Source organism: Xenopus tropicalis, chromosome 3, assembly GCF_000004195.4.
Source record: "Xenopus tropicalis strain Nigerian chromosome 3, UCB_Xtro_10.0, whole genome shotgun sequence".
NCBI classification, from domain to species: Eukaryota; Metazoa; Chordata; class Amphibia; order Anura; family Pipidae; genus Xenopus; species Xenopus tropicalis.
In genome coordinates, this window is record NC_030679.2 from 71872086 (window position 1) to 72160443 (window position 288358).

Sequence of the window (288358 nt, forward strand, 5' to 3'; positions counted from 1 at the left end):
AATAGTTCCATGAAAAAGCAAATGGGGCAGGTTTTTGCACCTGGCAAATGATTAAGAAATAGGTAATTACTCATGTCTGCTCAAAGAGCTAGAAGTATGAGCCACCAGCTGAAGGGGTGAGGAGGAATACATAAATCAGTGATTTTTAAACTGCTGCCCTCCGGCTTTGGTTCAAATATATAATTCCCCAAACAACAACTGGAGGTATGCGGGTTGGTCATTACTGTTGTATAAAATGAAATATATAACAATTGTTACACAATATATTCTCTTTGTACCTTTATTTATATTTCCCACCCGCAGGGCCCCTTTGATGCTGCGATACCAGAGCTTCTAGCCTTTCTACCCTACCCTAATTCTGGCCCTGCAGTTTCCATATACTCTTCTTTATATGCTCATCTCAAGCTCGGTGGGTTAACTTTATGTTTTACATTTAAACAGACTTTCCTGATTTACAACCTTTGTATTGATCAGCTGTCATAGAAGAAAGAGGCACGACTGATTAATTTTTCTGTTTTTCACTGAAGAAAATACAATTTTGGGGGAGGGTGTATTTAATGTGCTTCAGTCTATAAAACCTGTAATTAATTATTAGTACTTCCAAGAAGGTATTGCATTGATTATGTGTTTCGTAAACACTAAAATTATAAACGGCCTTTCTTGCTGAATAAAACACTTACAGAGCCCTGCCTTAATTTACTTGCTTAAGCAAAGCAAGCATTCTTCTACTACTTCTTACACTACTGGTATTTGTGTATAGTTGTCCATACATAGGTCAACAGTTGCTGACTTTGCAACATACCTGCATACTAATTAAAGAGTCAAACAAAAGCTTGCCATAGTCTTCCCAAGTAATATTCTGTAGCTCTCCATGAATTTGTATATTTTGTGCTATCTGAATTTAATACCTTTCAAAGCTGGATGTTGTTTCTAATACAGGAGAGCTTTTACAAAAAAATAAACATGTGGCAATCTGTTTGGTGGTCCTTATGGGCTACTTGACATACTACCCTCCACAGCTTCATGCATTTTTCCTTTAGATGGGAAAGAGAAGGTATTGTACTCAGTTTACCAGGACTGAACTGGAATATGGAAGCGAGAAACCAATGCATTAATCTCTTCTACTTTGTGAATTGGACACAAAATGGTACACTAAGCTTGATCTAGTTGGACAGCTTTCAGTTCCATTCAATTAGAAGACCTGGAAATCTCCTCTTGGGATTAAATCCTCTGAGTTCTAAACTTTAAGTGGTGGGCCAGCCCAGTCTTCTAGCATCCATTTTAAAAGTGATCTATATTAAGATGATTAGGTGTACTGGTATGAACAGTTTGTCGGCTTGTTAATCCAGGTTGTTAATAGTTTCCAGTGAAAGCAAGATGATCTGGTCTGGATAGAGCTGATTGTGACTCCACTAGGATAAAAAACTGAGTTCTGGGTTAATCTTTGCCCATTTGAGTCTATGGTAGAAGTCACTTTGCCTATAACTTGTCAACAAATTCTTGCTGTGGTAATGGGGTGCTTGAGCAACCACAAAACACTGGATGGAACATCCTTGTATCCTTCAATCTAGAAGACTCAGCTGAAAGGCTAATATGTTTTTAGCCACTCCCATATATTACAGGTTATCCCAATTGATGATTTATCCCAACTTTAGAAGATAGGAGGTGGTAATCTTCACATGTTAAGAAAGGCAATCCTTGAATAAAGCCTTAATCTTTATGTTATCTAAGTATACAAATATTTAGACTTCCTGAAGTCGTAAGCTTCTGATAAGGGTAGCGAGTATTTTTGTAAACACACTGGGAGCTGGAAGGGCTTTGTAGTGAAGTTTGCCAAGAATTTTTAATTTTAAGAACCTGATGTGATCTGGCCAAACCGGTAGGTGTATTTAAGCATTAGCAATGTACGGGTTGGCAAGAAACCTGCAGGTGGCATGGGTTTGTACTGGCAACCACACATCCATGGCAAGTCACAATGTCATTATGCCCCGCATTGCTTCTCTTAGCAACTCTATACAATCCTTCTATATACAATCATTTAGCTGTTTAAATGTCAAACCCATAATGCACCATTCCTGCATGGAGACCAATAACGGGAGTATGCTCACCAGCTACTACAAGAAAGCAGCACATGCTCAATAGTGACGATCAGAAGCAAGCTTTTATTTTTTTACAGGAACAGGAGGCTTGCACCAGTGGTGACAAGCTTACTATGGAGAGGCAAGCCAAAAGCAGGGAAAAATATGTCGATCAGGAGGCTCTTAGGCTCTTAGTTGTTTTTCTTTTTCAGTGGGCAGAGAAAATTTTGTGAATGTTGAGAAAAATCATTGTAGCCATTTTAGTGATGTTCGACATGCAAAGATCTTATATTAATTTAGGAGGTGGCACTGATGAGGAAAACAAGGGTATTTAGAAAAAAAAAAAAGATCAGGTAAACTAAAGGGTCCCTGATAACAGGAGCCTCAGTTCATGTTGGAATTGTAGTAAGGACCAAGGAGGAAACTTGAGTTCAGGCAAGCAAATAGTCCAAGTCACTATATCAGAGGGAGTAACAAGAGTCTCTTAGTCGATTTCCAGGCACAGGTTGGTACAGGCAGCAATCAGCAAAATCAGGATCAGGCAAAAGGGTTCAAACCAGAAAGACAGTCAAATAAAGTACTTTAGAGCTCACCCAGAAACTTGTACCCAGATCTTCAGTATCTATTTATTTTTGAGTCTGGCGCTGATGTCATCATGCCCCACAAGGTGTGAGTGCTGTAAGTGCTGTGAATGTGTGAAACCCCCCTAAACCCACCCCAAAATGTATGTGTGTAAGTGTAAGTATAAGTGTGTATTAGTGTAATAAGTGTATGATTGTATGTTTGTGTGTGTCTGGCACTTACCTGGGGTCAAGAAGCTAGAGATTGCAGGAGGAGAGACATCAGCCACAGCAGCTGCAGTCGGGCACGGTGAGTGGGCGGCGCAGGAAGGGGGGCGGAGGGAGAGCAGGGAAAGCCAGACACGTAGAATGCACGTGTCTGGCTTTTCCTATGGGGCCCCTGGGCGATCGCGCCCCATGTGCCACTCATTCCCCACCTCTGCTCGTTGTCTAGGAGCTGGGGAATGAGCGGGGAGCAAAGGTGCGGCTTGAAAAGATGCTTCTCCGCTCCCAAAGCCGGAAGTACAGCAGGACGTAGAATCTACATCCTGTGGCACTTAGTTACTTTTATACACAGGACGTAAATTCTACGTTCTGTGGCACTTAAAGGAGCACTTCCAGACGTAATTGCACATATCATTATAATAACATTAAATACTGCTGTTTACTGTTTTGGCCACACTATGCACTGTTATAATATCATTTAATAACTCTGTTTACTATTATGGCCTCATTAAAACTGCATCAATTTAATGACACAAAATATTAAGTAATTTTCACAGTAAAACATAAAAAATTAATTATTAAGTCTCAAGTAAAACATGTAATGTCAAACTCATAATTGAGGCCCTAATGTAAGGGCGTATGCAAGTGAAAAATCCAAAATACCTCCCTCCTGGCTAAAAGACTTAAGAAGTCCCCTCTCTCACTCCTAATCACACTTTCTCAATACCTTTTTGGTGATCTGTTTGTACAGCCCACATATTGCTGCTGGCACTTCAAGCAAGTAACTAGATAAATTACTGTAGAGCTGTTACAATTAATATAATCCCTAATCTTGAAACTTTTATTTGTGACAGTTGATCTAGATTCCTTAGAGACCTTAATATGTTGGCATGTTACACACCTATGGCTCCCACACTTATAAGAAAGTTTCAACCATTCCTATTCGTCAAATCGATAAACAAGCTTCATGATACCAAATCCCTTTAATCCCTTGATTTAATACACTAAAAAAGTCATTATCTACATACAATATAGGCAAATACCTTTTTAGGATATTCAGAATATTATAATATTGCTTACACTTAGTGACGAAAGGATCTTTGCCCACTTATTCTCTTTTTTCCTCTCTCCTACCTGGGCTAATAGCTCCTCTCTCTCCATATTTATGGCTCTCTGATAGGCCTTCTCTACCCCCTTTTGTTGATAGCCTTGTTCCACAAATCTCCTACCCATATCACAAGCCTGATCCCGAAAGGTCCTTACCATTGAGCAGTTCTTGCGTAACCTCAGGAACTGGCCAACGGGTATACCCTCTATCAGGCTCTTTGGGTGACACATGTAGGAGCATATTGCCATTACATGGCTTGCAAAAAGTCGTGGTGTGGATCTCATTGCCCACTGCCATTAATTCTACATCTAAGAACTCCATCTTCTCCCTACTGAATTGACTGGTAAACCTTAAATTTAGGTCATTGATGTTAATAGCCACGGAGATGTGGGTTTCCTCCCACCAACCCATATACAGGTTGGCATAAGGGGGGATTTTTCACTTGCATACGCACTTACCTTTGGGCCTCAATTATTAGTTTGACGTTACATGTTTTACTTGAAACTTAATTATTTTTTTATGTTTTACTGTGAAAATTTCTCAATATTTTGGGTCATTAAATTGATGCAATTTTAATGAGGCCATAATACTAAACAGTGGTATTAAATGATATTATAACTAACAGTGTATAGTGCGGCCATAACATTAAACAATGGCATTCAATGTTATTATATTGATATGTGCAATTACGTCTAGAAGTGTTCCTTTAAACTTCTTAAAATAAATGTTTTACCCTCCCTCTCTGGCCAGAAGCCAATGAAGCCAGAATAATTCTTCTCCCAAAAAAAGACAGAGACCCAACCAATCCACAATCATATCGCCCTATTTCTCTCCTAAACCAAGACCTTAAAATCCTTACAAAAATTATGGCAGATAGATTACAACAAATCCTACCCAGAATCCTATCTCCTTCTCAATTAGGCTTCACAAAAGGACGCCATTCGGTTAAAGCAACACGACAGATTTTAGCTCTAATATATCAATACAACATAGAAAAACGCAAGCACGGAATCCTGGTAAACCTAGACGCAGAAAAAGCATTTGACAGAGTATCCCATGCCCACTTGCTGAGAATACTCAAATTTCAACACTTTGGCCATCAATTACTGAAACTATTTCGAGCCTTATATTCCGCCCCAACTGCCTTTCTTATTGTCAATAATCTAAATTCAGACCGCTTCCCCATAAAAAAAGGCACCAGACAAGGCTGCCCCCTTTCTCCTCTATTTTTTTAATCTCGCACTGGACCCTTTACTCAGGCACCTAAACCAAAACCCATTATTTGAAGGATTTACGATAAAACATTCGCGCCACAAGATCGTAGCCTTTGCAGATGATATCATTTTGTTCATCGGCAACCCAGTCAAGATATCCCAATAGTCCTTGAGACCATTAACAGATACACAACCTTCACGGGCCTAAAAATCAATTACGACAAATCAGAAGCCATAAAGTTAAAACAGACCCACACTTCTGACTGGACACACAACTTTCCCTTCAAAAAAGCTCAACATCATATCACATACTTGGGCATCAAATTCACGAACCATCACACTGACACATACAAACTGAATATAACTCAAGCCATTCTAGATCTTAAGCGGGAATTAAATAAATGGAAGACAACAAACTTAACCTTTCTAGGCAGAGCCTATCTTATAAAAATGATGTATTTTCCTGCATTACTATATAAGATCCAGATGCTACCCTACTACCTTAGGCAAAAAGACCTCAAACTAGCAAACAAAATATTCAGAGAATTCATATGGACAGGCAAAAGGCCTAGAATTGCTATGCACAAACTCCAACAAAAGAAAATCAACGGAGGCATTAACTTCCCAAACCTACATAGCTACAACATAGCCGCCCTTTTACGTCACGTCGGAGACTGGATATACAACAGCAACACATATAGTAACCTAGAAATTGAAAATAGCCTTATGGAAACAACAAATCTCAACTCCCTCCTTCATCTACCTCCAAACAAACTAACAAGCAATCAAAAAAACAACCCACTATTTCTTCACACATACAAAGCCTGGTATACAATCAGACATAATCATAAAACCACCCAAAATCTCTCTCTATATCTACCCTGGACAGGAAACAAGAACTTCCCCAGTGGCCTAATGACTAATATTTTTGCAAAATGGAAACAAGAGGGACTTCACTGCATCAGAGATATACTTAACAGAAAACTCTCCCCCATGACATTCTCAGAAGCAATCGCTAAATTCCCTTTTCTCCGCACCCAACACTTCTATTTTACACAAGCTACTCACAATGCGAGAGAAATTTTGCGGCAACTAACAGAGCAAGACCTCTCCAGCCCCCTAAACCATATATGGAAAGGAGTCAACACCCATCACTCCACAGCATCCATCCATAGACTTATCAGACTAGACCTAGATCATACGCATAAAGACACATTTTTGAGAAAATGGACAGACATCATCCCAAATACTGACGGACAATATATCCTCAAACTTCACTCATATGCCATGAGACTCACTCCCTCCAGCCAATACCAAATCATGGCCTTACAATTACTACATCAATCCTACCTCACCCCCTCACGGAGATTCAAAATGGGGCTACTTGATGACCCTAAATGCCTGAGGTGCAAAAAAGACAAAGGCACCCTATCCCACTGCATTTGGCAATGTCCACTCATTCAACCCCTATGGACACAGGTGTATGACTATTGGCATCAACTGACAAAACAAAACTTTACACCCGACATCGAATGGGCAGTTTTTAGCAAAATAAAAGGGGGACAACAGATAACCAAAACCAACAGAACACTAGCAGGAAAACTAGCGGCAGCAACCAGAAAAGCCATACTTCAAGAATGGATATCAACCACGCCGCCATCCATGAACCTTATCAAAAGCAAAATACACTTTTTTTTCCACATGGATTGGCTTGAGGCCTCAATCAACAAAACTGCCCAAACACATAGATTCTTTGATACATGGTCAACTTACATCCTGAACCTTCCCCCAGACATCAGACAATTGACAGTTGACACATTTAAACATACAACTTGGTATGACCAAGAGAGTCTTAGAGGTACCAATCCCCTACTGCAAGCCACAAATGCTCCAGGAAGAAACTAACCACTGTTGCCTCCCAGGATCCACAATGCAATAGAAAACAGGTACTTTAAATAACTAAGTTCAGAGCTGGTGAACTGAAATGTAAATAGTTATTTTTCTCTTTCTTCTATTTTACTGGTTTTATTGGAAAATCTTATATTACTTATCTTCATTTGTTCTAATTTAATTATAAATCGGAATTTCACCATAACACATTCATGGTAGTCTGGCACACCTAAGTGTGAGACAGCCAACTACCTTGCCGTTTAAATTATGTGTCTGTTCAACCTTAATATGCCTACGAACGTAACTGTTCTGCATACCAAGACAACTAGGCATAAGATAACCTACGCATATTGCTACTACTTCAACTGATATTGTATGTACCAAGCATCGAATGATACTATCTTTCCTGCAAAGGACACTATCTTGTATGTGTGAAAACCGATTGTTATAAAAAAAAAAAAAAAAACGTTAAAAAAAAAAATGTTTTACATAAAACTTTTTACAAGATCGAATATTGTAAAAATAACTGTATGACTGTATTGTTGTATGGAGTAAGTTTTTACTAAATGGTAGTTGATTTTGATATATGAATGATACAAAACCCTGCCAATGTATTTGTTAACAGTCTTAAAGTGGACCTGTCACCCAGGCATAAAAAGCTGTATAATAAAAGCCCTTTTCAAATTAAATATGAAACCAAAAGCCATTTTTTTATTAACACATTCATGCCCATTATAAAAGTATTTAATAATGCCAGCTGTCAATCATATATTGCTTACCCCGCCTCTATGCCTTAGGCATATAGGTGGGGAAGACAGTTACTTTCACTTTCAATTCAGAACTTATTAGGTGTTGTTGTGCACCTCACATTCCCCCTCCTTCCTCACCATTTAATTTTGTAACCAGTGCATGGATATGGGTATTACTGGCACAGAAACAAGATTTTGGCAAGATTCAAAGCTTGCCTTAATAACAGTGTCCACAAAATGGTGCCTGTCTGCTTGCAATTGTGAATCCCAAGGCTGAAGAAAATAAGATTAAAATAATTTCTACAGTGTAGGTGAAGTTTATTTTGCTTGACAAACACAATGTTTAAAGTAAAACACTTTAAAAGAGGGGAGCGTTTTTTTTTAAAGATGGTTGGGGTAAGTACATGCTTAGAAGAAGTGTGTTTTGGAACCTACGGGACACAGAAGGGTATGAAACACGTAAGGCGGTATTCTGTGGGGTCTGTATGCTTTTAATATGGATATTTCAATTAAAAATTTGATTTTTTTTAAATTGAAATCTTGTATTGAGTTTGGGATACTTCTTTGATATGGATGATTGTGAAAAATCTAGCCACTGTTCACAAAACACTGGGACCCTCTGATGCAATGAAACACAAAAAAAAATCAAAAACTCAGGATAACTTTTGGTCATGATCTTCTCCCAAACTAGTCCTTCTGGTTCTAGTTTGTGCACAATTCAGCAGAAGTCTCTTATGCTGTGAAAAAAGAGGCTAAAAACCTTTTAACTTTTTGGTCAGTTTCAGCCATTAAAAAATTGTTTGCAAGAAAAAACTCTGGTGCCAAAGTAAAAAAAACAACAACAAAAAAACACAAATACTTCATGTCAATTTCAACCATTAGCTTAGGACCAAAGTAAATAAAGAGTTAAATATTACATTAGGTAATTTTCACCATTGTCTTTAAATTAGCCTTTTTGGCCCTAAATGTTGAAAAATGTGGCCCTAATATTCACATAAAACAACAGGATCCTCTAAAGCAAGAATACAAAAAAAAAACAAACTGGTTGTCACCCATGTTTTCCTAAATTATGCCTTGCTCTGTCCCTGCTGGCTCAGTTTGCACAAAAACTCATTTTTGTTCCTGACCAATGTCACTTCTGATAAGATACAAAAATAGAATTGTACTTTTAGTTATTTATGGGGAGAGGAGTCTCTGCTGGAGAAGGGTAGTAGTAAACATAGCATGTTTTTCTTTCTCTCCTCACACAAGCAGGAGCTGTCATGAGACAATTTACGATTTCTAATGAAATATTGAGAGTAGAATCTCCAACGGGAGCCATTGCTGGCAACCACCAGGAGTCGGCGTTCTAGCGAGTAAAGAAAACACTAAATGATTTGTTCAATTTTTGCTACCAGAGGCCCAGATGTTAGCTGATATGACTGACAATTACTACGACAAAAATAATATTTATTCTCTTATTATTCCCTGAGAAACGCATAGATCCCTCCACAGGCTGCTGCATAAACAGCAAATTATGATTGCTAGTAAATCCGCTAGCCCGCATCCCTGCGCATCTCTCCTGACGGGACTACGTGCCAGTGCCTCGTCACTCCACTTATAAACTGGCACTTGTGATGTCACATTCTCGCGAGATGAGATTTGCGACGCTGATGTCTTGTGTCTGGAGGAGCTGGCCGGCAGTAGCCGAGGAGCTACACATTTAAACAGCGATCGGGGATATTCCAACAGTGACCCGGGGCAGCCAGTTGTGTTATGAAAATCGGGAAAGTCGTGGTACTGTTGGGCGGTATGGAGCTGCGGTATTCCGGGAACTCAACGCCAACAGGTCTGCAGGTTCACTGATGGTCAACCTTTGGCACTTCATCTACTGTAAAACTACCGTACTGTAAAACTAAACGGGGTCCTGAAAGTTGTATTTTAGGAGCAAGTAGGGTGGAGGGCAAGGCTTACCTTTCCTTATTAGCAGCTCTGCTTAATTCAGAGGGAGGATTAAAGTTCGTAAGGCTCATAAGAGGCAGCCACTGTAGTGCAGTTCAGGTGCAAAAATGGACTTTATTTATCAACCATATTCATTTATTTAAGGTACTTGTGTCCAGTGCTGCTACTTACACTGCATAGTTGGGCTTGGCACTGATGTATCTGTTCCCACTCCTGTTGGCAATGGTGCACAAGTGTGCCTATTGACGCTGGGAAACCCTAGACCAGGGATCCCCAACCCTTTTATACCCGTGAGCCACATTCAAATGGGAAAAAGTGTTGGGGAGCAACACAAGCATGGAAAACGTTTCATTGGGGTGCAAATAAGAGCTATAATTGGCTACTTAATTGCCCTATGTGGACTGGCAGCCTGCATTAGGCTCTGTTTGGCATTATACTTGGTTTTTATGCAACCAAAACTTGCCACCAAGTCAGGAATTCAAAAATAACTACCTGGTTTGGGGGCCTGAGAGCAACATCCAAGGGGTTGGGGAGCAACATGTTGCCCCAAAGCCACTGGTTGGGGATCACTGCCCTAGACCCACGTCAGGGATCACCAACCTTTTATACGCGTGTGCCTCACTCAAATGTAAAGAGTTGGGGAGCAACACAAGCATGAAAAATGTTAATGAGGGTGCCAAATAAGGACTGTGATTGGCTATTTGGTAGCCCCTATGTGGACTGGCAGCCTACAGGAGGCTCTGTTTGGCAGTACAACTGGTTTTTATTCAACCAAAATTTGCCTCCAAGCCAAGATTTCATAAATAAGCACCTGCATTGAGGACACTGGGAGCAACATGTTGCTCACAAATCACTGGTTGGGGACCACTGACCTACGGCCACAGTATTGGTGGTGGTGGTTGTTGTTCCAAGTGTCGCACATGGCAATGGGCGCAATATATTTGTGCCTAAAGAATTATGCACATATTGACACCAAGCACTGGAAATGACCCACTTCTCACTGAACATTTTTAGTTCAGTTGCATCCAATTCTCATCAAAGCATAAGTGCAACTCTGTGCATTTTTACCTATTGGTAACCTATTGGTTGCAATTGTGTCAAGCAAAGAAAACTCTTGCTCATTTTAAACTTGTGTGCACATTTCTAAAAATGTTGTCCTCAATTCAGAATATAAAAACCATTTTGATTTCACACAATTTGTTTGTGCCTCAGTGTGTGAGTGAGCACACGGTTTAGAGGGAGCATTGATGTCCAGAACATTTCCCCCTTGGGCTGGACTATGGAAAAAAAACTTGTGTCCAAAATTGCAAATATGTCTTGTATTTTGTATATATATATATATATATATATATATTTTGAAAAATATTTTTCAGTTTCCATACAGTACTTATACTCATGCTCTGACAATCGCTAATGAACTTGGAAAATGCAGACTATATTGTGGATTACATAATATTACATATTATTGTTTATTTACAGTAACAAAATGCATGTCAGCAGTTTTGCATCAGCGGTCAAACTACGATTTCTGTAACCCTCCTGTTGCAGGTGTTGAAATTTGTATTTTACTGTTTGAAAGGCCAATGGTATTCATGTGTAAGAAAAAGGCAGTGCTATAAACTATGTTGTATGTGGCCAATACACAGTGAAAACTTTCATTATTGTTTTACATACTAGATGAGGTTGAAACAAGTCTCAAATTTATTGAGGTTCAACATTGTTGCCAAAAAGTGTATCCTGCCTTTATAAGAAGGTAAACCCTATACGCAGCGTTTCTAATTGCCTCAGCACAGGACTACATTCCTTTTGACTCTCAAGATGGCAATCAGATTATTCACTTGGTACTGAGTCCCTCATTTTTTTTGTGATGAAAGTGGTGCTTTGGTGGTTACATATGATTGTACATGCCTGGCTAGTTTTTCTACCTACACTACAGTTATTTGGTTATGTTGGCATAGTTTGTTTACCTGTGCATGAATTGAATGAAAGCCATTTCCTTTTCTCTCCTATTTGCTGTGCAGTGTATTGAAATTAAAAGCATTTCCTTCTCTAAAATCACAAAGGTTTACTTGTTTAAGCTAATTGTACTCTATTATGTCATCATTTGCTTAAAGAGAGAGTACATATTTAAGTTATCTTTTAAGGGGTTATGCAATAAAAGGCATTAATTTGCCCAGGGGCAGTAACACATAGCAACCAATATTTCCAAAAAACACAAAAAATGAAAACATATTGAAAATTGTCTCACAATGTCCCTGTCTACATCAGTCTCTAATAAACTACTCCTTTTAAATAAAGCAGATTTGGACACTGTGAAAAGGAAGCAGATTATGGTTACTACCTTATTTAAAACCCAGAGGGCATTGTAATTCTAAGTAGCTAAATAGCTACTTTTTCCAAATATGAATGTACACTAAAAGTTCCCTATAGGTCATATTGATTGTTTTTCTCTAAGAGAACTGCTTTTGTAAGTAATTGTTACTTGAAGTCCCTAAACCTGACTGTTTTGCCAACCTGACTGTCCCATCTCAGCCTGTCAGTTATAGCTTCTAATGCTAACGGACTCCTGCTGCACAAATATGGCAGCCCCCTCATAGAGGAACATGGGGGTGCAGATAATATAAAAACATTTGGGCAAATACTTTTAGGAGTAATCTTGCACTTCAGGGGATAGTAGTAAGAAGCACAGCCTAGTTAGCTCATTTGGTTCATACTTACTGTGGCCGTGCTAGTGCTGAATGCAGATGGAATGCATTTTGATGTGTTTCACCTGTATTCGCCACTTGCCTGCGCCAAAGTTTGTATGAACTAATAGAATAGACGTGGCTGTATTCTGCTGTAGTGGAACACAGACAGAAATGCTCATGTGTATAACATACATAAATAAGACATATGCTCATAGAATTACATCTGCAAAGTTTGCACCAGCTCTAGTAACCTTTAGAAACCAATCAATGTTTTCTTGTTCGGTAAATACTGATTAGTTATGGGTTTGTAGAACTGTGATGCAAAATGTGTGTCTTTGTATTCTTGCCCCCTATAATCTGCATAATCCAGAGGTCAAGCCATGTGTTCATAATGCAGATATTAAATGACATATCCCTTTTAAATCCTACTTTTAAAATTTCTTCTCTATGGCAACTGCCATAAAACTAATAATTGGATGGCAAAAACATTTGCTATACATGCAGACATTTCTAGCTAATCGGCTGCAGCAAGGCTTTGGAATGCAAAAAATGTAATTTCCAAGAAAACCTAAATTGCATCCCTTAGGCTACATACTCACAGGTGATTTAATCATGCCCGTGCTGCGCCACTTTCCTGTGCCCTTCAGCAGATGGCAGTGCAAGGAAAAAAGAAGGGTCCTTTATCCCAGCCACTTTTTAAAATGAGCATTGATGGTCTTCTGCTAGTGTACCAGTTTACAGCCATAAATGTCAACTAGTTGGTGCACAAACTCTGGATGTACATTTTTGGGTAGGTTTTATGTTTAGTATGTCTTTTGGAAGGCCAGATTTAAACAAAATAAGAGTTGTATGTAAAGCAATAAGCAATTTGTCCATACAAAAAGAATACATACTGATGGTACTGTTAAAGTTTACCAGTATGCCGTAAGACAGTAGTATCCATACATTCAGAGCCTAGAACAATATAAAGATATAGTTATGTTTAGCAAAAAGACACTGTAGAATTTATCAGAAAGCTATTTTTTTAAGGTCCAAAAACTAATTATCTAGCTTTGAAACCAAGCAGTGGTTTGAAAGACGGACTAGAAGGTGAATAGGAGAGGGCCTGCATAGAAAGATAAGTAATACAATATAGCAATAATAAAGAAACTGTAGCCTTTAAATAGTGCACAAGGCAAATAATGCAAAACTATAAAAAAGGACTTTCAAAGTCATCTTAAAAGTGAATAGTTCCTTTAATATGTTACATTACAGGGCAACAACATGCTTGAACGCAGTCACTGTTATGGATATTGAGTCCATTTTAGTGACGCACTAGTGACACAGAATAATCTGAGGGGTTTTGATGGAGAATGGATAAAAGTATAAGAAAAGCAAAAAAAAAAAAAAACACCCTGATCAAAACATTTGGAAAGCTAGCAAAGGAAGCATAAAAACATCTCTTATTGTGATGGCTTATAGTGCTCCAAAACCCTACTACAACAGCCCATCTGCATTCTTTCACAAGCTACGCTGGGGGGCCAGTGGCACACTGCACTGTAGGATGGGAACCAATCAGCAGCTAGACTGACCTGATAGGGAACTAAAGTGTCTGCTGGGGTGACTGCAGGGCAGTGATTGGCTGTCCCCCTCCTACTGAGCTTCTGGCTTAAAACACATCCACCACTCATTTGAAACACGGAGAGGGGCAGTATAAGATTATGGGGAGCCAATAAAGGGGCCATTTTTAAAGATAATTATTTTAACCCACAATAAAAGCTTATTATATATTATTCATTTTTGCTTACAAGATTAGGGTTTTTTTTTACCTATGCTGTATGCCTAATTTTAGAGGCCTAAAATATAGTGTCAGTGTGCTTAAAAAAAAACCAAAAAAAAAACTCCATAGACTTACATTCCATTTAACTGGAAAAGCACTTAATGCAGACAATTTTTGATTTAATGCAGACAATTGATTTTGCAGTCACTGAATAGACATCTATGGTAATTATTACGCTCTATAAAATTTTAGGGCTTCATGGAACATATTTAGGCTCATGCCACATGAAGCGTATGGCGCATATTTTAAGCAAGCTGAAAATATGCTCCTACCTGTGCCTGCACCTGAATGAATTGAATACACTCGGGTGCAGGCACATGTAGCCGATATCTGCATAAAAATGCAAGAAAATGCAGTTTCGCGTTTTTAGGCGGATATCTGCTACATGTGCCTGCACCTGAGCGTATTCCATTCATTTGGGTGCAGAAACAGGTAGGGGGAGTTTCAAGCGCATGGTGTTTTTTGGGTTGCTGAAAATATGCGCCATACGCTTTGTGTGGCATTAGCCTTAGGTAATCATATGCATATTGACCACAGGAATCAGAAGACCCCTGGTGTTCATAAATAGCAAGTTAATCTTTGTAACCAAATCAAAATTTAGCATAAGATGCTGTAAAATGCAAGTTTGGCGACAATTCCACATTTTCAGACATTAAAAATTGCTAACTTTAGCAAAGCATTACAGTTTGTAGGCTGCATCAGACATTTTTCAATTTTATTCCAGTTAAATATTCCCTCTAATGTTGTCCTAGCTGTCTGTGCCATATAATCTTTTAAACCTGTGTGTGATCAGAATAAATACAAAATTATGTGTTATCACACAACATTCTTTGTGCTTGACACAGTTTATTGCATGCGTTGGAATTGAAGTTTTTTATGTGAGCATGCAGCTAAAGGGAATAGCATTCCTGTGATAAATCTACAATTAGAGGAATTTTTGCCTTCCAGTTTCTGGAGCAATGGTTTGAAAATTTTGTAGTGTTCTGCTGGGAGTTTTTGATCTCCATAAAAACATATATATCTGGTAATAGTGTGTTTGGGGAAAAATGGGGCTTTCCACATAAGTGGTATTTTTGTGAATAATCTAAATTATGTTTCTGATAAATGTACCTATATTATGATCTTATTTTTTAAGGTATTTGGAGTCCTATATTTTCGTACAGGAGTGAAATTACACAAAAGGAAAAACAATATATAGTTTTTATAGGTTACCAAACCATTGCAACAATATTAAAGGAGCAGAACATATTTAAATATTGCTTGCTAGTCAGTTTACGATGTTTATAAAAAAACCTGGCAGTGAAAGGGTTAAAGCTCTGTAGTAGGACAATAAATTATGTCAGTGGAAGGCAATATGTGCTCTGCACAACTGAAGTGTGTTTTAGTGCATTCACTTGATGAAAGCATAATTGATTATTGAAGCAGAGAAATGTTCTGCAGTGACTTCTGTTTTTTGCAGACAATTGCCTAAATTGATCTTTGGTAACAGACTTGGGGGAAGGATTAAAAAAAAAACTGGAGTAATTTTACCATAGTTGTAACCCATAGCAACCAATTAGTGGTTAGCTTTCATCATTGAACTGTAGCAAGACTAATGAAAGCAAAATTATAAATTGCTTTAAGGTACTTTAGAATCAAATTTATTTCAGTTGTGTGAACCATGACACTGAGGGGCAATGCTTTGCTGAGTGTGCTATTCAGAAGGAAGTAGGATGAATCAAGCTTCAGTTTATAGGCGAGAAGGAGCGATTCTTGGGTTAATCAGGTTGGAGTTGACTTTGGGCAAATAGCTTCTGTTCTGATAGAGAGCAGGTTATGTAGTAAAGATTCTTGAGAGGACCCTAGTAACTGCAGTAATTAGGATTCTCGCTTGTCAGGATAAAGGACAAGTGATTTGTGCTTTGGTTGTGACTCGGTAAAGAGGCAGTTCACCTTCAAAGACGTGGTTTTCATGTACTGCACTGCAAATGTTTTAAATAGCATACATTTATTTATTTTTTTAATGAATTCACTTTATCAACATCTCATGCTTCCCAGTGTCATCTTAGTGAACCAAATCTCTATGCTTCCCCAGTGTCATCTTAGTTAACCAAATCTCTATGCTTTCCCAGTGTCATCTTAGTAAACCAAATCTCTATGCTTCCCCAGTGTCATCTTAGTTATTAACATTATTATTATTATTATTAACATTTATTTATAAAGCGCCAACATATTCCACAACGCTGTACAATAAGTGGGTTTCATACATTGGACATACAGAGTAATTTATAAGGGCTCTGGCACACGGAGAAATTTGTCACGGGCGACTAATCTCCCTGTGTGCCAGAGCCCTAAAGCAATCAATAACCGATACAAGAGGTGAAGAGAGCCCTGCCCAAAAGAGCTTACAATCTACAAGGAGAAAGGGTTGAGACACAAGGTGTGGGAATGGGCATGACCAGAGTTGTGAGAGGTGTGGCACAGGGTATTGCTTTTAGCAGCACACTGAGGTTATTTTAATCTAGATTAGGGTAAAATTCTCTAAATAAATGCGTTTTTAGAGATCTCTTGAAGGCAGAGAGATTGGGAGAAAGTCTGACAGTTTGTGGGAGCGAATTCCAGAGAAGGGGGGAAGCCCTTGCAAAGTCTTGAATACGAGCGTTTTAGGAGGAAATGAGAGAGGAGTTAAGGAGCAGGTCAGTAGAGGAGCGTAACAAGCGGGTTGGATGGTACCTAGAGATAAATTCAGAGATGTAGGGTGGGGCAGAGTTATGAACTGCTTTGAGAGTCATTAGTTTGAATTTTATTCTGTATGGTAGTGGAAGCCAGTGCAGGGATTGGCAGAGTGGCATGGCAGAGGAGGAGCGGTTGGAGAGGTGTATGAGCCTGGCAGCCGTATTCATTATGGACTGGAGTGGGGACAGTCTTTGGAGGGGAAGGCCAATTAATAGGGAGTTACAGTAGTCCAGGCAAGATATGATGAGAGAGTGAATCAGAATTTTGGCAGCATCTTGGGTGATAAATGATCGTATTTTGGAAATATTTCTTAGGTGAAAGTGACGATTTGATAAGTGACTGGATATGATGAGTGAAGGACAGGGCGGAATCAAGGATAACCCCAAGGCACCAGGCTTGGGAACATGGGGTGATGGTAGAATTGTTAACTGTTATAGATACCTCAGGAACAATGTGTTAACCAAATCTCTATGCTTCCCCAGTGTCATCTTAGCAAACCAAATCTTTGTGCTTCCCAGTGACATCTTAGTTAACCAAATCTCTATGCTTCCCAGTGACATCTTAGTTAACCAAATCTCTATGCTTCCCAGTGACATCTTAGTTAACCAAATCTCTATGCTTCCCAGTGACATCTTAGTAAACCAAATCTTTGACTTTCTACTATTTTGTGTTAGTTGATCTGTTGTGCAGAAAAAGCAGCAACTTCAGTCCCTATGGAGATTGCTTCTTGAGCCCTAACAACCCAGTCTCTTGCCCCCCACCAAGCGTGCTCGTATGTGTGAACGAGCCACATTGATGACGAGGGGAGGATAAGGGCATGCGGGCGGTGGGGAGACGAGCCTGGTGTAGGGGTAGGCAGAAAAAGCGATACCGCTGATCTTTAGGCACAAGGCTCTTCTGTCATGCCTCTGGTTCTTGCCCTGCTTAACCAACCATTTAAAAATCACAGCTGTAAATCATATATTGCTTGCTAATGCCACACGAGGCGTAGGGCGGATATTTTCGGCAAGTGTAAAAGCGTTTGCTGAAAATTCCGCCCTACATCTCCTCCATGTGCCTACACCCGAATGAATGAGATATGCTCGGGTGCAGGCACATGTAGCCGATATACACATGAAAACGCAAGACTTTGCATTATCTCGCGTTTTTATGCGTATATCGGCTACATGTGGAACAGCTTAGAATTACTTCTTATGATAACAGGTCCCCTTTAACCAACAGATACTTTAGTAGGACACTTAAAATGATATACACTATCTTACCAAACTAGAATATATAACTGTAAATATTGGCCTTTTACTATTGTCTGTGTGTTTCCTCAGAGATCACCTGACAGGAAATAAATGATATATATTCTAGTTTGGTAAGATAGTGTATATCATTTAATTTCCTGTCTGGTGATCTCTGAGGAAACACACAGACCATAGTAAAAGGCCAATATTTACAGATGTATATTCTAGTTTGGTAAGATAGTGTATATCGGTAAATATTGGCCTTTTGTCTGTGTGTTTCCTCAGAGATCACCTGACAGCAAAAACAGCATCTCTAACTGTAACAGGAAGTAGTTTTGGGAGTAAAAAACAGAACTCTGTCCATTCATTGACTGATGAGGCCTAGCATGTATGTGTGCCTTGGGTTGTTTGTATGCACTGTGAATCCTATGATCCCAGGGGGCGGCCCTTAATTCTTAAAATGGTAATTTTCTATTTAGGAGTACCCAATAGCACATACTACTAAAAAAAGTATATATATAAAAGTTTTATGAAATGGTTTATTAGATGAAGCAGGGTTTTACATACAAGCTTGTTTATGCAATATATTTTTATAGAGACCTACATTGTTTGAGGGTATAGTTTTCTTTTTAAAACGCATTCAGTTGTGATAGCACAGCAAATCAGATGCATTAAGTCCAACATAATTGCTGTTGTGAGGGCCATCATAATTGTATCCAGTGCCATTGCTGTTAATGCATTAAAATGTTTGCAACTGTGATTGCACTTCACCACTAATAAAATCCAACTGTGCTTAAAAGTTTGGTTTCTGTCATTTTCAGTGTGAGAATGACTTTGCGTCCGATTCTTTAGGTGAGAGTGCACTACCAGGGTTAACACAGCAGCCTGCTTCAAAGTTCCTTTCTGTTGATGGGCTGAGTTGCACCAGGCGCATTATATAGAAATTCCAGCAGTTTTTTTTTATTTAATGCAGAACATTTTTCTCTTTAGCGAACTGCGTTTTTATCTCCACCTGTGGGTGGGCTTCATACCACCTTTAAGCATCCATTTTATAAAAATGCCTAGATACTGAAGTATCTGTTGCAGAATCTTAAAGATAAGAATATTCCCACAATGTTCCTGTATCTGTATTTTAATTTCTGTAGAAGTTTGATGTATATCTTGCCACAAGCCCATTACTGCATATCCACAACATTAAAGTGTGTATAATGTGGTACAGCACCCCATGCAAATCAAACTAATACAGCTCAAAACTGGTACTATAAATTTAGGACATGTCTTCTGAACAGTGAATTAATCAACTTTCAAATAAATCACTAGTTTCCATAATGTATATAATAGGTTGCACTGGCCAATCTGGATTTATAAGATGCTGAATCAGACAGCCAGTTATGACATTTGCAGTGAAGATGCCATCCATTTTGGTAGACCAGTGCTGTCCAACTTTTGTAATTGCTGATTCATTGCTATGGCTTACTGGCCAGACCTGACCAAGTAACCACTGATAATAGCTACAAAATTCTAGCTAAAATGAATTTGTTTTTACATGCTAGGCTGTCTGCACCATAGTATTTCTGCTTCTTTGACCTAATTACATTAAAAAATGGAAACGGAATTAAACTAGACCTAAACTGGAATGTAATTGAGACAAATATACAATACAGATTTAGCCACAAAATCAACATGCATTTGCTGGGGTAACCGACTGTAACAGCCAGATGGCAATTTAAATTCCAGCATGGAGATAAGCAAAATATAACCAGAGACGAGGTTACCTTGGCATAATCCTGCAACACAATTCAATTTTATCGACTATGCTTCTACCTTTGTTTAACCATTTATGGTCTACTTTTGGGAGAAAAGTCTTTGGGAAATTGGAGGGAAGTTTTTTGTATTTTCCTCTTATTAATATAACTGTTGATATGATAAAAAAAACGATTTACATAGCTACTTAAAATATTTCCTTTTTTTTTCATAAGGTTTTCTTCCAATTGTCTGAAGGATGAACCATTCCTTAGAAAATTCCATTCCCTATGAAGATTATTTGAGAATGAAAGCTCAAACCATACCGCCACATCGTATGAAAGAGTTTTTGGACTCTCTTAGTGCTAAAGGAAGTGAGGAAATGCAGCAGTTTGTACATTCTCCGATTTCAGTATATCAACAACGGAATCATTATTTTTACATGGACAGCACAGATGTGGCAGGCTCTTTGTTGGAGCTGGCAAGGCCCATTGCATCCCCTTTGCAGCATACAGTTAGCTCTGGCGTTCCTCTCGATCAGCATCACATTCCAGTTCACCACGTTTCACTACGACAGGGTCACCATGTAGATATTCAGTCAAATCAATCTGCTAAGCCTATGCAGCAGCAAGTAGAAGGGCAGCCAGTTTCTGAAGAACAAAGTGCTAGCATTGTTGGTTCATCTAACTCTCAAGAAAAAAGACCATGCTTAACAGGACTATCTCAGCCAGTAAAAAAGAGAAAATTTGACTTGCCTGTTGAAAACTGCTATTCTGTAAATCATGCGGCCTTACAGAGTGCATCTGCTGCTGCTGCAGTACTGGCATTACCTGTGCAGAGCCAGCAACAGGCCTATATTCCGCTTCGTCAAGAGCTGTTAACTGTGGATAGTAGCCAGTTGTATGGACTAGTGCCAGCTAGTACATCAGCATCTAGTCAGTTGCCCAATGTTGAATCATGGGCAATATTTTCTGCACATGCAACATGTCCTGAATCTCAGACTATTATGCATACCTCTGTTCCTCAGGACACCTGTGGTATTGTCCAAATGGGAGAGATTCCAATGACCACAAGTAGCATTAAGGTAGAAGAAAGTAAAGAGAACTTTGAAGCAAAAAAATCTAATACAGAGAAAACTGTACATGCTCCAAGCACTTCAGGCTTCCCTATGCAGTTGATTAATATGAATGGGAATATCCCAATATCTTTGTCTGTACAGAGTACAGCAAGAGGGTATCAGCCATCAAAATACTGGGATCAACAAGTTCAGGTATGTCACTTTTCATGACTGCTGTTAATGACATGGCTTTTAAAAATCTATTTGTCTTTTTCGACACATAAAATACGCTCCGTGTGCTTTTTCAATTAAAAATTGTGAAGACACCAAGGGCCTATTTATTATGCTGTATAAAACAAAATAGCAAGAAATCTCGCCACACATCGGCAGGCTTTGCTGTGTAAAAACCAGCGTTAAATTGGCGTAAATTTTTTTTTTTTATGAATTTTTACTTCCACTGGAATTTACATAACAGTGTTCTTTTTACACAGCGTTCTTTTTTTATTCTGCAAATTTCTTTTTACACAGCATAAAAAATATGCCCCCAAGTGTAACAACTTGGTCTATAGAGTAGGTCTATAATTACTGGGTATCAGATTATTTAGAATAACTGTAACATTTAAATGTATAAATATATGCTGATACAGGTATGGGATCCCTTATCCGGAAACCTGTTATCCAGAAAGCTCCGAATTACGGAAAGCCCATCTCCCATAGACTCCGTTTTAATCGAACAATTTAGAGTTTTAAAACTGATTTCCTTTTTCTCTGTAATAATAAAATAGTACCTTGTAATTGATCCCAACTAAGATATAATTAATCCCTTATTGGGGGCAGAACGATCCTTTTTGGTTTAATTAATGTTTTATTGATTTTTTTTTAGTAGATTTAAGGTATGGAGATCCAAATTACGGAAAGACCACTTATCTGGAATTCCCTTGGTCCTGAGCATTCTGGATAATTGGTCCTACACCTGTATATGTACTGGTATAGAACCTGTTATCCAGAATACTCAGGACCTGGGATTTTTTGGAAAAGAGGCAATTTATGTAATTTGAATGTCCATACTTAGGGGCTGATTTACTTACCCACGAACGGGTCGAATGGAGTCCGATTGCGTTTTTTTCGTAATGATCGGTATTTTGCGATTTTTTCGTATGTTTTGCGATTTTTTCGGATTCTTTACGAATTTTTCGTTACCAATACGATTTTTGCGTAAAAACGCGAGTTTTTCGTATCCATTACGAAAGTTGCGTAAAAAGTTGCGCATTTTTCATAGCGTTAAAACTTACGCGGAAAGTTGCGCATTTTTCGTAGCGTTAAAACTTAACGCTACGAAAAATGCGCAACTTTTCGCGTAAGTTTTAACGCTACGAAAAATGCGCAACTTTTTACGCAACTTTCGTAATGGATACGAAAAACTCGCGTTTTTACGCAAAAATCGTATTGGTAACGAAAAATTCGTACAGAATCCGAAAAAATCGCAAAACATACGAAAAAGTCGCAAAATGTTCGTTTTCAAGTCGGAACTTTTCCAATTCGGGTCGGATTCGTGGGTTAGTAAATCAGCCCCTTAAAGTCTAGTAAATCATATAAACATTAAATAAACCCGATAGGATTGTTTTTCCTTCAATAAGGATCAATCATACAGGTATGGGATGCGTTAACTGGAAACCTGTTATTCAGAAAGCTCCCAAATATGAAAAGGCAATCTCCTATGGACTCCATTTAATGAAATACAGGTATAATGGGGCCTTTTATCCAGAATGCTTGCGACCTTGGGTTTTTCAGGTATTTTTCCATAATTTGGACCTCCATACCTTAAGTGTGCTAAAAATAATAATTTAAATATTAAGTAAACCCAATAGGATTGTTTTGTTTCCAATTGTCTCAAGTACAAGGTACTGTTTTATTATAACAGAGAAAAAGGAAATCATTTTTAAAAATTAGAATTATTTACTTATAATGGAGTCTATGGGAGGTGGCCTTTTCGTAATTCAGAACTTTCAAGATAATGGGTTTTTGGATAAAAGATCCCATACCTGTAATTCTAGTTTCTCTGTAAAAATAAAACAGTACCTTGTACTTAATCCTAACTAATATATAATTAATCCTTATGGGAGGCAAACAATCCTATTGGGTGTAAATTCATTTTTAGTAGACTTAAGTTATGGCACTCCAAATTACAGAAAGATCTCTTATCCAGACAACCGGGCCCCTTGCTTGTATGTTAGTAGGGATCAAGTACAAGGCACTGTTTTATTATTATATTAGAGAAAAAGGAAATACTTTTTAATAATGTACATTAAAAAAAAAAAAAAAAAAAATTAAAATAGAGTCTATAGGATATGACCTTTCTGTAATTTGGAAGTTTATAGATAATGGGTTTCCGAATAACAGATCCCATACCTGTATATCATCTGAAAAAGAAAGTTTTGTAGAATACCATTTGTATTTAATAATAACTGTTTCACATATTAACAAAATAATTAATATTCATTGTTGATGAAGCAGAATCAAGGAATTTTCAAGTGGTATAATGTCTTTTTCCCTATCTAGTCTGAAGGCCTACAGAGCTCTCCATCTGAATCGCACCTACGATTGCAAAATAATGCAGATTTTCCATGCACCCTCAAGCCTGAGGAAGGGGCTTTATTTTGGAAGAGTTGGGCACAGATAAAAAATGCAGAAACCATGAAGGAAATGGAAAACAAGTTGCCATGTTTTGAAAGTAGGAAGTTTAGCTATCATAGGATTTAAATATTATTTTAATATCTTTTTTGGCTTATGTGCAATGAACTATATTGTATGTTTTTGGTTTTTTTTAGGTGTCTTTATCTCAGTTTGGCTTTGTCTTTTTTGTTTAAAGAACTAAACCCTCAAAAAACATGTAGTTACATATACCGTGTCTTTAATACTACTCACCCTCTTGGATTAGAATTGTGATAGAACATTGATTCACAATGGATTTCTTTGAGTGTTTTTTTGACAGTGATCAACAGAAAGGGACTCAAAGTGAAACAAATCTCTGCAAAGATTTACAGTGAAAGATTACAATGAAACTAAAAACCCCCTTCAAGTCAGTATGTGGATAGGTCTCTATTCATGCTTTTATTAAAGGGGAACTCTCATGAATGGGAATCTGCTTAACTTGACACAGTACTTACAGGCTGCTTGTGTTTTGAGCAGAGAGGAGTGGGAGTGACCCAACTATTATTGACTGACATCTAAAGTTCAACCCCCACCTGCCCATCTTTCCTATCTGATAGAAAACCTGAAAAAAACTTCTAAAGTCTAAAAAATCAACTCAATTCACCCTTATGTTGTCTTACATTGTCCATCTCACTCACCTGAGTCACTAACAAACACATAGAAATTGGTTATTGGTTATTTATAAGAAAGCAGCAAGAAAGCCACATTTCCCTTTCTTTTTCTTTGCTGAGCAGCAGCAGCAGCAATTGAGTTATTTGGCTTGAAGGCCCAGCAATTTGAAAGCACATGTCAAGTGAGCTGGCAGGTGATGCTAGGAGTTGTAGTTAAACAATAACTTTGGAGCATCCACTTGCATATTCCCATAAAACTACAATATGCCTATTGTATAACTTAGAAATAAATGTTGTAGGAACAAAGCCTTACTATTTGTGCAATAACATTGTAGTCACTCTTTTTATATGTGTGCAAGCTAATCGATAACACAATATATGGACATTTCTTACAAATACATGTGGACATTTCTTACAAATACACGGACAGGCTATTGCAAAGTAAATGCTACAGACTAACCAGGTGGGCCTGATTGGACTCAACTGGCCAATCAAGAAGCTTGAAAGCCTGGCTAGTCGGTCTACAGGAGAGCACTGACTGAGTGACATAGAGAGGTGTGTTAGGGGTGTGGCCTCATGAAACGCCACAGCAAATCTGTTTTCACATTGCTCACACATTTCACATTCTGGGATCCAGAGGTCCTAGAGGGTGGGGGATGGAAGGCTCCTTTAGTAAATAGTCATAACTTTGTTATGGTGCAAAATTTTCAAAATCTAGAAATTATCAAAATGTTTGTCTAGACTTTATGTTTTCAATATCAAAAAACATTTTTCATGATTGTTCCCGTTTAACATTTTCATGTTCCTTCTAGGGTGGCACCGAATCCACCATTTTAGGACCAAATCTGAACCCTCATTTTGCATAGCAAAATTATGCCTCACCTCTAAAAAGAAAAAAAAATTGTTGTACGCACAAAAAAAAGTGTTATCCAGTGTTAGTCATGTGACATTAAGGGATCTTATTCGCCCAAATCAAAGTCTTTAAAAAAAAAAAGACACACATGTAACTTGTAGTTCTTAATAATGTCATCAGTGATGTCACTTGTGTCACAACTTAATTTGTGTATGATTACAAATAATATGCCTGCAACTTTTGGCTTTATCAGGCCATATGGATTCCTAATAGTTTACATCATGTATATATTTAGAATGTTTTCTTTAGTGATGCATGGGACTGCACTTTTCTGTATGTTAAAAGATATTTACATAAATACTTGCATGTTTGTGTTCAGCTAGAAAAGTCTAAATTTAACTGTGAAATAATAGTTAACAACAGAAATGATACCTTAATAATTTCTAGTTTCTTAAACTTTCTAGGAAGAAAACCAATCATTTTTAAGGAAGATATTCTTTCAGTGCCAATAGCAGATTTAAATTATGGACTGTGCCTAATGACCAAAGAGGCTAGAAAGCATGATGGTTCTACTTATGATGCTGATATGTTGTTCTATTTATTTCTGTGTATGCAAAAGGTAAGACTTTTGTTTCAGTACATGACAGTAAGGCTTTATGTGTGCTACATGTTTCACTTTATTATCTAAATACTGAGTGAATTGGATTAAGATCATCAGGTAATAACCATTTTGTTGAGGAAGTAGCTGTTTTGCCTGTTGCTCACTGCAACTCAGTGCATTTGCTCACAAACACACACAGTTGCAAAATCACTTTCCTATCTACCCTACCCTAGTCCTCCAAACACTAAGGCAGGACTAAAGGAATAGGTTGACCAGAATACCCAAGAACAGCGTGGCTTGGGAATCCTATCTGCAGTTAGTAGCGTGCTACCACTAGGCGGAGAACACAAGGAAATAAGTTGGACTGAAAATAAGTGAGAAAGTTAAAGTTAAAAAACAGAAGAGGAAGGTTTGGGAGAGAAGGGGAGCAGAAAGATAAGGGAAGAACATGATAAATAGAAAAGGCAGGGTTGAATAATATGAAAGAGAGAAAGAAGAATGTTATGTTCTGCTTGAATGGAAATAGGAACAGCACTCGCAAAGTTTTTTTTCTTGAACTTTGCATCATGGTGATGTCAAGCCAAGACATCAAGGGAACTAAGGCACCGCAAAAAAGTAATTTAAGTAGGATTGCAGGTATACATTCTATATATAACTGCTTGAATGTGTCACTTTGCTAGCATACAGCACTGATATACTAATCCAGTCTGATTTCTCTGTTGGATTCAAACTGACACATACATACACCATAGCATCGGTTTCATGAGAACCAATGAGCCTAAAGACTTTGGGAGGAAACCAGGGTAAATTCAGTTGCCTTGAATGCTGCTGTTCTCAATCTTAATCACGTTTGTAGATTTCCATTCGTTCGGGCTGACAGCCCCAAAGAATTTTGGTTGCAGTTTGTGCGTTAAGATTTGCATCTACTTGCAGTTTAGTAAAACCCTAAATCCTTTTGTGTGTCTCCATTGCTTCTCCCTGCCAAATAAATGTACAATAAATGGGTGTATACATTAAACATACAAGAAAACGTACAAAAACAACCAATATGATTTCCTTTGTGTATCTCTGCACATTCCCCCAAAAATCCAAACAGCTTCGTTTTCCAAGTTCTTTACTTAGTCTCTGTTTTTACACACTGTATTCATAACAATGCTTCCATAAGACAACACAGAAGTATGCCTTTATTTGCAGTTTTAATGCATCACAAAGAAGGCTCCAAAAATGATGTCACAAATGGCATTTTTAGTAATCATTACTATATAAAACACTGTAATATGCTTTTTGTAAACATTCACACACATTTTACATGCTGATATCCACCAAATAAAATACTAGAATGTGCTTTTTTACCTGTTGGAGCCGAAACACAGGACAGAACAAAATCTATAAAATTAATAAATGTAGTGTTTCAATTGATTCAATTACAACAGAATTTTGTTCTGCGTTTTTACATGGCATCATTGTGGAATTCTTTCTATACTACCATTTAATGCCTATTGTCCAAGTCCCCATATTCATTGTAGGCATTTTGCTGCGAGCCATTGCCAATATAAACATACAATACTGTTATACGTTGTAACAAATGGTTTGTCATTATTGTACATCACATTACTGCATGCAGAAAAGCTTATGACAAAGCTCAGATTGACATAATATTGTGGTGCATCAGTGTAGGTGGGTGAGAGAGTAATAGGAATTATGGATAATTTAGAAATACGTCTGTCTGAAAAATGTTCTCATTTTCCACTGCTGTGTATAATGCTGCATTACAATTTCTTAATAACACAGCGTTAAAGCACCATGTCTGGCATGGTCCCTGAGGCTCTTTGTCAAGCTCTTGCCTTAGGGGCTTAAAACATTGCTTCTGTGTGATGCCCTAAGGCATTTTAAAATACTTGTGTGTTGTCATATGAATGGTTTGCTACACATTCCCTACAACATAGCAGTGACTATTCTCTTAAAACAAAATCTGGCAAATGCCCCTTCTCATTGTCTGACCTGTGCTTATTATAAATTTGCCTTTTTCACATTATGTGAATTGGTTTCGCTCCTTTACTGTATGGTCTCCACATTTACATTTGTGCAGATGTATTTAGATGATGGAAATCTCCTGTACATGCTGTGAAATGTGACTTTTTGTATCTTGCACTCCAGGGACTTTTACCATCAGTTTAGAACAGTGGTTTTCAATGTGTGAGTCGGGACCCCTTTGGTGGTCGCCTAAGACCATTGGAAAACACATATTTCCGATGGTTTTAGGAATAATTTTATGGTTGGGGGTCACCACAACATGAGGAACTGTATTAAAGGGTCGCGGCATTAAGGTTGAGAACCACTGGTTTTAGAATGTGTGTCTGATGTTATGTTGTCTTATGTTGAAATATTGCCAAAAAGGTGTCAGTTATTATTGCTGTTGGGTAAACGTTCATATCCCTGTTCTCTGTTCTTTTATATACCTTAAGCTGTAAAAGAAAGGATTATAAACCAGTATTTCCTGCATTTCTTGTTTTCATTTACTTTGATTTGATTTTGCATTAACATTTATAAAAACAGCCCTAGTTCGTGCCAGGTGGTGCATTATTTAATTCTTTGCGGGAGGGAAAAGGAAACTACAAGCAAAACCTTGTTCTCTGAGGCTGTTAAGAAATACATTTAATTTTTCCATTGTATAATATGTTTCTATTGATTTAAAAGTTCCTTTATAAGCACAAACCTTTGCAAGGAATCTGGCCTCTTCTGAAAACAAAGCACCCCATTTTGACTGCAGAGACTGTGTGTTGTGAAAAGGTGATTTTTATTGTAGATCTGAATAGCAAATAGTAACCTCTCCTGTTTAAGTGAAATTGTTTATTTTTTATGGCAAATATGTGAGGTAAAAAAAATAAGTGTTTTTCTCTGCATTCCAACTGCAGTGCATCCAGCTGCCTTTCAATAAGCACCTGCTGGCAACTGAAAACAGGCCTGCTATTTGAGTCTCCATATTTTAAGTCTCCTAAAAATCATGTAAACAAAAACCAAATGGGTTGTTTTGCCTCAACTAAGGATTTATTTTATCTTGGTTGGGATCAAGTACAAGGTACTGTACTTGTAGGGAAATATTCTCCTAAATGCAATACAATTCACATATATGTAGGGCTTGTATTTCATACTGTTGTTTCTTGTTATTTTCATTTTATTGCCTTAACCTCTTCATCTTTTCCCAGAATCAAGAACATTAGTTTAAAGTGAGTTAATGAGTGCTTTAAAAATAAGCCTTGCCTTACTGATGCCTATGTCCCTGTCTTGTAGTTTAGTTGAAGTTTATAGTCGGCGTTCCACTCTTTTCAACTACTATAATATAATAAAAAGTCTGGAATTTTCTGCAGGGGTCCCCTGTAAGATCCCCAAACACACTGATATACAGTAATTGCAGGGCACTTGGGAATTCGGTAAAAAAACCTTTTATTCACATAAAAATAAACCCAACAGGTTTCGACCACGCAAAATCAAGGTTGTCTTTGTCAGGGGCATAAGCAAAAAGCAGGCATTGCGTTTATTTTAATGTTAAAAAATTAATTTTTTTTTTTTTTTTTTACCTACTACCTCCTCCCACAGGTAAAACAACAATGTATAAATAGCCAAGAATAAAATAATTAAGAGAAACTCCTCATCTCTAGCATGATATTTAGTGGCAAAAATGAATTATTCATATTTGTTTTTCTCAGTTGTAAGGACCATTTGATCCTAATCTGAATGGATTTTGTTTTCCTTTCTAGCACATGTTCAACAATAACAGAATCGATAACGTCTTTGCCGATCTTTACTACTCAAAGTTTTTGGAAAAACTTCATGAAGTACTTAAGGAATGGTGCCCAAGAGTAAACCCATTTGGTAGGAAAGTATTCAGTACTTTGAAATGTTTAGCATGGCGGTGTACTGTAATTTCTTATTTTAATATCTTCTTTAGGTTACATCATTTCCAGTTGTATTACTGAAGAAATGTTATGGGACTGTAAACAACTTGGTGCCCATTCACCAACTACTCTTCTTTTCACACTTATGTATTTTAACACTAAGTAAGTAACTTTACAGTCTTAAATCCGTTATCCTTCAGCATTATTAGTATTGTAGGTAGGCGAAATGTTAACATGTTTGGAACATTTCTATTAGTACCATATGTGACCCTGTTTGGTTCTGGAAGAATCGTGGAGCTGGTTTAATAGGCAAGCACATAGCGGCATTTCCTGGACTTTCAAAGTCATATTAAAGAATTTCTGTACTGCTTTGCTGTGTTCTTTTTCCATACTAATTTTGAGCCTCAGATAACTTGTTAAAGTTAAAAAATAAAAATTAAAAGTTTCTGTTTTTTACAGCTCTTGCATTTTGAACCACTGCAGCTTTGCAGCTTCTATAGACGTGACTACTGTAATCAAAATGAAATACCACTTACAGCCTACATTGTTTTAGTATAAATTTAGGACACCCTATGAGACCCTGTGTGTTTTTGTATCATTCTTGGACATATGGATATTTAACAATACTGGGAGATTCAAGTAATATAACTAAACAATTAAGACTGAAGAAAAGACTTTTCACGCTCTTCTTGTAATTCTACAAAAATGCAATTTCTGGTGAGGAATAAATCAGGAAACCCCCATATTTAGTCCTACTTAAAATGGGTCAAATCACACACAGGTGTATCACATCAGGTGCACATTGTTACTCAGCATTTTGAAGGAGGTTTGCCCTATTTAGAGAGTGAACACCATGGTGAGATCAAAAGAGCTGTCTGAGGCCTTCAGAAAGAAGATTGTAGCAGTTTATAAGTCTGGTAAGGGATTTGTAAAAATCTCAAAAGAATTTGAAATCGGCCATTTCACTGTCCGGAAAATAGTCTACAAGTGGAGGACTTTCAAAACAACTGCCAACGTGCCCAGGTCTGGCCATCCAAGCACGTTCACCCCGAGAGCAGACTGTAAGATGCTAAAAGAAGTCTCCAAAAACCCCTAAAATGTCATCACGGGAGCTACAGCAGGATCTTGCTGCTGTTGATGTGAAAGTGTATGCCGCTACAGTCAGAAAGAGACTGCGCAACTTTAACTTGCGTGGGAGGTGTGCATGGAGGAAACCGTTGCTCTCTAAGAGAAACATCAAGGTTAGACTGAAGTTTGCCAGAGAGAACGTAGACAAACGCCAGGACTTCTGGAATAATGTTCTTTGGACAGATGGGTCTAAAATGGAATTATTTGGACACCAAAACAGAGGATTTGTTTGGCATAAACCAAATACAGCATTCCAGGAAAAGAACCTCATACCAACTGTAAAGCATGGAGGTGGAAGTGTCATGGTTTGGGGACGCTTTGCTGCAGCAGGACCTGGCAATCTCACCTTCATAGAATTCACCATGAATTCTACTGTGTATCAGAGGGTGCTTGAGGAACATGTAAGACCATCTGTAAGAAAATTAAAGCTGAAGCGGAACTAGACCCTGCAACACAACAATGACCCAAAACATACCAGTAAATCCACCAAGGACTGGCTGAAAACTAAGAAATGGGGAGTCCTGGAGTGGCCGAGTCATAGCCCAGATCTAAATCCCATTGTGGGGTGACTTGAAACGGGCTGTACATGCAAGAACCCCCTCACACTTCTCACAGGTGAAAGAATTCTGCATTGAGGAGTGGGGCAAATGTTCCTCAGTCAGAGACTGGTAGATTGGCTGAAATAACTGCAGTGAGATGCTTCTTGTAGCAAAGGGGGTAACACTATTAGCTATTCCGCAACCTCATTGCCCTTGCTGTGAAGAACCATTTTTGCGGTTTCAAGTGATCACTTGTTCATTTCAATATGAAAAAGATCCCTCACTATATCTGTCTGTAATGCTCTCTAATGTACTTGCAAATAGTAATCATGTTCTCTCACATTCGCCTGGTTGATCATAGATTAATTGTTCCACCCCATTTACCAGTTTAGTTGCAAATCTCTGCACTCTTTCCAGCTCATATATAGCCTTAAAGATTGAACTGCACTGCATACTCACCAGGGATCTATGAAGAAGGAGAATTTCTTTTATTCCTTAAGTTAATGCCCTTTTTTGTACAGTATTCATGGGCAACCACAGCCCTTTGGCAGGGAAGATCTGCGCCTCCAAAGATGCCAGCAATAGCTCCCCATCTTCTTTTCTGCTATATATATATATATATATATATATCTCCTTACTAAGATGTATATATAGATGGCAAAACAATCCTATTGGGTTTATTTCATGTGTCAAATAAAGGCAAGCCCCAGGTCCCAAGCATTCTGGATAATAAATCCCATAGCTCTATCTGTATTTTATGAGGTGTCACAAGGTGGTACTGTGCCAATGACACATTTGTTGGCAACAAGATAATAGAATTTTGCTGAACGTGTACATTAGTACTATTAAAGAGTGCTTCATTTTTTACATGACCATGATGTCTCACTCTGAACACTTTTTCTTATTTGTGTTATCAGTTACTGTAATGTTGTCTTTGTTCTTTACTGTGGAGTATCATTACATATTATGTAACTGCTCTGTACAATAGATGGGTGTATATACTGAATGTACAAATAATAATAATGAGAAGGTAAAGAGATCTGTTCAACAGACTTGCAGTCTAAAAGAGACACAAAGTTGGACAAGATTAGTTAGCAGTTGTAGCATATACTGATGTAATGCAAGTGTAAAAAAAATATGTAGTTACTTTCTTTTTTCTGTCTTAGGTATTTTATTTTAAAAACTGTAGAACAGCATTCACAGCTGGCTTTCTCCAAAATAACAAAGCAGACCAGGAAGAATCCTGGAATTGGAAAAGATAAGAACTGCACTATACGTTTTCTGAGGCTGTATGGCCAAGTTCAGAGTGGTTTGAAAGGTATGTTCCAGCAGCCACCAGGAGAGAGATGGCTATAAGAATAAAGGGATCTGATTCCCTTTATTTAACATATAAGGGAACCCATTTATTGAACCTAATGCATCTAGCAGAGAGGATCAGGTAGCACTTAACACTGTTGCACCTAAACCTATTGTGTCTGTCTGCTCCCTTAAATTCGCTGCTTTTCCTCCTGTCTTTGTTGTAGTTACTGAAGAAACCTACGTGGAACAACTCGAAAACCCTGATAACCCACTGCAGTGCCCTATCAAGTTATATGATTTCTATCGCTTTAAATGGTAAGTTTGGCAGTGTTTCCGAACACCAGTGTACGATTAAGGACAATGACACGTTGCATTTGGTCTTCCACATTTGTCATGGCTGAAAACTCTGAGGCAACCTGAGTAGGTGCAATTTGTATTCATTTCCCCTCCATTAGTTCTAAACTCCTCAGACTTAAAATTTAAACTGAGTGCGCTAGGGCTTTGTTATTCTAGCGAACAGGCAACAGTCTGGGAGTTAGAACTAAAATTGAATATTAGAGGGCCCAAATACAGAGGTAGGCAGAAACTAAAGCAAGCAGAAGATGCTGCACTAAATGTTGATGTTCTATAGGAGTCTTTCTGTTGTATTGTATTTCATATTAGGATTAGGAATATAGACTGTGACTATTACTTATATAAAGGGATTTATGTTTAAACATCATTTTTGTATTTACATTTTTGCAGTCCACAAGGTATGAGGGGACCGACAGATGCCTTCTACTTAGTTCCTGAACCAGTAGTAGCCCCAAACAGCCCTATCTGGTATTCTGGACAGCCTGTAAATAAGGAAGTGATGGAGCAAATGCTAACTCGAATATTACTGGTTAAAGATGTTCAGGAAGCACATGTTTCTTCCCATATTTCTGCATATTAATTCACCTGCCTGTATAACAATGTTATAATAATAAAATGTGTATACACTTTATTTGTAAAGCATGAAGAACTGTAGATTATGTACTTTACTGTACTTTATTCCACAGGATAAGCTGATTGCTTTGCGTATACAAAGCATTTACTGACCACGATATATGTTAAACCTTTTGCAATGTAAGAAAAAAAGCACATAGATTTAGGATGTTTTGATCTAATTTATGCTTCCTCTATCCTGAACACTCTATAACTCTGTATGTACAGGGCTGAAATCACACATATATAAATATATATATATGGAGTAGTTACACTCCGGCTTAATCATTCGATTTTGTTGTTTTGTAAATATTTTTCTTTAGGTATCTTTACATAAAACAATGACATAATAAGGTCAACCCTTAAGGTCTTCTAATTCTAAAATATGTACTGTATCATGTGAAAGACTTTATGTATGGAATTGTTTGTTGGTAATAAGCGCTTAATTTGTATACCTTATTAATCTGTTTAGTGCAATGCAGCCATAAACATGTTCTTAATGAGACATGCTAAAAAGATGGTACTGTTTTTCCTTTATAAAGGATAATGCTTCCATGACCTACAATCCAGGATGCCAAACTGAAAAAAATGTCAGATATAGACATTTCAAATTTTTTTTTTTTTTTTTTAATTAAAATTAAGTTGAAATTGTAGTTATGGGAAGCGTCGATTTTTGGAATATTTCCAGCTTTTGTGTTTTTGATGTTGTGAGTGTAAAGGTCACTAGAAATCTGACACTTTTCGGTCCACACCTACTTTTCTGCATGCACAGAAGAATTGCACATCATGCTGAGAAACTATACAACCTTACCTCAAATCCACTTCTGCTGTGCCTTAAAACAATCCAGGCACTTGGATTTCTTTCAATAGTGACTGTAATGTAACATTTGATTGTGTTTTTAGTAAGTTCACTTTTACAGGGAGATATGTATATTTTCACAGAAAAATCAACATGGAAATCACTGAATAATAGGAAAAATGAGTGTTATAATCTGATGTATGCTAGATTTGACTTCTTTGTTATTTAATACAGACTGAGCACTAATTTTCATTTGAAATAAAACTGAAATGGAATGTGTTATGTTGGCTTTATAACTGGAATTTCTATTGGTCTGTTTGTAACCTGTTGGTTAGGAAATATAATAAAGGATTGGTTGCTCAGGGCACCTGTACTGGTACAGTTTAGCATGTTGGTAAACTAGCCTCATGTTGTACCGTTTTAATCATTTTATGGTGCCCCCAGTGCCATTCCCTAATGCTTGTTAACAAGATTTGTAAGATTTTGTTTTACTAGATAAGTAAATATTGCCCTTTTACATCTTTTCCCTTGAGCCACCATTTAGTGATGGGCTGTGTGCTCCCTCGGAGATCACATGACCAAAAATAATGCAGCTCTAACTGTAAAAGGAAGTAGTGTGGGAATAAAAGACAGAACTCTGCCCATTAATTGGCTGATGTGGCCTAGCATGTATGTGTGCGTTGTGAATCATATGATCCCAGGGGGAGGCCCTTAGTACTTAAAATGGCAATTTTCTATTTAGGAGTACCAAATGATACATTCTAGTAAAGTATAATTCTATGTAAATGGTTTATTTAGATGAAGCGGGATTTTACATATGAGCTGTTTTATGCAATATACTTTTATAAAGTAAAAAGTCCGATTTGGGCTTTATCCAAACGTGAATAATGTTGCTTGCAGCTTTCGCCCAACAAGTCCACCTTACAGGACTGGTTCAGAATTTCTAAAACAATCGTTCTTTTTAGTGCAAGTGACAAATTGCCTTATGTAAAACCAATGAGTGAGTGCAGTGCAATACCGACACTCTGGGGAGATTACCTCCTGCCAGATATGGAAGGTATATGAGCCAAAAACAGAGATACTGGATAGTGAACTATGTCTTTTTAATAGTGAATAAAATCCGCTTGGATTTTTTTGTACAACGTTATTTGTCATATTATGTTTGTGAGTATACCCATTTGGGATTTTAGCATGGTAGTGAGGGGCAGGACGAGTCTAGCAAGAGCCCTACATTCAGTTAATCCATCTGTTGTCATGATGATATGTCAAGACATGCTTAAAGGGATATTTGGGGTCATTTATCAACACTGGGCATAGTTCCCCATCGGCAGTAACGTATGGCAGCCGATCAAATGGTTGCATTTATTGTCTTACATGCAGCTGGCTAAAAAAAAAAAAAAATAGCTGATTGGTTGCTATGGCTTACTGCCCAGTGTTGATAAATGAGCCCCACTGACACCTGAAATTAAACCTTTTCTTACATCTAATGTAAAATTGCCTTTGCATGCACTTATATACCTATAAATGTGCCTTAAGTTTTGCTTGATGCTTTTACTTTGAGGGGGCTGCCATATTTGTGCAGCAGTAGTAACAATGACTTACAATAGCAGCACTATCAGTCAGCGTGACTTATAGGTGAATGTTGGGGGGTGATTAATCAACATTCAGGTTTAGTTTTTATTTTGCTGTGTTGCCATGGGGGCAGCTTATCTGTTATATGCTATGTAACCTGTACCTTTTCTCCTTTTTTTCCCCCAGCTTAAATGGCTGCCCCCCATGGCTACACAGCAGCTTGTTTATATGAACTATAGTAGCATTTCTGTAGCAAAAACACATAAAATTTTTTGGTGTTACTGTTCCTTTAAATTAAAAGGTGTACATATGCTATACTGACTTCTGGTACACTGCTTTGCTGCTGAATGAGAATTGTATATTGCAGGAAGGGTATTTTGTCACCATATTTGCTTATAAGCACTCGATCTGTCCTAAAGCAGTGGGGGTATTTCAGTGTTATGTTTATAGTACAAGACTATAGAAATCTCCTGACTATGTGGCTAAAACTGGCATTATAGAGCTGCCCACTTTAAGACTCCCATGGACATTACAAGACCAGGTATTAACTTTACCCTAGGTCATGATGTTGTACACCTGTTCTGTACCTAAGCATGGATATAGAGAACTTCCATTTTACATTTTTCAGAATACCTGAAAAAAAATCTGGGAAATTTGATACCACCCAGTGACTAAATGCCTACTTCTACCATGGGTTGGTGCTTCTTCTGTGAACAACACACCTACCAATAGTTGTTTTTAGCTGGGCTGGCTGCCACCATCTTTCTTTACCTACTCAGACATGACATGCACCAAGTCAGACGATGCTGAAAACTCCTCTGGGTGAGTGGGTTTTCATGGACTAGGCATGCTGTTACTGGAGAAGCCTAACAAATTGGGGTCCCTACCCTGCCCAATATGGCTAACTTTCCTTGTCCTTAAAATTCTGCCCTCAGTAAACCTTGAAGATGCTACATTTAATCCTTATTTCTCTAACATAATACCTTTACAATGTATCATTAACGTAACCTGACTGTTTAGGACCCCAGTGCTAACCCTTGAGTTTGACACCAACCTGGACACTATCTGCAAAGGGTTTGTATGTTCTCAACATATGTGTATCTTTCCTCTCTTTAAAAACCAAAGGATTATTTGCTTCTGCTAAAGTTAAAGACAGCGTGTACATGCATGTGATGACTTGACTAGATTGTAAGCTTCACTGGGGCAGGTACCAAATGATCAACAGTTTTCATATAGCACTACATAAAACTGGCACATTGTAAGTATAATACAGGCATGGGACCCGTTATCCAGAATGCTCGCGACCTGGGGTTTTCCAGATAAGGGGTCTTTCCATAATTCGGATATCCTACCTTAAGTCTGCTAATAAAATTATTTAAACAGTAATTGAACCCAAAAAGATTGTTTCGGCTCCAGTAAGGAATAATTATATCTTAATTGGGATCAAGTACAAGGTACTGTTTTTTTTATTAGAGAGAAAAATGAACTCATTTTTAAAAATGTGAATTATTTGATTACAATGGAGTCTATGGGAGATGGCCTTTCTGTAATTTGGAACTTTCTGGATAATGGATTTCAGGAAAAGGGGTCTGATACCTGTATTGTGTTTTTGTGGGATAGACCTGACATCTCCTGCTTAATCTATGTTTTCCTTTTTTTTTCTATAACCATACGAGATTGAGTTTATGTATAAGCCTGGGAATATCAGCACAACCCCCTCAGTGATCATCCCTCACCAGCCATGTCTTGACTGGCAAATGTGGTTTGCTGCCCTTGCACACAATTCCCATAGTCCATGGTTTGTCAGCTTTGTTTACAGGCTCTTGCAAGGCAATAACTATGTTTTCCTTGCCTCAGTTCTAGGGTGTAATCCTACACATATTTAGAAAGGTTAAGTGTTATGAGAAGAATAATGCATATAGTTCTCCTATTTAAATTAAAAGTTCTCCCCAGGAAATGCCCCCAAAGACAACATGTTCATTAACAGCAAGAGCAAATATAGTGCACTAAATGCACTTTTTTGAGGGAGAGTCCTGCATGGCACCCATGGGATACCCAGAAAATCCAAGTTTTAGGCAAATAACCTGCTCTATCTATCATAAGAAAGATATGCACAGAGGGCAAGTGAGTAATACCAATTCTCCCTGGGGGGGTGTAATCATTGCTCAAAAATAATTCAACAGGGAGATATCAGCTATAAAATTCATCTACACTTTTAAATATGTATAATTGTATATGTGCTACGCAGGAACTGTTTTATACAAACTGAAGGAGCTCTGTACACCAATGTGGATTAAAATACACACACCACCCATTTGGTAAGAATATTTCTACAGAAAGCTAGTATTTTGGATAAATGAAAACTACCCTGACATTTTGGCAGAAGAAAGGGAATTCTGGTGAATTTAAGGTTTCAAACAATATACATTTCAGTACTGAAAACACCAATGCTGGTATTGGTAGTATGCATGCATTTCTAGGGTGACCCTACCTACCTGCTTGGTTTCATCACTACCTTGTGAATAGCTGGCATCCTCACTAGAATTGTTAGGAAACTTACAGTGGAAGGATTGCCAGCCATTATATTCTTGTGGCACAATGACTTGGGAAAAAAAACAAAACCCTAGAGGGAAGGTATATATCTTTCCCCTTGAATGATCTATGAGGAAGAGCAAATGTAGAATAAAACAAGGGCTTAGTTCTCTACTGAAAACCCATTAAATATGTTAAGTCGAATTACTTACCAACTGTGAAAAGGCAGTGGCCTAACTATAGAGAAAGCAGACTACATGGCTGCAAGGGGGCCCAGTACGACTTTCTCCAATCAAAAAAATGCATTGCATGGGAGGGGCTGGGCATGACCCGGCTGTCTTGGTACATATCGGTACTAACGACAAAATGAACGGTAGGTGGGGGACCTTAAAGAGTGAGTTCAGGGATCTAGGCTCTAAGATTAGGCAAAGGTCCTCCAATGTCATTTTTTTGGAAATTTTGCCGGTGCCACGTGCAAGTTTAGGGAGACAGCGGGAGCTTAGGGAGCTAAATGCGTGGCTAAAGTCTTGGTGTAGGAAGGAAGGGTTTGGGTTCCTAGAGCACTGGGCTGACTTTTCCTTGGGGTACAATCTATACAGCCCTGACGGATTGCACCTCAATGGAAGGGGGTCTGCTGTGCTAGGGGAGAGAATGGTTAAGAGGTTGGAGGAGTGTTTAAACTAGACAAGGGGGGGGTGGGTGAGCTAGAATTCTATGGGAAAATTAGTGTAGACGGGGTAGGGGGACTAGCAAAGGGTTGTGGGGGAGGAGTGAGGGGGGCATATAGTTTATCAGATAAGGAGCTTCCGTTACAAGGAAAGCAGTCTCATAATTGCCTTAGCTCTAATTCTCCCTTAGCTAATGTAAACATCAGAGGGAGAAGTAATAATCTCCGCTGCATGCTGGCTAATGCGCGTAGCTTGTCGGGTAAATTAGGGGAGCTGCAGGCTATTGCATGTATTGAAAACTATGATTTAATAGGTATCACTGAGACCTGGTGGGATGATAAATGCGACTGGGCTGTGAATTTAAATGGTTATACACTTTTTAGGAGGGACAGAGAGATTAAAAAGGGTGGAGGGGTTTGTCTTTACGTAAAGTCAGATTCAAAGCCATGTAATAAAGACATTACCAATGAAAACGTCGAATCTCTTTGGGTAGAAATTTCAGTAGGGCTGAAGATCACAAAGAAAATGATCATTGGTGTATGCTATAAACCACCCCGTATAGATGAGGGGGATGAGGCCCAGCTATTGTTGCAAATGGAGGAGGCTTCAAAACTGGGTCAAGTTGTTATTATGGGGGAATTTAATTATCCGGACATTGACTGGAGTAATGGGGTGGCTAAGTCAGAAAAAGCTAGTAGGTTTGTAAATATGCTAAATGACAACCTTTTATTTCAGGCGGTTCAAGAACCCACTAGGAATGACTCTATTTTGGACCTGGTGATTTCTAATAATAATGAACTCATCTCTAACATTTGTGTGGTTGAGCATTTGGGGAACAGTGATCACAACATGGTCTCCTTTGAGATAATGCTGCAGAGACAGCTCTATAAGGGAGTAACTAAAACGCTCAATTTTAGACGTGCAGACTTTGCCAGTATAAGGGCATCTCTGCAATGTGTCAACTGGGAAAGGCTTTTCATGGGGTTAGACACAGAAGGAAAATGGAACATCTTTAAAACATTGCTTTGTAGGTATACACAACAGTATATTCCCCTTGTAAGCAAGGAGAGGCATCGCAAAGCAAAACCTTTATGGCTGAATAAAAGTGTTATTGTCGAGGTTGGTAAGAAAAAACGTGCTTTTAGGGCATTCAAGTTAGCTGGGACAGCAGAAACTTTCATCAGGTACAAGGAAGCAAATAAAGCATGCAAAAAAGCTATCAAGCAAGCTAAAATAGAAATGGAAAGGGATATTGCTGCTAGGAGTAAAAAGAATCCTAAATTATTTTTTAATTATGTGAATAGTAAAAAAATGAAGCAAGAAGGGGTGGGAACCTTATTATCACGGGGGGGGGTAAGTTGGTTGATGAGAACGGGGAAAAAGCTGAAATTTTGAACTCTTATTTTTCATCTGTCTATACATCTGAGGAGCCAGATAATGAAGGCTTCCCTTGTAATATGCCCAGTTCTAGTAATTTAGCTACTGATGCATGGGTCACTCGGGAGGAAATTCAAAAGAGACTTGAACATGTAAAGGTAAACAAAGGTCCAGGGCCGGATGGGATTCATCCCAGGGTATTAAATGAGCTGAGCGCTGTGATTGCCAAACCTCTTCACTTAATTTTTCAGGATTCATTGAGGTCTGGCATGGTGCCAAGAGACTGGCGGATTGCTAATGTGGTGCCGTTATTTAAAAAGGGATCCCGTTCTCAGCCTGAAAACTATAGGCCTGTTAGTCTGACATCAGTAGTAGGAAAACTTTTGGAAGGGGTAATAAGGGATAGGGTACTTGAATACATTGCAGTTCACAATACTATTAGATTGTGCCAGCATGGTTTTATGCGTAACAGATCTTGCCAGACTAATTTAGTCGCCTTTTATGAGGAGGTGAGCAGGAACCTCGATGCTGGAATGGCAGTTGATGTCATCTACTTGGACTTTGCTAAAGCGTTTGATACAGTACGTCACAGAAGGTTAATGATCAAATTAAGGAATATTGGCCTAGAACATAATATTTGTAATTGGATAGAGAACTGGCTGAAGGATAGAGTACAAAGATTGGTTGTAAATGGAACATTTTCTAATTGGACCAGTGTGGTTAGTGGAGTACCGCAGGGGTCAGTCCTTGGTCTTTTGCTTTTTAACTTGTTTATTAATGACCTGGAGGTGGGCATAGAGAGTACTGTTTCTATTTTTGCTGATGACACAAAATTGTGCAAAACTATAAGTTCCATGCAGGATGCTGCCGCTTTGCAGAGCGATTTGACAAAATTAGATAACTGGGCAGCAAACTGGAAAATGAGGTTCAATGTTGATAAGTGCAAAGTTATGCACTTTGGTAGAAATAATATAAACGCAAACTATCTACTGAATGGTAGTGTGTTGGGGGTTTCCTTAATGGAGAAGGATCTAGGGGTTTTTGTAGATAACAAGTTGTCTAATTCCAGGCAGTGTCATTCTGTGGCTACTAAAGCAAATAAAGTGCTGTCTTGTATAAAAAAGGGCATTGACTCAAGGGATGAGAACATCATTTTGCCCCTTTATAGGTCCCTGGTAAGGCCTCACCTTGAGTATGCAGTGCAGTTTTGGGCTCCAGTCCTTAAGAAGGATATTAATGAGCTGGAGAGAGTGCAGAGACGTGCAACTAAACTGGTAAAGGGGATGGAAGATTTAAACTATGAGGTGAGACTGTTGAGGTTGAGGTTGTTTTCTCTGGAAAAGAGGCGCTTGCGAGGGGACATGATTACTCTGTACAAGTACATTAGAGGGGATTATAGGCAGTTGGGGGATGTTCTTTTTCCCATAAAAACAATCAACGCACCAGAGGTCACCCCTTCAGATTAGAGGAACGGAGCTTCCATTTGAAGCAGCGTAGGTGGTTTTTCACAGTGAGGGCAGTGAGGTTGTGGAATGCCCTTCCTAGAGATGTGGTAATGGCAGATTCTGTTAATGCCTTTAAGAGGGGCCTGGATGAGTTCTTGAACAATCAGAATATCCAAGGCTATTGTGATACTAATATCTACAGTTAGTACTAGTGGTTGTATTTATAGTTTATGTATGTGAGTGTATAGATTGGTAGGTGTGGGTTAGGTGTGCTGGGTTTACTTGGATGGGTTGAACTTGATGGACACTGGTCTTTTTTCAACCCTATGTAACTATGTAACATGTGTATAAAAATAGAAAATCATGTTTTAATTATTTTAAAATTACTATTAATTTAATTATAAGCATAAATATAAGCACTTTAAGCATAAAAAACTAAGCAAAAAGTTTGTTTCACACAAGCCCTATTCATTACACTCATGTTCAACTACCCTGCAGGTCAGGTTCTGCATAGAACAAAATGCCCTGGGCAGTGCACGCATGTAACAGTGCTGATGTGAATGGCCTACCCTTTGAAATCTGTAATGTACATAAAACTGTCCTTGCCCTTTAATTAGTTGTAAAGAAAAATATTAAACTGTAAAAAATCTTATTAAAAGAACTGCATGTTCCTAAACAGGTCACACTTAGAAATGAGTGTAAAAGAGCTTGAGCTCAGCTACTGGAGTTGCAGGTATTTTATTTTTTAGTTTAAAACTAAAAAAAAAACGCAGACAGAGATCCACATCTGGATGTGGACTTTATGTGCAAGACACCCCACAATGACACTGTAAGGTTACCATGCTTTATTGACTAGTGCAAAACAAAAACCAATAGAAATATAAACATACACAGCTGCCAGAGCTGGCCTGATAAATTCTCTCGACCGTTTGCGGCCAGTTATTGGTACCAGAGCCGTTATCATTACAGGGTTAGAGAATATGCCTTTCCAAAAGGAAACTAATACAAAGTGCACTGTGGGTGTGAAAATACACAACTACCCATCCCTTATATTGTGGTTTTTTTTCTCAAAATTTTGGCAACAAGGAAACAAATACAAAATCAGAAAGCAAAAACAATATGCTTTGGTGTCAGATCCTTTTACCCCGTAGACTCATTCAGTCAGTACTGTGAAATCTTGACAGACCAGAACATGTCCTTTTCAAGAGAAGTGCTTTTTTAATGAAACATGAAGTTGTAACAGGTCATTCTCAGAAGACTAATCACACCTGTGTAACAAAGAAAATAGGCAAATAAATTGTGCATACAAACCCTTAAAGGAATTACATAATGGGCTGAATGTGTGTAAATAAATATAACATGAATTTATTATATGCATATTTACTAGATACGGGTGCCTCCATGACATCTACATGTTCCTGAACAGTTCTAAAGCTAGGCATGCTTTAAGACTCTGTTCTAATTGGCAGCATTCATTTACTAATCTTGTTTACTGGCACTAGCAACATGTCAGGCAGTTTTATGACATGGGTGCATCAGTAACACCAGCACTACCTAAACAGTGCTGTCCAACTTCTGTGGTACCGAGGGCCGGAATTTTTCTTGCCTACATGGTGGAGGGCCGATAATGGAAGCCAGTTTTGACCACTCCCCTTTTTTAAACCACACCCACTTCAAACTACACCCATGTTATCACAAGAGCTTTTAAGACCATCCCCACATTAATGGTGGCAACACAGCAAAAACCCAATGGTTGGTGCTCACTGAAGGGATATCCCCCTTCATTTATATATGAAAGAATTATATTATGTCATACACTTAAATCCATATGCCTCCTCCTCTTCTGTGGATAGCACAGCAACCCCCAGCATATAATTACACCCCTTGGGGACCATATTCCTGCCCTCCCCTGCCTATATGTGCCATACTATGCCTGCCCCCCCTGACCATGTGTGCCATACTATTCCTGCCCACCCCTGCCTATGTGTGCCATACTATGCCTGCCCTATTGCACACACAGGCAGCATACAGTTACATAGTTACATAGGGTTGAAAAAAGACCAGTGTCCATCAAGTTCAACCCATCCAAGTAAACCCAGCACACCTAACACACACCTACCAATCTATACACTCACATACATAAACTATAAATACAACCACTAGTACTAACTGTAGATATTAGTATCACAATAGCCTTTGATATTCTGATTGATCAAGAACTCATCCAGGCCCCTCTTAAAGGCATTAACAGAATCTGCCATTACCACATCACTAGGAAGGGCATTCCACAACCTCACTGCCCTCACCGTGAAAAACCACCTACGCTGCTTCAAATGGAAGCTCTGTTCCTCTAATCTAAAGGGGTGACCTCTGGTGCGTTGATTGTTTTTATGGGAAAAAAGAACATCCCCCAACTGCCTATAATCCCCTCTAATGTACTTGTACAGAGTAATCATGTCCCCTCTCAAGCGCCTCTTTTCCAGAGAAAACAACCCCAACCTCGACAGTCTCACCTCATAGTTTAAATCTTCCATCCCCTTTACCAGTTTAGTTGCACGTCTCTGCACTCTCTCCAGCTCATTAATATCCTTCTTAAGGACTGGAGCCCAAAACTGCACTGCATACTCAAGGTGAGGCCTTACCAGGGACCTATAAAGGGGCAAAATTATGTTCTCATCCCTTGAGTCAATGCCCTTTTTTATACAAGACAGCACTTTATTTGCTTTAGTAGCCACAGAATGACACTGCCTGGAATTAGACAACTTGTTATCTACAAAAACCCCCAGATCCTTCTCCATTAAGGAAACCCCCAACACACTACCATTCAGTAGATAGTTTGCGTTTATATTATTTCTACCAAAATGCATAACTTTGCACTTATCAACATTGAACCTCATTTTCCAGTTTGCTGCCCAGTTATCTAATTTTGTCAAATCGCTCTGCAAAGCGGCAGCATCCTGCATGGAACTTATAGTTTTGCACAATTTAGTGTCATCAGCAAAAATAGACACAGTACTGTCTATGCCCCCCTCCAGGTCATTAATAAACAAGTTAAACAGCAAAGGCCCAAGGACTGACCCCTGCGGTACTCCACTAACCACACTGGTCCAATTAGAAAATGTTCCATTTACAACCACTCTTTGTACTCTATCCTTCAGCCAGTTCTCTATCCAATTACAAATATTATGTTCTAGGCCAATATACAATATATACAGTGACACAATGCTGGATGTGTCAGAGGGAATGTCTGAGGTGTGAACAGGGGAACAATGTGGGTGATTACAGCCAGAGCCTGAGGTGTGAACACTGCAGGGGGAAAACAATGAAGGCATTAAAAGGTGTGAACAGTACAGGGGATTACATGATTAAACAATACAGGGGGATTACAGCCTGAATATGGAGGATGCAGGCTGTAAAAAATCAACTACTGTTACAATTTTTTGTGAGTCTCAAAGTAGTCAGCCAGATCAGCAGGAGAACAGGGGGCCAGGCTTAGGTAAGTGCTTCAAACCATATCATGAAAAGGCTGCATATTTGTTCATTGATGTATATTATAAAGCTGCTTGGAATTGTGTTTACCTTTAAAAAAAAAAAAAAAAAAAAAAAAAAAAAGCTTAATTTGTGTTTGGGTGGAGTTCCCATTTAAATATAATGAATTGATACTTTGGAGTAATACAGGCTGTATTTGCTTTAGAAGAATGATTACTCCTTATAAAAATAAGCTGCTATGTGGGACAGTCCTTTAAGTGAATTCACTGCAGCAGAGCACGTTTTTAATGCAGGTAGCACATAAGCTATGTAGCGAATTAACTCTTAAGGCAATGTCCTGCAGCACTTTAAATCGTGTGTTTTTGAGTGTCCAACATGCAGTGTTAAAGAAACTCCCAAAAAGACTGTTACTCCGTACATATTGCAACCTCAAATGCTGGCACAGATATTCTTTAAGTAGCCCAAAATTACAGCATTTAAACCACCCACAACAGTCTTGTGGGACATCAGATGCCATTTATAGCTATCTACAAAACTAGAGAACCAAAATGGCATTTGTTGCCAAGAGATCTGTATGTGTTGCTTGAAATAATACAAATTTTACATGCTATGTTAACATATTATATAAAACATTTTCCATTTCATTTTTACACCAAATCTGCTGAAGATAATTATTTTTTTTCTTGCATCATGCTCTTACTAAAAAGCATAAGACAGTATTATTAAAGTCTTTAAATATGCACATCAAATAGGGTTAAGGAAGAAGCAAAGACACAGGTGGGAGGGGGGGCAAATGTTAGCAACACAGAGCAATCTTCTTCATTCTCCTTGCAGGATACACATGCACAGTAAAGTGAAAAGCCAGGAATTGTGCTACAGTTATTTTGTGAGATTTTGTTTGTGCTGGAATACATCTGCTAGAAAATGGAGCCCCCCTTAAAATTTATATTGGATCCAACTGTCAATAAAATCTGACACCCGACTGCTGCATGAAGAGACAATTAGGAGAGAGAGATGCTGAGAGGCAGAGTGAAGAGTAACTTGGTTATTTGCAGAATTTTTAACTGATATTTAAAACGGTTTTTCATTTCAGTGTGATGAAGCTTATATTACATTTTCATTTTCACAATCATTCCACTTAAAAGACATTTAAACAAACTCATGCTTTTGCTACTTTCAGTCTGAAATCACAGTTAAATCACAGAAAATCAATTTGACTCTCAAATCGTGGTGGCTTGTGGAGGACAATTGACATATTAAATAAAATTTGTATTAATTGATATAATATTGAGGGGTCCCTCTATAATACAGAGTAATAGAACTGTTCAAGTTAGAAGACTGGTTTTAATTTTATAAGCAGGGAACAATGCAATACAGGATTGGGAAAGCTGTAAAGCTGCAAGAACTGCACTGTTGCACTTATATCTATATATATATATAAGTTGGAAATAGGCTCAGTCTACCTCTGAGTTTACATCTGACTCAGCATGAGGGTGGCTTTATAGAACCATCTGAAGGCACCTGAGAACCCTAATGTCTCAGACAGTCTGGCTAGGCCTCAATAGATCAAATCAGATTATAAGTAGAGAGATTTCACAGCTAAAGGCTGGTAATGGAGTTGCTTGGAAAAGAACAGCGGCTCAGGCTGGCTGCCTAATTGTTCTAGGGCAACAATGCATGCAAGACAGAAAGGAAACTTTAAGGAAGGGAATTTTGACTGCTAATGCACAAAGTAGCTTGGGGTTCACTTCAATTCCTTCAGCCACAATCCTACAACTGAGAAAAAGAGAGACACCATTCTTTGGTCAGTAAATCAGAAAATCCTTGTGAGTTTTTTTAAAGAAATCAAGTCTCAGCAGCTTTCCAAATGACATGATTTATGCTAATGCTATCCGGACATGCTACATAGTGTCAAGATTTGACACCTAAAATCTCCATTTATGTTCACTAAACTAGAGTAACCGCTGACACTGCTTGTTCCTCTGGACCATATTTGTAAAGTGGAAACTTGGGCAAATTTCAAACTTTATATATATATAGAAGTTTTGCAGGAAGCAGCATTTGTAAAAATATTTTCAGGTGTAAAGGAAGTTTTCCCCCACTTTTTGGAGATAAAAGGAAGTATGAAATTTCACTGTTTAAGTCAGAAGCATTTTGTGTGTGCGTGTTTTTTTTGTTTTTTTTTTTTATAAATACCAAGGATCCAGAAGGAAGGGAAATATGTCACAAGGAAACCAAAGACATTCATTCAACTAGAACAAAAGAAATACTCACTGTTGAAGGGTTTCAAGACCAGGAGGCAGGTTGCAGCCTGTGTAAGCTCCATTTATTACACTGTACTCAAGTAAGGCACAGATGCATGGATCCTAGAGAGGTGGACACATCTGGTTAGAATAACATCAACTTCTCAATATTCTACCACTGGGGATTGGCAAGGACACTTTGGGTGAACTAATTATGGGACAGATGCAGTAAAGGGGATGTAAAGTCAAAATCTAAACTCAGTGTTCATAGGAAAGCACTATAAGAGAAAAAAAAAAAAAAAGAAGACTGCAAAGCGCTTAAACACAGCTAACATTTGGTTTAAATAACACACACAAGGATTATGATTTTTGACTTTACATCCCCGTTAAGTTTATATATAGGATATATGGCGCATATGATATTAAAAATGTCATAAAAACTGCTAACTCTAGCAAAGTTTTGTAATTTGGACTGAAAAGACAGATTTGCCCATTTTGGATTTGTCAGAATGTGTACTTTCCAAAAATATACTGTTCCTGTATAGTAATCCTATGACAGCATAGGATTACGTGATTTCAGTGGAATTGTTGGCCCTGTAATTTAAAGAAATTATGCTGATCTCTGAAGCACTGCTTTAACAATTTGGTATTGTACTGCTGGGAGATTTTTAATCAAACATTGGAGATTCTGCATTCTTTAAAAAGAATTACAGTCTGCTACTCCTTGTACTCTGCTGCACACAGCTGCCTGAGGCAAGGTGCTGCTCTGATCGTACAAGGCAGAAATCTCCACAAAAGGTATACATATTTGGGATTGGCACACTCGGAAGGCTAGAGGCTTTTGCTGGCACGTGAACTTCTACTGGCACATAAACTATCTAAACAATCCACATTTACAGCACAGAGAAAGACATCTTGCACAGGGATACGTTTTATTTTAGAAGAAAAAAATGCAAACAAAATACTGCAGTTTATAACAAGCAATTATTTACAACCACTAATTAGCAGTGTCTGAGGTTCTGTTCCAAATACCTCAAAGGCTTCATATAATGAAAAACAGAAGGTTACTTAATAATGGGTATTATGTTCCTTATATGTTTATGTGCAAATCAAAAATAAAAGCAACTTGATCAGTGGATATAGGCAATTATAGTAGTCCACATACCTTGACAAGGACATGCGGATTTCCAAGAACAATCAGCAAAGCCTTTGGCCTAGTTATGGCAACGTTAAATCGTTTTGGGCTGCACAGAAATCCCAGGAGATGTCTGGAATCTTCATGAAGAGAGTCTTCACAAGACCGCACCTAAAACATATGTTCTGTTGCTCTTAATCTAAATATCCACTAGTAGTATTTGGTTTAAAATTACAGACTCCCAAGCAAGTTTTAAGATCACATAAGGCTGTATGCAAAAGAGCCACAGGGCTAAATCACAGTAATCAGCTATTGAAATCTTATTCAGCCCAATAAATAATCCTCAATAAAAAGGAAATATAGAATTCCATCAAGTGGAAACTCCGATAACATTGAACAGTTAAAAGTAGAAACATGTTATATGTAAAACACACAAACTTCACCTGCATATAATGTGTATGCACTAAGTAAATAAAAACACTATAAATGCATTTCCCAACTAAATTCAATAACCAATGAATGGGTTTCTAAATACACAGAATTAGTGTGGTATCAATTATTCACACAGTGGAGTTTCATGTGTTCCTAATGGAGATTTACGGGATTTCACAATAAAAACAAACTTGTTTTATGGAAGAGGATGAAGGCAATGGCAACAATTTGGAAAAATCATGCAAAGATGATAAAAATATATGGTTCCGAATTCACTGGTAAACTATCTAAGAAAAAGATATAAGCTGCAAGAAACAGTAGATAACACTCCAGTGAATACAACTATATAACAGATCTCAGTGCTTTTATTCGGAGGCTAACTCCCAGAGACTCCGCTGTAATAAAATAATTTACATTTTTAAAAATGTCCTTTTTCTCTGTAATAAAGAAACAGTACCTTATGGGACAGTTCTTTATTTGAGGCAAAACAATCCTATTAAATTAATGTTTCAATGATTTTTTAGTAAACAAGGTATGGGGATCTAAATTACAGAAAGATCCCTTATCCAGAAAAGCCTAGCATTCTAGATACCAGGTCCCCTAACTGTATATATGAGTTATTGTTATACACATATATTTTACACATTTCTTTGTAATTTAAGGGTATATTGCATCTCTTGATTATAAAATGTAACTTTTGCTTTATATCGGTGTATAAAGATGATCCAACAGTACTTTAGCAAAAAATAAAAGACTGGAAGGACCAGCATTCCATCCCTAACCATTTAGCTGCCCCTGTCAAAAAGTCTATAAACATGTGACATTTGTTGGAGGATGCAGATTGAAGGCAGACTGAGGACAGTTGACTACTAGCCACATTTTTTGAGTCTTAAAGTAGATCAGCAGGAGAACAGGGGGCCAGGCTTGGATACAGTAAATGTTCCAAACCATATTATTATATTAAAAATCAAGAAAGGCTGCATATTTTTAAACTGATGTATATTGCAAAGTTGCCAGAAATTGTGTTTACTTTTTTGAACAGCTTAATTTTTGTTTAATGTGAAATATTCAACAGCCTACTCTGTATTAATTAATTAATTAATTTAAATCAATACTAGTAATCTCTGCTTTGTTGGCAATGGTATCATGTGAAGACTGTTATAAGTAGGCACTTACCATTGATATAATGATTACCAAGAATTCCTGCCCCTGAAACTCTTCTACAGAACCAACTTTTATGTCTGACAGATCAGCAGTTCTTAGCAGTGTTCTAATTTTTTCCACCTTTCGGAAAAAATAACAAAATAAGACTTTAATCTTAAAAAAGTATTTCATAATACTTAGTATGCATCAGAAAATAAAGCAAATATACAACTGGCTTCTATTTTCTTTACTTCTCTTTTATGCAACTGCTTTATATACCAAGAACTGTATTCTGGGCACTAAGCAACAAACCAGAACATTATATATACCAACTGAAATGCATGGTTTAAGGTAAAAACCCATGTTTTTAATTGAATATATTTAGAAAATGTCTTATTTCTGTACTATGAAGCTTATATTATATTTTCATTCTGATAGTTCTCCTGAAAACATTGTTTTGGTTACATCATTGCCACAATAATAAGAAAGCAAAATGATCACATACTTACCTCCCTGCCATAGGTTATGAAATTAAAATTTACCAAAATGATATATGATAAAAATATGCATCTAAGAAGAAAGCAACACAATACCTGTTTTCGATATGGAGTGATGACACCAATGTCCTTAGCAGACACTGATGTAGTAACATGTTTAGCAAGAACGCAGCAGTATCGCATCGCCTGGACGGCTTCTGAGGGGTTAAACCAAGATGGATTGCTTCCTTCTCGCATCTCTGTACCCTAACAAAAACAAGGCGCTATCTTAACATGATTAGTATCAAATATATAAAATATGAAAATGAATAAAGTCAAGTAGACTTTATCATAGTAAGTAAAAGAATCCAGTGTTTCATACATGACAGCAAGTTCTGAATGAAAACAGCATATCAGAATAGCCTTCACTTGTGTTACATGAAAACTGACACGGCAAATAAGTATACAGCAGCCTGCAAAAAAATTACTCTTTGTATAACAAATCGGTTCTTGCAAATGACACTACAAGTGATTTTTATGTAGCACCTTACTACAATTGTAAAGTGAATACAGACAACTCTGGATACTCAGTGTGGCTCAGTTGATCAGTACGTGATTCAGGCATGGATATATTCATGATCATATATTTCCAGCAATGTCTGCATTACTATTGCTGGAAATATTCTGACTAACAGGACTGCTGAAAAATTAGTGATGCATTGAATCCAGGATTCAGTTCGGGATTCGACCAAGGTTCGGTCTTTTTCAGCAGGATTTGGCTGAATTGAATTTTTAAAATCACGTGACTCTTCTACACACAAACATGGAGTTTAAGACTTTTCGCTGTGTTCAGTTCTTTCATCCCTTCATGGCTTTATTTGTATACGCAAATAGGATTTGGTTCAGTATTCGGCTGAATCTTTCACAACAGATTCAGGGTTCGCCCAAATCCAAAAAGAGTGGATTCGGTGCATCCCTATAAAAATACCAGTATTCAAAATATGTAAAAATTAATATGCTTGTGTTAATTATAATACACCTTATCCTGCTGTCCCAAGATCTACTCATACATATTAACTTTGTTGTTAAAGAAATATTACCTACCCTGACACCATGGAATATTAAAGGGAATCCTTTGTGAGGAAGTTTGTCCCACCTCAATAGCTTATTTACTACAGCTGGATCTGCACAGACTTCCAGTTCTTTGTGGTAGAATAGTTTGGAAGGTAAATGAAGTAACGCAGCATGTGACCTGTAGTTTTTCATAAGTTTAGTGATCTGGAAAGAAGCCCAAATCTCTATTTAGTGCATGGACTTGACACTGCTAAGTCTAGCAACTGTTTAGGACAAATCTGTAATTCCTTAGAGTGCCACACCATGGAGCTAGTGCATAAAAAAACATAAAATGTAATGTGCATTTGCACCCTGGATCCATTATAAATCCATCTCAACCTAGTATTTCCCACAAACAAAGTAACATATTTTGGTATAAGATTACCCCTTTCTCGGTTAAGTCATGCTAGAGATATTTTTGTAATGAAAGGGAAAAGAGCTCTAAATTCCTTCCGTATTTTACATAAGCTTGCTGTTATGCATATATCCAATATTTGTGCAAGACCCACTAAAAGGGATTCTGTCATGATTTCCATGGTGTAGTTCTTATTACTAAATTACACTGAGTATATTAAAAATAATTCATTCTACCATTTAAAAAGTTATTTTTGAACCTTTCAGAAGGAGCCAGCGCTACACATTAGAAATGCTTTCAGATAACCTATTGTTTCTCCTACTCTAGTAACTGGAGGAGTCATGAATTGGGTGAGACAGTGTTTTACTATTGAGTGCTATTCTCATATCTACCACTTTCAGCAACATAGGTGTCAGGGATCTGCTATCTTGCTTCCTTCCCACTGGTATGCTGATCGTTTGCTGGGGGGGGGGGGGATATATCACTCCAACTTGCAGCTCAGCAGTAAAGTTTATCAGAGCAAAAGTCACATGGCTGAGGGCACCTATAAAACTAAGAATATGGCTAGCCCCACTCCACATTTCAATATTAAATATACAAAAATCTGTTTGCTCTTTTGAAAAATGGATTTTAATGAAAGATTCTAATGAAGGAGTGCTATTAACTGATGCGTTTTGTTAAAAACATATTTTCTTGTGACAGAATCCCTTTAACAGCTCCTGCAGCCTAGGCTAGGAATTTCTACAAAGCAAATAATGGACCTTCAAACTTGCATATTTCATGGAAACTCCATCAATCGATTAGAGAAGTTTTCACTCAAAACTATTTGAGCAAGCGCCCTTACTGATGTCGCACATACCAGTAATGGGTTGTAATTCCCACATGCTCCGTAGCTTTCTTCGTCTCTTAAGTATAGTGGTCTAGCCATTAACCTCTCCAGAAAAGATACATTCAGCCCATAAGCCAAGGATACTCTAGACTTTATAATGGGTCCAAGCTGCATTGGGTCCCCTGCAAGTATTATCTGTGAAAGGAGAACAAATGACCACTTAAGACATTGTTCTGACAGATAACAAGAGTGAAAATTCTTACATGTACCTGTCCGGTTACTTCTGATATCAGCCCTAGTGGTATCAAACATTCAGGTTCACTGGCCTGGCCTGCTTCATCTACAAACACATGGGTGAAGTGTCCAACCCTGCAGCAATCACATTAACAGGAGAAACTAAGCTATTTTTACAGCATTCTCTGTGTCTGAATTTTAAACATAATAAAAAAATGCATGCTAAAAGATGCTAACAAAACCCAGCCAGCAAATGATTTCATTTAAACAGAGGATTTGGTTAACAACCGACCTGCTAACAAAAATACTTTTCTTACCATGACACAAAAGGGTAGTTATCAATGCCTGCATATTTTTTCAGTTTCGGTATTGTATTGTGAAAATACAATTTATCCAAAATCTACAGACATACCCTCTTTGTAGTCAGGTCTTGGACACTATGGGGAAGATTTATTAAGACATGAACGCTCGGAGCGTTCATTCGAACTCTCCAAGCGTATTCCCGTAGTCTTTTTTGCGCTTGCGAGAAAAATTTGGAAAGGTTCTGCCACTGTTTACAATTGTTCGGTACGAAAATGTCATGACTTTCTGATCGCCAATATGATATTATCGTGACTAATACGATTTTTTCGTAAGCATTTTCGTGATATTTACAATCTTCAGAAATTATTGTATCCAATCCGAATTTTTCCCATTCGGGATTCGAACTCGTGTTTTAATGAATCAGCCCCTATAAATCAGAACAAGACATTCTGATTCTATAGTTGCCAGGATCACATTAATGGTACTTATCTATCAATGTTAAAACATGCATGATGTGGTTTATATGCTGGTGAAGCAAAACTGACACATTTAGGTAACAGTTAGAAAGTTCTGTATTTTTGAAGAAACTTAAAAAGGGATATTGTCATGATTTTTATGGTATACTTTTTTCTAAATTGTTTCTAAATTACACTACTACTTAAAATGTTATTCTTGAACCAACAGATGTATTTTTTTCAGTTGTAATATTGGTGTGTAGGCGCCATCTCAGTGCATTGTGCCCGAGTCTGAGCTTTTAGAAGGAGCCAGCACTACACAATAGAACTGCTTTCAGATAATCTGTTTTTTCCTACTCCCAAGCCAGACTTGTATTTCTTACTATTGAGTGCTATTCGGATATCTACTGGGAGCTGCTATCTTGCTGCTTTCCCATTGTTCTGCTGATCGGCTGCTGGGAGAGGGGTGAAATCACTCCAACTTGCAGCTCAGTGGTAAAGTGTGACTGAAGTTTATCAGAGCACAGGTCACACGGCTGTGGCACCCTGGAAAATGAAAAATATGGCTAGCCCCATGTGAAATTTCAAAATTACATTGAAAAAAAATCTGCGTTTTTGAAAAATGGATTGCAATGCAAGATTCTGCTGGAGAAGCTCTATTGTCCAATGCGCTTTGAAAATAAAAAAAAAAAAATCAATCATGTTTTCCCCTGACAGTATTCCTTTAACTAGTTATAAATTCTTCATGTAATAGTCTGTAATGTCCTCATACCTTAATCCAATCTGATAAAACATGCCTGCACTGCTACAAGTGGAAATAATTATGCGAAACCGGGATGCTTTTCGAATGTCTTCTCCAGGCCCACAGTAAGGTCTAACCGCATCACAGATTGTCTGAAAATATAAATATTAAACACAACAATTAGAAAGTAATTCTATTGAGCACAATAATGGGTCACATGTGTGACAACTAAGCAAGATGGCAACATAACTATGTCAAGCTCTATCAGATAAAGCTAGCCAATCTTCCATTAGTCACATTCACCAGACCAGCTATACTACTAGTTGCAAATAAAAGGAGTTGAGAGATACAAAGCCCCCACGAGAAAGTCAATGGTCCATATATTAAACCCTTGAAGCACACATGATGATCAAACACAAGGATCACAGAAAGCCAATAGTGAACAGAAAGTGGTCCTTATATAAAACATGTTTCAGGAAGAACTTAAAAGTGCTATAGCCCATATTAAATCCTCCATTGGTGAAACTGGAATGTGACTAAATTATTCTTCCTTTTTTGGAACGGTGTAAAACACGCAGTATTTTCCACATAAGGTTCCATGCCATTGGATACTGACTGCGGTAAAGAGCATAAAGGAATAGTGTTTTTATTAATTAATATGTAATGTGGCGTTGCCATTTACTGGTAAAAATGGTTTGTTACCATGGTTTTGCTACTATAATCTATATTGAACAGGTTACATATTGTAGCAGAAACATTCTGTAAAAACAATGAGTTTATATAAGAACTAAAACCACAGTATGTGTCATAAGGTAATCCCAAATACAAAAACTGCCATTTTAAGCACTAAAGGCTGCCACCCTGGCTTGTACAGTTTACTGTTCACAAACAAACCAAGGGCACAACTACACGCTAGGTCACATCCGCCAATTAAATGGACAAAGCTCTGTCGTTTGCCTACACACTTCTTCCTTTTATAGATAGCTTGTGTAGCCATTTAAACTAATGAGCAGCATATAAGGTTATAGTCTATTTCATCAGGTGCTAAACAATTTTTGGAATGTAGAGGGAAACCAGAGTACTGGGAGGAGAAACCAACAGTGCAATACAGCAATGCTAATCACCAATGTGCAGTATTCAGTCCCAAAGACCAAGAGACCCCAAAACCTCTTTGCTAGGCATTGGTCTAAAAATGCATTTCACAGTATTGTGATATCTTCTTAGAGTGTGAGACTCTTCCCACAAATACCATAAACATGGGGAAAATGTTGTAAAGAACCAATAACATTAAGAGACATTTTTGTTACATACCATTAACTCCAAAAGAATTTGCCAGAAATCAAGAGGATTACAAAGACTCTTACACACATGAATGCAGATACCAAGCTAGCAGCTTTTTTATTACCCAACGATGATAGACCCCTTCACTGGTATAAAAAGTCAGTAATAATCTTTCTACTTAATGCAGCAAAGATGCATTAATTGCAAAGACCTTGATATCGGTGATCCACAAAGACACAGTGGCCCTAAAAAGTGAATGCCTTAAAACAGATTAATATAAGGATGCAACTAGACAATAGTATGCTTTTACTGTTCACAATTTAGAGACGTAGAGCAACATATACTTCGAATGTTGCAGATAGAGACCCGGCCTCCCAAATCCCCTCAATATTTATTACACTTTGTTGCCCCATGATATACTATTTGAATAGCTAACTCACTGTTACATATCTTCATGTGATGCAAATTGTCAAGTTGATTTCATAGTATAAGTTTAGGACCTGTTATCCAGAACGCTCAGGACCAAGGATATTTTGGATAAGGGATCTTTTCATAATTTGGATCTTCATACCCTAAGGGGCCCATTTACTTACTCACGAACGGGCCGAATGCGTCCGATTGCGTTTTTTTCGTAATGATCGGTATTTTGCGATTTTTTCAGGAAATTATCGCGACTTTTTCGTTACCAATACGATTTTTGCGGAAAAACGCGAGTTTTTCGTAGCCATTCCGAAAGTTGCGATTTTTTCGTAGCGTTAAAACTTGCGCAAAAAGTTGCGATTTTTTCGTAGTGTTAAAACTTGCGCAAAACGTTGCGCCTTTTAAGTTTTAACGCTACGAAAAAGGCGCAACTTTTCGCGCAAGTTTTAACGCTACGAAAAAATCGCAACTTTCGGAATGGCTACGAAAAACTCGCGTTTTTTCGCGCAAATCGTATTGGTAACGAAAAAGTTGCGATAATTTCCGAAAAGTCGTAAAGGCGCCAAAAAAATCGCAAAAAATACGAAAAAGTCGCAAAATGTTCGTTTTCCAATCTGAATTTTTCCAATTCGGATTCGAATTCGTGGGTTAGTAAATCAGCCCCTAAGTCTACTAAAAAAGATCAATAAAAAAGTTAAGCCAAAGGGATTGTTTTGCATCCAATATAGATTAATTATTTCTTAGTTGGGATCAAGTACAAGGTGCTGTTTTATTTTTACAGAGAAAAAGACAATCAATTTTAAAAATCTGAACTATTTGATTAAAATAGAGTCTATGGGAGACAGGCTTTCCAAAATTCGGAGCTTTCTGGATAACTGGTTTCATACCTGGGATAAATTAAAGAAAAAAATGGCAATTACCTCTTCTAGCCGACAAGTAGCATTCACTCTAACCATGCTGCCAGGTTCGAGCTGATTGCTCTGATGTAGCCTCAAGCAAACCAAGTCAGCTGCACTGTTAGATGGCGCACAGACCAAAATACGGCTATCTGGTAAAGCATAATAGATCTGCATAAAAAAAAATAAATAATAAATTCAAAACAAAATTCATCAAGATTTTGGTGGTGAAATGACTATGACATGGGCTTTAGCCAAGAAAATAAACTTTTAGTAAGAATAAAATAATTTTTCTCATTTTCAGGGCCAACCCACAAAAGTACAAAACAATAGCATGTGTGGGGGGAATGTGTCATACAAACAATTTTGAATTGAATGGCCAATTCTAAGCAACTTTTCAATTTGTCTTCATTATTTATAGTTTTTTAATTATTTGTCGTCTTCTAATAACTCTTTACAGCTTTCAAACAGGGGTCACTGACCCCAGCAGCCAAAAAAACTATTGCTTTACAGTCAGTTTAATTGGTATTGCTAATTTTTAGTACTTCTACTAAGGTCATCTCCTATTCATATATCAGTCTTTTATTGAAACCACACCCTGGTTGCTAAGGTAATATGTAAGGTAAAAGGTAAAAGCCGCCGGTGCAGAGACAGATGTACCCCCAACCCCCTCGGCTTTAAGAAAGCTTTGCGGCTTGGTACTTTGGAGTAGAATGACATGGGTACCCATTTTAGATTCGGGGGGGATGTGTACTTTCCAAAAATATATGACTTTCTGGGGTAAATGTACGTTTTACTAGCGTTATCCCACATATAATGATGTAAATGTGTTGATTTTGCAGAAGCTGAAATGACAGAAATTATAGATCATATGGGGCTATGTTGACTTTGGGGCCCCTACATGCCACATACTTAGGTAAACCTATGCATATTGGGCATCAAACTGTTCAGTGGACCCCTGGCGTTCATATTTAGGGTGTTTTATCTGGTTACTTTATGACCTGTAGGAGATAAGATACTATAGACTGGAAGCTTTGAAGCGATTTTTTTTTTAACTTCAGGAAAGCATTGCGACTTGGTAGTTTGGAGTAGACAGATAGTTCTACCTATTCTGGATTCCCCAGAATCTGTCTGTATCTGTATAATTTTCTGGGATAAACCTTCTGTTAGTGGAATTTTTGGCCTTGAAATCTAAAGTATGCAGCTTTCTGGATAAGTGCTTAGGAAATTTGGTAGTGTACTGCTGGGAGTTTTTGACTATATGTGAGAAATCTTCATAAAACTATATATATTTGGTATTGGCACATTCAGGATACATGGGACTTTCCAAATCTTTTCATGCATAAAATAATTTTTGTTTCTGGTGTATGTGTTTATATTATGGGAAATATTTTTTTTTTTTCCATTTTTTAGACATTTAGAAGCCTATACCTTGTTCCAGAATTGGAATTACACAAAAATTCCACCTTATTTTAAAAGCTTAGGTTGTCCTGAAAAAAACAATATATTGTTTTCCTGGGTAAACTAAAAGTCCCCCTGAGGAAAGGCCCCTAAATTGAAATAGTGCAAAATGTTCAAAAACTGTCTGGCAGTAGATATTCCTCTTTGTCCAAAACGGCTGGCAGTGAAAGGGTTAAAAGGCTTTGAAATATTGACACTTATCAAACATTATAACAGGAGATTCAGCCTCTTTGGCAGCTTACATTAACTGTTATCAACTAAAGAATAGGGGGACTAGGGCCTTATACGACACACTGGAAATATTGCGATCGCACCATCTTTGAAACTGGTCTGTAATCTAATCAGTATACTGCCCTGGATATGCGTTAAGTCCCAGTGGATGAAATACAGCCTTAAGTAAAACCCATATAAATGTACATATTAGAAGCAATTCATGTTTTTTTTCCTCAGAATTCCTCTGCTTTGCATATCAATAAAGAATGTATCTCCTCAACCAAAATGCTTATACTGTGGACCAGCTTTGTCCTGAATGATCTTCCATAGCACCTTTAAGGGAATTCGTGGAAAAATGTAACCCAAAATCCTTTCCAACTTTGGGTTAAAGCATCCAATCTGAGTGCTGGACAATAATGTTTTACATTTTTCTTATATGCTATAAACTCTATCCCAGAGATTCATTTCAGTCAAAATGAAAACAGATTCTGGACCAGGCTGTGAATAAATATAAATAAATATATAAATATATATATATATATATATATATTATATATATATAATCGTCGTTTAGTACCTGGCATATTAAGATGTGTGTCAACTAGTGTAGACTAAGTAGTTGAACTATAAGACTAAGTAGTTTAACTATGTAAAATTGGGGGCCCCCAATTGCCAGGATAGTTAGGTTAGTTGATCAGCTTGCGCAGCGTAATAAAGGATGTATTTAACTTTGGATTTTAATGTAACAACAGGTTTTGCACGTGCACTTTCTGTATATATGTCGATGTATGGTTGAAAAAGTACTTTATGTTGCACATTAACCTCTCGCTGTAAATGTTTACTGCATGGAATTTTATATGAATTTTTATATGATATTATGCATACCTGTAATTTTTGGACTAACAATCTTCACTAAGTCACTTTATTATGTTAATGCTGCTTAACACTTTATTAGGCTGATGTTGCCTAGCACTGAACACTTTACAGCACTTTTACTTGCTTTATGGCTTCAGCCACTTTATGGCAGCACACTGTGATGTCACTTCCTATTGATTTACTGGTTTTTGGCGATTTAAAGATGTGTGTTACAAGGCATGGATGCCCTGAGAAAGGTCCCGATGGGGACCGAAACGTTACGTCGGCTGTTTATGCTCCCGGAGTTGCTGGTCTTTTTTATACTATTGGAACCCTTTACTGAGCACCCGAGGTATATATATATACAGGTCCTTTTCAAAAAATTAGCATATTGTGATAAAGTTCATTATTTTCTGTAATGTACTGATAAACATTAGACTTTCATATATTTTAGATTCATTACACACAACTGAAGTAGTCCAAGCCTTTTCTTGTTTTAATATTGATGATTGTGGCATACAGCTCATGAAAACCCAAAATTCCTATCTCAAAAAATTAGCATATCATGAAAAGGTTCTCTAAATGAGCTATTAACCTAATCATCTGAATCAACTAATTAACTCTAAAAACCTTAAAAAGATTCCTGAGGCTTTTAGAAACTCCCAGCCTGGTTCATTACTCAAAACCGCAATCATGGGTAAGACTGCCAACCTGACTACTGTCCAGAAGGCCATCATTGACACCCTCAAGCAAGAGGGTAAGACACAGAAAGAAATTTCTGAACGAATAGGCTGTTCCCAGAGTGCTGTATCAAGGCACCTTAGTGGGAAGTCTGTGGGAAGGAAAAAGTGTGGCAGAAAATGCTGCACAACAAGAAGAGGTGACGGGGCCCTGAGGAAGATTGTGGAGAAGGACCGATTCCTGACCTTGGGGGACCTGCGGAAGCAGTGGACTGAGTCTGGAGTAGAAACATCCAGAGCCACCGTGTACAGGCGCGTGCAGGAAATGGGCTACAGGTGCTGCATTCCCCAGGTCAAGCCACTTTTGAACCAGAAACAGCGGCAGAAGCGCCTGACCTGGGCTACAGAGAAGCAGCACTGGACTGTTGCTCAGTGGTCCAAAGTATGTCATTCGGAAATCAAGGTGCCAGAGTCTGGAGGAAGACTGGGGAGAGGGAAATACCAAAATGCCTGAAGTCCAGTGTCAAGTACCCACAGTCAGTGATGGTCTGGGGTGCCATGTCAGCTGCTGGTGTTGGTCCACTGTGTTTTATCAAGGGCAGGGTCAATGCAGCTAGCTATCAGGAGATTCTGGAGCACTTCATGCTTCCATCTGCTGAAAAGCTTTATGGAGATGAAGATTTCATTTTTCAGCACAACCTGGCACCTGCTCACAGTGCCAAAACCACTGGTAAATGGTTTACTGACCATGGTATTACTGTGCTCAATTGGCCTGCCAACTCTCCTGACCTGAACCCCATAGAGAATCTGTGGGATATTGTGAAGAGAAAGTTGAGAGACACAAGACCCAACACTCTGGATGAGCTTAAGGCCGCTATTGAAGCATCCTGGGCCTCCATAACACCTGAGCAGTGCCACAGGCTGATTGCCTCCATGCCACGCCACATTGAAGCAGTCATTTCTGCAAAAGGATTCCCGACCAAGTATTGAGTGCATAACTGAACATAATTATTTGAAGGTTGACTTTTTTTGTATTAAAAACACTTTTCTTTTATTGGTCGGATGAAATATGCTAATTTTTTGAGATAGGAATTTTGGGTTTTCATGAGCTGTATGCCACAATCATCAATATTAAAACAAGAAAAGGCTTGAACTACTTCAGTTGTGTGTAATGAATCTAAAATATATGAAAGTCTAATGTTTATCAGTACATTACAGAAAATAATGAACTTTATCACAATATGCTAATTTTTTGAAAAGGACCTGTATATATGATGGTGCCTATTTCCTTGACTTTAGGACTCACCACAAAGCCGAATCTGTGCTGTTGTCTTCTTTATTTAACACAGTGTTTAATAAAGAAGACAGCAGCACAGTTTCTGTAGGAGTGTCCGTTTCCTCATGTTTATTTACTAAGATTACAATAATTACATGAATTACAGATGTTAGATTAACAGCAGCCTGAAGAGATTATTTGATTCTATTATTTTCTGGTATATCTACATAAATTTCCTTGGAGCGCCAGGATTTATGTAAAATGGATAGGGCTGGAACCAAGCAGTGACAGAAATTTCATAATACAGGTATACGACCGGTTATCCAGAATGCTCAGGACCTGGGGCTTTCCTGATAAGGGATCTTTCCATAATATAGATCTCCATACCTTAAATCTACTAAAAAATAATTTAAACATCATTTAAACCCAATAGGATTGTTTTTCCTCCAATAAGGATTATTTATATCTTAGTTGGGATAAAGTACAAGTTACTGAATTATTATTACAGAGAAAAAGGAAATCATTTTTAAAGAATTATTTGCTTATAATGGAGTCTATGGGAGATGGCCTTTACCCGTACAGGTATGGGATCCCTAATCCAGAATTTCAAGAAAGCCATCTTCCATAGAATCTGGTTAAAAAACAAAAACTAATTTTTAAAAATGATTTCCTTTTTCTCTGTAAGGTTGATGTCAGACGAGGCGTAGAGCGGATATTTTCGGTAAGAGGAAAAGCGCTTGCTGAAAACACTGCCCTACGCCTCCTACATGTGCCTGCACCTGGATGAAAGGAATACGCTCGGGTGCACCTGAGTGTATTCCATTCATTCGGGTGCAGGCACATGTAGGAGGCGCAGGGCGGTATTTTCAGCAAGCGCATGTAGGAGGCGTAGGGCGGTATTTTCAGCAAGCGCTTTTCCGCTTGCTGAAAATATCTGCCCTACGCCTCGTCTGCCTAATAATAAGACATTACCTTGAACCTAATTCTAACTAAGCTGCATGAATCTGTATTGGTGGCAAGACAATCCTCATGGGTTTATTTAATGTATAAATCATTTCATTAGGTATGATGATCCAAATTACATAAAAATTCCTTATATGGGAAACACCAAACCCCAAAATTCTATAGCTGTACAAGTTATTAAACTGCCAACCAAAAAAATTAAACACTCCACTAGAACATAAAGTTCCAATTGCAATTCACGCCAATTGATTGTGCAATTACTGAAACATGAAAAACATCAAGAGAGTTAAAATAATATACAAAAACACAAGAGTTAAAAATAAGGCAGCTGGAGGATTTCTTATTCTGGTTTGCGTGGTTCAGTTACAGTTATTGTAATGTATGTTATGGATATAGATAACAAAGAAGCTGCAGCATTGTTATCCACCCAGCTCTGGCCTCCTTGTGATTTATTTCAGGTAAAGAGCATCCAGCTTACTAGTTCCATGAATAATTCTAAAAATAACCTCTTGGCTGTTACCCAAAGCACAAAGAATTTCTGTATAGAATTATTTATAAACATGGACAGTCCCAAAACAGTAAATTAACCCTTTAAGTGCCACAGGACGTAGAATCTAAGTCCTGTGTATAAAAGTACCTAAGTGCCACAGCACGTAGATTCTACGTCCTGCTGCACTTGCAGATTTGGGAGCGGAGGAGCGGCTTTTAAAGCCGCTCCCCGCTCGTTCCCCAGCCCCTAGACAACGAGCAGAGGGGGGGGGGGAACGAGTGGCCTGTGCATGCCTGTAATTTCCTGCTCTCCCCTCCCTCCCTCTACATACTCACGTATCGGAAGAAAGAAGCTGCAGCACGGCTCCTGGGTCCTTCCTCACACCTCCAGAGGATCTGTGTGACTGCTTGTCCCAGGTAAGTGTTAAAAAACACACATACACACACATAATACACTAATACACACTTATACTCACAAGGCTATTGTGATACTAATATCTACAGTTAGTACTAGTGGTTGTATTTATAGTTTATGTATGTGAGTGTATAGATTGGTAGGTGTGGGTTAGGTGTGCTGGGTTTACTTGGATGGGTTGAACTTGATGGACACTGGTCTTTTTTAAACCCTATGTAACTATGTAACTTACACACAAACACATACATTTTTTGGGGGGGTGGGGGTTTCACACATTCACAGCACTCACACAAAACACATTTTGCCTAGTGTACAAACACACACTTATGTAATTTTTTTTTATCGCATCGTTTTTATTCTTGCCTGAAAAAATGGTTTTATTGCCATTGTGGATAGCGTATTCGCTAACCGCACTGTGCAATACCTTTTGTGTATTATTTTGGTGTTTTTATTACATTTTCTGTGATTTTCGTGCATTTTTAGTCATTTCATTGCATTTTTAGCCATTTTATTGCATATTCAGTTATGCATAGTTGTTGTTTGCTTGACTTTGTCTGTAAAACTAATCTGCCCAAACCAAAATACTCAAACTGTGATTCTGACTGCAGATATCACTAGGAAAAAAAAAATGATTTTAGTGATTTTTTTTGGATTGTACCAATTTTAGTGCATTTCACATTGTTCTTTGCACATGGACATTTTGTCTGCTGTATTTCAATTTGGCTTCCTCTGTACCCCACATAGTTTAGTAAATCTATGCATATATAGGGCATCAAACTGTTCAGTAGACTCCTGGCGTTCATATTTAGAGTATTTTTTGTTGGTACATTATGAAATGTGGGGGTAAATAATGGGGCAAAATGCAAGCTTTGTGACGATTTTCAGAAATGTCATAAAAACCGTCCTGTTTAGTATAGCTTTGTAGTTTAGTAGTTTGCGGTATAAAAATGTATTTACCCATTTTTGTTTTGTCAGAATGTGTACTTTCGGAAAATATATGGTTTTCTAGGGTCTCCGTACGGTTAGGGGGTCTTATGGCACATAATACACATGCCGGTAGCTTATATTGCAGTGTATTCACTTTGTATGCACTAACTTCCTTTTGGGGTCTCTAAATGCCAGATACATTGGTGATCCTATGCACAGCGGGTATAAAACTGTTCAGTGGACCCTTGGCTTTCATATTTAGGATGTGTTTTCTTGGTACCTAATGTTATGTGGGTGGTAAGTTGCTTGAAAGTGGAAGGTTTGATGTGATTTTCAGGTATTTCATCAAAACCGGCAATTTTGGGAAAGCATTGCGACTCTGTAGTTTGGAGTAGAAAGACATGGGTACCAATTTTGAATTCGCCTGAATGTGCACTTTTTGAAAATATATGGGTTTGAATTTACCCGAATGTGTACTTTCCGAAAATATATGGTTTTGGGGGGTCAATGTGTTTTTTTTGTGTTTTCACCCCACAAAAATCCAGTTATTTTGTTGAATTTTCAGTAGCTAAAGAGATCTTCGGGGCAATTTGTATGTACTAATTTACTTTTGGGGTCTCTACATGCCAGATAAATCAGTGATTCTATGCACAATGGGCATCAAACTCTTCAGTGGACCCTTGGCTTTCATATTTAGGATGTGTTTTCTTGGTACCTAATGTTATGTGGGAGAAAAGGTGGTTGAAAGTGGAAGGTTTGATGCGATTTTAAGGTATTTCATTAAAACCGGCAATTTTGGGAAAGCATTGCGACTCTGTAGTTTGGAGTAGAAAGACATGGATACCCATTTTGAATTCGCCTGAATGTGTACTTTTCGAAAATATATGGGTTTGGGGGGTCAATGTACTGCAGAAAATGCAGTAATCATGTTGAATTTTAAGTAGATAAAGAGATCTCCAGGGCAATTTGTATGTACAAACTTCCTTTTGGGGTCTCTAAATTCCAGATACGTTAGTAATCCTATGCACAATGGGCATCAAATTGTTCAGTGGACCCTAGGCTTTCATATTTAGGATGTGTTTTCTTGGTACCTAATGCTTTGTGGGAGATAAGGTGCTTGAAAGTGGAAGCTTTGAGGTGATTTTTTTGAATTTTCATAATTTTTTATAGAAACTGCTAAATTCAGTAAAGCATTGCCATTTGGTACTTAGGAGTTGGAAGACATGGTTACCCATTTCGGATTCGGCAGAATGTGTACTTTTCAAAAATATATGGTTTCCTGGGGTAAACATAATGTTTCAGGATTTTTGGCTTTGGAATCTAAAGTATGCTGTATTCTGCTGCAATGCTTTGAAAATTTGGTAATATACTGCTAATAAAAGAACAACAAAACACAAATACAAGAGTATTGTAGAAATGATACCTATATTGGCTAACAATAAAAATACCTTGCAAGCTTTCGGAGCTCTAAGGCCCCTTCATCAGGCAAAATACCTTTTGCCTGATGAAGGGGCCTTAGAGCTCCGAAAGCTTGCAAGGTATTTTTATTGTTAGCCAATATAGGTATCATTTCTACAATATTCTTGTATTTGTGTTTTGTTGTTTTTTTATTATTATTTTTGACACTGGCTAACACGGTACTACAGTTTTTGTTTTGTGAGTAATATACTGCTGGGAGTTTTTGATCTATAGAAGTCAGAAATCTCCATAAAACCATACATATCAGGTATTGGCATGTTCGGGAGACATGAGGCTTTCCAAATCAGTTGAATTTTTGTCTATAAAATGAAATATGTTTTCTGGTATAAATCCCTATATCATGAAAAATATTAATTTTTCTTTTTTTTTTTTATTTTGAGCTCTAAATCTTGTTCCAGAAGTGGAAATACACAAAAACAATATTTAGGGGCACATGTAAAAAAGCACGAACGCTCGAGCGTTCATGAGAACGCTCCGAGCGTATTTTCGCACGACTTTTTCGTACGCCGCACAACGTTTTCGGACGTTTGCACGAAAAAATCGGAAAGGTTTTACCACTGTTTACAATTGTTCGGTACGAAAATTTTGTGACTTTCGGATCGCCAATACGATATTATCGTGACTAATACGATTTTTTCGTAAGCATTTTCGTGATATTTGCGATCTTCAGAAATTTTCGTTTCCAATCCAATTTTTTCCCATTCGGGATTCGGATTCGTGGATTAGTAAATGTGCCCCATAGTTTGCCTGCCTAAACTTATCCCTTCTCCCAGTAAAAGCCCCTAAATTGAGAGAGCACAGAATGTTTATAAAAACGTCTGGCACTGAGGGGAACTGAAATGTCAAATTCTGCTGGCACTTAAAGGTTTAATGAGCCATAAATGATGATTCAAACACCAAACGCTACCAAATATTTTTAAACAGGCGTAATAATTTTCAGCATGGCTATTGTTAATGTGCCTGTGTGTAAGACTCACCTGTAATATTGCTTCGATTATTGTAACGGTTTTTCCAGTCCCTGGTGGCCCAAAGAGTATGTATGGTGTAGGGCGGCATTCTCCACCGAGAATCCTTTTCACTGCTAGTTTTTGGTGATTATTCAGCAGATTATTAAAAAACTGTCCTTTCTTCTTTACAGGTGAACCACTACCTGAGTGTAACAATGATTATAGGCATGAAAATGTATGAAATAATTGGAAAAAAACAGGCAAGACTAGAGCTCGCCCCTAGAGTAGGCACAACTACTTTGCTTGATTAAGATTTTTATGAAAAAAATCTTTATTACAGTTAACTTTCCATGCACTGGAAAGTGTTTATCGCTTCAGTCATCTCTTTAGGTATAACCAACAGTGCATATTTAGGCCCTATCCTAAGCAAATCCTATGCACATGAGAGGATATCAAGAAACATGCACAACTGGAAGTAAGACTCTGTTGGAAGTTGACTCTGGTTGTTGTTTCACCACATGTAGAAATTTCTAAATTTTGCATAAAAACATTATGGTTATGTGGAAAATATCTTATATTAGTGCACATAAACGGGAGTACAGTCAGCAATGCCCACAATACAAACCACATTGAATGGTTTGACAGTTGTTTAAAGCAATATATGTAAAAGTAGGCAAGAAAAAAAAAAAGAGAACTACTTTTCTTTGACATTTCCAAAATAATTATGAAATACAGGAACTGCCTCAAGAAATGAGGGAGGAGTTGACAAAAATTTAAGCCTCTGAGTAGAAACTCAGAACTCTCAAACCTTTTGTGCTGGTCTGTGTAGCCACTGTCACCATATCACTCATATATACAGCATTCTTTCCTCTTGATGTCGGATTACTCTAAAACCACACAAAAAAAAAAATATATAAAACTGGCAAAAGACAAAAGTCCTTTTGCACATATTTTATCTTGTTGCATCTGTAAACCTTGGAAATGCAACACTTATTCTTTGCTGAATGGGTTGGTAAAAGTAGATTAGCAAAACACAGAACATGTCAAAATAGCATTCCTCTTTATTCTTAAACTTACCATGGAGTCAAAATTTGTACTTATTATTACCATTGTATATGTGTAAACATTAAACAGTGCAGGAGACTTAACATCAAATAGAGTAAGGTATAATACCTACCTACCAAGCAGCAGTTAGCTTTAAAGGAGACATATTGCATCATACTCATTTTTTGGTAATATACAGTGGCTTGCAAAAGTATTCGGCCCCCTTGAACTTTTCTACATTTTGTCACATTACAGCCACAAACATGAATCAATTTTATTGGAATTCCACGTGAAAGACCAATACAAAGTGGTTTACACGTGAGAAGTGGAACGAAAATCATACATGATTCCAAACATTTTTTACAAATAAATAACTGCAAAGTGGGGTGTGCATAATTATTCAGCCCCCTTTGGTCTGAGTGCAGTCAGTTGCCCATAGACATTGCCTGATGAGTGCTAATGACTAAATAGAGTGCACCTGTGTGTAATCTAATGTACAAATACAGCTGCTCTGTGATGGCCTCAGAGGTTGGGAGAATATTGGGAGCAACAACACCATGAAGTCCAAAGAACACACCAAACAGGTCAGGGATAAAGTTATTGAGAAATTTAAAGCAGGCTTAGGCTACAAAAAGATTTCCAAAGCCTTGAACATCCCACGGAGCACTGTTCAAGCGATCATTCAGAAATGGAAGGAGTATGGCACAACTGTAAACATACCAAGACAAGGCCGTCCACCTAAACTCACAGGCCGAACAAGGAGAGCACTGATCAGAAATGCAGCCAAGAGGCCCATGGTGACTCTGGACGAGCTGCAGAGATCTACAGCTCAGGTGGGGGAATCTGTCCATAGGACAACTATTAGTCGTGCACTGCACAAAGTTGGCCTTTATGGAAGAGTGGCAAGAAGAAAGCTATTGTTAACAGAAAACCATAAGAAGTCCCACTTGCAGTTTGCCACAAGCCATGTGGGGGACACAGCAAACATGTGGAAGAAGGTGCTCTGGTCAGATGAGACCAAAATGGAACTTTTTGGCCAAAATGCAAAACGCTATGTGTGGCAGAAAACTAACACTGCACATCACTCTGAACACAACATCCCCACTGTCAAATATGGTTGTGGCAGCATCATGCTCTGGGGGGGGCTTCTCTTCAGCAGGGACAGGGAAGCCGGTCAGAGTTGATGGGAAGATGGATGGAGCCAAATACAGGGCAATCTTGGAAGAAAACCTCTTGGAGTCTGCAAAAGACTTGAGACTGGGGCAGAGGTTCACCTTCCAGCAGGACAACGACCCTAAACATAAAGCCAGGGCAACAATGGAATGGAATCTGTGGCAAGATCTGAAAACTGCTGTTCACAAACGCTGTCCATCTAATCTGACTGAGCTGGAGCTGTTTTGCAAAGAAGAATGGGCAAGGATTTCAGTCTCTAGATGTGCAAAGCTGGTAGAGACATACCCTAAAAGACTGGCAGCTGTAATTGCTGCAAAAGGTGCTTCTACAAAGTATTGACTCAGGGGGCTGAATAATTACGCACAACCCACTTTGCAGTTATTTATTTGTAAAAAATGTTTGGAATCATGTATGATTTTCGTTCCACTTCTCACGTGTACACCACTTTATATTGGTCTTTCACGTGGAATTCCAATAAAATTGATTCATGTTTGTGGCTGAAATGTGACAAAATGTGGCAAAGTTCAAGGGGGCCGAATACTTTTGCAAGCCACTGTATTCCCCTTTCTCTAAAATGTATAGTGCTTCTATAAAAGAAGGTTTTAAAAACACTTTACCTGTTAAAAATGTAATTATACTAAAGCTGCAGAGAGATCCTTTCTCCTCTGCGTCTAAGCTGAAATGAGGACTAGCCGTGTCCTCTCATGCTGCCTCAGGAAGTGATCATACTTTTGAGTGACAGAAAGTCCTGCCCCTGTATTAGTTTTGACAGTTAGGACAGGCCTTTTTTCAATGAGAATAACACGAAAGCATGAAAGTTGGATGTCACTCCAGCTGGTAAATAATAACTTTCTTTATAGGAAAGAGGTTTATTCATGGGGGCCTGCTGGAGGACTCTTTATATCACAGCTGATGGCAATAAATTGTGCATAAAACTCCCTGCAAACTATTAACCTTTTTTTTTACATAAATAAAAGAAGTTTGTCCCCCTGCCTGCATCCCCCTCAGCTGATTGTGTCCTCCTTTCCCTGACAGCCGTTTTGTCCTTCTGTTTTGCTTCCCCCGAGAGCCTCCTTCTCCCCCTGAGAGCCGCCCTGTCCTGCTTCCCCTGAGAGCTGTTTGTAACTTCTGACAGCTGCCCCTGTGCTTCTTATAAGGAACGTTCGGCTCTGTGCTTCTTTATCTGAAAGGCGCACAGAGCCAAACTTTCCTTATAAGAAGCGCAGGGGCAGCTGTCAGAAGTTAGGAACGGCTCTCAGGGGAAGCAGACAGGGTGGCTCTCATGGGGGAGAAGGGTGGAACGGCTCTCAGGGTGGAGGGCGGGGGGCGAGGATGGAATGTCTCTCAGAAGGGAGCAGGGTACGGCACAGCGGTGGGCAGGTAGCTGGCAGGTGGCTGATTGATGGTGCGGATCTATGTGCAAGTACATGCTGATAGCAAACGGCCAAACTGACGTCACTAGAAGCACCTCCCTCCCTTCACAGCCCAAGCCCTCAGTAATGAAGCTGTGAGAGCCGGCGGCTCTTTAGCAAACTGTAGTCTTAAACCGGAAGTCCAGGATAGGAGCATAACAAGAGCAGTTTTTGCCCAGTTTCATGAAAGTTTCACTTGAAATGTACCCAAAATAAGCCAATTCCTTCTATTGTACATTAAAAAACATCCATTAAAGCACTCTGAAAAATGATGGTATATGTCCCCTTTAACACTAGGCAAGTGTTTTAAAGTGATACTAACAAGAAAATTCTTCAAAATCAGAATGTACATTAAAAGTTGCCTATAGGTCTTGTCGATCACTTTTCACTGATAGGGCTGCTTTTGTAAGTAATGGTTACTTGAAGTTCCTAAACCTGACTGTTTTGCCAAACTGACTGTCCCTTCTCAGCCTGACAGTTATAGCTTCTAATGCTAACGGACTCCTGCTGCACAAATATGGCAGCCCCCTCATAGAGGGACATGGGGTATCAGATAGGTAAAGTAAAAGCATCGGGCAAATACTTGCAAGGCAAAAGTATAAATACCATGCACAGACAGTGTTATAATAGATGTAAAAAATTATTTAATTTCTGGTGTCAGTATCGTTTTAATCATCCATTTGCTACTATAATTTACTGTGTATCAGGCAGAGCATTTCACAGATCATAAATCTGCAGCAGCTTTGCATCAGAGAGCACCAACTTGGCTTTTTAATCTGGTTCAATGCTCTAGCACTGCATTTGTAGAAGGCACAATAACTTTGAGCTGCTCCCTCTCCTAGTAGATTGGTGCAAAGGCCAAAGTCTATGTTCATACACCAATTAGATCAAATAGGGGTAGTCACCCTCAGCTTTACCGCCAGATACTTGATGAGAAATCTAGCAGCTGACAGGAAGGGGTTACCACCCTGTGATCTGAGCATGCACACAGACTTTTGCTAAAGGGATGCATCCCCCCCCAAATGTGTTCTCTCTCCTCATGCAACAAGCAGAGAAATAAGTGACCATGGATAACAATAAACAGACAGTGAACATGTATCTGCTGTTGCCTATTTAGTTTTAGCCAACTTTAGACAACTTCTGTCTGCCCAACACAAACAAACCTCTTACACTAGCATACATATACTTTCATAATGCATAAACTTTAAGGGGGCTTTTCAACACTAACAGCACATAATTTATAGCATATACAACACAGATCTTGCAAGTGCAAACACACCTTACACTTTAGCTGTAGTGTAAAGTTCTGTGGGTTTTTTGCCCTAAAAATGTTAACTGCCTAGTGTGAGTACTTGTGTAATTACTTTTTTTTTTTTTTTTTAATTAACAGCATATCAAGAAAATGTAAATTTTTATGAATTTTGGTTACAAGCAGAGTAACTATGTGTGCATTACTAACATTAAAGTTGGACACTTTAAAAACATATATTGGTCTTTTGGGGTTAACTTGTGATACAAGGGTTCTAATACACATAAAACACAGGCAGTAGTAGCATTTTCTGAAGCATCAACTATGAAAATTTGCTTGCCCTGTTTTCATTTTGCTGTATCTACATGCTGCTCAGTTAGTTGGTTAAACCTAAGCATATTGAGCACCAAGCTGTTCATTAGACCCCTAGTATTCATATTTAGGATGTTTTTTTTACTTTGTAGAGACGTGTAAGTAATGTGTAGTAGAGTGTATTCACATATCTATGGGGAAATTTTCAGAAAATATTATAAAAACTGTTACTTTAAGATGTATTTCCAGTTTGGTCATTTGGAGAAGAGCAACATATTTACAAATATTTAGTTTGACAGAATGTATACATTCTAAAACCATGTGGTTTTCTGTGGTCAGCCTACTGCTAGTGGCCTTGCAATTAAGAGCATGCTTACTAAAGGTGGCTGTAAATGGGCATATTTCAGCTGCTGATTCAGGGCCTTCACACCGATCCAGCAGCTTATATGCCTGTGCATGGGCATTCCCAACGGGCCTACCTGACCAATATCTGTCCTAAAATTGGCCAGATGTTGATCAGGCAGGTTTGATTTTCCCCTCAGATCAGGGACTGCATTGGTTCATTGAAGCAGTCCTAGCTCCAATGGTTTATTCCCGTTGTAATTCGACTATTTGGCCCGAGGGCCAAACGATCAGATGATTCCAATATCACCCACTTTAGGTGAGCATATTGGTGAAAACAATTTATGGTGTATAGACCTTTACGCTGAATATAAAAAGTCCACACACCACTGCAAAAATTGTTCAATAAATGCTGTCAGAACTTATTCCACTGCAAAATTGGCATCTATACAAAAGTTGAAAACAAATAAAAAATCAAGAACATTTTAGTGGAAAAAGGAAAAGCAAAAATCATACACAAACCTGGTTGCATTACTTTGCATGCCCTTTTAGAAGAGCAAATAGGTTTCCAATTATGCTAAAGGAGAACTTATTAGGTCAGCTAGTTCAGGAACCTACTAAGAAAAATACTCTTTTGGATCCGGTTATAGATAATTAATCCAAAGTCATCTCTAGCATTTTGTGGGTGAGCATTTAGGGAACAGCGATCATAATGTAGTTTCCTTTAAGATTATGTTGCAGAGACAACTCTAAAAGGGATTAACTGAAACAATAAATTTTAGACACAAACTTTGGCATCTCTGCCCTTTGCATATAAATAATTCATGCCAATTTAGTAAGCAACTACAGAAACTAAGAGTATATCTAAATTTAAAACAAAACAAAACTTGGCATAAAGAGACAGGCTGGTTGGATCACCTGTAAGGGCTCTGGCACACGGGGAGATTAGTCGCCCGCGAAAAGAGTTGCCACGCGAGGCAATTTCGGCGATTTGCCAAAATTGCCTGCGCAGCGTGTGCCATCTGACCGGTGACTTACATTTTCGCCGGTGGGATGGTAGTTCGGGGAGATTAGTCGCCCGTGACAAGGGAGATTTGTCGCGGGCGACTAATCTCCCCGTGTGCCAGAGCCCTAAGGGTGGAGCTACTAGTAGCAGCTACTTGTTGTGGCTACTAAAATAGACAATGTTAATCATTTACTGATAATTGTCTCTATGTGTGTTTTAGCAGAGGCAATTCTCAGTATTGTCTATGGCAGGGTATTTTCTGGCATTTAGTAGCTGTGAAAAAGTAGCTGCTACTAGTAGCTCTATGAGTCTTCACCCAAATAAAGGCTTGTGTTGAACTTGGTCTATTGATAGCAAAATGCATGCTCTAAATAGGGTTTTTATGCAATCAGTTGTTTCTCATCATGCAGTAGTTTGCATTCACAAAATAGTTTTTGTGTTTTACCAAGAATAATGTTTTTAAATGAACAGAACTCAACAGAGTTTGATCTAGCAAACCAATTTTTATAGAGCAATATTACCTATAAGGTGTTAAGAGTACAATCTTAAGTCCACTGAATTCTGGCTACAAATTATCTCTGCAATAAGGCTGCCATACATAATTACCCAACTGATCAATAAAAGTTGTATTTAGCTAAAATTTACCTGATTGGTTTCTTGATATCCAGTTTTCTCCTTTTTTTCTGGACAGTCTATCTCGCTGGTATCTCTACTGGCAACTTGTGGGGATTGTAATTCTACAGTATCGGGAAACAACACTGCCAAAAAAATTATAATTTTACCAGATGAATTTAAAGGCATTAAAGACCCTGCTGTGTTCTCTAGATGTGTTGGATCTCCAAACATCTGCCCAAAACAATGGGATGTGAAGGCCCTATTAAGTAATTTTATATGGTGAATTAAAGGACAACAAAGTAAAAGTAAAAAAAAAAAAAATGAGGCTGCTTATTAGTTAGGTACCCCAGTGATTAAAATTACTGCCCTTTTACCCCTGGCCAGCACACCAGCCCAGGAGACTTTTCTGTGCCACTATAGCAAACACAGAACTTTACTGCTTAGGATAATAGTTATATATGCCCAGGCTATTTTTTTATCCTATAAAAGGAATAAGTTTCCTTATTTTTTACTGAATGGACAATAGCTTAATCCTTCCTACTCATGTGATTTGCATAGGGGAATAAAGCAAGCAACACAGAAATAGGCCTGGATTGTTGATGTTAATCTGAATCTGAGTTGGAGGCATTGATGGCCTGTGCATGGCCAGCTTAGGGATTCCGATGGGAGACAGTACAAGACACTGTTGCTGAGCACTACCTCCTCCACCTGTTAAAAGCACATTCTGACACATGACTCAATGATCTTGTTTGATAAATGTCAATTCATTAAAAACTTTCCTGTCTCTCAGGAAAATGTTCTTGACAGTCAGGACAGTTTTGATAAATGAGAAGCAAAATATCCTGCTACTAGTAGCAGCTACTTGTCGTTGCTACTAAAATAGACAATTTACTGATAATTGTCTCTACCTGTGTTTTAGCAGAGGCAATTTTCAGTATTGTCTATGGCAGGGTATTTTCTGGTGTTTAGTAGCAATAAAAAAAGTAGCTGCTACTAGTACCTCTGTGTGTCTTCTCCCTTAAGATTTCCCAGTTTGACATTAGATAAATCTGCCTCACAGATCCCCATTAAACAAACTACAGCTTTTTTTTTTTTTTGAGAATTGTATGCATTTATTGAAGCTCTACAAACAAGATTAAACACACACAAATCTACATCAAAAGTGATAGATGAGTACCAAAGTTATGCACCAATGAACCAGATGATAAAATGTTAAATAATAAAATAAATACAGATTATATGTTGTTTAACAAAGAAATGAAAACTCGAGAAAAAACAATGAATACCTTATGCGATAATTACCTTTTTGGCCTAAATGCTCTGCTTGTTCCACAGCAAACTGGCATCGCCTGCTAGTGACCCTATAAAAAAAAAAAAAAAAAAAAAAAAAGAATTTGAGAATTACACCTTTTCACAAAGTAACATTTTAATATGAAATGATCATAGAAAAGGAAAAAAATCATATATTCCAAAACAAAGCGCAGATACCTGTAGCTAGTCCCACAAATAGAATGCTGCCTGCTTTGAGCAGTGCTGTAGTATGGAAGTGCAGGAGGCATAAAGGCAGTGACTCTCCTTACCCCGAAATTAAGGAGTGGCTAAGAAGGTGGTCACTTTAGGGCTTGACCTTACCACCTGCCCAATGGCAGGAGGTAAAGACAGTGCTGGCCTGCACCCAAACACTGCATACTGCACCTTGTGAAGAACGCAGCTAGAACTCTGAATAAGCATGTTAATGCACCTCTTAGTGATTTGCATTTCCTCCCCCAGACTATCATAAATTAACTCTTCAGAATTTAGAAACAAAGGGGCTAAAATCTCAATATACATAGTGCAGGAATCTTGGTCTCTATACTTGTACATGAACACTAGTTGGGTAATCTATACTTCTAGGGAGGTATACAGTGGAGGAAATAATTATTTGACCCCTCACTGATTTTGTAAGTTTGTCCAATGACAAAGAAATGAAAAGTCTCAGAACAGTATCATTTCAATGGTAGGTTTATTTTAACAGTGGCAGATAGCACATCAAAAGGAAAATCGAAAAAATAACTTTAAATAAAAGATAGCAACTGATTTGCATTTCATTGAGTGAAATAAGTTTTTGAACCCTCTAACAAAAAAAGACTTAATACTTAGTGGAAAAACCCTTGTTTGCAAGCACAGAGGTCAAACCTTTCTTGTAATTGATGACCAAGTTTGCGCACATTTTAGAAGGAATGTTGGTCCACTCCTCTTTGCAGATCATCTCTAAATCCCTAACGTTTCGAGGCTGTCTTTGTGCAACTCTGAGCTTGAGCTCCCTCCATAGGTTTTCTATTGGATTAAGGTCCGGAGACTGACTAGGCCACTCCATGACCTTAATGTGCTTCATCTTGAGCCACTCCTTTGTTGCCTTTGCTGTATGTTTTGGGTCATTGTCGTGCTGGAACACCCATCCACGACCCATTTTCAGTTTCCTGGCAGAGGGAAGGAGGTTGTCTTTCAGGATTTCACGATACATGGCTCCGTCCATTTTCCCGTTAATGCGAATAAGTTGTCCTGTGCCCTTAGCAGAAAAACACCCCCAAAGCAAAATGTTTCCACCCCCATGCTTGACGGTGGGGACGGTGTTTTGGGAGTCATAGGCAGCATTTTTCTTCCTCCAAACACAGCGAGTTGAGTTAATGGCAAAGAGCTCTATTTTGGTCTCATCAGACCACAGCACCTTCTCCCAGTCACTCACAGAATCATTCAGGTGTTCATTGGCAAACTTCAGACGGGCCTGCACATGTGCCTTCTTGAGCAGGGGGACCTTGCGAGCCCTGCAGGATTTTAATCCATTGCGGTGTAATGTGTTTCCAATGGTTTTCTTGGTGACTGTGGTCCCTGCTAATTTGAGGTCATTAACTAACTCCTCCCGTGTAGTTCTAGGATGCTTTTTCACCTTTCTCAGAATCATTGACACCCCACGAGGTGAGATCTTGCGTGGAGCCCCAGAGCGAGGTCGATTGATGGTCATTTTGTGCTCCTTCCATTTTCGAACAATCGCACCAACAGTTGTCACCTTCTCTCCCAGCTTCTTGCTAATGGTTTTGTAGCCCATTCCAGCCTTGTGCAGGTCTACAATTTTGTCTCTGACATCCTTGGACAGCTCTTTGGTCTTTCCCATGTTGGAGAGTTTGGAGTCTGCTTGATTGATTGATTCTGTGGACAGGTGTCTTTTATACAGGTGACTAGTTAAGACAGGTGTCCTTAATGAGGTTGACTAATTGAGTAGAAGTGTCTAACCACACTCTAAGAACTCTTAATGGTTGGTAGGGGTTCAAAAACTTATTTCACTCAATGAAATGCAAATCAGTTGCTATCTTTTATTTAAAGTTATTTTTTCGATTTTCCTTTTGATGTGCTATCTGCCACTGTTAAAATAAACCTACCATTGAAATGATACTGTTCTGAGACTTTTCATTTCTTTGTCATTGGACAAACTTACAAAATCAGTGAGGGGTCAAATAATTATTTCCTCCACTGTATAAAGAGGCACAATGTTTACAGCTACTTATTTTATTACCTATATTTATCTCTAACTCTATGAGGCTAATTCTCATTGGTTTTTATAATTAGGTATTTTCTCTGGAGAACAAAAAAAATTTCTGATTGATTTAAAGAACATCACTGTGGCATACTGCTGGGTCATTCCATTTGGACAGCCAAAGGGAAGAGTTTTATGGGTGAAAATACAACACATTTCTTTCATTCAGCCCAGAAGACAAACAAGTTTAAAGGATATTTGTCTTACTTTTTATTGGTTGTAAAAATAAATACATTGTATGGCTTTTATTTTCAAATAAACATTATTCTCGTCTGAAATGTTTTTCTTCACATATTATTGCCTAGTAAACTCTAGCAACATTCCATCATTTCAATGATAACTTGTGTTTGTTTTAATACAACAAACAAAATACAGTAAAAATGTTGGCAGAATAACTTGTATAACCAGAACTTGTCCGTAAAATGTTACCTGTTTACCACAAATTCCACATCCATTGGTTCAAACTTGTAAGATTGCTCAAGTTCTTCATTGACCCTGAGCGTAATTTCCTCCTCATGAATCTGATCAAACAAAAGTTTCACAAATTCTAAGCACATATGCTGCAATAATAAATGCATTAATTTCTAATTAAAATAGACACATGTCTATCAAGAAAAACCATCTTCCCCAGTAAGTCCTACCTAACTTCCAGCTTATCCAGGGCAAGGGCAAATTTCTATAATTTCTTCAGAAAGTTTAAAAAAACCTTTGAGGGACCAGACCCTGGATCAATAATGTACTTTATCCAGGCTCTGGTCTGATGTTAACATGTAAATGTATTAATATTTGTAGCTTTGTGTTTTATTCACTTGCAGAAAAGAGTCATCTAAAGCTTTCCTGAAACTATGTACTGTATCTGCCAGTAAAACCATTTCAGGAACATTTCAAGAATTTTGACTTGGAAAAAAATGAATAATGATGTGTCATGAAGGGGATTTCACAGGCTGAAACATCAGTATAAAACAGTGTTTTCAGCCTAACTGGTTCTTTGCCCCACCTCCAAACTCAAACATCACTGCTGCAGCAACCCCACTGAAACAGGTATCGCTGCCCAGCATAAGTAAATAAATGAGGGTAAAACTAAGGAAAGGTGTTTATTTGAACATGTTAAACTAATGCTTGAAGATTTTTAAAATTGACAATTTCCTGTAAATTTTAGTTATGAAAAGCTTTGAGACAGATCTTAATACTGTTATGCCCATTCACAGGGTATGAAAAATCAGTGCATTATGATCCCTTATGTTTTCTTATAGTTCTTATGGTTGAGGGTCACCACAACATGAGGAACTGTATTAAAGGGTTGTGGCATTAGGAAGGTTGAGAACCACTGTTATAGAGGTATCATAAACCCTGTACTAAGAAGGTGGTCAATTTTTTTTTCTAATTTAATGTGCTGGTTTTCAATGATTCCTATCCCTGCATGCTGCATAGCTTCTGAAACGTGATCAATGACCAATATAATGGCCACTACACCCCAATGAAAAGTGCCTAGGTTTTATCATATTTATTCTCAGTAAAAATAAATATAATAAAAGCAGCATCACTGTGCTAGTGTATGTAAAATGATTTATTACAAAAGCATACCTCCACAATTAACCCAACAAACTGAATTGCCGTTGTTGTTAACTCCTGGTATTTTAAAAACACTTTGTCCCCTAAAAAAGAAAAAAAAAAAAAAGAATTATTGTTCCACCAAATTCAATCTAATAACTATTTAAAGGGGTGGTTCACCTTTATGTTAACTTTTAGTATGTTACAGAATGCCCTATTCCTAGCAACTTTGCAGTTAGTTTCATTATTTATTTTTTATTTTTTTAAATTATTTGTCTCTCTCTTCTGCCTCTTTCCAGCTTTCAAATGGGGGTCACTGACCCCGGCAGCCAAAAACTATTGCTCTGTAAGGCTACAATTTTTTCATTACTGTTACTTTTTATTACTTATCTTTCTATGCAGGTCCTCCACTATTCATATTCTCATCTCTCATTTAAACCATTAGCTGGTTGCTAGGGTAAATAAGACCCTAGCAACCAGATAGCTGCTAAAATACCAAATAGAGAGCTGCTAAACAAAACGCTAAATAACTGAAAAACCATAAAAAATGAAGACCAATTGAAATTGTCTCGGAATATCAATGTCTACATCATTTTAAAAGTTAATATAAAAGGTGAACTATAACCTTTAAAGGGGACCGGTCATCCACGCATTACAAACCGTATAAGAAAAGCCTTTGCAAATTAACCACTCAAATTCTTCTTTTTTATTAAAACATCCATCCAAAATCTGAGATGTCAGTCATAAATTGCCTGCCCTTCCTCTCAACCATAGAGACGGGGCAGGCAATTACTTTCACTTTCCATATATGTATCCTGTAAATGGGCATGGTCATTAAGGTGCCAGATCATTGAGCATAAAACAAGATTTTGCGATGATGCAAAGCTTGTGTTAATAACAGTGTTTACATACAGGCAGTTGCCTGCTTGTTGTGATTGTGTACTTGCAAGACTGAGGGAAACAAGTTTTTATACAGTGTAAATAAAGTTTAATTTTCTTAACTAGCATGATAAAAAAAAATGGAATTATTTAAGGTGACATGCCCCCTTTAATCATGAAAATGCACAGGAAACAGAAAGGCATGACATAATCTAGCATACTTAGGAGATGTGCCTGTATTATTAGTACTATGCAGTATATTATTTAGTAATTAACACTGTATGTTACATGGTCCAGTTTTCTTACAATAGTAAAATGATAACTTGGCAAGCAGATACATTTTGCTTCTTGTCCTACACAGTAAAATGTTCCTGCATAGCACATGTAACAGTGTGTGATTACAAGGACATCCTGTTAAATTAAGGCAGATATTATTTCAGAAAGTTATATTGCAGATATTACTAGATGTAATCTCTCTAGCTGAGACATCCGTTTAAGGGACAATAGGCTACTATTTTTACAACACAAACATTATAACCTTACTAACTTGAACACAATGCTTTACATATTTTATTTAAGAAAATTGTTTTTAATGGCATATGATAATCACTTTTAAGGCGCAGAAACCTCCTGACAATAACAAAGCCAAGTTACCTTGGTTTAGAAAAGGTCTACCCTCAGCAATTCCAGGTACTTCTAATAGCAAGAATCCTCCACGTTTTTGGAGACAAACACCGCTTAGGCTAAATTCTTGGATTTCCATCTCGGCATGAATATCCTCAAGCCAAAGTAGGGTGGACATCCTCTTGCGGTAATTAGACAAGGTTAAAACCTGCATAAAAGAAAAATGCTCTAGCCTCTCTCGTGACTTCATACTAAAAAGTGTCAGAGATCAGTCATTCTTGGAATTACTTTTGTTTTTTGAATCTTCATATCCTTCATATCAAATGCAAAAGAAAAGAAGGTAGTCACATTACCATTTAAATTAAACCTGTATAATTAAATTCTGCTTTTCTGTAAGCCCGAGACACAGGCAACAACTGAAGGAAGGGTGGGACTCCTTTATGCTCATTATTCTTATACAGGCTCTTGATTACAGCAGGACAAATGGAGAGGTATTAATGGTAAAACAAAACAATCTTAGTGTGTTATAATAAGAGTTATTAGATAAAAGGAAATATGTAAGAAATCAGGCAGAACATATTTTTCAATAATGTCTTGTTTTGCTTAAGCAGATCACAGGTATATATTACCCATTTAACGTCTGTTACTTGGCTTTCTAAGTTTGAAAATTGGTAACATGAATGCTTTAACTCACTATAACACATTAAACAGGTTCTCTAAAATAGCACTACCACACTGAATCCAAACCCTTAATATGCCAATTCATTCGAGTAAAATGTCTTGAGGAAAACATGTGAACATGTTTTACTGGATACCAAGTGCTGTCTTGTACCACATTAGCAACAGGATCTTATAAATAAGGGATAATGTAATAATTCACAAAGTTTTTTCTTTAACACCTGCATTTACTGTGCATAAATGTTTGATTGGTTGCTATGCATTAACCAGACCTGTTTCAAATCCACATTACATCTCTAGACGTTTATAATTATAGTGGTATGTTTTCAAAAGTAAAACCACTAACCGCACAACACAGAAACCGGACAATGTATGCTCAGAAACAATGGACTGTAGAAAAAACAAGCATATATTATAAAGCAGGTTGGTGGTACAGTTTCTTTACATGACATCAACCATTAAAAAATAAAAAATTGGTCACAGGGTGTTTTGTTCTTAAATAAAGGATCAGCACCCCCTGGACACAGAGCATTTCTGCTCTAATCAACTACTGCATTTTATTACATATTATTAGGGTCAGCGAAACCCTAACTCAAAAAGCCAGACCATCTTTAAAAGATGGTGCATAAATGACACTATGCCAAAGCCATTACAATAATGTATAGATTTATTAACTCTACAAACCGTTAGATCTCAGCTATATATAAAATCTTGGAAAAGGGAACTTGGAAGAACTCACACCTTATGGATTAGTACAAATATAAGTAGACCTTGATAATAGCTTTTATTAGAGGATGCTCAATGCTGTGAATTATGGCCCACATCTGGTGGTCCTGTACGTGAACAACTAAATTATACACTTGGGGGCTGATTTACTAATCCACAAATCCGAATGGAAAAAAAAATCGGATTGGAAACGAACATTTTGCGATTTTTCATAAATTGTTGCGACTTTTTCGCAGCCATTACGACTTGCTCGTAAATTGTCGCAACTTTTTCGTAGCCATTACGGCTTGCTCGTAAATTGTCACAACTTTTTCGTATTGAGCGCTCGTAAATGGCGGGCAAACCTTTGCATGATTTTGGAAGCCTCCCATAGGACTCTCAATGGCACTCCGCAGCTCCAACCTGGCCCAAGGAAAGTCACGATACTGAAGCTTGAATGAATCCGAAACTTTCGTACTCGGCACGACGGCTACAAAAAAGTCGCTACAATTTACGAGCAAGTCGTAATGGCTGCGAAAAAGTCGCGTCAATTTACGAAAAAATCGCAAAATACCGATTAAAAAACGCATTCGGACATTCGTAGATTAGTAAATGTGCCCTTAAGAGCGTATAATTTTAATATATGCTGTTTTTATGTTAATCTACAGGGGGGCCCATATGTCTTGTGGGGGCTCCACTAGAAGGTAAGACTAATACAAAGAGGCCGTTAATAAACAATTTTATTAGCTGCCAGGCTGGTCTTGGCAAGGTTCTGGAAGTAAAGTACTATAAAATAAGGAATTTGTAGATTGTAAGCTCTTTTGGGCAGGGCTCTCTTCACCTCTTGAATCTGTTATTGATTGCTTTATATGTTACTCTGTATGTCCAATGTATGAAACCCACTTATTGTACAGCGCTGTGGAATACGTTGGCGCTTTATAAATAAATGTTAATAATAATTAATAATGTGTGATCTGAGCAATACAGCAGGAAGCTTCTTCATAGTCTTACAAACTGTGCATGTACAGGGGTCTTGATCTTGGTGCAGAAGCGTGGCATTATGGGAATTTTGTTTCTGATCATCTGAACAGGCGAAATATGGGGAGACTTAAGGGCACTATTGGGAGAACTAAAGGTATGCCTGCAGCTTGAGGGGGGGGGAGACACGAACGCTCGGAGCGTGTCGATTTTTTCGCACTTGCGCGAAAAATTCGGAAAGGTTCTGCCGCTGTTTACTCGTTCGATGCGAAAATTTCGTGACTCTCGGAACGCCAATACGATATTATTGTGACTAATATGATTTTTTCGTAAGCATTTTTGTGATATTTGCGATCTTCAGAAATTATCGTATCCAATCCGAATTTTTCCCATTTGAGATTCAGACTCGTGTTTTAATGAATCGGTCCCTAACACTTTATCAACTGGATTTTTGTAAATGAAAAGCTTACTAGTATTGCATTTGATAGATACCCTCTTATCCTCAAGGTTTGACAACCCTGGATAGAATATACTGCAGGTATGGGACCTGTTATCCAGAATGCTTGGGACCTGATGTTTTCCTGATAAGGGATCTTTCCGTAATTTGGATCTCCACAACATAAGTCTGCTAGAAATCATTTAAATATTGAATAAACCCAATAGGCTTGTTTTGCATACAATAAGGATTAATGATATGTTAGTTGGGATCAAGTACACGGTACTGTTTTAAAATTACAGAGAAAAAGGAAATCATTTTTAAAATATAGAATTATTTGCTTATAATGGAGTCTATGGGGCACATTTACTAATCCATGAACGTCCGAAAGCGTCCGAATGCGCTTTTTTCGCAATGATTGGTATTTTTGCGATTTTTTTTGTCGCAGTGAAAAATTAGGATTGGTTTTTCCGCCGTTTACTATAGCGCAATACGAAAAAATTGCGATGGCGACGAAAAAGTCGCGACAAATACGAACCACTCGCGACGGCGACAAAAAAAACGCAAAATTTTCGTTTCCAATCTGTTTTTTTTCCTATTCGGGATTCGGATTCGAGGATTAGTAAATGTGCCCCTATGGGAGATGGCCTTTCCGTTAATCTGGACTTTCTGGATAACAGGTTTCCGGATAAGGGATCCCATACCTGTACTACATTTAACTTTTTGCAAAAGTCAAGAATTTTCTTTACTGTATTTATTTACTTTTACCTTGTTAATTGTGTATATGTTTCTGCTTCCTTTTTTCTAGTTGTTCCTTAAATCTCAGAGCTGAAATAACTGGTATCAATATAAGGGTAGTCAACTTCCCAAGATAATAGCACAAAGACAGATTATAACAGTAACGTTAAATACGTCATTTATGTACTACTGTTCACTATTGTCATAGGATGTATGATTTTGTTACATTTTACTTTATAAAAAAAAAAAAAATATAGAAAAAAAAAATAAATTATAATAAAAAGGATGGGCACACTGACCTCTCCCAAACAAGGCTCTAATGCCAAGATGTCCATCTTCTGTTCTGTGCACTTTCTGAGTCTGTCTGGTATGGGATAAAGTGGAAGAAAACTTGGAAGCTGCCTTCTAGAAATCCTAAATATTTCAATAAAATAAATTAGTTGTACTTTATACGCTTATTAAGAAATCCAGTTTAAAAAAAGCTAGTTTAAAAGCTACATTAGAAAAACAGTAGGTTTTTAAAGAACAATATTAAACTCTCTTTATTAAGAACAAAACAATATTTCTGTCAATGTGTAAATTCCTAATCATTGAAGAGGAAAACTAAAAATTTGGCTTGGAATTTCAGCGACTGTTAGCATAAAGAAGTCAATTTGGATTTATGTGGCATTTGTGAAACTGACCTTACATATCAAGTTTGCTTAAAAAAGTGATATTTTGCATTATAGCCAGACAAAAAAACCTTTTCACTAAACTACTTAAAGGGGTAGTTTACCTTTAAGTTAAATTATGTTATAGAATGCCCTATTCCTAGAAACTTTGCAACTGGTCTTCATTATTTATTTGTTTTATAATTTTTGCATTATTTGCCTTCTTCTACATCTTTCCAGCTTTTAAATAGGGGTCATTGACCCCGGCAGCCAAAAACGATTGCTTTCTGAGGCTACAATTTTATAGTTACTTTTTATTAACTTATCTTTCTGTTCGGTTCCTCTCATTTTCATATTCCAGTCTCTTGCTCAAACCACTAGCTGGTTGCTAAGGTAAATAAGAACCTAGCAACCCGAACTGGAAATTTCAAACTAGAAAGGTGCTGAACAAAAACTGAAAAAACACAAAGTAACAAAAACCAATTGCAAATTGTCTCAGAATATGAATGTAGGTCATACTAAAAGTTGGGTTTAAGGTGAACTATCCCTTTAATACCTGTATAAATAAAATGGCATACAATAAAAAGTCACAGAACCAAGACAAATATTCACTCAAGTTCAAACACTGAATACACCAAAAACTGAATACATCCAACAAAAATACATTTTAAAATATAAAAAGTAAAATTCTTACTTATTATCCTTTGTTTATACATTCAAATCAGTCCCTGCCTCAGTGCAACCTATACTACCATATACTACATTCACTGTATGTATTTAAAGTGTGTGATGAATCCAAACTATACAAAATATCCCATACAGACGCTTGGAGAACATACAAATTCATTGCAGTATTTTAGTATGTAGAAGCTACAAATATATTATCTTCACACCCTTTTTGATTTAAGATTGCCATACACTTAAAGATCTGTTTGTTGCCGACCATGGATCATTCCCCCATATGCACAACTTGAGGTGAAACAATCTTCATCCCAACAAATAATATCTGTTGGTCAGATATGTCAGTGGGCCCCATTTCATGGTCCAACAATTGCCATTTTGGTCTGGAAGGACCAAATCAACAGCTTTTATGGGCCACCTTAAATTCCTTTTTATCTTTCATTCAAACCACTGACAAATAGAGAGCATTTAAAACTTAATATACAAAGACAAGTACAAGATGGGTATCCTTTACAAGTCAAATAACTTAAAAGTGGAAATTTTATTTATATTTTTGAACTAGCATTTCTAAAACTTATGTTAATTATCTTGTTTAATAGGGGATTCATGTACCTCCTTTTATGTATTTAGAGACTTTCCTTTCTACACCATATAACAGTGAACTTTCCAAGTATAAGGGCTGAACAAGCATTATATAATCTTGGAGTTAGCTGCTTGCCTTTTATGTGGAGCTGACAGAACTGTTCTGCTGTTGGACATATATTCTTGGGGCACTTTCTTTTGCTTGGAAGCAAATTCCACAGGTGGGAGCAAGAAGGACTCCTCTTCACTTTCAACAGTTCCTTCAAGGCAACGTCCAATCATAAAATCACTGAAGCAGAGCAAAAGTAGTTCTTTGCAGCGGCCTGGATTTCTTCAAAAGGATAAGAAAATTTAAAAAAATGTAAAGTGATATTTTACTTAAGAATAGTGGATACAAGCAAATTTGACAAGACCACGTTATATATATATATATAGGCATTCATGTCTTCTCTCCACCTTAAGATCAACATGGACAAAACTAAGCTAGTCATCTTCCCACCTTCCAACTCTGCTTCCCTGCCTGACATCACTGCTTGCATGGAAATTATTACTATAACCCCAGTTCCATAAGCTCGCTGTCTAGGAGTCACATTTGACTCTGCTCTCTTTTTCACTCCCCACATTCAAACACTCTCTGAATCCTGTTGGTTTCACCTCAAAAACATTGCACGCATTCAACCTTTCCTCACTCATGAGACTGCCAAAATTCTCATCCACGCCCTTGTCATATCTCACTTAGACTACAGCAACTCACTGCTCTGTGGGCTTCCCCTGTCTAAACCGACCCCACTCCAATCCATCATGAACAGTGCTGCCAGTCTCATACACCTCTCCTCCCGCTCCACAAGTGCCGCCCCTCTCGGCCAATCCTTGCAATGGCTACCTGTCATGTACAGGATTCAGTTCAAGATTCTTGTACTCACCTACAAAGCACTCACTGATGCCGCACCACTCTATTTAACCACCCTAATCCCTAAGTACACCCCCCAGATGTAACCTTCGCTCTACAAATGACCTCCTTCTCTCCTCCTCACTCATCACCTCCTCTCACTCTTGCATCCAAGACTTCTCACGTGCTGCACCCATCCTCTGGAACACCCTTCCCTGTCCGATTAGGCACTGTCAGCCTCTCCAAGCCTTTAAACGGTCTCTTAAAACTCACCTTTTCCCTCAAGCCTATAACCTAAATCCCCCAAACTTTCACCTCTCACTCTGCACTTACTGTCACTTTACACACCTACATGAACTCTAACACCCTCCCTTTTAGAATGTAAGCTCTTGCGAGCAGGGCCCTCCCCCTAGTGTCTCCGATCCTCATCCAATGTAACTGCAAACCATTTTTGTGAATTGTTTATATGTACATCTTAACTGATCTGTCTTTTGTCTCTGTTCTGTAAAGTGCTGCGCTATATAAAAAATAATTGTATTTTTAACCTTTAGAAGACATAATTAAAATTATTGTTTTAGAAAACATTTTATACCCACACAGTCATAGCAAATGGACTTTCATAAAAAGTCATCAAAAACAGTAGCTATTCTGATCACTGAGAGAACAAGGGTATGTTCGTCATTCTATTCCAGTAAGCCTCTCAAGGCAACTTCAACGCCGGTGGGATGGCAATTCGGGGAGATTAGTCGCCCACGAAAAGGGAGATTTGTTGCGGGCGACTAATCTCCCCGTATGCCAGAGCCCTTATGGCAGGAAAAAAAAGCAGATTTTCAAGAAAATGTGCATATATTCTAGGATTAAGACAAAACAAGGCCTAGCTACAAAGAATCTTGAAATGAAATACATACCTGGCTTCACACGTGACAATAATAAAAGTCTTCTCCCCAGGCAGAATAACCACTTCACTTGTAGGGGCATTAGAAGAGTGTTGTAGTACAGAGTCAGTGACTCCACTGTTTACATTACTATCCATATTGCATGACTGTTCCTCATGTATTGTTGCTCCAAGAACAGGTTGCTCCATAGGATCATCTGAAGGTTCTGGACAATGTCTCAGTGGTCCATATAATCCAGATGATAAAGGGTCAGTGGAACCTCTTACAAATTTAGTACAATTATTAAACAAGGATGGTGTTGCTGAAGACACTTTATAGCCCAACTGACAAAACTTTGCAGTCAGTTCATTGTTGGTTAGTACACTGAAAGGGGCTGTTTGATGAAGGTCAGCCTTGTCTTTTTCACAATAACTGGTTACACTGACAGACATTTGTCTTTCTCTTGGCGGAAAAGAAAAAGCCTGTGCTGTTTGGGTTGTGTCAGACATAGATTCAGATTTTGGTTTAGACATTTCAAGTTTAAATTTGTTCTCCTTTTCCCACCCAGCAAGCTTGCAAGAAATCAGTGTATGAGGTTCGTTTCCCTTATTCCTAAAACAGAATATTTGAGGTTTATATACAGGCACCAGTACCAGCCTTAGAAAAATCTATTATTAACTCTGCAGAGCAATGTAAAATGGAAGGAACAATGTTCCTATATAATTATATATAGCAGCATTATGAATAAGTTACCTTATTCAACAGTCATTACTGTATATTTATTTATTATTTTAGGTAGCTTGATGTATATTTGTTTGTGCTTTCTTTGTTTGATGGCTTCATTACAGTGAAAAACCACAAGACTATAAGATGAAATAACTTACTCAATGTATATTTGCATTTGTTTAGTCTGTCCTTGTTTGATCACTCCAAAATTAGTCATTCTGGAAACTTCCAGGCCCCCTTTGTTCATCATCAAAACAGCTGAACACTGATAGAGTGAGTCAGTGGCATTATATGCTGACAAACTGGAACAAAAAGCCAACAAGAGAAACAAAGGCTTGTTTAACCTACATTAAAGGCTTTATTTTTCTATTGAGGTGCATAAACCATTTTGTCCTTCAAGCAAAAATTAAGGCTAACTCAATATTTATAGAGTATGATACTAAGAAGAATTAGCTATGCCTCTTTCTTCCTTACATATCGGAGTCAATAGCGCACAAAAGAAAATGCAAATAAGGATAAAAAAATAAATAAATAAATGATTTGGTTAAAAAATGTTGACATGCAACATACAGTGCAGTTTTAAATGTTCCACTGAACAGCAAGTGTTATTTGAATAAATAACATTAACTTAATTGCAATTGTAATCTAGAACATTTTTTCTGTGTTCAGAGTTGGTGTCATATGGTACTAGTCAAGAAGCCAAAATGAAATCAATTGACAACTTAGTGGAAAGCATAAAGCTAGGCCACATACCATAATATTACAATACAGCTACAATTCAATTTGAATGCCATTGTGTATAAAAAAAAAAATAGCAGTAATAAAAAGTTAATAAACGTGGTACACATTTAAGGACAAGAAAAGGTATTCACGGGGGGAGGGGGGCTTTTAAAAATGTTCACTTGCAGATGCCAAAGTTGAAATATCATGCTACAATGTTACATTTCTGAATAACTAAAAAAAAAATGTCTAATTTGGCCATGAATTACCCTATACGAAAAAATTAAGAACCACGCACTGGCAATGGATCCATACACAAAGGCATTCTTGAATGTATCAGTGACACACTCACAGTCCTACCGGCATATATGAAAAGCTTTCTATCAAAAGGGTGGAACTGTCGCAAAGTGTGTCACGGATACGTTTATGGTGTATAGTTTCCTGATCCAGCTACTTGGGTAATGAAATTTGCTGAACACTGAGAAGTGATGCATACAGAGTGAGAAAAGACACACAAATATACAGATGGGCCAAATTTTATCTCAACATCTGGCTTAGGTTACAACATCCCACTATTTATATTGATTATTATGTGCGGTGTGTTCCATGTGAGCTTTAAACAGAATTGCTGACATGTATACATACATGCAAAGCTGTTCTAAATAAGTAAAAAAGAGACATTCTTTATTTCTATTTACCTTTGTGTGTTAACTGGTGCTATGCACAGTGCCCGCCAGACATAACATGATTGGCTGCTTTCCACCACTACTGCATTAACAAGGTCATCACGTCGCGGATGATAGTCCTTTGGAAGCCTTATGGAATCCATTGTAAAGAAAATACTTTCAGCAATTACACCACTTGTCCCATAAAACGCTGTAATTTTCATCTGTCAAAAACAAAAGGTATAGTCAGTTCATGAACATAATTATATTACAAATGAAAATATACATTATACAGCTTTCAGTTTCTGAGTTTATACCCTTAATGACCCTTAAATATGTACATAAATTTACAGCATATTTGAAGCTACAAGCTTCAAACAAGATAGATTCTGGAAAACAGCTAATAACAATATTATAATATAATATGATTACCCCCACCACCAACATTCTGATGGATACACTACTGCTTTAGCCTAAAGTAATGGGAAAAATTAACTTCTCCATATACAATTAACCACAGTTTTATTAATATTAAGATGTATTGCTGCATTTAAAATTTGGCTGGTCAGCCTACCAATTTATACAATTACGTATAACCACAATTCATATAGTAAGCTACTTTTTATAAAGTTGAAAATAAGAGCATTTATTGAGAGAGTTTTTAAAAGTCTTTTTTGTTTTTTTAATTATACAGATTTATGAAATCTTGCTCTATTGGGCCAATTACAGCATATATAAGCTGAAGTGAGACACTATATGAAATTATATTATTATATGAAATTATATGACTTGTGGTTATACGTAATTGTATAATTTGGTAGGCTGACCAGCCAAATTTTAAAATTGTGATTTTTTTTTAAATGCAGCATTACATCTTAATATTAATAAAACTGTGGTTAATTGTATTTAGAGAAGTGAATGTTTCTCAAACTTAAAAAAAAAAAAAAAATTTATTGCAATTTTACAGATTTATAAAATCCTTCTCTTTTGGGCCAATTACAGTATATATGAATTGAAGTCACTATATAAAATTATATAAATTCTGGTTATACGAATTTGTATTAATTGGTAAGCTAGCCAGACAATTTTTAAAATTGTGATTTTCAAATGCAGCATTAAATCTTAAAACTAATAAAACTGTGGCTGGTGTTATATTGCCAATTCAATATTGAAGGTGGCAAAGGGGAACAAACAGGAAAACTGAAGCTATTCCATGTTTGGTCCTTGCGAGGTAAACAATTAGATCACCATTATACAACCCCATCCCTTCCTGTTATTTTGTTAGCAGGAGTATTATTTGTGCAATCTAAATATCTCAAAAGGACCAAAAAGTATGCTCAGCATAAGCGCTATTCATTACACATGTTGAACAATACGTATACTGGCACTGGCATATTTTTATCCAAAGGTATGATTGCCTTTCTCCACACCTTGAGCTTTAAGGTCTTTATTTACCTATCAACCAAAAACAAAATATCAAAACAGTTAATAAACCAACCTGGTCTACTCTTTTACATCTCAGTGGCTTCACAGAATATGCCTCGCTGTTCCATGTGGATTGATTAATGAAGTACTCTGCTTTTACCCAGTCTCCTTTGTATGGAACATATCCTATTATATGAGAAAATATATATATCACAATTATTCATGATTCTAGATACTGACACCGGAAATTAAACAATAATCATAATACTGTCCTTGTATAAGTAAGCAACTTGTAACTTAAGGGAGAAGACACACGGGGCAATTAGTCGCTGCAACTTTTAATTAACCCAGTTGTAGCGACTAATCGCGGCGACTTTTCCCCCATAGAGTATAATTGCATTGCTGCGACAAATTGCACGCTCATTTTCGTTGCGCAGATCACCCTGTGCGTCTTCACCCTAACATTGATGTCAATTTACATACATAGTTCAATCAAAAGGGTTTGGAAAAGAGACAGATCCAGTTTGGGATCAATTTTGGTTTCAAATATAGAATGCATAGCTGTCCTTAGAGGGACTTTTTTTTTTTTTTTTAAAAAAAAAAAAAAAAAAGGGGGGGGGGGGGGAGTCTGAATCTACCTATGAAAGTACACAGGGCCGAAAATCATTCATCCTTTATGATCACTTAAAAGGGTTAGTATAATCTTATGACAAGTATTTTGTTGAATCACCACCAGTTTAGCATCAGCCTATGATAAGGTCATACCGTTCATATATGTTACAGAAATGCATTTATTAGAGCAGTATTAAGTAACACTGTATGTGTATTTATACACACACATATATATATATATATAGCTTTGTATTTAAGTTTGTTAACCTACATTACCTTCGCATACATCACACATGGAAAAACAAGTTGTCTGATTGATATCACCGCCATCTTTATTGCAGGATGTAACACAACCAATTAAAACTCTTATGTTGAGGTCTTGAGAATTTTCATTTGAAGGAATATAGTTCTCCCATTTGTTGGAGATCACGTGCACCTTAAGAAAAATAATTATAGGTTGAGAGGTTTTGCATCTTAGGCCTAGGCTAGATCTAAGTGTCACATGAACTCGGAAAATGCCCTTGAGCATTCCACAATGACTGCAGCTAGATAAACAAGTGTCAGGTGGAGGAAGCAATTATTAAAGGGCAAGGAAACCCAAATTCAGTATGGGGGTGCCAATATTTTAGGCCTCCCAAGTGAATTGAATCACCAAGTTGATTCTTAGTAGAACTGTAGAGGTTGTTAACCTTTAAATTAACTTTTTATATGTCATAGGGGCTGATTTACTAAGACACGATTTCGAATCCGAATTGGAAAAATTCCGATTGGAAACGAACATTTTGCAACTTTTTCGTATTTTTTGCAATTTTTTCGGCGTCTTTACGATTTTTGCGTAAAAACGCGAGTTTTTCGTAGCCATTACGAAAGTTGCGCAAAATTACCGATCATTATGAAAAAAACGCAATCGGACGCATTCGGCCCGTTCATGGGTTAGTAAATGTGCCCCATAGAATGGGAAACTCATAGCAATATTTCAATTGAACTTAAAATGGCTTAAGCTGAATATACTTCTAGCCTGTTTTAGTCATGAAAATGTATGGCTTTTGTTATTTATTAAGCTAAATAGGGAGACTGAAGTTACTCCATCTTTATTCCTTTCAAGGTAGATAGATTACTGTATCCATCGACAAGCTCTTTGCTTTACACTCAGTCATGACTTTTGATAGCAGGAGTCCAGGGGGCTTATTTGTGAGCTGGGGATCTTATTATCTACCTTCCTTTTTTAGAAATAAAAATCAAAGACTGATTACAATAGGCAAAAAATATGTTCAGCATAAGCTCTCTTCATTGAAGTCATGTTGAAAATACTGCCCCTTTAAATGTTAACTCAAAAACACAAAGAATTGCAACTTTTCTTAAAATAGTGTATAAATTATACTACTAAAGGTTGCCGATAAACACTGCTGACTTTCCATAGGACCACAAAAATCAGGTAGGTTGAAAAATCCTGACTGGGTGAGGACCGCACCATTGAAGCGGTATTCTTCTTGATGGCTTTTATTCTCATAATATTTTTAAGTTTGTTTTTTTTTTACATCAAACTCCTAAGGAAAATCTTCTAACAGACCAAAACAGGCAGGCAATTTTTTATTGTGATTAGATCATTTCTAAAATCACCCAGCTAAATGTGGGCATATCAGGAAATGATCTGATTGTTCAGCAACTTTACAAATGGATTGTTTAGTGTTAATTTAGGGGCAGAGGATAATGTGGGCTAAGCAAATAACTGCAGGAAGTGTATATGTTTATGTGAAAGGGGTCTCAGAACTATTTTTCAAACATAATTAATCCTAAACATGAAAAAACAGAACTGAACATTCTTTAACTCTGAGTACTTTGCATTCTTTCATCACTGAGGGGGTAAACCAAAATTGCCTGTCTGTTTTGGTCTGTTATAAGATTTTCCGTAGGAGTCTGATGTAAAAAAAAGAAAACCTCAAAAGAGAAAAAAAAAAGCTGTATAAATATTATGTTGCTAGTAAAGGAGGCAACCTATTCACCTCTAAATAGCTAAACAGATCTAAGAATTTGCAAAGGACAGCTAAGGCTAATGCCACACCATGGGTATGGCGCCATACACTCCTACCTGTGCCTGCACCTGAATGAACTGAATATGCTCGGGCGCAGGCACATTTAGCCGAAATCCCCATTCTCTTGCATTTTTAGGATATCGGCTACATGTGCCTGCACCCGGGCGTATTCCATTCATTCAGGTACAGGCACAGGTAGGAGAGTATGGCGCGTATTTTTGACAAACGTTTTTCGGCTTGCCGAAAATATACACCATAGACAGGGGTTATGTTCTCAAACTTTATCAACACTAAGGGCAATTATACACAGGGCTTGCCTGTCACCCAAACACACAGCATTAAAACTGCCAAAAATCACCTCTCTGTTGCCCTCTATGTAAATCACCTGAGAATGTGTACTGCTGCACTTTGAGGCAAAACTGGTAAACTGTTGCTTATAATCCAGAAAAGTACAACCCAGCAGTATCCCTATAATTAAAAGATTATCAGTATGCTTTGTCAATGATGCATTTTACTCTTCTTTAGAGAAACAACAGACATTTGTTCAAAGTTATGCACCATAAATGTGCTTTACAGAAGTGAATAATGGTTTCTGTGTGCTGCTGCAGAACCTCTGTTCCATGCTGTGATCTTGCTCATGAAAACTAATTCATAAGGCTTAAAGAAAAAATAAAACCATTGGGACATTGCTGGAACAGGAGTATTGTGAAAAATGGCATGCAAGAAAAAAACTAATAAAATCAGACAATGAACAGTTCAAGAAGAAAAATTATTTTTTAAAGAAAAAAAAATCAAAAGTTTTGTCTTCTTTATGCCTATGGATTTGTTCACACTAGCAAATAGAATTCAAGCAGTCACAGCAAGTGGCCACTTTTTCTTCAGTAGTGTAAGTAAGCCAAAAGTTAGATATATATCCATTAGCAATACGCTGGGAGAAATCCACTGACCTAGAGAATATGCATAAGGGCTTGAACTGATGAGTGTTTCTTCCTGCAACCCCCTGTGGTGGCGCTCTCCTTCACCACAAGGGAGCACAGGAAGAAACTCACCCTATTCTTCCATATGAGGCTGTACTAACACAGGCACATGTAAGCATCAAAAGCAGGTGGAATGCCAACGTAGGAAAAAATGCTTGTCAGTAGGAGCCCTTGGAGTGCATTGGCAACATTAGCCAAGTATTTGCTGCCTGAGTTGGGTACTTTATTAAACCCAATATAGGCAAATGCATATATATTGGAAAGTTGCTCACAATTACATTTTCTTTCATTGTACAAAAAATGTTTGTGTGGAAGATCCCTTTAAATTGGATTAAAAGATGTGTAGCTTGCTGTATTTACCAAGCAACAACTCTTTGAAAAGCCTTGTCTTAGTTAACATGGGTTAAAATGAATGGGTCTGATAAAATATTTGCCATTCAATACAACATGCCTGTTAGAAGGGAATGCTGCATCTGACAAGATAACAGCTGAAAGCTGACTTTTTTCTCACTATAATATATTGCTCGTCAGATGTAAATGCAGGAACAAAACACTCAATTTGACTTAATCTGATCTAACTTGCATTACAGCTGTGGGGATCACATTTTGTAGTTTCCTACAAAATCTTGTGGAAACGACAAGATTTTGAAGATGAGAAACTCTTTCACGCAAAATCTGATTTAAATCATCTGTTAGTCCTTAGCAAACATAACATGAATGGATGTTAAACCCTCAGCTGCCAGGCTAATTTAAGTAGTGGTTTACGGCACTCTAAATAGCAGAAGCTCTTGTTGGATACTGGGAACTATAGTTTACAATTCGGGTTGCCGTCTTACCATTTTAATACCGACCACATATTAAATCCACACCCTCATGGCTAATTAGAAGCTAATTTAAATGCATGATGGAGACTGAACTAATTTATGTGCAGCCATGTAGTATGCATCTAAATTAATTGCTACCTAGCAAAAAGGAATGTAAATTTTATATGTGGTCGGTATTAACAGGGTGGGATGGCAAACTTATTTACAATACAGTAGCATATGCTCCATATCACCTAACCACACTCTTCACTGCAAATGTTTTTAGACTATCTATTTCAAGCATATTCAACTGAAAACATTCTAACAATCTTCCTTGTAAGATATGATGATTTTTATTCAGGATTTATCCTCCTCAGTATACAGCCAGTAAAATGGAACCAAACATATAAAAGAATCAAATAGAAATGAATTATATTTGTGAACTGAGACAGAAATGAAGGTACATGTGCTGCAGAACACTTACCAAATATGGATACCAATAAGACATGACTGCATGAAAATAAAACCAGCCCTCAGTGCAAAGGCAAATCAATAAAAGAGTCCCACAAGCACAACTACTCCAGCTCTGATCATTCCTTCACTCCTGTTAATTCTAATTGTGTCAGTGAACCTACTTAGTGAGGATAAAGCCATCTATTAACTGCCCCACCCAAATCAAGAGCTTTCCATTCCAGCCCTGAGAGAAGCACAGTTATGTACAGGTGTCTCTTCTGGTTTAACAAGTTCATTTTATAGAAAAAAAAATCTCAAGATTCGGGAGTCTTAAAATAATTTTAGCATAATGTCACAGGTCCATTTAAAAAAAAAAAAAAAAAAAAAGCACGTGATGCGCTGAAAGCTCTGCAGATCCCCTGTAAATTGGAATGCGGGGGCTGCACCAAATTCAGCATACTACAGGCAATGTGTCATTGCAACTTGCAATATTACAAGGTATTTAACATAACAATGCTCTATATATTTTAGGAAATATTTAGCATAAAAAGCAAGTTTTTAAGGCACTTTTTTACCCCTGGACATGTAATACCACCCCCCCTCCCCCTCTTTTAACTATATGCTAGACATAAATTTGAAGGCATTGGCTGTCAGGGTTATAGACAAGTGTTCTAAGGCTGATGCCACACGCTGTGTATTTTCTCAGCCTCAAAACGTCGCACAAGCCACACAGCCCTTGACTATGGCGTTTTTCAGCCTAGTACTGGTGACGTAGCAAATCCTATTTCCCATGGTTCTAATAGTGCGAAATAGTATTTCTGCTATGTCTGGCAGCTGCCTTTGTGTATACACAGAAATAGGTTGCTGTGCAAATAATGGCGTATTTCGCAAACGCTTGAAAAATCCGTGGTAAGGCATTTTCTAGCGTATTTAAGCATTGTGTGGTTTCCTTCGAGTCTTTTCAAGTTATTTCTATGGATGATGATATTGTGCATTTTTCAGCCGCCGAGAGAATTAGAAAATACGCAGCGTAAAAACGCCACTTGTGACATCAGCCTTACATGTTCCTCTGCAGTGGGTCTTTCATGTGTTCCAAAGGAAGAAATACAGCCCAGGCTATTTAGTTACTTTGTACTTACTGAGGTGCAGGAAAGCCCCAAACACAGGTAGAATGTAACGATTTATTCTTGTAGATTGTAAGCTCTTTTGGGCAGGGCCCTCTTCACCTCTTGTATCGGTTACTGATTGCTTTATATGTTACTCTGTATGTAACCCACTTATTGTACAGCGCTGCGGAATATGTTGGCGCTTTATAAATAAATGTTAAGGTAATGTAATGTAATTCTACCTGCATCTGGTGCTTGTCTGCGCTACAAATGCTTACAATCACTTAGGAAATGCAGGCCTGCATTTCTTCCTGCACTGGAATGTATGAAAGACTGAGTGCAGGTAAGGACAGGTAGAAATACTCCTATTTAAGTGCTCTTGATGCAACTTATGTGTTTTCATGCATTTCAGTAGAGATGCAATCAAATCCTAGTGTGTCCAAACTAAGTGCTAACCTTAGCTTAACAAAATGAAGAGGTATCTTTTTTTGGATTAGTAATCCAGACCACAGCAATCAGTCTGCAATTAATGTTATGATTGGGAATGCAATAACAGACATTTTGGCCAATTTTTAATAAAACTGGGAAATATCTAATCTTGTGAATGGGTTCAAACAATTTGCATAGCCTCATGCTGATTCTAATGTGACATGTTTAGAGTACATACATACAAATCTGCAGTACAAAAATTTCAGTTGGTATAGGTTTTACTGAAATTAAAGGGACAGTTCTCCTTTACGTTACATTGTAGTACAGGTATGGGACCTGTTATCCAGAATGCTCAGGACCTGGGGATTTCTGGATAAGGGATTTTCTGTAATCTGGATGTCCATTCCTTTAGTCTAGTAATATTACAAAGAAAAGTGAAATCATTTTTAAAAAATAGATTTGCTTATAATGGAGTCTATAGGAGATGGCCTTTCTGTAATTTGGAACTTTCTGGATAATGGGTTTCTGGATATCGGATCCCATAGGTGTATGTTATAAAATGGCCTATTCGTAGCAAGTTTTCAGTTGTTCTTTATTTTTTTTTATAGGTTTGAATTATTTGTCTATTTTTCTGCTCCTTTGCAGCTTTCAGAAAGGGGTCACTGACCCCAGTAACCAAAAAATTATTGCTCTGTGAGCCTACAGTTGTATGGTTTTTGTTACTTTTTATAGCTTATATTTCTATTCAGGCCCTATCCTATTCATCTCCCAGTTTCTCATTCCTGCCACTGCCTGGTTGCTAGGTTAAATGGACCCTAGCAACTAGATAGCTGCTAAAATCCCAAACTAGAGAGGTGATAAACAAAAAGCTAGTTAATTCAAAAACTGCAAAAAAGTAAAGACAAACTGCAAAGTTAATTTAAAGGTTACATATCCCTTTTATAACTACTAATTTAGAAATCCGTTGATCTGGCAAAATTGCATTACTCCAGTTTTTGACATAAAACAACATTCTGGAATAGAGTGGAGTTAGAAAACAAATTGTTGTTCAGACAATATGGAATTTGTGGCAGAAAACATGTTACTTCTATAGCATTAAAAGACAAATCAGAAATAGATATGTTATTTAGTACACAAGGTACTAAATAACATTTTACTCCCCTTCTGTGAATTCCCACTTGATTTGAGAATATTGTTTGTGCAGGCTGTCATTTTGATCTCATACATGAGCCAATAAGCTCTGACACTTGAGATAAAGTCCATTTAAGGGCTCTTGCAGATGAGCTAATCTTTCATGCATTCCCCTGTTATAGATCTTATATGCAATCCAAAACAAGGGAACGCATGAGTTAAAGTAGCCCATTTTTTTCCCAGTAGTGGCTGTACTCACTGAGCTGCATGGAACCACCATGCAAGCTGAATGCAACTTGCTCGAGGAACACATGAAGAAACACTTTTCTGTAAGAGCCCTTACTTATTTTCTGGGTTAAACAACTACTGCTCTTCAGGGGTAAAGCACAAAGCAGTGCTATTCCTGATGTATAGTAATGGTGTGCAGGTCAACAAAAGGTCCACCTGCCCAACCTGACTCAGCAATCCACCATATTTATAGATCTGCACCTGAGCCATCTCTAATGTCACGAAGGGAGCTGGGTGGAGCAGGCGCAAGCCTACAAAAAGAAGCTGCTGGAGGAGGAAGTGGTGCAGAGAAAGGTCATGAGCAGGAAGGGTGGAAGGAAGATCTTGGAAGGAAGATTCCATAACTGTACTAAAAAAAAGATTTCATTTATATTTCTTTATTTACAGGTAAAAAAACTGCACAGACATGAGAGCTGCAGTAGAGCAATTTATAACCACATCTCAAACTGCAAAAACACATATAAAATGGCAACTTGTATATCAAGCCTTATAAACATACAAAAACATTTGTTTGCAAATGTCACAGTTTAACACATTTTATGGAAATATTACTTTTTCTTAGAAAAAAAGACCAAAAAACAACAAAATTGCAAATAACATAAACAGCTTGCAAATAGAAGAATACCTTACTTACCATGATTGCTCTCAAGCCTCCAGAAGTTTTATCCTCTTCATAAGCAACATTGACTTTCTGTCCTACGCTTAGTGGCTCTCTGCCTATCACAGCATCACTTGTGAAATAAACTTGGTCATTTATCATTCCATAATCATTACAGAAACGTGTAACTACACCATCCATATTCCTAATCACAGATGAATCTGAAAGAGTAAACATGTAGACTAGAGACAACAACAGAAAGCAAAACTATTTGTATTTTGCATGGCAGCACAGAAATCCGTGCATCCAGCATCAGAACTAGTTAGTAATTAATCCTGTAGAATCAAGTTCTATGACAGTTGTAACCTCAAATAATGGCTTAAAAAGATCAGATGATAGGGAACAGTTGTGGACAAATTTGAAGGTGTAGATTACAGCTGGAAGGCGGCTCAGCCTCTGGGTTGGTACAGTAAGTTCAACCTATAAAATACAGAATTTGTAACCAGATTCTATTTTACGGTTTGGTTCTTCTTTGTTCTCAACGAATACTTTCAAAACAATTTGAATTCTGTATTCTAACGGACACATGAAAGAACATAGGTAACATGCAATTTCTTAACAATATGAAGGTAAACCACAATAAAAATAAAGTTAAAAAAAAATCATTCTGAATAATTTTTATTTCATTAAAGTGTAAGTCTATCTATAAGGAGAAGGAAAGGCTAACTCACTAGGGGGTGCCAAATATTAGGCACCCCCTAGTGGTTGTAATTACCCGATACCCCTGGCTGCACAGGGTAAATGCAGGCGACCAATCCTCTTCCTTCCTTCTCCTTTACATTGATCCCAGAGCCAGCGCATGGGCAGTTGAGTTTTTTCCTTGTTAAAGTTCATCTTTTTACCCTACTGCACATGTGCGATGACCAAAGGAAGAAGAGGAATGCTTGCTCACGTACACCCCAGCCGGCGTGCTCAGTTTAAATACAACAAGAATCCATGTTAAAATGAGAAGTTTGCCTTTAAAATAGCTTTATTGGATAAAGCCTATTGGACAGATCTAAGCAACACCCATGAATCTTAATTGTGAGGCTAGATTTTATTACTACAGGTATGGGACTTGTTAGTTAGAACGCCTGTGACCTGGGGTTTTCTGGAAAAGAGGTCTTTGTGTAAGTTGGATCACCATGTTTTAAGTCTGCTAATAAACTATTTAAACATTAAATAAACACAATAGGATTGTTTTGCCTCCAATGGATTAATTATAGGATTGATTAATTATTTAAAGGATTATATTTTAGGTGGGATCAAGTATAAAGTACTGTTTTATTACAGAGAAAAGGGAAATTGTTTTTTAAAATCTGAATTATTTGATTAAAATGGAGTCTATAGGAGATGGGCTTCTCATAATTTGGAGCTTCCTGGATAACAAGTTTCCAGATAAGGGATCCCATACCTGTATTTCTAATTGCTCATCTTTGTATTCAGGAAATTCAGGAAATTGCCTAATTGCTAGGGTCAGGGAGCAAAGTAACCAAATAGAAGTTTAAAGAAAGTTGGAACAATTGGAAAGTTAAAAAGCTGATAACCAGAGAAATGAATGTTTACAAATTATGTGTGTTTCATGCACAGTAGCATTCTGAAAAGCAGAAGGCTTTGGGTTAGTGAAGTGAGTAGACAAAAATAACTCTCAGTTGTTCATTGTCTTGCTTTGAGACTTTATAAAATGTATGCTTTAGAATCAATAGTTTTCTGGAGAATATGTCATCTGCATTATTTTACATAATATTAGATCTTGCTCCCAACATACCAAAGGGGTGCCAATTGCACATTACCTTAGTGTACCCTGAAATACCCTAACCTTGTGGCCGATTAGCAGATGAATACAAGGCACAAAGGGGCCCTGTATGTAAAAACACATAAACTGGTCCCTCAATGACAACTAGCATCCTTCAGCAATTCTGGCAATGTCTGATAGGCATAAAGGACTGACACCCAGTGCACTGTACTGTTTTATTCAATAATACAGCACTTAGGTTGCTCATGCAATATACAGCTACCTATATAATTGTATTCATAGAGGTTGTGTACACTCATAGTATGCAATGCAAAGTTTGTGCTGCAACCTTAAATATAATAATAACACAGACCACAATAAATAACAGTGTCTTGAACTCAACAGTACATTGCCCTTCAATCATTTCTTCAGCCAAAAGCATTCCCAGCTATTGTACATTAGATAAGACTAAGGCCGGATACCTGAACTAGATTTTGATTTCTCTTCTTCACCAGCTCTTCTCCAGAAGAAGGAACCCACCCTGGAAAGTACGCTGATCATGGCTCTTCTTCTCTGTATAGGTCCCTATAGATGTATTCATAAGTTAAAGATTTTTTAAAAAACAGACAATTACCATAGAATACCAAAAACAGCCCAATTGTAGAGTGAAAAAAATCTAAAATACATGTGGAAATATACCTTCTCCTACCCTTTTCAAACCTGGAATCACTGCCCATGGCAAGTGCCTGCTCTCCAGTGACACCCAACTCTGGAATATTCTATGTCCATTGCATACTAGGATGACTGTCATGCCTACTGTATACAGGTTATTGCAACATTACTTAACATGTGCTGCTAGCCCCTGTTTACAGTACCTAACATGAAGGGGGTACTTGTATTACCAAATATTGGGCCAGAAAACACAGGTGGATGTATAGCATTAACCCAGACATGCCAGTTTAATTGTGACGTAGAACATGGCCAAGAAGTGCCAATAATATCACAGCAGAAATGGATTCATAATATTAAATTAACCTGGACTTGCCAGTAACATCACGGCAAAAACTGGATTCAAGACAACGCATTCAGAGCAAAAATGAGGCCCTAAGCAGAGTTGGGATTTTGCCCCCCCTCTTTTTTTTTTTCATTCCTTATATCTCCATTGCCCATTTATTCTGACCCCCTTATGTGCACTACCCATTAATTCATTCCCTTTTAGGTTTTGTTCTATCAGGTTCAGGACCATTCAAACTGCCTATTTGTTTCAGAACAAAGCTTTTCTCTCTCTCAGCATTAAACATGAGGCGCAATTGGACAAATACAGGCTCAAAGTTAAAGGGATGGTTCACCTTTAAGTAAACTTTTAGTATGTTATAGAATGGCCAGTTCTTTTAAACCGGTCATCACTTTAAATTTTTTTTATAGTTTTTGAAATATTAGCCTTCTTCTTCTAACTCTTTGCAGCTTTTAAATGGGGTCACTGACCCCAGAAACCAAAATACTATTGCTCTGTGAGTCCGTTTTATTGTTTTTACTTTTTCTATTCAGGCTCTCTCCTATACATATACCAGCCTCTCATTCAAAACACTCCGTGATTACTAAGGTAATTTAGACCCTAGCAACCAGATACCTGCTGAAATGATAAACTTAAGAGCTGCTGAACAAAAAATTAAATAACAAAAAATGAAGACCAATTGCAGGTTGTCTCAAATTATTGCTCTTTATATCATACTAAAACAGGGGTCTCAAACTCACGGCCCGCGGGCCATTTGTGGCCCTCGGTACAGTATTTTGTGGCCCGCACCAACGCCTTCTTAAAAGCAAGGAATGGATCGCGATTTTTATTGCGATTCAAGGGATAATGCAAGGCATGGCGGGCGGGAGCTGCTGATTGCGGAAATGACGTTATGCCATCATAACCGTTATTATGGGAAGACATTCTGTGTGCACAATTAGCTCCTTAGCAGCTAATTGTGCACACAGAACGTCTTCCCATAATAACGGTTATGATGGCATAACGTCATTTCTGCAATCAGCAGCTCCCGCCCGCCGTGCCTTGCATTATCCCTTGAAAGCCAATTTTTTGTGAAATCCCTTATGCGGCCCAGCCTCATCCTGACTTTGCCTCCTGCGGCCCCCAGGTAAATTGAGTTTGAGCCCCCTGTACTAAAAGTTAACTCAAAGGTGAACGACCCCTTTAAATCTCCTGCTTTTAAAAAAAAAAATAAAAATAAAAAATAATCTGTTCTAAATGCTGCTCCTGAAAACCTGTCATGGCCCCACAGTGGGTATGCTGAATGTGACTGTATTAACCCTAGGTATGATGTACACATAGATGAGTTGTATGTGTAAGTAGAGTTGTAGTAAAAGTTCCTCGTGGATGTGTTAAACTACATTTAAAAAAAAACGCACACTAAAAAGCAGCTCTCCTGCATTAACCCCAGGGATGATGCACACATGGGTATTTTAAACTACAACTCTATGAAACCACCACAGATTTGAAAGTTATAGTTTAACTATCAACCTCGGAAAACATGCCAGCCCTACCCCCTCCAACATACAATTACATTACAGAGTAGTACAAGTGACTATCACAGACCAAATGCAGACGAAAAGAGTTTGCGGTGCTGACAGGATGGGGTGAGTGGGCGTGCCGCTACTCCTGCCTGGACCTTCTTTTCCATTCTCTACCAAGTCCCATTGCATCCTGGGTATTGTAGTTTTGGACTAACCTTGGAAGCAGGCAAGAGTTTAATAAAAACTACATTATCCAGCATCCGTTGGTCAGACCGACTGAAAAGGACAGCACCTGGCAGGGTTGTCAGGGTGGGCTGATTCCAAACTAACTTAGTTTTTAAAATCCAAACCCATTAGGGTACATATTTAGACTAGTTTTGAGACCTTTGTTGGGTTTGTATTCTGACAATTTTGATATTACAACTGCAATACTCTCCAAAATGTTATTCCAGTACCTGTTCCTCCTATATATTCCTCCTGTTTTTCTGAGCCTTTCTAAGTCAGGCAGTGTCCAGTGCATGCTGGGTAAATTAGCTTTTTTTTTTTAAATCTGTTGCCTGCTTCCATAATTAATCTAAACCACAATACTCAGGATGGAGTGTGGGTGCAGAATGAAGCTTCCTATTGTGCAGTAGCTCCAGAACATCAATTCAATCCCTGTCAGTGCTGGAATCTGCTTCCAGCTGCATATAGTGGTCTTTAATTGCCACTCAATTGTACTACTCCATAATGTGACATAGTGGAGGGTAGTGGGCTAGCAGGTGTTTCTGAGGTTAATAGTTAATCTATAACTTCAAGGATCTGTGGGAGTTCTTCAAGTTCTAGTTTAACACACCTGTTATATATTAACAGTTTATGTAAAACTGAGCATAGCATTAAATGTGCATCAAGACTGGAAAGTGCAGGAGATGCAACTTTAAACCTGCATTGGGGAACAGAAATATGGAATAATAGGGAAGAATGCTGAAACGGAACAAAAGTTAATTGGTGAAGGGGGAGAAATGAAGGCTGGCAGAAGGAGTGAGAATTTTTTTACAGTTTCTGCCCAAACTGTACCTAAGGGATATTGAACTATAGGTCTCCCTGCAAGGGAGAACTGCTGAACTGTGGACAAAAGATAGTGATACACATGAAGGTCAGTACCCGACTGACATAAAAGGGGGTAATGGTCCTCATCAAACCCTCCATGGAGGTTCAAGAACGGAAAGAGCACTGGCTGGTCACCTGCTCCATAGTGAGAATACAGGAAGGTTGGGTATCAGTGAGTATCATAAACCTAGGTACAAAGCCAGTGACTATTCCCTCCAATGTTGTCATTGCTGAAATGCAGGGGGCCTACTGTCTGGAAGCTCCCAAGGCACCCAATTGCCCACCTAAGTTCCAAGAGAAGTGGGACATCCTTAATCAGCTGGAGTTCTGAAGTTTGGACTAACAAATGCCCACTGCACCTTCCAGGGGCTAATGGAATGCTGTCTGGGGGACACGAACTGTTGTACAGTTCTTATATACCTGGATCATGTGATTTTTCCAGCTCATTTGAGGAACATTTGCTACACCTGGATGATGCAAAGCGCCCCTAGACAAACCTCAGGAGAGGAAGAGAGCTGAGAAGGGATGGGAGCACTACTTGTTTTCTTCCACAGCAAACTATTGTAACTGAGTGGGACCAGCCACTAAGAAGGACATTCAGTTAAGTGTAATAAGCAAAAGGTGTTCAGCTGCCATTGTGCCGTGGCAAACCTTTATATAAACTGTTATGATGTTTAGATATTAGGATATAAAATGTGATGTGAAAGTGGTGGTGATTGGCAGACGTGTCTGATTTTCAAAGGGGAGGAGTGTAATGAGGTGAAATATGTTTTGTTTAAATGTTCAAGCTTTTAATAGAACAGGAAGTAGATAGGAGGTGCCCTTTTTGACAGTGAGGAAACAGGGACAGCAGCTTTTGGTAGGGACAGGTAGGCCTCAGGAAGAATACAGTGATCCAGAGAAAGGCATTAGTGGCCACCAGGGTGTCCTGTGTGTCTGACATTCAACTACTGAATAAATGAAAAAGTTGTTTTCACGATTGAGTCTTCCATGAGTCTCCTTTAATTTTACATAGCTGATCAACTTTGATTGGCCACAAAAAAAACAAAACAAATGTTGAATAAATCCTTGTGACTTTCTGCATCAGTGTATCATCTGCAAGTGTGATCAGAATGGTCAAGTTAGGCTAATGCCATACCATGCGTATGGCATATATTTTCGGCAAGCCAAAAAACGCTTGCCGAACACATGCGCCATACCGTCCTACCTATGCCTACACCCGAATGAATGGAATATGCTCGGATGCAGGCACATATAGCTGATATCCACATAAAAACGCAAGAATTTGCATTCTCTCATGTTTTTATGAAAATTTCGGCTACATGTGCCTGCACCCGAGCGTATTCCATTAATTCAGGTGCAGGCACAGGTTGGATCATATGGTGCTTATTTTTGGCAATCGTTTTTTGGCTTGCCAAAAATACGCCATGTGCATGGTGTGGCATTAGCCTTAAACTTTCACCCATAATTTGCTGTGGCAGTTGCTTACCACTCATTTGCTATCTATGCTGCATCAAATTGGATTAAATTGGTATGCAACATGTAGTATTGTCTGTCCAAATTTCCTTAGATTGCATTGCAAATTTAAAAGTTCTTAAATATGTTGTAAATATTATCTTACCTACATAGAATTATAGGTGCAGAGAAAATACTAGACTGTGTAAAGCCTTCTCTGTTTTGTTTTAATTTTAAAAGTCATATCAGTCATGCGATATAGCATAGTCAGAAGTGCTGTATACATGGTAGCTTCTATATCTAGACAAAATGCTTCCTATTTCTACTTTTGAAAGATATAGATACCTATAGATAGAAAATTATGGGTAATGTTGACAAGTCAGAAATCATAATTGCTCAAATGCAATTCGTTAACAGTAACACTTTGATTGTTTGTGTCCTGGTATGGGATCTCATTAAAATTCAAGAGGCATCCCTGTTGTCTGGCTTACGTACAAATTCCCACTGCCTTTGTCCTGAATGTGAATAGATCCTTTTCTCTAACAGAGTAGAGTAGAAGGACAAAACTTTTCAAAGATAGCATGAATCGCTAATCACAGAAAATAGCAAGCCTGTGGGTAGCTTTTAGTCTGTGCACCATAACCATTTGTAAACTTTTGGAACACAGGTATGTATAGCTTCATCCAAAAAAAAAAAAAAAATCCAGGAAACTGTACCCTTTTGAAGTAACTTTTATCTGAACATTTATGTAGCAGAACTACAAGAAGTCTAGTTTGTGGGAACTGTGATGTTATGGCTAGTTTTATCCATGTTTATCTGTTTCTAAACTTGCAGCTTTTTTCTACTATACAGTATTGCTATCTGCCAACAGAACAAGGTTGATTTACATTTTTTAAGACTGCTGAAACCTGTTAATTACAAAATTCTGATTGCTCAGTTTGTCTATGTCTTTGGCTATTTAGATGACACTATAACTTTACATTTTTTTATCCTTACTATAAAGGCAAGTGTACACACAATGTATTCTATGGAAAGCATATAGATTGTTGATTTTAGTAGGTATAGGGCACTCTTGATGTTTGGAATTAATATAAATGGCTGATTAATTATTATCTCAAAAATAATTGGTGAATAATTAATTACAAGGCTAAATATGTGGGCAAAGTCTTTATTTTTTTCAGCACAATATGACCAGAGAAGAAGGGTTAATTGAAGAATATGGTTATGATCGAATGGCTACTTTAGAACTGGGGAAGCAAGATAAGAAAAATCGCCATACAGATCTAAAGTCCAGTGATATTCAGCTTCATGAGAGGCTTAAGCCATGTACTGGGTACAAAATGTGGATGTTTTCCTTGCTGATGGGGGTATGTATTGGTAACACACATATTTTGTCATTAGATAAAAAGTTATGTATTGCTTTTAGAATTTCCATTTCATAATTCCTTTAGGACAGTTGTATAGCAGACATGCATATTTAGACACTTAAGAAACTAAGAAAACTATTTTCCCTTATGTCTGCACAAAGCAATAGAAAGGTGAATAAGACTACAATGCAACAAACAGAGACTGGAAGTATAAGAGTGAGCTTTAATCTTTCCCTGTTAACACATTAGCCATTATTAAACAACAGTGCTCATAACCTTCAGTAACAGCTTTAAGCTGTATGGATATCCAGCAAATTTGCTGGTAGGGTGTCAATCCAATGTTATTTAGCATATACATTTTACTATAGACACAATTCATCACTGGGACAATAAAAAGGGTCTTCAAAAGAATACATGGCACCAAAGGCATTTTGAAATGCTGGATTTGTGTCTTGTCTAATATTTTCTAGTCCCATTCTTTTAGTTGTACTCTTCTATTGAAAAACAACCATGAGTACCTCTACATATACAATTTGTTTCACACTTCTGCGATACATTTTTGGAGGGTATGAATTGCAAAACTACATTATTTATATAGATCTGAATGGTAGATGTGGAAGAAATGGTAAATTGATGGTAGGTGAGCATCAAGCAGAGCTGGAAGTAGGGGTAAACAGCAGAGGCATGTGCCTTGGGTTCAACAGTGGGGGGCACTAGGACCCTAGGCACTTACCTCTGCTGCCTGCTTTAAACACTGTCCCTGGATTGCCAGTTCACCAAGCAGAGTGGTGAAAAATGGCAGGGGGCTTACTTTTGGCACGCTTTGCTTTGGGCCCACCTCCGGCAGCAAGTTACACAGACCAGAGGCTAAGTATTGTTTTGTACATTTTTTTGCTATTTAATGCCATAGTTATCTCAGAATACAGCTTCTTATAGTGTTAATATGGCAAAGTAGCAAATACCATTCATGCAAAAATAGCAGTGGCTTTTATACCAGCAGTTTACATTTTCTGCCAAAATATAGGCACTTTTTTTTTTTTTTTACAATGGAAAAAGTCTATATTTCATCATAGAGAAATGTACTTAAAAATATTGAGCAAAAAAATGATCTCGGAATGTTATTGTCCATATTTTTAGGCTCCTCTACAATTTCTGTAATTGTAGGGTAAAGCTGATTTGCTTCTCCCAGGCAACTAGTATTTCCACTGGATATTTGTAGTAGATTAAAATTGTAAATATTACTACAAAGCCCATTACATAATTGCCATAATTGTACACATACCTAGTTTGGGGTCTAAATTAATATTTTGTATTCCACCAGTGAACTGCTGCTTCTTTCTGCGTTCCCTCATACACACATCAAGAATTTGTCACTTTTCCTTAATTTATTTATTCTGTAGCAGTAATCAAAATACCCTTAAACTACATTGTTCATTTTGACACCTGCTTGAAATCTTGCTCCCCATGGGTGGCAAAACACCCAAAAATATCTTTACATTGAAAAGCCTTGAAATCGCCTGTTTAGAGCCAGTTGAATTGCTTAATCATGCAAGGAAGCATTTTTTTAAAGGGTTAAACTAATAGAATGTGGGAATAATACAATGATAGAATATAAATAAGTACAAAAATATAACCACATTTATGACTAAGAGACATGAAGGAGGAGGTCCCTGTACAATACAGCTTAGAACTTACTGTTATGGGGAGAAGCAAATGGTTTGTAAAGGGGAACGAAACAAAAAAAAAATAATTGTTGTAAACTTACTCAAACTACAGTTTACAGTTTTCTGACATATTTGCATTTTTAGGCTGCTAAAAATTGTAAAGTAACAAGGGCTTAATAAAGCTAGTAAAGAATAGGATTTGGATTTTAAATTTAGTTTAATGACTGAAAAAACAATTTTGTAAATGTTCTTGCTGTTTAGATACTGGCCTTTTAACACATGAGCAGCATGAGCTTTTGAATAGATTTTCTTTAATCACATATTACAATTATGGATCTTGTATTACAGAGCTGCCTTATTGCTACATCTGGATTTTCCCTTTATCTTGGCAATGTCTTTCCCTCTGAAATGGACTACCTGCGTTGTGCTGCAGGCTCTGTAAGTATTCTAATGAGGGCCTTTATTCTGCCCTTTTCTGGCCTTATTTATGATTTTGTCCTTTCTTAATTAACTTCACATGGCACCCAATTGACATTGTTATGGCTAGTGCTCCTCAAAGTTGCTGCTGTCCTCTAAAGTGGGTACTATGCAGTTCTTCAATTCTAACATCCACCCTACTAGGGCTAGATTTTGATCACTAGGGTTATCCTAGTGATCAAAATCTAGCCTAGTAGTTATTTTAACCCTTGGGTGTAAGATATTACAAGGTATAACATAAGGTCAATTTCTAGTAACCCACTCCAGTCAATTAAATGTTTGCTTTCAAACAGCCAAATAGTAAATATAATTTACAGTGATGAAGGGGGACTGATTTTTATCTGCAGGTATTGGGCAGAGAAAAATGAATGGTTTACAATACAGGAAAATACTGGAACAGAAACAGTTTGTGTTGGGCAAAAAGTATGTGTTATTGTGTGTGCTGTTTGTTTAGTGAGAGACTTTGGACAACAGTCTTAATATTTTTGCAAAGCATATTAAAGTGAAAAAAAATTGTATATATTTTATAGAACTGTTTGGGGATTGTTTATTTTATTAAATGCATCTGCATTTGGTTAAGAGTGTTACTATGTTCCCCTGCCCTATTTATGCTTCTTAGGAAGTGGGAATGTGTCATAAAAAGATCTAGTTTGTCTCTGTCTCTTTCTCTTTTTGCTGGAATCATTTTTTAATAGAATTAAGCTGTATTATGAAACATCTGCAAGAGTTGATCTTCACTTTTGTATTGAATGTCCTGAAATATGGGTTCTGTCTTTTTTTTGGGGGGGGGAGGTTGTTGCCTATTAGCCTTAAAGTGATACTGACACCAAAAAATTTCTTATAAAAATATGAACCTACTTCCAAACCTACCTATAGGTCATATAGTCCTGTTTCTCTACATAAATCCTACTGAAGATCCTGAACCCGACTGTCTGGCAACCGACTGTAGCTTCTCAATCTGTCAAAAGGACTACGTCATAAACTGTGAGGATTCAGCTTGCTGTTTGCTTCAAGGAGCTCCCCCTCCCTTCCTCCCTCGCATAGCATCGTATGGCTTTGTGAACTAGATAGCAGGCAGGCTTGATCTTTCCATTGCCTGCCTACTTCAAAGGGCTGTGCCCTCTCTCTGCTCTTCCCACCGAGAAATAAATAGCAGGCCAGCTTAAGCTTTCCCGTGCCTGCCTGCCTGCTTCTAAGGGTTCTCCCTCCCCCCTCCCCACTACACATAGACAATGGAGCTGAGCTTATGTCACACACTGGCTGAAAGCAGAAGGTGCGTTGCAGCTTTGTGATTGGGCATGTTTATTCACTTGGGAGGCATTTCAATTAAAACCCGGAAGAGGGGAACAAACATGGCTGCTCCGTGGGTCTGTAATTTGTGCTACCATAATTATTAAGCGAAAAAACTTTGCAGATTTAGTTTATAAGGAATTTAAAGCTGATACAAATTAAAACACAACAGCAGGTGTAAAAAAATGTTTAATGGCTGTCAGTATCACTTTAAAGTTATTTTATGTACATTCGATATAAGGGGTAATTGCCTTGTGCCTTCCCACCATTATGTCCTAGGCAAGTGTCTCTTCTGCCTGCCCCTAGTTCCAGCCCGGCACTAAACACTATGCAGTGGAGTACATACAAAGCTGTTTGAGTATTTTTTTTATTTTTTTCCAATTTTATTTTTAAAAGGGGCCACAGAATCAAGAAAAGACATCTGCTATGCCTAAATTCGCAACTTATTTGCACCCAGGGAATCTTGTGCTAATACTTCTGGTGCCATGCACATCAGCATGCCAAAAAGCATACAGTATGCACCCACATAGACTAACTAAAAACAACTTATGCATGATTTGCTAATGTGGACACTAATTGGAATCTGCATCTGTAAATCAGCCTGTGGTGCACACTGTTTAGTGTGCATTCTCTAACTGATTGCGGGTGTTTTTGACCTTTGCCTTTTGATTTGTAAACCAGCCCTTATATTTGTTACTCTGTATTAGATAGCAGGTTTGGTTAAAACTGCAACAAAGCAGCTCTAAATTAGTACAGGTATCGGACCCCTTATCCAGAAACCCATTATCCAGAAAGCTCAGAATTACGGAAAGCCCGTCTCCCATAGACTCCATTATAATCAAATAATTCAGAATTGTAAAACTGATTTCCTTTTTCTATGTAGAAATAAAACAGTACCTTGGAATTGATCCCAACTAAGATATAAATCATACTTATTGGATGCAAAACAATCCTATTGGGTTTAATTAATGTTTTATTGATTTTTTAGTAGACTTAAGGTGTTGAGATCCAAATTACAGAAAGACCCCTTATCCGGAATACCCTTGGTCCCGAGCATTCTGGATAATGGGTCCTATACCTGTACCAATAAATAAATATCATTAAATCTCTGCCAAAGTATCATTTGGAAAAGAGAGTTACATAGATATTGCAGAAATAAAAAAATAATGTCAAATATGCTTGCAGTGTCTGCCTTCAGCGGTTGTCCATTTTGCTGTGCTGAAAAACAAAGTTAATGTGGTAAGTGCTTAATATTTAACAAATTCAGTGTTTGTTAAAGCAGTTTTTCTGTTCTTCAATAAAGTGAATAGCAAGGTGGCTCAAGAGCCTTTAATATGAATTCATTGAATAGTTCTTGTGCTGAACAAGGGGGTATACGGGTATACTGCCGCCCCTTTAACAAATAAAGCAATATATTACAGTTTTATGCTTGACAAGGCACAACAGAGAAAACATTTCATATTTTGACTTAGTATATATGTTCTGCTGATTCTTCATACTTATGCACTAATTGCTATTCTCACATGCACAGCTTATACCAGAATGTTCACGTGCCTTTTTGTGCAAGTGCTTTCCTGCTTTTAATGGGGTAGTTTAACTTAAATTACCTTTTACCATTGTGTACACAGTGGTATTCTAATACAATATGCAGTTTGCTGTCCAAGTGTTGGATTTAGAATATGGACTGCTAGCTGGTGCTTAATTACCTTGGAAATAAGAATGATAGATCAATAAGGGAAGGCCTGAATAGTAATACTGTATAAACATTAATACATTTGAAGCCTCGCAGCCTTGAAGTCTTAGAACAGAACATTCTATAATATACCTAAAGTAAATTTCAGTAAAGGGGTAGACTCATTTTAAGGTGGTAGCTGAGAGCAAGAAATCAACCAGAAAGAAAATTTTAATAAAAAGGACAAAAGTGCACCAGGTGCAGTACATGGCTGTATGCACTGATAAAAATAAAAGCACAGATGTTTTGGGGCTTTAATTTTCATTTAATAGACCTAGTAGCTTCATTGATGCTCTTCTGAGACAATGTTTGCATCCCCTAAAAAGAGCTGTATAGTGTTTGGTAATGTTTTCATTTAAGATCTTCTAGATTTCCCAGTATGAAATATACGTGTGTATGTTATTTATTTTTCAGATGTATCATTACCAAATATTATTTGTGTCAACATTTTCAATAACTACCACTTGTTTGATTTGGTTTGGATGCAAACTCGCTATAAACCCAACAGCAATCAATGTAAGTATCAAAATATTCCTTTGAATTTGTATATCAAGAGACATAGGGGCTGATTCATCAAAGTACAAGTTCCAATCCCGAAATGGGTAAAATTGGATACGATAATTTCTGATGATCGCAAATATCACGAAAATGCTTAGGAAAAAATCACATTAGTCACAATAATATTGTATTGGCGATCCGAAAGTCACTAAATTTTCGTATCTGAACGATAGTAAATGGCAGGAAAACCTTTCTGACTTTGTGCATGATTTTGGAAGCCTCCCATAGGACTCAATGGCACTCTGCAGCTCCAGCCTGGCCCAAGGAAAGTCACGATACCGAAGCTTGAATGAATCCGAAACTTTCATACGTTTTTTTCAATACGGTTTTGTTGCACAAATTTTGTCACAAAAACGAAAAAGTCGCAGAAAATACACTCGAACAGTACGAAAAAGTCAGACTCGAAACGATCGTACTTTAATAAATCTGCCCCATAGCATATAAGGCTGCCTGCTCCCCCTTTCATCCCTTCTTTTCCTTTTCTTTTTCTTTCTTCTAAACTCTGTATTATTAGATGTGGCCTACTGGAAGTCCTGTATTTGCCTGTTCTGCAGCAGGGGGTCATTACAGTGTGATTAGTGATTTATGTCCCAATATACTCTTGCCTTCCACCTTCATAAATAAAGTACAATGAGCATGTAGGGATGTTTTAAATTCATACTTTGTACAAATGGTTTTGCCTACACCATTCTATTTGATTTCTGTATGGCATGTAAAAGTCAAAAGAGCAAAAGCACAGGGAGCATTTTATGTGAACCTACCTTGTGATTTGGTATTTGATGGGCTAACAATCTAATTTTATTTTATGATGATTTTGATATTTGGTGATAATGGACTTTTTTTTTAATGTAAGCACTCTCATGATGTTTTGTCTCCACGTTAGAGCACAATATTAATGGTCTGCATGACTGTTAATGTATCTCATCAGTGTATTGTTTAGTATGTAAAACCCTTGAACTAATTAAATGCACATGTGTTTAAGGAAGATTATGCAATCACTTGGAGTTTCCTAAATGACTGTAAAATCGAGATAATTACACCAGAAAAGTGTGGGCTCCACTCTCTTTTTATTTACTCAGTATGTCCTTATTTTTTAATGTGGGTCCATAAACAAAATATTTACATAAACCATAGTATTGATAGCTTTTCCATGTTTATATATATATATATATATATATATATATATATATATATATATATATATATATATATATATATAAACATGGAAAAGCTATAGATAATCTTATAGATCATGCTTGAAAAATTTTACTTCCTTCTTTAAAGTTAGGAAAATACTCCAAGGAGAAAGAACACTGATCATTTTTAAGTAGAAAATGTAACTGTTTAAAGCTTATCACAGCATGTTGAGGAACTCTTTAATAGTACAGATTCTAATACTATTTACTACTGATAAACATAACAAAATGCCAAAATTGGTAATAGGAAAAAGATGTTTCTGACTCTTATTTTAGCTGTGTGTTTGCTTTTGTGCAGATAAACTTTAATCTGATTCTTCTTATTCTGATGGAAATTCTTATGGCAACAACAGTAATTATCTCTGCAAGATCAAATGTAGACTGCTGTAAAGTACAGAGAGTAAGTATTTATGTGTTAATAAAATGTGGATATATTTTGAGTAGAACACTTTGTAATAATACATTGGAAAAAAGAAAGAAGATAAGGACTGGGGTTTTAAAATTGAACAAAGAAATACTAATAAAATAGCCAAAAGTTCAATTTCAGAAATATGAGGTGCTAAGTTTTACTCAGAGTCTTTTCCCCCAGCAAATTTGCACTCATGGCAGTCATGGATTCGCAGCAAAATTCCGCATTTCAGCATCGGCGAATTTTTTCACAAAACTCTGCAAGAAAAAATTCATTGAGACAAAAAAGTCACCAAGACAAAAAAGTTGCCACGAAAAAAATGCTCATTGACTTAAATGCATTTTGAATGAGAAAAAATGCCCATTGACTTAAATGCATTTTGAATGAGAAAAAATGCCCATTGACATTAATGCATTTGGAGCAAGATAAAAATTTGTTGCGTATAAAAAAATTGTGTATTGACTTCAATGCGCTTCGCAAATTTTACACCGTTTTGCGGATCTTTTTGCAGTTTCGCAAATTTTTCTGCAAAGCAAATTGGGACAGATTTGCTCATCACTAGTGATGAAAGCTTTTGCCATGATTATTAGGGATGCGAACTGAACCCTTCTTTTTCTTATCTGAATCCTACTAAATATGTCTGGAATTTACTGCATCCTAATTATTATAATTAAAGAAGAACAAAATCCACAGATTAAAGGTAGAAGCCCTGGAGAGGCCTTCCTCCACAACTGCACTGGTTCGCCAAACCCCTCTCCCCCCCAGTTTTTTTTTCTGCTGAAAAAAAACAAAAAAAATTAAGCTGTTTTTTACATAAGCTAAAATCTGCCTGTGTATGGCCAGCTTAACAGCTGAGAACCCCCGGAGCGGTTTAGTCGCCCCGAGTTAGATCTCTTCTATCGCGGGCGACTACTAGTCCTAAATGGCTATCCCCTGGCAACAATAAAAGTCGCTGGCGGAAAGCCCTTTGCATCCCATTGTTTCCTGAAGTTGCCTCACTAGGAAACGTTGAGTGTCTTTGGAAAACCAAAGAGACGCATATGCCATCCCACTGGCAAGATTAAAAAAAAAAAACACAGGATACTGCATAATGAACTGAGATGGCTACATACCATTATTTATATGAAAAAAAAAAATTTGCGTGAGAATAAAAATGTATATGGTAGAATACGTTTTTGAAAGGCACTCTAGTCTAATCTAGTATTAAAAACTAAACCATGAAACCGTGACAGCATCCCTTTAACCTTTCCTCGCCTTTTAATGAAATGAGAATTGATTGTGGTATCTAATGTATTGTAAATTTAAAAAAATAACAGGTTACAGAGTTTACATTATTTTTTATCTTAGTGAGCCAGTTGGTGTCCTTGCCTGAAGCTAAACTAGCTAAATGTAACTGATCAGGGATTTTTTTTAAATTTCATTTCATGTGAATGCCAGCTCTTTACTCAGATTCAATAAAATAAGATTTAAATAACATATACAATTAAAAAATATAACACTGAGGTTTAATTTTTTTTTCAAGATTCAAGTTTTTTAGAGCTAACATTCGCACAATTGGAGTTATGGTTCAAAAACTTGAATGTTTGGTATTAAGTTGAAAAAACCTGAAAAATCAAATGCCTTCTAAAAGCTTCCGAGTTTCAATGGGAGTTGTCCTAAGCAAAGTCAAGCCATATTTTCAGTTCGAGATATTAAAGTTTTTGAGGTTTTTTTTTGAGTGTGTGAGCTTGAAAATTCGAGGTATTCAAGTTTTTTTATTCATACTAGTTTTACTTATAAATAAATAAGCAAGCATGCAATATGCAAGTTACTCTGATTTAGAAAAACAAACACAAATTCACAAACTCAGATATTAATAAATAAGCCCATAAACTACTTGCAAGTTAGCTAATTAGATTTAGCGCACAGATAATCTTCCTGAATAATTCACTCCTGCTACCAAAACAGTCACAATAAAAAAAGGAAGGAAAGGGTCTGTATACTGATAAGTATCTACCAAACATGTAGTAGGTTCAGTTTCCCTATTTGCCCTGTTTACTGTAGGTCAACAAAAACCATAGATTTTTTATATTAAAACAACAAGCAAGAAATACTGTTAGGGCAATTACACGTGTACTCATGTTAAACAAAGGGGTTATATTGCCCCTCTAAGACTACACCACACAACAACATTCTTGACAATTCTGTTGATCCTACTTTTTGGCAACAGTTGGGGGACCTGTTTTCAGGAGTGGAGGAACTTGACTAGCCTACACAGAGCCCTTATCTTAACCCAAATGAGTACCTGTAGGATGAATTGGAATTCAGGAAGCAAACCAGGCTTAATCCCACATCACTGCCCAACCTTACTAATGCTCTTGTGGCTAACTGGAACCATATCCAACCAACAATGTTCCTCAGTCTAATGAAAAGCCTTCCCAGAAGAGTAGAGGATGCAGCCATGTCAGCACCAGTTTCATTTTAGTAACTTTGCTTTTGGAATGAAAAATTGGACAGGCAACATCTGAAAATGTTTAGTATGAAACAACCCTCTGTCGTAGTATCTTTTTTTTCCTCTTAATCTTGTAATTATTTGTACATTTTATTCTTTGTTCATTATTTTACTAAATTTAGGGCATGGCATATGGGAGTTGTTTGAAGCAGATTAAATTTCCTTCTCGACTGATGAAATCTTATTCAGTAAGAAATATTATTCTTATTATTACTCTTATTTGTAATAAGACCTTTACATTCTCATACTAATCAAAGCCTAGGTAATGATATTTTCTGCATATATCAAGTTTTTAGAAAATAATTTGCTTCTGCTTTTTATTTTGAACATTCTTTACCATGTTTTTATTATTAGTGGCAACAACATAAGCTGCCCTTGAAAATATCTATATATCCCTTGCCTCACTGTACCATACACAAAATAGACTTTCTTTCCAGAAAAAATATTTTTCAGTAGTGGAGGCATTGTGTAAAGCACAATTTCTTTGGTTGCGGTTGTCCCTTTAATAATTGATCTTTCTTTGATTTGTTGTTTTAGAGGTTTTGGATTTTTTGGATGCTGGCAACTTTTTTTCGATTGTGCTTTTTTTCAGTTTGGATCTTTTGATAAATGACTGCCATTTATGGAAATGAGTTTATTCTCAATTTCTAAAAACTATAAAACCACGAAAATCCAAATGTTAGTAAATCCCCCACAGTGTTCCTTTTTTACCTTCTGTCTTAAATAATACAGTGCTTAACGTAATAAAAGTTGCAAAGTTTCTACTGGTTTAGTTTTAGGAGTAAGTACTGTGCATTTCTACAACAAGTGCCAAATTAGGCCTGTCATACTGCTGGAAGAATACTAAAACTAAATTACACAAAGTTTGTTGAAAATCAGACTGAAAAAAATGTGTATGTTTGTATCCAGAATAAAAAATATCTGGCACATACCAGCACTGCATATGTAGATTATCATTTTACAGTAAATTTCTCCTCAACAACCATCATTTTTCCTAAAGCTAGCCATGTAGAGCTCATTAGTTAGTTGTCAAATGACTGGAACGCCTGTATACCTCCCTAGGCAGTTTGGTTCTTCAGTGACCAAGGCAATTATGTATATAAGGTGATTAGATTTTCAAATATGGTGCATGTATTATCCAAAACCTATTTCTATTTTCTATTGGGTGAACACCTCTTTACTTTTTTTTTTTTTTTTTTTTAGATTGTGGAGGTGATTGTAGGAGTTTGTGCAGTATTTGGTGGTGTTATTGCACTTAACTTTGATGCTCTGTTACACAGTCTTTACCTCTATGTATCCATCTTCTGGGTATTAGCAGCGGTAAGTAAACTGTTTTGGTTTTTGGCTTGTGCATGGTGTTTCAAATTGTTATACCTAAGTTAATGTGAATGATTAAAAGAAACAATTAGGCAAATATTTGATGTTGTCTAAATGAGTAGTAGTGGGTAGCCTGCCATATTCAGTCTTCCCAAGGCACTGCAGGGTTTATGTTTCCTGAGCTAAGTTGCACAGTTTGTCTTCACTGAAGCAAACTTCATGAGATCATGAGATAATATCTGGGTTTGTGGCCTATTTTGGCTGGTTGTGACTGGCAACTATTAAATTGTTTCTTCTTTCTCTACCACTGAACAGCACAGCTAGTCATTTGGTTTTGATATTCATTTTATTTTTCAGTGTTTTCCAAATGCCGTTGTAAGCCATATAGCTGCTGAATATCCCACTAAATGCTTGGTAAGTTTTGAAAGCCATCTACTACAATAACGAATAAATTTTCTGTTAATTAGTGGAATCTGCACACCTTGATCATATTACTTTACTTTATGAATGACTTTTGATTACTTGAAACATATATTTTTTAAAATATGAGGAATCATCTATGAAGTGCCGGGCTCAATAATTGTCAGGAGCAATCCGCTTAGGAGCATTCTGCTTTGTGTGAAAATTAAAGATGGCAGCTCCCTTGTCCACATTGTCATTGCACTGGCATGCCGCGCAGTGATGCAAAAGCAAATGGCCATATTTTTGTACCCTTACCTGCAATTGCCTCATGAGCACAGGTCTTTGCACTGCATGACAAGGCGCAATGTAGGCAGTGTCAGCAGGAGCAGGTTGCCAGGAACCATTTTGGTTTAGTTGGGCTGTATTGTGCCTACTAGTTATGTGTTTTACACCTCTGATTTTTGAATCCAGTAAAAATGCAAAGTGCAGTCAGGCCCCAGACACAAGTGCTGGGTAAAAGAGCACTAATATGTAGTGTATTCAATTTTCTTCATCAGTTACCCTTTGTGTGGCATTCTTGTTGATACCCAAAAAAGTGTTACATAGTAATGCCTAGCTAAGTTTCTTTCTATAACCAACTATATGGGCAGTAACCAATAACAGCCAGTCAGGTATTTGCTTTTGGTTTACTAGATAGATCAAAGTTATTTGCTGGTTGGTTGCTCACTAGTGCAAAATTACCCAGTGCTGTCCCATCTAAGCAACAGAACATCCTACCTTATTCACCGCTCTGCAATGCAAGTCACATTTTTACACGGTGGTCTTGTAAAGAGTGGAAACATTTTTGTAATTAATTATAATGATTTTTAGTTCAGCCACCAGGTGGCTCTGTTGGTAAGGTGAGTGTCCCTGAAGAAGAAGCTATATAAGGGAAGGTAAAGCGAGCCACTTCTTCTTTGGCTGATGAAAAGGTGATAGTGTGTGATGCCAGGGAGCCTAAGGTAGGCCACCTTTAGAAAGGTAACCAGTAGGAGTTAATAGGTGAGATAGTGGTTGGATAGATTTGTTGGAGCTTACTGCAGGTGGTACCAGCCCAGTTAGGGACCCAGAAGGATAGGGAATAGGACACGTGGGGCTTAGAGTACTTGGAATGGAAGGCTGACCCTTCTGCTGAAAGTCTGCTATGGGGAGCAGACTGTAGGGACAGACAAAGAGGATCAGGGAAGTATGCAAGAGGCTGGGGCCTGGTGCTCTGGGGAACCATGATTGTCAAAAGTATGTGGTGAGAAGATTAACAAAGTATCAAAGCTAAACCATACTGGTGGCTGTTAATAAACCTGTTCTTCTGTTCATGAGAAGTGTGTTGTGGACATCCAGCTTATTCATTGTTACAGGGTGGTACAAGTTTCCTTAAGGAAGTATCCCAAGGGACTGAAAAAAAACAGTCTCATACTGCAGGTTACTAGAGCTATATTTGTTATTTATATCTTTAATATCACATATTAAAGATAAAAATAAAATTCTTTTTAACTCAAAATTCATGGATTAATTTCAGTGGTGGGCAGGAGGGAGAACATAAATTTTAGTTATTAGTTTTTAGTATTATTAAAAAAAAATTCTGTGGCCTGCATTTTGTTTTTTTCTATACAAAAACTGATATTTTTACTGGATTCTAATTATGCTAAGACTAAACCTTTTTTTTTAATGCATTTATACATGTTTATTAGGTGGAGGGGCTCATCGTGACAAGCAGTATAACATCTCCCTTGCTGTTTGCAACGTCAGCCTTCCTGTCTTTCAGTATTATAAGGACCATTGACATTTTTAGAATTTACCCGGCAATTGTTACAGTAAGTTCAGCTTTATGGTTCTTGTTCCACAGTAATTTCTTGCATCTCAGTTATGAAATATAAATAATTTGATTTATTCTGAATACATTATTTTGTCCATTGCTGCTAGGGTGGCTGGTTCTTATTATCTACAAACTCACTCGATTTTCAGTTCAACCCATTCCAAACTACAAAAACAAATGGGGGTCATTTTAAAACACTGGGCAAATTTGCACCTGGGTAGTAACCCATAGCAACTAACCAGTGGTTACATTATTACAGCAAGCTGTAGGTTAAACACTTAAAGCAATGATCTGATTGGTTGCCATGAGTTACTGCCCAGGTGCAAATTTGCCCAGTGTTTATAAATGACCCCCAGTCTGTCAGGTTAATTGAGTTAAGGTACAAGGAATCCTTTTTTGCTGTCTAAAATGTTCGGTACCCACCAGTGAATTGAGTTTTTTTCCTGTCACTTTTTGTAGGAGAAAGCATATTGCAGTGTTAAAAAATATTTTAAGAGTCAAGAAAACCCTTATTCAATGGAAGGTGTTAGTAAATTACAATTTCAAGGGCCTCATTTTTTTCAAGAGGAGCTTTACCATATTTTTCACCTTTCCCAGGTATCCGATGGCATACTTAGATTTACTCTACATTTTACTTTAATGCATGGATAATTTTTCGTCTTTGCGAACGATGCCTGGGAAAGGGTAAAGTGGCTTTGCTTATACTTATTTGTGCCTCCTAGTGAATAAGGGTTTCTGTGTCCTTGACAGCCTATAAGAAAGCTTTAAATGCTAATTTTAAGCAGCTTTCCAGTATGCATTCATTAAACTGTTAAAAAGTTATGCGTGAATGTAATTGCTATTGAAAGCTGTACTTGGCTGTATGATTACATTCTCTGCACTCCTGGCTCTGATTCCTGAAATGATGTTGCAAGTAAGTTGAATTAACCGACTGCCCGCCCTCATTAATGTGACCACTTTGCTGTATATCAGGGCATTCACTTAAGGGGAAGCTATGGCAAATTTAGCAATTTAAAGTACAGAAACCTTGTTGTATTCTCCTGCGCAATATTGCCAAAATATGGCCTTACCTCAGTTTAGACACAACTAAAACACTCATCCAGTCTCTTATACAGGTATACGACCTGTTATCCAGAATGCTTGGGACCTGGGTTTTTTCAGATAAACAGATAATTTGGATCTCCATACCGTAAGTCTACTAAAAAAAATAATGTAAACATTAAATAAACCCAATAGGATTGTTTTTACTCCAATAACGATTAATTATATCTTAGTTGGGATCAAGCATAAGGTACTGTTTTATTAATACAGAGAAAAAGGAAATCATTTATAGTGTGGAACTTTCTGGATAATGGGTTTCCGGTTAATGGATCACATACCTGTACCAAATACCATATTGGGGTTGTGGAGCTGTAAGAGTACAGAGAACTGTCTGATCTAAAAGAGTAACTAGCTGGTTGTTTTTTCCTTAAATCACATTAAATGCTATTCTGATTAAATTTCTCTTTTAATCTTTTTTTTCTCTTTTTTTCACAGCATTTTCATGATATTGTTTTATTTCTTCTGATGCTGATCCTGTTAGTGCAGGCCTTGCTCACAAATATCACCATCATCCAATGTGTTCACTACAAAACATTGATGAGAATAGATGATTTATCCTGGAACATGTCACAGGTAGACAAGATGGATTACAGAAATAATGATGTGAGTACTCAGTAACCTTTTATAACGTAAAGATTTTATGTAGTAAGAGGAAATGCCTAGTACATCTTCCTACTATTATGCAGTGAGTGACCCTGCGTCCAGTCCTGTGGGTATAAGTAATGCCAGCAATTGCTTCTGAAGTAGAAGCACCATCCTGCTTTTTAAAAGAGCAGTATGGGTGGAATCAGTTACCCACCAAACCTGGGTTGGGGAACCCCAGTTTTATTTCTATAGACAGATTTTGCATTTGCATTTTTTTGATGCCCTGTTCTCTTATAAAGATTAATGGACCAACATTTTGTCAGATTTTCTACAAAACATTTTTTTTTCAAAACAGTTGAGCGAAAAGTGTTCCCCATTTTATAAAACATTAGCATTTTCAGTTACAGATGGCTTGGGCTCTTTGAACCAATATTAAATGAGAACTATATCCCCAGAATGAATGCTTAACCAACAGACAGATTATATCATATCAAGTGGCCTATTAAAGAATCTTACTACACTGGAATATATATATCACTAAATATTGCCCTTTTCCATACTTGGGACACTACTGAAGCACAGTAATGCATAGGGCATTACTGAACACTAATCTTCACTCCCCCTTACTACTCAATTTGCAGCTTTCATTCAGTATATGCTTAGAATTTGTTTTCTCTCAGAACAACTGGTATAGTCTCTCTTTATGGGCCTCTTTTTTTATACTGGTAATAAAACAGCGATTTTAAAGTGTATCCCATTATTGTGTACTGGAGAATGCCAATGCATTTTTAATTTACATTTGTTATAGGCTGTATTAGCTATTTTGGTTTGCTATATTCAATTATTTCCTAAGCTTTCATTACATTTTATTTTGTTGTGCAACCCCTGACATGAGTCCAAACTCAGACAAATGTGATTGCTTGTTTACAGGTTTCCAACAACACTTTAAGAGAATTTGACAAAGATAAAGCATGGAAGGCAGTAGTGGTACAAATGACACAATAGCAGTGACCGCATCGAAATGCAAGTTACAGCACCAACAGAAGAATATATTTAAAAAGCCTTTATTGAATATAACATGGCTTCGATCTATGACAATGCATCGTTTCAGGCCAGTACTTGGCCCTTTATTATCAAGATGTCAAAAATGTAATGCAAAAATGACAATATCTGCCAGTTCCCTTTTAAGTGAGTGCCTAGCATTCCATGACGACCAACAAAGAAATTATGTTAAACACTGCGTTTCATCATGAAGGAGTGTAATTTTTATATAGTACCTAACCTTTATGTGTGGGAGTTTTCAGGTTTTTTTTTAGGCTTGCTGCTTGAACATTGTAAAACTGCATTGTGGTAGTTCTTAAAAGGGCGCTATTATCAAAATAAAAATGTTTACTTGTTTGACTGTAAGTTTATAATTTAGAAAATGAGATTAGTGTTAGAAATCTTTATTATAACATAGCACAGGATAATAATATAAAAAATCATATGCAGAAGTAAAGTAGATGGGGGTTCCCTAGCACCCATAACTTCTTTTGCCTTATTACTTGGTGGGTAGGATGGCCCTTAAAGGCCCTTACATTTTAGCTGGCAAAATACAAACAGGAAATTGAAACATTCATATCAAAAATTATTTTCATTTTAACAAAGAGGGTATCACTATAATTAACAGGAGCACTCAAATGAAGCACTGCTATGAAAAAATAGCATAAACACATGTTAAAACTGTGTGAAAGAAAGAAGTTACTTGCATGCATTGAACAGGTTTCTTTATTGTAACATATTGGTCCAGGGCAATGATCTCATTGATATAATTTTTTAAATTAGAATTATTTGTTTATAATGGACTTTATAGAAGATGGTGTATCTTTTTGTGATAGTTAGAGGTCAGTTGCTCAACCTGAAAACAGGAAACAATTTGAATGTTTTAGAAAAGGGCTGTCCAACTGGAAACCTACTGGTCGGATGTGGCCTTCCAAGAATTTTTATGGCCCCCAGTCCACTCACTGTGTAACATAATTATTTTAATTTAACCCAGCCCTAAAAAAAGGCTTATTAAATTAATTGGGCCACCACATGTAAAATGTTGGACAGGCCTGTTTTAAAATATGTAATCTTGTTTCTTTTTAGCATTCTATGGCATTATGTGGTATGATATGATATTAATTTCCATGCTAGTCATATTACAAAACCATGCCAATAAATGAACATAAGATGCATATGGATATACAGTTTCCCCTCAAGTTAATACCAGCTAGTTAGCCGGTAACGTCAGACTGGATCGACAAGGATCAGTCTTGGTTAGTAAAATACCAGGTTTCTACAGTATATTTTGCACTAACACAAAGCAGCTCTTAAAACAGGTTGTTTATTTGTAAAAGATAATAAAGGAAGGAATAGGAAATAACTTCCTCCTGTAAGTTAAAAGGATAGAGGTCATGAAACAATTTCAAGGCCATGTAAAAGTTATGAAACTCTTGGGTAACTTCTAATATCCTCATGTTTTACACAAGTTACATAATTCATTTTTATAATACACAAATTTCAATAAACAGTGACACAAGTGATATCACTAAGCAATTGTATTTAACAATTTACTGGTTCCTACAGTCAATAGAACCTGTTTGTATCTATTTAATATATATATAATATATTTTGACATGCTGACTGCCTGTGCATGTAATTTGTGGGGGAAATTAGCTATGGTAGACAGGTAAGCAGAGGATCTGGAGCATAGAGACAGGGACACCACACAGGTTTATTTAGGGCAAATTCTTCCCAACATAAAGCTCACAGTTCATCAACATACAGTTCAGCAATTTTGTTCAACACTTGTCCCCTTTCTGGGACTTTCACCTTCCAGGGTAACTTCCACACTCTGGAACCTTTACGGGGTTTCTCACCATCCCCAGTGACTTTCACACATCCATGGTGACTCTCACACTCGTGAACACTCGGGCTACACCTTAAGCCTTGCTGACTCTTCTCAGCTATCGTACACCCGGTCACGGCTCCCTCTGCTCCTCGCAGTGACAGGAGAGACCCCCAGTCCCTCTGGGAGTTCCTAACACAGACAGGCAACCTTCCTGCCCTGTGGCCCCGCTCTGAGAGTGACCTACTCTGAGTCAAGAACCAACCCCCAACTCACCCCCTTGCTGTGTATTCCCCCAACCCTTTTATTTTCTGCTCACCTGCAGCCTAATCAGGCAGCTCCATACAGCTGGCCCAACTCAAAATACAAAACTGGATAATGGAATGGAGGACCTAAGCTACTCACCCTCCATTTACTCCAGGACTCACCTATCCAGCTTCTCCTATGCTTCTTGCATGAAAACAGCATTACCTGCTGCAAAACCAGGCATTTTCCCTGGTGCTACTTGTATCCCACCTTTAACACTGATCTTATCCAATGCATCTCTCAAAAAACAAAAAAAACAAAAAATATATATATATAATCCACAAGCCATGAATATGATGAATGCCCTGTAAATGCTTAGTGATGTTAAATAATAATGGATCAACTAGCAGTTAGGCAGGTTATATATAGGCACTATGGTTGAACATGATGGACATACGTCTTTTTTCAACCTAACTTACTATGTCATAGAACTCCTCAGTGATTTGTAATAACCTTATATTTTACAACATGGAATGTGGAAGGCAAATGAAACATTGCTTGTTATATCTCTCATCAGTTAGGTGGTGCTATATGTTTTAGTGCACTGCAGCACATAAATACCTGTGTGTAAGAGGTTATATTAGTCCTTTGATTACTTGCACCTTAACAAGGCCTAAGGTGGCAACAGTGGGCATGAAGGCTGTACAGAAAGCTTATCAAGAATACTGGTAAAACAAACACAAAAAGATTCTTATAACTATACAGGGAAGTCTGACAATGATATTCAGTTAGACAATTTTTTTAAAATGTCCTAAGGCTAGACATTTTGTATTCATATTAAACTTCTCCACCAAGTTTATGCAGTTGTCTATCTTTATCCTAAATAGTTACATAGTTCATTTGGGATAGAGAAAATTCTATTAAGTTCAACACCAGCAAATGACCCTCTGTGCATATATAAGCTTTGCATCTCCAAAAATTTGATGTATTCAAATTTGGCACCAAAATGAGGTTACAGCTGCCCTTGATATTGAAATAAAGGATTTTTCATGTTTAAATAGGGTACTGCCTACAACTATCTCTTATTACTCCTTTCAAAAGCTTTCCTACCACTGATGTTAAACAAGAAGGCCTATAGCTATTTGTCAATCTATCAGCACAATGCCAGACCTCAAAGTAAATTGTTTGGCAGTCATACAAGTACCCTTGTATGAATACCATTCGGTCCTGGGCCTTTGTTTACTTTCATTTGCAGTTTCCTTTGAACTTTGTCCTGGGTCAATTATGCATCAATAATTACATTAGATTTGGGTTTATTAAAAATGAATCCTTTATTTGCTAGTTCCTCAGTTGTGTAAACATGAAAAATAGTTAGCCTTTTCTTTTTCCCCTACTCTCATGTAATTGACCTCCATCATTTTTTTTTACATATTTACATATTCATCCTATTTACATTTGCCATTTTTATTCACTATTTTAGCTTGTCTGATAGCTTTAGCTATGCTTGTCCAAGCATTCTAAAGTCCCTTCAAGATCAAAGCATTCTTGGTGTCTTAAGTCTGTTTCAGATTTTGCTGTGTTATTATATACAATGTATGAGATATAAAAATATAGGAATATAGGAAATTCACTATTGTACAACCTTTGAGTATGATATTTGCACAGCTTTTTAAATGAATAATTTATGTTTTAAAAACTGCCTTTTGGCAGTTTTCATTATGCTTTCAATTGCTTTTCAACAGGTTAGGAAAAACAGAAAGGCATATGTACATGTGACTTTACCTCTTTGGCACGGCCATATTTATTTTCCCCAGCAAGTAAGCAGTTGAGTGTGAGCAGAAGTGGACTTTTACTTTTTGATGTTATTATTTATTATTAACATTTATTTATAAAGCGCCAACATATTCCGCAGCGCTGTATAAATAAGTGGGTTTCATACATTGGCCATACAGAGTAACATATAAAGCAATCAATAACCAATACAAGAGGTAAAGAGAGCCCTGCCCAAGCGAGCTTACAATCTACAAGGAGAAAGGGTTGAGACACAAGGGGGTATATTTATCAAGCTGTGTAAAAAGTGGAGTGAAGCATTACCAGTGATGTTGCCCAGGGCAACCAATCAGCAATTAGATTTCAACAGTTATAAAACCAAAGCAAAGCATCTGATTGGCTGCTATGAGCAACATCACCGGTAATGTTTTACTCCACTTTTTACACAGCATAATAGATATACCCCAAGGTGTGCGAATGGGCATGACAGGGTTATGAAAGGTGTGGCACAGGGTATTGCTTTTAGCAGCACACTGAGGTTATTTTAAACAAGATTAGGGTAAGCTTCTCTAAATAAATGCGTTTTTAGAGATCTCTTGAAGGCAGAGAGATTGGGAGAAAGTCTGACAGTTTGTGGGAGCGAATTCCAGAGAAGGGGGGAAGCCCTTGCAAAGTCTTGAATGTGTGTGTGTGAGGAGGGAATGAGAGAGGAGTTGAGGAGCAGGTCAGTAGAGGAGCGTAACAAGCGGGTTGGATGGTACCTAGAGATAAGTTCAGAGATGTAGGGTGGGGCAGAGTTATGAACTGCTTTGAATGTGAGAGTCGTTAGTTTGAATTTTATCCTGGATGGTAGGGGAAGCCAGTGCAGGGATTGGCAGAGTGGCATGGCAGAGGAGGAGCGGTTGGAGAGGTGTATGAGCCTGGCAGCAGTATTCATTATGGACTGGAGAGGGGACAGTCTTTGGAGGGGAAGGCCAATTAATAGGGAGTTACAGTAGTCCAGGCGAGATATTATAAGAGAGTGAATAAGAATTTTGGCAGCATCTTGGGTAATAAATGATCGTATTTTGGAAATATTTCTTAGGTGAAAGTGACATGATTTGATAAGTGATTGGATATGAGGAGTGAAGGACAGGGCAGAATCAAGGATAAGCCCAAGGTAGAATTGGTAGATGGTAGAATTGTTAACCGTTATAGATACCTCGGGAACAATGTGGGTGTTGGATGGGGGAAAGAAAACCAATTCAGTCTTAGAGAGGTTTAATTTAAGGTAATGTTGGGACATCCAAGTGGAGATAGCGGACAGGCAGGAAGAGACACGAGTTAGAAGCTCTGGGTTGAGATCAGGAGAGGAAAGATAGATCTGAGTATCATCAGCATAGAGGTGGTACTGAAAGCCAAAACAATTGATTAATTTGCCAGGTGAGGAGGTATAGAGAGAAAATATTATTTTCTTTAGTAAATTCTGACTATTTGAGGTTTCATAAAATACTTGCACTTTTTCCATCTTGTCTGCATGCAAAAAGAATTGGATATGTTAATTTTCAAGAAACAAAATGTGTTTAAACAAATGTGATAAAAGATGAAGATAAAAAATGTGAGATCAATGGATCTAAATCTATAAAAAAAAAAATTAACACTTTTCTTATTTGAAACAAATTCATTTCACATACCACATATATGGGCAGGTGATTGGGAGGATGATATTAAGGACAGAGAAGCATAGTATGTTAAGTTCCTCTGTATAGCTGACACAGTATATCCAAGTATGGGGTGGTGGTGCTCTGTTTGGTAAGTCAGTTGCTGTTGAAGGTAAAGTCACATAGACCAAAATATAACAAAATGGCACTCGCACAACTTTTTTCTCTTCCCTATCCTAATTTGCATGAACCAAAATATAACCAAATGGCATTTGGCTCTACTATGCAACATGTCGACTTTTACTGAGATCCCAATGCCTTGGGAAAAATCCCACTATGGCTGATAACTTCCCACTTTTAATGGCCATTGAGGGCATCTTCAAGCCAAAAAGTGCTCATGCCCAAGTTGCCCAGTCAACTGAGGTAATAGTGGGTGATATTCTACCCGATAAAATATGCCATACTGAAAAGCACCCTGTGTGCAAATTAGTGTTACTGTAAAGAATGGTCTTATTAACCTATTATTCCCCATTCTGCATATAAATCTATACTACAGCTACTATACTAGATATGTAATATTGCCATTGTCCACCACTTGATGGTGCATAAGTGCTAATAAAAAGTACATAAACAGATAAAAAACAGGAATTATAATATGTATTATATATTATAAAATATATAATATAATATATATATTATAAAATATGTATGGTTTTAAAACCCAAATTATTATAAGGGCACATATATTTAAACTAGTTTTACCTTTTCATAGTGATGCTACTCTTTAACAGGTTTAAATGTTGACATTGTTAATCAAAAAGATATTTTACTCTTTTATGTCTTTTTTTGCATTAAAAATTACATTAGCCTGTGTCCTAAAAATGTCTTTTTGTTGTTCAAACTGAATGATATCACTATTTTTGTACCAAAACTCTTTTTTCAGTGACTCATGCTATATGTTCATGGTGTGACAAATACTGTGAAATGATGAAACATGATATCATCAAGAACTGTAATTATGCTTGGGAGGTCTTAAGTGAACCATCTCTATTAACAGACATTCTTTGTGACAAATGTTTTCCTAAAAGAAAAAAATAAGAGAAAAAACATGGGCTCTTTAATGATCCATTAAAGATCCATTTAATGATCCATATCACTGTACCAGTTAATAAACTGCTGGATTGTATCCAATGGCTATGGCATTAAAGTAGAGATATAAATACCTGATGTGCCATAAGATTTGGGTTAATATTGCAGTCACTTTTTTGAAAATGGCAATTTACAATGTAGGTTTACAATTTTCTTCTTCTGTAAAATATAGGTTCTCCAGCTATGTAAAAACTAAATATTAATGTTCAGTTCATTTTACACAAAAATAATATTGAAGTGGTTTATCCAGTGGTCTATCCAGTAACAACAGTTTCTTAGAGAGTACATGTTTCACAGGTGTGGTGGATGGCGAAGCCACTCAAAAGTTGGACCCCGCTCTGGCTGCACCACTAAGATATACGCATCAGTACAGTTGTCAGATTAGCTTTGCACTGAAACGTATTCCTTTAAAAACACTTGTGCAAGAAATATTGTATTTGCCTCTAAAACAGAAGAGAGTTCAGCTCATTCATGTCTGCAAGTTGCATTCTCACACTTTTTTACTATAATGAGTTGTGCATTAACCCCCCTTTCATTAAATGCACTTGTGTCTGCTTCTTGCACCTCTGTATAATTGCGCTCAACTGCACTCACTCCTTCCTGCCTTCAGTTCCATATCAAGCTGTGCCTATTGACGCAGGGGAACCCTGAAACTACCATCGGTGTTTTTGCGACTTTTTCGTTGTGACTTTTTTGTATGTCCCGCGATTTTTTTTGTCACCATTACGACTTTATCGTATATTTTCCGTGACTTTTTCATCACCGTCGCAAAAAAATTGGATTGGTTTTTCCACCGGTTACAATTGCTCAATACGAAAAAATCGCGGCAGCGACTAAAAAGTCGCGCAAAATACGATAAAGTCGTGACGGCGACGAAAAAATCGCCCAAAACAATCAATTGTGTATTAAAAACGCATGAACAGCCAGCGTTACGTTTCGGTCCCCATCGGGACCTTTCTCAAGGCCTTGAGAAAGGTCCCGATGGGGACCGAAACGTAACGCTGGCTGTTCATGCGTTTTAAATACACAATTGATTGTTTTTGCTGGTCTTTTTTGGATATTTATATCATTTACCTTGCACCCGAGCTAAGAGCTGAAGCAGAGTGCCACCCTGGGTTTGCTATATATATATATATATATATATATATATATATATAACTAGTATGCGTAACATAAACACATCAATATTTTTAGGAAAGGTGTTGATAGCTGATGATAAAAATGCGGCATTGTGGGTTCAACAAAACAAGGGGTTTGTGCACAAACTTGCACTTAAACAGCACTAGCAGTTGTAAAACACTTCTATAGTCACAATGCATACAACTTCCAGAAGCAGCAAAATAAGTTACTTAACATTTAGTAAAAGCTCTCAGGAATGTCAATAATGTATTTGAATTATTTAAACAACTCACCACATATAAAAGCTACCCAAGATACATATGGTAGTAATGTCCAAACAAACTACCTACAAATGAAAATACAACAAACGATATGATAAGCAAATTGTAGGGATAAGCAAATTTTTTTCTCTGGTAGAGCCCTGTGTCAAAATTTGTATGTTCACCAGTGATGAATCCATGCTAGAATTTCTCCATGCGTTTTGTTTTGCTAAAAAAAAAAAAATGCATTTTTTGTGCTGAAAGAAATGTCAATGGCATTATTAAAATCTCTCCATGCTTTTTGCTTTGCTGAAAAAAAGTTATTTTGTGCTGGGAAAAAATGCCTTTTGGCTCCACAGCATTTGGCAAAATTTCTGCGAATTTATCGGCGAAGTGAATTGGGCCAGTTTCATTTATCATTAGGTATAAAATTTATTATGCCCAAATATGAAAAAAGTTTGCCAAAGTAAAATTTTACTGCTGTCTACTCACTTGTAAAGTTACCAAATATAAGTGAGTTGAGGGCAATGAACTTTAGTTTAACTCTGATAAATATGCCACTTTGTCTGTTTAATTGCTTCCTTTGTGTAAATAATAATAGTAATATACAACAATAATGGCATTAGCATTGGTGCCAGTAATCATTTCATAGCAATTATGACATCTTGGTGGTCAGTGGTCTCAGCACCACATTTTAACTAATTTTAATAGTCTATTGTTAAACTATTAAATATATACCATTTGCATATATATAAGTAGACACTGACATTCCACATTACTCCTCTCACAGTCTATCTAGCTATCTTACACTACTCATAAAAGGCAATCTGAGGGAGATAAGCTTTACCAGGTTGGCAGCATTTTACACAAATAAGTCAATAGTAATATACATTTTTGGCTAGGAAAGCACATTCCTGGCCTGAAACTGCCTGTTTCAAGTGTTGGGGAGTATCTTAAAATGCTATTGTGACAGGAGCCTAACAGTAATCTTTCTTACTATAACTTGTCTTTCATATCTAATCTTGGAGCTAATATTTAAGGGACTCCTCCCACTAAGTTTATAAACTTATAGAACTTTTTAAATACATTCCACAAACTGCGTGCATCTTTATCCTTGGACTTATGTCTTCTGTATAGTAAACACATGATATAATATCTGAAGTGTATTGTATTTGCTTGGATTTGTTTCTCAGTGTCAATCAACAGGCTTAACTAGAGCTATTGCATGCTAAAAACCATCAGATTTGGTTTATGAGTACAGATCAGAAGTAGGTGCTAAACAACTTTTCATAGAGCCAGCAACTTTTATTTCTGCTACTGATTTGAAGACATTTCTTGCTTATATGCTTCATATATTTGAACATGTTTAATTTTCAAGCTCATGGTAAATATAAGCTCATTTTATTTTTATCATTTCTGTTTTTTACAATCATGGTAAAGGTTTACCTTTAAAATGTGTCATGTTTTCCACATTCCACATCTTCCTGTTCCCTTAAACTTTCCCTGGATCTATCTCCTCATACTGGTGTGTAAGTGTAATCAAGTGACCGGCTGGAGGCTATTGATTGCTGAGAACCATCAGAACTGGTAAATGGGCACAGGCAAGGGAGGCATAAAACATCTATCCAAAGTAACCTAGTGCTCACCCTTATTACTTTATTACACTGGGCTAGTAATATTAACTGTAAACTTGCTGTTATGGTTTACTATGGGGGACGAAGGGGTCTTATATGTTCCAAGTTACTTTTTTTTTTTTATTAATAAATACAGTGATTAATTTTTTTTCATTTATATATGGTCACTATCAGGTTTATATATTTCACTCAATACTTGTATGTAATTACTTATTAAAATAATTTCCTTTACACTGATATTGGCTTCATTATGACAGCAACACTACCAAATAATTATTTTTTTTAGTATAACTAGTTTTTGACACTTATATATATATATATATATATATAGTATTAGGGAAAATTACAAACTTACCGTGATTTTCCTTTCCTGGCCATTCTCCATGTCAGCTACGTATGGGTTAGCTCCTCCCACTATACTCTGTACAGAAGGACCCTCCCAAAACTTTAAATAGCTGTCTCTCCTGAAGGAATCCGTCTAGTAAAAAGCTGTCTACCTTCACCCCACAGAACTAGGGAGGGAACAACTTAGTGACATGGAGAATGGGCAGGAAAGGAAAATCACGGTAAGTATCATGTAATTTTCCCTATTACCCTGGCCATTTCCATGTCAGCTATGTATGGGATATACCAAAGATTAACCCATAGGGAGGGTAAAATAAACACTAAATCAGTCTCTGAACTTAAAATATGATATTAAGTTTTAGTAGATAAATTCTGCTCTCATTTCAACCCGGCTTTTGCCCTACTAAAGGAAACTTCTCGAAGACTGCAGTCCTGTGAAAAACAGAGGTTAAATCCTACATGTATCTACACACAAGAAATTTAACTGGAAGGTAACCATTAATAACTGCCAACCTGAAAATATAATCATAGTATACCAGAACTGTATGAACTAATTCCTTCAAAAAGGTATACAGCTCTCAAATCTATAGGCTCTATAGGAGGTTGAGCTATATAGGCTCATTATGAAGTTGGGCTTAGGAAAACACCGGATATCTTCATCAAATATCTACAGCAGTGCTGTCCAACTGGCGGCCCGCGGGCCGCCCTCTGTGTGGCCCCCCACCTGTCTGGCTGCTTTGATGGCTTACTCTTGTGTAAGCTTTAAATGGTATCAGTACTGTGATTAACTGCCCCCCCCCTGCATGGTTCTCACCTCAGATTCAGGCTGTAATCAGGCTGTATTGTTTAAATATGTAATCCCCTGTACTGTTCACACCTTTTAATCTCTGCATTGTTCCCCCCCTGCAGTGTTCACACCTCAGGCAGTAATCATCCCCATTGTTCCCCTGTTCACACCTCAGGAGCAGTAGAAACCCACAAATAATCCATGCATACTACAAAAAGAACATATACTGAGGTGGTACTACAATTAAAAAGTTTTTTAATATATAGTTATTGTGCAGACTGTAGGAGCAGTGCCAGCATTGTGTCACTGTAGGCTGCCTGTATGTGCCATACACACAGGCAGCATAGGGCAAACAGAGTATGGCGCACACACAGGCAGAGTAGGGAAGGCAGAGTATGGCACACACAGGCCAAGTTTGGCACAAACCAGCCAAGAATGGCACACACAGTGAAAGTATGGCACACGCAGGCAGGGTAGGGAAGGCAGAGTATGGCACACACAGGCAGAGTAGGGCAAGCAGAGTATGGCACACACAGGCCAAGTTTGGCACAAACCAGCCAAGAATGGCACACACAGTGAAAGTATGGCACACGCAGGCAGGGTAGGGAAGGCAGAGTATGGCACACACAGGCAGGGTAGGGCAGGCAGAGTATGGCACACACAGGCAGGGTAGGGCAGGCAGAGTATGGCACACACAGGCCAAGTATGGCACAAACCAGCCAAGAATGGCACACACAGTGAAAGTATGGCACGCAGGCAGGGTAGGGCAGGCAGAGTATGGCACACACAGGCAGGGTAGGGAAGGCAGAGTATGGCACACACAGGCAGGGTAGGGCAGGCAGAGTATGGCACACACAGGCAGGGTAGGGCAGGCAGAGTATGGTACACACAGGCCAAGTATGGCACAAACCAGCCAAGAATGGCACACACAGTGAAAGTATGGCACGCAGGCAGGGTAGGGCAGGCAATGTATTGCACACACAGGCAGGGTAGGGAAGGCAGAGTATGGCACACACAGGCAGGGTAGGGCAGGCAGAGTATTGCACACACAGGCAGGGTAGGGCAGGCAGAGTATGGCACACAGGCCAAGTATGGCACAAACCAGCCAAGAATGGCACACACAGTGAAAGTATGGCACACGCAGGCAGGGTAGGGAAGGCAGAGTATGGCACACACAGGCAGAGTAGGGCAAGCAGAGTATGGCACACACAGGCCAAGTTTGGCACAAACCAGCCAAGAATGGCACACACAGTGAAAGTATGGCACACGCAGGCAGGGTAGGGAAGGCAGAGTATGGCACACACAGGCAGGGTAGGGCAGGCAGAGTATGGCACACACAGGCAGGGTAGGGCAGGCAGAGTATGGCACACACAGGCCAAGTATGGCACAAACCAGCCAAGAATGGCACACACAGTGAAAGTATGGCACGCAGGCAGGGTAGGGCAGGCAGAGTATGGCACACACAGGCAGGGTAGGGAAGGCAGAGTATGGCACACACAGGCAGGGTAGGGCAGGCAGAGTATGGCACACACAGGCAGGGTAGGGCAGGCAGAGTATGGCACACACAGGCCAAGTATGGCACAAACCAGCCAAGAATGGCACACACAGTGAAAGTATGGCACGCAGGCAGGGTAGGGCAGGCAAAGTATTGCACACACAGGCAGGGTAGGGAAGGCAGAGTATGGCACACACAGGCAGGGTAGGGCAGGCAGAGTATTGCACACACAGGCAGGGTAGGGCAGGCAGAGTATGGCACACAGGCCAAGTATGGCACAAACCAGCCAAGAATGGCACACACAGTGAAAGTATGGCACACGCAGGCAGGGTAGGGAAGGCAGAGTATGGCACACACAGGCAGAGTAGGGCAAGCAGAGTATGGCACACACAGGCCAAGTTTGGCACAAACCAGCCAAGAATGGCACACACAGTGAAAGTATGGCACACGCAGGCAGGGTAGGGAAGGCAGAGTATGGCACACACAGGCAGGGTAGGGCAGGCAGAGTATGGCACACACAGGCAGGGTAGGGCACGCAGAGTATGGCACACACAGGCCAAGTATGGCACAAACCAGCCAAGAATGGCACACACAGTGAAAGTATGGCACGCAGGCAGGGTAGGGCAGGCAGAGTATGGCACACACAGGCAGGGTAGGGAAGGCAGAGTATGGCACACACAGGCAGGGTAGGGCAGGCAGAGTATGGCACACACAGGCAGGGTAGGGCAGGCAGAGTATGGCACACACAGGCCAAGTATGGCACAAACCAGCCAAGAATGGCACACACAGTGAAAGTATGGCACGCAGGCAGGGTAGGGCAGGCAAAGTATTGCACACACAGGCAGGGTAGGGAAGGCAGAGTATGGCACACACAGGCAGGGTAGGGCAGGCAGAGTATTGCACACACAGGCAGGGTAGGGCAGGCAGAGTATGGCACACAGGCCAAGTATGGCACAAACCAGCCAAGAATGGCACACACAGTGAAAGTATGGCACGCAGGCAGGGTAGGGCAGGCAGAGTATGGCACACACAAAGGCAGGGTAGGGCAGGCAGAGTAGGGCACACAGGCAGGGTACGGCAGGCAGAGTATGGCAGGTTTTTGCTGTACTACAACCATTAATATGGGTATGGTCATGTGATAACATGGGTGTGGTTTCAAGTGGGTGCGGTTTCAAAAAGGGGAGTGGTCAAAACTGGCTTCCATTATCGGCCCTCCACCAGGTAGGTCGGAAAAATTTCGGCCCTCGGTACAACAGAAGTTGGACAGCACTGATCTACAGGAATACTTTAATATAATCTGGATGATTGTGACACCAAATTAGAGCCAGAAGCCTGTAGCCTATGCTCTCTCATAGAAAGGTGTGTCCAGCACTGCAGGTAAGTTGCTAACTAAAGGTGGCGATACACTGGCCGATTGTAGCTGCTGATATTGGCCGATGTAGGGGCAGGAACGAGAGGCATGCCCGGTCTGAAATTGGCCAGATATCGATCGGGCAGGTTAAAAGATTTAGTCGGATTGGGGACCGCATAAACGATCAACCTGAACCAACTGCCCCATTGCCACCATTATAATTCGATCATTTGGCCCCAGGGCCAAACAATCGAATTAGCCTACATGTTCCCCGATATCGCCCACCCGTAAGTGGGGATATCAGGAGAAGATCCGCTCGCTTAGCGACCTCGCCAAGCGAGCAGATCTTCACATGTATGGGCACCATTACTCAGCTAAGGCTTAGTAGCCAGATCACAACTCCCGCCTTCTCAGCAAGGGCGAACATCTCATCATTACAGGGAAAACCTTCCAACACTCCTGATCCCTGGGCTGCCTTCTAAGCGAAGCCCTGCTACCTCAAGAGTAAAAGAAAAATCTTCTGTTACTGGAGCACAGAGAGAAGGAAAAAAGATGGATTCCTTCAGGTGAGATAGCTATTTAAAGTTTTGGGAGGGTCCTTCTGTACGGAGCATAGGGGGAGGAGCTAACCCATACATAGCTGACATGGAAATGGCCAGGGTAAATAGGATAATCTTAGGAAGCAAATTCTCAGTAGAAGTGATTCAGCTCATTATTATGTCCAATAAGGGAAAATGAAAGGAGCACTAGATATTCCATATAGCTTTTCAGAGTATGCCAGTAATTTCTCTGGAAACATTTTCTAAGATGTATTTCTATCTGTTGTTTGAATTATGATTAGTGATGATGACTCGGCCAAGATTCTGCCTTTTTCAGCAGGATTCAGCTGAATCCACACTCCTGGCCAAACCGAATTTGAATCCTTAAAATCACGTGACTTTTTGTCACGTAAACACGGAAGTTGAAATATTTTTCCTACGTGCTGCGACATTTAACCTTTCTGTACTCTAATTAGCATATGATAATTAGGATTTGGTTTGGTATTCAACCAAATCTTTTACGAAGGATTCAGGGTTTGCCCAAATCAGAAAAAAAGTGGATTAGGTAGATCCTTAATTATGATGTCTGTAGATAAAAGACTAACTTTGAGGATATGCATCCTAAATTAAGTTTGGTTTATCTCGAACCATCTTAATCACAGTAAAGGTCCCCATACACGGGCAGATCCGCTCGCAATTACAATGCATTGCACTGTAATGTGCCTTTTCTTATTGACATCACATTTGCAAGGAATTGGATGATGCAGGCTGAAGACAGGCTGAGGATAGTCGACTAACGAAAGTACCTGCAGCGCTTCCTCCTTCCGGCTTCGCTCACGCACGCATGCACAATAGAGTGAAAAAGCCGAACTTTAACAGAGAAGTCAGCTTTTCACTCTACTGCGCATGCGCCAGTCCCAGTGTCCCGGCAAAACGAAGCAGGAAGGAGGAAGCACTTGCTCGCAGGTACCCCGGGCTGGTGCTGTTTTCTCCTAACAGGGGCACCAGCCTGGGGTACAAGGTAAGCGATTAAAGTCACTTGGGGTAGCCTAACATTTTGGCACCCCCAAGTGACTTAGCCTTTCCTTTGCCATTAAGTAGTCAGCCAGATCCGCAGGAGAACAGGGGGCCAAGCTTAGGATCATTTTGAAAAGTCTGAATTATTTGATCAAAAATGGAGTCCATGGGAGACAGCCTTCCGATACTGAGCTTTCTGCATAAGTGGTTTATGGATAATGGATCCCATACCCGTACACAGAGTTATAAGGTAATATTGGCCTATTTTACAAAATGAAACTTAAAAATAATTAGCAAATTTTATTTTGCTTATGGAAGTGGCAACACATTTAGGTGATTATTTAACTCTTAGTTAACTTAATCCATCGAAATCTCAAAAAACCTAAAGATTGCTTGGTAAACTCGTAATAGGCACTTTCCACTGTTTATCATGATTAGAACTGCACACTGCATGTCCACAAATGTAATCTACATACTGAAATGTCTTTGTAGAACCAGCAGGATGATTAAACAAAGGCTGAGTGCAATGTTACAAATAAATAAAGATCTTTAAGTTGGCAGTGGGACGACTGCAATCACTCTGTCTCACAACTGTTTATATTGGAGGAATTATCTATTAGGTATGGTAATATAGAACAAAACTTTTTCAAAGGGAAACCTTCTGAATATGGAAGCTTAACACCAAGCAATTAACTATGAACTAATGCATGTTTTTATACATTACAGGAAAGGAGAAGGAAAATGCTGATGAAAAAAACTTTTCCTTCTCTGCTAGGCTAGACAGTAATAATACTCTAATTATATACAAATCATGGTTACTGACACCTATTATATTACTGAAATATTTATCTTTGATATTTGTTGGACTATACAGACGGACCCCTGGAATTACACATTGGAATTAAACCTAAAGTAAAAAGACTATCACATGGACTACACTATAGATTTTAAGTTTAACTAAGGTTATCGATAATTATTTCCAACTTGTTAAGGTATATTGCATCAACTTTATTCCACTAGGTGTCACTACACTGTTGGGTATATAAGAGTTTAGGATTTCAGTGGTTGGTTACCACTTGAAGAAGGGCATAAGTTTGTCCTGAAATGTTTGATCCTATCTTGTGTCCCAGAAAGCTAAGTTTATACCACTGCAATATCGGAAGTATTATTGCTTCACTTTTGTGGGTTTGTTAATAAAAATTTGTGCCACAACATGCAACACTATTTGACAGCAGACACTACTCATTTAGCTTTCACTAACACTGGAATTGTGGGGGAAAATGCTTATTTGCATCTAAAAAATTGCAGTTTGCTGCATTTATAAGTGATCCCTTGAAGGTATCATAGTTGATACAAAACAAATAGCATTTCAATGGTTAGGCCACTTTTTGGCTAATCATGAACACTCTACTGAGTCACCTATTTGAAACATCTGTTCATACGATGAGCACATAATATAACTAGTGAAGCACTCCTAAGATGATAAACTCTAACAAGTGTTAAGTTCTTATTGTTTGGCATGTATTTCTTTATCTAGTTCATGGCTGTTAATAAGTTTGTTATTTTTTATTTTCCTCCCATGACTCAGTGGCCAGTTAACTATTACCTTCTGCATCACTCACATTATGCTTTGCAACACAAATGCTATTACTATGGAAAATGTCTGTGTTTTCCTATTTATACACCCTACCTCTTTTCAACCCCCCAATGAAACACAAGGACCATCTGGACTAGAATGAAAACAGCCACAATGTTTCATGGTAGAGCTTTGTACTGTATATAAAATAATGTTGTACAGGGCAATCTAGGTATTTAAGCAATAGAAGTGGATTATATGCACCCACAACAAGGGAAGGACAGATTTCACCAATAATGCACATAACAGTGAATATATCCCATCTGATACGAGCAGTATACCCCCTTTTCAAAATCAATGCAATAAACAGGGCTTGTGCTGAACTTTTTGCCTATTGTTTTAATCACAAAATGTATGTTAAACAGTGTAGACAATTAGATAACTGATGCCAGAGCCACCATTAGGGGGGAGAGGGGGTACAGTTGTGCCGGGGCCAGTAAAATCCTTGTCTATAAGCGGTTCCAGCTGTGTTGCAAACATTAAACAAATTGCATTTTAAGTTATATCAAATCTTATGCAATTTATGTAAATTCCACAAAAACTTTTAACTTGCCTAGAAACTTAGGTAAAATGCAAAGATTTCTAGGCTTTGCAAACTTCTACTGCAGATTTAACCAGTTACAACAAGAAATTTTTGCTTGACTCCTCATGCTCAGTCTGCATTTGAGAAACGTAAGAACTGCTTTACTTCTGCTCCTGTCCTTCATCCAGATTTGTCTAAACCTTTTGTCCTGGAAACTGATGCATTGTAAGTAGCCACTGGGGCTGTTTTTTTCACAGAGGGTAGGTCTTGAGGGGTAACTCCATTCTACTGCTTTCTTTTCCAATAAACTTTCCTTATCCAAGAGAAATTATGATGTTGCGAATTGGGAACTGTTAGCCATTAAGTCAACTTTTGGGGAATGGCTTCATCTTTTAGAAGGCACCTCTCATCTCAGTATTTTCCCTTCCCTGCTTGCATATTTCAGATGAGAAATACCATAAAAGCCAGTGCTTGCTACATCCTAGTTTATTATCTACAAGTACTCAATGATCTTTTTCCATCATGGATTTGCCTAAGGTAATCCTATTAAGGAAATAAGTAGCTTGCATATTTCAAGGTGCATTTCTCAGGTGCATTACCTTACGTTTATCAACATTGAGTCTCATTTACCACTTAGATGCCCACATCCTGGATGGAATAAGTTTTGTGTGATTTGCAAACACAAATAAATTACTTACTATGCCCACCCCCAAGTCATTAAAGAACAAATTAAAAGTGTACCCAATACAGAACCCTGCTGAACCGTAATGACAACCCTACTCTAAGTAGAGATGGTACCATTGACAAGTACACTCTGTACATTATTCTTTATTCAGTTTCCTATACATGCAAACAATAACATCAACAGTACTTAGTTTAGAAAACAGTTTTTTATGGACCTGCTAAAACTGTGGAGCTGTCCACATGTTAATTCAGTTAACCTTTTTATCCCTAGTGGCAATGATCACAAAACAAAGAGGAACCCACCAAATCTATAGCCCTCGGCAGTCAGGTACCTGACTGGCAGGATCATAGCCTCAATGATCTGTGGCAGGAAAATAGTTAAAGTTAAATGTAAGTAAAAGAATAACTAAAAACTAAATACAATAGCAGAAGACAAATTGGCATCAGTACCCAATATTTATGGATGCGTGGGTGCTGTAAAGCCATTCTAGCACAGGTTCAGGTAACCAAAAAGCGTATCTAGAAAACCAAACCTATAATTGCCAAATAAAAGGTGAATAGAAGAAACATTCCACCCATAATTTTTGTTTCCAGTTACCTGTTGTCACAATCGGTAACCCAAAACCCAGAACAATTGCCAAGGTCCCGGTCAAAGTTCACACTTCTGCCTATAACAGCCACAACTGGCTTCGGGTGGAGCCCTCCGATAATCAGGTGCCGCCAGGTCTTAAAGTGAGAGGACCAGGGCAAAGCTTTTGGGCGAGCAAGGGAACCCGATCATTACAGGAGGATTGAGGGAGCTTACTAGAATCAGGCAGGCCGGGTCAAAACCAGAATGGTAGTGCAGTACAGAATCAGGATCCAGAAGCAGAGTCAAACAGGCAAAGGGGTCAATCCAGGCAGAATTCACTTAAAGTCAGGATACAGGCAGGGGTCAGAACCAGACAGACAGGACAAAATGCCCACCCAGGAACTATGGTAGATAGACCTATAATGGGCATGGGAGAAACTGGGTAGTAGGGATTTAAAGGTTAGATAATTAAAGATTTAAAACTGTAGCCGTCATTCCTGCCTGGATAACTAATGATATTATTGAAGTGAACCAGCAACCCAGCAGTCCTGCCCAAATAGGTCAGAGACAAGGAAACTACACAGCAAGCAGAGGGCTCCTGGTTCAAATGCAGGCAGGATGTTACACCTGTACATAGTCTTTAAACATTTGGTATATGCTATATGAAAAAATATAGCAAACAAAGTAAGTCCATACAGTCACGGTTCCTTGTAAACTTAGTCCGTTATCCACTGGTGCAAATCCTCCTGATGCACCTGGCCAGGTGCCTATAGTAATGAGCACAAGAAGAAAAGGGGAAAAAGGCACACAAAACTAATTGCTGGTGTAAAAAAAAAAGTAAGTAAAAGTACTTTTCCACTGATGAAGAGAGCATGTAGCTCTTGAAACGTTTGGTCTGTATGTGCACTCCGCAATAAACAGGTTGGAGGTATTTTTTTATACCAGCTATTCGTTTTGTGTGCCTTTTTCCCCCTTTCTTCTTGTGCTCATTTGAAAAAATATAACCCCACAAAATAATTCCATAGGGATTAACAGCATTAGTGAATAACAATGTAAACAACATGGTCTGAGTAATTTCACAAAAGTTGATGGAACACGGATTACATTTTTTACTGATCATTGCTCTCTGTTTGGCAATAACATTAAGCAACAGTGTACTGAGCTCAGCAGTATCCTTATAATGTACTCAACATCCTAAACTAAAGATATGGTACATATAAATACTAAACAGTGGGCTGTGAAGCTAGGAAGATTTTTAGTTTGCCTGGGTTTATTTAAGAACTAAAACAAAAACATGTTTGTGCACAACTGTCACATGGTTTCAAGCTGTAATAATGTAATCTTGCACCCTAAAAGTATTAACCTTATATAGTAACCTTATGTTAACCTGTGATTCTTTTTTCTGGCAAGAATGTCAAACCTGTGGCTCCAAACAACTTCATTTATTCTAGCTACCTATATATAGGTATTCAGTTTGTATTTCCAAGACACTACTATGATTGTACATGCAAAGAGGCAATGCACTGCATTATTGGCACAAGGAAGCCCTGAATTTCTTAATCTGTCCAGGGTTCCCTTGGCACTCACGCCTATGCTATTTCTTTTATAATAACTGATTAATACACAAAAGAAGGACAATTCAGTACATTGCTCATATTTACTTGTATGCTTTTTGTGTATGATTAACACAATGATTGTTTCAGAATTGATACATAGTTTCAGTAAGGTATTTCTTCCAGTCATTCTGTTGATCCAGATATGAATGAGTATTGGGTCATTGCTTATTTCCAGCATCTCAGTACCTTTAAATGGGATCTGACTATAAATATGCCATTCATCCATGATGAATATTGTAAATATGCTGCACAGACCCTTTCCATGTCTATGATTTGAATGTACACTTCCTTATGTTTATTTAGGATAACTATGTATTTAAACATACTGTATCACTGGTTGCACTACAGGTGACATTGAGGGTAGGGTCAGAATTTTGGCTCAGTTAACACTCCTGTGAGGTGTCAGTGTGCATTTGTAGGACAATTTACATTCACTCCCACCAGAAGAGGAGGAAAGAGGGAACCATTAGAAACATTCTGGTAAGTTAAGTAGGTTTTGTCAACTGTAAGGAATTCCCCTTCTTTTGAAGTTACACTTTGAGGCACACCACTGCTATAGTAGATAGATCTTTAATCACACTATTAAATAAAAAAAATCCTCATTATCTGTAAGGTAGCAAATAGATTTATAAATTTTCAAAAGTGTATTCGCCAGACAAACTAACTTTGGGTCAGTGGTGGGATTGGCTTAAAGGAACAGTAACACTAAAAAATAAAAATGTTTTAAAATAATTAAAATATAATGTACTGTTGCCCTGCACTGGTAAAAGTTGTGTGTTTGCTTCAGAAAGACTACTGTAGTTAATAGAAATAGCTGCTGTGTAGCCACGGGGGCAGCCATTTAAATTGAAAAAAGGAGAAAAGGCACAGGTTACATAAGAAGATAACAGATAACAGTGAAGAATACAATGGGAATCTATGCTACTTATCTGTTATCTGCTTAGTAACCTGTGCCTTTTCTCCTTTTTTCAATTTAAATGGCTGCCCCCATGGCTACACAGCAGGGTATTTATATAAACTGTAGTAGTGTTTATGAAGCAAACACACAACTTTTACCAGTGCAGGGCAATAGTACATAATATATTAATTATTTTTATACACTTTCATTTTTTGGTGTTACTGTTCCTTTAACTTATTCAGTGGTGCTTCTTTGGACTCAAACAACTACTCAACAACATTATTTCCTTAGCCCACTGACACAGAAAACTGAACTAAGAGTTCAGGGAGTACCTCACAGAGAGAAGACAGATATAGACTTAAACATAAAAAACAACATAAATGCTGAGTAAATATGGAATAAAGATATCACTTCTATATGCTACAGATGTAAACACTGGATGGAAAATATGCTGTGTATATTTTGGAGCTGCTCCAATTTACAAACATTCTAGACAGATATAATGTACGCACAGCCTAGGAGACATCCAAAGGAAGGCAGTGGGCTGTACTGTGCATTAAGGTATGCTGTCCTTAGGTCAACTTGTTATGCTTCATTAGCACCATATGTGAGGGGGTAGACATAACTGGCCATTAACTGGTGTGGAACATATAACTAATAAGGAATTGCTTCTTGAGGTGTTGTAAAAAAATAAAAATGCACAAATGTATTAATTATTTGACAAGATCCTTCCAGTAACATGACCGGGGTCCTGATAAACAGTTTCAGTATACAGTATGTTCATTGAAAACATCTTGTTCCCAAAGTTTGGGGGCCCAATGATGTTGCTTTGGGGAACCAATAAGCAGTCATTCCATTGCTTAAAAGTAAGACAGTATAGTTTGTCCTAACTCTAAACCCTTTATTCCTGCCTCTGTCATGTTGCTCTGCATTGGCACTGCTTTGTATGCAAGTTATCTAAGTTACATGAGTTTCTAGACAAAATTATGATTGTGATATTTTAACACTGTAAATGTGCATTCAAAACAGGTAGGCATAAGAGAAAAAAATACATTTGATAACAAAACATATAATAACATATTTAGAATTTAGTTCAGCAAACATGATTATGACCCAGGTTTGCGTCAGTGTACAACACTATTTGTGATCTTTATTTTGCATTATTTAAAGTAAATATTTTTTGTTTATGTTTAGTAATGTTAAATATTAGTGGAATTAGAGGAATGTAAAAAAATATATCCCCTATGATAACTACAATTTTGCATTATTCATTCTAAAGTATTTATGTATGTAATATTAAGGTGCATTGTACCAATATTTAGCCACCAGTGAAGATGTACATAAAACCAGAAAATGTTGGGTATGGCTTAGTAAGTTCTCCATGGCTAATTAAAAAGGAACATAATTTAACAAAGACTGTCATAAAATACGGACATTTACATTATGGGCAAAGATCATGATGCTCATTTATTTAAAAATATGCAAAGTGCAATGATATATGTCTGTAGCACCCCTAAGAGAAACCTTTTGGGTGCAGGAGCATATTCTGTGACCAGTGAGTGCCCATCAGCCCATGTGCAATGACATCACCATAAGTGACATCAGGATGTAATGAGCAAGTGTATGATGTAACTTCCACTCCCACTCATGTAGAAGCAGCAGGGGAAGGGTATTTTTTTCCCTTGAAAGTTTTATCTATCATATAGGCATCCGAGGGCCACCCTTCTCAATCTGCTGTCCTAGGCACAGACCCTTGAGTGCCTCTATGGTAAATTTGCCTTTGTTTGGGAGTGCTGCATAAAGGAGGGGAGGGTGGTGGGAGGCACGTGCGTAAGGATATATATAAAAAAAAGCATTTATATATATACAGTATATATATATATATATATAAACATATGTAGATATATAATTGTTCAGTTGTCAGAAATTCATTTTATTCTCAACTTCTTAAGTATACAAATACTGAGTGTGCTGCACAGTTAAAAAAAAAAAACCTGATAAAAATTAGACTATTGCACAAAACATGAAAATCATTGTGCTTAACTTAATAATAATGCTTAATCTAATAAGTAATTATTGAAATTAAGAAGTTAACAAGCTTACGTGTCAGTTGTATTTGTAATATGTAAAACCTACTTTCTCTAAAACCTCCCACCTGAATGCTGGTGAATTGTTGGACTCCTCTGTTATTATCAGCTAAAGAATCCAATATGGTTTCAATTTGCAACTATTATGATGACAAGACTTGAGAATTTACTTACATCACCATATAGTAAAATTTATGTCAAGAATGTACTCCAGACATTTGATTTGGTTTTTAATAAATTACTGTGTGAACCCTCTGGATTTTGAAGAAAAAGGAAACATTCTGCATTTATTCTCAAACTGTAAGCTACAATAAATGATCTGAATTGGGAAAAATGTTTCCATTACTTCTTACATACCTTCTTAATGACCTCTTTTATGCATCATGGATAATTTCTCTCCCTTTTTAACTATTTCTTTTTAGAATATACTATTTTTATTTTACGTTATAATACTTGTTTAATTTTGTAATGAAATATATGACTTTTATTTATAAAGACATATTAAAAACAGTTTCTAAATATATATTGACATGTTTGAAATTTGTGGTTCTACTCCTTCAGTTACACAGGACTGAAATCGGTTAATAATTAAGCAACCTATGATTAAGAGTCAGGGAAAATATTATGCAAATATGTTTCATAACAGTAATTTTTTTTTTACTTTAATGCCAGTTTTATCCCCTGAGGTGGAAGTGAGTAAGTAATTTGGATTTTTGTTGGTGTTCACTTAGGACAAGTTGCTGTTATTATCATTTACTGCAATTTGTGAAGATAAAAAATAAGCCAGTAACCAACTGTCTCTAGCACTATAAAGGGGAAAGTACCAAATCAACAAATTGCTATAGGAGAACATTTTATTTCAAGTAAATTTATTGTACGCCTTGCTAAAAATGTCACTCCTCTAATTGCTTCTTTTCACTATATAGCTGGGTTTCCATTTTCCTAAAATTTCTACTTTCCGGACAATTTGTGTTCAGGTGTTCATACACAGAAATTGACCCCTTTGACCCGTTGTTGATCAGGTTCATGAAAAAGGAAGGCAACATTTGACTAATTTGTGTGGTGCAAAACTTTTACAGACAAAAACAGGCTCCAGATATTCAATAGCACAATATACAAAGCTGTTATAGAAACATAAATCACCTGAAAAATATTACATTGGACCTCAATCTACAAGAGACATAAAATATTTTTATCTCGCTAGTAGATTGAGGTCCTATGTAACAGAACAGCCTGTCTGTTGACATCCAGTGGTTGTACAACTTATAGGGAAATTCTATTGTTGCCATTAAGCCTGTGGGGTTTATGATTTATTTTCATGAAGGATCTTCCAAACCAATCCCTATGTTAATACTTAAATTACACTCAAAATTTAAACATGAAAACTAAGCAATAAGAAAAATGACATCAACGAATTTACAAATAATGTTAAATTACAAGTTTATTTTTAAAATGTTTTACTACATTTTTTATAGTGTGTATAATTTCCACTGAACAGAAGACTTTGCCTTTCCTTACTGGCCCCTTACCACAGAACCATTTGAAACAATAGAAAATATCTAACTTGTTTACCCTGGTTCATTCTAGTCTATAGCAATCAAGTGAGGTTTAGAACACCTCTCAAAAAAATCAGGTAGCAGGTATATGTTTACATACACACACATTGCCATTGCACATTGTTATTGTTAATGGGATGTGCTGAGATTAATAGTGGACCATTGTATCTTATTGTTTTTTAAATTTTTTTCATTGTATAACCACTAGAGGGCAATACTATGTATGGATATATAAGAAGGTTGCAGGTGTCTCAATTAATACTTTGGCAGCTTGAAAAAGGACCGGCAGTGTATGAAACATTGCTGTAAATGAAAGTGCTGCAATTTAGATGAACTACAGCTTGAAGGTATGTGGCGGTGAACACATCTTACTGCATGCACCCCTTTTAAAAAAGTTACTCACACGAGTGCTGGAAATCTGTTGTGATTATATAGTTAGCAGACCCCAGGGGGGCTCCAGTGAGAGGGACCAAATAAAACCTGTATCCCCCAACCAGCATACATATTGCAATCCCTCTTTCCCACTTTCCCTGTATTTATCTCTACAACAACAAGACATTTTGTATTGTCTCAAATGGGGGTGGTGAGGGGGTAGTAAGGAACAACAGGGTACTTCAATCACTATACACAATATTTTATTCTTGTATGGACACACTGACTTGACTTGCTATAGCCTCTTAATCCTGAAATTTAGTCCCAGTACAATAAAACCTGAAATTAAACCTCTGCCAGAAGTGGCTCTCAAACTATAGAGTTGGCTCTCTTGGGTGGGCTTGGTCAGTTAGGGTAAGAATGTGGAGAATGGCATTTTAATTCTAATTTAAGTCTGATCTACTTAGCTGGGCTGCAGTCAATAATAATCAAGCTCTGGAAGCTGCTCTAAACCTTGTCCACTATTGAGCTTCAAAAAGTTACTACATACAGTAGTGAAATGAAATTCAATGCTATCCAATCAGCCACACCAAGAATCACTGGGAAGGAGGTCTAGGTTTTCTAATACATAAATTAGTTTGAAATCTGAGGGGTTATTTTTGACCTTGGGGGGTGCAAATGCAGGAGCGCTAAGGGGTGCAAGAGCAGATAAAACATCCAGTGTTCAGTGCCAGGATATTCAGCTAAGGCCTGTCTTGCCATAAGCACAGGGCCCAGATGCTGGCTGTGTATCCCTACCTTGCGCCTCTGTATGATTTGCAAGTTTGGGGTGGGTAGGGGCAAGTCAGGGGACGCCTTTGTGCCCCCCCCCCCCCCCACTAGCCTCTCCTGGATCCTTTCCTAATACAGTCAATACAGGAACCAGAGGCCATGCAGCAGATCTGTGCGCTCAGAAACAGTGCAGAACTGCAGCCATTTGCTAACAGCCAAACACAGTATGCAAAGTGCAGAACTCGGTGCAGTTTATCAAGGGGAGGAAAATTGCTCTCTGACCCTTCTGATATTTGCAGCAAAGCAGTGACACATGACAACCAGAAAGCAAATCATTTTGATCCATCTATTATACTTATGTGTAAAATGAAAAAAGAAAATGCCTGGTGAGTAATGTCTCTACTGTTGGATTTGCTGGTGTGGTAGAAGATCTAAAAAGTAAAACCCTTAGATGAAAAAGAAACAAACTGGCTTTAGAATAATTACACTATAACAAAATGTATGTATGAAACTGTTATGTGACATAACTATAGTTACACAGTGGCTTCTTCTCTTTTTAGCTTCATGACATAATTGTGCTGCCATGTGATTATAGTGTGTCAGAGACTTGCCCCTTTATTTGCTTCCTCTTTCAGCTGAACAAGAGAAGCCACGGGACATGTTACTATAATAATATCCTGAGGTCATAAAAGTACAGTAAAGTCAAACAGGAATAACTCTAAAAAGGAAGTGCAGATTAAACATTTATAATACAAATACCTTGCTGTACTTATGATAGAAACAGCATCAACTGTAGACCACTTTCCCAGAACCTACACACCCAAACATCATTTGGAGCTGAATAGATTGCACCCCAACCCAGGACATTGGCAGCACTAAGAGGGGATTGTCACACTTTTGTTATATTGCAGCCTGTTGTCATTAAAATACATTTCACAAGTACGGAATACTCTTGCTGTGGTGAGGATTACCTTTGTGCTGAGAAGGTGGCCTGCAACTGGATTAAAGGAACAATAATGTTTAAAGTGTATCAAAGTAATTACAATATTATGTATTGTTGCTCTGCACTGGTACAACTGGTGTGTTTCCCTTAGAAAGACTACTATAATGTAGTGTGTAGCCATGGGGGCAGCCATTCAAAGGAGAAAAGGCACAGGTTACTTAGCAGATAACAGATAAAACCCCATTATATTCTACAGAGCTTCTCTGTTATCTGCTATGTAACCTGTCAGGGGCAGGCCAAGCCGACCGGCCGCCCTAGGAAAACCCAGTCGGCCAACTCCGCCCACCTCCCCGCCCCCCCCCCCAACGGCGCATGCGTGCCAAAGCACAGGAGGAGGTGCAGGGGGGGCAGTGCGATTAGATCGGTCATTAGCGGCGGAGGCAATGACAAAGAAGCACTAGGGGTAGGCAGGAGAGGCTCCTGCCTGGCGCCCCTGAATTGTTGCGCCCTAGGCAGCTGCCTCTTCTGCCTACCCCTAGTTCCGGCCCTGTAACCTGTACCTTTTCTCCTTTTTTCCAGCTTGAATGGCTGCCCCCCCATGGCTACACACCAGCTTATTTATATAAACTATAGTAGTAAATCTGTAGCAAACACACAACTTTTACCAGTGCAGGGCAACAGTACATTATATTTTAATTACTTTAAAACACTTTAATTTTTTGGTGTTACTGTTCCTTTAAGGATGTTTTTATTATATTCACATTATTAGCCTTGTTTGATTTTACAGTTATTCTTGCTGATTGCTTCTGAAGGAGGATTACTAACAAATAATGGATCAGTGTTCTTTTTTAAAAAACAAAAAAAACCAAACATTTTTTAAGAGATAAAGTAAATGTTATTTCCAGACAAAAATATGTTCAATGTGAACAATGTTTGGACTATTAAAGGAGAACTAAAGCTTAACTAAAGAAGTAGAACAGAAATGTTGTATGATATGTTTTGGGCTTCTGTACCAGCCCAAGGCCACCCCGGCCCTTTAGCAGGGAAGATCTGTGCCCCCAAAGATGCCCCAGTAGCCCCCATCTTCTTTTCTGCTGATTCCCTGCACATGCTCTGTGCTGCTGTCACTTACTGAGCTTAGGGACCGACTCACAATATACTGTATATACAGACTATAAATGTAAAAATATAAATATTTGTAATTAATACAGATAAGTACTACATGGCATCTCACAACTGGAATTAGAATTTAATAATCAGCCCTGTAGAATCAACTTATATGACAGACATACCTTCATTGCCTGCCCCGCCTCTGCTTTTATTTTCCATTTAGCCTGTCCTAGATGTCACTGCACTCCTCACATTCCCCCTCCCTCGTGTCTATAATTGTGTAGCCTGTGCATGGACATAGACATTGGGTCCCGCATAATGGTTCATACACAAAATTTTGGAGTGATACAGAGCTTGCCTTAATAACAGTCTCGACAAACCTGCTGGCTGCTGTGATTGTGAATTCTAATATGGAACAAATTTAAAATAATTTATATAGTGTAAATAAAGTTTATTTTGCTTATTTAACATGATAGAGAAGGATTTGGAATTATTTCTTATAGTGACAGGTCCCCGTAAAGTTTGCAAATATATATTATCTATTCTGTTTGTTGGGGATTGTTGGTTACAGAGGGTACATTATGTACAATTATACTGTAAGCTGAAGTGAAAAGGTTTCTTGCATAGGTAGTGGACTGTGCTCATCTGATCTTACATATGAAGGCTACATACTGTTCACATACACATCCAGTATATAGTCCAATTAATTTATTTCTGTATGCAACTGTGTTTCAGTCAGTAAATGATACATGTAGTACGTGAACTTTGTACTTACATCATTCAGAACTTCTTAAATTTTGCAAGTAATTTCTCATTATTGATAAGTAATTCATTAGTTAATGTCATTGTTATTAATGGAGAAGGAAGAGAACATAGACAGGATGGATGGATCAACACACTGGATGTATACTTTCTTTATATAACTCTTTACAATGGCATTTTGTAATGATGCAATGAACATATTTCAAGAAAAAATATTTTTCTTAATATAAAGCATGTGTTACAACTTGACTTTTGCCTGGCAGACTCTGCCAATGAGTAATCCATAACGCCATTTTAAAGTGGATGTCTTCTTGATGTTTATTAAGATACAAAATTAAGCACTGGTACAGTAGTATCTCATGTCACTGCTGGAGTGGTTGCGAAATATTGCTATTCCCTGGTTGTTCCTGTGCATTCTTTGCATTTGCAAAATGGAGCACAAAAAGGTGCACAAGTTTATGCATGCAGTGCCAGTAGCCCAAACATGTAATCACTGTACTTATTGCCTGGCATACATGAATACTGAGTACAGCGCTCTTTTGTGCTGCACTTTGCATCTTGCACTGGTTGGCCACAATTATGCTGTAAATATTGGGAAAATGCTGCATTCTGGGTTAAAAACATGGCAAAATCCCTTCAAGAGAATATGATTTTCAACAAACAAAAATGTCAGGAAGAAACCACTGCAAAAAAGTATGCAGCCCAATGTAAACCTGCAAAAATGTACTAATGTTAGCTAAACTGCTGTTCCTTTACATCAATGATCCCCAACCAGTGGATCGGGGGCAACATCCACCAACCCTTTGGATGTTCCTCCCAGTGCCCCCAAACCAGTTAGTAATTTTTGAATTCCTGGCTTGAGGGCAAGTTTTGGTTGAATAAAAACAAGATTTACTACCAAATAAAGCCTCCTGTAAGCTGAAAGTGTGCAGAGAGGCTCCCTAATAGCCAATCCTAGCCCTTATTTGGCACCTCCATGAACTTTTATGATGCTTGCGTTGCTCCCCAAGTCTTTTAACATTTGACTGTGGCTCACGAGTAGGAAAGGTTGGGGATCCCTGCTTTACATGAAGCAATGGAAAGCTGACTTTGTTGATTTTTGTACACATTTGGCCCATGGCGTGTTTGTCATATGCCCAGTTTAAATCTTGTACATCTTTAGTGTGTATATATATATATATATATATATATATATATATATATATATATACACACACACAACACAATGTGCGTTTCTGGTACACCTACACAATGCTTACAGCAAGGATGATTCTCAGATGTGCCACAGAACAGAAATGTCCTGATCTCCCAGCATTAAACAATGGTGCTTGGGCAATATACAGTTAGTGAATACTACTAATTATTTATTATATAATAACTACTAGATTTTTGTGTTTTTGCCAGGGAAATCTGATCGCCTTTTAGATGCTTAAGAACTGTCACACCCAGCACTGAATGCCAGTGACACATAATTTAGTACTTGCTGTTTCTGGCTATGTCATGTACCTCTTACTTCAATAGATAAGTAGGTCCAAAATTTACACACAAGTCAAAAAATAAAGCTAGGACACTAATTGTGACGGAGCATTAATTGCAATAATTGTTGGGGACTTTCTGTGTTTCTGTGTGTCTCTAATCATTGCTTGGCAGCTGAACTGTAAAGGCAAAGGATAACATGCAACAACTTATGTGGGGTTGTAAGCAACTTGCAGGCAGAATTGGTGCATGGGCAGCAATTTATTTAATGTCATTGCAGAAATGGTCCATTCGACTAAATGCAAGTTCCGAGGTTTTATATGTTCCATAAACATTTGTAATTTGTTTCCAGAATTATTAAACAATGAAGCAACATGATGTCTGAATAAAGAATTTAACTTTGAGATATCAGTGCCGTGAGTGCTTTCTGGAGGACTATACAGTGGAGGAAATAATTATTTGACCCCTCACTGATTTTGTAAGTTTGTCCAATGACAAAGAAATGAAAAGTCTCAGAACAGTATCATTTCAATGATAGGTTTATTTTAACAGTGGCAGATAGCACATCAAAAGGAAAATCGAAAAAATAACTTTAAATAAAAGATAGCAACTGATTTGCATTTCATTGAGTGAAATAAGTTTTTGAACCCTCTAACAAAAAAAGACTTAATACTTAGTGGAAAAACCCTTGTTTGCAAGCACAGAGGTCAAACGTTTCTTGTAATTGATGAGCAAGTTTGCGCACATTTTAGGAGGAATGTTGGTCCACTCCTCTTTGCAGATCATCTCTAAATCCCTAAGGTTTCGAGGCTGTCTCTGTGCAACTCTGAGCTTGAGCTCCCTCCATAGGTTTTCTATTGGATTAAGGTCCGGAGACTGACTAGGCCACTCCATGACCTTAATGTGCTTCTTCTTGAGCCACTCCTTTGTTGCCTTTGCTGTATGTTTTGGGTCATTGTCGTGCTGGAACACCCATCCACGACCCATTTTCAGTTTCCTGGCGGAGGGAAGGAGGTTGTCGTTCAGGATTTCACGATACATGGCTCCGTCCATTTTCCCGTTAATGCGAATAAGTTGTCCTGTGCCCTTAGCAGAAAAACACCCCCAAAGCAAAATGTTTCCACCCCCATGCTTGACGGTGGGGACGGTGTTTTGGGGGTCATAGGCAGCATTTTTCTTCCTCCAAACACAGCGAGTTGAGTAAATGCCAAAGAGCTCTATTTTGGTCTCATCAGACCACAGCACCTTCTCCCAGTCACTCACAGAATCATTCAGGTGTTCATTGGCAAACTTCAGACGGGCCTGCACATGTGCCTTCTTGAGCAGGGGGACCTTGCGAGCCCTGCAGAATTTTAATCCATTGCGGTGTAATGTGTTTCCAATGGTTTTCTTGGTGACTGTGGTCCCTGCTAATTTGAGGTCATTAACTAACTCCTCCCGTGTAGTTCTAGGATGCTTTTTCACCTTTCTCAGAATCATTGACACCCCACGAGGTGAGATCTTGCGTGGAGCCCCAGAGCGAGGTCGATTGATGGTCATTTTGTGCTCCTTCCATTTTCGAACAATCGCACCAACAGTTGTCACCTTCTCTCCCAGCTTCTTGCTAATGGTTTTGTAGCCCATTCCAGCCTTGTGCAGGTCTACAATTTTGTCTCTGACATCCTTGGACAGCTCTTTGGTCTTTCCCATGTTGGAGAGTTTGGAGTCTGCTTGATTGATTGATTCTGTGGACAGGTGTCTTTTATACAGGTGACTAGTTAAGACAGGTGTCCTTAATGAGGTTGACTAATTGAGTAGAAGTGTCTAACCACTCTGTGGGAGCCAGAACTCTTAATGGTTGGTAGGGGTTCAAAAACTTATTTCACTCAATGAAATGCAAATCAGTTGCTATCTTTTATTTAAAGTTATTTTTTCGATTTTCCTTTTGATGTGCTATCTGCCACTGTTAAAATAAACCTACCATTGAAATTATACTGTTCTGAGACTTTTCATTTCTTTGTCATTGGACAAACTTACAAAATCAGTGAGGGGTCAAATAATTATTTCCTCCACTGTATATATATATATATATATATATATATATATATATATATATATATATATATATATATATAATACACAAGAGCTATGAATATCCTGTAAATTATATCCTTATCAATGGTGCTTGGTGATGTCATCAGTTATAATCAATGTTTAGTAATGTAATTTCTGTTACATGACTCAATGAAACTTGTATACAACAAAAAATACAGTCTTCTCAGAGTCACCTTTGGCCTTGTGCTTTTATAGGGTTATGGTTCTCCTCCTCCTTATATTTTAAAATAGAGGATACTTTGTTTATTATTACTTTCTTTACTATATATATAATTATAACTTTTATTGAACAGTACAAGCAACTGTAAATGATTTCATGTATATACCAACACTTATTTTCTTTGTCTACAGTATTTTACAATGAAACATGAGGGTATGGAACTTTATGAATAAATTGCAATAATTCCAGGGCAGAATAGAATATGTGACTTTACTACACCAGTAATTGGGAACTGAATTTTCTCTTTATTAAAGGACATGTCAACCAAAAAATATATATTTTTGCATAGTAAAAGAAAGCATATTTCTAAGCAACATTCCAATATGAATTTATTAAAATATTTTAGCACTTTAAACATTGTTTGTAAATGTAATTGCTATTGAAAGTAGCATTTGCTTAACTCTTAGTTATAACTATTTAAAGAACAAGTAAAGCTTTTTTTTTTTTAAATCCCATGTCCAGTGCCAAACAAGCAGAATAATTACAATTGACGGGAATAGAAAAATCAAACCTGCCTGATCAATATCTGGGCAATTTTTGATCCTAGCAGCAGAATTTAGCTGGGGGGAGAGGTGGGAGTCTGGGACACCAGTTAGTGAAAGATTACAGTAAACAGGACAGGATAAGGGCATGGATTAGTGTTAAGGTGAAGACATACAGAGCTACTTAATATCAGCTACTTGTCATTTCTACTAAAAAACAGAAAATACCCTGCCATAGAAAATACAGAGAATTGACTCAGCTAAAACACAAGTAGAGACAATTATCAGTAAATGATCAGCATTGTCTATTTTTGTAGCCATGACAAGTAGCTGCTACTAGTAGCTCTGTGTGTCTTCACCCTTAGAAAGGTAGGAATAGAACTAGGATGCAGCTTGATCCCAGATACCCAGAGAATAGAGAATTTACATAAGGACAGAGTGAGAGACAGTATCAAAATCAGAAGATAAGTCCAGGAGAATGAGAATAGAGAAGTGTTCTCTGGCCGTGGCAGTCTGGAGACCATTTGCAACTTTACATAAGACTGTCTCAGCCGAGTGTGCAGGTGCACACAAAAGGCCCGGGCCTAGGGCGGCAAAAATGCAGGGGCGGCATGCCCCACCACAATGAAATTGTGAAATTCTCTCCCATACGGAGCAATGGGGATTTCTCCCCACTGCTCCGTATCAGAGTTTACATGGGCGCGCATGCGCCCTGCGCGGCGGCGAGGAGGGGGTGGTACGGGGAGAGAGAGGTTTGTTTGCACATGCGCTCGCATGGAGAGGGCGGGGGGCGGCCTTGGGGCGCCCGGATTTGAAATCCGGCACTGGGTGCAGAGAAATGTAGTAACACAAGAAAAGACAAGATTTTCCCAGAGTTTAGAGGCTAGGGGTAAGAGAGAGATAGGGCGATAGTTAACTAAACATGCTGGGTCTAGTGTAGCCTTTTTATGAATGGGCTTGACACAGCCCTGTTTGAATAAAGAAAGTACCAGAAACTAGAGATAAATTAAATATATGAGTAAGTTCTGGAGTAAGGGCAGGGGCACACTGTTTTAGTAATAATGAGGACATAGGATCAAGTGAGCAGGCTGAAGGCAAAGAGGACAGGAGAAGCTGAGAAACTTCAGACTCTATCACAAGATCAAAACAGCTAAGTAGGGAAAGAGGTGATTAAGGAAGGTTAAGATCACGGGTATCCAAAGGGTGGGAATATTGTGTCTGGATAGAATCTACTTTGTTTTTGAAGAATTCAGCAAAGTCCTAGGGATACAGTCAGATGTGAGCAATTAATTTGTTGAAGGATGACGTGAGCGTGGACACCGTGTTGTGGGTTGGTGAGGGGGGGCTGGGGGGATGCAGACAAAAATGAGTGACTCCTGATGAAATAGGAGGAGATGACAGCTATAGGAGAGTGCTGTACCCTGTATGCCAAGAGAGAGAGTAGGATGTCATGAATGAGTTTATAATCCACTGTGTAAAAAGCAGCTTGTCTAGATGGACAAGGAAAGTGAGAGATAGGACAATAGCTGGAAGGGAACAAAGGACTCACTGAGGGTTTTTTATACATTAGGGCAGTGCTGTCCAACTGGCGGCCCGCGGGCCGCATGCGGCCCGCGACCCCCCTCTGTGTGGCCCCCCACCTGTCTGGCTGCTTTGATGGCTTACCTTTGAGTAAGCATTAAATGGTATCAGTACTGAGATTAACTGGCCCCCTGCATGGTTCTCACCTCAGATTCAGGCTGTAATCCCTCTGTATTGTTTAAAAATGTAACCCCCTGTGTTTTTCACACCTTTTAATACCTGCATTGTTCACCCCCTGCAGTGTTCACACCTCAGGCTCAGGCTGTAATCACTCCCATTGTTCACTTCTTCACACCTCAGATATAGGTACTGTAGGCAGAGTATGGCACATACAGCCAGCATAGGGCAGGTAGAGTATGGCACACACAGGCAGCATAGGTCAGGGAGGGTATGGCACACACAGGAAGGGTAGGGCAGGCAGAGTATGGCACACACAGGCAGGGCAGGCAGAGTATGGCACACAGAAGCAGCATAGGGAAGACAGAGTATGGCACACACAGGCAGGGTAGGACAGGCAGAGTATGGCACACACAGACAGCATAGGACAGGCAGAATGCTGCCTTTGTGTGCCATACTCTGCTTGCCCTATGCTGCTTGTGGGAGGTGAACCTGGCAGGGGTTTGTTGTGGGAGTTTGTTAGCAGTTGGAAATAGCCATTAAATGGTTCCTAAGGTGTGTAATTATGTACTAGGGGTTGCTCTGCTATCCACAGGGGAGGAGGAGGCATATGGAATTTAAGGGTATATCTTAATATGACATAATTCTTTCACATATGAATGATGGTTGATATCCCCACAGTAAGGACCAAGCATTTGGGATTTTGCTGCGCTACCACCATTGTGATAAAATAGGTGTGGTTTGAAGTGGGTGTGGTTTCAAAAAGGGGCGTGGTCAAAACTGGCTTCCATTAGCGGCCCTCCACCATGTATGCTAGAGAAATTCTGGCCCTCGGCACCGTAGAAGTTGGACAGCACTGCATTAGGGGGTATATTTATCATGCTGTGTAAAGAGTGGAGTGAAGCATTACCGGTGATGTTGCCCAGGGCAACCAATCAGCAATTAGATTTGATTTGATTTCAACAGTTAGGAAACCAAAGCAAATCATCCGATTGGCTGCTATGAGCAACATCAACGGTAATGTTTTGCTTCACTTTTTACACAGCATGATAAATATACCCCCTAGGTGTAACAACTGCAGGTCACAAGGAAATGTCCCAGTGGAGAGAAAGACTGAAAATGTCCCAAGCTCCTTGCAACACAATGTAAACAATAAACAAATTAGCATAAGTTTTTTTAGGGTTTTATTTTGTTTCACTTTTATATCATTTTTCATTTAAAAGTTCTTACGTACTTTTTCTTTTCCACACACATTATCATCGACGCACATTTCCTGCTATGACTCATGCAGTGTGTGCTTACCTACAGGGATATGTTCTTTTTATTACTTTCCTTTGTCTCCTGTCATCGGACGCGTCTTTTCATTTCTCTTCTCTCTTGTTTTTCCAGCTCTATTTCATATTTTTGTCATTTACATAAATATTTAGGTTGTGTGCCTTTCTGTCTGTTTTATTTTTGAAAAAAGATTCTAAAAACTTTCCCAGTAGAATACTGCGCCAGAAGGAAGAGAAATGGCATGCACTCGTATACAAAAGATACGTAGTCATAGGCACAGGCATAGGTAAAGAGAAAGAAAGTTTGCCAGCCCTTAGTTTGCCTTTAAAAATAATTTTTACAAAAAATGAGGTGTTAATACCACACTTTGGCCAAAATATGTAAGCTCACGTGCCACGTCAAGGCCCCTCATTGTACGTGAGTCCTACACTGTCTAATGACATTGAGTCTGTGATGCAATTAAAATAAAGTCCCCCAGCAAACAATGTGACTGAGTAGTAAGACCTATTGCACCTACCTTTAGCTCAAAAAGGCTCTAGTGGAAAAGCAGGGAGCTTTTAAGCCCCAGCTCATTAGCACACACATGAAAGTGATTCATTGGTTTAAAGGCTACATAGCAGCTAGAAGCAAAATTTGGCTACAATTTGTACACAAAACACAGAAAGAAATCACCAGCGTTCGGTCTAACCCACGCTGTAGCGTTGACCAGCTGCTAGAAACACACTATTGTGCCAGTGCTCGGTCTAACCCACAATCGGTGCCTATGACTATATGTTTTATATACAAAACTCGTCAGGACCTTCTTTTTTTTTAAAGATCTCTACAATAAAGACAAGTTTTAGTGGATCAAGGAGTGCGTGCCATTTCTCTTCCAATTGATGTTCACTTAATACCTCAGGCTACGGGTTCAGGGCGCTGCACCTGGACCACCACTTGTCTTTGGTGAGTGTATTTCTTGCCAGGACTGTTTTGAAGTCGTGTGTTGGTGGTGGAGGGTCCGTGGCTTATACACCTGGACCACATAATTTATGGGGTGAGCTTATCATCACTTCATTTGTATTTAGTTTTGGTGGAGAGCCTGGGGATTATACACCTGTGCTCATATTCATTACTGGGGAGCTGTTAAAGGGCTTCAGAAAGTTTTCATGAAGTCTTTTGCCCCCTCCTGTTACTGCATAACTGAGCCACTTACTATTATTTTTAGGATTGATACCGCACCAGAAGCTATCCTGACGTTATGTCTCATTTGGTGGTTTATTCTACTTTTTCTGTTTCTTTGGTGTGACAAGTTTTAGAATAAAATATTGCCACAGACAGAAACTGGTGGGAAATAACAGTGAAATTCAATGAAAGCAAAAGAAGTGGGCACTAGCTGAAAGAAGGGTTAATTTTAAAATGCAGCTAAAGGGGAGGGGTGGAGGTTCATTGGTAACACGATACTTTGTTATGATAAACTTTCCTACATGTGGTTTTCCCTGTGTCAGCTTTCAGAGCAAATGTACCTGAGATTTACACTCACAACCGTAACCTTCCCAGAACCTTAACACTGCAGGTGTAACCTTAGGGTAAGCGTGAATCATACACATACCGTGACAGGACGGAGGAGGGAACCTGGAGAACCGAGTGGAAAAAAAGTGCGCAGGGACGCATTCGGAACAAGCAGCGAGGATACCGGGCAGGAAATCTAATCACATAAGAGGTATTAGTGATTCACTGACACTGGCAGAGATGACATGGAAAAAGTTGAGCATCCTGGAGCGTTGACAGGGAGGTGGGGCAAAGATGCACAAAGAAACGAAATTGACAAAAGAGTATGCTTCTCAATCAGACGAGCAGCGGTAAATTGCTTTACGGCTCAAATCTGTTGGCCAGCCAGTCTCCTAGTACTGCTCGTTCCTGCTAGGGTGCTTTAAACAGGTTGTAGTCTACACATGACGTAGAACACGTCACGACCAATCAGCGCACTGTACACACCTCGACAATATGGGTAAGCGCTTCCAGGCAGGAGAGCATTCAGCTCAGCAGCGCCTTCTCCTTGTACTTAGGGAGCTCCAGTTAAAGGGACAGTAACGATGTACTATCACCATGGGAGACACAGCTTTTTGGAATGGCTAATGGTTGTTATACTGATGTTTGGGATGTCTTATTGCCACTCAGTCCAAAGAATTAAAGAATGCGGGCTCACATGCTCCCATACAGGGGTAAGCAATTTTACCATGTATTAGTATTTTCTTTACATTTCTAGAGATTGCATTCACATTTCTTTTCATGCCACTGCTTAAATCCCTTCATTTAATTAATTTTCTTTACACTTTCAAGAATTTATGTTGGTTTATCTTTGTAATAATTAGAGCCTTTCTGTTGAAGTGTGTTTCAGAATAGCTGAAGTTGCTCTTTTTCCACTTCTTCAGAAATATTGGTGCTACATATCTGATGAAATAATACTCTTCATTAGAAATGTATTTATAAATATAATATTGCTCAGTTGGGACTACAGCACCCAGCTCCTCCCTGCTGTGCATTTGAAAAAAGATGCTGAGAGTTGTAGTTCTATAATTCATGACACTGAGTCCTCATCTGCCCCTTTCTGTTTTGTAGGAATTTTGCAAAATATGATATGAAAGGCGAAACAAGGAACTTGTGCTAAATGTTATATGTTTTCTTATAAAAGCAAGATTATACAAACATTAAAGGGGATCTCTACCCCAAAACTGCTTTTTTATAATGAAAGAAAATCTAATTATAAACAAATTTCCAATATTACCAATTTTTAATGGTTTTGAAATGTTTGTAAATGTAATTTCTATTGAAATCAGTATCTGTCAGGCTGTTTATATTCTTTGCCCTGCTGGTTCTGACTCCCAAACAATAACACAAAAGGACTGGCTTTTGCTCAGAAACAGGAGTGAGTGCAGAGAAGAAAATGGCAATAAATATATACTGTTTTCAGTTGCAGTTATGTTTACAAATAAGTTTAGAATATAAACTTGAGACAATTTTAAACTCAACAACTATGTAGAATTGAATGAGTCTGTGCCTATCAAAACTACTTTGCCTAGTTGACTGAAATGTATAGGGCAACTGTGGTTTCTTTGTATGTTCCCTAGTCTGTGTGAAGAAATTGTCACCAGTTCAGAGCAGGATCTATGCACAAGTTTGTGAATATGCTGGTGGGGGGGATCTGTGATCAGCATTTTGTGTATATACAATGTGACTGTGGTGTTTATTTTGCATTCCCTTGTTTGCAAAATTAAAGTCAATGGATGTAGAGAGATGGTCCAGGCAGCATGTCATGAGTTGTTCTAACTGCAGTCTGACAGCAAATGATCTGAATGTGACAGTATCACAAGGGGGCGCTGTGTCTGTTTTGGAATGAGGTAAAACTGTATAGTGATCAGACACCAGTGTGTAGCACCTGTATAGGACAGGGTTGGAGTTGCAGAATAGGTTGTGTTTTTTTAAGCTTTTTTCATATGTGTTTTAATGAGATAGTATATTATCTCTTGCCATGTGTTTGTGTGTTCGTGTCAGCTGTTAATGAGCATCATTTACCTTTATAGTATGGATTAATTCATATGTGTGCTGTCAAAATACACAAATAACATTATATTTGTGTAGTTAACTTAAAGGAGAAGGAAAGGAAAAACTAAGCAAGCTTTATCAGAAAGAGTTCTCTGTTAAAAGATACAGGATTTGCAGCTCTCTCCTCTCTTCCCTCTCCTGCTCCCCCCTGCTTGAACTCCCCCCCCCCCCCCTTAGGAATGTGGATCTGAGCCAATCTGCAGGAAGCTTCCTCATAGTCTTACAAACTGAGCATGTGCACCGGTCTTGGTGCAGGAGCGAGACATTATGAGAACTTTCTTTTCTGTTTGGCTTCTGATCATCTGAACGGGAGAAATATGGGGAGACTTAAGGGCACTATTGAGACAACTGAAGGTATGCCTGCAGCTTGAGATTAACTCTTTATTAACCTTTCCTTCTCCTTTTTATGTGTGTTAGAGCAAAGCCACCATCATAAATCAATCATGCTTATTACTACTTAGTTGGCAGGCCCTTCCTTCCAAGCCTGGGTCCTTAAATCACCAACATTCCAGGCCCTCTGGGTGGGGGCACTGCCAATTAAATAAAGTAATGTCACAAGATAAGACAAAAATAAATTGCTTACTTAAATAATCCTTTCTTGACCACACCTTGATCTATATGGCCTATGCTCCTAGTAAACCTCAACCTACTGATACCCTGCTTATTCTTTGTTAAACCCCATTGCTTTAGCAAACCACAAGCCTGGACTGCTGCATCTTTCTTGGCCCCCACTGTGACCAGAGACAATTCCCACTTACCCCCACTGATGGCCATCCTGTTTGCAAGCAGTCATAGAACATAAGTGAGTAAGTGACTAGTTAAGTCAAAGATGTAGAAAAAGAATGTAATGGGGCTACCCCTGGTTGTCACCGGATGGATGTTTGGACAGGCATTTATTGTGAAAAGCAGACATGAGAAACACTGGTGTGTATAACCCAGGTACAGACTTTATTGTAGCAGCTGCCTCTTACCTCTGAGGAGAAATAGCACCGCTCAAATTTCCTAGCTAGTTTAGACCCAGACAGCCTGGTTTTCCTGATTTTGGTTTTCCAAATGACGAAATCCAGACAGGGCTCCCCTTGAATGATGTTGCAGTCATCTTCTGACATCCCCTGTCCCAGCCCCTGACATCAGGGGAAGACAGAAAGGTGCCAACTTTTTTCTCCTGCACTTCCTTACATAGGCTCCCTAAATTGGGGCTTTTGCCCTAAAGGCCAGCCTTAAAGACCACCTGCGGTCTAAACTAAATATTGCCTAACTACAGTATTTACAATGAAATATAGTTATAGTACACCTCCTCATTAAATAACAAGAACATAAAAGTATGTAACATCCATCGTAAATGGGCTACCGTCACTGGCTATCTGAACACATTCTTTCAGCTTGCACCCTGGAGCATATGCAATTGTCCACCTCTCCGTACTCCACGTGCCTCCATGCCCTGGCATATAGTGAAGTAGGTGATGTGGTGACACATGTCACATGGGAAGCCCATACATAATCCTCTGTTTCTTATTGTTGGTAGACAGTTAGCAAGCAAAGGGTGCAGCAGAAATATTGCATGCAAAATTTTTCTGAGGTATTAAGAGTTTATATTTACTATCTATACAATATACTAATATATTGTAAATATAAAGCAAAAGATCTAATGTGAGGCATATAATGATCACTGCATATACAGGAAGTTTGGATTTGGTCAGAAACATGCATAAGGTGGCACATGTGCTGACAGCAAGGAAACCTGCTTCTGGAAATGTAATATTTTCCCATGAAGGGTATCTTAGGTTAAACATAAATATGCCCATGCAGCTTCAAAATAACAAACCTAGCAAGTTAGAAAGGGCAGTGAGCGTATTATAATTGCTATCTCCTTTAAAGTTGCAGTGCTGAACCTGTTTTCCATAAGCAATTTACATAATTAACACAACAATAACAATCTGGGGCAAAATTACAAGCAGGGATACAGGTGTCAACAAATGTGACTTATGTAATAAATTGCCTTCACAGAAATAAGTTGTAACAAATATTGTATCATGCACTACTGTAGCAATCTTTATTTTTGTGGGAATTTGAAAAATAAATTTCACTATTATTGATTTATTAAATTATTATTCATTATTTCACTTTCTGGTGTTACTGGTAATTTAGGGCTAAACTCTACAAGCGCTTTTGTCGGATGGTGTCAGATCGACAAAAGGCATCCGACAAGTAACATGTAGTCACGGGTCAAAACATGCCTGTTAGATGCAAACACAGCATGCTGCATCTGTTTCCGACACAATGAAGCCCGATTCAGTCAAACCAACTATGAGTCCTACCCGAAGGTATGGGCTCCGATGCTCATGTGTCCAAGGCTTTCGCCAATGAACAGCATGTGCGGGCAGATCCACCTTCGCCGAAGCTAGGGTGAGAACCACCAAGTCTTGTCCTAGGGTCAAGCCCAGAGGACTATGACACCTATCCAGTGTGCACAAATCAAACACAAAAAGGGTGCAGAAATGTACGGGTGCAATGCCATTAATTGCCTTGGTAAGGCTCCAGCTGGCAGCTGGAAGGAATAAAAGAAAAATACCTCCCGCCTGCCTAATGGCTGTGGCAAGTGAAGCATGATTAGGCATAATGAGCATGTGCAAAGCCCCCGACAAAAAATAAGTCAGCAGCTCTTCCCTAATGGGAACACAGCCCCTCCGCTTTCATCAAGCTTCAGCTTCATCACAATTAGCAATAATCACGCCTCGGTTTGGCTATGATACTGCCGACACAATGAAGCCCGATTCAGTCAAACCAACTTTTTCACATTGAAATACATTACCTGTTGGATGTAGATGCATGAACAAAACCCACAATCTGACCTTACATTACAGCCTACGGAGATCAGATTTTGTAGGATCCTACAAAATCTTGTGCTGTTGCGTGATGTTGCATAGTGGATCAGATTAAATCTGACCCACAAAATCTGATTAAAAGTGCTTGTGGAGTTTAGCCCTTATTTAAAACATAACACAAGAGGAGAAAGCTGTTCCAAATTCACTACTTGTAATCTGCATTAATTAGCCACACGTTTCATACTAGTGAAGTCCTGCTGGAAAAAAATCATTGCGGCCAGGTGCAATCCTCATCTGAAAAATATTTGGAGTTCAAAGGAGCAACACTGGAGTAATTAAAAAAGTTCATTTATTGATATACAGTATATTAAAAACATCAGACAGTAGGCCTATATCACCCTCAATCATAGACATATCAAAACATAGACAATTTGCTATTTAAAGGGTAACAAACAGCACTCTCTAATAAAAGTTAAAAAATGCGATATGCGGATTAACGCATGCAAAATGACTTTGATGAATCGGTTCTTAATTATCACATGCTTTTTAACGAAAAAAACTATGGGATGAGCGATATCGACCTTTAGTGAATCGGCCCTGCAGAGTGCTATTGAGTCCTATGGAAAGCTTCCAAAATCATGCATTGAAGTTTCAAAGTCAGAAAGGGTTTTGTGCCGTTTACAGTCGTTGGGATACGAACATTTCGTAACTTTCGGATCGTAACCACAATATTTTCGTACAGCCACGATACAAATTTTTGTGCAAATTATGCACATCAGAAATTATGGTTATTAATATGAATTTTTGCCAATTGTACTTAGAAACATCCGAAATTCGGACTTTGATAAATCAGCCCCGTAATGTCATAGCATATGTTAGGACCCTCTGGAATAAAGTATGAATTAAATAAGCCTCCGATAAGTTAAGGGGATGTAGAATGTCATCTGTTCTTAAAGTGATACTGACACTAAAAAATGACTCCTCAAAATATGAATGTACATAAAAAGTTGCCTATAGGTCATGTTGATTGATTTTCGCTGAGAAATTTGCTTTTGTAAATTATTTTTACTTAAAGTGCCTAAACCTGACTGTTTTGCAAACCTGACTGTCCCTTCTCAGCCTGTCAGTTATAGTTTATAATGCTAATGGCCTCCTGCTTAAAAAATATGGCAGCCCCCTTATAGGGGAACATAGGGGATCAGACATGTAATATAAAAGCATTGGGCAAATACTTTTATGGCAAAAATGAAGGTCATGCAAAGACAATATTATGATAAATGTAAAAAAGGTTTAATTTCTGGTGTCAGTATCTCTTTAAAGGAGCAGTGAGTTAAACAGTGCTTTTAACCCCTAAATCTGTTAAGCCTTGTTAGAACATAGAACAAAATGTCTGCCAACAGAATATTTTTCTTCTTTTTGTTGGATAGCATTTATGTTCTCTTACCCGTCAACAAATATATTCTACATATTGTTTGCCACAATTGAAGCATTCTGACAAATAAATCACTTGTTAAGTGTTAGTTTCCTTTTTCTTAAATACTGGCACTTATATTTGATTTAAAGGAGAAAGAAAGGCAAAGTCACTTGGGGGTGCCAAAATGTTAGGCACCCCAAGTGACTTTAATTGCCTACCTTGTACCCCGGGCTGGTGCCCCTGCTTGGAGAGAACAGCACCAGCCGGGGTACCTGTAGTGAGCGCTTCCTTCTTCCTGGTTCCCTGCGCGCGCATGCGCAGTAGAGTGAAAAGCCGAACTTTAACAGAGAAGTCGGCTTTTCACTCTACTGCGCTTGCGCCGACCGCTGGCATTTTCGGAAAGGGAAGCAGGAAGGAGGAAGCACTGCGCTCCAGGAACCCCGGGCTGGTGCTGTTTTCTCAGAACAGGGGCACCAGCCCGGGGTACAAGGTAAGCGATTAAAGTCACTTGGGGGTGCCTAACATTTTGGCACCCCAAGTGACTTTGCCTTTTCTTCTCCTTTAAACTGTACAGGTCTTACAGTGACTACATCATAGGTGCCCAGCACAGTTAGCCAACTCTAAGTTACTGGCCCTTTAAAGACATACATATACAGGTATGGGACCCATTATCCAGAATGCTCGGGACCAAGGGTATTCCGGATAAGGGGTCTTTCAGTAATTTGGATCTCCATACCTTAAGTCTACTAAAAAATCAATAAAACATTAATTAAACCCAATAGTTTTTGTTTTAGTGATTGTTTTGCATCCAATAAGGATTATTTATATCTTAGTTGGGATCAATTACAAGGTACTGGTTTATTATTACAGAGAAAAAGGAAATCAGTTTTAACATTCTTGATTATTTGATTAAAATGGAGTATATGGGAGATGGGCTTTCCGTAATTGGAGCTTTCTGGATAATGGGTTTCCGGATAAGGGATCCCATACCTGTACATGTATGTAATAGAAAACAATAAGTTTGCCCAGGTGCTGTAACCAATAGCAACCAATTAAGATGTTTGCTTTTAAACAGGTGACCAGTAAATACTACCTGCTGATTGGTAGCTATGGGTTACTGCACCTGGGCAAACTTAGTGCCTTTTATAACATTGCCCCCAACATGTTTAATTGAGGCTTTATCTGACATTTAATAAAAATACTCCTTTAAAAACTGGTAAATGCTTTATACTACAAATAACTACACACAACTAATTGCTAGACCATAAAACATAAAATTTTATGAAATAAAATAATTTTATTAAATATGTGATATTTCATAAATTTTTTTTATTAAATATGTGATAATTAAATATCACATATTTAATAAAATTTCAGCCTTAAAAACTGGTAAATGCGTTATACACAAATAACTACATAAGACTAACTGCTGAAGCTTAAAGGGGAAGGAAAGTCATTTTGGCATTTTACTGCCAATATATTTGCCACATTAGTGTCACCTAGAACACTATATTTATTCTGCAGAAACCATTAACATACCTGAGTAAACAGCTTTAGAAGCTTTTTCCTTTTACTTAAGATAGCAGCTGCCATTTTAGGTAGCTTCCTTCCTGCAGTCTAGCCGTTATAGCTGAGATCACACAGTCCTAAGGGAGAGGAGGGAGTTCTTAGCATTCTGGTGGGAGGGGCGAGCAGGAGAGGGGAGAGAGGAGATAACTGCGCAGACTCTGGCCCCGGGAATTAAGACTGTTTTCTGAGAGAGGACGTCAGACACTGGAACATCATGTTTACAAAAAAAGAGACAAAATATTCTGTGTTTCTTTTGATAGAGGACTCAGTGCAGCATTACTTTAAGTGCTTGTGGCTGTATTTACATAGACCTTTCTGATAAAGATTACTTAGTTTTTACCTTTCCTTCTCCTTTAAAACAGGAGTGCAGAATTAAATATTGCATGTAGAGAACTTCATGTCACTCTTACTATTGTTTTAAAACTTGCGTAATACATAGTAGATAAGCTATCAAGAGTGTTTCCTTTGTTTCCTCATCTAAAGCTTCCCTATTCTCCACTCCTTTTAGCAAACTGGCTAGATACAGTACCATGATTAATACTTCCTGCTTTTAAAACGGTAATTTCTGCCTTTAAATAAATCAGTTTTTCAGAATTAGGAAGTAGTTGCTTTGACAGTCATTTATGGTGCAGTCTTGAAAAAAGAAATCTGTACCTTAAGGTTTTCCTAAACCAGTTTGCTTTTGTTTAACATTAATGTTCATTTAAATAAATTAAATAAAATTGTGTGCATCTAAATTTTATTTTATTATTAAGTATAAACTATGACATGTGTTAGCTAGATTTGTGGGAGGACGGGGTCATTTTTCCACTTTACTGAGTGCTGGTAAGGCCCTATATAGAATAAGCAGTGCAGTTTTGGTCTCCAATGCAGGGTCCAAAGAAGGACAACCAAGCTTTTAAAGGGCATGGATGGTCTCGGATATGAAGAAAGGCCAAATTGGCTCTGTTTATGCTGGAGAAGAGGCGATTAACGGGGGATATGATAACTATGTATAAATATATAAGGGGACCGTATAATAATCTCTCTAATGCTTTATTTACCAGTAGGTCCTTCCAGCAGACACAAGGGTATTAATTACAATTAGAAGAAAGTGAAGTTTTTACATAAATATTTAGAATAGTTTTTTTTACAGTGAAAGTTGTGGATTTCTCTCCCTGAATTTATATATTGCAATTACATTGTAAATGAAAGCAATGATAATTATTTTCTTCTTTCAATAGAATATACTCTTCAGCTAGAAGAACTTTGAATTTGTGTGGCTCACTTTGCCCCTGGAAACACAGCTAAAATAGATACAAATTCAACTTGGATTTGTTGAGCTGTTTCTATTTGCCATTGAGTCCCTGATACAAGAAAACATTTATTGGGGCCATAAGGTTCCCTCAAAATGTTGTCTTTTTGACAGGACAGAAAAAAAAGGTCTAGAACTAGAATCAGTACCCTAATCTGGATGCTACAGGGTGCTATGTTACATAGCTACATAGGGTTGAAAAAAGTGTCCATCAAGTTAAACCCTTCCAAGTAAACCCAGCACAGACAACCTATACTTACTAATCTATACAATCACATACATAAACTATATATACAAAAATTAGTACTAACCGTAGATATTAGTATCACAGTAGCCTTGGATATTCTGCTTGTTCAAGAACTCATCCAGGCCCCTCTTAAAGGCATTAACAGAATCTGCCATTACCACATCTCTAGGAAGGACATTCCACAACTTCACTGCCCTCACCGTGAAAAACCACTTATGCTTCTTCAAATGGAAGCTCTGTTCCTCTAATCTTAAGGGGTGGCCTCAGGTGTGTTGATTGTTTTTATGGGAAAAAGGAACATCCCCCATCTGCCTATAATCCCCTCTAATGTACTTGTACAGAGTAATCATGTCCCCTTGCAAGCGCCTCATTTCCAGAGAAAACAACCCCAACCTTAACAGTCTAACCTTATAGTTTAAATCTTCCATCCCCTTTACCAGTTTAGTTGCACGTCTCTGCACTCTCTCCAGCTCATTAATATCCTTAAGGACTGGAGCCCAAAACTGCACTGCATACTCAAGGTGAGGCCTTCCTGGGACCTATAAAGAGGCAAAATTATGTTTTTATCCCTTGAGTCAATGCCCTTTTTTTTCAAGACTGCACTTTATTTGCTTAAGTAGCCACCTAATGACATTGCCAGGAATTAGACAACTTGTTATCTATAAAAACCCCAAGATCCTTCTCCATTAAGGATACCCTCAACACACTACCATTTAGTAGATAGCTTGCATTTATAATATTTCCACCAAAGTGCATAACTTTGCACTTGTCCACAGTGAACCTCATTTTCCATTTTGTTGCCCAGTTTTCCAATGTGGTCAAATTGCTCTGCAAAGCGGCAGCATCCTGCATGGAACTTATAGTTTTGCACAATTTAGTGTCGTCAGCAAAAATTGAAACAATACTTCCTATGCCCACCTTCAGGTCATTAATAAACAAGTTAAAGGTTAAAGTTAAGCAAAGGACCAAGGACTGACCCCTGCGGTACTCCACTAACCACACTGGTCCAATTAGAAAATGTTCCATTTACCACCACTCTTTGCAATCTATCCTTCAGCCAGTTCTCTATCCAATTACAAATATTATGCTCTAGGCCAGTATTCCTCACTTTGATCATTAACCTTCTGTGAGGTACTGTATCAAATGCTTTAGCAAAGTGCAAGTAGATGACATCAACTGCCATTTCAGCATCAAGGTTCCTGCTCACCTCCTCATAAAAGGCAACTAAATTAGTCTGGCAAGATCTGTTAAGAATAAAACCATGCTGGCACAAACTTATAGTATTGTGATTTGCAGTGTATTCAAGTACCCTATCCCTTATTACCACTTTCAAAATCTTTCCTACTTCTGATGTCAGACTAACAGGCCTATAGTTTTCAGGCTGAGAACAGGATCCCTTTTTAAATAACGGCACCACATTAGCAATTTGTCAGTCTCTCGGCACCATGCCAGACCTCAACGAATCCTGAAAAATCCTGTGATTGTCTTGAACTGTAATGGATAAACTCCTGTACAGGAATTGGATTTGTAAATAGTAATAAGGATTTGGAATAGTAATAAGTAAATAAGAATTTGCAATTATCTTATTTTAAAGATTTTTTGTATCAATTTAGTTCACTTTTCCTTAAATAGCAACATTATTAGGGACCAACACTTTTAGGACAAAGCTAAAGTAATTTCGATCTTGCACACATAATTCAGATTAATTAGGCTGACAAAACCATGTGTTTCATCAGGGTACTTGTCAGTGTCACTGGAATATTGTGACTACTAGTGACGCTTTGAAATTCGTGAAATGGCGAAAAACATTTTGACGCATGCAACAAGAATGACTTGTGTCAGATATTATACAAGCTATGTGTTTTTCCTTGCAAATATGTTTCAGATATGCCTTAGTACAGGAATTGGATTTGTCTTTGTTTTATTTATTTGTTTCCACCAAATAGTATTCTGTATGCATTCCATAGTATTCCTTTTCATATTCCTGTCCCCCTAGGTTAAATTGGACCCAAGCAACCATAAAGCAAAAGCTAAATAATTAAAAGGGGACCTGTCACCCTAAGAAATTATTTCTAATCCTTTTCTATCATGTTAGTTGAGCAAAATAAACTTTACTTACACTATGGGGCTGATTTACTAATCCAATAATCTGAATGGGAAAAATTCGGATTGGAAACTAACATTTTGCGACTTTTTCGTATTTTTTTCGATTTTTTCGTCGCCGTTACGACTTTTTCGTAAATTGTCGCAACTTTTTCGTAACCGGCACGACTTGCGCGAATTGTCGCGACTTTTTCGTAGCCGTTACGATTTGCTCGTATATTGTCGCGACTTTTTCGTATTGAGTGCTCGTAAACGGCGGGCAAACCTTTCAGATTTTGCATGATTTTGGAAGCTTCCCATAGGACTCAATGGCACTCTGCAGCTCCAACGTGGCCCAAGGTAAGTCATGATACTGAAGCTTGAATGAATCCGAAACTTTCGTACTCGGCGCGATGGCTATGAAAAAGTCGCAACAATTTGCGCAAGTTGTAACGCTACGAAAAAGTCGCGACAATTTGCGGAAAAGTCGTAACGGCTATTAAAAAAGTCGCGACAATTTGTGAAAAAGTCGTAACGGCTACGAAAAAGTCGCGACAATTTCCGAAAAAAATTGCAAAATACCGATCATTACGAAAAAAACGCATTCGGACGCTTTTCGGACGTTCGTGGATTAGTAAATGTGCCCCTATAAGTATGATCGGTCCGAATCCAACTTTTTCATACCTTGCGTATTTCCGCCAATTTTTTCGCTAATTTGTGCAACTTTTTCATACTGTGCATCAAAAATTACGCAACAAAATCGTATTGCCGTGCCGAGTACAAAACTTTCGGATTCATTCAAGCTTCGGTATCGTGACTTTCCTTGGGCCAGGTTGGAGCTGCATTGTGCCTTTGAGTCCTATGGGAGGCTTCCAAAATCATGCACAGAAGGATCAAAGTCAGAAAGGTTTTCCCACCGTTTATGACTGTTCGATACGAAAATTTAATGACTTTCGGATCGCCAATACAATATTATCGTGACTATTACGATTTTTGCGTAAGCATTTTCGTGATATTTGCGACCATCAGAAATTATCGGATCTAATCCGAATTTTTCCCATTTCGGGATTCGAACTCATACTTTGAATGCTCCCCTAAGTTCTGTACAATACTGATGATTTAATGTTTGTATGGAGCTACATTAGTCACCAGCTGAATAAATACCCAAGTCTTTCAGGCATTAAAAGTAAATAGTAATAAGTAAAAAAGAATTTGCAATTATCTTATTTTAAAGATTTTTTGTATCGATTTAGTTCACTTTTCCTTAAATAGCAACATTATTAGTGACCAACACTTTTAGGACAAAGCTAAAGTAATTTCGATCTTGCACACATAATTCAGATTAATTAGGCTGACAAAACCATGTGTTTCATCAGGGTACTTGTCAGTGTCACTGGAATATTGTGACTACTAGTGACGCTTTGAAATTCGTGAAATGGCGCAAAACATTTTGACGCATGCAACAAGAATGACTTGTGTGTCAGATATTATACAAGCTATGTGTTTTTCCTTGCAAATATGTTTCAGATATGCCTTAGTCTTTTCCTTGCTATAATTATGCACCATTCAGTAAACTAATACTATATATTTGAATATAAACAAATAAATCTAAGATATGATAGTGAAGATCAGGCTTACCCGATTTTAGGTATGGTCCGGGTGCTCATGCCCCAGACCCTCAGCATAGGGGAGCTACATAGGAAGACATTCAATAGGAAAGGCAGGCACTCCGGATATCCGGAAATCCAAAAATTCAAAAATAGTAAAGTAGAAGCTTAAAATTTAAGTAAAATCAAAAAATACTTTATTTTAGTTATACACATACATGCTATAAAGGCTTCTTTATAGCATGTATGTGTATAACTAAAATAAAGTATTTTTTGATTTTACTTCAGTTTTGAGCTTCTACTTTACTATTTTTGGATTTCCGGAGTGCCTGCCTTTCCTATATCTTTGAATGCTTTGTATTTTGCTTATTAATATTTCTATTTTTCTTTTTTAGGGTATAAACTGTAAAAAAGCAACAAGTAAGTATTGATTTTGTAACCTTTTCCCAAGTTGAAACAACACAGACAATGCTATACAAACAGCATACTTACTACTTGATCAAGGAAACTTTCCCTGTTCTAAAAATAAAATAAACATTCTGGTATTTCAGTCTAGTTGTTCAAGTTTGCATATGCAATCAAGTTCCTCATCTTTTCTTCTCTGCGTTTGCATATAGTTGCGTCATGCAGAGTAAATCTTTTTATAGGGATCTAGATAGGACATTGCATTATAGACAATAAAAATGTGCATCATATTCTTTTAATTTATTAGCATTAGTTAAATACATTTTTCTCGTAAACCTATGAATATCATCTGTGTCCATTACTGTATAGGATCATTAAGTATTTGTAGGCAGAGAGAAATGTAAACATGCTAATTTAATTTTGTACCAAAAAATGTTGTCACATTCATTTTGTATTTATATTGCTGTAACATGAAGAAGGCGTAGTGAAAATTTTATTTTGTTACTGTACTTTTGGATGAACTTTTAGTACCTTGTAAATGTTAATTTTATCATGAGGCACTTGCCTGATACTGAAAACAGCAAAAACCTCTATTAAACATGCAGTGAATGCAGTTAATTATTTACCAAACCACTTTTTGCTAAATATGGCCATATATCTATCACTGACATATATGTTCAATATATGTCCGTATATGTCAATATATATATATATTTTTTTTTTTTTCCAGTTGCCAAGCAAAGCTTCTTTTGTCGGACACCACCACGTTCTTTACCCTCAGATGTGCTGCAGAATATGAAAGTTTCAACAGTTATGAAGTGCAGTGGGAATAAATGGTGTTCACTTTATATAAATGTTAATGGGACTGTCATCCTGAATGGTATGCTTAAAGATGCCTAAAGGTGCTGAGTTGCTTAGTGTTGTCAAAAAATATGTTTTTTTTTTTAAGTGTATGAAAGTTGGTTGCATCTGGGATATAATGCATTTGTAGCTGAGCCATGTTGACATTTTTGTATGTAGGATGTTAAGGAAGTATTAAGGGATTCTGGGAACAAGTTCCTTAAGGCTATTAGAAAAATCCCATTTACATGGGTTTATCCTATAGGTTAAAGCTCGCCCACTGGGTTTTAAAGCAGCAGCCAGGATAATAGCTGATCAGATTCCCAACTACAGACCGGTTTCGCCCTTCTTGGGGCTCATCAGTGTAGTGCAGGGTTTTCTGATCAGCTTAGGTAGAGCCAGGAGTGGTGAGTTTTAGCCTATAGGATAACCCCATGTAAATGGGATTTTTCTAAGAGCCTTAAGGAATTTGTTCCCAGAATCCCTTTTGACTCATTTGCATATGTATGAGGTGGTCACCTCAACCCTTTTGACTTGTTTGTGAATCCCCACTCCTGGCTCTACCTAAGCTGATCAGAAAATCCTGCACTACACTGATGAGCCCCAAGAAGGGTGAAACCGGTCTGTAGTTGGGAATCTGATTAGCTATTATCCTGGCTGCTGCTTTGAAACCCAGTGGGTGAGCTTTAGCCTATAGGATAAACCCATGTAAATGGGATTTGTCTAAGAGCCTTAAATTTGTTCCCAGAATCCCTTTTGACTTATTTGCATACGTATGAGGCGGTCTTCTCGACCCTTTTGACTTGTTCATTAAGGAAGTATTGAATCACCCTTTCAGGATGTTGTGATTTGAATGTATTTTGTTAAAGCTTAATTTAAAGAACTCTAAATCAAAGTCATAGTTATAACATTTGTGAAGATTCTCATTCATCCAGGCCATGGTATATCTGTGGTAATAAGTCAAATCAACTAGACTTGATGTGTTGTTCTTGAAGATGTTTCGCCAGTCATCCGACTGACTTTCTCAGTTCAGAATGACTTGTACCCTAGAATGTTGCTCCAACCAGCATAATCTGTTTATCATAACCAGCATGGGATCGGGGATCTCATGAAGGCGAGATGATAATTGTATTAGCATGGTTGGAAATTTGAGGTGTTTTTAAACCTTCCAGGGAGATGTGCCAAAACAGCATTGTACGTGGTAGACAATAGATGTCCTTTTTTTCTTTCAATGTAGGTACATGGCTGAGTCCTGACCAGAGGAGCTGGCTCTTCTTCTTTTCTGCACCATACGCTGGTGTAACTGTTGTTTGGTTTCTCCCACATATAAGTCAGAGCACTCCTCACTGCACTGCATACACAGTGTTACTCTTCTTATGCTTTGGCATTGGGTCTTTTGAGTAAACCAACATTCCAGGGTATTTATTCCTGGAAAATCTTTGTACAAGTCCTTCTAAATTGAGAAAGCCAGTTGATGACTGGCGAAACCTCTTCAAGAAAAACATAGCAAAACTAGTTGATTTGACTTATTACCACAGATATCGTTATAATGATAACGATATAATTATCGTTATAATGATTAATATAAACTTTTTTTATTTTTCAAAGGAATTACTATAAAGTAAAAAAACCATTAAGGCCAATTGTATGAACAAGGTTGCACACAATTTTTGTTAATTAATGGCGGATCATGACATGCAGTGCATTAGTCTACTTATTACAGTCTGATTTTATGTGTGCTTCCACAGTGTTTTATTATTGTACATGGTAAAGTTTCACTGATCTGCATCAGTGCATGCTTTATCAGTATAGGCATACGTAATTGTATTTTTGTACAATAAATTGTTTACAAATTTGAGTTAAAAGTCTTGTTGTGTATCAGGATAACTAAAACTGGTGATGATATGTTTCAGCTAAACAAATAGGATTTATAGGATAACTTTAATATAAAACTCAAGGGACTTAAGAGATTCATGTTTAAAGTATCTGATGATCTCTAGAACCCACTGTATTGGACAGGCCTTTATATTTATCAGTATTCTCTTTGACTTTTATATAAGCTCTAAAGTTCTCTGAGTATATTAATGGAACACATATAATATATATATAACAAGAGACACAACATTGTTTTAGTACATGGATAGTTAATACATGACTGATTTTAGCATTATGTTTGTAATTATGTTTGTAATTATGTGTCCAGTCATTTTAACAAGGTCACCTACAGTGGGCCATACTAAGCAGGTGCAGAGCTGTAGACTCCAGATAGTGATAGCCAATATCAGAGTGCATACTATATCAAGTAATATATTTAGTCACAATGCAAGACGTGCAGTGTAAAGCCTACAGCATTGATTTAAAACAAAAATGAAGGACTTTAACCCTCACTTAAGGAATTATTGACGGAGACATGCAAATCTCTCCTTAATGTCCACATGGCCAACTATGCATCCAGAACCACTTGTTTAATAGCACAAATACAGCATAATAATTTGGATCTGTACATCTAAATTTGCAGACATTCCGTTTTAATCGCCTTAGATCAGTGCAAGGTATTGGAACATGGCTTCTGAGGGTGTAGGACTTGAGAGCAGTGAAGCAAAGCTTTGTCTAATGATATTAAAACTACTGTAAATGTCTATTTATTATTCTATTGCATTTTCTCCTATAGTTTCTATGAAGGGATTACTGGTTCACCTTACAGTATTTAACCATGATAATACTGCCATTTTTGACAGGCTTTGTGGTCACACCCTATTCATTTACCATAAGCCATTTATTATGTCAGAAGAAGAGACATGGCCTAGAAGTAAAGGATCAGTCAAACATGGCAGTAAAGAGGCACAATTGGGGAAATTTTTTATTTTTTTCTCATAGCCGGTACAGATAGATAACATCACACCATGCCAACAAGTGTTTCCCATGTACCAAGCACAACTGTATTCTTGTACAGTTATATAGGAATATTTCAGGATGTAGAAGCCATTTAGCATGCAATACCAGATCCATAAACATTCAGGTAGAAATCATAAATAAACCTGTCTTGTTTATTAACAGGGAACAAATGTTCTTTGTAAAGGATTAATGGTAAAGCATTACCATTTTGTTAAGGAGTACAGATATGTGTCTATAGCCTTTGGGGGAGGTATGATTGCTGCTAACTAAACAGTTAAGTATAAAAAAGCAACCACAACAAAAATATAATTTCAAGTCTCAGGGCAAGGGCACATGCCCTGCTTCCCTCTGCCTGCATTTGGAGGCAGTCAGAAAAAAGTGGGTGCACTCCAATACACTTCCATGTTTAGCTACACAAACAGGCACAGCACTGGGCTCCATGTAGCTGCACTCAGGCCGATGCTGTGCCTGGTAGTGCAGCCAAAAACAGAAGCATATTGGAGTGCATCCAGTTCTGTCCGCCGACCTCCAAAACACAGGCGGAGAGAAGTAGGAAATACACTGTGGGGCCTATTTATTATGCTGTGTAAAAACGCCTATAAATATCTCAACACATCGGCAAGCTTCACCGCATAAAAATGGTGTAATGTTTTTGTCCATTATTTCTGTGAATTTTATTTTACACAGCATAGTAAATAGGCCCCAAGTGTGCCCTTGTCCTTACAGCATAAGTTAAAGAATACACATACATTGGGAAAGCTTTCAAACCAGGATCATGCTTTGGATTTTATTGGGAAAAGTAGTCAGTCATGTTACAGAAATTTTGAAAATCACCTGCAACATGTTACACATGGGTGATTATTGTCTTTACATACAGACAGGAGTGTTTTGAGGTGAAAATTGCCCTAATATCCTAAAGGATTTTATTTGGTGGTTGTTGCATACTAAAGTGGTGAAAGACCAGTGATCATTCCAGCCTCAGTTTTATTCTGTAGATTTAGTGCTGTTAACCTTTTTAAACATAGTGGGCCTATTATTTTTCATTCCATAAGTTTTAAGGAAAGGAATATAATAATTGATGTCATACAAAAATTTTGCTGAGCCATTTTTAGAGTTGGGAACATATAAATCCGTGGAGGGCCACATCTGGCCCATAGGTATCCAGATGGACAACCCTCCTCTAGACATATAGCAGTTTAGTGACAGCAATTCTATGGGGCACATTTACTAACCCACGAACGGGCCGAATGCGTCCGATTGCGTTTTTTTCTTAATGATCGGTAATTTTGCGACTTTTTCGTATTTTTTGCGATTTTTTTGGCGTCTTTACGATTTTTGCGTAAAAACGCGAGTTTTTCGGCATCTTTACGATTTTTGCGTAAAAACGCGAGTTTTTCGGCGTCTTTACGAAAGTTGCGCAAAGACGCGATTTTTCGTAGCGTTAAAACTTGCGCGAAACGTCGCGCCTTTTAAGTTTTAACGCTACGAAAAAGGCGCGACTTTGCGCGCAAGTGTTAACGCTACGAAAAAATCGCGACTTTGCGCAACTTTCGTAAAGACGCCGAAAAACTCGCGTTTTTACGCAAAAATCGTAAAGACGCCGAAAAACTCGCGTTTTTACGCAAAAATCGTAAAGACAATGAAAAAAATCGCAAAAAATACGAAAAAGTCGCAAAATGTTCGTTTCCAATCAGAATTTTTCCAATTCGGATTCGAAATCGTGTCTTAGTAAATCAGCCCCTCAGTGTTTCAGTTCCATACAAACTTTATGCTATATTATAACCATCGATGCCACCCAGTGTACCAGGCTGATTTTTTTTTATTGCCGGTATGTTTATGCTTGACTGTTTTCATGATCAATCTATCATGGGTTTTCTAATAAAAAATTCAATTTTGTTACAGAAAATGTTCGAGGGATAGAAATTTGTGTCATGACAATAAGCTCATCTCAGACTCAGTGTGAAAGTGTAAGATTTTCAGGACACAAATCAAAGAAACTTGATGGCCACAAGGTAAGTTTTCTCCCTGGGCCACAGGATGAAAAGCAAACATGGCACAGAGCTCTCTGCATTTGTACTCTGATTTTAACAGTGCTACACTTGTACTTTAATGCAGATGATTATGCTTAATTGGATATTTATTGTGTCATTTTTTCTTTCCAAGTTCCTTCATGTCGGTTATTGTGTATTTAACATTTATGTCACAGGGATGATGAATTACATGAGGAATATTATGGTTTTGTTCATTATGTACGGGAAATTTATTACCCAGTCATGCCAGAAACTTGGACAGGCAAAGGTAGTAAGTAATTTGAGACTAGGTACACATTTACCCTGATTCTGTTTGGAAAGAATCCGAGCAGAATGAGTACACAATACATCACTTTGTACCTATTTTTATATGCAACTATCCCCAGTTCAAAGAAAAGTACTATTGTAGTGGGTATATTTTACAATAATATACTGTCTTTTATGTGTTTCTAAAACAAGTTATTCCAGTAAGATAAACACAAACCTGAGGGACCTGGGGTTTTCCAGATAAACATTTTTTTTCTGTAATTTGGATCACTATACTTTAACTCTGCCAAAACAATTTATTGGGTGTTTTAAACACCCATATTAGGCACATTGCATGGAAGTTGTGTACTCCATCAGTTATGCTAGGATTCTGGCAAAAAACTGGCTAAAAACCATGGTGATTTGTGAACAAATGTTGCACTTTCACATTAAACTGTATTCATAAATGGGAACTAAAGACTAAAGTACATACTTATATTTACTCGAATTTACACATATATTTACTCGGCCTTAAAGCTACTTATAGGGGCACATTCATGAAAACACGAGTTTGAATCCCGAATGGGATAAATTTGGATTGGATACGATAATTTCTTAAGATTGCAAATATAACAAATATGCTTACGAAAAAATCGTATTAGTCACGATAATATCGTATTGGCGATCTGAAAGTCACAAAATTTTCATACCGAACGATTGTAAAATGCAGGAAAACCTTTCCGACTTTGATCCTTCTGTGCATGATTTTGGAAGCCTCCCATAGGAATCAATGGCACTGTGCAGCCCCAACCTGGCCCAAGGAAAGTCACGGTAACGAAGCTTGAATGAATCCGAAACTTTTGTACTCGGCGCAACAATTCGATTTTGACGCAGTTCGAAAAAGTTGCGCAAAATACGAAAAAGTCGTTGAAAATACGCTCTGAGCGTTCGTGGATTAGTAATTATCCCCCATAGAGTGTTAATAGTTTGATAGAACACTGTTTGAAAGTAATAGTTTAATAGAGCATTGTTTGAAAGAACAGGACTCTCAGGAGTCTTGTTCTTCTGCTGAATAACCGTGTACAAGCTTTCTCATTCTCATGGTACCAATACTGATACTGAACTGCATTAAGCTGCATTGCACTGCATCCTCAGTGACTCAAACATTATTATGCCATCTTGTGGCCAATGTATGCCTTTTTCTTGGCATACCTATACGCACGATATAAACGACCAATAACATCATAAAACGAAAGGTTATTATATGCTTTTAAATATAATATATGGTGCTATGCACTAGTAAAACAGGGCAAAAAGGCTCATGTTTACACAGCATATAACAGATAAGCTCTGTAGAATACAATGGGTTTAGTTCTCATACATAATAGATAAACAGGGGTGAAATGTCATTCATAGCTCTCTAAAAGAAACCTCTCTCATACAAAATAGGACAATTATTGCCAAGAATAAGTTCAATTTTTAAGTGCTGAGTGACCAGACAAACTGTAAATGAAAAAAAAAAAAATCATTGATGTTACTGGTCTTTTAAACAATAATAAAAATAGATATACTTTTACACAAATTATTTGTTTCAGGTAATTTGCTCCATACAAAACTATTCTAGTACAAAAATAAATATAAATTATGTATAGATTACACAAAAGGGGTCATGACCCTGGGAGTTTTGCACTTATGCCCCTTAGTTATCCTTCTAGGAGCATCCCCCTTTCCCAATGCTATGCACTCGGCCAGGTAAAATGTCCTTGTTCCCCCCATACATGTGTGTGTTGTTGCTGGGTACTTCTGTTTCCTCCCACACTCCAAAATGAAAAAGGAATTTTAACTGGCTTTTGATAAAACTTATCAAACTTACCATAGTGTGAGTGAATGTGATTGGTACCTTAGATTGTAAGCTCTACTGGGGAGTAATATGAGTGATATACACGTGCTATGTAAAAATGTTTGTGTTCTATATATAAGAATAAATACAGTATTTCAAACACCCTCTATAATGTTTTACCTGAGAACTAATCTTTTTAAAAGGCATTGATCAGTTCTGTGGTGGGCTGCAAAGTGTTGCGCCTCACTAGGGCCTATTTATTAACATAGGTGCTACATTTTACTAGTGCATTTCCCCAATCAGCAATTAGTTTTGTATTTAACGTTTCTTATATGTTTACCTAATCAAGTTTTTTACATTCTTGTGGTCTAATCAAGATAGAGTGGCCTGGGAAACATTCTTAAGGTGGCCATACACAGGCAGATTTCAGCTGGCAATCGTGGTCCTTAAGATAAACTCAGTAGCTTATCTGTATGGGGCCCCGCTGACAGGCCCCCCTACTGATATCTGGACAAAAATTGGCAAGATGTCCATGGACAGGCTTGATTTTTTTGTTGGATCGGGGACCACGTCGGCTCATTGATGCAGTCCTTACTCCAACTTTTCCTATTCCCTTCATTGCAATGCGATTTTTTTGGCCCTAGAACCAAATGATTGCATTAGCATGATATCAGCCATCCAAGGTGGGCATATTGGGGGAGATCTTTGACAATGTCCTTAAGAAGGTGCAGTGCATTGTTTTTGGCAAATCCTCGTGGGTAGCACCTAGCTATTACTGTAGTTTCTTGCAGTTCCTATGCTTAGGGACCAGCTTGCATAATAAAATGCAATAGAATAATTTTGACTTATCTTACAGCCTGGAGAGTTGGAGTTTATTTATTGTTTTATGGATTAACCAACCACATACGGACTAATTAATTTTCATTTCTTTTATAAGATTTTTTTTTTTTTCAGGTTGATGTTCAGTTTAACTGCTTTGAAGTGGGCATTGCTCAACAAGTATATGTGACCATGAAAACACTGCCAAATTATTGCTATGTTGAGCTAGAAAAGTATCACAATGTTGAAGGTAAGATGCTGAAGTGAAAATCATTTCAGCTTTCAAAATATGGTTGAAAATATGCAGCAGAGCTGAAAGACTCATAACATATATCTTTAAAGTTAAAATACATGCAAACTGTCATTATAATGTGCCAGTAAATTATTTAGTTTAGTTTCAATTGCTTAAATCAGTGCTGTCCAACTTATTACATGTAGTGGGTCAATCATTTCTCATACAGCATGTCCGAGGGCTGGATTTCATTAAAATGATGATATTATACAAGGAAGTCTGCTGAGCCTTCGAGCAGACTAGGGGCCATAAATACCTCTTGGAAGGCCACATCTGGCATTCAGTTGGACAGCCCTAGCTTAACTTATAAATTAAACAGTGGTTAATAATGTTAATATAAAGCAGAGTGTGCCATATTGTCTGTGCCTAGTGTGTTCTGTTTAAAGTGCTTTTACCCTGTACAGACAATTAGCAAGATAATTTACATTTTACATTAGGTTAACTTATACAGTATGTATAAATTGATTACTACAAAATGGGAGAACAATATTAAATGATAAGCAAGCCTGTGGCCATCCATCCGGAGACAAAGGGGCACATTTACTAATCCACGAATCCGAATCAGGAATGGGAAAAAATCGGATTGGAAACGAACATTTTGCAACTGTTTTTCGTAAATTGTCGCGACTTTTTCATAGCCATTACGACTTGCTGCAACTTTTTCATAGCCGTTACGACTTGCTTGTATATTGTCGCGACTTTTTCGTATTCAGCGCTCGTAAATGGCGGGCAAACCTTTCAGACTTTGCATGATTTTGGAAGCCTCCCATAGGACTCAATGGCACTCTGCAGCTCCAGCCTGGCCCAAGGAAAGTAAAAATACCGATCATTACGAAAAAAACGCATTTGGACGCTTTTCGGACGTTCGTGAATTAGTAAATGTGCCCCAAAGAGTTAGTTAAGTATGTATAATATTTTCAATACTTTATACTTACACTATATATGCAGTGGTGTAGATTTTCATAAACTGGTAGAACATAATTGGAAATTATAGAATCTGTAGGAAATATATTAATATAAAATATCAGGTATTGACTGACACAAAAAAGGAGGTCCTTGCTAACACGGAGCCTACAATATAAGCAAGTGAGTAACAGACACAATTATATTGAAAGCAGTGCCCTTTTACTTTACTACCTATTATTATTATTATTATTATTATAGGAATTCATAAAATAAAGGATTGTGATTGGCACACTCTAACTGGCACATTTCTTCTATTTGATATAGCTAAGCAGTTCCAAAAAAAATGTCAGACAAAACCAATTAAAGAGTGTTACTTGGAGTCATATTTAAAATCAGAACAAACAGCAGTACTGACTTGTTTCATTTTCTGTAAGCATGTCAGTTTTTTATCAGTTGCCCATCACAGGTGTGGTGCTGAATAGTTTTGTATAGAATACTATTGGTCTCTTTTGTATTTGCCTTTTGTCTATGATTCAATCATGTTAAGCAGAGACAAAAAAAGAATATCAGGAACTAAAAAAAGCACAGTACTTTTCTTTATCTTCTTGAATGCACATTTCAAGCTTAAATTCATATACACAACACAGAAGAAAAAAACTGTTTTCTTTAGGATCAGATAAGGGATTTTTATTCATACCCACTCTGTAGACACAAGCAAATTCTTAGAATGAAGCCTGTGATTATCTTATAAACATATACAAAATGGGAACTTTGCTTTAAAGCTCAAACAGGCAAGCTGAGTCATGACAGATGTTAAAATATCAGTCTTTGCCCGTAGAGTCTACTATTTTAGGAATAACACTTGTATTTACGAACTTTTATTTAAAAAAAAGTCACTCACTCCCATTACAATCTAAAACAGGAAAAATAAGTGGATAGCCTATAGTCCCTTTTAAGAACGTTTCTGTAAATCAACCATTTCTCATTAAAGGAAAAAACATACAAGCAGTGCAGATCCCTATCTTTCTTTCTCTCGTTATTTAGAATGGAATGGTTATCTGTGTTCTTTGTCCAGATTTTAGGGTGATGGCCCACTGGGAGATAAGTTGCCCGTGGATAAATCTCTGCTACCGCGGGCGAATAATCTACCCAAAATAACTTCCCACCAGCAATAAAGTAAATCACTGGTGGGAAGGCATACACGTAGCTTTGTTTAGCAAAGTTGCGCAATGTTTCCTCCTGCTACAGTGGATTCGTGGACTATTTTAGGGACCCAGCACTGCATGTCCCAGGAAATTTTTTAGACTTGCTTCTAAAAAAGACATTTTTGCTGTGCTACAGAAACAACATTTTCTGTAATTCAGAACTTTTACAAAATAGCTATTATTTAAATCAATCCTAAACTAACTATGTATTTAAACAGGAAGGAAGGGACCCTTCACTGTTCTAGCATTTCATTGCAGTTATTCATTTTATCTGACTTTACCATTCCATGGATAACACAGGTTGGTCAAACATTTATATTTCATATTGGTCACAGTCCAGTAAATCCCATTTTCCTTTGTACGGCTTTTTTCATTAGTATGTAAAATGCATGTACCATGGTGTAATGTTCTATTATTAAATCAGGCACCACTGTAGAGAGTTTGAATCATTGATTACAATGTGAATTATTTTATGTAATGTACATGCATTCAAAGAATGTTATTCTCTGTTTATTACCTGTGCAGATAATAACCAGGTTTCCTGGTGTCCTGTAGTTTTAGGGGCACAGCTGAGCACATGGTCCATCTGAGCACACCATGCAGCTCCTGGGACCCCTGTCCTCCTGGGCATTACTGACTTAAGAAAGAAGTGATACACAATATTTATATAAGGAAGAAGGATATATATTGTATAACAATAATAATGTTTCATACATTCTTAAAGTTTGTGTAATGACATAATCTCTTCTCTTCAGAGATTGTCAATATTGTGTAATTCATGCATAAAGCTTTGTAATGTGTCTTGAACAATAGCTTTGAAAAAGACCACAGAAGTACATTTGCTTATGTACGTAATGTCAGTGTTCCATCAGGATATATGGCAGTAGTTAGTAGCTTTGTAGGAGGTATACAGTGGTAATTTTTGGTAATCATGATGATTTGGTAATCATCTTGAAATGAACCATATGCGCTTGTGGGGCCTATAGTCCTTCCTACTCCAGCGGTGTACTAGGAAGTAATTAAAGGGACTTGACAAATTGACAAATCTAGAGTGATCTTACTTGTTTTGATAAAACTATAACTTTTTTTTTTAATTCTGAAATGAAATTCAAAGTGTTTACAGTTATTAAAACAAACAGCATCCCTTTGAAGAAAAACCAGGAAAACATCAGTAATGGGATACTAGTATACTGGTAAAAATATTATTTGCCATTAACCATAATTTTTTTTTTTAAATAACTATTTTGAAAAGGTTTTTTTTAGTACTGCCATGTCTGAGTCTGAATACATTCCCCCTGCATGATGGTTGGTGATGACAGACAGGAACCATAGCATAGCATCCCATTTCAAGTTGCTCTTTTACTCTTTTTCTATAACTGCTTGCAAAAAGCCCCTCTTCCCTGTTGCATCCTCCCCAGCATCATGTCCCTTTTACCTCCTTCCTCCATCTCTGTGATCAGGGAAGTGGAGATGGGGGAGTGTTCCCTGCGTTCCAGGGAAGCGGGTTTAGGTCGGCGAGGCCCATGAGGTCAAGTTTTTTCCCCGTATCCTGCCCAGTTGGACCATATTTTTTTTACATATTCAAAATGCACTTTAATTTTAAATTGTTTTGCATTATTACATTAGCTAATTTTATTTCATGATTGTGTTCATCATACTGGGCATATATATACTATTAAACAATTTATCTGAGATAATAATCCTCCATTTTAATTACACATTTTTCCTAGATTGCGACAATAAAGACATAGAAAATAACATATTGTCATGTTTAGGTAAGTTAAAGGGATACATTACTGTTTCTTTATTAAATGCAGATGCCTGTCATGTATATTTGTCTTCTGTAGTATAACAGTATTATTTTTAAATGATATCATGTAGAAAATTAATTAATGTGCTTCAGAGAATATAACCATGTATCTGGGAATTCTGTGATCTATATGAATGCTTGAAACCACAGGTTAAGTATCAAATCCAGTAACTCTGAACAAAGACTTATTTGTAATAAGAACTAAATTTATTGCTCATACTAAAACTGAAAATATGAGTACTGAAAATGAGAAAGTACACAGCTTTCTGGATAATGGGTTTCCGGATAAGGGATACCATACCTGTATATATTTTGGAGTTGTATAATTTACATTTTGGTGTACTTTTTAATAAATATACATAGAGTACATTATAAGAAGCAATGTTGTGATAATTGTAATAGAAAACTCATAAATCTAAATTAAAATGTAGCAGTTTTTTCCACAGTTTACCACAATTTAATTTTAAGTTTGCTTTGGAAAATAATTTGATAAGTTGTATGTAAAAATTGGCAATAAAAAGCTGTCGAGTTCATGTAGAAGGCAATGGGAATTATATTTTCAAGTTCCAAGCTATTTTCTATTTTGAGTTTTCACAAATAATTTGATAACTGGCAGACTGATTGAAAATATAGGTTATAATGTCATTTAGTTGCATTCCAGTTATTTTTTTTTATTTTTAAGGGATCACATAATCATTTTCAAGCTCTTTTTTTTAAATAACACCATATTTAATGTTTTTATTTTTTATTAAAATGCAGAACTGCATATTAATCTTCTTACTGTTTTGCTGTGTGTTATAATATTCATGATTCAAGTTTTCTTGCCCTGATATTATGTTCTGATATGTATTTAACATTTTTTAGCTGGTAAATTAGATTACATGGTGAATGAAGAGAAGAAATCCATAACAATACATGTTTCGGATATAACTGAAGGATTTGATTATAATGTCCGCCTTTGCCTAAAGCGTTTCATCTGCAAAGATATTGGAGCACATGCATTGGTTAGTAAATGATCTTATGCTTAGTGATTAAATGTATTTGTTGGAGCTATAACAAGTGGTAGTGGAGTTTTTAAAAAATGTTGTTTATAACCAACACTACAGGTAGTGTAGTTTAAAAACAGTAGGAATTTTACAATCACGTGTCATATAGGGTGGAACAGTTTCTACACATTCTATTAACAACATAATTAGTAAACCATAACATATAAGTCAATGAAACAAACTGCAGTGAATAGTTTGAGTCACTTCATAAATTGATATTATCTTGCTAATGCATAGAAAATCACTGTATAGATTTTTATGTATTGACTATGATTATAAAATAATAAAAGTGGCAACATTTGCACTAGGCCCAGTAAACCATAGGAACCAATCTGGTGTGTGCTTTTAAGCAGACGACTGGTACATTTTTTTATTGCTCATTGGTTATTATGGACACTTAGACCTTATACAAAACTTACTCTTTTAGTTACATTAACCTATATATTTAACATGAAGAAGATCTTAATACTGAAACAATATCTGTTTATTTTTTTACCATTCAAGCTTAAAAAGCTTGTTCATTGTTTTCTTTCAGATAAAAGCAGACAATGCAATAAGATCAGTGACGTTGCATTATCCTGAAATCTTACCCTGCTTATGTATTGAGGTAAATTAACTTTAACTTTGTTTGGCTATATTTAGACCCAGGCTAGTGTTGGGATTAGCACATGGGCTACATGCGACTCAATTAAACAGGATGGGCCTTCGCTAGGTGGAAGAGATCATGTGGAGCAAGGGTGTAGTAGAACTACAACTCGTAGCTGTGTGTAGTGCAATTTAGCAAAGATGGATGCCAGAAGGATCTTGCAGTTGAACTATAGTACAAGTTTATTGTCAAAAATAAATGATGATGCAGGGTTAAGTCAAGTATACTCACAATACAGATGGTATATGATAGTACTCTGTGGACAACAAGAGAGGATGCACAGCGGTTTATCCAACCTCCTTTTAGAGTCTGGGCAGGGTAAATGCACCCGGTTAGCTTGGCACCCCTTTGGAAGCAGTCAGGATAGATACATCAGTCCTCAGGTTGATAACCCCTAGCTTGAGAGTCCTCCAGGTGACTAGGGATCAGGGTTTGATCTTGCCCGTCTCCTGTGTCTACTACGTGGCCCTACGCTGAGTCAGCATTGCCGGATGGAAGGGTACTTACAGCTGCTTTCCTTGGTGGGGTTTAAAACTGCCCTTGCTTCCTTCCCTCTCTACCTCACTCTCCTAGAGAGTGCTCAACAAGAGTAACTATCTTACTAGTCCTCATTCACAGGGTCCCTGTCCTTGACATCACCAGAGTGGATGGTAACACACTGGGGCAATAAGGCTTTACTGGGGCCTAGTCCTGCTCCCAGGCTCAGTGGAGCTTCACCTGAGATACAAAGGCAGCCAAAGAGGAAGTCACACCTCCTTGCTAGACACTATATTGGATTGCAAGGTGTGGGGACAACCACATAAACCAATAAGTTGTAAAGTATAGTTTAAACTAGATACACGGGACTTTGCCCAGTAACAGTAAAATGAGAAAGAAGTAGGGAATTAAAGCCACAGGGGAGCTTAACCATATGGGTCCCTACATGTGCTTGAATAGTAAATGAAAGGTGTATGTCCACACAAATTTATATGCGGAAAGGGAGAGGTAAAGAACAAGTGGGACTTGTCATGTTTTTCTGGTCAATACTGATTATTTCCACTGGTCATTAGTGCTCAAACATCAAATCCACAATGTAGTAAATGTAATAATCATCAGTAAATATCCTAAAGGCCAACTTACTACAAGTATGTACTGGAAAACACAAACTTAACACATGGAGGCCTATTTATCAAAATGTTAATTTGTGTAATTTTAGAAGTTTTTAACATGACTAAACTTACTTTTAAAAAATGAACTACTGTCCATGCATTTATTAAAAACTGCAACAAAACCCCCCGCAGACTCAGAGATGTGTAAAAAATGCGGAAACCTTGAATCGTGAATTTTACATTACTTAAATACAGTGAATAGCTCCCCCCAAAATTACTAAAAAAGGACAGTAAAAATATTGCCATGGACAATTCTTTTGACTTCTACATGACCTCAACAGCTTTTAGATGGCATTATAAATGGCAAAAAATTGTGTTTTTGAAATAAAAAAATGTTTTTAGCGCAAAAAAAATGCATCATGGGAAAAAAATACAAACCTTAGTAAACAGGCCCCTTAGGATAATCACAGAACATTGTTCTGGTGGTGTTAACACTGCATCAAAACAGTGCTATCAGTCAATATTTAAAAGCTATTTAATGTTCATGAAGGAGGAAATGTAACATTAAGGGGGCTATTTATGAATAGCCCCCTTATTATTTCATGAATAGTGAAATTATACAGGTAAAGGACCTGTTATCCATAAAGTTCAAAATTAAAGAAAGGTCATCTCACATAGACTCCATTTTAATCAAATAATTCACATTTTTTAAAATATTTCCCTTTTCTCTTTAATAATAAGGCAGTACCTTGTACTTGATCCCAACTATAATAATATAATTAGTCCAAAGTCAAAACAATCATATTGGGTTTAATTACTGTTTAAATTATTTTTAAGCAGACTTAAGATATAGAGATCCAAATTATGGGAAGACCCCTTATCCGGAAAACCCCAAGTCCTGTGCATTCTCGATTGCAGGACCCATACCTGTTACAGAAATTCATGATTTATTACGTGAAAAAAAACATGAAAAAAAGACAAAACTACACCATCTAAAAGTTGTCGCAATTTTTATTTAATTTGTGGTTTTAGGGGTTTTTGGTTTTTTTTATTTATAAGCGCACAAAAATTTGTCAAAAACAAAAAAATTTAGTTTTTTGCTTTTTCATTTTTATTCTGCACTTTAATTCGTTCCTGCTTTTTCAATTTGAATCTTTTAATAAATGACTTGAAATTTGTGGTTTTAGTGGAAATTAGGTTTTTCATGATTTCAAAAACCTCAAATACCACTAAAATCAGAATGTTGCTAAATCTGGCCTGAAGTTCATTACTTGCTTGTCATAGGATTCAGCCACTTGCAATTACACTCACATGTAGTCAATACAAAGACAGTGGCAGACCTTCCCACCTCCAGTATAGTTATTGCTAAAATGTAGGAACCAAAATGCTTCTTACTGGCCAAGAAACTGCTTTAATATTATACTGTGTCTCTAGAGCTGCCCATTTAAGAAAAAACAAACCTATAAATACGGATTTCTTTTTCTAAATGTTTTGGGATTGCTAACGGAAACAAGAAAATGTGAGTGCAGATTTACTTCATGTGTCATCCTTCATCTCCACAACTTTTCCATTTAGAAGATATGTTTATTATATAAATTTAAATGAAACCCAATGAGATGAGCAGTAATAATGAATCTTTCAGTAAACGAATAACACCTTTAAATTCTCCCTGGGTTCAATTACATACAGTAACCGGGATTATTTTTCTGCATGTGTGGGCTCAACAGAATAAGATAAACACATTTAAATGAAAGTCACTTGGCTTTAGGCAAAAGGAAAGTTTTTTCGAATGTTGTTTCACGGTGTTTATATAATAGGGAGTGTAATAAAAATCTTTATTGGAAAAAAGGATAATCTATACAAACAATCTTTCCCTTGGATCTTTAAAAAGAAAACAAAACATAAAAATTTAAATTTCCATTTCGTCAATGTCTAATAAATATTGTGCACATTTTCTATATTTGCAATTTTTGTTTCCCCCTGAAGTTTTACTGCATTCGCTATGGTCTAAATCCTGCCTTTATTTTATACTAGAAATATATTTCTCCAAGTGAGCAAAAATGAAAATGATCTACAAATTCTTCAACATGAACAAATCATTGATTTTGTTTCTTTAGGGCTGGTCAGCGATTCCTGACTCAAGAAGAGTGCGTCTTTGTCCGTTCAAAAATGGCAAGTAAAATATTTTATAAAGAGTTTTAAATAAATGTTAGAATTGGTCTAAACTGTATATATTTGCATATCTTACAGTGTGGCAAAACGAATAATCATAAACATATTTGTATCTATCTATCTATCTATCTATCTGTCTATGTGTCCATCAATATTGATTTAAAGGTTTGATTTGATGTTTTAAATATGTCAGTATCAATGCTGCTACTGAGATACTGAAAATTTAGGGTGGTAACATAAGTTCAATTGAACTATAGTACAAGTTTATTGTCAAAAACAAATGATGATGCAGGGTTAAGTCAAGTATACTCACGATACAGATGGTATATGATAGTACTCTGTGGACAACAAGAGAGGATGCACAGCGGTTTATCACACCTCCTTTTAGAGTCTGGGCAGGGTAAATGCCCAGGGTTTAGTTCTCCTTAAAAGGGCATATAAAGTCAAAAATGAAAAGCCCAGTCTTACAAAAGTAACCTATTTACAATATACATTAAAAAATGAAATACCTTGCCTGCAATTTCTCTCTTTACTCTACTAGTTCTGCTTACTGAGTGGACTACAGTGGAAAAAGCAACACTGCTTTCAAGGCAGGGAAGAAGTGTATGGAGTTGTTCCATGTCTTCCCTTCTCACTAAAGCTAAACATGGTCCCAAACAAACCTGCTTGCCACTTTCCTGCCATCTAGAACTTGGAGCAGTGCTGGTGGTCTCGAAGTAGTGCAGTTAGCGGGCATATAAAGATTTTTTAAACATGATGGATTTTTTAATGAATGTATAGGTTTCCTTTTTAATAGAGAACCTGGGACTGAGCTTTTAGTTTTCAACTTTACATCCTATTTACACCACCTGATTTAAAATATTGTTTACATCCACTGTATTATTTATTATATTTAAGTAAACATGTGGGCTTTTTTTGTATGTGTAGTTTCTACAAGAAACCCCAATTATATGAACATTTATATGTATTGATATGAAGCAGAGATAATCTACTGACTGTTTGATTTGGAGGAGTGTACTAAAGAAGTTATGAAAATGGTAAAATGCATGGGAGTACCCTTGGTTTACATAGCAGGAGAAGCCCTGAAAAATACACATGTTGTGTTATTAGATGTGGCAGATATTCCAGAACCAGACTAAAGTGCAATATAAAACCTGCTGCCAAGAGTGGGTAGATTATGTGAGAGGGATAGAGAGGAGAAGGTTGGAAAAATACCCGTTTTCTATAGGCAGATGTACAGCATCTGAAGTCATCCTCTCTTGATCAAGTATAATTAAGAAGCATACAGAAACACATTAAAGGCCTTGAATACTGTAGTTTTCTGGGATTCCACACAACTATCTTTATGCATTTTTAAATTACTGCAAGATTCTGCTATGACACTGCTCCATTTTCCCTACTTCATTGTTCATCATTTAAAGTGATACTGACATTAAAAACGTAAAAAGTCACCTATAGGTCATGTTGAACGTTTTTTGCTGATAGGGCTGCTTTTGTAAGTAATTGTTACTTGAAGTGTATAAACCTGATTGTTTTGCCAACCTGACTGTCCCTTCTCAGCCTGTCAGTTTGGAATTTCTAACACTAGAAGAATTTTCTGCTGCACAAATATGGCAGCCCCCTCATAGAAGAACTTGGGGGATCTGATAGGTAATGTAAAAGCACCAGGCTGTACTTTTACTTTAAAGCTCATGCAAGGACATTTGTTATGACAGATGTGAAATGTGTGAACATATGTTTCTTGATACATTTCAGCCCACCACAGCAAATGCAAAATTTTATTACTCCAATGTTTTTATATACAGCTTTACAAAATATGTGTTTAGATTAACATAAATACTAAACGTGTTCCTTTGCTAAGAACAACATATATTTTGAATATGTACATTTAGTTTAGAAGAAGGAATACGTGTTATTTGCCTTTTACCCTTGTGGGAATATCATCAACGCTGTGTTGTTGTTAAACTGTCTCGTGCATTATATATTTTGGTTTATATGCTATCTAGGCCTGTAATGCTGTATTTCTGTAAAGTTATCTTTCATATGAGTTCAACCCCTTGGAATAAATTATCGAAGTATCAATTCACCAGCATTTTATTGTCATCTGAATGTGAAATGCACTTTTTAAAGCATGTTGGAACAATGATCATATTTGAATTAAAATCAGTCAGCCACAATTAAAAAACTAATATTTAATTCAATTTCAACTAATGCTAAATCCCATGCATTTAAAGTTACATGGTAAGACCTTTGAAACTTTTTTATGTTACAAAATGGACATTTGCTTTCATGTTAAAAAAATAAGAGAGATCTGAAAAAGTTAGAGGTGGTTTAAAATTTATAAATAGTGTGAAAGATGAGCGGATGGGGTTAAGGATAATACTAATAAAGTAAAGAAGTAGGAAATGGAAATAAGAAGTGCACCATGCATTGCTATGGAAGCACAATATGTATCAAAAGTAAATGCCAGTAACAACCTAAACTTCGTTATCTATGAGATCAAAACACGCAAGAAATTACTTTACAAATGCACGCAAGCACAAACATGTTTTCTGTTTAGATATAATCTGACCTTTTGTTTTGCTGACTTTAAGAAATCTCTTCTAGCAACCTTTAGAAAAGTGAATGATGTATGAATCATATGATGTATGAAAGCAACATATACTCCATGTTAATGGGTCAAGTGGTAGGCTAAGAGGATAGATTGCATGAATAAATCTTTATTTTTGTATTCATTTTTACAGCAAATTAATCTCTTTTAACGTAGGGAGTGCAGGAGAAATGACAATAATGTTACAAAATGATGTTTGTGTTACCACTTATAAACAAAAAAGTTAAAATTTTGACACAGTTGCAGATGATGTGTTAAAGGGGTTAACTTTTAGTATATTACACAATTGGTCTATTCCTAGCTGCTTTTCAATTGGACATCTTTTTTTGAAGCTTTTGAATTAATTGCCTACTTTTTTCAGCTTTCAAATGGCTGACCTCTAGCAACCAAAAACATTGTTGCTATGTAAGGCTACTATTTAATGGTTATGTTTTATTACCTATCTTTCTAACCATAAAGCAGCTGAAATGCCAAACTGGAGAACTGCTAAACAAAAAGCTAGATAATTCAAAAACTGCAAATAAAAAAAATGAACACCAGTTGCAAATTGTCTCACAAGAGCCGTTTGTGATTTGACAAGAATTTTAAAAGTCTAGTTGGTGTCGCTTCTAGTATTAAAATGTCACTTGTACCAATAAAATGATATCTGTGACCAGTTCTTTAGTTGCGAGTTATGAGCCTATTTTTTAGGTTTCACTGCTACAATCAGCAGGTCCAACCGCATGTGATTTTTGGCACAACTGTGTGGAAGGGCAAGGAGAGGCTGAATGGTATTTTTGAGACTAAGACCATTTTGCATTACTGCAATTGCACTTGCTGTTCATAAATGACCCCTAAAATCTTGGCTATAAATAAAAAATAAAAAAAAATAAAAAAAAAATAAAAGTAATTATGTGATAACAGTGCCACTTTATTGTACATAGAGGTGCACTGGTATTCTCAAGTTAAACTTGTTTACTGAAAGATTTATTTAGAGAAAGATGCGCAAAAGCATCAATTAAACACTTGCTTTATCTGTTATGCTGACTTGCCGCACTAAGCATTTCTGTAGCACTGAAGCAAACCTGTGGCTTAGACAAAAACTAATTATGCTTTTCACATTTCAGTGCTGACGAGTATGTTGGCACTTAATAAATATGTGATTATGATAATAATTTCCCAGTGACATAATAATAGGCATTGTAGCCTGGCTTATTTATAGAGATGATTCAATACATTAAAGGAAAACTATACCCCCAGAATAAATACTTAACCAACAGACAGTTTATATTATGTTAAGCGACCAAACTGGAATATATATCAGTAAATATTGCCCTTTTACATCCTTTGCCTTGATCCACCATTAATGATGGGTTGTGTGCTCCCTCCCATGACCAGAAATAATGCAGCTCTAACTGTAACAGGAAGTAGTGTGGGAGCAAAAGACAGAACTACGTCCATTCATTGGCTGATGGGGCCTAGCATGTTTGTGTGCACTGTGAATTCTATGACCCCAGAAGGTGGCCCTAAATTCTTAAAATAGCAATTTTTATTGACCCAATAGCAAATATTACTAAAGAAGTATCTTTTTATGAAATTGGTTTATTTAGATGAAGCAGGGTTTTACATATGAGCTTGTTTATTCATAGAGACCTACATTGCTTTGGGTTTAGTACTAGCTTTTTGAGGGTGATACTAAAATATGTTTGTATCTGTAAATATTTTAATATTCATATGACATGCCATCGATAAAACTTTTTCAAAAAATTTTCAAAGAATTTGTATGTGCATTCTCTAAAACAATATATAATTCAGGTTTGTAGAACATATAACTGCTTAATGTAAATGACATATTACATCATTCAAAATGACATATCTCAAAAAATAAAAAGATTTGTGTCTTTTTATAGCATCCAGTCTATTGAGGTTTGCCCAGGAGCAGTAACCCATAGCAGCCAATCAGCAGCAAGAATTTACTGGTCACCTGTTTAAAAGCAAACATTTTATTGGTTGTTATGGATTACTGCTCCTGGGCAAATTTTTTTTAACATTTTTAATGTCACATTTGACATTATTACATTTTTACAGTTATTTACAGTTTTAAGCTTTCTAATGGTTTCTTCCATTATATTTTGTTTAAATGATAAGGGACATAGCAAAAGATGAATATCAAGAAATGATAAATATCAACAAATTAATTGGTTGTGTGCTAGGGCCTTGATTATGGTTCATATAACCCCCAACTGCCAGGATGCTGTGTACAGATGAAAAAATTCTCTAGGAACGGAGAGCTCGGCTGCAAGGAATGATGTCCAGAGGCTGAACCCTTTGTTCCTACAGAATCTCTTTCATTGATAGCAAAGGCTACAAGCAGATAAAGGGTCTGGCTTTTGGTTGTCAGTGTGACATTTTTGGGAGTGTCTAAGAGTTTGGTATTATGTAGCGAGCAATAAATATTTTTTAGATAAGCTACACATGTAGAGTAATTGTTCCTCTTATTTTAGGTGGGGGTAAACCCAATGGTCAAGACAATTTCATCTGATCAGAATGTCATCCATGTACCTGGCTGAAGTGTTGTGATGTTTAATATTGGGAATTAATCATTTACTCATGAACTGTACAATAAAGTTTAGGATATATCCATATGGAACACTTACACACTGGCAATAAATAAATTAAATACAAATCAAAGCATTCTCTTTTGTGAATTATTTTCTCAATACTTTTTATAATTACTTACATTTCTAAAATTTCTGAATTATAGTCCCTGAAGGGATAGCTACATTTATAATGATAAAACACAATATTAGGGGTCATTTACTACCACAGTGTGCAAAGTGCAATTCTGAGCAAAATCATCATGTTTTTTGTCCCCACAATGCAGCATTTCCCCCACCCTGGAATTTCAGGGTTGTTGTGACAGAGTTGTGCCCAATGCATTAAAACTGAAGCAACTGCACTTGTACTTCTATGTGAATCGGATGCAGTTGGCCTTATTATTAGAATAATAAGGCCAAGTTAAACAGTCCCCTCAAAAATGCTAAAAACAATAGCGTTATTTATCATGAAGAAAAATGAAACACAAACAGTTTCACCATACTCATAAAAAAGATCAGTCCCATGCTCTTGTCTCACAGCATTAAAAGCAAATAAACACACACACACTCATTTTATTAGTGGTATTTTCCATACATCTACAACTGAGATATACTTTTATTGGCCAGTGGTATAACTGATACAGTGGTATCATTGTATCATTCTTATTACATTGTTAAAAATAGCTTGCTAATGATAGAGAGTTCATGACCAGAACAGCTTTGACATGCTTCAAAGTTAAACCTTCTAAATGTAAAAGTTCTGTTGAGGTGTGTACTGTATATATATATATATATATACATATATAATAAAATAAAATACAACAGCCTGTACTAAGATACTGAAACTATGGAAATCCACCCCATATAGACTCTTTAAGATGCTCCGGAAAGAACTCCCACACTTTTACATGAATTCATTTTTTGGGGAAAACCCTGGAAACCCTGTCTATTGCTGTATAAATCTTTATTCTTGTGGCCAAATTTGAGCAAGTTTCACAGCAGAGAGCTCAGATGTATACATTCAAAAGGACAACTTCAGTTTGGTTACATTATAGATATGACTCCTAAAAAGAAGTTCACAGATTTTTTTAATTTTCACCAATTATACATAGCTTTTACTGCTAAAATAATGGAATTTACTAATTACATTAAAAGTTCTAAATATTTGTGATTTATTAAGTGGACAAAACATGAAAAAAAGAGACAAACCTAAGCCATCTAAAAGCTGTTGATATCATGTAGAAGGATAGGAGCTGTCCAAGGCAAATTGTAACAATATTTAATTTGTGGTTTAAAATGTTTTGAGGTTTTTGTTTGTAAGTGCACAAAAAGTCAGGCTCAGAAAAATGTTGGAGAAAGGTTAGAGTTGTTGGATGGAGTACGCCAGGACTGCTTTTTCGATAAAAAATTATCCTTTATTTCAAGCTTCCATTAAAAACATATTGAAAAACTGAAACCCCCCAGCTTAACGCGTTTCATGGTTCAACACCACTTCATCAGAAGCTATAACTATGGGTTATAGCTTCTGATGAAGTGGTGTTGAACCATGAAACGCGTTAAGCTGGGGGGTTTCAGTTTTGCAATATGTTTTTAATGGAAACTTGAAATAAAGGATAATTTTTTATTGAAAAAACAGTCCTGGCGTGCTCCATCCAACAACTCTAAACTTTCTGCAACTTACTTAATCAGCATTTAAAACAGCATTTGATAAATGGGCCTCCCCCAGTAAAATGTAAATACAAATATGACTAATATCAGATTGTCTTAAAATACTGCTACCTGCAACTAGCAAAACCTTATTATAAAGTGAACTCTTCAAGTTTAGTGGAAAGAAGGTTTCTCTGGGGTGAACCAAGTAAAAAGACAAATATTTACTTCTTTATGCAGACTCCGGAACATTGTCTCAAATGTACACATGTACACATAAATATGTACAATGCACACATTCCATGTTCTTAAGATAACAGAACATAACACAAACATCTGGAACCCAAACAGTTTTTTCCAACTAAGGTAAATTGTTGTACCAATGACATGATTTTGGGATGCATTTTCAAAGGAAAAAGCTAAAGTGTGCTTGATCTGTACATTTACTTTGTCTGCATATTCCACACACACTCAATTATTTGGAAAAAACAAACAGCAGTGGAACACTTGCCAAATTTTTCTGCATGGGTAGGTCAAAAAAAAAAAAAAAAAAAAGGATCACTAACTAAGGATGTAGCAACAGGCTTGTAAGCAGTCTGGCCAAGGTTCACTGAATGCAACTAAGTGACCTTACATGAATTCTATAACTATGTTTTATATAAAAAGTTATAAAAAAGTTATAAAAGCTATATAAAAAAGTTAACAGGATGTATGGAATTTGTATAGCTAGATTTATATAAACATGGAAAAAACACAGATGCATCACATTTGATGCAATCACATTTGACATAACTGAATGCTGGTTACAGTGAATATCTTGTAGACACTGTAATGAATGCCTCTGCCATCTTACCAGTCACTTTTTTCTGCCTTTCGACTCTGAAAGTGCCTTCACAGAATTCCAGACATAAATGTAAAATGTCTAAATGCAACAAAGTTAGACCGCGCACCTAAGATAAGCGGGGCCATTACATCTGGGGCCCTGTGTTTTTGAAATACAAATACCTGTTGACATCTTTATGGATACTCAGAGGATAATTCCTAAGAAGTTTTAAAGCTGTTGATCATACATTGTCCAAATCCTTAGAATGTCAAAACAAAATGTTTTCATTTATATGTAAGATTATATCTATGAAACTTATAGTGTTAAGTTTGAAATGATCTCATTTTATAATAGCTAGTTCACCTATGTGTAATATCAGTACTCTTCCATGACCAATTCTAACTAACATTATTTGTTTTACTAGCGCAGTCTGGAAGTAACTGAACTGTTACTAGTGTGAAATATTTTATATATGTATATCTTATAGATGCCGATTCAGTTTGGAACAGCATTACATACGACTCTGTTACTCAGACGCTTGCCTGGCAACCTCTCTGTCCTGTTAATGCCACTGTCAGTCTTTGCTGGATGATTGATCAGAATGACACATGTGTGAACTTTCCAAGCTCATTAAGAACAATGAACGATAAGGTAAGTGGTCATTTGCATGTTTTTTTTTCTAAAATCACTCAATGTATAAGTAATATATGAAGCAATAGATGATAATAGAAGACTTTAGACAACTAAATGTTACCAGAGGTAGCTTTTTGCTGCCCCTGGTAACTGGCCGCTCCCTGCCGTCTGTGGCATGGTTCTCACCTTGCCTCCTGGCAGGAGCCCTGACTGTTGGCACCTTAGCTTATAAGTGATAAAATGGAGTTTTCATGGAGATATGACATCTTACATCAGTACATGTGTAACCCAAGAAACTCTTTATTCTCAAAATATATGACACAGGTATGACTGCTAAGGATTTCACACAAATTATTTGGGTAAAGGTTGTTTGAGGGTATAGTCTTTAACTCTAAGCATTAGGAATAACTATTTCAATGTGGAGTGGAAGATCCTCAGTTTACATAGCACATAGCATGACAGGAATTAAATTGATTTACAGAATTAAATTGATAGGTAGCAGAAGTTGGATAAAATATGTAGGACATATGTACAGTACTTAGAATAATTACAATAACATTTAGCCTATAATCTTGCAATTATTCTGATTTACCAAAGCCTATGGACTTGCACCTGCATAAAATTACACACTAATTCATGGTCTTTCATAAAAACTGCTAATTGAGGTGCTGATCTAAATGTATTATTGCTGTTAACTGACTCTTTCTATGCAGGTTTTATATGTTCAAGTTGACCCTCATCCTCGACTTTGTGCAAAGGTAAAAACAATGAGGCTACATGTTCTGCGTGATGCTATGCAGAAGAATACATACTGGAGCAGGAAGCATTCTTACTATTTATTTTGCTTCAGAGCAAGTTTTTCAAATCTATGCTCTTTTCACCACATACAGTATGACCCTTCTGACCTATAATTACTTTCTTCCTGGATGGTTTTTCCATTGCTATGTAAATATAATATGTAGGCCAGTTTCCTTGGGGGTATGATTTTACATTTTTGTGTGATATGTGATTACAAAATTCTTGGCATATGTACAAAAACAAAAAAAATGTAAGCAGGATTATACAATATCGAGAGAGCCAATGTTTAGCTATTAGGTTTCATGAAATCTTTCAGATATTTGAGAGTTAAAGGAAAACTATACCCCCAGAAAGGATACTTAACCAACAGATAGTTTATATCATGGTAAGTGGCCTATTGAAGAATTTTACCAAACTGGAATATATATCAGTAAATATTGCCCTTTAACATCCTTTCCCTTGATCCACCATTTAGTGATGGGCTGTGTGCTCCCTCAGAGATCACATGACCAGAAATAATGCAGCTTTACCTGTAACAGGATGTAGTGTGGGAGTAAAAGGCAGAACTCTGTCCATTCATTGGCTGATGAGGCCTAATATGTATGTGTGCCTTGGCTTGTTTGTGTGCCCTGTGAATCCTATAATCCCAGGAGGCGGCCCTTAATTCTTAAAATGGCACTTTTCTATTTAGGAGTACCCAATAGCACATACTACTAAAAAAAGTACATTGTAATGAAAATGGTTTATTTAGATGAAGCAGGGTTTTACAAATGAGCTTGTTTATGCAATATTTTAATAGAGACCTACATTGTTTGGGGTATAGTTTTCCTTTAAATATACAATTAAATTATACAGTTAAATATCATCAATAGGCACTACTGGATCAGTAATTCTATAAACAAATCTTCATGGTAAATGGAGCATTTGCTTTGGTTTTTCAGGTATTACATTTTAACCCCACATATATTGGCATACCCTTGTTTTACTGTGTAAGAAAAACATTGATACAACTTTTTTGTTGCAGAATTAATAATAGGTTAAGGTATTGTCTCCTCTATAAGCAAAATAATATTATTATCCCTTATATGATATACTCACTCAACTCTTAATTTCAAATTAATTTTGTATAAAGACAGCTTGTTCTTGTTTGTTCAACTCCTTACAACATCGAAAATAAGAAAACTTCAAATAAGCTTTATCCTGTTGAAATAAGAAACTTACTAAATATATAACTAATATATAACTAATATATATCACAATTATATATATTTTTTTAAATAATACAGTTGCTATTCACTATTTCTCTTTCAAAAGCTTGTCTTTCTTTATTCTATCTTCATGCAGGAATCAGACAGTTAGGTCTAACAAAATCTAACAAAGTAACTGACTCCAGCGAAAATCCCTGCATGAAAAGATACAGAATTTCTGTTGAAATCTAGTTATTTTTAAATTTTGTGGCATAACTGGTTATTTCAATAACAATACAGATTTTTGAAATAATTTTATTTAGAAAGCTGTAGCTATAATATAATGTTGTGCCCAATTGACAGTGAATGAGTCAAACAGCAGGTCTTGCAGTAGAATGTTCAGCTTTGCTTGTAATTATTCACGCAAAACAAATTCACAAGGTGTTTGTCTTCATGGCAACAAAATGTCACAGCCTCTACCCTCCTCCCTCCTATAACACAATAAAGAGGGTAGATATGACATAGTACATAAATTACTAAATAATAAATTAATACAATACAGACAAGAAAAAATAAATGCCTAAGTTCAACTGTAACCTTTCTATGCTAAATCTTAATAAAGAAGTTGCAAAAAAACAAAAATATCACAGTCTCTCACACATGAGATTGTCTCCTAACTACCCCTGGGCCTCTCCCAGACCACCTCAATGTTAGTTCCCTGTTACTTACAGTTCAGAGATAAGTTCATTTAGGCCACACAGCCTACTTCCAGGTCAGCTTCCCTGCTGCACTTTCTCCAAAAGACTGCCTCTCTCCAGGGACAGTCACGGGCCCCTTGGCACATGCTCTCCAGCACAGGCTTAAACACTCTCTTTGTCAGACACTCTGTGTATCAGGCTCCCCAAGCTCCTTGGTCCTCTCTCAGGTTTCCTCTCACACACTAGGAACAACCAGCTCCAGACATCCAAGGAAGAGCCCATAGGTGTGGTAGCACACCCCTTTTAGGCTAATGCCACACATTGCGTATTCTTGGCAATGCTTTCAGAGTATACGCCCCACTACTAAGAAATCTCCTGCTTGTGAACATTGAATACGCTGGAGTGCAGGCACATGTAGCATATTTCTGCCTTAAACTGCATATGGAGCATTTTTAGGCAGAAATATGCTGCATGTACCCTGCATCCGAGTGTATTCAATGCTTCCAGGCACAGGCACAAGTAGATTTTTGCAGCCTAGGGGAGTATTCTTGGCAAGCGTTTTTCGACTTGCAGAGAATGTGCAACATGTTGCTTTAGCCTAATGTCTACAGACAGCTTCTCTCTTAGCTGCCACTTATTTACCTGACTGAGAGGGAATATTATCCCTATTTGCACTAGGTATCCCTCTGCAGCCCATTTCATGAACCTTAAATGCACACTTTCCTGTGTTCATGTTCTTTTTTTGTTTGTTAGTTGTAACCAGCTCCCTTGCACTCTGTGTTTTCAGATCACCACTTATATGGACTCCCAGGTTAGATGTCCTTTTACAAATGGACAGTTTCCAGGTAAAAATAATTGTAAAATAATCAGTTATATTAATGCTGTAGCTTATGCATTGCAAAGATGCTGAAACCGACCTAATATTTTAAATACTGTATATGTTTTTCTACTTATGTACTTCAGCTTAAGAAAGCAATGTAACTGATTTTATTTTTCCCTTTAGGATGGAATGTGAATATAACAGCTGTAGATACTTTAGTAGAAATCAGAATCACATCAAAGATCAATGCAAGCTTTACAGTGCGTGTGTGTAACAGTACAGGAATGACATCATGTAATCTCTTTGCTTTAGTCCCTGTGGTAAGTAGGTCATTTTCTATAAAACTTTCAAGAGCTTATACAATTCGTAAATAATACAACTGCACTTTAAATGAGAACTAAAGCTTAATAAAAGAAGTAGGGTATAAATGTTGTCAATTCTATACCAGCCCAAAGGCAACCACAGCTCTTTAGCGGTGAAGATCTGTGCCCCCAGTAGTTGTTGTCCCCATCTTCTTTTCTTTTGATTTACTGCACATGCTCTTTGCTGCTGTCACTAACCTGAGCATAGGACTGACTCACAATATACTGTGTATTTAGGATATAAATGTCACAATATAAGGCTGATTAGTAATTTATTCAGATTCACATTACATGGCAGCTCTGAAACCAGTGCAAATAGCATTAGAATTTAAAGGAATACTGTCATGATTTTTGATTAGAACTACTTTCAGGTAACCTGTTGTTTCTCCTACTGCCATGTAACCAGATAAGTCCCAAGCCATATTTGGATTTCTTACTATTGAGTGCTATTCTGATCTACTGGGAGCTTCTATCTTGCTACCTTCCCATTGTTCTGCTGATCGACTGCTGGAGTCAACTTGCAGCGCAGCAGTAAGGTGTGACTGAAGTTTATCAAAGCACAGGTCACATAGCTGTAGCACCCTGGGAAATATGGCTAGACCCATTTGAAATTTTAAAATAAAAATAATCTGTGTTTTTGAAAAATAGATTTCAATGCAGGATTCTGCTGGAGGAGCTCTATTAACTGATGTGTTTTGAAAAAACATATTTTCCCATAACAGTATTCTTTTAATATAAAATCATAATCCTTGTGTGTGTTATTTAGACTAAATGAAATACAATTGCAAAATAAACCCATTAAAAATTCTCTACCGTTTTTTAAAGTAGAAGCCTTTGCATTTTGCATCTTATGCTATTCCCTGAACAACACTCTGATCGCAGCTCCTGCAAACCTACAAGGCCAGTGGCTGTCCTGGGGTGGAAAAAAGCAGGGGACTGCTCTGTACCAGACTTAAAAAAAACAAAGTTGGGACTGTCCTATGCCAGACTTCAAAAAAAGCACAGGATTTTGTTAACAGGATTGTCATTGGTCAGCTGCAACATGAAACATGAGCTGAGAGAGAAACACGCCCACTTCTCCTTCTGCTGCAGACACTGAGGAATACAGAGCTCCCGTTAGCTGTGTTTTAACTGCTTTGTCATTTAATTTTTTTATAGTGCTTTCCTATCTTAGGGCTGTATATAAGATTTTGACTTTACATCACCTTCAATAATCAGCCCTGTAGCATCAGCTTATATGACAGGCAAATCTAATTTTTTGCTTGATAATTTGTGACAACCCCTAAGCTTAGCTTCTTGGCAGCTGCCCAGAGCACACTGAGCTTGTGAGTGTTGCAGACACTTTATAAGATGGGGAGCTCCTATGACAAGTTTTAAGTCGTGGATCATTGTTGCTAATTTTCTGGTGAAACACACAGATTTATTATGATTGTTTTTCATCTGCTGAAAACCAGAGACAAATCACCCTGTCCGCTGGAGTTTAGTGAATTAATTTAAGGGAAATTTTAACTCAATTAAAATCGAATTTAAAATGTTATGTAAGAAAATGCCCACATAATCTGGTATAATTTTTTTTTTCAGTTTGACTAATCTCACCTTGCAGCTGAAAATGGTCACGTTGAACTCTGACTGCTTTCATGATATTTTCTTTTTAACTTCAAATATGTACATTAGCTAGTGTACAAATTAATCCCATAAAAAAATGTTTTATCACACACACTTATCCCAACATACCAGCTTTATTATGCTCATACACAGTCTGAGGACAGAAAAGTGCTATTAAATGGCATTGTAGCCAATATATATCTTTCATTTATGACCTTTGTAGCCCATGAAACAATACAGTGCCTCAGTGCAGGACATATCAAACATGGCTTGTACACACAATTTCAACTTTAAATGTATGCAAAAGAATAATTATTCATTTATTTTCATACAGGGGGCTTCAAGTTATGCAACCTTAAATATATCAAGTGATATATGTGGTCCTAATCTTTGTATCCAGGTAAGTATATTAAATATGTACTGTAGTAATTTACAGTATTAATGATGTCCACATCTGGTGTAAAAGTAAAACAAGTTATTTTGCAGTATTCTGCAATACGGCCTGTGGGTGCTAGTCAGATACAGTATGTCCTAAGGAAAGAGCCTTACCTTTTTAAAATTATGTTGGCATGGCAAAGTGACCTTGTTTTTATTATTGTGTCTTTATTATTATTGTCATTAGTTACAGTTCAAGTTCAACCCCTCCAAATGAACCCTAGTTTACATATATATATATATATATATATATATATATATATATATATATATATATATATATATATATATGAGTCTTGTAAAGAATCGGCACTCACCAATATCGGGGCAAAGGCTGGGTGCTGACAAAAAGAATGCATCAAACTCAACAGTAGAAAGCACTCACAGCTATAGCATCAATCAGGTCAGTGATTTATTTCAGCATACCATCAATGGTATGCTGAAATAAATCACTGACCTGATTGATGCTGTAGCTGTGAGTGCTTTCTACTGTTGAGTTTGAGAGATATATATATATATATATATATATATATATATATATATGCACATACCTATACTAAACTAACTATAAATCTAGAGATCACAATAGCCTTGAGTATTATACTTGTTCAGGAAATCATCCAAGCCCCTCTTAAATGCATTGACAGACTCGACATTCCCCAACCTCACTGCTCTCACCACGATGAACCACTTATGCTGTTTCCAATGAGAGTGCTGTTTCTCTGGTCTAATGGGGTAGCCATTGTTCAATTTAGTTTAGTTTCCTGTCTCTATACTTTCTCTAGCTCATTAAAATCCTTCTTAAGGGCTGTTGCTGAAAACTACATTGTGAATTTTAGTTGAACTTAGCACATTTGAAAGACCTGCTTAAAGATTGTGTATAGGTAGAGCTTTTCGAATGTGTGGTAGCAGGGACCTTACTGTTTTTTTTTCTTAATTTGGCTCTCCATACCTTAAGTCTATTAAATACATTTCAACTTTAAATAAACCCCATTGGATTTTTACCAATATAGATTAATGCAGCTTTGTTACTGTTACTGTTTTTTAATTAGAGAAAAAAGGAACCGTTGCACCCAGTGATGCACACTATAAAATGCACAATCTTTTATTCTTATAATTTTTTTTATTCTTTTATTTCTTGTTGGGTAAGGAACAACTGATGTGCAAAGAAATAAATGTTTAATGTGCATATATTTTCAAACAACCTCTTTTACATATCCCTGTAATATATTTGATGGATAATATTTATAAAATGCCTGGCAAGTAAAAAGCGGACACTTTCTTTGCCACCAAGATGAAAAATAATGTTTTTGCTAATAAAAGTATGCAGGGCTTGAGTAAATCATTTTTGTCATAGTTCTCAGCCCACTTAGGTTTAATGATGTACAAGGCAGAGGCCTTATTCCTTATTTGTCCTCTTAATATTTGGCACTTAAAGGGGTGGTTCACCTTTAAACTAACTTTCAGTATGTTATAGATAGTCTTATTCCTAGCAACTTTGCCATTGGAATTGCCATTTTTTTTTTAATGTTTTTTTAATTGTTTGCCCTCCTCTGCTTTATCTTTTCAGCTTCAAATGAGGGCCACTTAACCCAGCAGCCAAAAAACCAATGCTTTGTGAGCTTACAATTTTATTATTATTGTTCCTTTTTTTAATCTTTCTCAGTCCCTCTTCTATTTATATCCCAGTCTCACATTGAAACCACTGCCTGGTTGCTTAGGTAAACAAAACCTTAATAACTAGATAGCTGCTGAAATTCCAAACTGAAGAGGTGCGGAACAAAAAGCTAAATAACTAAAAAAAACCATAAATAAATTAAAACCAAGTGCAAATTGTTTTAGAATATCAATATCTATGTCATACTAAAAAGGTGTATATATATATATATATATATATATATATATATATATATATATATATATATATATATATATATATATATATATAAAAGGCTATTTTAAAGGTAAACAACCCATTTAATATAACTGTATATGATAATTTATGGTCAGTTGTTATTGTTCCTAATCTGTTTTTGCATATACAGTTTGCATATACAAAGCACAGCCTGGCGCTATATAAATAAGACTATTATATCTAAAAATAATAAAATTATTCATTTTATTTTAAGGCCTCAAGGTCAGATGTAACCTATTCAGTTCCAGTCAACATCTGCAATATCCCCTGCAGTAAGTAAAGATACTTCAATTACAAACCTAGGTGGCATGAGAGTAACAATTATCATTAGAAGAAAATGAAAATTAAATTAGCATAATTAAAACTCTAAAAAATTCTGTATTTTTTTATGACCTCATTTTAACTTCTTAAAGCTCTGGAAAATATTCTACAGTAAATGCTTTGATAAATGAGGCAAGGCTGAGCTTTTTTTTGAAGAAATGTTTTATCTTATTTCCAGAGTAATGATAGAGTCCAGAGTTACTTACTTCATATAGTTCCCTGACAATAGCAAGGATAGTGTTTTCTCATTCTGGTATTTTTGTCAAGAAACATGTGTTCATACCAGGAAATCTTTAGTTTTGTAATGAGTATGAATAAGTGATCAAGTTACATAGTTACATAGGGTTGAAAAAAGACAAGAGTCCATCAAGTTCAACCCATCCAAGTAAACCCAGCACACACAACCCACACCTACCAATCTATACACTCACATACATAAACTATATATACAACCACTAATACTAATTGTAGATATTAGTATCACAATAGCCTTGGATATTCTGCTTGTTCAAGAACTCATCCAGGCCCCTCTTAAAGGCATTAACAGTATCTGCCATTACCACATCACTAGGAAGGGCATTCCACAACCTCACTGCCCTCACCGTGAAAAACCACCTACGCTGCTTCAAATGGAAGCTCCGTTCCTCTAATCTAAAGGGGTGACCTCTGGTGCGTTGATTGTTTTTATGGGAAAAAAGAACCCCCCCCCCCATCTGCCTATAATCCCCTCTAATGTACTTGTACAGAGTAATCATGTCCCCTTGCAAGCACCTCTTTTCTAGAGAAAACAACCCCAACCTCGACAGTCTAACCTCATAGTTTAAATCTTCCATTCCCTTAACCAGTCTAGTTGCACGTCTCTGCACTTTCTCCAGCTCATTAATATCCTTCTTAAGTACTAGAGCACAAAACTGCACTGCATACTCAAGGTGAGGCCTTACCAGGGACCTATAAAGAGGCAAAATTATGTTCTCATCCCTTGAGTCAATGCCCCTTTTTTATACAAGACAGCACTTTATTTGCTTTAGTAGCCACAGAATGACAGTGCCTGGAATAAGACAACTTGTTATCTACAAAAACCCCTAGATCCTTCTCCATTAAGGATACCCCCAAGTGATCACGTGTCACTAAATTATCAAATAAAAACTCATTCTAAAGATCAGTATTGTAAAGATTTCACATTAGGCTCAGACATATGGTTCACAGATGTCTGTTTGCAATGTACATTACAAATTAGTTTGAAAAGAATTGAATGCATAACACATTACTGATTATGTTATGTTTCTTCATCTTTATTTTTTCAGAGCCAAAAGAACATTTACCTGGTGAAGCTAGCTCCTTGGAGACATTCCTTCTGTCATCAGTTTTGTTGATATTGGTTGCAATGTTTGGCTTTGTTGGATGCATTTTACTGTCAGGTATAGCATCAATAAATGAATGTAGTTTTATTTGGAGGGTTTTCAAACAGTTTATGTGCAGTTCCTACAACAAACTGGCTGTATACTTTAACTTCATCGTGTCTAACAGTTACATATCAGGACCTAAACCCTAGGATATGAATTGATGTAAAATGACTCAAGGTGCTCCTCTGAGTACTTTTGCAGTTTACATTAATTTTCTGTTGTTAGTTGATTCTGAGATATGAGAAGTTTAAGGTCAATGGCTTACTCAATGTGATAACCCCAATGGGCAGATGATCAAAGTGTGAGATTAGAGCTCACCACAGAAACTCACCCACTCTCTCTTGATGCCTATGGGATTTGTATAAGTATGTCTATCAATGGGTAAAAGTTAGAGTTCACTATTTGATAAATATATTTTTAAAAATCCCATAAGAATGGGATTTAACTGCCTTAACTGTCTATGCAATTTTTTTTACATTCATTTATCCCTAGGTTTTGTTAGCCAAAAAGCTTGGTTTTTAAAGCATAAAACTACAAATACCACAGATATTTGTCTAAAAAATTGTCTAAAAAATAAATATTCATGGTAAACTGCAAAATTCTTTAGAAAAGATGAGTTCATTTTGAGGGAATAGATCCCCTTCAAATATCCTGTAAGATAATTTGCCATGTACTGGTAACCTTCAGTTAAAGTGGGAATTGTATTAAGTTTTGCCTCCAATCAACAAAGGCATAATATGTATTATTTTAGGATTCTGCTTTAGCTCCATTCAGCAAATTGATTAGGAGTTTCTTTCTCTATCTTTTTTATTTAACACATCTGTCCTATCATATATGTGTGTGTGTTTCAAAGCTTATTTCTGACATTTCTAGTTCTTTTTTAGAGCAACAACAAACTTTCATTTATTTTAAAAGCTTCTCTTTTTAAAGTTGCTTACTACAAATCCTGTCAGATGAATCAAATATTCTTCATTCTATATTCATAGCACAAGTTATATGTAGAACACATGCAGTGCTTCAGTTATTATGGATCTCTAGTTATTAGCTTATGTTTTACCTGGGTGGAAGGCCCTGCCAACAAGTTAACTGGACCCCAATGGACCCACCCTTTTTGGATCTGCAAATTGCAACTCTGCTTCTTCTGGGCCCCCCTTTATGAAAAACTCCTAAGTAAAGTACAAATCATCACTTGAATGTGCCCTTTTACAATACATATTCATACTATTATGTACTTATATGTATTTTATAAAATTGTACAGCACTGCGTACCCTTGTGGCGATTTATAAACAAAGTTATACATACATACAGACATACTGACATGTTATCACATTATAAAATAAATTATGTTAATTTAAACAGGCTAAGTAACAGGCTTATTCAAAACTGCTTGACTAATATCTGAGCGAACCCCAACCAGGAAGACTTATCATTTTGGGGCAGTTACCACCTACATACACCGCATGTATGGGCAACCTTATTCCAGCTGTTGAGTCATGCATGAAACAAATCCCTTGTGCCCTGGAGTCTTTTTTTTAACATTTATTATATATTCATTTAGGTGGTAGAATAGCTAATTGCTAGCATAAATGTTCACAATTTACCAATATAGACTAGTAATAGCTTGATGAACACATACTGGAGTGTATGGAGTATACACAGTGCCTGTATTTTGTATTTTACATAAGCAAGCTCAACAAGAATATTCTGGATATCTATAAATACACAAAATAATGACCTTAGGCTTTAAACATAATTAACTTTCAGCAAATAGCTTTACATACAGTCACTCAGAACAAGAAAAGACATTTTACCTTCATTCCATTTTCAAATTCACCATTTTACTTTTTAAAGTGGCTCAAGGAATGTGTAAATAATACAAAGAAGTGACAGGCATGCCAAAGGTAATACTTTTTTTGCACTAGTCACAATAACCTGTGGGCTTGCAAAGTTTGAATGAAGTGCTTATGTCTGCTGAAGCTGATTTAATATTTTCCTCTTCATTGAAGATTATGTAATGATAATTATGTAACAGTATAATACTACGAGAAATACACCTGCAGAATTCTTTAAAATACATTTTTAAACATATTTCCTGTTTAGTGTGGCAGATTTTTACTGATTTAAAGAAAAAAAAATAATTTGCAAATACATTCTTTCTACCCATATTTGCAGGTATTCATATGGGATAGAGATATTGTACTGTGTGGCATGCCTATTATTTTCCATAGAACTAAAAAAACTAAAAGTTTTTAATACATTTATATTGGAAAGTTGCTTTGAATTATGTTTTCTTTTTTTTTTTTAGACAAAAAAATATTTTTTGGGTTGACATGTCCTTTAATGGTACACTGCTTAACCCCTGCTATTAACAAAGTAAATATAGTATTTCACAGTAATTCTGGCTCCTTTGCTTATATCCTTGGAGTACTTAAAGAATGAGTTGCTTTAACACATTTAACATCAGTTGTTAACTAAGATGACTAAAAAGGCTTTATAAGTGAGCATATGTATGGTAATGTGTCAGAACAGACTTCTCTATTCCAAAATTAAAGAACCATTTTAAAGCACAAAATTACCGACTAAACTCAAATTAAGTTTAGTGTAAAAATCATTTTGGCTGCTGAAATCATTGAAAATGCATGCACTTTGGCAATATACACTTTTTATTTAGCAGTCATAAGGAGAATAAATTCATCATTACAGGAAACTTCAATAAGTGCCATTAAATATAAGAAACATAAAAGCAAGAAACATAGTTTTAAATATTTAAGCAAAGTCTTTGCCTGCTACTGGATATTTTTTTTCAGACAGCTATATTTACCGTCATTGAATAATCCCAGTCTGTTGCTTTGCATACTGCTGGTATGACACTGCCACAGGGCATGGCTAGGGAATTTCCCACATGTAGAACTAGGTAGTTTCCTTTTGAAACCTGCTTCTATTGGTGATAAGATAATTACAGTTTGACACAAAAAAAACAAAGTACAGTAAAGTACAGTAAAGTTTAGTAACAAAGATGCATCTAAAATGTATCAAGTGCTTAATATATATAATATATAGTTGAGCTCATTCATAGACACCATAAAATTAAAATTAGGGGTTGAAACCTTCCCTCTGTCACAGAAATGATGCAAGGGGGTTACCGTCTCCATATGAAAAAATATATATCTCCTGTTCCCCTCCTGTATGTGTTGGTTATGGTGCATGCTGTTGTTACTATCTACCAAATCTATCTATAGATGGTAAATTTTCTGTATTTAGGGGCAGATTTAACATAATGTAAGTTTAGAGCTTCATACATAAAAACTCTCCCACATTCTATTCATTCCTATTGGATTTTTAGAAGCAAATTTATCACATGGTGAGTTCTAACTTTTACCTATGGATAAATACACTTCTAAAAATCCCATAGGCATGAATAGAATGCGTGTAAATTTTATCTATCTCTGACATGCAAAATATAAAAATCTTATCAAAGTAAAATTGATATTAATAGTAGAAAACAATGATTAAATAGCAAAACACATACACTCACCTTTCTCCCACTACTCTGTAATTAACTTGTAAATCTTGCAGACAGTATGAGCATAGAAACATCTAACCAGAAATGGTTTTCTTTCAAAACTGCAAATAATGCTACCAAAGACCCCGAAAACGTAAATTCATAATAACAAAAGGTATGTGAGCTTCTATGGAAACTTGCATCAGAATTGTCGTCCTAGCCAAGTATGTTTAGCAATCACTGAAAAGATATTTTAAGAGCAGGGGCTGTAAACATGGGAAACTTAAAAGAATAAATTTGAGTGGAACTTTAAGGGGCACATTTACTAAGCAATTTTGAGAAAAAGTCAATTTTTTAACAATACTTTGGAAAGTTTCATACAAACAATTCAAGCATTAGTGTGACATTTTATAAATACAGCAATGATCAAGTGTAATTTGAATTTATACCATGTCGAGCTTATACGACTTTCAACGTCAGCCCTTAATTGTTTGCTCCAGTGCAAAGTGTATATAATGAACTTCTTAATTCACCAAAATATGCCACATTCAAGCAGGTCTTAAAAATGTACTATGCACAAGTAACACTCACAACTGTTTAGTGAAGAATATTACATTGCAAACTGCTAACTTTTATTACATCCCCCAAAACAATATTCTAAAAAGCAAAATTATAAACCATTGAAATTAATAAAAAAAAGTCCCTTTAAAGACAATTATTATCATCTAGGGTTCCTGTCTGTCTGTTTATCTCTTTCCCAACTTTTTTTAATTACTGTCCTTCTCATGCCTTACTTGGTTCTTGCACCCATGAAACCATCTATAACTAGTTCCATGTAAGTATGGCTATTCATTATTGATAGAGCAATTCAGTTTATGCCATTTCACATGTAATTGTTCTAGAAATATCAGTTAAATATTAGTAATTTTTTTGATTCAAAACACAAACATTTGCTTTTGCTGTTATTTTTTTTAGTAAACTACAGAAAGCAGCGGCAAGAGAAATGTTACATTAAAAGTAAAGTAAACCATATATCTTTAGGTGTAGGTAAGTATAACTGAACAACTTATTCTAATATGTAACTTCCTAAAAGTGGAAAAATGACTGGATTAATATTGGCTTTAGAAAGAGCATGGGAAGAAAATGTATAAAAATGTATGGGGGGGTAATGAGAAATAGAAAAAAAGACTAGAGAATGTAATTTTAAGAAGATATTGGAACAAGGCCTTAAGAAATGGGAAAAGGATGATTAAATAGTATACAGCTAGACATGCTCAGTGCTTAGAAATACAGGTATGGGATCCGTTATCTGGAAACCTGATATCCAGAAAGCTCTGAATTACGGAAAGCCCGTCTCCCATAGGCTCCAATTTAATCAAATCATTCAGATTTTTAAAATTGATTCCCATTTACTCTGTAAAAATAAAACAGTGCTTTGTATTTGATCCCAACTAAGATATAATTAATCCTTACTAGATGCAAAATAATCCTATTGGGTTTAATTAATGTTTTATTGATTTTTTAGTAGGGGCACATTTACTTATCCACGAATGCTCCGAGCGTTCGTTCAATTGGTCCAATCGTATGTTTCGACTTTTTCGACGCTTCCGTGACTTTTTTGTATTTTTAGCGCAAAAAATTCGGATCGGTTTTGCCGCTGTTTACAATCATTCGGTATGAAATTTTTTTCGTAAGCTTTTTCATGATATTTGCGATTTTCAGAAATTTTAGTTTCCAATCCGAATTTTTCCCATTCGGGATTCAAACTTGTGTTTTGATAAATCTGCCCCTTAAGGTATGAAGATGCAAATTACGGAAAGACCCCTTATCCGAATACCCTTTGTCCCGAGCATTCTGGATAATGGGTCCTATACCTGTTCATACAGAAATTTGAGTTATCCCTATGGCTTAGTACTCACTTGTGACTCCTTTGTATTGTTATTTTTTTATTTTTATCTTTTCATAAAGTGTATCAGATCAGTTTATAAATGTTACAGAGTACAGGATGGGTTTACTCTCTTGCTGCTATTGACAGGTTAATTTTACAAGCAGCAGGAAGTAGTATGTTAAAAATCTGTAAGTGAAGCAGTGCGCCAAGCACAATGCTGTGTCCTACAGATTGGGTGGAGCAGAGGGTTATATGTGAAAGCATTTGCTACCAGCAGATAGGGGGTGAAACTCAACAACAGCTTGAGGCACAGAGCACTTGTACTGTTTAACAGATTAATGTCGCTAAAGGTTTGCTTAACCATTTGGTATCCCAAACTGCTACTACTATGCCTATGTTGGGGGTGTTAGGATTGTAATTCAAATCCATCTTGAAGACTTTTTGACTCCCAAAGAGAATTAAAAACACTATCCTTCAGTCACTTTCTGTTGTGGAGCAACAGCTTAAACTACTGTTTGACTATGTTGGCTATACAGGTGCTCGCTTGGACCATTTGTAACTTGCAGTAGTATATTTCACTCCATTCTTTATATATTAAAAATAAGAAATCATTAAAACATATTTACTCGTCACGCCATATCATTTAAAGTATTCTGCCCCGTAATATATATAGCTATAGATCTTAGCTCTTAGCACACAGTTTTAGATTTGCTCAAACATGGCTAATGCAATCTTTGCTTTTCTCCCCTAGCTTCTTCACTTGAACAAAGATTACCCATAATGTTTGCCCAGATGGAAGACAAGTGAAATTCTGGAAATATATTATATTATGAGCAAAGGCAATTTTTTAACTACTTTGTAGCCATGAAGCCAGAAAAAGAATGTCTGTAACTGCTAAAAATATCATTTTCAGTATTACTTAACTGAAACATTTATGATTGTATAAGGTGGATGATGTGTAGAGTGATTTTTTTAGCTTTCAATGTAGCAGTGATTTTTAAAAAAAAAAAAAAAAAAACAAGAAACCTGCAAGTTCAGGGAATGCCTTATGTCCCCTCAGCAACACTGGCTTCTGGTTTTCCTCTCTTCTGCGTAGCACCCTCTGAGGCAATACACTCCCAGGATTTTAGAGGCTTATTTTCACATTTAAAAAATTTTACCAAATAGAAAATAGATATAGGTGCTAAGGTTTCAAACTCCCCTCAATAGAGGACTGTATACACAGAAATATAAACATATATAAACTTTGCATGCTAAAAAAAGCCATACAGGGTGGTATTGAAATTGGAAAATTTTATATAAGATTATTGTTCAACAACGTTCTGCATTCATAAAATATACACACAATATCAACACTCATCCAGCCCAACCCAACACTCATCCACAGTATCTGCCATCATCTTTTTTCTATTTATTGCTGGGTGGTATGTATTTGTATGTATGGCTTTCTTTAGTGTGCAAGGTTTATATGTGGTTTATTTCTGTGTAATTGTAGTTAACTATCAGTAATACAGATTACAATTTAATGACTTATGTCCATGCAGGAATGGCTCTTTTCCGCATGGAAAATAATTGTTTGAATTCTTTCTCCCTACATGCAGTTTTTAATGGAGAGGAAATATTCTGATGGATGCTCAGCTCAGCACAACACTGAACACCTAATATATTAGAATGACATGTATGGCTCACAGCAAGCAAACACAGTTTGAGGAATAAACACAGGTATCCAGACAGCAACAAGAGATCCTCTGAATTCACCCTTTATCAATATTTATAGGACATTAAGGCATCCTATGAATTAAGCTACCAAGCAATTTTTTACTATGTCATCCCCAGTCTGGACAGTCCTACACTCACTTTTATCTGATTCATTAAGAATTCTACTGCTTCAATGTGCATTTTACAAATTTAACTCTGAAATAGTTGGCCAGCTTAAAGTATATTGCAATATATGGACAAACAATCCCTTCTTAAAAGACAAGAAAAGGCAAGGTCACTTAAGGGTGCCAAAATGTTAGGCACCCCCAAGTGACTTAAATCGCCTACCTTTTATCCCGGGCTGGTGCCCCTGTACAGAGAGAACAGCACCAGCCCAAGGTAGCATCAGCGCTTCTTCCTTCCTGCTTCAGGTGTGCGCGCATGCGCAGTAGAGTGAAAAAGCCGAACTTTAACAGAGAAGTCTGCTTTTCACTCTACTGCGCATGCGCCAGTCGTGGGGTCCCGGCAAAACGAAGCAGGAAGGAGGAAGCGCTCGCTGCAGGTACCCCGGGCTGGTGCTGTTTTCTCCTAACAGGGGCACCAGCAACATTTTGGCACCCCCAAGTGACTTAGCCTTTCCTTGTCCTTTAAAGAGAAGAGCATATCTTGGCAGCTTAATGCACAGAATGTCTAAATGTCCTATATATATATATATATATATTAATAATAGGTGAGTGCAAAGGACCTCTTTTTGCTGTCTGTATGAATTTTGTGGTCACAGCCTCATTGCATGGTTGAAAATGTGCAAATTGTTTGCTATAGTAAACATGGGTATCTGTCAGGTTTACAGGATGTGTAAATGTGTTAAAACATTTTAGACTCTTCCTCCCAGTCAGGAAAGTTTGGATCAATCTGTAAAATATCTGCAGGGATATTATTTCCCATTTTGATTAAATAAATAATTCCTTGGGGAAACCACAAACAAAAAAAAAATCAGTTGTGCTCTTATATATAAAAATCTAGGTAGAGTTTAGAAGTACAATGCAGCTGTATTATCTTGACATGTTGTAAAGCAAATTTGGAGAACTCAGGTAGAACCGGTTACTATGAGTAGACATAAGCTTTTTCGTGTCAGCAGCAAACCTTTTCCTTGTTTATTTTCTGTACTCAGGAATTCCCGTTTGTGCTATCATGTTATAAAACCTACAGTAATTATCAGGGAACTTTCCAAACGGCTGAAGAGTTATCCATTTCTATGACTTATGATATGTACAGGAAACTCCCATTATAATTTATGAAACACCTGCTAAAATTCTTTTGTTTATTACACAAAACAGGTATCCACTTGTTTTTTTTCATAGGTAGCAGCAATTTAAAGGGATATCACCTCTGCTATATTCAATTGCCAAAAAATGTCGTTTTATTCTCCTGTCATGTAGTGGTCCAGTTATTTCAACTAATTTCAAAAGGAAGACTTAATTGTATGTACATTTGTAGATATACGGTATATATTTGTATGCATAACATTATTTAAGTGTGAAAGTCTTATTGTTTGAGCAAGCTGTATTTATAATGGCATCAACCTAACAAAGCTATGGTATATTTATTAACACATGGGATGTACTTAAAAACCTATTTTTTGCACATTGTATGAAATATGTACTATTTTATTTACAATATTGCTGTTTACATTAATATGTTTGCCTCATATCTTAAATAAAATAAAGTACAGGGCAGTTAATAAAAGTCTGGATGAAGGATTTATTTCTTAAAGGACAATGAAAGGTTAATATAAATTAAAAGTAAGTCTAAAGGCATTATTTTTAAGTACTTACTGCATATCTAAATTCCCAGATCTCTGCTTGCTTCTCTGAGATATGGTGCTGGCAGCCTACAGCAGTGTGAAGACTACAGTGACATCACTGAAATTTCTCTCCCCTTCCTGTAGGTGCCAGCGGCAGCCTTCCTATTCTCTGAGCATGTGTGTAACTTGATCCTGTCTGCTGTTCTGAGCTACACATGCCCACCAGCCAATCAGAAGCAGATCTGGCAGAGGGGAGGGGGGGAGGGAATGAAACACATGTGCAGTATGAAGCAAGGAGGGAAAGGAAGGGAGAATACCTTTTTAGAGATGGCTGCCTGTTCTAGAAAATGTGACTGAGTAAATATTTGATTAGGTGAGCCAAAAGTGGGGCGTTTTTACTAAACAATAGGAGGACTATTGGGCAGTATGCTTTTTAAATTTTGACTTGCATTCTCCTTTAATATAAGGTTCAAACATGCCAACACATTTTTCCCAAATGTGCCCCAGTGCAATGTATATAGTTTGGATCTCCATATCTCCTGTCTACTAAAAACATTTGGTTATGAAATAAAGCCAGTAGGATTTTTTTGCCTCCAGTATGGATTCGTGTATCTTAGTGATCTAGTATAAGGTGCTGTTTTTTATCAGAAGAAAAAGGAAATCATTTTAAAAAGTATAAAATATTGTTACACTAAACAGTATTTTAAAGCACAAACACTTCCAACAAGATCACAAATCATCCCACTTAGTGCATTTTACAGCAGGTCATTGTGTATACAATGAAAAACATTGTTTCTATTTCAAATATACAATTTACAGGTTAAATTAAAACTCTTTTCAACTCAGTAATACTCATTTATGGATTCAAACACTATTCACAAAATGAATATGCTACATTACACTCCTGCACGTTGCAAAATATAGGGTATAACAGATGCTCAGAAACCCTAGCATTAACAGCTACTTTGTGCGAGTGCTAATTCTAGGGTTTGCTTTGAGGGTTGCAGCAACACATGCAACTGAGTTGCATCCAGTGAATCAGTAACTAATGCCATTTTTGTACACAGAAAAAAATCGCCAACGCTCTGTCTAACCCAGGCTGTAGTGTTGACCAGCTCTTCTGCCAGTGCTTGGTCTAACCCACATTCTGGAGTTGACCAGCTGCTACAAACGATAAGAAAACATCATTTGTACACAAAAAGAAATAGAAAGATTGCCAGTGCTCAGTTTGCCTTTAAAAATAATTTTTACAAAAAATTAGGTGTTTGTACCACAGTTTGGCCAAAATATGTAAACTCACGTGCCACGTCAAGGCTGTTAATTTCATTATTGATGCCATGTAATTTGCACAGAAATCCAGTAGGAAAAAGTTTGTGGCAATGGTGTTTCACCAAAGTGGACACTGATGAAAAACTACAGGAATCATTTACAAAGAACACAGACAGAAATGTAAGAGCTGTCATGAGCATAAGTTAATTGCCTTATTATCCTTTCTTGGTTATTTGAGATTGACTTTTATCTAGGGTCTGGCTGCATTCTGCACCTTGGTCATATAAAAAAATCTGGAGCGCGCTGCAGAGCACAGCACTGGTAGGTACAAAGATGCTCCATCCTTAGCACCTGCCATAGGGTAGCTTGTAAGTACAGGGCCCCAATGTGGCCTGCATGCTAGGGTGATTCCTAACTTGCATGTCTCAGTGATGGGCAAGTTGGGAGACAGGTAGGAGGAGGGATGCCTACTTCCAAATTGGAGCTCAAAGACTTTATATTTGCAAACACAGAACAAACAAAAGGAATAAACAAGGGTACTTTGGACATGTTAAGCAAAAAGTTGATGAAGGCAGATTTTACTGGTGTATTATAGATTCAGGGAACTTAAAAAGGGACAGTATACACCCCTTTCCAACATTAGCCTAATGAATAGATATATATATTCTAGAATATAGAATAATATTTTTTGCCTATTGTTTTATATCTATGGTTTCTGTTATTTCTGGCACTAAGCAATAATATAAAGCCAGTTTCACTTTAGTACTTCCTGTCACTTCCTGATTCCACAGCACTTCAAAAGAGCTGATAAATCGAATTACCTGTCCACTGAGAATCCCCTGATAATGGGCTGCTTAAAGGCTGCTGCTTAGAGAAGGGAAGGGTTTATTTGTTTAAAGGTAGATAGGGAGCTCTGAACAAATTGTCCTGTGTTATAAAGAAAGACGGGGGTTAAGGTCAATGAAATTTTTTTTTTTTTTAAACTGAAACAATAGAATGTAATTTCAACACATGCCCTATGTATTGTGTGAATTTTTAGGAAAGATGCTTTTATACTGTCCCTTTAACAGTTTGCTTATTCATGTAGGATCCACACAGATTACAAGACATCCTGTTGTGGTTTTTCTTGTTAACTTCTGTCACATCACTGAACAATTCACCTGAGCATCGCTCTTCCCTAGAGATGTATAAGAAATGGGTCTGATTCTGGGAAATAAGAGGTGACTGGAGCTAATTAACCAACAGAATGTTCAACCAGCTGTGTCACAACGTGGGAGAACTGAAGTGAAGCAAAAATACATATTACTCATTATATCACTGGACACAAGACCTCCCATGCTAAGCATTGCACTTTAAGCAGGGAAATTCCTGGAAATTATAGCACTTTACTATTTCTCAGAAGATGTCATGCAAAAAAAGGGAGTATTGATCATTAGAGCAATGCAATCTTTCAAGAAATATGATTGTGTAACATTTCTCTATTATACATACACAGATATCCATTACTTTACTGGTAAAATTTGGCATTGGTTTTGCTGTTTCATACTGGAGAAACAAGAAGAAAGAAGAACACTAAAAGCTATAAGGAGAAGTTAACTAGTCCCTTTATATCCTTCTCTCTCATCTTTGATACTGATTTTTCTTTGCTGACTTTTACTCGTGGCCCTATTTAACATTTTTAGAAGATTCTTTTAGTAGTATTTATTTACATTGTTTCAAAACTCTTAGCAGCATATACTTCCTATTTTCGTATGCTGCAGTCTCCATGCTAGGGAACAGACAGACTAACATGCAAAAATGCTCAAGTAAAGGCAGCAGCTGTAAAAATGCCTGTGTGCCAAAGGGCCTTAGCAGTATATCACGTATCACTTTCCTATGACTTTCTGCGATCATTACAAACCTATAAAACTGCTGTAGCAAGTGGATCTTATATCTCAGCTAACAAAAATATACAGTAAACAATCCTGTCTGAAAACAGGGGCAACAGAGACTAGATACATGGTTTTAGTCCAAGATGAATAGATAAAACGCTTTCATGCTAGTGAAAGAAAATGGAAAATTCACTTTGCATCTACAGTTTATTTACACTGCACTTACACTGAACTGAAAATGTTAAAATGACACATTTGTATTCCATTGAATCCCCTGGGCATTTCTTCATGGCAAATGTATCTGTATTTAGATACAGGACAATGGGCTGTAGAAAGTAACCCAACTAAAACAAATTGAGAACAACATTTGCACTTGGGTCTCCCCTTTACTAAATGCCTTAAATGCATTGAGTGCCATCTTGTTGTTGCTCAGTACAGTGATCCCTGCCTGTAAAACCCTAGTAGACAGTCCAGGAAAACCATTGCCCCCAGGCAGTTGGCAGAACTTGGATCATTTTTACTAATCTGTGAGGGCAGTGAGGTTGTGGAATGCCCCTCCTAATGATGGCAAATTCTGTTGATGCCTTTAAGAGGGGCCTGGATGAGCATAGTATCCAAGGCTATTGTGATACTAATATCTACAGTTCGTACTGACATTGGTATATATGGTTTATATATGCGAGTGTATAGATAGGTCAGTATAGGTTTGTGTGTGCTGGGTTTACTTGGAAGGGTTGAACCTTGTTGAACCCTATGTAACTATGTACCAGACTGGAGAGCAGTGAGAGGGGAAAAGCAGAATTTAAATATTTCCTTACTGGGACACCACAGGTCTAAACCTGAATTGAATATGAATAACAGGTTTTCTAGGGTTTTTTCGGCCACACATAAATCAAAGCCCCATTAAAAATAGCTTGTCATTGCCTGCTGAAATAATGGTTTCTGTTTTACCATAAGAGACATATGAGATCAAAGAGTGAATCAGGCAGATGTTACTGAGTGTAACTAAACTTCAAGATGGATTATGACAAAAGAAATGATGTTTCATAAACAAGAAGCAAGAACCTAACATGTTAGAACAGGAACTCTACAGGGCAGGGCACTCCTTCCTCCTGTGCTTCTCAATTTTTGTAATAGTTTATAATTATTATAATTTATAAATTCAATGTGTTTCCTCAGTCAGTACCATTTGTGTTTGCAAAAAAATACACAGTGCTGCATAGTAGAGCTTTATCACATACATGAAATGATTTATGTACAGTAATTGCCAATGCTACAGGTGCAGACTCATGTGCATTTTGAAGTCAAAAGACATTGGGGTTTTTAATTACCTTCCTCCTCAGTATCTCATACAACTCAATCTCAGATTTGTTTTTATTATTCTACTTGCAGTACTCTAATCAAAGGTAATATATGATTGGTTGCTATAAGTTACAAAAATTGAGAAAATGTGCCCAGTGTTAGTAAATGAGCCATATCAAGAATGGATGCTACCATGGCTGGGAGCTGCAGGGTTGCAGTAAAACTTTGTATATTTGTAAAGTTGCATCAAAAAACATTATTAAAATATAAGATACAGAAGATGTGTATTTACGCTGACCCACAAAGATTTTATACAATGAGAAGCAGTGGGCAACATTGCTTTAGGTACATTATTCAATGAAAAGCATTGGAACTTAGCAACCCAAGCAGGTCACTGTATAAATCTAAAGGGTGCCAAACAAGTGCCACTACAAAAAGGCACTACACAACTACAGGGATGCTTTGTCCTCTTCAAAGCAGTCCTACTTCTCCACTCTCATATCCACACAGTCTCACAATCCCAAACAACTGTTTAACTCCCTTCTACATCCACCCACCCAGACTACTGCTGCCTCCTCTATCACTTCTGAGAACTTTGCTAGCTATTTCATAGATAAAATTAAAAACATCTGCATGGAAATAAAGCAGAACCCTAAGGACAGCACATACATACATACACTAACATACATTCCCTCCGCTGCTACTTTTCTTAAAGATAGAGGAGACTGTCTCCCTTCCCCTGTCTAAATCTCAACTTACCACCTACTCTCTTGATCCTATTCCTTTTCAGCTCATTCCTCCTCTTTCGCCTATATTTACTCCAACTCTTACCTCTCTTTTTAATCTCTCTCTCCCTCTCACTACTGGCATATTCCCACACTCATTCAAACGCGCAATCATCAAGCCTATACATCAAAAACCTTCTCTGGATCCTAAAATCCCTTCTAACTATCGGCCGATCTCTCTACTCCCTTTCTCCTTAAAACTGCTTGAACAACGTGTAAATAATTAACTCTCACACTATCTAACATCTACAGTAACTCCCTACTTGACTCATTTCAGTCTGGCTTCCACCTCCAACACTCTACAGAAACTGCCCTCACTAAAGTAGCAAATGACCTACTCGCTGCCAAAGCAAAGGGCCACTATTCTCTTTTAATCGTGCTTGACCTTTCTGCAGCTTTTGACACTGTTGATCATTCTCTCTTGCTCCATATTCTATCCTCACTAGGGATTCATTAAAAGGCTCTATCTTGGATCTTCTTCTATGTTTCCAACCGATCAGTGTCAGTGTTCAACCTTCAGTGTCTTCCATTCGGCCTCCACCTCCTGTACTCAGCCTCTCTCAGTTGGGAAACCTCCAGGCCCTGTTCTTGGACCCCTTCTATTTTCAATCCACACCACTGGTCTGGGTCAACTAATCAGCTCTTTTGGATTTCACTATCATTTATACGCAGACAATATCCAAATCTACCTCTTCTCGCAAGACCTGCCCTCACTCCTAGCTTGTGTCTCTGACTGTCTAATTGCAATTTCAGCATTCATGTCCTTGTTACCTAGAAATCATGGACAAACTGAGCTGGTCATCTTCCCACCTTCCAACTCTGCTTCTCTGCCTGACATCACTTTCTGTGTGGAAAATATTAATATACCGGTAACCCCAATTCCACAAGTTCACTGTCTAGGAGTCACATTTGACTCTGCTCTCTCTTTCACTTTCCACATTCAAATACTCTCTAAATCCTGTTGGTTTCACCTCAAAAACATTGCTCGCATTCAACCTTTCCTCACTCATGAGACTGCCAAAATTCTCATCCACGCCCTTGTCATATCTCACTTAGACTACTGCAACTCACTGCTCTGTGGGCTTCCCCTGTCTAAACTGACCCCACTCCAATCCATCTTGAACAGTGCTGCCAGTCTCATACACCTCTCCTCCCGCTCCACAAGTGCCGCCCCTCTCTGCCAATCCTTGCACTGGCTACCTGTCACGTATAGGATTCAGTTTAAGATTCTCTCACCGCACCACTCTATTTAACCACCCTAATCCCCAAGTACACCCCCAGACGTAACCTTCGCTCTACATATGACCTCCTTCTCTCCTCACTCATCACCTCCTCTCACTCTCGCATGAAGGACTTCTTACTCGCTGCACCCATCCTCTGGAACGCTCTTCCCCGTCCCATTAGACACTGCCGGAGTCTCCAGGCTTATACATGGTCTCTTAAAACTCACCTTTTCATTCAAGCCTTTCACCTAAACCCTCAGAAACATGAACCTATAACCTGAACACCGCTAATCTTTTCTCTTACACTCACTAACCACTGGTTTTCACCTCTCACTCCTCACTTCTGTCACTTCACACACCAACATGAACTCCACCGCCATGCTAGTTACCCTGACCTTATGTCTCAGCCCTCCCTTTTAGAATGTAAGCTCTTGCGAGCAGGGCCCACCCCCTATTGTCTCCAATCCTTATCCAAATGTAACTGTAAACCATTTTTTTGTGAATTGTATATATATACATGTTAACTGTTTTGTCTTTTGTACCCCTTTATTTTGTAAAGTGTTGTGTGAATTGACAGCGCTATATAAATAATAATAATAAAATAAGCACCCTCCTATTTTATAATCTGTTTTTAGAATGCCAACATAAAACAAAATGTGATCCTGTTTTTATGCATTAAAAAGCAGGGCTGGAACTAGGGGTAGGCAGAAGAGGCAGCTGTCTAGGGCGCAACGATTGAGGGGCGCCAGGCAGGAGCCTCTCCTGCCTACCCCTAGTGCTACTTTGTCATTGCTTCCGCCGCTTGTCATTAGCGATGGAGGCAATGACCGATCTAATCGCACCGCCCCCCCTGCACCTCCTCCTGTGCTTTGGCGTGCATGCGCCGTTCGGGGGGGCGGGGAGGTGGGCGGAGTTGGCCGACCGGGTTGCCTAGGGCTCCCGGTTGGCTTGGCCCGCCCCTGTTAAAAAGGCATAAACCGAACCATGGTTCGTGACCATTGTTGGTGAAGCATGACACAAAGGGCCCTGTAAACTGACTAATTATGGTGTGTAAGCCAACATCACCAGTGATGTTGAACATAGTAACCAATCTGATTTTTGCTTTTATTTTCTTGTAAGTGACCGTTCAAATTTAATTGCGGATTGGTTTCTATGGGCAACTGAACCAGTGATGTTGTCTTACACACTATCCCTTTCTATCCACAAAGATGCAGGCAAGTGAAGGGTGGGAAATCGTATGCCTGGTTCATATGCCTGCGACCCACCTGTAACACACTTAGTGGGGGTCATTTATAAAATTTGTGCAGCACAGAATTATTCGCTCAGTGAACATATTTGCCCTGCCCCTGTTTATATTTAAAAGCTGGACATGACTGGTGCATTTAATGTGCAAACATAATTACAACATTTTTATTCGCAGTGTGAACCTCCTTGAAGCTTTTTAAATATGACATATTTGCAAATTGCGAATATTTATGCACACACCCTGCATCTGAGTTACTCCACAACTTTAGTGGAGGAAAAAATATTTGCTAATTGTGCATTTATATTCGCAAATAGAAAATTTGCGCTATATTTGTACATAATAAACAAGCACAGAGGGCATGCTCATGCAAATCACAATCTCATTTGCGAATTTCTGTGCGCAATTCACTTTTCACTGCAGTTTGCAAAAAAAGGAAAGATGGGCACAGCAGTGCAAAATTTAAGTGTTTAAGGGAAAACATGGGCAAACATCCATTAATAAAAATCGGTGTTCCATTCAGGCATATGTACATACAAAATGAAAATTAGCTACATTTTTAACAAAATTTCAATTTGTGATCTATATCCCCTTTAATTATGGAATTATGCTTGATGCCAATGTTATTAATAGAAAAGAAAGATAAAAATTTAGGAAGGCCGGTATTATTTTCTAGAAGATGGCAAGCCTACCTGGCAATGAAAGAAGTTGCACCTGCCAAGTCTCTTGTAGAGAATCAATCTTTAGCAAAGTTAACTCAACAAATTCTAAAAATAACTATTTAAAGAGGTGTATGATTTAGTCTGTTAGCTGTTTTGGTCTATGTGGTTTACATCTGAAAGGGTTTAATAAAAAGCACCTGTAATATTTTCAAAGGTAAGCAATAACTCACCTTTTCTGAGAAAGGGGTTAGGGTACGAGTTCTCTGGGCACCCAGGCTTTTACTCTAAAACTATTTTACACTAGGGCCCAAGGGTTCCTAGTTAATACAACTTGGTCGCTTGTGGCCTTTATATTCTAACCCCTGCATTGATCATATCCTCCCACTAGGAACAACTGCAAGGCTTGGCTTGGAATAATTCATTGATATGAATTATTTCACAGCATGTCCAGCCTTCAGCTACTCCGCAGTGCACATCATGCTGCGCTCAATACAGTATGGGTTTATGTAGCATTTTTTTGTTTATAACTATACCAATGTACAGAAGATGATCAGATTACAGAAATGGAAAATTTAAAAACTAAAGGGAGTGAGACCAACAAGTCAGAAATACAGTATATATACATAGAGTAACTTACTGTATACTGAAACTGTAGAGGGAAGCTCAAATGATTTTATTTTGTCCCCCAGGTGTCTCCAGTGCTCTTCAACATCTTGTAGAAACCGTCTTTATCCACAGGCACCTCTAACTTCTGTGGACACAAAATGTACACAAAAGTACGTAAAAAAATGTTTATTCTGCAATGTATTGCTTAAACGTAAAGATTTTTAAGACTTTAACCCTTTCCCTGCCAAGCACGTAGGTACTACGGTGTTTTAAAAAAGGCAGTTTCCTGCCGACACCGTAGTACCTACGTTTTCTTTCCCTAGGCCATTCTCTCTGCATCGGCGGCAAAAGCCGCCGGTGCAGAGAGACAGAAGTGACCCAAACCCCTTCCGCAACGAGCGGAGGGGGTTGGGGGGGATGGTCCTGCGATGCGATTATCGCAGGACCATCCTACAAGCAGCAGATGCGATCGCATCGCATCTGCTGCTTGTACTGCTTCCTGCTTCCCCCCTGAGCCGCCTCCTACTCACTTCCTCCTGACGTCTGCAGCATGGAGGAGCAGGGAACCGATCTGATCTTCAGGACAGGTAAGTGTGACTTTATTTTTGTTTATACACACTTTTACACACACTTACATACATTTATATACATTTATACACACATACAACACAATTTAGCACAGGTTGTTTTTTTTTTTTTTGTTTTTTTTTTTTCCCACTTTGCACACTTATATACACTTATATACACTCATATACACTCATATACACACTGTCACACGACTTTTACATGTGCACATGTATACACAAACTCAAAAAAAATTTTAAAAAATTTTTAAAATTTTTTTTCATTTTACTTCTTTTTTTTTTTTCTATTTCCCCCAAAAACTGTTTATTTTGACAGCGTGACTATTGGATCAGATATTCTGACCACTAATTACACTGTCATGTGGCTTATTTTGTTGTTTCACTGATTTGCACATTTTTATCCCTATATTAGTATTCCTGATCTGTTTTAGCATAGCTTTGCCATGTGTAACTTTGGTGTACAAAAATAACTTTACCTATTTTGAATTCATCAGAATGTGTACTTTCCAAAAATATATGGTTTTCTGGGGGTCCCTGTGTAGTTTGGGGGTCTTACTGCATATAATAGGCCGTCAGGGGGCTCTGTGTGCAAAAGCTGAGCTGGCAGGCGAGAAATCCTTATGCGCTATTTTCATTTTGGGGTCAGTACATACCGCAGACTTTGGTATATCTATGCATATTGGGCATCAAACTGTTCAGTAGGCCTCTGGTGTTCCTATTTGGGGTGACTTGCCTTTGTACGCAAAAAATTGTGTGAGATAAATGCGGCAAACTGCAACATTTTTATGCGATTTTCTCAAATGTCATAAAAACCACTAACTTTAGGAAAGCTTTGCAGATTGGTACTTTGGTGTAGAAAGGACTCTTTACCCTTGTTGGATTTGTCAGAATGTGTACTTTCCAAAAATATATGGCTTTCTGGGGGTCCCTGTGTAGTTTGGGGGCCTTACTGCATATAATAGGCTGTCAGGGGGCTCTGTGTGCAAAAGCTGAGCTGGCAGGCGAGAAATCCTTATGCGCTATTTTCTTTTTGGGGTCAGTACACACCGCAGACTTTGGTATATCTATGCATATTGGGCATCAATCTGTTCAGTAGGCCTCTGGTGTTCCTATTTGGGGTGACTTGCCTTTGTACGCAAGAAATTGTGTGAGATAAATGCGGCAAACTGCAACATTTTTATGCGATTTTCTCAATAGTCATAAAAACCACTAACTTTAGGAAAGCTTTGCAGATGGGTACTTTGGTGTAGAAAGGACTCTTTACCCTTGTTGGATTTGCCAGAATGTGTACTTTCCAAAAATATATGGTTTTCTGGGGGTCCATGTGTAGTTTGGGGGTCTTACTGCATATAATAGGCTGTCAGGGGGCTCTGTGTGCAAAAGCTGAGCTGGCAGGCGAGAAATCCTTATGCGCTATTTTCATTTTGGGGTCAGTACATACCGCAGACTTGTGTATATCTATGCATATTGGGCATCAATCTGTTCAGTAGGCCTCTGGTGTTCCTATTTGGGGTGAGCTGCCTTTGTACGCAGGAAATTGTGTGAGATAAATGCGGCAAACTGCAACATTTTGATGCGATTTTCTCAATAGTCATAAAACCCACTAACTTTAGGAAAGCTTTGCAGATGGGTACTTTGGTGTAGAAAGGACTCTTTACCCTTGTTGGATTTGTCAGAATGTGTACTTTCCAAAAATATATGGTTTTCTGGGGGTCCCTGTGTAGTTTGGGGGTCTTACTGCATATAATAGGCTGTCAGGGGGCTCTGTGTGCAAAAGCTGAGCTGGCAGGCGAGAAATCCTTATGCGCTATTTTCATTTTGGGGTCAGTACATACCGCAGACTTTGGTATATCTATGCATATTGGGCATCAATCTGTTCAGTAGGCCTCTGGTGTTCCTATTTGGGGTGAGCTGCCTTTGTACGCAAGAAATTGTGTGAGATAAATGCGGCAAACTGCAACATCTTTATGTGATTTTCTCAAATGTCATAAAAACCACTAACTTTAGGAAAGCTTTGCAGATGGGTACTTTGGTGTAGAAAGGACTCTTTACCCTTGTTGGATTTGTCAGAATGTGTACTTTCCAAAAATATATGGTTTTCTGGGGGTCCCTGTGTAGTTTGGGGGTCTTACTGCATATAATAGGCTGTCAGGGGGCTCTGTGTGCAAAAGCTGAGCTGGCAGGCGAGAAATCCTTATGCGCTTTTTTCATTTTGGGGTCAGTACATACCGCAGACTTTGGTATATCTATGCATATTGGGCATCAATCTGTTCAGTAGGCCTCTGGTGTTCCTATTTGGGGTGAGCTGCCTTTGTACGCAAGAAATTGTGTGAGATAAATGCGGCAAACTGCAACATTTTTATGCGATTTTCTCAAATGTCATAAAAACCACTAACTTTAGGAAAGCTTTGCAGATGGGTACTTTGGTGTAGAAAGGACTCTTTACCCTTGTTGGATTTGTCAGAATGTGTACTTTCCAAAAATATATGGCTTTCTGGGGGTCCCTGTGTAGTTTGGGGGTCTTACTGCATATAATAGGCTGTCAGGGGGCTCTGTGTGCAAAAGCTGAGCTGGCAGGCGAGAAATCCTTATGCGCTATTTTCATTTTGGGGTCAGTACATACCGCAGACTTTGGTATATCTATGCATATTGGGCATCAAACTGTTCAGTAGACCTCTGGTGTTCCTATTTGGGGTGTGTTGCCTTTGTACGCAAGAAATTGTGTGAGATAAATGCAGCAAACTGCAATATTTTTATGCGATTTTCTCAAATGTCATAAAAACCACTAACTTTAGGAAAGCTTTGCAGATGGGTACTTTGGTGTAGAAAGGACTCTTTACCCTTGTTGGATTTGTCAGAATGTGTACTTTCCAAAAATATATGGTTTTCTGGGGGTCCCTGTGTAGTTTGGGGGTCTTACTGCATATAATAGGCTGTCAGGGGGCTCTGTGTGCAAAAGCTGAGCTGGCAGGCGAGAAATCCTTATGCGCTATTTTCTTTTTGGGGTCAGTACACACCGCAGACTAGGGTATATCTATGCATATTGGGCATCAATCTGTTCAGTAGGCCTCTGGTGTTCCTATTTGGGGTGTGTTGCCTTTGTACGCAAGAAATTGTGTGAGATAAATGCGGCAAACTGCAATATTTTTATGTGATTTTCTGAAATGTCATAAAAACCACTAGCTTTAGGAAAGCTTTGCAGATTGGTACTTTGGTGTAGAAAGGACTCTTTACCCTTGTTGGATTTGTCAGAATGTGTACTTTCCAAAAATATAGGGATTTTAGGGGTCACCCTACATTTCTGCAGCTTCTACCCCTCATAAAACTGCCATGTGTTTATGAATTAGGTAAAGATAAGCCATGAAATTAGTGTGCACAAGGTATATTTGGGGTTCTCTAAGTGCCATGTGCTTTGATAAACCTATGTACAGTGGGCATCAAACTGTTCAGTACACCTCTGGGGTTCATATTTAGGGTGTTTTATCTTGGTACCTAATGACCTGTAGAAAATAGGATCCTGTATAGTGGAAGTTTTGAGGTGATTTTTGGAAATGCTTAGGAAAGCTTTATGGCTTGGTACTTTGGAGTAGAAAGACATGAGTACCCATTTTAGATTCGGGGGGATGTGTACTTTCCAAAAATATATGACTTTCTGGGGTGAATGTACTATTTACTAGCATTATCCCACATATAATGATGTAAATGTATTGATTTTGCAGAAGCTGAAATGATAGTTCATATGGGGGTATGTTCTCATTGGGGCCCCTACATGCCACATACTTAGGTAAACCTATACATATTGGGCATCAAACTGTTCAGTGGACCCCTGGCGTTCATATTTAGGGTGTTTTATCTTGGTACCTAACACTATGTGGGAGATAAGATTCTGGAAACTGAAAGCTTTGAGTGGATTTTTGGAAATGTTATCAAAATTGCCAACTTTAGGAAAGCTTTGCGGCTTGGTACTTTGGAGTAGAAAGACATGGGTACCCATTTTAGATTCGGGGGAATGTGTACTTTCCAAAAATATATGGCTTTCTGGGGTGAATGTACTTTTTACTAGCTTTATCCCACATGTAATGATGTAAATGTTGATTTTGCAGAAGCTGAAATGACAGAAATGACAGTACATATGGGTATATGTTCACATTGGGGCCCCTACATGCCACATACTTAGGTAAACCTATACATATTGGGCATCAAACTGTTCAGTGGACCTCTGGGGTTCATATTTAGGGTGTTTTGTCTTGGTACCTAATGACCTGTAGAAAATAAGATGCTGCATAATGGAAGTTTTGAGGTGATTTTTGGAAATGCCATAAAAATCGTCAAACTTAGGAAAGCTTTATGGCTTGGTACTGTGGAGTAGAAAGACATGGGTACCCATTTTAGATTCGGGGGGATGTGTACTTTCCAAAAATATATGACTTTCTGGGGTGAATGTAGTTTTTACTAGCTTTATCCCACATGTAATGATGTAAATGTTGATTTTGCAGAAGCTGAAATGACAGAAATGACAGTACATATGCGTATATGTTCACATTGGGGCCCCTATATGCCACATACTTAGGTAAACCTATACATATTGGGCATCAAACTGTTCAGTAGACCTCTGGGGTTCATATTTAGGGTGTATTGTCTTGGTACCTAATGACCTGTAGAAAATAAGATGCTGCATAGTGCAAGTTTTGAGGTGATTTTTGGAAATGCCATAAAAATCGTCAAACTTAGGAAAGCTTTATGGCTTGGTACTGTGGAGTAGAAAGACATGGGTACCCATTTTAGATTCGGGGGAATGTGTACTTTCCAAAAAGATATGACTTTCTGGGGTGAATGTACTTTTTACTAGCTTTATCCCACATGTAATGATGTAAATGTTGATTTTGCAGAAGCTGAAATGACAGAAATGACAGTACATATGGGTATATGTTCACATTGGGGCCCCTACATGCCACATACTTAGGTAAACCTATACATATTGGGCATCAAACTGTTCAGTAGACCTCTGGGGTTCATATTTAGGGTTTTTTGTCTTGGTACCTAATGACCTGTAGAAAATAAGATGCTGCATAGTGGAAGTTTTGAGGTGATTTTTGGAAATGCCATAAAAATCGTCAAACTTAGGAAAGCTTTATGGCTTGGTACTGTGAAGTAGAAAGACATGGGTACCCATTTTAGATTCGGGGGAATGTGTACTTTCCAAAAATATATGACTTTCTGGGGTGAATGTACTTTTTACTAGCTTTATCCCACATGTAATGATGTAAATGTTGATTTTGCAGAAGCTGAAATGACAGAAATGACAGTACATATGGGTATATGTTCACATTGGGGCCCCTACATGCCACATACTTAGGTAAACCTATACATATTGGGCATCAAACTGTTCAGTAGACCTCTGGGGTTCATATTTAGGGTGTTTTGTCTTGGTACCTAATGACCTGTAGAAGATAAGATGCTGCATAGTGGAAGTTTTGAGGTGATTTTTGGAAATGCCATAAAAATCGTCAAACTTAGGAAAGCTTTATGGCTTGGTACTGTGGAGTAGAAAGACATGGGTACCCATTTTAGATTCGGGGGAATGTGTACTTTCCAAAAATATATGACTTTCTGGGGTGAATGTACTTTTTACTAGTATTATCCCACATATAATGATGTAAATGTATTGATTTTGCAGAAGCTGAAATGATAGATCATATGGGGGTATATTCTCATTGGGGCCCCTACATGCCACATACTTAGGTAAACCTATACATATTGGGCATCAAACTGTTCAGTGGGCCCCTGGCGTTCATATTTAGGGTGTTTTATCTTGGTACCTAATGCTATGTGGGAGATAAGATGCTGGAAACTGGAAGCTTTGAGTGGATTTTTGGAAATGTTATCAAAATTGCCAACTTTAGGAAAGCTTTGCGGCTTGGTACTGTGGAGTAGAAAGACATGGATACCCATTTTAGATTCGGGGGAATGTGCACTTTCCAAAAATATATGGCTTTCTGGGGTGAATGTACTTTTTACTAGCTTTATCCCACATGTAATGATGTAAATGTTGATTTTGCAGAAGCTGAAATGACAGAAATGACAGTACATATGGGTGTATGTTCACATTGGGGCCCCTACATGCCACATACTTAGCTAAAACTATACATATTGGGCATCAAACTGTTCAGTGGACCCCTGGCATTCATATTTAGGGTGTTTTATTTGGTTACTTTATGACCTGTAGGAGATAAGATACTATAGACTGGAAGCTTTGAAGCGATTTTAAAAAAATTTCACAAATTTTGATAAAAACCAATAACTTTAGGAAAGCATTGCGACTTGATAGTTTGGAGTAGACAGACAGTTGTGCCTATTCTGGATTCCCCAGAATCTCTTCTTTCTAAAAATGTAAAAATTTTTGGGATAAACTTTCTGTTAGCGGAATTTTTGGCCTTAAAATCTAAAGTATGCAGCTTTCTGGAGCAGTGCTTTGGAAATTTGGTAGTGTACTGCTGGGAGTTTGTGACCTATACAAGTGAGAAATCTCCATAAAACTATATATATTTGGTATTGGCACGTTCAGGAGACATGGGACTTTCCAAATCAGGTGTATTTTCATGCATAAAATATTTTTTGTTTCTGGTATATGTGTTTATATTATGGAAAATATAATTTTTTTTCATTTTTTAGACATTTAGAAGCCTATATCTTGTTACAAAATTGGAATTACACAAAAAATCTACCATATTTTAAAAGCTTAGGTTGTCCTGAAAAAAACAATATATTGTTTTCCTGGGTAAACTAAAAGTTCCCCCAAGGAAAGGCCCCTAAAGTGAAACAGTGCAAAATGTTCAAAAACTGTCTGGCAGTAGAAGTTCCGCTTTGTTCAAAACGGCTGGCAGTGAAAGGGTTAAAGGGTTGGAAATGTTGTTTGTGTTACTGTTAATCAGTGTATGTTTCTGATAGGAGCAGAATATGCCTAGCAAAAACACATACACACAATAACTTTTTAAAGCATTGTTGATGCATAGAAATTGCATAGCATAGACAGAAACCATCACTGCACCTGGTATTAGCAGTCTAAAATAGGTGAATTGCAAAGGCACTTAGAGGTTCACTCTGACTAAGTTTATATCAATTATTTTTTGTTTATATCCCCTTTAATGTCAACCCTCACCATTCTTTTACTTCTTCCTCTGCTTCTAGACAGTTTCTTCTGTTCAATTTCTATTTTACTTATCAGCAAACTGCTGCTTCCTTGTGCACTACATTTCAGAGCTGTAGCTAGTTATTCTAATTCTTCTGTTTTTGTATAGACACCTCCATCTACTGGCAAAAATGAACATTTCAACATATGACATCCCTTCCTTGTAAAATGTTAAATAAAGAGTTTACAAACATATATTTATTAAAAACTTTCAATGTTTTTAAGTTATTTGTAAATGTATCTGCCATTGGAAGCAGTGTGTTTAACATAAAGTTGCTTAGAATTAAAAAATTTTGCTTTAAAGGAAAACTATACCCCCAGAATGAATACTTAACCAACAGATACTTTATATTATGTAAAGTGATCTATTAAAGAATCTTGCCAAACTGGAATATATATATATATGTAGCCCACTTTAGAGAATGTGCTGCTACCTGCTGAGATCTTATGGCGCTAACAGGATCCTGAGCCCCGCTTACTAGGGGGAACAGATGTTGCTGTAGTATTTGGCGTGCCTCCACCCAGGATAGGGACAGACTGAACTGCAACTCCCCTCCTGAGAACTTGATATTGTACTTGTACTTGGGGACTCCCAGCACTCCTGGCACCTTGCCCCCTCCCTTGGGGTAGATTCTTACCAGGCAGAGTGGATCCTCAGTGTATGCAGAGACCAAGACACTGGATGGATGTTTAACCAGTGGAACTTATTTATTAGCACAGATGTATCAGACAGGCAGATCACACACAGGAGCAATGTTACAGTCAGGTTACACTCCTTCTTCCTTAAGAGACCCTCTCTCCACGAGATACTAGCAGTACTCCCCGCCAAATGATTCTCTTTAGGGGTTCCCTCCGGTACTTCTCGCCAGAAGACCCTCTCTAGGGCTCTCCCCGGTACTTCATGCCAAGCGGACACGCCCCTTGAGAACTCACTCCGGTACTTACACTCAGATACCCCTGGATTAGGCAAATCTCCTATACTTAGCACTTTGTTCCCTGACTCCAGCTATGAGTGCTGGTGGATCTTAATCCAGTAATTCTCCTGTTGGGGCCAAGCTGCCCAGCTAGCTTTCCTGTCTTTCACTCCTAGAGCGGACTAAACTTAAACAACTCTCTGTCTAACACCGGCCTGTTATTAACCTCTATACCAAGAGGGGTCCCAGGCAGGAAGACCTGGCAGCACATGGCTGCACAGCCTTATATACTAAGTGTACCACCCTGTGGCCTTAACCCTGAACTGCAGGGAAACTAACTCCCTGTTAACTATTTAAGTACCAAACCACCCAAGGTGTTCCACTATTAAAGTACTACCCACCCTTGGGGTCTATCCTGGGGGTAACCATCCTAGGGGCCCAAATTTGGAGATCCCTACATATATATCAGTAAATATTGCCCTTTTATATCCTTTCCCTTGAGCCACCATTTAGTGATGGGCTGTGTGCTTCCTCAGAGATCACATGACAGGAAATAATGCAGCTCTAACTGTAACAGGAAGTAGTGTGGAAGCAAAAGGCAGAACTCTGTCCATTCATTGGCTGATGAGACCTAGCATGTACTGTATGTGTGCCTTGGCTTGTTTGTGTGCAGTGTGAATCCTATGATCTCGGGAGTCGGCCCTTAATTCTTAAAATGGCAATGTTCTATTTAGGAGTACCCAATAGCACATACTACTAAAAACGTTATTTTTATGAAATTGTTTTTTTTTAGATGAAGCAGGGTTTTACATACAAGCTTGTTTATGCAATATATTTTTAGAGAGACCTACATTGTTTGGAGGTATAGTGTTGTTTCATGTGGAATACGTGTTGGTCCAATGAATGCTGAATTCTACTCCTTATGTAACCTGGGCCTTACCATGTTCTTTTTACTTTTTTTTAATTTGGGATTTACATCCCCTTTAGTTATGGACTCTTTTTTCTACTATACATGTATTACCATGTACATCGAAACTTTATTTTTGACTAACATTAATAAATCATGACTTATAAGAATTATTTTTGAAGAACTTGAATTTTTCGGGGAACAATAACAACAACAAAAAAATCAAGTTCTAGTGATAACCCATTCCGAAATTTTGAAATTATCTAAAAAAAATCTGATTTTATCTCAAAATTGCTTAGTAAATGTGAACACCTCACAAGTCTCTTGTAGAGAATCAAATCTTTCCTAAAGTTAACTCAACAAATTCTAAAAAAATTATTTAGCGAGGTGACTTTAAGCCACAAGTAGATAAGTATAGGTTTTAAAAGTGTTAGAGAACACATGATATATGGCTATTTTTTCACCAGTAGTATCAGAATAGAGAACAGTGTGTTTCTGGATGCCATAGCTCACCATATTCTGATTTAGGTTACAATGGCTAACTGCTGTACCAAGTTAGGCTACACTGTGCTGTAGAGCCATTCAGCTGGTCAGGTACCTAGGAGTCAGGCTGGGAGACCTGCATTGCACTCCGGATTGTGAGGGTGTGGCAGGTAGTGGGATCTCGGTAGGATACAGATTTAGTTTCCTGCATGTTTGGCAAGGGGTTGCTACCTAGCTAGTATTTTTTCTTGCCAAAGTGGAAAAATAATACCCTGGATATTAGACATTTGCAGAGACCATGCTTCAGTTTGGAGACTTACCCATACAGTATATCAGACACAAGGAGGAGCACAATACAAAGTAATTATCCAATGCTTATGAATGCCATTCCAGTAGTAATTCCAGTCACACATTACTGTGTTACTAATAATGTGTGAGAAGAGCAGTATTGCACACAACAATAACAACACTAACAACAATGTGTTGTCCAGCAACAAACAGCCCTATCAATATTACAGTACATTTCAGAAGTCTTGGCATGTTGTAAATGTTTATGGGCAGGACCCATTGTACCTGTTCTTTCATTTTATAATACTGTCTCTCTATAAATAAAAAATACATTGAATAAACGACAATAGCATGGCTTCAACAAGTATGCATGTGTAGCCCACTTTAGAAACGGTTGTGGCACTACCTGCTGATATTTCACTTTACTTGGCACTTTCAGGAGTCCTGAGCCCCGCTTACTATGGGGGGCAGGGATTTCTCTAATAAATGGCGTGCCTCCACCCAGGGCTCTGCTATGGGAGAACTACAACTCACACCCTGGGACTTGATGTGTTGTATTAACCCCTCAATGGGATCCACTGGCTTCAGGTCGATTTGCCCCTCCCTGGGAGTGGACATTTTGTAAATCTGGCCCGAATAATGGGCCAGATTTAATTAATTGAGAAAAAGTTATCATGGTTTATCACATGAAAACTCATGGACGAGATTAATTTCGAGGAGAAAGAAATTTACTCCAAATTCAGTTTCAGTTTTTTTCCATAGACTATAATGAAGATTTCATGTGATAAACCTTGAGATAAGTGTTTCTGAATTGAATTGCATCTCAGATTGATTCTCATCTATGAGTTTTCACATGATAAAACCTTGTTGCACTGAATTAAATTTGCCCCAATATCTCTTACCCTAATTCAGTGTATTCAATTTTAGTGACTTCCCCCGGGGGTGCGAGCAGGGGAATCCAAGATGGGGGAATCCAAGATGGCGGCCGTGACAGGCTGCAAATACACTAAAGTTACAAGCAAATTTTTGGGAGATGTGACCAGTATTTTAAAAAATCTATTTGGCGATTTACTTTGGGCAAGGGAGCTCTACACTATATTAAGGGCTACAGTAGTAGCCTTTCCTTGCTCTCTAAGGGTTTTCTGCCCTGTCTTCTACCTTAAAAAAATGTCATTGATGTCTAGGTTTAATGTCTCATACATTATTGAATTCAGTGACAAAAAGCTAACGGCCTTGTCTATCAGTTAGGGCCTTTAATACAAGTGTTTACTTGTGGGTCCACGTGGGACGATTTTAGGTGTATCAGTGCATGGGAACACATGAGTTCCATCCTTTTTAAATCTATACATGGGATTCAGCAACTGTACCTGTTTTAAAGATATCCAAATAGTAGCCGAGAGGATCCAGGGCAGTCTTTATAGGCAGAACATTTATGGCCCTATCATATTTACGGATGTAAACACTGTTAGTTAAGCCACAGAGGGCCAAGTGTTTATTGAGAAATTAATTAATCCAGCTATGCTACTGACTATCAGGCAACATGTACCGCTCCAGAGATATTTTACAGGCAATGTTGTACTACTATGTGGTTTCCCATATGATCAGTAGGTGTCAGTCTTTCTTCTGAAATTCCAATGTTTTACTACATAGCAGTTCAAGCCATACTATCCTTTTCTTATTAATCTTATGTGGTTCATTTTCAATACAAAAAAATGATTACCATTTATTACTATTGTTGAGGTCCAGGCTTGAAGTAGTTTCATATGGTTGCCCTCCATCACTAAATGCGCTTGGCGCTATTTATCAGAGCAAACTGGACAGGGGAATATCTTCTCCTGCAATTAGCTGAACTTTTCACTTGTTCTTTAAAATGTTAGCTCTAATATCTATAACTGTGGAATCCTAAACACCCTTCTGGTCAGCTATCAATAGAGCATGGGTTCCATTCAGATCCTTTACAGTCAGGATAGGCCCTTGCAAGTATAGATATAGGATGATGTATAGGCAATAGAGTGCATTAAAAGAGAACTTAACATCAACAAAGAAGTAGAAGAGCAGAAATGTTGCACATTATGTTTGTGGCTTCTGTACCAGCCCAAGGCAACCACAGCCCTTTAGCAGGGAAGATCTGTGCCTCTAAAGATGCCCCCAGTAGCTCCCCATCTTCTTTTCTGCTGATTCACTGCACATGCTCTATGCTGCTGTCAGATACAGAGCTTAGGGACTGACACAATATACTGTAAATATATATATATTATATATATACACATATATATGTGTATACAGGTTTTGGATCCCTTATCCGGAAACCCATTATCCAGAAAGTTCCAAATTACGGAAAGGCCATCTCCATTTTAATTAAATAATTCAAATTTTTAAAATTGGTTTCCTTTTTCTCTCTAATAATAAAACAGTACCTTGTACTTGATCCCAACTAAGATATAATTACCCCTTATTTGGTACAGAACAGTCCTATTGGGTTTAATTACTGTTTAAATAATTTACTTAGCAGACTTTAGGAAGGAGATCCAAATTACAGAAAGACCCCTGAATATATATATATATATATATATATATACACGCGCCCCAGGCAGGAACTAGAGTGCCACGTGTCTGAAGTGGTTACTGTTACTGCTTACTAGTTTGACAGTATAAAACTATTAATACAAGTGCCGACTCACTTGTGTGTCTAGGGGTACGATGATTATCTTTAGGCTCGTAGTATTTATAGAAAAATAAGTATATTTATTCCTTGTTAACTGAACAATATACAACATATGTACAGTTACATAAAATCAAAGCATAGTGAACCAGCATAAGATGTTACAAGGCTGTCCTGCAATCCGGACTCTCTGACTAAGTCCAAACATTTAGGCTCTCTTATCCACTTTTTCCGTGGGAAAATCACTCCTCCACAAAAGGTGGCTTTGATGTTTTATACTGTTGTTAACACATAAACAAATGCATGCAACCCCCCTGACAATGTAAGTTGTAAGCTATTTGCAATAAAATGACACAACTGTTTGCACAGTTGTGTAGTGTTCTCCTTCTGTTACACAATACCTACAGTAAATTATGAGATATAATATTATGACCCCCCACACACTCCCTACACCACGTCCACCTAACGCTCCACAATAAATTTCTACAATTTCCCTGCTACCCGTGCTACATAACAAGCTGGGATGGGGGCTGGGGAAGGTGGAGCAGGAGCTAACGATAAGCCAGAAAGGCTGGAACTCGTGCTTTAATAAAAAAACTTAGTGAGTAACTCTGCACATTGCTTCAAGCTGCTATATTCCAGAAACAAAAACATTATATTTAATGTTTGTAAATATTCTCATTCATCCAGGTCATGGTATATCTGTAGTAATAAGTCTAATCAATTGGTGTTGTGTTTTTCATGAAGATGTTGTCAGCGCGGCGTTGAGGCGCCCCCGGGCCTAAGGCAGAATACCAGCAAACATATTGCACAACAACATTAAAATAAATAAAAATGAACATTAATAAAAATGAGTTACATTTCTATTCTATTTCTAAGACTACCATTGATCAATGTACATACCGCTTTCCGCGGGACAGTCCCGGTTTTCATAGCGCATTCCACTGTCCCGGATAGTTCCATTAATGTCCCGCATTTCCGTAATAGATTATGGAAATGCGGAACATTCATTGAAGTATCCGGGACAGCGTGATGCGCTAGCGCTCCTCCTTCTTCAGGGGCACCTCTGCATATGCGGCTCCTTTCGTGGCGGTGACAGGCCCTTTTATAAGGTTGCGCCCTGTGTGTATTGACGTCACACGTACGCATGAGGCGCAACCTTGTAAAAGGGCCTGTCACCGCCACGAAATGAGCCGCATACGCTTAGAAGCCGCTGAAGAAGAAGGAAGCACTGTGTATGGGGGGGGGGGCACTGTCTCAATTGGGGGCACTGTGTACTTTCTATAGGGGCACTGTGTATGGGGTGCACTGTCTATGGGGGCAATTGGGGGCACTTTCTGTGGGGGGGTACTGTCTATGGGGGCTGTTGGGGTCACTGTGTATGAGGGGTACTGTCTATGGGGGCACTGTGTATGGGGGTACTGCCTATGGGGGCACATTCTATGGGGGTTACTGTCTATGGGGGCACTATTTATGGGGAGCGTTGTGTATGGGGACACTGTGTATCGGGGGTACTGTCTATTGGGCCATTGGGGGCACTGTGTATGGGGGGGCAAAACTGGTACATAGTTATAACTCACTTATAACTGACTGCCTTCTCTCTATATTTGTATTTTATATGTAGGAGTTGCTATATTGTTTTCCTTAGGTAGTACAGTATGAGGGTATAGCACATTTTGCATCTGATCCCGCCATTTCAACTATATAAAAGGAGTATTTTTTGAAAAAAAAAATGGATGGTGTGTGGTATTTGGGGCGTGGCCACAACAGTGGGCGTGGTCAAAACAATTTCAATTGTTGGTTGGTATGAATGTATAATAGGCCTGAACAGAGAGGAATAACTACATCTGTGTGGAAATGACAAAATGTATGTAGGTACACTTGGTCTGCACTGCACACTGAGGAATCTTGGCTTGCAGTGACTGAGAATCATCTTGCACCATGGGTTTTACCACGAAGTAACAGCTTTTGTGAGAGTTTTTCAGATAGGGTATTTAATAGGATAACACAGGTAATAACTAAAACCAAAATGGCAAATGACAGGTGGTAACTGTGTGAGACACCAAACTGACAGTATACCAGATGGCCACAGAAAGGAAACCCTTCCGACTCCAACTGCATGTGCTTCAGTGGGTAGAAAACAGCCAAACAGAAAGTGCTCTTATTTAATAGTTAAACATGGAAACTGTAATATTGCAGAGACCCTGACTGTTCAAGTAAGATCCCCTCATCCCATGTAAGTATGGTTGGGACATTTCTTGTGTATCTGTGGTTCTAAGAAATTTAAAAACCCTTGCTAGTTCACATCTTGTGTGTCAGTGGAGTGAGGACTAATATAACACTCAATCTACATTATTAATCATAATGGTCACACATTACAGATCAGCCTTAGACCCTTTAAGGGTAGCATACCCTTAAAAAAGTACAAAGTTCCCCTTTCTAATAAACATCCTTTCTGGGAAGAGGGGTCCTTAAAGTAAAACTTTTTTTTTTTTATTCTTGAATCCCACATCTATGGTTTCTGGTGAGGGACCTTCATCCTAATCCAACTGCACCTTTAGGGGCATATTTATTATAGGGTGTAAGCCAAACATCTGGTGATGTTGTGAATAGCAACCAATCAGCAATTAGATTTGAACGGTCTCCTACAAGTTAGAAAACTAAAGCAAAGATCTGATTGGTTGCTATGGGCAACATCATCAATGATGCTGTATTACATACTATAATAAATATGCCTCTCAAAGTAATTAAAAACCTTAAGATAAGTGAATGAATATCGTTTTATATTTAGGAATGCTAAATCACATAGGAACAAATGTTTGTTATCTTAGTTCTCTGTAAGTCAATTATTTCTATTAGGTATCTGCAACAAAACATAGGAATAACAATTCAGCTATTATTTTGGAAAATTCCAAAATTCCAAAAATATATCAATAGAAATCACTGGTAACTGTATTTTGTACATAAGAATATCTGAGATTTTAGTTACCATATTAACAGCTAAATCTTTCTTCCTTGGAATAAAGAAAATCCTCTATCTTGTAGCAGTAGTATATTGATGCTATTTGCTGCTCCCTAGAGATCTGACAGCAATTGGCTAAACAAATTACTGTCTTCAGAAAAAGAACTCTCCCCCTGTGGCTAGAGAAGCCAAAGGTTTATGTCTGTAATGATCTACAGAAATCAATCTTTTATGATCTCTGCCTGTTACACTTTACTGGGAAGCTTTCCCATTTGAGCAAAGCTCTGCTCTTATTCGGCAAAAAAAAATGTTGGTTTTTCACTGCAAATCAATAGAGACAGAACACTCATCACTTAAGGGTTTTTGCAGTTTATATATATATATATATATATATATATATATATATATATGTATTTACTATCTATTTTCAGCGCTGGTTTGTAACACAGTGTAGCAAAGCGGTGAAGTGTCTCATTAAAAGAAGCAAATATTAAACTGAAGTGAGATGGATTTCTACAGTTCTGCTGGCAGATACTGAATTTTGAAGGGACTGCCATTGCTATCACTTGATATATCATTTAGTAACTATGCTATTGCTATCATTCAGTATAATATAAAAAGCAGTAAAGAAGTAAGAGCACTACCTGAAATGACAAACTCAAACAAGAAAATTTTATGTGTATATATTTTTTCTGTAACCCTTATTTGTTATTGGAAACCCCTGTGTTATCAATTAATGTAAAGAACTGTGTAACTTTACAGTGATATTCATGTATATATATAAATATAAATATACATGTCAGTTGGGAGTGGGGTGGCATATAGTTGCCCCCCTTCCTGTCCATTAACTTGCAGGCGATACACAATTATAATAACAATGATAAAATAATAAAAAGTGGGTGCTAATACACATCTAGGTACCTGCATCCTTTTTAAATACTGTTCAGATAAAGAATACGGTAGAGATGCATTTATATAAATTATTTTAGGGGTTTAAATCCCCTACTATTTTTTTTTTTGTTACCACTTCCTGTCATACTTTAATATAGTGCTTGGCAAGGGGTGTCACTTTATCTTTGGCTTTTATGTGTTGAACCAGGTAGATTTGGGGAGCCTGGAGTCAACAAGGCCTAGTGAAGCCCTAGAGATAAAAACCTGCTAGTGTAAGTCGGGATTGGGATACTGATAGGGTTGCTACCTGTCTAGTTTTCACCTGTGAAGCCTGGTTTTCAAAAGGGCTATTAGCATGAACACTGTTTGTCTGGCTTTCCAATCTAGGAAATCTGGCCAGGACTTGTGAATGGTGAAAGGTGTATAATCCCAACCTTTGATGCTACAGACGCATCTCTGCCCAGATGGCAACCCTAGATACTGATGGTATCCTGCTAAGAACCTGCTTCTTTTTAATAAACAAGAAAATTCATTCTTCACATATTTTTATGAAAGCGTACGTTCATTTATCAGATGATCTAGCTCTGTGAATAGTTTATATTAAAACTGGATTTTCCAATGCAGCATGATGTGTTTATTGCTGCATTAATGGTATTCAAGACTCCAGTTTTGTTTGGGGATAGGCAATAATATATTTATTTTATTATTCAGAAGGCATCAAGCCAGTGGGCCTTTGTATAGTGTAAATCCTCAGTAAGTAACTGCAGCTTGAGGCTTATAATTAGAATGAATTAGAATGTGAGCTAGGTTAAGGACATTTTATTTTGATGAAATATATCGTACTATAAATATATGGTTCTGCAGAGATCAGCTTCTCAAAACACAAGTGGAATTAGCATTCTCATAGATAGCAATACATTTTTGATTTTATAGTTATTTCAAATTTATGTTAACCCAATGCCTTAACATAGATGCTTTAGCTGTTATTTTTTGAAGCCAGAGATGTTTTCTGAAGCCCCTTATAATGATATAGCCACCTCCTGGTGGACTGTCAGACCCATGGGCTTTGCTGTCATGAGGCGCCTCAGGTGGCAGCAGCCCGAAAGTTACCAGGGGCACAAATGCGCTCTGCATAGACCCCAGAAATGCCCCGGGTCAGACCTAGCTATTAAATAGTTTAAAGATTAGTTGTACCTGGCAGCTTTATAAGTATTACAGTGTAAATCTATTATTAATAAATCTGTGGCCCATTTACACCCAAAAAGCTGTTGTATTGTCATTATTTGGGGAAAATGGTAATGGTAAACAAGTTCAAAGGTAATGGGCCACAGCAGGTCTGCGTGTGTCCCCTCTATGGCAGCCAAGTGTACTCATCACCATCTTCCCTGCAAAGCTACTTAGGCCTAGCCACCTTTAGTGCATGCCTGGAAACGTTCTACCAAGCCAACAGAAAGCAGCTGGTGATACAGTATTTATTTGTTTACTTTAGGAAAACCTAATAACATACCTTAAAAATGGCATTTTCCTAAGTGCTGAGGATGGATTTTGAAGATGTTCTCAGATCCATGATTTACTCGCAAACATATCCAAGATGCATAGGCAAGCTTTTCTGTAGCTGGGAAGTGACAGCTGCCAATAGTATGTAAATATTAGAGAAGGCCCAGAGACAACACAGCAGCTATAATGCTGAACTAGGGGCAAGGTCAGCAACACATTTTCTGTTCATTGCAAGATGCTAACTGTAGACAGAAATGCACACTGGTTTCTCTTAAATATTAAATATACAAATGTAGGGGTTTAATAAAATAGGCTCCACAGGATAACTACCCCTAGGACAGATCCCAGGGTGGTACTGGTTAAGGGACACTGGGTTATGGTCTGGGACATAACTAGTTAATGGGGAGTATCCCCATAGTTCGTGTTATGGCCACAGGGTGGTGCATAAGCTTATATAAAGGGATGCAGCCAGGTGCTAAGAGAGATTGAGTGTGGGGATTTCCTCTAGCCAGAAGTGCTCCATTTGGTAGGGGTTAGATGGAAAATTTCTATGTTATAGGACACTCTAGGAGTGCCATGTAGAAAGTAGTAGTTAGAATGGGTGGATATAGCCCAGGGGTGGGCAAACTACGGCCCGCGGGCCACATCCGGCCCGTTCGCGATTTCAATCCGGCCCGCCGAAGCCGCCAAAGTTGCTAGTGAAAAACATACCTCCAGTATTAAAAATGGCAGCTGGGCTGCTTCCTCCCATCACATGGACGCCGGCGGCGTCTCTGATTGGTGGGCCCTGCTGTTTGTCAGAGCGCGGCGCCAGGGCCTGAACTCCTCCCTCCCCAACCCTCTCTGGCGTGTGTGTTGATCACCCAGGAGCCGGCACATACCTTAAACTGGCGTAAACTGACGCGCTCATCACGCTGGCGCTGTGAGGCATGCGCAGTAGGGGATAGCGTGCGTCATTCAAACAGAGAGCTGGCGCCTGGAAAGTTCTGAAGCTTGTTGCTGGCACAGGTACAGATTGTGGGCTTGGGTTGGGGGCAATATGATTGATTGCTGGCACAGGTACAGATTGTGGGCTTGGGTTGGGGGCAATATGATTGATTGCTGGCACAGGTACAGATTGTGGGCTTGGGGCAATATGATTGCTGGCACAGGTACAGACTGTGGGCCTGGGGGCAATATGATGGCTGCTGGCACAGGTACAGATTGGGGGCTTGGGGGCAATATGATGGCTGCTGGCACAGGTACAGATTGGGGGCTTGGGGGCAATATGATGGCTGCTGGCACAGGTACAGGTTGGGGGCAATATGATGGCTGCTGGCACAGGTACAGGTTGGGGGCAATATGATGGCTGCTGGCACAGGTACAGGTTGGGGGCAATATGATGGCTGCTGGCACAGGTACAGCTTGGGGGCAATATGATGGCTGCTGGCACAGGTACAGCTTGGGGGCAATATGATGGCTGCTGGCACAGGTACAGATTGGGGGCAATATGATGGCTGCTGGCACAGGTACAGCTTGGGGGCAATATGATGGCTGCTGGCACAGGTACAGATTGGGGGCAATATGATGGCTGCTGGCACAGGTACAGATTGGGGGCAATATGATGGCTGCTGGCACAGGTACAGATTGGGGGCTTGGGGGCAATATGATGGCTTCTGGCACAGGTACAGCTTGGGGGTGCAATATGTATGCATCTGGTGCTGGCCCAGCCCCCCGTCAAATTTTAAAAGTCAATGTGGCCCCCGAGCCAAAAAGTTTGCCCACCCCTGATATAGCCCCTCCAGGAGTGGTAGTGGGGTTAAGACCCCCAGCATTACATCTGCTGGAGTGCAGGGCACAAAGTGGCTAGGTAGGTGGATCAAGCTGCCGCTAGTTAAGGAGTCCAGATCTGAGGGTGCCTAGGCGTGAGTACCGGTGTGGGTCCCTGTGGTGGGTCTGCCTAGCGTGAGTCCCGGGGAGAACTCTAAGAGAGAGTGTCTCCTGGCGAGAGTACCGGGGAGAGCACCTAGATGGGAGCACGTGGCGGGAGTACCGTAGGTTACCCAACAGGAAAAGGTTTTCAATGAGAAGTTAAGGAGTATATGCCCTGCTGTGTGAATTGTATGCCACTCCTGGAGAGGTTCTACCTCTAAACCAACGCATCTGTTTCATTATATCATCTGTGTATCTGGCTCCTTCCTGCATCTGGGCAGCGCCGGATTTCAAATCCGGGCGCCCCTAGGCCACTCCCCATTCGCGCCCCGCCCCCCGCGAATGCGCAAACAAACCCACCTCCCCCGTGTCGCGCCGACACAATCGCACATGCGCGGGCATTTAAACTCCCATACGGAGCAGTGGGGAGAAGTCCGCCCCTAAATTTCTGCCGCCCTAGACCCGGGCCTTTGTAGCCTCACCACAAATCCGGGATCACCTACCCGCCGGTAAGCAACTACCCCAGGGAGGGGCAAGGTGCCGGAAGTTGTGTGGATCCCCTGCATTGCACAGAATCATATCAAGGTCCCAGGGTGGGAGTTATAGAACCACAACATAACCCTTGGGTGGAGGCACGCCAAACAGCATAAAGATACCTGTCCCCCATAGTAAGCGGGGCTCAGGGCTCCTGTAGCGCCAAAGTAATATACCAGTAGCAGCACCATCCGTAAAGTGGGCTACACAAGTATTATATAAATGACAAGAAATAAAATATATATTATATATAGATTGTAAGCTTTACAGGGAAGTGGCTTATTTTCTACTGTATCTCGACCCACATGAAATATTTATTTAATTTAATACTTTTTTATATTGTAAAAATTGCACAGTGCTTTGTGTCCTTGTAGCGCTTTATAAATAATATCTATCTATCTATCTATCTATCTATCTACCTATCTATCTACAGTATCCATCTATCTATCTATCTATCTATCTGTCTATCTAAATATATATAGTAATTAACAATAATATCAGTGTTTTCTATTCCTTTTGCTTTTGTTGGCTTTAATAAAAGTGTTGCTACCTTGGCTTGCAGTTTCATTCTTGTTTAAGAAGTCAATTAGACTTTTGGCTGCAGCCATCCTTATCTCCTATCAAAATTCTTCTTGTTATGCCAAGTTTACAGGGAGTGTGGCATAGGGGCCAAATGGCCATGTATATTACCTCTTTGGTTTTTGGCCTAAAGCATTACTGGCTGTTTGACTATGCTGGGATGATGTATACCATTTAAGATTACTATAATGCTTTTAAAAATGTTAACTCACCCCTATACTTGGTATTTGCGGGTGCCTACTGCATGTATTATTTTTTGATTCATAGATCAAAAAAGCTTTTTGATTAAGACAATAACACAACCCTGTATCACATTAGTTGGTTATATTAGATAGCAGAGGCTCCTTATCCATTAATCATATATAATGACAATGGCAGACAATGAAGCATCAGACTTCTGAACTGTGAAATGTTCAGTGCAAGCAATAAGCACATTCATGTTGGCACTATTACTTACATAGCATAGGGGAATAAGAGGCAATTGTACATAAACCTTGTCAGACTGATAAAATGTTGGCTGGTGGTATGGAAAAGTTTGTTTTAAGAACAAAGTTTCACAATTTCAGAACCAAGTAGATCCCAGATGGGTAGAGAGTAGGAGAAATTCTAGAACTGTTTTTGGCTGTTTATAGAAATCCCCTAGGTGGCAATGTTATGCTTTGAAATCAAGCTGTCCCATAAAAGTAAAACTTTTAGGTAATTAACAAGTTCAGATTTTATAGTATAAAAATAATTAAATAAATAGGATGAACCTGCTCCTTTCCTAAATTACACTTTGATGTCTGAAAGGTGAAGCAGTATGCAGGGTATGCATTCTATTAAATCATTAAAAAGCATTTAGAGAAACGCTGTAAGAACAGTAGTGATTATCTACCACATGTAGAAAACTTTCCCTACTGTCACTGTTGTTTGCAGACCCTTGCCATTTCCTATACAGGCATCTCTTACAGATGCATGTGGATGAAAATGGATACTTTAAAGCCTAGGCCTAGGTTATTGTCTGCCAACAGTAACTTATTGTGGCATTGATGCTGCTGTTGAATAGCAACTCTGCTGGAAGAGAAACATACAAATAAGCACAACCCTGCCTCATCTCAGACTTCAAGGTAGCCTGGATAAAAATATTCTTCTCCAAATTCTACTATTGTTGCCACCTGATTCTTCTCACCAACAAATACAATACTGTGATACAGATAATGCTGCTAAAGAACCATAAAGAGCTTTTATTTATAGGGTGCACTTACACAGCTTGTAGTCCATGCTAACTACATATACTGTAGATATAGTCTATTGCCAATAGATATGGCTATTTGCTGTATTTAATGTGGGCATATTTACATTATACTGCATATACTATATGTACTATAAATGTTCAATTTTAGGATGCATAGAACAAGATTCTTAGAAAGTGGAATGTTTTCTGCTTAATATAAAATGATTGTTATATGAAAACTGGAAAGAAATCTGACATTTTAAGCATTTGTATTTCTTACTGTCTTACTGGCATTATCTCTGCCCTGATAAATATCAGTATTAATAAGATGAAGCACAGACACCATTCATCTACTGCATGGATATTTCATTTTCTTTTTAGCAGTGACTGCCTCATTTTTACTCTGAGACACTGCCTGCTTTTGGACTCCAGACAGGAAAGCCAGACAAAGTCATTTATCAGTGCTGTTCTAATCTGTCTGATTTTATTAGATATTAGATTTTTTTTGCAACAAAATAAAAGTTAGATATATTTTCCAGCACAGGAAACTGCTTACAATGAAAACAAATATATACAAATCTTATTTGTACAGTTATAATGTACACAAACTAAAAGCCTATGTCAGAAATAGATCTAGAAAGGCAAACAATGACATGCATTTTAGTACTACTAATGTAAAGGAGAAGGAAAGGCTAAGTCACTTGGGGGTGCCCAAATATTAGGCACCCCCAAGTGACTTAAATCGCTTACCTTGTACCCCGGGCTGGTGCCCCTGTTAGGAGAGAACAGCACCAACCCGGGGTACCTGCAGCGCTTCCTCCTTCCGGCTTCGCTCACGTGCGCATGAGTGAAAAAGTTATAAAGTCGGCTTTTCACTCTACTGCGCATGCGATTGTCTGGGGAATTTGCGGCAGAACGAAGCGGGAAGGAGGAATTGCTTGCTACAGGTACACCAGGCTGGTGCTGTTTTCTCGTAACAGGGGCACCTGCCCGGGGTACAAGGTAAGCGATTAAAGTCACTTGGGGGTGCCTAACATTTTGGCACCCCCAAGTGACTTAGCCTTTCCTTGTCCTTTAAGTGGGAAGTACAGCATGGACACACTAACAGGACAAGGGTACAAAATAGAACAGCACTGCGGAATATGTTGGTGCTTTATAAATAAATGTTAATAATAAATAATAGGCCTTGGTTATTTCTGGTACACAGAGGCCCAAACAGCCCAATAAATAGTGACTATCTATGGCATCTTACAACAGCCCCTCTGGCTGCGGGACACACTATATAAATCTCTGCATTGGTGCATTCTGTTCCCTGCAGGTGCAACTGAAAGCCTGTTAGAAGGTAGTAACTTAATGTACTAAACCAATAGTTGAAGTTCCATCAACCACAGATTAAGCAGGCATGTTTTTTGTACTTTAAACCCTGCCCCGCGTGTATGCCTACAGATGCAGATCAGGAGAAGGCAAAAATGAATGCCCCTTTTGCAACCTACCCATCCCCTAACTTGCACATCATGCAGGATACAAGGGAATCTTAATCCTCATCTAGGTGCAGAGCACAACAAGTCCCCAGAAGCATGGTCTTATTAAATGACTACTAAGGTGTAAAATTATGCTGTAGCACTTATGTTCAGGTTCATCATGATAAATGGCCCTTAATTACTCTCAACTTCAATACTAATGGGTCACCAAAAGCTTCTGTGCTCCAGTTACTCCCTTCCCTGTCAATAATTCCACCTTAATGGAAACTATGCAGTACAACCGACAAAAAAATATATAACAATGATATAGGTTCTTATGCAGCAGCAAAACAGTTACACCACTGCTTGTATTTACTTTGTATTCAAATAACAAGGAAAAAGTACCTGAAAGAGCGCAGGCTTGAACATGATGGGCTTGTCATTTTGTATTCCCCAAAACTATAGAACTGGTATTTGCTGGTATGCAGTTTACTGCTAAACTTGAGAAAATCTACTTTAAATGAATGAAACATGTTAAAATATTTTATAAATAAAATAATTATCTATTGAATTTAGTACCAGTTAACTCTGCAAATGCAGTTTTTGATTTAAATTTTAATGAAGACACTTAAAGAAACGTGATAAGGTAGTGTAAATGAAAACTGTAAAAAAATAACAGGACAAAGTGATTAAATCCAAACTTTGTCTTCACACTTTTAGGGTCCAAGCCCAACTTTTCGCTTTGCCTTATAAAAAGCTTACAGATATATGCAAACATTGTTCTTATCAAAATTTGGTGTAGTTTGAAGACGAGGAAAGCAGATGTGTTCATCACAAGAGTTTGATTTTTAATTGCAACAAACTTTTCTAATAGTAATAAAACATGCTATAAGTTTCTAAGGTGCTTGTTTGTAGAGTGGGATCTATTGCATAGCCCTCATGGTGTTCTCTGGCAATACATTTTAAATAAAAAGAAAATGTTATACATTGTTTCCATATATTGGCTTGTTTTCAAGATGTACTTTATTACCATTGCAAGTCATATCAGGGAATATGTTATTTACTAACGTATTTTAATATTGGTTATTACAGATAGTGTGATGGGCCTGTGGTAAAAAAATGTACATGACGTTCCTTAAAAAATCCTGTTTCTTGTCATTCTTTCAGGGTATTTCTTTCATGCAGTGTTCATTTGGAGCAAACGTATAGTGATATTTTCAGTGATATTTTCATTTATTCCCAACATTGGTTCATCTTTTCTACAAATAATTATGCATTTGTATGCAAATAAATAATTTTGAAATATAAATTATCAGTAAACACTAATCACTATTTATAATAAATTGGGGACTCATATTTAAAATGCAATAAAAAGGGTTGCATTTAAAATAAATGCAACCACTTCGCAGTCAGTATTATATTCGTCCTTTTACGTTGTATTTCGAAAATGTCTGATAAAATAGATAAGCTGTAAAATTGAATTGGAAATTGTTCCATCTAAAAAAAAACAACAACATAAATGTGGTCCAGGAGTGTAGTCAATAGCAACCAGGCTGCTCAACCGAGTCAGCATGTATGTTAATATGTTAGGTTGAAAATCTATTTCAACAGACCATCCTGCAATTTTGCATCTCCTCTTTGAATCCAAATTTAGGGAAAAACATGAAATTAAACCTATTGTGCCTATTTGTCTATCTATGTATCTATCTATCTATCTATCTATCTATCTATCTATCTATCTATCTATCTATCTATCTATCTATCTATCTATCTATCTATCTATCTATCTATAAGAGTGTAGTAGTGTGGCACTAACGTTCATTCTGAATACCCAGAAAACCTGCTCTTTGATAGTTCCTCATCCACTATCAGGGCAACTCAGTCCAATGAATTCAAATATTTTACTCACAGACTTTTTGGCAGTTTTCCCCTGCTCTCCCAGCTGCACCAGTTTGCACAAAACTCACTTCAAGTCCCACCCCCACTTTTCACAGGGGGTGACTTATAAGTCACCCAACATGTGAAATGGTTTTTCAACCTGAGTGAACAAAGCCCTTGTTTTTCTTACAATTAGCCTGGTAACAGAGATATTATTGAGACAAGCACTGAAGTGCTACCATGCAGGACAATCTGGCATATTGTAAATACTTATTTTGGTAATGCCGCTGACATGTCCAGAGTAGCTGAATTACACTACACAAATTATGATCAAAAGCAGATCAATATTGTTAAAGCAATGGATTTTTAATTTTTGGGTTTTCATTTCTTTAATTCTTCATAATTGTGACCTAGTGACCTGACTTTGTGACTTTAATTTGCTGATTACTGATCTGCATTGAAATGACTGTTCCAGTTAGTCAATAGCAGTCTATATGAGACTGACCAGTCTTATTTATTTAAATTAAAAGCTTACTTTACATGAGTTACACTGCAAAAACACTTCATTTTGGGTAAAAACATGGCAATTTGCATCTCAAATTACACTTTTCACAATGCACTTGTGCTTGTAAATGAGCACGATGAAATGCATAATGAAAAATATATGCTTCTAATAAACATAAATGAAATGTAAATAATAAATCTATTTATAACTGGCCTTGGAGAGAAGGTGGAAGCAAACTTACACCCAGGAGCTGCGACATTTGAATAACTAGTAACAGTATAGAAAACTGTTTTGCAGCCCCCGTATTGTTCGCATTTCAGCAGCTTCAGATTGTATAATTATGTTTGACACAAAATAGTCAAAAATTAAAAAATATTAAGTCCAATGTAAAATTTCCTGTCAGGCAAAAAGTGAAAAGTAAAATATAAAAGAAACAAAAATGAAATATACTGCAGAATTATGTTGTGCAACTGGCGGCAGATTCTAAACCAATCTTCAGAAAAATGATTGCTGTGCAGACAAAAGCAATTAGATGATTGAAAAATATATTATCTTTACTTTTTAATTCTAGGAGAGCAAGGATTCAGCCTTCAGGAAATATTACATCCTGACTTGCCTGAATTTTTCAATTTCCTAATTATATAAAGACAATATTAATCAATGTCATGTTTTTGCAAAATATATGGACATGTTCCTGCAGTTTCTTTGTGTCGTTATATTCTTCTGCCAATTTCTTTTAACTTGCCTAGTAATGTGTTTAACGGCCCTTACATTAATTTACTCAGTGGGCCATTACCAATTCAATATGAGATTAAAGAGCAGCTGGTAGATTTTGCTCTTTGTTATTTACCAAATCAGAAATAAGAGGGTAAGCATAAAACATCCCTGGAAAAAGGAATATCATTTTATTTTTAATTAAAAGGGTTACACTTTCCAAATGACCAGCTCATAACTGCACTGAATTATAGTGACAACCCTATTAAACTATATACATTCCTATTTTCATTTATATAAGCTACAGTATTTACCTATATTTTTTGAAAAGGCAGGGATTATAAGCTTGATTGATATCATAGGTAGTGTGGCTTGTTGTGTAAAAGTTATTGCCTTTAACTGTCAATAACCCTCAGTCCATCCATAAGTCATTATGAGCCAGATTCAATTTTCTCCTTATTCAATTTTAGATTTGAATGAAAGGTAGATATTTCCAGGGCACAAAAAAATCCTACAAGGTATGGGTAAATGTTTTACCCTTACAGCAGAGTCACATGTAGACATCATATAGGATAATGGAGGACACCTGACAATGCAGGGCTTTGCTGCAATTAGTGTTTATTAGTGTGTTCCACTACATGTTTCGGGAAAAGCCCTTTTTCAAGTGAACATAATATCTGAACAAATAACATTTAAATAGTTTCTAGACCCAAGTCCAAATTATTTTTTATACATGGCCCAGGAACTACCAAGCAATTGGTCTTCCACCATAGTTTAGCTTTAAAAGAAATACATATACCAGGCACAAGCACAATACAATTACTGCCCGTCGTAACTGATACCTCTTTTCTACTTGGGTGTCTCATGAAGTCACATGAAGTCACTGGGGCTCATTTATAAACACTGGGCAAATTTGCATCTGGGCAGTAACCCATAACAAGCAACCAGTGATTGCATTTTCCAGCCAGATGCAGGTATAACAGCAGCCTTATGGTTGCCATGGGTTACTGCCCAGGTGCAAATTTGCCCAGTGTTTAAAAATTGCCCCCCCCCCCCACTGGTCATTATTTCAAGCCTGTAAGTACTGTAAGCTGCTGTGATAATGGCACACCTATTGCAGATGATGGTGTCTATGTACCCCAATTGGTGGTACATAATTGAGCCTGTAGAGATTTACCTCTTAGTAAACTTCTGTCTAAAAATATTCAAGTGTCTATCTGTTTAAGTGTCAATCTGTTTCAGGATTACTTTGTATGTGTAATATACTGTAGGTATCTGAGCAAATCACTTACTTTATACATACTGTGTACTGAATGTACATTAAGGTGCCATTTTTGACATGCTAACTCTGATTTTACAGTCTGTCTCATTAGCATTTATGCCTTTGTACATGACAAGGGGACTCCTCAATTGCCCTTCGCCTTCAGCCATTCCTCTGAACCCCATTGTTACATACATTAATAAAACACCAGGAGCCGGAAATGGGTTAAAAAGAGGCCACAGCATTTATTCACATTTTATCAAATAAATAGGACCTTGCCAGCCTCACCCCAAGGCAATATTCAAAGCCAGAATTCCATAAGAGATCGCTACTATGATCTGCTGTTCCTTACTGAAGACTTGAGATCAGCACTATGTCATTATATCCACCACTGAGTATTAGGCTGCCTCTACCTACAGAGAGGATGGCCCCAAACTCTGCTACCAGCAGGAGCTGCATCTCCCACCATGAGAGAAGTTCAGCAGCCCTGCTGCCGGTCCTGAATCTGCAGTGCCTCGATGATAGGAAATCCAAGCAAGCTGTCACCTAGCACAAGCAGTAGTAGCGTCTGTATAATCAACCCACCATGCAGTCAAAGGAGAGAAGCTCCTTTCTCCCTCTTCTAAAATTTCCTGTGCAGTACTCTGGCAAGGTCCTACCGCTGCTGTGACAGATACAACTTAAAATACATTAACATATATCAACTGTTTTGATCCAGAGGAAGGCAAAAAACCCCAGCCTGAAGCCTGTGCCAATTATGCCTCAAGAGGGAAAAAATTCCTTCCTGACCCCACCTGGCGATCGGAAAATTCCCTGGATCAAGGATTTGACTTTCATTTAACATAAATAATACCATGCAGACTCTCACATTCATACTGTATAGTGTTACCGAAACCACAATATAACAGTGCATATAGGAAAACTTTCACATTCTGTTATTAACAGATAATATGAGAGCATAAAGAAGGAAATATCCTGGCATTTTACAAAATATGCAAAAATAAGGGGAGGGTGGGTGGGATGTTTCTACCTGTTCAGAAGATAGGAAGTAAACTCCTTCTCTTGTGACATCACATCCCTATCCTTCTCCACCCCCAGCCCAGCTTTACCCCCTCCTTAACTTATTGCTTCTCGCCCAATCACAGCTGCATCTGATTTTTCCAATCTTTAAACATAAACCAGTGTAATCTGGCTGCTGGTCATTCGGATCCCTTGTCATGCAGCCCCTGCGTTTATAGCTTCAGGGCTTCCTTCATTACCTCTTGTGGCTACTATTACTTTTCTATGTGTGTATTTGTATTATGTATAGTACTTACATAGAAACATCTGGCAGAAAGGCAAGACAACCTGGGCAATAAGTGGATCTGGCCAATCTAGACAATTATTACACAGTCCTAAAAGCATCAATTACCTGGAAACGTAAACATACTCTTTTAACAGCAGTTGCATTTTATTATAGACAGTAATTAATATATGTAGTAAGAAAGGAGAAAGGAACATTTAGAAAAGTAAATTTTTGTGTTCTTTAATATTTTTAATATTGTCAAAACATTAAGAAACAAACAGTCAAGTTCAATTTAATGAGAAACACCTCCTAACACATCTAATGCAATTCCAGATTTGCCCACACATTTTTTTTGTTAGATAAACCATAAGATAAGTTTTCCTCATAGTATGGAATCTGGCCCAGAGTTCCTGAAAGTAGGGAAGCCATGATGAAGTTTGTTAATCCTTGCTCTACATTAAAGCATTATTTATCCATAAAAATGGTAAAAAAGGGAATAATACCAGCTGTGGTTTCCTGTTGAAGTAAATCTTGATAAATAGTCCATCCTACTAAGGGATCTCATAAGCTTTTATCATAAACATAATGTTATGCCACTTACATGACTCACTGGGAAGCAGAGCTAAAAACTCACTATATCTGAACAAAGCAGGGAGAAAATATTTAAATTAATTACTAAATGCTCCATTAGCAATAAATAGCTAGAATTTACATATAAACTACTGTCAAGATGGTATAGGGCTCCAGTACAGTTAAAAAAGGATTGGTCTACTTCACAATAATATGTGTTGGAGATGTGGCCCAGAATAAAGCACATTATGTGGCTTTTTATGCTGAATAAATGATTTTTGGTCCTAATTGGAAAGGAAATCACAGGGATATAAGTACCCAAGACCCCTATTTTGTGTTATGAAAGAGCACAAGTTTATGAAATAAACTCACTTGACCAGTATAAAAAAAACAATTGTTCAGTTATTAATGGCGGCCATATTACTATTACCAATTCACTGGAGGGACAATAAAAACCCCAACAAAAGGGGATTGGCATAACAGAATTACTAAGTTATCTTTTTCAGAAGATATAACATCTTCACTAAATATTAAACATAACGCGTATTCCAGATTTTTATGGATGCAATTTATGGAAAATAAACAATCAAATGTGTGACAAGATAAGCGAGACACTTACGAGACCAACACACAGCTACACTGCTTCAATGCTGAATCCATTCTGACGTTAGTGATTCTTACTAATTATGTCCTCTCTAAATATGCTATTTGTTATACATAACTGTTTGCCATTACAAATCTTTCCTGGATGAGATGTGTAATATAAAACACCCATATTGTACAGCTTGTCCCAGTGTATAATGTTTTATCATTGATATATGTTTTTCTTTTCTGAAATTCATTAAACTTGAATATATTAAAAAGTCTACCCTAACATATGTCATAGTTCTAGAACATGCTTTAGGGCTATGGCAAAACCTATTATCACATAAAAACACATTTTTTAATTCTATCTTTGGATGCTCTGCAAACTTGTGACAGCGGCAAATGGTAATATTTTGATAGCCATCTCAAATAAATACACACATCTTGCAAGAAAGTACTAGAAGGTTGAATAATCAAAAATAGAAAAGCATTACTTATGAATTAAATTAATTCATATGAATTAAATTAATTAAAACTACATTTTATATAATAAGTTTGCTTTACCATAAATATATTTCTGATTTCTCTATATTAGTGCTATTATGTAAAAGTGTGATTTTTGTTCTGCCCTGTTCCTATTTTGATCAAAAAATCTCTTTGCAGAAATAATGTCAGAGCAATAGAAAGCTATGCACCTATGGGCTCATTAGCAATGATGTGCTGCTTATTTCCCTTACTGTCTAAGCAGAATTGTTTTGATCAGCTCTAAAAAATGGAATTAATGATAACTAAAGTAAGGTCTGTGCACAATTATTTAACAGGGTAATTTGATTGCATCCCTGCAGAAATGAACATGTCAAAACTCATTTCGACTCCCAGGTGTTTAATATTAGCGTCTCTGCTGGAGGTTTTATTCTGCACACAGTGTTCGGCAAAACATTTCTCAAAAACACCTCCCCCCAAATATCTAATTGAAAGAGTCACATAATTCTACCACATAGTGTGAGGCTGGGATACTCTGTTCTGTGATCAAAATTAATTTGAGATTGTAACACACAAATATTTCCTGAACGAAAAAGAAACAGTTCTGACAATCAGTAACAAAAATAATATAAAAATAAGAAATATTAATTAGGAAGATAAACATAACCACTTTGTTGGGATGCAACAGTCTAGTGTTCATTCTCTATCTTTGCTGCAGGCACTTTTCTTTATTAGCGTATCATAGCTAATGTGGGTCTCTGAATCTATTCCAGCTATCTCAACAGCAAGTAAAAAAGACATCCACATCTCTTCCTTCTTTTTTCTACTCCATGTGTTTGTATACTTAAAAGTGGATTCAGTTCAAATAAATCACTACCAACTTAAGTGTTAAACATTTTACTACTCTCTAGGGGAACATTAAAAAAATGCTCAATACACATTATTTATGTGTACACCAATTCACTTGTTAAGTGATAGTAGCATTTGCTAAAGAACCTGATGACTCCTCCAACAGTTAAGGCTGATGCCACACGTGGCGTTTTTCCGCTGCGTTTTTTCTCGGCCTAAAAACGCCGCACAAGCCACACATGGTGTTTTTCAGCCTAGTACTGGTGACGTAAGCAAATCCCGTTTCCATGGTGCTAATAGTGCGAAATAGCAAAAACGCTGCGTATTTCCGCTAGGTCTGCCAGCTGCCTTTGCGTATACATAGGAATACCTTGCTTTGCAAATACTGGCGTATTTCGGCCTACACTTGAAAAATCCGTGCTAAGGCGTTTTCTAGCGTATTTCCGCATGGTGTGGTTTGCTTCAAGTCTTTTCAAGCTATTTCTATGGATGATGATATCGGGCGTTTTTCAGCCGCCGAGAGAATTAGAAAATACGCAGCGGAAAAACGCCACGTGTGGCATCAGCCTAAGGGCAATGACACATGGAGCTACTTGCTGTGGCAAACTATACAAACTATACAATACTGATAATTGGCAGATAATAGTCATGTGTTTTAGAAGAGATAGTTCTAGTTCTCAGTATTGTCTATGGCAGGGTATTTTCTGGCATTTTATAGCCATGACAAGTAGCTAGCTACAAGTAGTGCTGTGTGTCATAGCTCTAATACTTTCATCAGCCCTGTAGCATCAGCGTCTATGACAGGCAAACCTTTTTTTTTTTGCTTGATGATTTGCAATGACCTAAATGAGCTTAGCTTCATAACAGCTGCCCAGAGCTGCACTGAGCATGTGTCACTGACAATCTAATAATGGCCTAACAAAATTCATAAAAGGGAAGGCCTGGGTCTTTATACTGTTATAGGAATGCTGAACCTCTAAGCTGGAGGAGTGAGTTCAGTGTATGTACAGCCATATTTGTTTTTAAGGTTTAGTTCTCCTTTTAGGGCTGTGGGTTTACAGAGCACTACCATTAAACTAAGGGGGACCGTTCCGATTTTTTAGTGCTAAAATTTTTTCAAGAATCACTGTGCGACAAAATGGCTAAAAATCCGAATCCAACAATTTGCCAGCTAAAACCTTGAGATCGTGTAGACGACAATGGCAGATGTCCCCTCCTTTCCCTGGAGGATCCTTCTTTTGCTTCAAAGCTTTAGAGGTTTCGGATTTTTGACACTGTTTCTTTTTTTTGTGCGACAAATCGAAAAACTAGAGGTTTCAATGCAGCAATAAGAAAAAGTCAGTTTGGCGACTTTTCTGTTACATTTTTCGGTTCAGACTATTAAGTAAATGTCAGATGTATGTGGAAATGAATTTATTTGAATTTTTAAAAATCAAAAAATTAGAAATGTTAGAGTTTTAGCTAATGTGCCCCTAGTAGGTTAGCACATAAAGATTCACTTATCTTGTTTTAAAACTAGATTTCCCAAGGGTAAACTGTAGAGAGCTCACTTAGGTTAGTGGTTAAGTGTGGTCCCATCTGTGCTTCCAGCTTGCATAACTGCCTTAATAAATAGCTGTCTACTATTTGGAATGCCTTGAATTTGCTAATTATAACAGGAAACTAACTCATTTTACTTGAAAGTATCCTTAACAGCAAAGCATCAGTTATCCCATAAATGAATGTTGGACTGCTACTGGTTTCTGTGGACACTCTAACAGGCAATTTGCTTACTTAAATGTCCCATGTTTTTTGGGTAACTTTGGAGGGGGCTCATGTACAGAGTACTACATAGCTACTACCTCTGCACTTTCACAGTTTTAGTTATTTTATAAACTGGCATCTCTTAATAGGTGACACCATAGAATCACTAACACATGGATTACCCACAACTATCCTAGGTGAAAGGATGCTGGGAGTATTCCATATATGAGAAGCATTGCATATCTTGAACGTCTTGTCTGCCTTCTTCACTGGGGTACGTGAATACTGTACTTTCCTTAAGCGGCATGCCGCCCCTATGTTTGTGCCGCCCTAGGCTGGGGCCTTTGTGGCCTCGCCACAAATCCAGGCCTGCAAATATATGACCATGTGATCTATTAGCCAACAGACACATGTCATTTGAACTAGAGAACAAAATGTAAATAAAGACCAATAATACAGGTACTATAATGTCATCTTTGCATGTTTATATCACTATTACTAGTAGCAATTATTTTGCATGCTGCTTTAGAATTTCCCAGGGAAGGACTTGCACTAATTAGCTTATTATCTTGTGTGACAGTTCCATCAATCATATTCAAGTCACTCACTCATATCTAACTGAGCTTTGCTCCTATCGCCCACTTCCAAAGGTAGCAATATAGGCTGCACACACATATTGCGTGTAATAAAAATGGTATTGCATGCAAAGGATAATTACATTTTGTCAATATGTGCAATATACATACAATATAAGACAAGGCACTTGAAATCCCACAGTTTAAACATAAGTGCCATGAACATTACACAGCAAGATGTAGTTATGCAGCAGAGGTATAGAGATGCTGTGTGTATTTGTTCTCAAAACTCTAGAGGATTGTTAGCTCAATCACTTTCCACATCTATCTATCTGTTCAGAAGCTTTCATTAGCACTTAGGCAATGTGAATACATGGGCTTGGCAAACCTGCCTGTTCCATCACAAAAGCTAATAAAGGTCCACCATTTGGGAAGTGAAGATTTCACATTTTGCATTTTTATTATTTCTGCAGCTCTAGGCGTTTTTAAATTCTAGATTCTTATAAACATATATTAGAACATGCTGTTTGTGAAACACTATTGCAAAAAAAAGCTTAATTGAAAGCATGATATAGGGGGATGAGCAATGAGAAAGTACAGTGAAAATGTTTCTAAAAATATATCAATGAGGCTAAGTGCTAAAACTGAAGGAATTATGTCAGAAGATTAGCACAGATTAGCACAGGTATCATACAGGAAAAAGGCTGGTTCAGTATTTAGGCCACAGACTGACCTGCAGTTATAAACTGGTTTCACCCAATGTGCTAACTGCATTTTTATGGTAAAGTAAAAATATACTGAAAAAGAAAAACAATAACCTTGCCCCCCCCCCCCAATTGTGCTGTTACAAAGGCTTTGTGAATAAGCCCCTATGAATCTTTAGAATGTATGAAGAGAATGTAAGCATTATAAGGTAAATAGAAAAATAAGTGCAAGAATAGAGCCAACTGGCCCAACTAATTCCCAAGCACATATCTGTTCCAGCAAAGAATTGTAAATGATTTCAGAAGGTTGCTGTTCAAGTAACTATTGTATAATCTGATTTCCATTTAAAAAAACATTGTCATAAATATATTGAAGATGTGTGTAAATTAAAAAAAAAAATAATTTGACTTTACTCATTATTTGTTCTCCCCAGTAGGTGGTGCTGTTGATGTGGGATAAGGATCCCTATCTGAAAGCTAAAACACATAATTGCATTAATGGTGCTGCACAATCTTTTATAACCCCTGATCGTTTGTAGGGGATGTTAATCTAATGATAAATAGGCAGGAGTGGAAGAAATTAGTAAATGGCAATACTGGTGAATGAAAATATGCAAATACTGCAAGATACATAGAATTAGCTCTTGTAAGGTAATAATATGAAATTGTCATGTACTTAAAAATATCCTTAGGCCCTTACACAGTGGTGTTTATAAGTTAACGAAGCCCATTTTTATTCATTGTGCCTGGAAAGAATGGGCTCCTTGAACTAATGCATTCCCATGTGTAAAAAAGCCCCAGACATGGCAACATATGAATAAACGTCCATGCATAAGAACCCTAATAAAAAGAAAAGCTATTGAACAAAAAATTTTATCGTTTGAGTGTTCCTGTTTACTCCTACATACCAAAAACATACAGGCAGGTTAATTGCCACTTGAAAAAATTGACCCTACTGCGTGTGTGAATGTGATAGGGACCTTAGTGTGTAACTGTTGTGGTGTTATATACAAAATAAACAAAGGTTATTTCATACATTTACCAAAGGTAAATTTAGATAGAAATTGCCATATTCTTTACCAACAATGCACCATTTTACATCTATTTTTGGACTTAGCAATTGTAACAAACCCTTACAGCTGATGAGTTTAAAAGATAACCAAAGTCTATTGCCCCCTACTTAATTCTCACACCCTTCATTCAAGCATAATTTATATGTACTTGTTCCTGCTAAACCAAATACTGTAAAACAAGCTACTACTATACATTTCTGTTTTGTATTACTCTACATTTCAAATAAAAAATTGGATTATTTGAGATCTAATTTCTACCTATACTTGGGCACCATAAAGTCCTTTTTAGAGAAAAAAAATGAACATTTTGAATGGGTTGATGGTTCAGTGAACATGCTGATATTTTCATTGTTAAAACAGATGTGCCCTTTTCTATTCTTTGATGTACCAATGCAAAGTTTCAGTACCTAAGAAATGTAGTCTTGGGATAAATTTTTATTCAGGGACAAACAGTGACCAGATTTGCTTGTAGTCCCAGTCTATATTTGTATTATTTCTGTCACAATGTAACCTTTGGACCAAAACAAGGCTTGTACATACTACAATACAGAGCACAGTTATACTATGACCCTCTCAGCTAGGCCCTCTCTATGTTGTTTCCTTCTGTGTCTATTACTAGTGAAATTCGTTAAATGGCCAAAATGTTGTGCGTCAAGAATAAATTGTTGGGCACGTCATTTATTTTTGACAAGCAACAATTATTTGACATGGGCATCAATTTTTTTTGACACGAGCGACAATTATTTGTCACGCTGCAAATTTTGACTCCCAAAAGTCCACCAATGGAGATTAGCGGAAGTTCGATGCGAATCCATGCCTGCCGAATTATTTTGCCCGTCACTATCTATTACCACATGGCACTTAATCTGCCTATACTTACAGTGTATATTTTTCAACATGGTAAAATTGCACAGCACTGCATATTTGTCTAATGCTTAATACATGGAGTTGAGAGATAGCTGAGAGAAATATCCACTAGCAAGCAGTCATAATGTAGGTGCAATGCAGAAGGGACTTTTAATACAGTATGTACTTTGAATGCTTCACTGCTCTAAAGTTTATTGACACTTGATTGCTTCCATGGAATAAATCTATTTCCTGGTATTATGAATGTTTTTATTTTTAGAACACAACAGAAGCATATCTAGCTTTATGGCAGGGTTTCTCAATAAATATAAACTCTGGATTAGAGCCACTGCCACACAGTACAAAGCAGGGCAGACTACCTTTTACCTGAAAGACTGACAAACATTTACACTACCTTCTTTGCAGATCAACACAGTTGCTTAATTATTGTGCTGCACCCAAATCAACAGTACAGATCCCTGAATATATTGTCGTAGCTCTGGTAGAATATGTTATAAAAGTTATACAAAACGTGTGGATAGGTCTTTATTCTACACTCCATCATTAATGTATTCTACTTTTGTAAACATCTTTTTAGGTAATAAGTTCTTTTAGGAAAACAGTAATAATCAGCCTTTTTGACAAGTAAACTGGTTCTTAAGTAAACTTGTACTGGAAATGTATGTTCCTATTGGTATCCTAGATCATCAGAAACTAGCTGAACACTTGCTGGTATCATGACGGGGACCCTCCCGCATCTCTGCCTCATCAGTAATTCCTACAGTTTGCTGAAAGGGAAAGGTTCTGAAGAAGAATTATTGATATGATGGAATTAAGAAGGAGGCAGGCAGAGTCCATCTTGGATGTTAGCATTTTTGTAACAAATATTAAAAAGTTACACAGCTGTATTACCAACAGGTAGGCAAAGGATGGAAAGGTCCATCAGTCATGAGTGCCCATAAAAGGTGAAGAACAGGAGAGGAAAAGTGGAAGTGCTTCAGCCGAATAGCAGATGTAACTTAGCACTGGACTGCAAAAACTGTATAGGGGTGGAGAATGTGTGATCAAATTGATTTAGACTATTGTACTAAACAAACACACATATGTAGTCACAAATCCAATCTTACTTCTGCTAAAAAATATTTATGTTTATTTAATAATACTGAAATTTTTGGTTTAAGTCAAAGATCACAAACAAATCAAAATACATGTTTGCTTAATATTATGCTTTGGGTAAATGGTGTAGAGCTTTTAAAACCATAGACTAAGTATTATCCTGTGGAATGCATGCCTTTTTCACTTTTTGTATCGGTTATTGGTTGATTTGTATGTTATTCTTTATGTTCAGTGTCTACCCATTTATTGTACAGCGCTATGATATATGTTGCCTCTTTCTCATCTAATTTCTAAATGTTAGAAGGCATATTTACATCAGAATCTACATACACAATGTAATTTAAGAGATTTTTTCAATATATTAAAGGGTGCCATGTTATGAAATTCTGTATTAGCAGATTAATATATACAGTATCTATATAAATATATATATATATATATAATTAAATTATAGCCCCGCAGTCTTTTTTTAATTTAATAAACACATGAATCATATATGACTCACTAACAAGAACAAAAATGTATTGTATTTTAAATAAAGAATAGGCCACTAAAGCAGATACATAGGGGCTCATTTGTGGCCACAACCACAGGTAGGGGTGGGCAAATATTGCCACAATTTTCAAGAATTAATATCATTAGTAAAAATACTCACATCCAAAACAGCTCCTCACATTTTTGTAAAGTTGCTCTTGGCACTGCGCAGGCATTTAAACTCCCATATGGAGCAGTGGGGTGAAGTCCACATTGCTCAAAATGGCAAAATTTTATTGCGGCGGGGCGGCATGCTGCCCCTAAATTTTTGCCGCCCTAGGCCCGGGCCTTTGTGGCCTCGCCATAAATCCGGGCCTGCTTCTGTGCATGTAAATCATGTGCAAGTGCGCCTACTGATGCTGGGGGACCCAGGGCCTGGTTATATTATTGTGAAATTTTGGGGAAAACATTGCAATTTGGGTAAAAAAACATGGGCAATTGTTTCCTACATTTCGCACACTGCACTTTTGGTCATGACTGATCCTTATAGAATTTACTATGTGCTACACATTAAAACACAGCAATGACAAATTACTTCTGGAAACAGGGTAGATAGATAAACAGAGAGATTAAAGAATGCTGTAACTGTTTTCAATTTAATTCAGACATATTTATGTAGATTGTTAGCTTTAGTTTCAATTAGAAACTTCCAAGAAAATTGCATAGTATATTTATTGCACTGTTACCACTTATTTAATGTTACTCAAAATGCAAGTGCTGTACATTACATTATAGACTAATCCCTAATCCTCAGTGGAAATAACAGATGGTAGGTGCCCCTCCAGAAAAAAAACCACGAGAATTTTAATCACTCACACTTCATATAGAGATGTAATTTGAAACATATTAAAAAGCATCTTTAGATGGTTTAGAGAGATATATTATATCACTTATTAATATGCTGGTTTTCTAGTTCATGTGCACTGAAATATTTCTTTTGACAGACAATGAAAGCAATTTAGTAACTCAGTATTAAATGTGTTTTACAAAGAAAATGAAGCCATCTTGAAGACTGGTGAAATCCTGCAATCCCAACAAATAGTGCTTGTTAAACCTTCACAAGCAGTCACTCAAGGGCACTTTAATGAACATTTAAGCTTTATATTTCTGCTTAGCTCACCTGGAACAATGCTGATGTTTTAAGATCAAAGCAATATCTGTCAAATTGCCAAAGGTTGTATAGGTTAGGCAAGATCATATAGGTTAGGGAACATTCATAAAGCAGAACACATTTTTCTTCAGATTCTGAGTAATGAAGTACATTTACCATTTCTGTCATACCTTTTCTTCTTTTGTTGTTAGTCCTTTAAGAGTCCTGTGCCTAAGCTATAATTCCATGTGAAAAAACTGAAACAACAGCCTTTTGAAATAAGTCAGTAAACTCATTTATCACTTATAGGGCAGGGAGAAAAAGTGCACTTTGCACCATGATCCCTGGATGAGCACCCATAGGTATAGATCAGAGCACAAATATGGGCTTTCTGTCTGAAAACAGTTCAACCTTTGTTCAACCCACATGTATTCATAAGGAATGGTGGAGGATGGTAGACATCACCCTGCCCATCCCCTTACCTGTTCCTGTCATTCAGACAAGCACATTAGGGAGTTCTGGCAGGTACAGGCTGTAAAAGGAGCCCTGTACTAACATTCTTCTGAATGGCAGGGCTACCATCTGGCAGCACTACACTATGCACCACATGATGGATTTTTAATCATGTGTAAATCACCCTGCTAGTGATTTTAAAAAAAAAACTAAGGGTAGCAATGTTACACCTCTGAGTGCTCTAGCATCTGTGGTCATCATAAATAACCTCTTTAATTTTTAAGATACTTTAGTTTAGAAATTTCACTGCATATTTATCATATGAAAATAATATAACACTACCATTTTATATTTACTAGGGATGCACCGAATCCCAGATTCATTCGGGATTCGGGCCGAATCCATGGTCCCGGCCGAACCGAACCTGAATCGTAATTAGAATAAATTAGCATATAATTAGCCTTCGGAAGGGTTAAATTGCATGGGGAAGAATTGTTTTCACCGCGCGCGCCAATTTTTGACCCTTCCCGATGCTAATTAGGGTTTGGATTCAGTTTGGAATTCGGCAGAATCCGTCGAGGTGGGTTCAGCCGAACCTAAAAAAGTGGGTTTGGTGCATCCCTAATATTTACATGCTGCAAGAATCAGGTGGCTTTAGTGTTTTAAGGCTAATTCCTGTTCTGTAAGGCCACAGAGGACATTCTATATGTATTTATTAGTATAAAATGTTGACAGTACTTAACATGGCCACAATACATGAAGGAGAACCATAATAGAATAACCGTAAGTGCAAAAAATTGAGCGAACAAGAGAATAGAACTGGGCAATGGAGACAAACACCTACAGTTGGATACCTGGGGCTGGAGAACTGAATACTCAGAACATTGCATAGTGGATTTGTAAATTAGCAAATGTAACTCATCAATGAAGTTCACCTTAAGATTGTGTTCAATGATTTTATTGAAAGGAATCCAGTAATTATGCAATAGTAATGCATTCCACAGACACACAACAATTGGAAAGATAGGAGGATTTCTTTGATGCTCTTTGATCTCTTTGAGAAAGATACAGACAAGGTTTCCTGGGGTTATGAATGAGTTCTTACATCATCTGCTCTTCTGTTCTAAAGGCTGCTGATGATGGGAACTACTGTATATCACTTTGGTAAACATCAGTTTCTATGGTTAAGCATTCTTTGGAGGAAAAGCTTTCCATCATACTACTGTATATAGTCTATATAGCTGTATACTCTTTTCAAGCTGTATTGAACACGATATCTTCTAAATCATAAAAATCATACTTTCATTTGCATAGCTGTGGACCAAAAGCATGGTGACTCCCAGCAGGGGAAAAAATCTGAGCATAGCACCCACTGACTATAAGGAGTGGCAAGGACTGCCTGGCGCATATAGGTAGACAGGTGCATGTTATGCCGTGGCCACCCTAGAACTGCATACATAGAAAGCATGACAGAAGTATTAGAACTTATGTAATCTTGGTAAGGGCAGAATGGTAAATATAACCATACATATGTGCCATATGTAGTAAAAAGAAAAAAATGAACAGAAGCCTAAAGTAGATTAAATGAGAAAGTAAAAAGGGAGGTGAAGATGCCATTTAGGCACAGCATGTCTATGTGGATGCATGCAGAACAACTCTGTGCATATGATGAATGTGAAACATTTGCTTGATATTTCTGATATAGATTGTAAGCTCTACGGGGCAGGGACCTCCTTCATCTTGTGTTTCTGACTCTTATTGCAACTGTACCTTGTATTTATTTGTATTTATTGTTGTACTTTGTATTTATCCATTATCTTTAACCCCCTGTTTGTATTACTGTATTCTACTGTACAGCGCTGCGTACATAAGTAGCGCTTTATAAATAAAGATATACATACATACATACATACATAAAGGCTGCAATGCTACTTTAGTGATTGATATTATAAAGCATTAATAAACTGTTGTTTTTTTCACCAAGTTCTGAGTTTTGCAGTACCATTTTTCAAGGACATACAATATAGGGAATAATATACTCCCTATTGCAAAATACAAGAATAGTAGAAGCCACCAAGGAGTTCCATGACTATATAAAGGCACAATGCCTAAAGCCAAGTGCTTTAATACAGGTCATGACTCATGTGTGTTATGTATATATTTGCTCACTGTTCAAACTTAGCAAGTTACTGTAAACCAGGTAACGGGGATTTAGAAGATTAGCTATCTAAATTATTTATACTGATACTTTTTTAAAGGAAATTTGTATTGAAAACAAACTTTTGGTTTAGAATCATGTACACAGTATACAATATTTAGTTTGATTTAAACCCTCAACAGCTGTACATACAACCTGACCCACTACCCTCCAACTGGCTGTAATAACAAAGTGATATTAACAACAAAAGTGTGGGAGCAAGGCAGAGGTGAGCTTTCTAGAACTATCTGCCAAAATGCAATCAGAGTTATTCTATTTTCATTTTTAATATAAAAACATGTGGTTGAGGGGAAAAAATGTTTTCTTGCTATTTTCTTTTTATTGATTAATTAGCCTCCAAGTGAACCAGTACTCTGCTATCCAGTAGCTACCTAATTGCTACCCTTTTCTGCTAATAACCATTAATTGCAGAACTTAACAATTTATAATTATGATATATATAAGCAATATCATTATCATATAGATAATGCTATAGATGCAAAGGTGCCACAATATAAGTATAAAATGCTGGGTAATACATTAGTACAGATGGATCAATGGGAATGAAGGCATACCATCTAAGCCAGTTTCCATATAAAAAAGGGCACATGTGAGCGAGTTTTATTTTAATAAACAAGAACTGTTGTTAAAAATTGGCATTTTTTTTAACGGTAATTGTTTTAGGAATAATTGAGTTTATTGCAATTACATGTAATACCAATAGAACATTTCTAATTTTTAAGCAGTGATATGGAACATTCTGGTTTTTGCTGAGTTTTCTACAGTTTGTTTTGAAGTGAATTTCCTGCGAGTGAATGAATCATCAAAGCATATTACTATGAAAGGTACAGTTGTAAAGCATGAAGGGAGCAGACTATAAGTCTCTGGCAGCTGATTTGAAATAAATTCTGGCCTCTTGAATAAGGAGAATCACTTACTTTCTTTTGTTTACATTTGCATTAAACAGTACAGTGCATTTAGGCACATTGCCCAGAAGAAGGGGATCCCAACTCCTTAGGGACGGCTTGTAGACACCACGTCTCCAATCAAACCTCATTATGACGCTAATTTGTTGAATAGAAAAATATATTTGTGGTTGTGTTAACAGGTCCTTTACAAAGCTATCCTTTCCAAATGTAACTAGATACAAGGGGCTTCCAAGTTATTATTTTTTCTGCACAGACTAGCAATGTTTGCAGTAAAAAAGGTCACTATTTCACTGCTCACTGTGAATAAATAATTCACTATACCTGTTTGTGTATTTCTTCTCCTGTAAAGTAATCGTATTACCAGGGCACATTTCATTTTAATGTGGCTTTCTTTGTTAACTAACAGCACCACTGCCAATTTTAAAACATTCACATATTAGCATGTGCTCAGGCTGAAGGGGAAAAAAGGAAATCATTTCACAGTTTAGGATTGCTGTAGATATGGGCACAGTTTGCACAGGCATTGGCAGTGTTGGAGGGACATTCATTGTAAGAGTAATAAGATTAAGAAGCAGATATGAATATAAATGTTTACAAACCACAAATATGGTATGTAGTTTTGGGAATGATCAAGACCATTGACACACTGGGACCATTTCCAGCACCTACTCTCCTCTATGTTACACTGTGCATTTAGATGGCAAAACTGATTTTACCACAGCCTTAAGTGCCTGCTTGTGGGCATTAAGTATGCAGTTTTAGACCCTAGATTTACAGATTAGTTTGTTTGATAACAGATTAACTGGTTTGAATTTGATAATTTCAAGTTCAGTATATGCCAATGTTTAATCCACATTACCGTCAAAATGCCCAGAGGATACAACTTTCTAACAGGGGGACAGGAGTGAACTAATGATATGTGGGGCTCCTAGGCTAGACAAAAAATAAGCACCGGCACTCAAAGCAGACAAAAGCAGGGATACAAGCTTATTGCCCCTAGGCTACACATTGTACAGGGACCCCTTCTGGGCTGTATCTGTGAAAAAAAAATCTGTGTGGTCCATGTGACCAAGGGGACGATGTAACTTTTTTAAATTATTTTTTTCAGCTCTACTCTTCTGCATCTACTCAGGTCTACTACTCAGTATCTGTTTTACTTACGTGCGTATGTGCAACAAAGATACACCAAAGCTCTCTGCTTTCTATGCTGTGCTGCGCCGGTGACCTCAATGGCGTGTGCTAAACCTGACTCAACACTGAACAGAGAGCCTAGGTACAAGTTTGCATTAGTATTCAATGGGAGCAATTACGCTAGTGTTTTGGAAAATTTCCAATGTTATAAATATAAACAGTGTAGTAAATTGCACTTCTATTTTACACCTAGCAGTTTGCTTACATCAGTGAGTCTCTAAATATTAAAATATATTGATAATTCCGGGTAATAAACAATAAACATGATAAACAATAATTTAATCACATTTATAAATAAAAAATTAGTGGAGCTTTTTGTTAGGCCTCATGGGGTGTTTTAACAGATGTAGTAATAAAGACTGAATTTTTTAAAGATCATCTGTTGCAGTCTTTGAAGTCTCTGTGTGCGCTGCCGGAATTTAATATTTTCTCTTTGCATTTATTCATTTTACAAATTGTGAAAATAACTTTCATAAAAAGGAGAGTGATTTGAAAAGTTCAGTTATACCTAGAACCTTGAGATGTGAGGTGTGTTTATAAGGTACAGTATAATATCCTGAGCCTATAAATATTATTTACACACCAGCCTTCCTGCACCTAAACCTCTGGATAGTAGTGGACTGACAGGCCAGAAGTGAGGGTGGGTCAGAGTTCTGAGTACGGGTGTGATAATGGGCAGCCCTGACAGGTTACCCTAGATCAGTGCTGTCCAACTGGCGGCTGCGACCCCCCTCTGTGTGGCCCCCCATCTGTCTGGCTGCTTTGATGACTTACCTTCGTGTAAGCTTTAAATGGTATCAGTACTGAGATTAATTGGCCCCCTGCATGGTTCACACCTCAGATTCAGGCTGTAATCCCCCTGTATTGTTTAAACATGTAATCCCCTGTACCGTTCACACCTTTTAATCTCTGCATTATTCAACCCCTGCAGTGTTCACACCTCAGGTTTAGACTGCAATCACCCGCATTGTTCATCTGTTCACACTTCAGACTGTAGGAGTAGTGCAAACATTGTGTCATTGTATGTACTGCCTGTCCTGCACACACAGGCAGCATAGGGCAGACAGAGCATGGCACACACAGGCAGCAGAGGGCAGGCAGAGCATGGCACACACAGGCAGCTAAGGGCAGGCAGAATATGGCACACACAGGCAAGCATAGGGCAGGCAGAGTATGGCACACACAGGCAGCATAGGGAAGGAAAACTATGGCACACACAGGCAGCATAGGGCAGGCAGAAAATGGCACACACAGGCAGCATAGGGCAGACAGAGTATGGCTCATACAGGCAGCATAGGGCAGGCAAACTATGGCACACACAGGCAGCATAGGGTTTTTGCTGTGTTACCACCATTGTGATAACATAGATGTGGTTTGAAGTGGGTGTGGTTTAAAAAGGGAAAGTGGTCAAAACTGGCTTCCATTAGCGGCCCTCCACTATGTATGCTAGAGAAATTCCATCCCTCCAAACCACAGAGGTTGGACAGCACTGCTATAGATAACCGGAAGGATATAAAACTGTGTTGTTAATTGTAGCCCTTACTCTAGCAGACTGATGAGAGAGACTATTCCATTTTCAAATGTTGGAGCAAAAGTCCACTTCACGGAATCAAAGCCATTTTTGGTATCTAATAAAGACACTTCTCTAGACTGGTGAATAATCTATTCAGATTAATATTGTCAAATTTGGCAGTCATGCAGTTTGATTAAGCAATATCTTCAAAAATGGTTACCACCCCAGAAAGCCTGTTTAGTTGGTATCTTCAAAGTTAGTGAGAGATAAGGGGCTGTAACAACTTCAAAGCTGGATTTTTAACTTCCCAGTAAAGATTTTATCTGATTCGTAGAAGGAGAGGACTAGTAACACTAAATTATATTATGGTCTGATGATGTGTCTGTATATATGCAGAACTGTTTATTTGTTTCTAGATTGTGCCATGACATTTTTTTTTCTTTATAAGTAGCACAAGGTAAATATACAGACACAGAAAAAGTGTTATTACATTTGTTCAAACAATATTGTTTAAGAATTAATTGTAGAGTAAAGAGGGTAAAAATGATATTTATTAACTTTTGCAGTATTGGTTTTCTAAAAGTAATTATAAATATATCTTCCATGGGTAATGGACTTCAGGGTTGTGGCCCCTGTGGAGATATTGGTCTACATTTGCCATTACCTTGCCATTTTGTTGACTCTTATGTAAGTGGAAAAACCAACATAATAATAATGATTTTAGCTAAATATGCAATATTCTGTGTATGGCAGGAATTTAAATGCAAAGCAGACACTGAGCGGTATATTCATCATGATGTGTAAAAAGTGGAGTGAAGCATTACCGGTGATGTTGCCCAGGGCAACTAATCAGCAATTAGATTTCAACGGTTAGAAAACCAAGGCAAAGCATCTGATTGGCTGCTATGAGCAACATCACCGATAATGTTCCACTTTACTTTTTACACAGCATAATAAATATACCCCTAAGCTCACTTAACCAAAGAGCAGATTCTACTCAATCACTGCCTTCAGATCCCCAAGGTCTATCTACTGTTCCAAAATTATTTCTTGCTTTGACACATGCCCTAACATATATTGGGCCTGATTCACTAAAGTGCGATTTAATGTGCGCTATTTATAGCGTGCGTTAAAATTTATACCACGTCTTAATTTTGGCGATTTTTCGCACGATTCACTATAAGCATACTCGCGTTTTTTTATGCGCGATATTGCATGCGTTATTTAACTCGCGAAGACTATTTCAATGCGGTATTTGCTGGTACATGTGCTAAATTACGCCCGCGAATAGTCACCGCATATGAATGGTAGCATAGAAATAGTGTATAAAAATTGTCGCCGCATATAAATGGTGTATATAAATATTAGCCACATATAAATGGTATCATATAAATGGTATCATATAAATAGTAGATGCTTATAAATAGTAGCCACTAGTGATGAGCAAATGTGTTCTGGTTATCTTTAGTGAAAATTAGCAAATCTTTCGAAAGATCCACGAAACGGCAAAAATGTTGTGCGGGCAAAAAAATTGTTGCTGTGACTATTATTTTTTGACGCTTGTATAAATTTTTGTATGTGCAGTGAATTTTTGCGTGGCAAATTTTTTCAGGCGTTTCGCCATTGGCGGATTGTTTTGCGAAACGCATGAAAAAATCCGCCGCAAAAAAAATTCAACGCACGTCCAAAAATTCGCTGCGAATCCATGCCTGGCGAAACATTTCATCACTTGTAGCCAAATATAAATAGTCGCGCAAATGAACGCATGCCATGCTAGCCATACACGCCAATACTTGCAGAAAATTACTGTATTAAAAATGACCATTTCCCTGCAAACTGGCGGCTGCGTCACTCTAGGGGAAACACATACTTGAATAAATAACACTGTAAGTCCATATTTTATTGCAAAAAATCATTTACTGTACTTTTGTATAATTTTTCGCCTGCCTATAGTAGGTGTTAATTTTCGCATAGCCGAATGCGATATTTAGCGCGCAAAAGTTATAGTGAATCATGCGATCATATTCTTTTCAGCACGGAAATGAACGTATGCGGTAAAACTAGCGCGAGAAATACCGTATGCGAAAATGCGACTTATCGCATGCGGTAATGCTGTAGTGAATCGCACGCTAATTGTTGCGTCTTTTTTACCGCAAAAAAGCGTGCGATAAACTTTAGTGAATCAGGCCCATTGTGCTGTAGTTCCCTACAAAATGCCTATCCTTGAATAAGACTACAATATTGCTACATTTGGGTAGATGAATAACAGCTTTGACAAATGCCACAGTCTCAAGTGAAAGATCCCTTGTTGAGACTGTCAAGCATGTCAGGTACTCTTTAACTCAGCAAAGGAGTGGTTTAGGTTTTACGTAAATGAGAAATAGCATTATTTTCTAATTTCAACTTTACCTTTGAGGATCTTGATTATGCCTTAGCACAAACATCTTATAGATTTTGTGAATAAAGGGTTAGATTGAACTAGAGGGGAAAATCTAATCTCATGGTTTATCTCAGGAAAACCTACTGAAGTCTGGAACTCATTTTCATACTGGCCCAGTATGTATTTGTTAGTGTTATATTACTGCACAGTGGCGTAACCCAATCTATTATAGCATATAGCAGTGAAGCTGCACTTTACTTTTAGACTTCTTAAGAATATCTCCTGCTTTTTAATGTTTACAAACATTCTGTACTGCCTCAGACTGTTCTATAAAATGTCATAATAAGCCATTATGATCACAAGAGCAAAAAGCTAAAATAGATGGAATATTGAAAAGCAGGTCACAAGTGAAATAAATAAAAATAAATTACCAGAATACAAAAAACACAATAGAAGAAATAATGTAATTCCTACTCTTTATGTTCCCACTTCTCAAAAAATGAAATTATTATTTGTATGATCGGCCCCTCCCTATTGTGAAATATGCTACAATAACTTTTTACAACTATGTCCAAAGAACACAATTGTCTCAAAGAAGTGTACTTCTTTGCCTTATAAGTGTGGGCCATTAGATTTTCAATAGCACTTGAACCCACTCTTAAGTGTGTAATATAATCATTTGCTGGCATAATTATGCAGTACTGTACTTGTTTATGTATGCATACTTATTATACTGGAAAGCAACTTTAACCCATATAGTGACTTGAGAAAAAATGCAGTAAAGCCATTGAAAAACCAGATCTGCCATTACCACATCTCTAGGAAGGGCATTCCACAACCTCACTGCCCTCATTGTCATGAACTACCTACGCTGCTTCAAATGGAAGCTCCGTTCCTCCAATCTAAAGGGGTGGCCTCTGGTGCGTTGATCATTTTTATGGGAAAAAAGGACATCCCCTATCTGCCTATAATCCCCTCTAATGTACTTGTACAGAGTAATCATGTCCCCTCGCAAGCGCCTCTTTTCCAGAGAAAACAGCCCCAACCTCAACAGTCTAACCTCATAGTTTAAATCTTCCATCCCCTTTACCAGTTTAGTTGCACGTCTCTGCATTCTCTCCAGCTCATTAATATCCTTCTTAAGGACTGGAGCCCAAAACTGCACTGCATACTCAAGGTGAGGCCTTACCAGGGACCTATAAAGGGGCAAAATTATATTTTCATCCCTTGAGTCAATGCCCTTTTTTATACAAGACAGCACTTTGTTTGCTTTAGTAGCCACAGAATGACACTGCCTGGAATTAGACAACTTGTTATCAACAAAATTCCCTCTTTTAAGGTGCCCTTTAAAGGGCATCTTAACCCAACAAAATCAGTTGGTATAAACTTACTCAAAATTCATTAAAAACAACATTATTGTGACGTAACCGCACCTATTTTTGTGATGCAACCGCAAATTTTTCTTGCCAACATTTTGCGGTAGTTTCAGAATAAAAACGCCAGTGGCAAAATGCAGAGTTTCACATTGAATCTATACATGCCAAAAAAAAAAACGCTCATCACTATTGTTGGGTTGAGGAAAGGTTTGTAAAATCAGCCTGCCAGCTTGATGCTGCACAGCCACAACAATTACATCTTCGAAATCTCCTTTTGTGAGTAACATAGCTTTGAAAATGCTCTGGTAAGTATTTATTCCAATTGTGCTTTTCAGTTGTAATCAGTTTCTTCACTGTCAATTAGCTGTCCATCCTTCCGTTTGTAATCTAATTTAATAACCTGCCCCGTGATCTGCAGAATTTGCATGTGTTGGGATACATAGAAGCAGCCATTTCCAGGAAGATATAAATTCTTGCCACTGGGGGCTTAGATTTCATTATGAAACTGGGATTCTGGAAACATGATACAAGTAGAATCCAAATGTATATTAACAATGGAAGAAATGCTCTGAGATAAGGCAATACTGACATGCCATAGAGGTAATTTACAGCCACAAGGGCAGTTTTGCTTTCATACTTTCCCCTGCAGCGAGTTTCTTGTTAAACCCAATACATTAAAGTTACATGCATCAAAATGCACTCTATGAACTCCTGTATAGTTGTTTGGCCTCCCTTAACCCTATCTGCCTGCTGCCCCCTTTGTTGCTCCCTGGAGCTACTAAAACCTCCTGACCAGATGGTACTGTAGATTCAGTGTTCCTTTTGTGCCCAGCATCAACAGATGCAGTGCACTTGTGCCTAAAAGATTAGGTACAGATGTCAGTCCCATGCTATACATCAAGAATTGCACCAGTCTGACTTCCGCAGAATTGCATCTGATTTGCAACAAAACATGCAGCTGTGTTAATTTTGGTGAATCAAACCCAATTGCTTTAGGTACTGCGCAATTATGACACAATTCTCCCTCGTGACCACAATAATTCTGGAATTCTGGGAAAAAACACTACGTTATGGGAACAACATGGCAATTGCACTCAAAATTACACTACACGGATGCAAATAAGCCCTTATGTATCAATTAGGACATGCTAAATTGCTGTATTGTAGAAAACTCAGTCAACACAGTGATCACTATATTAGCGATTAAGGGTTTGTACCAACTACGTTCCACCACAGAGAAGCACAGATAAAAAATGCATTCCATTCTTTTTACTGGGGCTGTACTTACACAGGTGAGAAGGCAGCATGTTGCATTCAGAGCTTCCATGCGCCTGTGCGAGTACAGCCCCACTAAGAAGAAAGGTGTGTTTCCTTCTGTACGCAGGAGAACAGCAGGAAGCGCAGGAAGAAATGCTGGTGAGTCCTAAAGCATTTTAATTGGCTGCTTAGAAATACTTCACTGCTATTAGTCCACGAGCTAAACTGTAAGGTGCTTTTCTAATACAAATATTCATTTTGTTACTGAAAATCTGCACACTGTAGCTAGAACGAAATAATTCTTTCAAATGCATTACGCAAGCAAATAATTTAGATATAACTCATTTTTCATCCTTTGTCTCAGATATAACTGAAATGAAAATCATTTCAAATACATTAATGGATTCTCCACAGTCAGTGCAGTACATAAAGGATGATTTATAGTGTCCATCCCAAGGGGAAAATGGTTATTTCATGAAGTTTCCCCTCGCATCATTGTTGAAATCTGACGTCTGTTTTATTTCCATGACAACTCCCAGAAATTCCTTGTATTCTATTCAGTTGAGTTCCTCCATTTTTTTTTTAATTTGAAGACATCATTGAGCAAAACGTTCTGCTAAAATGTATTTCCAGCTTTGTTATACTGGCACATGGGAAAACACAAATCTTCCCAGAAATACAAAGTATTACAGAAAGACATCTTACAATATATCCATATTTAAAAAAAAATACCTTTAAAGTGATAGTGTCTAGCTATGAATGCAAGGACTTAGGTTCAATGGGTGCTTTGATTTGCGATACTAATTAGCAGTGAACAAGATGCTAAGAATAACTTCATTAAGTGGCATTGCTTGATTCCTGTCATTTTACATATTAGCATCAAATCACCCTGTGGGCCATAAGTTTAAGGGGCACATTTATCAAAGTACGATTGTTTCCGATTGTTTTCCAAATATTCATATTTTTTTCTACATTTTCGTACTTTGCGTTTTTTGCGACTTTTTTGTACTTTGCAACAATTTGGGCGACAAAATCGTATTTGTCGCCGACTACGAAAGTTTCGGATTCATTAAAGCTTCATTATCGTGACTTTCCTTGGGCCAGCTTGGAGCTGCAGAGTGCCATTGAGTCCTATGGGAGGTTTCCAAAAACATGAATGGAAGGATCAAAGGCAGAAAGGTTTTCCCGCCAAAATGATCAATATGCTCCCTACAGACCCCATATATGTAAAAGATAATATTTAATATAAGATAAATCCAATACATGAGTGAAAGTGCAAAAAAACATGTATATATTTAGCAAAATATCACCCGTAGCTTGTAAAAAAGCTTACCAAGGTAAATAGGATGGTCCAGCTGCTCCAACCCCAAACCCTCACTCTAGGGAGCAGACAAACCGCTAAGCATCAAAACAAGAAAAAACATGGGAAGGGCACTCTGGAATCCAAAAACAGGCTGTTCCAATAGTTAAAAAGAGAAACACTTTTTTATACACTCATCTCAAAAAAAGCCAGACACGTTTTGTGTCCATCTGACATTTAATCATGAGTAAAAGTGAACTGACAATCACAATACAAAATAATAGTAGAAAAACTTAAACAAGTTATACAAATGAGAATTAAGGTGAGCACATTAGTGTGGATACTGTAAGAATGTACATATGCAAGAATTGCCTTCTTGTTGGAAAGAAGGAAAGTTTGCATAAATGAAAATTATTATCAGTTTTCCATGTTACAAGATATAGAAGCTTGCTATAGATGTATTGGGTACCATAGGACCTTAATGCTTTGCAGAAATGCATTGGCACATTGACAAAGCCAATAATGTGATCAGCTTTGTGAATGAAGAGTCTTAAACTGATCTTGTGGGTGTATCAACTAAATAAGTTCCTAGAGAAAATGATTTCCAGAAATTTCCAGCCAAAGAAGTCATTTAGATAAACATGATTGTTCTACCAGTTTTATATTACTTGTGGGTCAGTAGAGATTCAACACTAAGTGGCTTCAAACATTATGATAGAAACACTGGGCGGCTCAATGATTCAGGTACACATTGTCCTCATGACAGAAAGAGCCTGTAAAGTCTGAGCTGAGACTAGCTTTAAGAATAATGTAATGCTGCTCTATATAAATGGTCCCCAACCAATGGCTCATAAGCCACATGTTGCTCACCATCCCCTTTGATGTTGCTGCCAGTGGTCTTAAATCAGGTGCTTGCTTTTAAATTCCTGGCCTTAAAAGACAAGGAAAGGTTAATATAAATTAAAAGTAAGTCTAAAGGCATTATTTTTAAGTACTTACTGCATATCTAAATTCCCAGATCCCTGCTTGCTTCTCTGAGATATGGTGCTGGCAGCCTACAGCAGTGTGAAGACTACAGTGACATCACTGAAATCTCTCTCCCCTTCCTGTAGGTGCCAGCGGCAGCCTTCTTATTCTCTGAGCATGTGTGTAACTTGATCCAGTCTCCTGTTCTGAGCTACACATGCCCACCAGCATATCAGAAGCGGATCTGGCAGAGGGGAGGGGGAGGGAATGAAACACATGTGCAGTATGAAGCAAGGAGGGAAAGGAAGGGAGAATACCTTTTTAGAGATGGCTGCCTGTTCTAGAAAATGTGAAGTAAGTGTGACTGAGTAAATATTTGATTAGGTGAGCCAAAAGTGTGGTGTTTTTACTAAACAATAGGAGGATTATTGGGCAGTATGCTTTTTAAATTTAGACTTGCATTCTTCTTTAACGCTTTTAGAGACATAAAGGCACATGTTTAGTGACAAACAGAGCCTCCTGCAGGCTGGCAGTCCCATTTGGGATACCAAATATTCAATCACAGATCTCATTTGCCAACACCCTTGAACTTTTTTTTTTACACTTTTCCCCAACATGCTCTATAAAGGTTGGGGACCCATTCCCTATAATAATCAACATCTATCTGTAGCTGGGCTTTATCCACAATAAACACCAATTAATGTATGCTGGAGATTTGGAAACATTGTGTTCCAGTGCAGTCTACTTCTAGTAATGAAATGAAACCATTAGGTGGCACACATAGATTACAAAATGCTGAATCTGTAAGGTTACACACTTACAATAATCTAGGATATACTGGTGATCATCATTTCAGATTAAAGTTCCCAGAGTTCCAAGTGTACAACAATGTTTACAAAGAACGAAATAAGATCAGTCCTGCTTTTCACACTCTCATTCACATATGATAACCTTCTTATACTGTTTTTTTATAGCATTTACCTTCAATGGACACAGACAGGTACAGGTCTATTTCATCAGTAGCCTTAAAAACTTCCATTATATCTTAAGACTCTGTCAGAAAACAAAGAGTAATGAAATGAACTACACACAGTGCCCTGGCTGTATTCCAACCCCAAACTCCAGCACTACAAGGTAACAATGCTAATTTGCAAGCATGACAGAGATGTAAGGTAAACCAACAACTGCTCTAGAACACTATTCAGAAAGCCTTGAACTACTGTATGTAAGCTTATAACCAGATCTACATTTAGACAGGGGCACCCCAGGGCAAGTGTCCGCTTTAAGGGGTGCCTATATAGTAAATTACTTTTCTAATTTATTTTTTTTAGTATAATGTTTATTGAAGAAAAACAAAGATAACAAATAACATTTACAGCTTGAGTAGATAAAGATCAATCTTTACAGAAAAGTAAAATCAAGGTCTTTTTCTATACTAATTTAGCCCTTTGGCTAAATTTTGAATTGCACCATTGACAGTTATGGATTACACTTGGAATGTGACATATTTAAGACAAATGTCACACAAACATCAAAAATGACAAACTTAATTGTATGGTCAAATAATGTATCAAAATATATCTGTCGTGATAATTCAGTATGTTGGCCGAAATCTGATAAATTGAGAAAGTAAAGGAAATTGTAAAGTTTTCTGTATTTTAATGGAAATATCACTTAAGACCTTTGATACATTAGGGTTGATTCACTAAAGTGCGATAACACATATTGCATGCTTTTTTTTGCGTTAAAATTGCCGCAAAAAAAATCGCTAAAGTATTATCGCATGCGTTAAGTTGCATATTGCGTGTGTTAATTATCGTGCAACCACATGCGTTAATTAGCTCGCAGAAATAATACTAACGCATGATTCACAAACAGACGCGCTAAATATCGCATTAGTCTGTGCAAAAATTAACACTTAGTTGGGGCAGGCGGTAATTATAGAAAAGTACAGTTAATGAGCTTTTGGCAACACAATATGGACTTTGCAGTGTGATTTATTCAAGTATGTGTTGGCCCTAGAGTGATGTAGCCTCCAGTTTGCGGGGAAATGGTCATTTTCAAAAAAAGTAGTTTTATGAACGTAATGGTGTGTATGGCTAATATGGTGTGCGCAATAAGTAGCGCATGTGTGTTAATTTGCGCGCGTGCTGCGTTAATTAGCGCGCGTTGCGTCAAATACCGCACGAAAATAGTCTTCGTAACTTAAATAACGCAAACAGCATTGCGTCTAAATTAACACAAATATCCTTTTAGTGAATCGTGCATTAAGACGCAAAAAATAAGACGCAATAACATTTTTAACACATGCTATAAAAAGCGCTTGTTTTAACGCACCTTAGTGAATCAGCCCTATAGCCTCTATAAACTCCTTTTCTAGAAATGATCAGTTATTTTATGATATAATGCACTCAATCCCTTCCTGCAGACATATCTCTGTCTTATATAGGTTATATATATGTCTTATATAGGTTCCTGCCTGAGGCCCATAACTATACGTTAGTCAGTATAATAGAATATATCTTCCCAGCCAGTCAGCCAGTTTTTTATTGTTACCAGATTTACAATTAGACAAGCCTGAAACATACAGAGGAATGGGCAATGATTACTGCTTCTTAAATTGCATCCATTAGATAAAAATACCTTCAGCCAACTTGCTGAAGTTATAAAGCAAAAAAAAACACCCATTGACAATACTGATATCCTTGTCCATTGTTAAATGAAGTATTCAAGGGCTGCAGTGAAAAGAAAATATCTATTTTTAGAAAATTAGAGGTTAACATATGTTTCAAGAGAATGTCCACAAAATTGTGCGCCTAGAAATTAGGGCATCCTATGCTACACTTCCTTATTCCCTGGTTTCTGGGTAGATGCCCATTGACTAATTTCCGTATTTTGTATTATTGTCCTATAGGTTTAATGACCACTTTCTGCACACCGTAATATAGTGCTTAGCAGGGGGTGGATCTTCCTCTTTGGCCTTCCTCAATTAATCCTCTAAGGCCCCAAAGTGTCCTGCCTAGAGGGGACTGTTATTTCTAGTGAAGTTGGGGAGCAGGGACCCAGTAAATGAGGTGTAGTTAGTGTACAGGTTATATCTTAAACAGCATCTTCTAGGAATGTGAGACAGTTCAGAAATGACTAGAAAGTCCAGCTTGTGTTCTCCAATGAGGAGAGATAGCGGGGAGTAGTTATCATATAGGCTCTGCTGCCTTAAGCTGGCCATACAAGCACCGATAATATCGTACGAAATCCCGTTTCGTACGATATTCGGTGCGTGTATGGCAAGTCGGCGAGTCGACCGATATCGCAGGAGGCTGCTGATATCGGTTGACTCGCAGATCGGGCCAGTTAAAAGATTTTGATCGGGCGCCATAGAAGGCACTTGATCAAAATCTGCCGTCAGGGCTGAATCGGCAGAAGGAGGTAGAAATCCTATTGTTTCTACCTACTTATCTGCCGTTTCAGCCCTGAATGGTTAGTGGCCAATTGTGCGATCTTTCGCAGTATTGAAGAGGTAATCAGGCCATATTAAATCCCTGATCCATTTTTACTGTGTGGGATCAGGGCCATTTGAGGTGGAAACCCCTTGGGACATTTCTCAGCTCCTCAAGCTGGTCTCCACATTGGTACCTTTAATGCTCTGCTCTGTGACTGTACCTGACATGTTGCTTCACTACCTCAAGTACTGTGAGTATTTCCCTGAGGAATTGTCTGAGACAAATGAAATTCTGGTCAGATTTTTGCAAAAGAACTTCTGGTGTCCTATTTCTTTTTTTTATTTAGTCCTTCTTTTTTGGCAGTTTAGGTGTGCAGTTGCTCTAGAACTTCTAAATATATTCTTTCATCTGCAAAGGCCCATCCTGGTAAAGAGTGCAATGTAACCCAAGTTCTATGTCAGACTCGGTCTGTTTTAGCCAAGTTAGGGTTAGAAAATATTCTAAGGTCTGGGACCACAGCTCCTAGCAAAGAAAGTAAAAATGATTTTTATTGGTTTGATGACAGAGTTCCCAAACTTTGCACAGTCAATCACTGGGTAACTATGCATTCAAGTTTCAACTGCAAAGTGGGAGGAGCCAACAACAGCCAATCAAATTTTACCTATTGACTTTTATGGGAAAATTGACCCTGAACTGATGCCAATCTTACAGCTTTGAGGCTACAAGTGAGCTGTGAACAGCCAATCAGATTTTACCTATTGATTTAGTGGAAATCCAACCTGCTGCCATTCTCACAGTAATAACACCAGGGTCCCCAAACCTTGCAGGGTTAGGCACCAGGTATCTGTGATTGAAGGTAAGAAAAAGTGGGCGGAGCCACCAACAGCCAATCAGAGTTAACCTATTGACTTTCAATGGGGAAATTCAGCCTGCTGCCATTCTCACAGAATTAACACCAGGGTCCCCAAACTTTTCACAGTTGGTAACTAGGGGACTGCAGTTTTAGTTATGAAACTTGGGCAGAGCCACCAACAACCAATCAGATTTCACTTATTGATTTTTATTGGTTCGTTGCCAGGGTTCCGAACCAATAAAAATCAATAAGTGAAATCTGATTGGTTGTTGGTGGCTCTGCCCAAGTTTCATAACTAAAACTGCAGTCCCCTAGTTACCAACTGTGAAAAGTTTGGGGACCCTGGTGTTAATTCTGTGAGAATGGCAGCAGGCTGAATTTCCCCATTGAAAGTCAATAGGTTAACTCTGATTGGCTGTTGGTGGCTCCGCCCACTTTTTCTTACCTTCAATCACAGATACCTGGTGCCTAACCCTGCAAGGTTTGGGGACCCTGGTGTTATTACTGTGAGAATGGCAGCAGGTTGGATTTCCACTAAATCAATAGGTAAAATCTGATTGGCTGTTCACAGCTCACGTTGCATAGTCAGACACTGGGTGACTACACATTTAAGGTTTTTTGTATTTTTGTAAGTGGGTGGAGCCACCAACAGCCAATCAGATTTTACCTATTGACTTTAAATGGGGAAAGTCAACCTGCTGCCATTCTCACAGTATTAACACCAGGGCCCCCAAACTTTTCACAGTTGGTCACTAGAGGACTGCAGTTTTAGTTTTGAAAAAGTGGGTGGGGCCACCAACAGCCAATCAGATTTCACCTATTGAATTTTATTGGTTTGATGCAAGGGTTCCCAAACTTTGCACATTCAGTCATTGCGTGACTTCGTACTCAAGGTTAGAAAAAGTGGGCAGGGCCGCCAAAAGCCAATCACATTTCTTTCATTTTTTTCAGTGGGGAAATTTTAACTGTTAGAGAAGAACAGAAGATCCTACCCGCACACCCTTAGCTCTCCAAAAACTTCCCGCTCGGTGCACACTGCTTGGAGGGATCGGCACCCTCCCAATTCCAATAGTCACAAAAAAGCACTGGCACTCAAAGCTGCAAAAATGGGACAAGCCCTATAAAAATCTTTAATGCGGAGGTGCAACGTTTCGGGGCACAACAACCCCTTTATCAAGCATAATGTGCTAGGGTGCCTGCAGGATTACATTGCATTATGTGCCAGGGTGCCTGCAGGATAACATTGCATTATGTGCCAGGGTGCCTGCAGGATTACATTGCATTATGTGCCAGGGTGCCTGCAGAATTACATTGCATTATGTGCCAGGGTGCCACTAGGATTGTCGGATTACTGGAGATTGGGTGTTTGCAGTTTTACATTATAAATTTGTTTCTGCAGGATTACTTGAAAAGACATTCTTGGGAATTAAACCCAAATACATCTGACAGATCATCAAGAATTGTGTGCATATAGGAGTCATTTATGACCAAAATTGCAGTGCGTAAAGTAAAATTTTGAGCACGTCATGTTTTTACCCAACCCTGCAAACTTTTTCCCATAATTCCTGTGTTATCT

The 288358-nt window shown here is 37.6% G+C and overlaps 4 protein-coding genes across 12 annotated transcripts; 3 read left to right on the forward strand and 1 right to left on the reverse strand.

The window, feature by feature from the left end:
* Positions 1-9400: 9400 nt before the first annotated feature.
* Positions 9401-34724, forward strand: qrich1l (glutamine-rich 1 like). The gene is made up of 9 exons (XM_002932183.5): positions 9401-9652; positions 20198-21231; positions 23578-23749; positions 25659-25813; positions 29554-29668; positions 29745-29853; positions 32525-32676; positions 32882-32972; positions 33402-34724. Exons 2-9 carry the CDS (start codon positions 20221-20223, stop codon positions 33589-33591), a joined length of 1995 nt encoding a protein of 664 aa, XP_002932229.1. The 5' UTR covers positions 9401-9652; positions 20198-20220; the 3' UTR covers positions 33592-34724.
* An 8122-nt stretch (positions 34725-42846) lies between these two features.
* Positions 42847-104686, reverse strand: mov10l1 (Mov10 like RISC complex RNA helicase 1). Of its 3 annotated transcripts, NM_001079156.1 has the most exon segments (27): positions 42847-43284; positions 47780-47871; positions 48914-49054; positions 50492-50599; positions 51052-51201; positions 52039-52212; positions 53262-53426; positions 53501-53600; positions 54996-55117; positions 57587-57733; positions 67298-67470; positions 68076-68154; positions 74451-74563; positions 75723-75781; positions 78421-78512; positions 79576-79646; positions 81076-81253; positions 84880-84994; positions 86630-86824; positions 88291-88869; positions 89142-89285; positions 90402-90592; positions 91867-91979; positions 92682-92841; positions 100260-100444; positions 102480-102582; positions 104597-104654. In NM_001079156.1, coding segments are annotated over 26 exon segments (3735 nt in total). In that variant the 5' UTR covers positions 102559-102582; positions 104597-104654; the 3' UTR covers positions 42847-43274.
* Positions 97109-124906, forward strand: mlc1 (megalencephalic leukoencephalopathy with subcortical cysts 1). 3 transcript variants are annotated; one of them, NM_001079453.1, is given in 13 exon segments: positions 107655-107725; positions 108224-108425; positions 110438-110527; positions 113042-113095; positions 114003-114104; positions 115641-115742; positions 118365-118430; positions 119446-119562; positions 119917-119973; positions 121689-121811; positions 123350-123517; positions 124430-124504; positions 124507-124900. In NM_001079453.1, coding segments are annotated over 11 exon segments (1134 nt in total). In that variant the 5' UTR covers positions 107655-107725; positions 108224-108245; the 3' UTR covers positions 124507-124900.
* Positions 124907-161931: 37025 nt separating this feature from the next.
* Positions 161932-217605, forward strand: il17rel (interleukin 17 receptor E-like). 5 transcript variants are annotated; one of them, XM_031898996.1, is made up of 19 exons: positions 161933-162193; positions 164767-164878; positions 175510-175534; positions 176250-176399; positions 181157-181266; positions 184325-184439; positions 188323-188367; positions 189267-189406; positions 189984-190055; positions 193300-193354; positions 201499-201662; positions 202358-202402; positions 205115-205172; positions 205331-205467; positions 207449-207514; positions 209679-209736; positions 211090-211203; positions 215667-215738; positions 217331-217605. In XM_031898996.1, the coding sequence occupies exons 4-19, from the start codon at positions 176315-176317 to the stop codon at positions 217384-217386; spliced, it is 1392 nt and encodes a 463-aa protein (XP_031754856.1). In that variant the 5' UTR covers positions 161933-162193; positions 164767-164878; positions 175510-175534; positions 176250-176314; the 3' UTR covers positions 217387-217605. The 5 variants fall into 5 exon arrangements, with proteins under 5 accessions (XP_012815430.1, XP_031754856.1, XP_012815432.1 ...); XM_031898995.1 differs by lacking the exon at positions 161933-162193 and adding an exon at positions 162608-162695; XM_012959976.3 differs by lacking the exon at positions 164767-164878 and having other exon boundaries at positions 161932-162695.
* Positions 217606-288358: the final 70753 nt, after the last annotated feature.

What these genes read in the sequence shown, in the direction of transcription:
- mlc1 (XM_018092190.2), top strand. Translation starts at nt 108,246, where the DNA reads ATGACCAGAGAAGAAGGGTTAATTGAAGAATATGGTTATGATCGAATG. An exon ending in TTTACCCGGCAATTGTTACA is followed by an intron (nt 121,812 to 123,349) that starts GTAAGTTCAGCT and finishes TTTTTTTCACAG; the next exon opens with CATTTTCATGATATTGTTTT. An exon ending in TGGATTACAGAAATAATGAT is followed by an intron (nt 123,518 to 124,429) that starts GTGAGTACTCAG and finishes GCTTGTTTACAG; the next exon opens with GTTTCCAACAACACTTTAAG.
- mov10l1 (XM_012959263.3), bottom strand. Translation starts at nt 102,558, where the DNA reads ATGATCAGCGTACTTTCCAGGGTGGGTTCCTTCTTCTGGAGAAGAGCT. An exon ending in TATCAGAAGTAACCGGACAG is followed by an intron (nt 53,427 to 53,500) that starts GTACATGTAAGA and finishes CTCCTTTCACAG; the next exon opens with ATAATACTTGCAGGGGACCC. An exon ending in TCACTCCATATCGAAAACAG is followed by an intron (nt 50,600 to 51,051) that starts GTATTGTGTTGC and finishes TTTTTCCGAAAG; the next exon opens with GTGGAAAAAATTAGAACACT.
- il17rel (XM_012959976.3), top strand. Translation starts at nt 162,567, where the DNA reads ATGTACTATCACCATGGGAGACACAGCTTTTTGGAATGGCTAATGGTT. An exon ending in AAACTGTAAAAAAGCAACAA is followed by an intron (nt 175,535 to 176,249) that starts GTAAGTATTGAT and finishes TTTTTTTTCCAG; the next exon opens with TTGCCAAGCAAAGCTTCTTT. An exon ending in ATCCTCGACTTTGTGCAAAG is followed by an intron (nt 202,403 to 205,114) that starts GTAAAAACAATG and finishes CTGTGTTTTCAG; the next exon opens with ATCACCACTTATATGGACTC.
- qrich1l (XM_002932183.5), top strand. Translation starts at nt 20,221, where the DNA reads ATGAACCATTCCTTAGAAAATTCCATTCCCTATGAAGATTATTTGAGA. An exon ending in TATTTCTGTGTATGCAAAAG is followed by an intron (nt 25,814 to 29,553) that starts GTAAGACTTTTG and finishes TTTCCTTTCTAG; the next exon opens with CACATGTTCAACAATAACAG. An exon ending in AGTTCAGAGTGGTTTGAAAG is followed by an intron (nt 32,677 to 32,881) that starts GTATGTTCCAGC and finishes TCTTTGTTGTAG; the next exon opens with TTACTGAAGAAACCTACGTG.